The sequence below is a fragment of the Rhamphochromis sp. 'chilingali' genome (genome assembly GCF_963969265.1).
Source record: "Rhamphochromis sp. 'chilingali' genome assembly, chromosome: 6".
NCBI lineage: Eukaryota > Metazoa > Chordata > Actinopteri > Cichliformes > Cichlidae > Rhamphochromis > Rhamphochromis sp. 'chilingali'.
The window spans coordinates 12,003,137-12,240,486 of NC_137933.1; the positions used below are offsets into that span (position 1 = coordinate 12,003,137).

The following is a 237,350-nucleotide window of genomic DNA, read 5'->3' on the forward strand; positions in this document are numbered from 1 at the left end:
GCTATATGGTTTGTGGTGAAAGGAACCAATGGCAAATTACAAGGTTTGACATGTTTAGAAGACGCCCCCTGTCACAAAGCAGTGTTTTACATCTGTAGTCAAAATTAAAGCTGAAATTGACACGCGCACAGCTTCTATACCAGCCCAACTAAACCATCCAAACGCTTGGGAATGGTGTGAAATAGGACATCACAGGCCCCTCTAAGGTTGATACAAGTTAATAACTTGTCAAACCTTACCTACAAGTTGCTTCTAAACCTGACACTAATTTCATGTAAATCTACCTTAATGTTGTGCTTAAAATCTAAATTGGCAGTTTTGTGCAAGTATCCAGAGCATGGTTAGTACTGTTGCTGCACAGCAAGAAGGTCCTAAGTTCAATTCCACCATCAGGGTGGGGTCTTTCTGTGTGGAGTTTGTGTAGGTACTCTGGCTTCCTCCCACAGTTCAAAGACATGCAATTATTGGGGTTGGGTTAACTGATCAACCTAAATTGGCCATAGGTGTGAATGTGAGTACAATGGTCTCACTGTGTCAGCCCTGTGACAGACTGGCGACCTCTCCAGGGTGTACCCTGCCTCTCGCCCTTTGACAGCTGGGCTAGGCTCATTCATTTTATCAAATGGCAAATGCCTTAGTACATGTCTCAATTGTCTCAGTGCATCTTTGCAAATGATTAAGTACACGTAGCCTACAGTTAGCCCACATTTAGCACATTTTCCAAATGAATAGATCTTGTAGACCTAAACTGATTAGTTGATTCTCAGTCTAATGATCATTCCCTCCAAAACATGTCAGCATGATTTCATTGTATAAGTACTCGCACAACTGTCTGTTCAATAGTCAAAATTGGTCAAGAACATAATACCATGAATACCATATATGAATTTCTTTGAATATTTGATAAATTGATGACAGTCGTTGACAGTCAGGTGAAACTAGACTAACGAAGGGGTAGTGTCACACACAGGTGTGTTCCATGATTGTGTGCTGCCAAACACAGATATATAGAGCTTGACCAGAGCCAGTCAGATCTCTGAACATGGATAGACAAGGCCAAGCAAACGGACAAGGGGAAGTTCCTCCTCAAGGAAGAGGAGGAGGAAGAAGAAGAAGACTGAGAATGCGTGGTGGAGGAATAGGGGGAAGAGGCCGCAAATAATGCCATCACATTGAGACAGATCCGCGATGCCATCCTTCAGGACAATCATATATTCCAGAATATAAACACATTAAGCATCTCCACAATAAACCGGGTTTTGAAGAAGCATCAGATGACAATGAAACAAATCTACAGGGTACCATATGAGAGGAACTCTGACAGAGTGAAGGAGCTGCGCTACCAGTATGTAAATGCAAGTCAGTTACTGGTTGTCTCTCATTATAACCTTACCTGTAATCACAGTAAGCAGTAGTTCACTTATTTGGTTTCAATACCTCCTTTACCTGATTTCAGAATCAGTATTTGCTTCATCTGACTTCAACAATTTCAACAGAAAACTGCAGTTTACTGTATGATACAATTCTCATTATAATCCTTATTTTATTGTCTCCCAATCAAATCTATCTAATACTGTAGGTTTCACTGTAACATCTCAGTAAGTCATCAGTATTTCCCACTCCCCTTTCTATCAAATATCCCTGCAGTACTTCCTCATAGGCCTATTATAGTTTAGAACCACTGGAGTAGTGGCCTGTAGTATATTGAACCTGTGGGGGAGAACATGTAATTGTCTAACTGTAGTATATGACTCTTCTGTATGACTGATTTTATGGTCTTTACTCTATTTTAGAGAATAATGTCATTGGAAGGACATGAGACCCCTCACATCCTGGTGTTCGTGGATGAAGCTGACTTCAACCTGGCCAAGGGCCAAAGACGTGGCCATAATATTATTGGCCACCTGGCCACAGTGGATGTCCCAGGTCAGCGAGGGGGCAATATAACTATGTGTGCTGCCATTTCTGAGAATGGTGTGGCCACTCACATCCCCAGTCTTGGCCCATACAACACACACAAGCTCCTCATCTTCTTGGATCGCCTTTATACCGATTTTATCCCTGAAAATGAGAGAGGTCTCATAGGGCCTCACCTACCCATTTATGTAATTGTGTGGGACAATGTCAATTTCCACCATAGCCCACTCATTAGGGGCTGGTTTGCAACGCATCCAAGGATGGTCATGGGGTTCCTACCACCTTACTCTCCTCAATCCGATAGAGGAGTCTTTCTCTGCTTGGAGGTGGAGAGTGTATGAGCATCATGCTCAGGATCAGCCGTCCCTGCTCCATGCTATGGACGCAGGGGATGGTTGCGGCATGCACGCCGTGTCTTCCCTCGTTGCATCGCAAGAGAAAGTATCCGCTGTGATGTGGACGAGAATCTGTGGCCAGACGGACAACAGCGTGTAAATAATCAGGAGGGTGAAGACAGTGGACAAGAGCGGGAGAATGAGTACAGCGACCACTGAATAAGTCCTTGTTTTTTGATTTTGTGTTCATACAATTTACTACTGTAATGTACATTTTCTTTTTACATATGTATGAAACTTTCTTTGTGTGTGAATAAAAAATGGTTATAATTTCCTTGGTAGTGTGAGTGCAATCTGTGATGGAGGCTACTCATTTCTGTTGTATATTGTTGGTCCTCTGCCATAGTGACAAAACATCTAAACATTTTGTATGGCAGCACTCACACAATGCCAAGGGGACGATGCATTTTGGGGGCACTGACTATTCAGATTAGAAAGAAATGTAGTTTTGACACGAGTGAACTGTTTTAGGAGAGATATGAGCTTTTGCAGGTGGATCATGTTGTTGTGATCAACCATCCAGGTTTATTTTGACAAAAGCATCACGAATGATGGGAATGTCCGATCTGTGTCCAGAAATGAGCCAAAGCTATTGAGAAGGATCTTTGCCATTTTGGAGACACTGACTGTTTAAATGCGAAAGGGATTTAGATTGAAGCCTGAGTGAACAGTTTTGGAAGAGATATGAGCTTTTGCAGGTGAGCTATAGTGTTGTGCTAAACTGTAAGAGTGTTTTGCCAAATGATCTTAGAGTTTTGAGAATGTAATTTCTGTTTCAAGAAATGAGCCAAACCAATGGAGAATAACTGTAGTACAAGGCTAAGCTAGGGGCTGGTTTCCTGATGCAGGCAGGCTTCAAACACCAGCCATGAATGCTTTTTTTCTCTCCTTTAAAACCTTGGCATTGCATCTGCAGTACAGATCACTTCAACCCTTGTGTTGTCCTTGGGTCATTTTTGTCCTCTAAAGAAATCTTTTGCTATCAAAAATCTGTTTTTTGTTCATCAAATGGTCTGAAAATATTGTAAGGTAGACCCTACAATAATACATAGAAAGTATGCTCACAAGCCTCCATTGCACTAGAGATTTGCATACTTTGATCAGCATACTTTTTTTTTACCATGTTGTGCAAAGCAATGACCAGTAGGACAAAGCACATATTGTCCTCTAGTATAATGAGGGAGAATCACTGTTCAGGAACATCCAGGGTTAGAAGATATAGAAAATATTGTCAATATATTTAGAGTATGTGATGCCAGGTCCAACTGTACATGGAACATGCTAGAGTACAATGTCAAATTATCTGGCCTGCAGTCAGGACACGCGAATTGTCCCTAACATTGCAGGTTTCAAAAAGAAAACAATCACCTGTAACAACTTGTTTGTTGGCCTGCAACTGCAGAAAAGAAAGCTGTCCATGATGGGACCAGTGCAGAGGAATAAACTTGAGCTTCCTCCTGCACTTGTGTCAAATATGGACACACCTTCGTCCTCATGAAAGTTTACCTTCACTCAGACCCATGCCCTGGTGTCCTACCATGCCAAAATATAGAAAACTGAAGGGTAATGAGTTGGAATAAAGATGAATAAAACCTTGAAACACAGAGATGGATGATATTTTATACTCATGGCTTTATAAACAGTCAAAGCAAACGGGGTCATTTTTGAGCCCAGAGGACAACAGATGTGATTATTTGCTGCCAGTAAAAAACTTGAAGTAGTTTAAAAACAGCTTTCTAAATTAACTTTGACATAAACCCATCTGTGATCATCTGTTAAAGCAACCGACTCTGGTTGTGAAACGATAATCACAATAACTGATGATTTAATTTATTTTTTACCCGAAAACAAAGAAAAAATTCATTTTTATGAGGTTTTTATCACTTAAATTTGAAATGGAATAAAAAAAAAAAAAATTGTGTCAAAATGTTTGAATTGAGTTTTAATTAAAAGTGGGGAAAAAAATCCACTTCATATTAATTAAGTATCAATCAAACTAGATGGAGACATTTTTGACCCCTGAGGACCACAGGTGGGATTATGTGCTGCCATTTAAAATTTATAAAGGCTTCAAAAAACAAAAACAAAAAAAACTTTCTCACTAAAGTTCAACATACAGCACTCTGTAGTTAGTCAGTCAAAATTATCTAATCAATTAAATATTTTATTTTCTTGTTTTATTTCCACTTGAAAACACAGTGAACTTTATGTAAACAAGGTCTGGTGGCCCTAAAATGTTGCCTAAATTTTGTGTTAATGTGTTGGTCTTAAGTAAAACTAAGGTGTAACACTGAATTGATTGACAATTTATACTTTATATTTTAAAAAACACTCAAATGAAGTGGGGACATGTTTGACCACAGGTGTATGGAAATCGGGAGGACATTATGAGGGTTAATTACACCAACTACTTTGTGTGACTCGACTCAGCCCAGTGCAATTACATTACCAGAAGCACAAGACATTAGAAGCACCTGATTCTGTTAATACCACTGCCCAACTATTGAAGCAGAATAGTGTTTGAGTACTTGAAATTCACTTAAAAGTACCATGGCCATACTGTGGATTCCCATGATGCAATGAGCCTCTTCTCATTTACCACTACTACCTATCCAAAGCGCTTCTATTGACTTTCTCAGTAAGGGCAGTTTGGCTGATGAGAACGTGCACTCCTTAATGTTCATGTATGTTTTAGGAAAGATCCAGAAAGCTTTAAATTGAACATTTTTAACAACTGTCTTTATTCAGAGGCCATCAAACATGATTTTAAAGTCCTCGTGGCGTCTTGAAGTTCATCCCGATGGACGGCTGAGTGACTTGAAGATTGGAAAGGCCACCAAAGTCCTACAAGAAGAAGAAGAAAGTTTTAGTGATTTAAACAACCAAGTTAAAAGCTGTGACATGACAGTTCAGCTAGCAATGACACCTCAGACTAAATAAAAACTAATGATAAACAAGTGACTTTGTTGCCCAGACTATTTCTCATTTTTACCCCGACTGGATTACAGGTGGATGCAGCCATTGTGATTCTGAGTCCATAAACTCAGAAAAAAGTTTACAGAAGTCACAGAAAAAGAAGACATGCCAGTGTTTTCTGTTTCTATATTTATCTTTTCTCTGCTTATTAATGTATTGGATTCTTAATTTTGCTCACCCTGCTCTAACCACACACCACAGCCTAAATTGGACGCATGACGTATAAATATGGGCATGCTTTAACTCTGCAAAGACTCAGTCAGTTAAAAATGTAAAAAAATGTAAATGTCAGTTAAAAAACAGGTGATTGCTCCACCCTTTTAATGCACTCATTTAATGTGTGTAGAACTACTTCCTTCCCACCCCCACTAAACACACTGGTACTTAAATGGCCATTATTGATAAATTACACCTGGCAATTTCTTTGCAATGTGCCCATTATGTTCTCTATCAAAATATTAAGTGTTACTAACGGAAATCATACGTCAGGGTTCTGCTGGAAATTCAGAAGGACTTTCAATTATGTGGCAACCAAATAAATCAGCAAATAACATCTGAGACTCACCAACATCTTGAGCATTTCTTTTGTGTCTGGATCCACCTCAATGATCTCCTGGTCCAGAGCAGAAATCTACAGGATGAGAGACACAAATGAGCCACCTGAACTGTCCTTTCACCTCCATGTTTACTCCAGCAACAGCTGGAGAGAAATGCTCAGTGACAACAAAGATGCTTAAGGAAGCCCGTGGACACTCGAGCGGCAGCTCAACGTAGCCCGACACGAGGTGCGCAACCTAAGGCACGGGGAGCACTACAGTCAGCCATCACAGGTAGGACAGAAGACAGTGAACTGACCTCTGGGACGTAGTTGTCCCTCCTCTCTCTCTCCTCCTCCTGCAGCTTGATTGAGATTCCTCTGACTGGACCGCGCTGGATACGCTTCATCAGGTGTGTCACATACCTGAGACACAAGTGAGCACAAACATGCAATCAGAAACCTACAGCAGATTAGTACACATTTTTTCTGACTGTAAGCAGTTCACATTTCTACGTACTCCAAACCTCCAGCAGCAAAATACAAATGTTTCTAAGTTTAACTTTGTTTTTTTAGAAGTTTTATGATTTAACTTTTGTTCAACATGTCTGAAGTTTTAGTTAATTCAGACCAAACACAGAAAATATTCCAAACAGCAATGGTGGAGTTTAAATGAGTGGCTACTGTGCACCAGTTCATAACAGAAGCACATCACACACACAGAATCTAACAATCCGAGAAAAATGACTTCAGCTAAAAACAAGCACTTCACATGACTCGTCTTCCAAGCTCATCAAGTCGTTTAACCTGCAGAAACGTGGTGTGAAACTCATACCAGTCTTTTTTTTTTTTTAATGAACCAACTAACCAAAAAACCCCAAAACAACCTCCCCCCGAATCACATTAGGCTGACAGGCAGGCTGGACAGGTCAGCAGTCTGTCAGGGCTCATTCCCACTCACATGCACACTTAACTACATTTTGAGTGTGAGAGGAAGCGGGAGTACCTGGAGAGAACATGCAAACTGCCTAATGGCAGACTTGAACCTGACCTTCTCGCTGTAAAGCAAATGCACTGTCCCCAACCCGAATCACATTTAAACTTTATTGCCACTCTGGTTCTTCACCGGCTTCATTCAAGAGGTAACAAAGAAGATATATCAGCGCTAAATCATGCGAGTGTCACCTTTTTCTCAAAGAAAAATTAGAAAACCCAAAAAGCAACCCCCCCCCGAAATTAAAAGAAAAAAAATTAAAAATAGTAGATGCCACTCGTATAAAACACAACATATCAATCTCATTCAATATCGAAAAACAAACACGCACAAATGAAGACAAAGCCTGAATTCAAGAATAAAACAGTGTTCATGTTTCATTGACATGACGAGCTGTAGGAAATCAGAGGGAGGAATTCTCAGAGGTTCTGACTTGGGGTGCACCATCTCTGCACCCCAAACATGCAACAGCTGATTGGAAAACTTCATTTTTTTACGCCAACAGCTCCACATGTGCTGCTTTGCGGTCCTTCAAAATCCTTACTTTACGTCACTGGAAACTGATTACATAAGCATTTGCCTAATGCTGATTGGTTGACAAGGGGCACAGATTCGGGAAGTTTGTTTTCACCATGAAAAACAACTTCAGAGATATGGCATGAAAAGCATAGACAGTGTACATTTTTCACTGTTTTTAAACAATCTGCTTCACTTCAGCTCTTTGTTTGCTCCAACTTCACTCTTCTCCATGGCCAATGGGCCAACAGTAGACAAGCAAGAGTGGCCCACAGACCGGTTATACCACATACTTTGTACACTGCCTCCATCTGACAACAAAGCTCACTGCAGGTAGACGGGCCATCCCTGGACTGCCAGCGAACTGCAAACACCCTACCCCTGCTGTCAGACTGAGGTCGGATAAAGTTCAACATAAATTAACCACTAGTTTTTGTTTTTTTACATCCGTTTTGAGCCACTTTAGGACAAAGGAACCACACCAAGGGGAAAACCAAGCCAGATTTTGATTTAAAGCTACACTTGGAAAAAATTACTACCATCTACAAGTCAGCTAGCTAAACGCTTGGCCCCACCAGACCTCAAATACATCTATGTGGGCTGCGCTGACATTCTCCTGTGCGGTGTGCTCGGACAGGGACAGAGGTTCATAAATAATGTTTGATCTCTCAGGATAGTGAAGCTGTGCTGAAGAAATAACAGCATGTTGTAGCTGAAATCCTCTGCCTTAAATCTGTGCTTAACAAATCATGATCTGAGGCTAAAGCAGGAGTGCACACAGCCGAAACCCCACTCACCCTGCAATCTTGTTACGCAGAGGTTTGCTAGGGATGATGGCGATCTCCTCGCACACCCTCTTGTTGGTGTGGAAGTCGTTGCCCAGTCGTGTGTAGTACTTCTCGATGATCACCCTGGCGGCCTTCTTGACCGTCTTGGTCCTGACTCGACCCTGGAGGAGGAGGCACACAGACTTAGATTTCGTGTGTATGAATTGCTGAAGAAGGAATTTCAAATATCTTCACTGATTCCCCCAAAAAACACGGTCTGGAGTTTAAAAACTTTGGCATAAGAGAAAAGGTATGACAGCTTTTAGTGGCAAAGTGTGTCACAGGTTAAAATTACGTAGTGACAGATCATATGACGGAATGTAAAGTGAGTTTAAACGTCTATAAATCACATTTAACGACTTATTTAACAGACGAAACTTACATATTTAGACATTAATGGCCAATAAACGTTAAAACATATTTTGAGTACATTGAACACAAACTCATCACCATCAAGTCACCGAGCAGCTAGTCCCCGTGCAAAACATTGCCACGGTAAAGACGGGTAAACGGAAGTCAAGTTGTCCTTATGAACAAACTTTCCTCCAACAACTAACGGACATTAACTCGGTATGAGAAGCATACAAACACGAGCGGAGCCAAACTGTTGCCGACTGCCCGTAAAGGTGCACCGCGAAACTGCGGCTTGGTGCCCGGTTACTTCGGGAGCAGTCAGTCTGTGTTTACATGGTTAACGCCACCAAAGTGCGTCGAAAACCCGCTTTTATAAATCTTCGTGTCGCCTGTGTGCAGACTGACGGTAGTAGCCGCTCGGTGACGGGACAGCCAGTGAGGATTGTGAAGGATTGTGGAGGACGACTAGATGAAATGCTTTCCGTGGACCCACCATGTTGACTCGGACCGGTGGAAAAGGGTTAACGCACGCTCACACCGGAAGTTTATAGTTTAGAGGCTGCGCTGCTACAGCGTAGTGAGCAGTGTCGCCGCCTGGCGGTGGGAGGAGAAAACATCACGTTACTGTGAACTATTTTTTTGTTATGCACATAAATCAAGATTTGGGTTTCTATCTCAAAATTTCAATTTAATAAATCAACATTAGAATTAGGATTAGTGTCAGGGTCACGGTTAGTGTTGAGCTGAGCCTTAAAAAACTTGAAATGCTGAGGAAATCATTCCAACTGATGCAAAAGAAAATTAAATTAAATCAACATTTTGAGATTTGAACCAAATTTTGTAATTTTGTCTTACAGATGACAAGTTGCTTTAACAGCACAAACATTCGTTCATATGCATACATTACTTTGCAGCAATAAAAAAAAATTGAGAAATAACCAGTTACATTTTTTTTAATTAGTCACCATTTCATGTTTTTAACTAATTAGACTGATACAGTAAATTAAAACCTGGAGTGCACTGCTCAGAGGTTTAACATTTTGCTACAAAATGAAATTTTTTGTTTATTTTCAAATATTTTCTGTGCAAAGCAGCCCCAAGGGACTAAGACTGTCTCAGTCCAAGATGAAATTTGATTTTTGAGCGTGAAATATATTTTAATATATTTTTAATTTGCTAAGTGACAGTTTTCAAGCTGTCTAGCAACAAAATATAAATCTTAGGAGTAAAGGGATTTATAAAAAACATTTAAAAAAAGAAATGTGACCCGTCTTTATTAAAACCATTTCACAACTTACATGATAATGTAGCTAAAACTACGTGCAATACCTTATTGTGACAGATGTAAAAAGGAAACTTTTGTCAAAATACCTCCAGCACCAGTTTGTTTTGAAATGGTCCGTTTACATTGGCCGGCCATAATGGTGTTAAAAACCTTTAAAGAGCAAAATCTGAGTTTGTTATGAAATTCCAATTCTAATTCAAAGCCTGCAGATTGACCTTTCCACATCTTAATTCAAGTGAGCTAATTTGTGTATTTTCTTTCCTCAGCTATTTGATGGTAAAAGCTTTATTTTTATGAGCCACATTCTTGTTTTGGCTGCTGTGACACAAATGTATATCTTTTATCAACCCATCCAACTTATTTGCAAGACTAATATTAGACATTTGCCAGTCTATAGGTATCAGCATTAATATCAAACCAATACAATTAAGAAAAAGATGGGAGAAACACCCTTCAACCTTGTAGGAGGTGGTGATGCACTGTTTGTCCACCAGAGGGCAGTATAAAACTTCCACATAAGGAAAAAAATATTGGCTGATATCTCTAATATTTTGGTCTCCTCTATCAGTCAAACTCTAAAACAAAGTAAAACTTGTCTTCAAACAGCTGACCTGATAGAAAACTTCAAAGATCCCTATACAGACACTGAGCTGAAAACAGCATTTCTGGTTTTTGAATATGAAGGTCCAAATCTGCTGGGTTTATAAGTCACACACATTAAAAAAAATTGATCAAAGTCAAAACATTTCCTGAAGCAGACTTTACAAAAATCACGTCACAAGAGACATGCCTACAAGGTGGAGAGATCTTTTATTTTACATAAAAAAGGGTGCAAATTGGAGTTTTCCCTTTAGGTGTGGAGGGAATAAAAAGTGATTTTTATAAGGTTCATGTGTGACACATTGTATTATATGAATCCAAAGAGAAAAACAAAAAACAAAACACAAAATAAAATATAGGCATCTCAGATAAAAAGGACCTTTACCTTTCTGCAAATCAAAAATATGAAACCATAAAAAGAAATGTGGGTCCTTCATTCTTGAAGCCCTTGACTAACTCATTCAAATACATTTTTGAAGTGACATTCATATTTCAGCACAATAATATTTATTTACAGTTTTAAGATTCCTCTTAATCATAGGCTCTAAAAAATAAAAACAAACAATGCCGAGGGAGGAGGATAAACTCTGGAGCTGTACAATTTGATTTTCCACAGTCAGGGGAAAAAAAAAAAACACAAAAAAAAAAACCAGAAAAAGGAAAAAATGATCAGAGAATACGATTTTATATGGATTCCCAACAGAAAACGGACTACAATTGTGAACTCTGTACAATTTACAGTTCAAATAATCATCACAATATTGTAGCAAATGTCACCTCTCCCTCAAAAACAAAACAAAACAAAAAAAAAAATACAGTAAATCCAACACACAGTAAGTCTACAGTACAGCAACGAGGAAAAAGTGCCAGAGAACCCAAAGAGACCGAAGCCGTTCATTCACACTTCACACCGTCCTCTGCTTTGACTAAGTTCCACACATCCAAAGTCTGACTGAAGTGAACTGTGTAAGAAATAATGGCCGCTGAAAAGGAATGAAGACATGAAAATGTTTGATGTATTTTACATGAGGCCTGGAAGCCAAAACTGACTCACTGACCCAACAGTATACGAGCCCTACAGGTGAGGAAATTCGCTGGAGACAGAGAGAGAAAGATAGTCTCCAGGTAAGCCATGCAGATACAAGTCACGCAGAGCACTCCTATACCACTCTGCATGAGGCCAACAGTAAGAAAAGCGGATACATCAGAGTAACATATCGAGCATTTCAGCCGGGAGCTGAAGAGCTGGACAGCCTGCAAGCTTTAACGGAAGAAGAAAATGTCGCAAAGATGATCAGTCACAACATCCGACTCGGGAATAATAAACCTGGTGTCCGGTTTCTCTCCAGTGACATTGTGAATGAAAGAAACCAACAGGAACGACTCGTGAAACACTTTCACTGCAACGCTTTGCTGCGCTGAGCCACGTTTGCTCGAGGATTCTTCCCAAAAATGACAGCGGACCCCTTCAAGGACACATGGTGGAATGCAATCATCCAAAGACAGAAAAAGCTAAAATAATAAAACATTCAACTTCATATTTTCCTGGCACAGGTAAAAGGCATGGGCTAGTAGTAGTCTCAGGAAATGGCACTCAGGGAAATCCATGGGGGGAAAGACTGAAGGCTACAGTCTGGATATCCATATCAGAATACTTTGAGTTTTTTCCTCAGGCAGCTGGAATGAAATGGCCGAGCCGTGTTTGTCTGGGAAAAAATAAACTTTAAGAGGCATTAAGACATATCAGAGACATGAATACCTGTCATTCAGATAGCCTGGTTTTCCCACCGTTCCCCTCAAATCCTATGTGTGGAATTACTATGGTAACGCCCAAGAAAAGAAAAGGGGTAAAAAAAAGAAAAGAAGAAAAGGTCCCGTAGATTTTCAAATTCAAGTACTTTCAATAACACAATAACTTAGACCCCAGAGTAACCAACATGTCAGGGGTTAAAAAAATAATAATAAACTGGAAGCTATACAGTGTAAATACATATAACAAGCAGGTTTACATACTGATTCATTGAGAAATATCTGCAACATCTACAACATCATATTTCTAAAGATGATGGAGACAAACCTGAAACTCCACTCATCTTGGTCTTGGATGAATGAGTGTGTGTGTGGACAGAGGGAAATGGAGTGAAGGGAAGCCGTCATGGCACACACACAAACAAAAAAAGTGGGTGGGGCAAAAAAACAGAAGAGTGTGTGTGTGTGTGTGTGTGTGTGTGCGCATTCCCTGCACCCTATAGGGAAGGCCTAGCACACGAGGCAGCTACAATTAAAGTAATAAGCACATTTAAAGTACAGTATTAAGAAGGCAGGGTCTCGTCAGGGAAAGCCGGGGTCAACAAATGTAGTGCAGTCGTGGTCTCAAGCTTTTTTTTGTTTGTTTGTTTAACCTCTCTTTCCCCATAAAACCATGGCTATTTGGAATGAAAAAAAAAATTGCATTCAACAAATTCACATTAGCATAAGATGTAAAATTTAAAAGAAAAAGAACACACATATGGTAATTCATTCTGTTAGGAGGATAGGCAAGGTGACGTACTGAGGATTTTGTTTCAAGGCAGTCCTCCGTGACACTAAATAAAGAGTGAGAATGGTACAGACACGTTCACTTCTCCGCCCTCTCTTTTCTCCTCTCCCGGTGCTGACAAGGAGAAGGGGGTTCAGCAGTCGTCCAAACGTCACCACTTTGCAGCACGTGGGGTCTTCACACTGGTACGCACAAGGGTAACTGGGGGACGGGGGACATCTGGGGGACATCTGGAACACCGTTACACATCATTACACCAAAACGTTCCATTTGGCATCACTTTCTTGGGAATACATCTTCAGTGTGTCAACAAAGGGGAAGTCGTTAACTGCTCTCACACTAGCTGGGAACAGTCTGGTACTCTTTATTACACAGGATACCCAAAAGGGGAGGGGACGGGAAAAAGAAAAGAAAAGGAAAAAAAAGACACTGAAATCTCACATTAACTATGCCGCCAACGTGTCATCCAAGTGGTGATGTGACTGCGGTCGGTTGGTCGGTCAGTAGGTTGGTCGGGGGGTTAAGGCATTGGACAGAAGCGTTTCAGAGGCTGTGATTCTCCAAAAGTGCCTCACATCACTTTTTCCTCATGTTATTCCAAAGCATCCCCCAATGTCTACAAGATCAACAACATTTAAGACCCTCCCACCTAGTTTTGGTCACCTTTTTTTTTCTTCTTCTTCTTTTTTTTTTTTTTTTTTTTTAAACATTGGTCTCAGCTCCCCAACTGCAATTTCATTCCCGTGCACGTGACAGATTATATAAATGCTTTAAAGTCATTTATTTTACTGTCCATACATTCAGTGCGTATGTTTAAGAATTAGTAGGAAAAACTGGTGGAAACCGAGAGATAAATAGCATAAATAGCATTTGTTTTCCCACCCCCCTGCATCTACAAGTGTCATGTTGCTGCTCAGCGAAGGGTAGGAGCAAAAACTGCAGGAGAGTCCAAAGAGACTGTAGTGTGTTTTGACAGCAGCGAGGTTAAGGGAGCGCTTTAACCAAGCAGCATGAGCAGAGAACACTGTACATGAGGCGTCTCCGTTTTCTGATGTCTCAGGCCCCGGTCCCAGTGCCAGAGTTGACCTCTTTGGAGGACGGGGGGAAAAAGAAAACAACAACAACAAAAAATATAACGTGCAGAGGCCAAATGGCAGACTGATGCTCTTTGTGCCTGTATGTGACGATAGGCGGTTACACTCTTGGCTCTTCTTGTGTTACATTCAGTTCCTACATCAGGAATCATCATAAAGGGCTTTGTGTCATAATGAGTTTGCAAACTGAGGGCAGGATGCATTTAGGAGATTAGAAAGGAACTGAAGATGATGATTTTATGAGTCAAGCAGGAATCGTAGTGAAGCAAGTTTCCACAGGAGGTGCCATCTCTTCCTCTTCAGGAGAAAAAAAAAAAAAAAATACTGATGTTGGGAGTCTTGGGGGAGGAAGGAAAAAGGATTATCCTCTGCAAAATTCCATCAGAAAGGTTTTTTCCCCCATTTGGCTGACTGACCTGCAACACAACCCGGCACAGCTTGACAGAGGGGTGGAGGGCGAAGAAGAAGAAAAAAGACAACAACAAAAAAAAAAATCCCACAAGAAGACACAAGCATCTTGTACATCTCAGCAAACCGTTTTTAAACTTGTCCAAAAAACGGAGAACAATTCAATCAAGATCTCTCAGATGACTCCCTCTTCTATTCTGAACGGGACCTTACTGATTTCGAATAAAATCCCAATCGACTGAGCCAAACAGCTGGAACGTTTCAGGCTGGTGCTGCGTGATCATTTTTGCCGTGGCGTGTTCTTCTTCCGTTTCCGCTTGAAGAAACAGCAACACCTGCAGAAAGACGTGGACGTTAAATGAGCGCGTGGATGAGAGAAGCACGAGAAAGAACAAACACGGCAGTGTGTTAAATATCACAGGAGCCTCATCTGAGTCTTATTTCTTTGTCTTTTAAACCAGAACAGTAAGAACTCAGTAACACCTTAACATGGACACGATGGATGTGTTCCCATCCACCAAGCGTTTGCGTATTCACCTCCCACCATTTTAACAGACAAATGGCAGAGGAACAAAAACTACAAACTGACTCTGAAGGCAATACTTCTAGGTAAAATCTTTAAAAATAAATTAAAAAGGAAGCAGTGAACACAAAAGTCACAGGACACGGTGAGCCTGAACGGTTAATAAGAACATACAAAGACAAGAAAAAAGCAGATTAGGACATAGGACAGTGACTGGGTACCCTCAGATTCATTTAATATTTAACAAATAGTGGTGTTCCATGCAAAAAGGCTGTAACCTAAAGTCAAATGTTTAGTTATAAAGGAGCCATAATTAAAAAGACAGTTTTTCTTTCTGGCCTGATATTATTTATTAATGTTTGTCAGGCAGCAAGGTTTACTAAATGCAGAAAACGGGCAGAAACTTGGCAGTAAACACAGCTGACAATGTTTGTGGGCACTATATAATATGCACCAGTGAGAGTCTGGTTACATTTTGTAAATAACTCCACTGGGCCCAGCCTAGGCTGGTCCACTCCCTGTCCCATGAGTCTGATGTGGACGAGCAGAGAGGGACTCACCACAGGTTGAGCATTTTCACGCAGCTACAGAAGGAGGAGAAGGAGGAGGAGCAGGAGGAGAGTAAAGAGAAAAGAAAGATAGATTAATACAGCGAGACCGAGATGATGGGGCTGGGAACATGCCACACAAACATGCACACACACGCACCAACAGGACACAGGTGGACACAGAGACAGAAAGTTAAGAGAGGTTAAAAGAGAGAAGGTCACAGAGAAGGTCACAGAACATCCCTGCAGCTTATTATGTCTCCTAGAATTCCCGGGAACGGGAGTGATACGGCATCACGTTTTGAGCATGTTTCTAAAATGTTAAATCCTTTAATAAAAGCTGCTTGGTGTGTAGATCATTGTGTCCTTATACTTACTTCATTTTCTATGTTAAACACAATGAACCACAAGAGTTGACATTTACGTGCTCACTTAAACTGGGCAAATGTGCACTGTGGGTGGCTAGACTTTTTAATGCTACAACAAGTACTAACATAATGTAGTGCAACTATTTTTGTTTAGTAAAACAATTAACTAGATTTGTTCTATCCCATAAATAGGTGAAAATATTAATGCAAAAAAACCCCGAACATGTGGGTATTCAGTCACATGACCACTAATCATGTGACTTTAACTTGTCTCCTATTTTGGACACAGGATGCTGTAGAGTCTAATGGACCAGTTTCTAGGCCCACAGGCCTAGTTCCACTACAGCTCAATGTTTGCAGACAAGTTAGTTTCATGCAAACTACAAACGACCGTATCAGTATCATTAGCGCCCAAACCGAGGTTTTCACTGCGACGCACTCTTTGTGACTACTTTCACATGGAAAAAGCCGGCAACAGCCAGCAACTACTTGCCAATAAAGTTGGGGAGAATAGACATTTTTCCCTAGCAACCTGTGTTTGCCAGATGATCACCAACCAGTCTCTAGGGCTGTGCAACTGAGGCTTAACATTTTAAACTGGTCCTATGAAGACAGCCTTTTGTCTTTTTTAGATTGAGTCCATGATTGTGAATAAAAATGTCGTATTATTTCAGCTTAACTACACCAAATATTTCCTATAAGGCCAATTTTAAATCAATTTGCCATCATTATGGCATTAAAAAAATAAAAATAATTTTTTTGTTTGATGGGGCATCAAAGAGGAGATGGGCACAAAACACACCAATCATAATATCACGCAATCGTGTGAAAGGAGACAACAGCAGCAAGGCCGGCCATCTGGGCAGAGACAGAAATGAATGCACATTAAAAACAGAACACGCAGCTCGGAGATTCAGGAGGCGACACTTTATAAACACTGTTGTTAAAGCTGGTTCATGGTTAATCGCTTCAGCATTAAACTTTCCCAGACAGCTGAACTGAACTTATCTAAAACATGTTCATAGGTAATTATATGTAAAGCATATTAAAACGCAGTACACAATGAGTGATTTTTTTCCTGGGGTGTTAAGGGGTTCAATAGTGTGCTCGCTCTCATTTTGATGTGTTACTAGAACACCAGTGTATACATAAACTACATGAAGTAAGAGCATAAAATGGACCAGCAATTCAGCAAGGTGTTCTGTTAAAAACTTACTATTTATTTATATATACACACTGTTACAGTTTGTCAGGGACGTGCTATGAAGTTCAGTCCTCACGACGTTTTAGCGGTCGAGCAGCTGCCCGAAGGCTGCGGCCAGAAATGTCTTAAAATCATCAAAACAATTTTGTTTTTGGGTTAACTACTTCATTTTTTTTTTTTTTTAAGGCTCAGTTGGGCTGTTGCTGATTCTGAGGTTACTTACTCAGTGGGCCGGTTATTAAAAATTGATTTTAATTGAAGAAATTTGTGAATAATTGAAATTAAAAAAGTAAAAAGTAAATATCCTCTGCTCAAATTTTGTTTATTTGCATGTAAAATTAAAAGTTACGCACAATCTAATTTGTTTACTTATATTTCTTTTCTTTTTTTAAACTCCTCTATTTTTATTGGTCTTATTTGACTTTGTTTGATGTCTGGACTTTAATGTAAAGCACTTGGAGCTGAAAGCGCTGTATGAAATAGGCCCAGCATCATAAATCTTTCCACCGCAGACTTGAATCTAGACCAGTCAAGTGGTCCAGTGCTGAAGTTAAATTGGAATGGCTGCCTCCCTCAATCAATATCATAAAGCATGGTGGAGAAAGAAAATGTGTTTAAAGTTGATTCCTACATTTCTGTTATTACTTCCGTTTCAAACTATGCATCTCCTCATTATTATATACTGTTTAGTCTGAGAGCTGTGTGAATCCTAAGAGCTGCCCTCACTTCTTGTCAGTCAGACGAACCGTGTGATCTTCAGCTTGCACAGCAGTTTTTTCAGTGACTGGCCAGCCATGCAGCGTGGCACCATTCCAGCTGCTGATGCTTAAGACTGGCACCATTTACCGGTTAGTTCCTGCTACCAGCTCAAACCAGTGCCAACACTAATTTCAATGATTTTTACACTACAGTGGGGCAAAAAAGTATTTAGTCAGCGACCGATTATGCAAGTTCCCCCACCTAAAATGATGACAGAGGTCAGTAATTTGCACCAGAGGTACACTTCAACTGTGAGAGACAGAATGTGAAAAAAAAATCCATGAATCCACATGGTAGGATTTGTAAAGAATTTATTTGTAAATCAGGGTGGAAAATAAGTATTTGGTCAATAACAAAAATACAACTCAATACTTTGTAACATAACCTTTGTTGGCAATAACAGAGGTCAAACGTTTACTATAGGTCTTTACCAGGTTTGCACACACAGTAGCTGGTATTTTGGCCCATTCCTCCATGCAGATCTTCTCGAGAGCAGTGATGTTTTGGGGCTGTCGCCGAGCAACACGGACTTTCAACTCCCGCCACAGATTTTCTATGGGGTTGAGGTCTGGAGACTGGCTAGGCCACTCCAGGACTTTCAAATGCTTCTTACGGAGCCACTCCTTTGTTGCCCGGGCGGTGTGTTTTGGATCATTGTCATGTTGGAAGACCCAGCCTCGTTTCATCTTCAAAGTTCTCACTGATGGAAGGAGGTTTTGGCTCAAAATCTCACGATACATGGCCCCATTCATTCTGTCCTTAACACGGATCAGTCGTCCTGTCCCCTTGGCAGAAAAACAGCCCCATAGCATGATGTTTCCACCCCCATGCTTCACAGTAGGTATGGTGTTCTTGGGATGCAACTCAGTATTCGTCTTCCTCCAAACACGACGAGTTGAGTTTATACCAAAAAGTTCTACTTTGGTTTCATCTGACCACATGACATTCTCCCAATCCTCTGCTGTATCATCCATGTGCTCTCTGGCAAACTTCAGACAGGCCTGGACATGCACTGGCTTCAGCAGCGGAACACGTCTGGCACTGCGGGATTTGATTCCCTGCCGTTGTAGTGTGTTACTGATGGTGACCTTTGTTACTTTGGTCCCAGCTCTCTGCAGGTCATTCACCAGGTCCCCCCGTGTGGTTCTGGGATCTTTGCTCACCGTTCTCATGATCATTTTGACCCCACGGGATGAGATCTTGCGTGGAGCCCCAGATCGAGGGAGATTATCAGTGGTCTTGTATGTCTTCCATTTTCTGATGATTGCTCCCACAGTTGATTTTTTCACACCAAGCTGCTTGCCTATTGTAGATTCACTCTTCCCAGTCTGGTGCAGGTCTACAATACTTTTCCTGGTGTCCTTCGAAAGCTCTTTGGTCTTGGCCATGGCGGAGTTTGGAGTCTGACTGTTTGAGGCTGTGGACAGGTGTCTTTTATACAGATGATGAGTTCAAACAGGTGCCATTCATACAGGTAACGAGTGGGGGACAGAAAAGCTTCTTACAGAAGACGTTACAGGTCTGTGAGAGCCAGAGATTTTCCTTGTTTGAGGTGACCAAATACTTATTTTCCACCCTAATTTCCGAATAAATTCTTTACAAATCCTACCATGTGGATTCATGGATTTTTTTTTTTTTTTCACATTCTGTCTCTCACAGTTGAAGTGTACCTCTGGTGCAAATTACTGACCTCTGTCATCATTTTAGGTGGGGAACTTGCAGAATCGGTGGCTGACTAAATACTTTTTTGCCCCACTGTACTTGTGTGCTGTAGAGATTGTAGTCTATGTTAATGGTTGATTGGCTGGGCACAGGCATGAGGGGGTGCATTAGTTAATCTACAGTACTGTGCAGAAGTCTTGAGGCAACCCTTCATTTCTTTATTTTTTGCTGCCATGGAGCCAGGCTTTCCTGTAATTTTTTAAGAGCTCTTGAGCAATAGTTCTCCAGGCATTCTGTCGGCCAGTGGCTGCTTTTTTTCTTCAGTATGTTAAACCACTTAACACTGACCTATGAATCACTCAAGGATAAAATGGCACCTAACTCAAAGGATGAACTAGTGTTGTGTCTACACATAAACAACTTTGCAAAGAACTTTAGGCATATTGTTACTAGCAGCCCATCGTAAAAACAAAACTTGTTTCCATTTTAAGTTGAATCTAGGAAAAATCTTAAAGATAACATAGTTTGATAGATATAAAATAGTTTTGTATTTTTTCCTCCACCAGGGTGATTTCCAAAGAGCTATTAAAGAAATGAGGGCTGGCTTTTACTTTTGCACAGTACTGTACAATGGCTTTTTTTATTTTTACAGAAAAGGAAAATTCACTGAGGGATATAGAGACTGGTTGCAGATCGTAAACCCACACACCCAGACAGATAAGAGGGGCAGGTGGAAGATGACAGCTGGTGGCTGGAGCTGTCACAATTCCAGACAATAGCAAAAGGAGACAGAGGGAGGTAAAGAGGGAAAGAGAGGAAGCGACAGATGGACATGGAAGAGAGTCGTGGTGGCTATATGACACATACTTGGCCTCGTCGGGCGGATGCTCCTCTGGCGGAGCTGTAATTGGGGCGTTGGAATGAACAGCCAGCGGATCGTCTGCATTCAGCTCCCCGTTGGTTGAACTGACCACCTGTGACACAGACTGGTGTTAAGTTCAGTTAAACCACTTATGTTTGTCCACACAACAGATACGTATGGAAAAACCAGATACTGCTGTGACAGAAAGTTTACCTGGTTAACAAAGAACAAGTTAACACAAATACTCTAGTTCATTTAGTTTTGCTTGTATTGGGAGAAACTGGTTTCGTGGCAGCAAAAAAAACAAAACAAAAAAACACCACAACATGAAGAAAAACCTGGCTTGCAGTCTGTGAATGGTTCTGCTATTTTTTTTTTTTTTTTTTACTATTTTGTAGCTTCAAGTCATACAAACATAGTCTTGTTTGTTATCAGTGTGTATCGATATTTGCCCCAAAACAGCAACGAGTCACCAAAGTTAGAATGTTGAAATGCTCCAGAGAGAAAAAATAAAAGACTTTCAAGAGTCAAAACTTAATCCCAAAAGACAGCACAGGTTGGGAGGGAGGCAAGCAAATTTCAGATTGCAGTAATTACAATATCACGTAAATACAGGGCTGTAGCTTTCCATCAACAAACAAGCTGTGTCCCTACAGTATACAAGGGCAAGGTCTCACCAGTGACCACACCTGAAACTAAAGTAAAGACTTCACCAAACATGGGCAATTACAACTACATGTAGAAAACTCATTTTAATAGATTTGTATAGAACAGGGGAGGGCAACTGATTTTCCCCAAAGGGCCCATGAGAAACTGGGACTACTGAGAAGGGCTGCACTGGTAAGCTAACAAAGAAATAGTTAATATTGAGCAGAACTGAGTTCAGCTTATTGGTGCAGTCCTCAACAGTCTTTGTTTATCATGTGACCCCTTGGGAAAATCAATTGCCCACCCCTGGTATAAAGCGAAACTGCACCAACATCTTTCTGTTGCTTGTGGAATCCATTCAGCAAACCTATAGACTCATTACTTAAAAATAAAACTAAATGAGTAAAATGACTTCTTAAACATACATAAGAGGATTGGGGCCACTGAAGAAAAAAAAACCATTATTTTTATTATAAGTATTCGTGGGTGATGACTCTTCCACCCTTTTCGGAATTCTAAAAAGAATCAGAATTTTTACTTTTCAGCCTCAGAACTCTGGCGTTTTCTTTAGCTCTGTGAAGAACTAATCAGGATTCTGAGATGAAAGTCAAAATTCTTAGTTAATAAAAATAAAGCAGGAATTCTGGGGAGGAAAAAAACAAAAAAGTCACACCCCTTGTGACTGTAATCCTGCTCTGTAAAAAACCATGTTTAGATGAAGGACAAATCATAAAATCAAGATGCCAGTAGCAGCCATTTATTCTTGAACTTATGAGCCTGTAAAAAGAAGCAATGCTTTTATTTGTCACAAAAATGGGTTTGTGTGCGCCCACATGCACTCATGAGTACATATAGATCGTGAAAAGTGGAGTGAAGTGGATTTGTTGGCTTTTTGGACATATTTAGGAAAGCAAACATATCTTCTTTGATCTACCACAATGAAAATTCTCAATATTCCTGTCGAGGAGAAGTAAACACTTGGTTTCAAGCTAGTATTGCGATGTTAAGCATAAATAATAATTTCTTGTATGCATTCTTGAATGCAACTGTCCAGACATATTTCATATATGAAATGTGACTATTGTAGCCAATCTCATAACCCTCCATGTGTTCTTGCTCGGCCTTGGTGGATTTGCTGTGTGCTTACAATCATTACACTGTTAAAAGGTGACCTCCAGGATTAATAGTTCAATCGATTAGCTTTCTAGTCCCTGGGGAAGAAACCCCAAACCATATCTACCGACATGCTTCACACTGTGTGTGTGGGTCTTCTCCTGAAAAGCTCTTTGGTCTGTGCCAAACACATCTACTCCTACTGTCTTTGATTGGCCCAGGGCCTAGTAGGCACAAAAAGACACCTCATTCAGGCATCCTTTTTTCCCCAAATGTTTGAATTTATAAGAATCCTGACAGGAGAATATGCAAAGGATAGGACAGGACAGATAGGATAAGACAAACTAGCAGTGCAGATGGTGGGGTAGTAAAGTGTAGCCAGACTGTAAAAAATTAAATGTGACTGTACGTCTACTCACACATTTAATTTCATTTCACATCACGCACTTGTTGTGGACTCACTTTATCATGCGCAATCAGTCAGCAGTATTGCTCACACATGTGAGCCAAGGCACCATAGAGACGAGTAAAATCAAATCTCAACTTGAATTCCACTCAGTGTGTCTCTGTTTCCCAGAAAGGCACATCCCAGATGCCTGAACGAGTGTCTAATTACGAGCACACCTATTCAGTCTTTTTTTTTTTTTTTACCTTCACTGAACTGAGAGAGAATTCCTGAGCTGTATAATGACTTTTAAGGAAACATTTTGTGCTAAAAAAGATATTAACTTGGCTTCCTTTTGTTTTTTCATGATACAGGAAGAAAGAAAAAAAAAAGAAAAGAAAAAAAACACAACAGAAAGTCCCTGCCTGCCTCTTTAAAAGCCAAGCCTGTCTTGCTGATATGCTGACTTTTTTCCCCCCAACACAAAAAAAGAAAAGAATTGTGTTTATCTGTAAACTTCCAGGTTTACTTGCCCAAATATATGAAAAAAAGCCAACAACTTCCCCTTACACTTTCACCTGATTGAATATGTACGCATCAGTAGATCAGGATAATATACCTGATTGTGTACGAAATGTTGGAAAAAAGAACATTTAAAAAAATAAATAAATAAAAAATCTTTCTGTAACAGTGTAGCAGTTATCTTAAAGGAAATAAGTTGCGTTTGCATTAAAGGACAAGAGAGATTTCAGTCTTTAATGATCTATACTTAAACGAGTTAAATAACTGATTCTGATGTGTAATATAATAAAGCCTGAAAAAGCCAAGTCTGATGACCACTGCGTTGGTCACAGCACCCTTTTCTCCACACTGTGTTCACAGAGTGCCATGCTTCTACCAATGGCACTCCAGGGAATGATCTAGTTTCACAATATATGTATAAAAATGTTTACATTTCCAAACTATTTTTAAGTGAATGCCATTTAGTAAAAGGAATCCCCAGAAGCAAAACAAACCCTGTTGAAGACCGAGACAGTCTTTGGAATGGGCTAGGAGACAAAATTACTAAAATATGTTCCTTTAAGCATAAAGGCCTATAATGGTTTAGAAGCATGCAATTAGCTAGCTATGCCAGGTCGTTCTGCCATGCAGAAGGCTTCTTGATCTTGCAAAGAATGTCCAAGCATCATGAAGAGTTGTAGGACCGGAGATCAAAATGCCCCAAGAAGGGCTGCTGTTTATAAAGCTAAATCACACTTTCACCATCTGGGGTGGGTAGCACCAGATGACATGCATATGGTGGAGCAGAAAATTAACATTTCCCAGCCAGGGGCAAAAGGGTTGGAGGGGGGGAGGGGGGGGGGGGTATATGGTTGTAGATCTGTCTCACACATGAAGCTAAAACACTTAATAAATGCAATTCATGTCTGGCATAAAGCATTAGTAACTATATCAGTGTTTTGTGATTATTATGAGCTTTTAGATAATGAAGATGAATAAAAATGCCAGTTCAGTAGCAAAATTATTTGCAAAATAATATGAATTAAATGCTTGAGTACTTTGCTAAACACGAGTTTCCTAAGTATTCATAGTTGTTTAACTCGCAAATAAAATATTTGTCTCAAAATAAGACTAATCCCTTGAAAATATATCGTTTCCCCAAGCGGGGGGGGGGGGGAAACAAATTGTGTCACAAAAATGCCTTTGCGTCTTTCCCTTCCATTTACAAGCCATATTATGAGTGTATTTATCTTTGTTTGGATTATTTGAGACAGATCTGACTCCATGGAGATTGGGTGGGGGCTGCCGGTTGATCAGGTGAGGGGTGTATACCTGCACTGAGCCCCCGTGCCTGTCCGCTGTCAGGTGGGAGGTCAGATAGGAGGAGTTTGCTTGGCGTGCGGGCTGCACCTCCCATGCTCCTCGTCGATCTGAGGCTGCTGTCTGCTTAGGAATCGGGGGTGGCGTCGGTGATGTGAAGGGAAGTGGGTTTGAAAGTGCAATGGGAAGGGGAGGGGGGTGAAGGAAAGATGGATATATGGGTGTGCGAGGCAAGGTAACCATGCAAAGCAGCATGAGATATGGAGAAGAAAAAATAAATAAATGAACAAAATTGAAAAAAAAAAAAAAGTAAATCAAAATCATAGCAAGGCTTCAGCCATAAAACTGAATCAGAAACTAATGAGCCTGAAGCCTATTGGAGTTAAGCTCACAGGTCTCAAACTTTGGCCTCAATCTCATTACACCTGAATAACAAAAAAATAAGCATGAACCACTAACAAGTAACCTATTTAAATGCTCAGAGCTTTATAAAGCCAGCAATTTATTTTCCAGCTCATCTTCATACCAGCAATGAATTAAATTGGATTCAAAGCAAATGTGTTTACACACGCAAAACTGTAGATCAAATTCAACCAGACTAACTAACAGCTATTCAAGTCCTTCATTTGTAGCATAGACTGCGACAATTCAACCCTGGCTCTGAAATTTGCATTTAAAGCACCCAAATAGCATCGAAAAGCAGGTGCACTGACAACATGGGCACAAAACCCATATATACCCAAAAAAGTTCTCCCTAAGTGCCTCTATTCTACACTGTAGAATATGTGAATGATTACAAAGCTTTATTTCAGTCAGCCTTCATCTTTGTGGGCTGCTTTTAATTACCAGAATTTAGTTTCATTTAATTTATGGTCTTAAACACTTGCCAAAAGTTTATCTACAATATCTAAAGCGCACAGTAAATCCAAAAACACGAAGGCAAAGATGACTGGGATAAATTTGCCCTGATGCCTTAAAACTAATTTTCCAGCATTTAAATATACAGAGATGTTCAAAAGAATACTTGCATAGCACATCCTATTGTCACTGCATGCACATAAGCTTTGCTTGGCAAAGAGATCATCATACAGAGTAAAGGGAGTTTCAGGCTGTAATGCACCATGGGTCCATCCACTGGACCACAGCATGGCAAGAAGCAGTCTGGTCCCCATTGCTCAACCGGACGTACCTGGTTTCTGATTGGTGGGTGCTGTGAGGGTCGGTCTCTATGAGGATGGCTCTCTCTCGTGACTGCAGATGCTCCAGAGTCTATATGGACAGACCCCACCGGTGTGGGCTGAGGGGAATAACAATGAATTCAGCTCTGCAGTCAAACAGGTGAAATTACTGACATGTAAAATGTGATCCGTTACTCACAATCTGCCTGCCAACCCAGTCGTAGGTGTAGTCAAAGGTGTATCCTTTTCTCTCAAACAGTTCCGTGAACAAAGTCCTCAAATATTCATAGTCTGGCTTTTCAAAGAAGTCCAACCGCCTCACATATCGCAAGTAGGTGGCCATCTCCTCTGTATTACACAGAACCAACAAGAATGTTCTCACCTTTCATGAGGATAAATCCGTACAAATTGTGTAGTGGGACGACATTTAGATCATTTTATCTGAAAAATCACGTTACATCACAGCCAGTATTCACACTATCAAGGCTCACAAGCTGATCCAAAAGTGAGATTACAGCCATCAATAGCATACCTGGAAAGTTCTCACAGAGGACCTCGATGGGAGTGTTTCGTTTTGTGTCTCCAATCTTCTGGTATCGTTCTTTCAGTGTGTCAGCCTGAAAAAGATTCAAAGCAAAGTGTTTTTTCTTGTTTAATGTGTCTGAAGTAAACGCTCTCTCTGAAAAATCAACTGAGCTTCCATGACTGGAGACACAGCATGATACTACTGATCACTTTATTGCCATCAAGACCATTTAAGGCAGACCTTCCCAAAGTGTGGGGCCCGCCCCCTGAGGGGGGGCGCAGAGCCATTGCAGGGGGGGGCACGGTATGAAAAGCAGGGGGGAAAATGCTTGGACACTGCTAGCACGGGGCGCCCACACAAACGCAAAGCAGGAGATGAAGCATCGCTGAATATGTTTCCAAACCAACTTCATTCTGAGCCAAAGACTAGAAAATATGGTGAAGCATATCTTCCCTTTGGCTTCACCTGCACAAGTGCCAAGGTAGGTCCCCTGCAGAATTGCTTTTCCCTTCGTCGGGAGCACGCGCTGGGCTCTTCAAATCACGGACAAACAGTATCCCACATTCTTGATTTTTAGGTCACACACACACACACACTTGTTGTAATGACTAACTACTCCTGACATTTTGGACATGTTAGATTTTTATACAGTAAAGTTACAGCGGGATACAAATAACATCAGACTGATCCTGCCACGATTTGTTCCCTCGGTTCAAATCACGGACTAACAGTATCCCACAGTTGTTTATGTTTTTAAACCCATTTTGCACAGAGAGGCATTTTTTGAAAAATTGATTGACAGCAATGTTGAATATTATTACACAGGGAAAAAAACAACTACACGTAAAATAATCACACCGTTATGCCTTTGCCTTTGTAAATGGAGGGACAGTAACTGCGTGTGTATATGTAAGCGTGTAAAACCTGCAGATAGAGACAAAATACTGTTAATCTGACTATCTGCCATTCTGCAATTCATCTCATTTAAACAATAACGTGGCGCACAGCGTGATGTGAAAAAAGGCACAGACCTTTGACGTTGCGTGACCAACTCTGAGATTTTTAAAACTCCTTTTTTGTGTTTACGTGTGGACGAGGAATACAGTTTTCGGTGATTTGAAACGCCGTTTACATGTGGACGAAACAGCTGCGTTTTCAAAAATACCCGTGTAGGTGTGGACGCAGCGTAAAAGAGTTAGTAGTTTATTTTATTACTACCTGTAATTTTTAATTGTTTACTTAATGTTTGAGGTGTGAAATAAACCGCAATGGAGCAAAATAAGGGTGTGTGTGGTTGGAGGATGTGTTTGTGCGTGTGCGTGCATGCTTGCGGGGGGGCGGGGCATTTTTCTTGTAAAACAAAGGGGGGCCTAGCAAAAAAAGTTTGGGAACCACTGATTTGAGGTTTCTTGTTGCATGTTCAATCAAAGTAAGGAAATCTCAGAAAGCTGATTCTGTTCATCTGGACGTAGCGTTTTCAGTGGGAGAAACGTTTTGTCAAGTGATGAACAGAATCAACTTTCTGGGAGATTTTCAGGTGGTTAAGCAGAAAGGATTCAGAGTAGTAAGCAAAGAGGAATAGGAAGCTTACTGCTTCAATTAACAACCAACTGTACCACTCTGTACACATTAGCCTGAAGAAAAGCTTCTAAAGATTATGAATTTTGAACTGTGAGCACAAAATAACAGCTGGTTCATTTTCAACTGTAACCTTTGTTTAGTCTTTTTTTTTTTTAATATTCATTAAGAAAGCCTTAAATGTGCCAATGGAGAGATAAACACAATGAAAGCTGAAGTCTTCGGAAGTACATTTTCTCAGTCATATTGAACAGACTTTCAGCACATGCCGCAGCTACTGATGGGTAAATAATATAAATTACACAGCAACTCAGAGTGTGTTAGAATTTAAGGTTATACAATGACTAGAGTCCTGATGAAAGAATCTCGGAAACTGTCAATATACTTTACATACCTTTAGCCCTTGCCAAGGTAGACTCCCACGAAGAAAATACATGAACATGTGGCCCAGAGCCTCCAGGTCATCTCGCCGACTTTGCTCTGTATCAATAGATATAACATCTCACTGACACAATTCAACAACTATGTCCCAAAGCATCCGTTTTACAAACAGACGTCCCAGAACAACAACAATAAAATCATTCTTACCTTTGCCTAAGTGTGTATTGATGGACATATATCGCGCAGTACCAGTTAAGCTCTTGTGCTCCCGGTAGGGAATGTGTTTTTTGGTCTCGGGGTCGATGTACTCTTTGGCCAGGCCAAAGTCAATGATGTGAATGATGTGTTCCTTTTTATTTCCTTGCCGTCCAATGAGAAAGTTTTCGGGCTTTACATCTCTATAGATGAGATTTTTAGAGTGCACATACTCCATTCGTGAAATCTGGTGATGAAGAACACATCAGTCATGGTAAATGATTGGCCACTAAATCAGAGTCACAGTTATTGAAAATGGGTTTTTCTGCTGAACCAAGTTGACATTATTTTCTCAGTTATAATGAATTTCAGCATTATGGTTTATTTAAAAAAAAAAAAAAAAAAAAAAAAAAAAAAAAAAAGCACGACAACTTTTTAACACTTAAGGTTAACTTGTTGCACTTACAGTGGAATCACTGTCTTGTTTTAGGAAAAAAATTAAAGGTGAGCAACATAATAAATTCATAATGTGAGGTGGCTGCGATGCAGTCTTTAGGAAACCTCTGTGCTGAGCTTCTATGGAGGTCTTTACATTTTTTTCAGAGGATATCTATATTACAAGAGCACTGCAGTTTTTGTGCTGACAAAATGAAACGTCAGAAATTTTGATGTGCATAAGGCGCCTCAAAGACTGGGTTATTACACCCTCTGAGCTGCTCAGACTTTGCGCTTCACGACAGCTTCCAGTCTACCCAAATCTGCCCAGAAGAATGCATATACTAACAGATTGCTAATTTGCATACTAGGTAATAGGAGAGTCACTCTCCACAAGCTCCAAGAACCTCAGGTATTCAGGCAAGACTTGTAAAATCAGCTATATGGACAGTTTACTCAATAAGAATCATTTTGTACTGGGAATTCTGGAGCATACTATAAAATGTAAAGGCTTGGTGGATTAAGCCTCTGAAATATCCAGCCAGGATAGTTTTTGAAACAAGGGTTCATTCCTATAGTATGAAAATGGATTTTACTGAAAATATGTCATTAACTGGAAATGTAAATTGTGCTGAACTTGCCATGCAAATTGTTAAACTACAGTAAACATTTTATTTTTTGATTATGAACTTGTTAGTCTAACTCCAGCTACTATATTAAGCAGCAAATAGTTTTGTGCCATTTCTGCATATAGGCTGATGGTGATTTGAACCATTTCATAGAAATTTCACAGAGTTTTTATGTTCAATGTATTTGATTTCATCAGTCATAGTAAGTGAGTAGAAGTTTTTGTGATGGTGTCATACAAAGCTCCAAACCCACCAGCTGAATTGCTATCATTAACACGGTCTTCAGTGAAAAGGTCCGGTCGCACAGGTCAAAGAGGTCTTCTAGACTTGGGCCAAGCAGCTCCAGTACCATGGCATTGTACTTCCCACAGGGCCCAAAGTAAAACACCTGAGGCACACCTTCTGCTAAAATACGAGGAGGAAAGAAATAAAAATTACAAGGAGACACAAACCCAGTAGTTGCCTTTATATATGTTATTTATTTTAAAGTATCTAAAAGTAATCCAAGACAACTCTCAAAAGCTGGGGTACTAAACACGACATACAGAAAAAGCTCAGTGTTTTTCATTTGTATACAGTATTTAAAATCTGTTTATTATTCCCGTCTCCCTTGACTAATGACGTTTCCAACTTGGGTCCAAGGTCAACCATAAGAGGCCCTCAAATGGACCGATAGGAGGAGGAGCACTACGAGGTCGTTGAGGACAGAGCGCTGCTAGGTAAACATTAACCCTGAGGTGAAATACTGTGTCATTCTGCCTCTGCAAGCTGAAAACTAATCTTTTCTCTGGCTCATATCACAACCTCCCAACTGAATTATGATCTGTCTGCTCTACTCACTCTCACTGCTCAAAAATCCTGTCCATCTGTCAACCCGGCTCTTATTTTACCTCTTGCCACAGTGTAATTTAGTCTTGGGTGATCAGTCCGATGCCACTGGAACTTGCATAAAGGCTAGTGCTCTTTTAATTCTTTGTATGTGTAATCTGGGAATGAAAGCTCCTTCTAACAGTTAAACTTGGGGGGGGCAACATGTGCACTGATTTCCTCCTGCAGTTTTAATTTCAATTATAGGCACGTCACAGAATCTAAATATATATTCCATCTGCAGGATTTACAGTTATATGCACATGCAATCGTAATTGGTGGTAACATTTGTATTCTTTGTTGTTATCCTGACCACCGCCTGAACTTTAGTTTCAAAGAACAGGAAATCAGGTCAAACTGTTAACTGCCTTCAGGGAAGCATGACTCAAAGTTTGGCTGTGCTTACTTCTAGTCAGACTCCTATTAAAAAGGTCCTCTCAAGAAACTTCAAAGGGAGATCCAATCATAAGGACCTTGCTATAACACAATAATAAAGTTATACTCAGTCCTTGGACATACAGTATAATTGCAAAGTTAAAAAAAAAAAAAAAAAGATCCTAAAGTCAGTCTTTCAATCATCAATCATCTTTTGCATCAGACTTTGAAAGTAACCGTCTTCTTTCTTGTGTGTGTGTGTGTGTTGCAATGCAAGTATACATGTAGATTAGATACATATGTAGATTTAAAATGCATCCATCATTAAAACTCCTCTCATCCAAACAACCCCTAAGCAAATAGTTTTATAGTGAAATCTAACAAAGCTCTAATAGTCCCTTTAAACACAACACTGAAATGTAAATTTGCATCTCTCTTTCAATGGACAAGCTTGAATAGAAAAGAAAAGAAAAAGTTATGGACAGGATGTCAGTCCCCATTGTAATGGTTTGGTTTATTATTATTATTATTATTATTATTATTATTATTATTATTATTATTATTATTATTATTATTATTATTATATGCCATATGAAGGTGTGACGACACTGTTTGTTTTTCAAAATAATGGCAAAACAAACCGACAAAAAGCTAAATACAAATAATACTCCCAAATTTTGTGCACTGATGTATTTATATTAAACATGTTGCTGGAGACATTTGGCTTGCCAGCTGGGTAATGGGAAATGCACTGCAGTATGAAAGGTGGCATAAATGCTGTCAGCAAGCATATGGGCATGTAGGAGTCATGCTGCGCTCCATCCTGTGCTTCTGGACACCATTATGTAGTTCTGTGGGTTGCTAATTGTACCATAGGAATGAGTGGCTTGAAACCCTGTGTGCCTGTGGGAGGCCTAAAAATGTGTCAGATTGGAGATGTGCGGTAAATAAGTTGATAAACAGTTTAAAACAATATGGATCTAGCTTTTAACTAGCAATGGGGATGGTCAAACCACTGTTGTCTACAGCACAAAAGTCAAACAAACATTAAAGACTGAACCTTTTTGTCCACAACCACACACAGCAATTCCACAGGAAAACTCAAACGCTGTTGGAAGCTACCAATTTTGCAGGTACCACTTCTCTCTTTCAATTTTTGTAAACATAAAGATTGCAATGACTGCTCTGTGTGCTCACCTGGACTGTAAGAGTTTCTTCAGTATTTGCACAGAGCATAGACAAAGTCTGCATTTTCAACAAAGTGGACGGGATGCAAAAGTGACTGAATACGGAGAACAGCACTGAGGGATTGCCTTTATTAGAGCAATATTTTGAAGGAAATATGCACCTAAAACCTGCACAAATCTACACATTGCTCGTGAATGCATGATAAATGAAGACAGCTCATCCTAGCCAAGACACACTCCCCCATTTATTCACAGGTTGTGACACTGAAATCTGTATGTGCAATTTTTCAACCCAAAGTCAAGGATCAAGTCTTCCACAGGCCCAAAATGCCACATAACTGTCATTTCTTTGGTAGACATGCGTTGTGGACCAGATTGCACAACAAGAGTGCTGAAACGCATCACAGAAAGACTGTGTGTGAATGTGTGTGTGAATGGGTGGATGACTGGATATGTAAAGCGCTTTGGGGTCCTTAGGGACTAGTAAAGCGCTATATAAATACAGGCCATTTACCATTTGTAATCAGGTTAGAAGAAAATGAATATCTTACAGAAATTAATTTTGGATTAGTGTGTGACGCTTTCTCTGTGAAGATCGCATGTTCTCCTTATGCATGCGTGGGTTTCCTCCCACAGTCTAATATAACGCAGGTTTGGTGAATTCGTGACTCTAAATTGACTGTAGGCGTGAACTCCCTTTTCTCACTATGCTCTGTGTGTGTGTGTTTGTCAGTGTTGTGAGAGACTTTATTTGTCCAAGACTGTACTGCGCTACGCGTCAACCACTGTAAGCTAGGAGAGACTCCAGCCCGCCATAACAGGATAAGTAAATCAAAGACTGGTGGACAGATTTTTCCACTGTATATTACTAATGGGTGGGTTTTACTGAGAAAATTGTGAGCAGGCTCCTCGTGATGGTTCTACAGCAGCTCCACACCAAACTCCTGGAATACAGCCAGCTCCTGCCTGATGCAAGATTTTGCACATCGTGCAGATCCATCTTTGATTGGCTGCCTGCACTACTGATATAGCCTGCGATTGGTTGCTCAGCTCTACCCTCAAATCAACATCAAGCTGGCCCCTTTCAATTTCTAACAGACGTATTTGCTGGCTTGCTTCTGTTGTTCAGTGGCTGCTTTCCCTAAACCTGTGCAGATGGCTGTCAATGTGCTCCTTTGTTGGACCAATTATTTGACTACTGTGGCATTTTGTTACACATATTTGCATTTCACCTGTAAAAGCTCAACAACCAGCATATCGTTTTTGCTGTTTTATTAATTAATTTGAAATAAAATCTGAATTCTTTTAACGGTTTCGTGACATAAATATCATTGTTAACAAAAAACAAACAACAACAACACTAACATGCTTTTCCATATTTTCAGTCTACATACTGTTATAAATGGATGTGGACATATTTACCAATAATGCAGTATGAAATGCAAAGCAATAATGCAGAGCTAAGAGCAGAAAAAAATGGCCTTCTTGAGAGAGTTAACAGAGTTCAAGCATTACTCGCATATATGCGAGTAACAGAGTTCAAGCATTACTCGCATATATGCGAGTAACAGAGTTCAAGCATTACTCGCATATATGCGAGTAACAGAGTTCAAGCATTACTCGCATATATGCGAGTAACAGAGTTCAAGCATTACTCGCATATATGCGAGTAACAGAGTTCAAGCATTACTCGCATATATGCGAGTAATGCTTGAACTCTGTTAACTCTCTCAAGGCCATTTTTTTTTCTGCTCTTAGCTCTGTCTGATGTCATAAAGAGTAAAGAGCCAGATCTCTCAGGCACACAGAGAGGCAGCCAGTCATAAGAATGGAAAACAGGGAGGGTGGTCTTAAAGATGAAGGAACTAAAATGGTTTGTTTCAGTCAGAATGAAGTAACGGTCTGCACTCAGGTCCAGTACAAGATAAACAAGGGTAATTTTGAACTGAGAATTGTGCAAAGCCACTCTAGGAGTTTAAATGAGCATAATGAATCCCCTTGAAAATGCTGTGCTTCCTTTAAGTGACAAGAAATCAACATCTGTAATTATACAGCAACTATGGTGTTAAAAACAAACATTATACTCTATCATTCTATGCAAAAATAAAAGCTGCAGGAAAATCCTGTGGTTCTTTTCGATCTTTAAGTCTCCCTTTAAACACACTCAAGAACATTGGGCTCTTTAATTTCTAAAAGCACACAAAAACACCACTTTATGGTTTCTCTAATCCCTCATTTTCTCTAATTATTTTCACTCAAATCTAACTGTGTAATGAAAGAAGCTCAATTTTCTTCAACATATATCTATGATTTCCCCATAAGTGGACACACACACACACACACGATAAAACCTTTGGCCTTTTCTTTACATGTCGGTAACATCTATTAAACTGTGTCACCATTGGACATGTTTACTCGTTGTGCCCTGCAGTGCTTACAGAGATGGTGTAGTGTTTCATGACGAGGTCTGCCTGCCAATACCTTTAACAGCTCAATCTCCACCCACCCCTGAACAAACCCTCACGCTCTTAGAAACATTTTTGCCCTCCTCACAATGCTGTGTCATAATCTCACTGGCTTGTAAAACCAAAGCGATGATGCACCCCTGATTGCGATGGCAAATATTAACTGCAAGATGATGCTTGATTTTTAATTGAATCATCCTCATTAATATCCAGCGATAGTTGTTTATGCATCAGATAACAACACCTGACAGAGCAGCTGAGTCAAACCACATTAATTCATAAAGACCCCATCATGCAGACATTGTGATAACCACATTGGCTGAGAGGAATGTAGCACAGTACACAGCCAAGAAGAAATGAGGTCACGTTATCCCATCTGGAAGAAGAGGACAGAGGCAGGTTAGTACTAAGAGAGGCAGACCCACTCTCTAAATATTTAATGAGTTTCCGCACAGTTGGCCTTTTCCAGCCCTTGCCTTTGCAAAACAATAGCCATTATACTCCCTGTCGGGTTATCACATATGCATGTAGAGCTCCAAAAAAGCACATCAAAGATCACCCACGACACAAAAAAAAGGCTTTTATTTTCCATGACAAACTGTTACTGGGGTCATCCCTAAACACTGTAACATCCCTATGTTTTAAAGAGCACATTAGGTAACAAATTAAAACCAAACAAAAACAAAATGACCTCAAAAGCTCGTTTGGGTCAATATATCTGATATGTATCCATTATTATTGTACCCATTTTACCAAGACAACCGTGGATACTGTTTTAAAAAAAAAAGATTTTTCCATAGTTCCATTGTTTCTAGCCTTCACACCCATTTCCTTTAGTACCAACACTTAAAAAATGACTTAATTTCATTCTCTGTGGTGCTCATTTGATCCTGCCAACATTCTTGCTAGTGGTTGCTGTAACAGTGATGCGTCAGCAAATCCTGACTAATCTTTTATGACAAACCGAGAAGTTGTCAGTTATTGCTTTGCATTTCATTCTGAAAGCTAGATAATAAGATTTGTTGGGCATCTGGATAATCTGGAAAAATAAAAATGGCTGGCAGTGTGGGTACCATTAAAACTAAAATCACTGTTTCACACTACAAATCAAACGGTGCAAGGGACAAATTGTAGGCATTATGAGTGAATAACAATAATAATAATAATAATAATAATAATAATAATATTGTTGTGTTTTGGGCTGCGGGGTAATTGGGTTTTTTTTTAGTTCCTTGAAGTTTTTTTTAAGTCCATGACTAACTGGTCTAACTGGTTACAATAGGAGAACATTTACAACCTTAAGATTCACATTTCCCTATGAAACATCAAGACAGGCCAAAAAGCAAGTGCAAAGATTGAGACTTAGACTGGCCAGATTTTTGAAAGTACAGGTCTGAATGAATGTTATGCTGCTTTGCCAAATATGTAAATAACCAACTTATTGCTAAAAATTCACCATGTCAGCTTAATCAAACAATGCAAGCGTTTTCAGTTTTCAACTGCACAAGCTACTTAGAAAAAAGGAAAAAAAAAAAAAAAAACGAAATATATAAGACTTGATAATATATATAAATATATTAAAAAAATATAGCCTCAAAATTATATCATGATTAATGGTGTGATGGAGAAAGAATAAAATAGTGGAACAAGACAAAGATGAAGACTAGTTTGAGACCATTTCAAACAAAAGAAAAAGCTAAACTTCTTCTGATGCCAGTAAAAATATACTATACCAGTAAAACTAAGCCACTGTTGGACAATGAATTATTTGTTACTGTCCTTTTCAGTAAGTCACAGAGTTGTATGCAAAAAACTTTGTTCAGACAGCTGCACCATGTTCAGCTGAGCATGCTGCTGACTTGCATTTTGAACACTCAATGGTGGAAGACAAAGGGCTTCTGAATATAATTTCCACTTTCATTCCCAGGTACACAGTTACTTCAAGAACTTACTTCCTGAAAGTAAACTATGAAGAGGTCAAAAAACAAAAAAAACTGCCCTTTATGCTTGTTTCACACTTGAGCAGGAGTAGGGCAAAGGCAATTCGCAGGCAATTATGGACTGACAGTCCACCAGCACAGAGGGTTTGTTGTCATACAGCCAGTCTGTGGGCTACTCTTACTCATGCTGTTGATGGTCCATCAGCCAGCCACAGAGAAGAGCAAAGTTACAACATACAAAGAGCTTTAAAACAACGTATTTCTGATCTTTGATTTATTTTTTCCCCCAAGCTTCTCCCACTGTCACTCCATTCCCTATTTGAGCCAACTCGTCTGACGATTAGGTCAGTCAAATCCTGATTGATTAGGACATGCAGCAGAGATTTTGGAGGACTGCACTAGAATACGTTTGTGGTGGGTGTTAACCCCTAACTGACACTTCTGTGAGACCATAATTTAAGCTTGCAGGAGAATGAGCCTTGCACTCCCTAGCTTGAGCCTCGCTACAGAGGCGTATCGAGGGGTGATGTTTCACATTATTCGTAAGGATTGGTGAATAGAGACCCGCAGACTGATAACAATGCTTCTGACGAGAACACACGCTGCATATATTGGAGATTAGGGCTGTGTGATATGACCAAAATCTCATATCCCGATATAAGACATTTATCGTCCTGGCAACGATATAAATCACAAAAATGTAACATTTTATGTAAATTCTGTGAATCTCGGGCAACTTGCGTGAAGTGTTTCCAGCTGGGCGTCCTTTACATGGAGTCCAGTGTTTTAACCCATGCATGAAATGATACATTTTTAGACATAAGTTGCAACGGCCACCATTTTCTTTCAAAGTTTGAGTCTAAGGTTTATTTTTTAGCACCTGACGGCTCTTTTTTGCTTCTCATCCATAAACTCTCTTCAAAATAAAGAATCACGTGAAAGAGTATGCAAAGTCTCAACAGGATCTTGAGCTTTATTGTGAAAGGTTTATGTGGGAAAACAAACAAGCGGACAGCGGAGCCACGCGATGGTTTTACCGTCGTTGTTGCTAACAACACGCGCTTGTCGGTCCGTAGAGTGGTTATATTAAATATAATATATATATTATTATATTATATTAATTATATATAGCCGCTACAGTGACCATCAAAACAATGAAAAAAATATTGCCGTAAACAGTTTATTTTACGACACCATGAAACAAACGGTAGCGTCATAGGAAACGATAGACGTTTTTATACCGTCATCCGATATATATCGTTATATCGAACAGCCCTATTGGAGAATGGCTTGAGGACGGTCTTGTCAACTTCGACATTCCACCACAGAAAGAAAAAGCTGTTGTCCATGACAATGGTGCTAATGTTGTAGCAGCTGTAAAGATTTTGGTAGAAAAGCATGGACGGGCATCAGCAATTAGACGGCATTCACTGAGCTAAAGGATAAGCAGCTGCAAATGAGCACACCACAGCACATGCTTCAAGATGTAAGTATTCACTAGAATAGTAATTATCAGGTTACCCAGGCTTCTGGAACAAAGATGGCTTGTGACTACTGCACTGTCTGACCCAGCAGTGGTTCCACGAGGAAAACAACACTATCTTGATCTGAAGCCTAAACAGTAGAACCTGACTAATGAACTGAGCCAAGCCCTTGAGCCAGTTGAAAGGGCTACAGTAATCCTGAGTGGGAAACATTGTGTTACACTCTCTGTGCTTCAACAACTTGCCCAAAACCTGAAGACGTCCATATAGAGTTGAGTTTTGCGACTTCAGAAGCAAGGTTCGTTCAGGCTCATGTGCCTGAACTGATCACAGCAAAATACAAAAATTATTTTTCTGTTTCAACCTGAATCTCTAAACAAGTTCTTGCCACCTAATGAAGCATTATAGGTCCAAAGCACAGCACAGACTCTGGCACTCACTGCCAAAACAGAAGCAAAGCAGCCCAATGGAAGTGAAAATAGAAACCACCTTTCATAGTGAACTGCACCTCTGGCAATACTATTTTCACCCAAGGTCACTGTTCAACATGCTTTCTATGCACGTAGGCATTCATCCAGTCATATACACACTCCCGGAGATTAAAGTCAGCTTAATTTCAATATGTAACCTGAGAAGAGTAATCACTTGTTGTGGAAATGATGCAATCTTTAGGCCGATCTTCCAAAACAGTCAAATCACTATCATGAAGTCACATAAAACCACCAGACGGGAGTAGAAAACAAATCTGTGACCTTACCTGCAGTTCCAAGTGTTTTGTAGAACCGGTACTCTAAATGCAGCTGTGGTGCCCTCGACTTCACTGGTTCCTGAATGGTAAACACATCAGACCAGTGTTCAATAAATCGGACATAAACACTGGAATAAATGCAGTTTTAATGCTATGAATTTCACCTTGCAAATGTTTGTGTATGGGTCAATATTCAGAGCAACACTTCAACAAAACATCACATTTGAGCTAAAGAAAAATAGTTTGAATATACTTAAAAATATACCTAAAACAGTCACTTTGCTGTGCCCCCAAATTCTAAACTTTATTTCCAGTTAACTGTTCTGAACTTTCAAACTCAACACACTTTAAATTGAAACTTCTTTTTTTTTTTTTTTTTTTCCAGCTCAAGTGTCAGCACACCATACAATAGAGCGAGTAGCTAAAAGCCATTTGGTTGGTAAGCTTAATACGTTGATTCTGTAGCAAATTACAACTCTCTGGTGAGCAATAATAAGGGCATGAGTCAGGAGCCATGATTTCCAGTCCAGCAGCCGCTGGAGAGGCACGCCTAGCTGAGCATCTACACCTCACTCACATTTCTCCTCAAGAACAGTTACAACACTACGATTGCACCACTGCAAATTGCAGTCAAAATAGCCCATCTGAAAATCACTTTAATATCAACACCTAATACTGAACACGGAGGAAAGACTAACAGTAAGCATCTGTTTTATTCTGTTTTCAATGTGCTAATCATCTAGTTCAGATTCTCATTATCGCTGACTGTTATATTCAAGCAATTACAATAAAGCAAACCATGCTTTCAATGTTTTCTGTACCAACATTTCTGATCCTACTATTACTAATTTCCGTATTGGACCTTTTTCACATAATGAAGCGCTTTAAAAGTAATGACTTTAGCATTAAAATTGATTCTAAAAATCATCTGCAGATGTGAGAAGTCAAGCAATAAAAGCAAGAGTGCACTTACCAGTTTAATAGCTACATACTCATTTGTGTAGAGATTTTTTCCTGGAATAAGACAGGAGAGCAAAAGCATGGTTCAGATGTTTTAAAAATAAATTACACTATTTTAGAGAAAAGATAACTCTGTAATAGATTAGATGACATACTTCCAGCAACCTTTGCAGCATCCATGTCTGCTATGTCTGCTAGCAAATCATGTCCTGCATAAATATTTTAACATCTGATTGAGATTCAGCTTACCAAGCTTCAATTCGCCAAAGTTTCCACAACCGATCTTCTTGCCCACACGAAAATTTGGCCCCACCATGAGAACCCCAGAGGAGCTGGAGGAGCCAGATGGCCGCGACGGGTGTCCGCTGCGGCCTCCCTGGGACACTTTAGCGCTCCTTTGTCGGTCGCCATACTTGTCTCTTTGCTGATCCATGGTGAGAGCAGCACAGGTCAGCAGGAGCCTGGAGTGATGTACAAAAAGGCCTCCTGGGCCGGGCCCACCACAGCCACAGCCCTGGTCACTGGAGGTGCCTGGATGGTACAGTCACTCTCATGGGACAAAACTTGATGCAGCTGACCGACACTCCGACCTGTCCTCACCCTCACCTCTAAGAGATGTTAGGCCTCAACATTTGTCACAGGAAGGAGAAGGTGAAAGACCTGTAACAAACAACATATGGCAATACTTAAGATATTACCCTTTAATAAAGAACATTTTACCCTGATTAAACTCTTAAAAACCTCATTGCATCAAAAAGAATACAGATGATCACAGATTAAAATGAACCAGAAAATGAAACTCAAATGTTTAGGTGTTAGATATTAATTTTTTATGTTTTCTCTACTGCTATTATTAGATGAAAAATCTAAAAAAAAAAAAAAAAAAAAAAGAGAAAAAAAAAATCACACTTTACTTCATGGGGTTATAATACAAAAGGTTTTTTAATGACAAAATGAAAAATCCAGACTACATGTTAGGTCATAAAATTTCACTGATAGTGATTCCTCAACAACAACAACACATAATCTAACTTCCCCATAAGAGACCAGGTTTAACTCTCTTTGAAAGTCGTTTACAGGCTGTTAAAAAAGAGAAAAGGAAAAACAAACAAACAAAAAAAAAAACAACTGTGTTTACAAGTACACAGTGCTAAACAAGGACAAATGGCTCACTCTAACAGGCTGCTGGGTGAAGAGATAGTAATCAGGTCACAGTGGTCATAGAAAACACAGCAGGTAGTTTGAGCATCAACACAAAAACCTTAAGTCATAGTTTGTGTTTCTGAAGGCATCTCACTACCCACAGCTAAACCCCGCCAGACAAAGTCAGAGGAGAATATTATGTAAACAATTATATAAAGCCATGTTGGCTTGCAAGGGCACCGAAGCTCAATTTTATGGACACTGATCCGATTGTTTTGAGCACTCAGTAGAATCCTTTTTGGTTTTAACTTCTTTCCTTACATGATTACATTAAATTATGAGAATTCAGAAGAAAAAAAAGCAGTTAATATGCATTGAACAATTACTTATGGCATATGCTTTTTATCAACTGCAGGCCTCTTGGGAAAATCCTGTTAACCATTCTCAACAAATTATAACACTGCTGAAGCACGACAAAACGTTGCCTGTTAATTAGGCCGATTGACTATTCTGCTAATTATTTACTCAAAATACCTCTTCAATACTGAAAACAACTTTTCGTGTTTTGAAGAAAAACATCAGCTACTACTGTTTTCATGACAATGCTGTAATTCCTGAGCATGGAAAAACTGCTGCTGAAAGTATTTGTGTGTGGGCTTCTGGATGACTCACGCTCAGTGTTGCCTGCACAGATCTCAGCATCAAAGACAGCTAGTTTGCTCTCAAGGGCAACTGTGCAGTGTTACTATTACATAAAACCAGGAACGGCGCAACATAGCTATAAAACAAGCTTGCAGCAAGGCCCAATGGTGAGCAGCTTCCATTGTGCAAATAAGCATTTTTAGGTCTCACTAACCCAGCATGCACCAGGGTTTACACCAGCTAAGCTAATTCGAGCTACTTAGCTGTACCTCTCAACTGCATCTGTTATGTTGCTCACTTTTACAGTGTTTGTAATGAAATGATCTAACAGATAATACATTTTCCTTTACTGTTAACTGCACAAAATGTTTGTAACTCCAGTTTAGTTGAACTAAACTGTAGTATTTAATTTCTGTCTATAATTATCACTAATTCGCTGGTGTCTGTCAATCCATTTTGCATCCGCATATGGCCACTTCTGGCTCCATGAACAATAGTATTACAAAATGTTAACTAAATCCTAAGTATTTAAGTCAGGATTTCACAACAGTTGATGGGGGTAGGTCCATCTTTTATATACAGAGTGTGTGTTCACGCGAAAACAGCTGCACTTTACTACTTTACGTAAAATCACAGATAACTACAAAACTAGCCTGAGCTAAACTGACCTTTGACCATTCAAACCTTTTATACCAAGCTTCAATTACAGTAAGCTAAACTGTATTCAAGTATAGCATGCTGTCCAAGTAAGAGAGCCATATTTTCGCTTATTTTTAGTCAGTTTATATGAAGGTTTCAAAACTAAATTTCCAGAAAATATAACATCTACAAAAATTAACCACATAACAACATTTGAATTCAAAGACATGGGTGGCTATGTGAATAAATGGTAAATGGCCTGTATTTATATAGCACTTTACTAGTCCCTACGGACCCCAAAGCGCTTTACATATCCAGTCATCCACCCATTCACACACACATTCACACACTGGTGATACAATAATACACGTTACACTGATGAAACCAACTTGAGCTGATCTCATCAGTCTGTCAGTCAAGAGGACAGCGCTCTGTATGAAACTTTAACATAATTTGATCCTAACTGAGTAAGTTTGTTAGTTTTTTTTCTTTCCTTTTGTTTCATTTTTTTGGAGATAAAACATAAATGTGGTCTGTTTTATAAATGTATAATTTATTTTAGCCAGGTGCACTAGACTACCATAAATCATCTATGCTATAAACATGCCCTGGCATGCCTAACCTGAGGATTACCATGTAGAAACATCAAAGGCACAAAAATAATTCACGCTGCAAAAAAGACATTCAATCTTTAACAGCAAAGATGCACAGCACTAAATACTGTAATAATTAGCATTTAGTTTGGTTTATTAACTGTACTGCATGTGTTTTTCCTGATTAAAGGAAAAAATAGCTGAAGAGGAATAGGTCACATTATTACAAAGGTATCTCTTATGGGTCTAAAAGGACATACAAAATAAATCTTTTTATTACACTGGACACATTCAATCTGTGTAGATGAATTTTAGTCAATCCCTAATTAATAAAGACGAGAACAAATTTAGGGAATCTACTGGATTGTGGGATACTGTGGAGAATCAACCACTGTGAAGACCTGCGGTCTGAATAAACGGAGTCTTTAGTTGTGATGTAAGGATGGGAATCCCCTACCTTTATCCCGCTGGAGGCACAGTGTCTACTGATAAATGAAGCTATGTTTGAGGATACACACCTTCTGGCATCCTATAAAAGTAAATGTACTTCTTAGAAATAGATGAAAGGAAAGGAGTTTATAATATCAAATCCCAGATTACTGATTGAACTGTAGCAGTCAAAGATGTCATGTATTGAAAATAAACAAAAAAAGTATAGGTTGCTGGTGCTTCTTCAAATGTATTCTTCTAAATAAATACATAAATGAATGAATGAAAAAGAAATCTCCTGTCTACAATAGTTACTGTCTCGTGCCTCATGGTTCTTGGCAGAGATCAATAAAAGGAACAGATATTTTCAGACCTAGGTGACTAACAGACACCAGTCAAATCTGAAACACTCTTAATGAGAACTGATTCTTGTTTCCCAAACGCAACATTTCTGGCAAGATGAGAGAACTACTGAACTACAGTGTACATGTAATATTATGGATGTATATATTACATCCATAATAAACATACTACAGTTTCACAGTGGCTAGTAGAGATGGGCTACTGTATGTGAAGATCTGATATTGCTAACAATTAGCACTCAGTTGTTTGGTTAGCCGATGCGGGGCAGCCTGTGTGGGAAAGTCAGACCTTTTGTTACAGGTATTGATAAGCTTTTATTGGTAGCAGGGCCATTATCAATTCTGTTTACAGGTTAGGTTCTTCATCAATGACCTTGTTGATTCCTGATCTTTGCACAGTAAAAAGTAGGCCTAAAGGAGTTTTCAATGACAAAGCTACTGGGGGGTTTTTCGTTGCTTTTTAAAAATCTCTTAAGATGAAGAGAGAAGAACAAAACCAAGGTGTATAAAAGCTTCCCTGTCATGACTTTCACATCAGCATTTTGCTTCTCTATTTTAGCATAAATGTGTCTTGTTGCAATAGATTTTTTAAATGTAAGATATCATTCAAATAATAAATACTGGCGACTTGTCTAGGGTGTAGACCATAGGGTCTTGCCCTAAAGTAGCTAGCAAGCAAATAACCAAAAATCATTCACTCTACGTAGCTTTACCCCAACATCAACAGTCAGGCCTTGTGATCACACAAACGCAAAACTGGATAAGTAAACACAGAGGTTCCAAGTCTAATATGAAACACATTCTTTTAAAGTGGTATTGCTGAGTATGACCAATCAGAAACATTGATAATTCTAATGAAAAGAAGCAAATAATTTTACACAGGAAAATAAAATTCTATAATTAAAACAATAATAATTAAGAACTTAAACACATGGTTCTGGGCAGAGAACCATTTGAAAACAATACAACTATTGCCCCAAAGCAGGGGACCAAGTGCACATGAAAGGAGTAGTTTAACATTAAAGGCAATGTATGAACATGGGGGCGTTAAGCTTTGCTCTGAATTGAAAACATCTACGACATCAATAAATTTGGACTATCTGAAACCAGGAAGGAAACCTGGCAAAAATAAAGACTGTAAGTTATCACACTTATCAACATTAGATCTCTTTAATTATTATAGAAGAAGCAGTCGGATTACAATTGTTATTCCATTCAATTAATCTTTAGCCTCACTCTTTCATCTGCAGCCTTCATGGTGTTTAACAGTCTAAGAGCAATTCAAGAATAGTTATAATTCAAATGTAAGCTTAGTCTACATGAGAATTTAATATAAGGTTAATAAGTACAGATCGGTGTCCGGCATTAGGGTCATTAATTTAAGGCATACAGTACAAAATTATTTAAATGTTTTAGGCCTAAAAGAAAAAAAGCAGGTCACTCCTAAGAATCTATATTTCTTACTGAAGCGCTACTGAAGACAAAGACTTATCAAAAACCTTTCTATCTGCGCAAGGAGGTGGTCTGTGATATCATCAATTTGTGGTGACACCATGTTCTGGAGAACTGAGACTTCTTAGCTGTTAATCGCTTATCTCAAGTAAAAGATCAGGCTAGGAGGCAAACAGTGAAAAACCAGGGTAAACCCAAAAGCTGTATCACTAAGCCACTAATGTTGCATCATAGTACCGTCACCTGCCAGGTTGTTAGGCCCTGACTGATCCTGAGACCAAGGTAGGCGGCAGCCTTCAACACACAGGTTTAGCTCTAAAAACCCTGTAAGGTTTTCTTCCTGTAGCTGGAGCTGGTTAACAGGCGGCTCTCTTTCAGTAATTTCAGCTAGAGCTAAATTAGGGAGCATGAGCTTTTAGTCAGCAAACCACTGAAAAAAAGGAAGGGGGGTGCAATTGATTTGTAGCACAAAAGAGTAAAACAAAAACAGCTCCTTATCATAAATGAATGCAAAATAAGTAATCAATTACCCCAAATATTTTGTTCTCAGTTATTGGATGCTAAAAATACTTTTTTTTTATTATTTTATTTAAATCATTAAGCAAATTTAGGAACTCAGCATCCATCTTGAAACAAATCAGGTGGTTACTTTGAACCACCTACCTAATGAAATGAGCCTTAATTTCCATAGTTATTGAGATGGGGCATTCACATGTCTATAATCATAAGTAAAATCCTTAATAAAAACATAAACCCATACACTTGCAACATCTCTGTAGATAGCATGACGCACTGAGGCAATGTCACACTAATTCACATTATGGCGAGAGTAAGCCAAGAAAAGGAAAAACAGCACACTATGCTAAATATTTACTACCACAATGGATAGAGAGTTATACCTGACACCACACAGCTGAAACAGTCATGTAGTGGCCTGTCTTGCTGCTTGGGTACATGGATCATCCCAACACCCTGACTGACTGACTGACTTGATAAGCTTGGAGAAACACATTAACAGTGGACTCAATGTCCCTCTGGACCTAATGTACAACTTCTTTCGTAAACAGAATAGTGGCGAAAGGTCTAATGTAACATGTCAAAAGAAGCTCAAGATGTAGTCTGAACATCTGAGAGGACACTTGATGCTAATCATATGATATGAGTTCAACTACATATATTGAGAAAATTATGATTTTGATTGATCATCAATCAGTACTATTTTTTGACCAGATGGCCAAACTCCAGCGGATGCTATATTTAGTTTTATCCTGCACTAGAACAGATTAGCAGTAAATGCAGCCTCCCTCCTTATGAGGGTATTGACTTTGTCATGGCACAGCCTATGTTTTATGATGTGCTCATTTGCACAATGGCATTTCATTAGACTGCATTAAAGCTGTCAATATTGTAATTATTCTGCTCTAATTATTGGGTTCAATAAGAAAATTTAAAAAACCTCATAAATATTTTGGATTCTTAAACACCAATGTACAAATTAGATTTGCCACTTCCTTTTTAGCTGAAAATAAATAACTGCAGTCACTTTGTAACCACTAAACTAAATCTCAGGATGCGAGACTTACAAACGATCCATTTAATGTACTTAAACCTTTGCATATTTTGAATACTTAAATGCTACTCTGTTCAGGTAGGGCAGACTGTCTCCACAATGGGGATATCCTAAATCTTTACAACTCTGAATGACGCTCACTGTGCATGAAGAGGAAATGTGTCATATTACTGGAGATGCTTTCAGAGTTGAGTTGTTGTTGCTGATCTCACATATCTGTCACATCACTGATATTCTCTCAGCTGAAAATGTGCATCGAGGCATTTTATTTTCTAGTTCTAATCCAGAAATGATGAAGGAGGAATGTGGCATTTGCAGAAATATCTAAGTAATGTATTATGACGGCATGTTTTCAGAGCCGCTGAAATATAGAAATGTGGAGAGAATCAAAAACTAATTTGTCTGCAGTCAAATCAGAAGCACAAGATTTTATTGGATTACCATTTACTGGCAATCAAAAGCTTAGGAAACTTCATGCAATTGGTTAATAGGCAGCTTTAACACTCAGAACTATTCAAGAGTACTTTTCCTTCAGTATCACAGTCAGGAGGCACTGAAAATATATTTGAAAAACCTTGATTACAGTGCACAAATGTGCCTGTCAAAATACTACGAGAAACCGAAAGATGCTTCAAGCTGATTAGCATCTATTAAAAATTACTAATCTGTTGACTTTTTTTTTTTTTTTTAACCATTTTTTATGGAAACATAAAGGCTCTCAGTACAGTAATTAACCTTCAGTAGAAAGATCAGCTTGAGAGGGGGGCCTGCCAACAGTGCAGACTCCTACTGTGGCCGTGCCAGCTAAAGGCTGCTGCCTCTCTCCTTAAAGGCAGCAGCTCTAATGAACTAGAACTGAATTGAATTTTTATAGTCCATGCTCTTCCTCCTCTGAGAATTCACACAGTAATAACAACAATAAATAAACACATAAAAATAAATTGTAAGCATGGCAATGTGATTTTTTTCCTTAGGTTTGAACTAATGATTGTGCAAATACTGCAAGATCATCAAGAGTGTATCATGCAATTGTAAATTCACCAGTTTGAACAAACATGTTCCAGATGCGAAAACAAGTTTTTAAAAAAAACCTAATCTATTTGCACTTTGCCTAAACGTGGATCTTCCTAAGATGTGCAAACAGTGAGCCTGAGCTCTACACAAACTATTTCACATCATTTATTATGTTCTCACGATGACTTATACTAGACAATTGTTCAACTACTAATATATCAATAAAATGTGACCTTCAGAGCTGCTTTGCGGAGCATGACACGCCGTTATTTTACTGCAAAATACCGATCACAAGTCATCCCATATTGATTCAGTAGCAAGACACTTTACTTTAAGACGGTCCACGTGTATTAAAATATGACTAGTAGCAAAGAAAATGTACACTGGAGGTACACACAGAAGTAAAATTTAAACTGACTTTAATCCCGAGCGTGCGCATCTGGGACGACCAGACCAGATCCAGTCCAACATTTACAACTGTGCCGACGACGAGCAGGCTGACAGGGGCCCTGGGTTCAACCTTTCCTATTGTGAGCATCCCTCACCTTGTAGTAAGCAGTCAAGGCACTAGGTTTTCTATGTGAGGAAGTGCTGGTTAGAGGCAGCTGAGGCTGATCGATCCTTTACCAGCAGGCCTAAGGTTAAATCAAAACAAGGAAGAGAGGTGGCAGCTGCACGTCAGCGTTTCAAAGCCAGCCGTATCATTAGTGTCGGTCACGTCGAGTAGTAGGTAAACGAACCATCAGCTTAATAAAATTACCTTCACGCCACCGTCAAACCAGACTGATCAGCCATAAAGCTAACGTTAGCAAACATTACTTAGCCACAATGGTTGGACTGGCTCAAAATATAGTGTGAGAAAAATCACAGGATGGACATTTTCATGTTAATTATGAAAACAGAGTAGTTTTAAAGGGCAGCAAATGTAGCAGCCCCTCTCTCTGCCTGGTGTCAACGCCTTAACTAGCACCTACTGATGGCTAGGTGACAGCTGGACCGAGTGCAACAAGGAAATTAGCTCCGTTAGCAGCGAAAACATTAGCCAAGAACCAAAAGCCTGCAACTAAATGCTGCTTGGCTAGCAAACACCTCAGGCTCACCTTCGCTGTGGGAAATCCAGACAGTCGGGGCACAGCTTGTCGTTTTTCGCAACAAAAAACGCCGCCTGTGATGGGGAGGTTTTCTGTGCTGCCCGTTGTTGCTGTTGTCTCAAGCTAGAACAGCCGAGCGGCTCTCTCCATTCTTCGTCTGCCTTCGCTGCTCGTGAGAGGTTCGAGCATACCGGATGTAGAAAGACGGCACCGCCCGCTTCACCACGCACACTTCCAGGTCACACTGAGATTGGCTAATTAGCGATGAGACCATTGACTGTAAAATCAGTCATTGGTCATCTTTATCTAATGCACAAATACATACTTCTATAGTTGTGTACCCTTATACACATGCTCTACAGAGAAAAGAAAGTTTTATAGTTTGAAAATAGGGGCATCTCAATATCAACCATATATATAATTTGTGCTATATACTGGGATATTTATAATTAACCTATTTACGTATATTAGAAGTATTTTATTAGATTTTGTAACTTAGTAATATTTAATTAAATTTAGTCAGTTACAGTTATTACTGTCTGGGACCAGCTGTGACCACATTACTTTGTTATCATGGATTAATAAAGTATTTTGATTATTTTATACAGTCATTGTGTAATGCATTACTGTTTTTAGCGATGGACTTGCACAAATTCTGGTGCTTGAACTTCCACAATATGTGAAATATAGAGCAATTTCAATTAAATTCGATTTGATTAACTTTCATTTAAATAGCACCAAATCATAATAACAGTCACCCCAAAGTAAAAACACTACAATAATACACACACACACACACACACACACACACACAAAACAATCAGACGGTCCCCAATGAGAAAGCACTTGGTAACAGTGGGAAGAAACCTCTGGCAGAACCCGGCTCAGGGAGGGGCGGCCTTCTGCTGTGACAGGTTAGGGTTGAGGGGAGGAAGACGGGACAAAAGTCATGTTGTGAAAAAGACCCAGAGATTAATAAGATTGACAGTTCCATTATTTTTGTGAGTCTAAACAAATCCAGCATAAAAAAATTGTGTTGGTACTTTTGTCAATCAGGGAACTCAGGGTTGTTTTATTCCTTGAAGGAATAAATAAAAAAGGATGTAAGTTGTCTTATTACAAGGATGCTAAAGAGGGTGGTGTCAAAATATTGTGGCACTGCTTATATGTAATTTCTGTGTATTTTACACTCTAACTCATTTTAACCCTGTGCCATAACCTTCTACGTAACCTGATATGCACCTCTCAAGCAATGTAACTACATGTCAGATTGATGCATACCACAACGACTTGAATGACATGGTTAGGACGTAGCTTTCCAGCAGAAGTCTAAATCAAGCTTTACAAGCCAAGACTGGAGCCTAGCGCAAACTTATTATACAGACTAGCCCCACTCTGACACCAGCCCATTGGTAATTTTTATTACACTGTATTGCCCAATCAAGTCTCTTAACACAACCCTCCCTTACCTCGCTTGTGCACCCTGTAGAATTTGTTTTAGTGTGGAAGATATGGCTGATAAAGATGGAAACAAAAGCAAAAAGGTGGAGCTGAAAAGCTAAAAGAGCATATTAAAGCATATGTTGAGCATATGTTTTATAGAAAATGATGCTGGACATTAAAATATGGAGTACTTAAAATGAGCTCAATCTGAAACATATGAAGCAGTAATATTAATTACTTTAACATCGATTGGGAATGTATTTCTGCAGAATAATTACTTTCACTTTTGATATCTTATGGAAAATTTTCCAATAATGCAATTCTATGTCTACTGAGGTTTTTTCATTGTGGTTTATTGCATCATTTCTTAAAGGAATGATTTGAAAAGTTACCAAAACACTAGTCGTTTTCAGTTAATAATAAATAATTTTGGTAACATAGTAGATATTTATTCAACTAAAAAAATTATTAATATTTTGTAATTCTTCAGCCAGGAAGAAGTGCGGAAAGTTGAAGATGTCCATATACAGTTTAACTTGTTAAATTGCTGAATAGGGCAGGAAGATGTTATGTGTGTGAGAGAGAAACAGAGTGTGAGCGGGGCAGGAGAGGGGGTCATCTTTGCAACCTATCTATCCATCCATCCATAATTGGATCTTCTACAGTCACTGTATCAAGACTCCAACATGTCTCAGAGAAAACACCACAAGAAAAAGTTTCCCCTGACTCTCCTCTCTGAGGTGACCAGTTAAATTCCCCAGAAGACGTATTATCCATCTGAAGGGCATTAGCTGAAAGTAAGAAAACCACAATCTAGAGAACAGGGTTCAACAAATGCAAGCAGAGAACATTTAACTAGAGGAGAAGTGCAGACAAATGGAACCCCAAAATAAACACTTGGAAGAAACGCACAATGAATTTCTCATGAACTGACAAGATCAACAAATTAACAATACACAATAACAGCCCAACATTTAGATTATAAATGAAGGCTGGGAAATAATATTTGGATAAGTACGGCAGCAGATTATAGACCTGAGAACAAGAAATAAGAACAAGATAAAACACATAAAGACCTACAGTGTACGCTTCAAAAAATGCACTGGAGAAATCAGGAGTTAGAAGACATGTACAACCAAGTACAACGGAGGAATACAGACACGAGGCAAAGCTAGTACAGGAGGCAAAATAAAAAAAGAACTGAAAGAAAAGCTTGAAGAAAAACAAGCAAAATTAGAAGAACTGTAGAAAAGATGCAAGAAAGTTGAGAGGGGAAACGCAGAAGCAATCGATGACATAAAAAACCTCAGCGCTCCAGGAACAGTGACTGAAAAAGAAGAAAAAAAACGCTTCTGCTTTTTCAAAAGGAAGGATTCTCCTGCTTTCTCACTTGATCATGAGGAGGCGTAGTCTCGTCTTCCTCCACCTTTTCTCTCCCCTTCCTCTCCGATCATCTCTCCGTTGGTCTCCCCTCCCTCTTCATCATTTTTCACCCTCACACCCCAACCAGTCACGGCAGTTGACTGTCCCTTCCTGAGCCTGGTTCTGTCAGAGGTTTCTTCCTATTTAAAGGGAGGTTTTCCTCCCCACTGTCACCTAGTGCTTGCTCAGGGGGAATTGTTGGGCTTTTCTCTCCTATCTCTTTCCTTCTTTTTATTTGTGTTTTTCATTTTTTTTCATTGAGAACACAGGGTAGGGAGATAGGAGGAAAAAATAAAGACAAATGAATCTTTTTTTTCTTACATGCATCAAATCAATGTCTTCATTCAAGAATAATTTAAGAAATCAATGCCAAAATTACACATCTCCAAGTCTTAAAGACAATCCTAAACCAAATAGAAACAGCTCTGCACTGGACTACACCCCCTGTAACTAGGGCCCCTGAAAATAAGCCACTATAACTAGTCTCTATCATGACCTAGCACACAGTAGTCCTTTAAGCTGCATACCAGATACTACTCACCAATCCCACCATATTAAACTCTGCAGCTTCACTCACAAAAGACGGGCTACATCTGCCAAAACATGCAATAAACATACTGAACTTTTTGCCTGTATTCTGCACTTGTGTTCACGTCCAGCCTTCTTCCACGACAGATTCTTTAGTGCTTTTGCAGGTATCAGGTTAGATAGAAATGATTTTTAGACAGTTGTTCCATCACACTTCAGCAATAGGAAAACATCAGTTAATCTCAATTTCCATAATCTAGAAATTTGAAGTCACTACTCAAGAAATCTCTGTATCACAATCTCTTTATGACTGCGCATGGATAAAGGAAGATAGTCTAGGTGTAGCATAGACAGCATGAGCTAGAAAATGAATAAGTTGATTAAGTTAATCTTATTCAAGTAAGAGCAACCTTTTTAAAGGGTAAATTTAACTTGATAAAAACTTCAGCGTATAGGGATGTGCATTTTGTTTTTTGCAGAAGTCAAAACCAACCTTCAAAATCTTTGTAAAGAGGACAGTGCTAACCAGTGGTCAATGTTACATGTACAGTATAAGTCTAGAAGATCACAATTTATCTCAGTTCCCCAGTGAAATGGAAAATCCCACCAAACACATAAAAAACCCTCACATAAACAAAAACAAGTGTCCCAAAGCTGAACTAATGATTTATTTTGTACATCTACATGTACAGCATTTTCAGGAAAACGTGTGTACTAATGCAAAGTGGTTACAAAAATAAAGCACATTCTTACGTAAATATGACATGACAGAAAAACTACACTTACAAATGCTGATTAAGAAAATAAGGGACCATCTCACTTGAACGTCTTTCTGTCATTGTTAGACAAGTTTCTCAAAACAAAAAAGAATGGTTAGCAATCTGCACAAGTTCTGTTCAGTGCTTTATATGTGCACACTTGTACATGTCAGTCACTTTCATGGTTCTAGACAAATCTCTGGAGCAGTTCCCAGTGGTTTCCTTTAGGCCTCCACGTCTGACAAAATAGGACCAAATATATACTCTTGAAGAAACTGACATAAACATAACTATCATATGTGTCACTGTAGAAAATACTACCAAAGCAGAGGTTACATTTTCACACCCTGCGCTCACTGTAACAACTTATATCATTTTGTAACGCCTCTGACAAGCTTGTAACCTTGTCAAATCTGCCTCTATCATCTAATACGTAATCTATGATATACTGTTTGAATGTGCTAATACTCCTGGTACATGGCCCCAGTTATCAATAGTGTTTGTTTGATAATATCAAAAAAACCTCTTGAAATAGAACAATTCATTTTAGTGCATCAAAACATTATCTGACATGCATCAATCTGTTAGTGTGGAATGACTCACATATGCCTATCTTCTAATGTAAACTGTAGGCAATGCTACCTTGGGACAGTACCTCCATGTTAAAATAAACAAGAGACATAAATATATATCCCACTGACAGGACGGTGAGTTTTACAGACACTCGTGTCCCTGTTAATCTCTGCTGGATTCTTGCTTTATACCATCTTAAATCAGAAACATAAACAAGGCAATATACCAGAGAAATGCTGTGGAAATGTGGCGCTTATCATACTGAAGTACTGTACAAGATAAGAGAAGACGATGTCATTAAAAAGACAAAAGAAAAAAAACGGACGGAAGTTTCTTGTGTGTTTCAAAATTGTCCTCTCAGTTCCTGCTTATAGAGGTAAAGTGTTCAAAAAGGCAGTCGGGGTCTTTAAAGAGTCTCCCTCTTCATCAAGCTATCGCTTTCGCCTCAGGCAGGAATGCCTCCCAAAACTTTATGAGCTGGAAAACAATCAGAGTGAGAAGAAGACAAAAAGACTATTAAAACATTTTTTTAAACAGTAAGATGTTAATCGTTACCGAAGTTTAATAGCCATGTTCGTTATCCTCACAAATACTTGTACATGTTGGATATGATGCTTAATATAGTTAAGTGATTACCCGCTGTTGGGACTGCAGCATTGCTTCCAGGTATTTGATTATCTGGCTCTTGAAGTCCTTGGCTTTCTCTTTCTGAAAACACAAGAGTTGTCACATCTAAGGTTCAAGCCGGCTGTAGGAATTTCTGGCAGAACTTCCCTTGTTTCTGAGGTCAAAAGGAGCTGAAATCCAGCAACTTTATTGTGAAGAACAACCCACTGTAGCTTTTGGCTTTCATCAGCTTTCACAGTCCCCTAACATCATTTATTATTACCTGCTCTGTTCTCACATTCATATGAATCAGTGCAATCTGAAGCACTGAATCTGAAGAATGTCAAGAAAAGTGCAGGGATGAAGTGCATGTTTGAAATCAACTATCTTGAGTTCACAATGAAGTTGCTTGTGCTACTGGAAAAACCGTAAGTGTTCACCAGGTCAAATAGATACAGTAGCACTCTTAACATTCCAGCAGTGACAAAATGAGACACAATCATTCTACTTTGATACTAACTTTTGGTGACACATTAAAAGAAACCCTTCCCAACATACCTCAAACCTGAGAACCTCCTTGCGTACAGTCATGCCAATTCTGTCAAAATCTCTCTCGTACTGAGTAACCCTCGCCTCCCACTGACGACACAAAGGGAGAAAAAGAAACAAATCACCACAACTTGCAAAAGATGACAAAACACAAGCTAATAAATACAGAGAGACTACAGATGACTGTCGACATTGACGGAAAAGGGTGAAATCCACTCCTCGTAGTGAAATCAAAGAGGTGATTGAAGTGTAGACTTTCAGCTTTAATTCAAGGTATTATACAATAATATTGTCGTAAGAGTTTATACTGGCTCAAAAGCAGTTGCTGGTTTCCTTCGTGAGTTTGAGTTCATGACAAATTGAGGAAAGGTCAGGAATTTGATATCAGTGGTGATGATGCGAGTGAAGGATGCCGTCAACAACAGCTTAGTGGGATGGTAACTGTAGGAGTGGAAAAATAACCAATTCAGTACTTTCCAAAACAGAATGAATAACCTGGGCCCTATTTCAGGAAGTCGGTTTAGAAAACTCAGAGTGAAAAACGATACTCAGGGTTGAGTAACCCCGAACTGTCCAACTCGGAATATTCGGTTTCAGAAAGGCTGATAACAAGTAGTTCAGTCAACGCGGAGTTGCTTTAACCCCAAGTTAAGCGTTCGCACGAGGATACATAAAGCCCTGATTAGTGGAGCACAGATTAAGCGAGTCACCATGGAGACGGAGGGAAAGAAGGCGCGGTCAATGTATTTTACAGCGCTTGAGGCCGAAATTCTGATGGCAGCATATGCCGATAACATGCAAATTTTGCGGAAAAAAAGTAACACAGCCTCAGCTGCAAAAGAAAGAGAGCATGCATGGCAAAACATAGCCGACAGAGTCGATGCGTGAGTGTTAATTTAAACATTGATCTAGGGATTTCCACCCATTTAACACGTTATTTTATTATATTTTATTTTATTTTGTATTTTATACATTTGATTTTGTGATGTGATGTGAGCGCAGGTGCAACCCAACAGGCCCCAAACGTTCCTGGCAGCAAGTAAAAATGAAATATAAAAATATAGTCCAAACAGGTAAGGTGTAATTGTATTATGAGCCATAGTGCTTGGTCTGTTTGTCCGATGTAAATCAATTGCAGTTAGAGGCTACATTAATTTCCCCTCTGTAAGCACTTATTGAAATTATCTGAGCACATTACAAGTACATATTTGCTTACTCTGTATGCTCAAATGTGACCCGTTATAGCCAACAGAAAAAAAAGCGGAGGCCCGAAAAACAGGTGGGGGTCCTCCACCACCACCACTCACAGAGGCTGAGCAGTTGGCTTCCACATTTGTGATAATGTTGGCAGCATCACATATGATCTTCACAGTGCAGAGAACACAAATTAGCATCCATTACTAATAATGAAATAATTTGTTAGTTTGAAATGCTACAGGGAACCATGTACCTGCACATTAATGCTGTGGAAAGACTTCCTGTTCACATAGTCTCCTTCATTTACTGAAGGAGCAATGATTGGAATGTGAGTCCCATCTATACAGCCAATCACGCCTGGGAACCGTGAGAATAAATGTAAAATTTAAGTAGTAGTTCAAGTATCACCACATCATGGATTAAGTTTTGTTCATCCTGCTACCTGCAATTTTGTGGCATCCCTCTTTGATAAATCGTGTGGGTCTATGACCGGGGAACACCACAAACGAGTACAGGAGACGTTTCAGTGCAACTGTAACATTCCTGACTGCCCGACAGACGGTAGCCTTGGAAACGTGCTCAGCGTCACCAATATTATACAGAAAGCTCCCGTTTGCAAAAAACCGAAGTGCAATACAAATAATATGTACAGAACTGAGAGGATGTCCACGATGTGTCACATGAGCAATATTAGGCCTGAGGATGTTATTCAAATAAATTGTAGATTGTGCTGAAAAACGGTAACGTTCACACAGAAAATCATCAGGAAATGATAAAATGTCCAAACGCGCTCTAATCACTCTCTCCCGGCGGAGAGCTCTGCGGAGAATTTGGGCTTCAACATCTACTGGCTCTTCAAGGAAGGGGCACGCCATGTCTGACACTTCCTACAGTCAGGTTTCTGACAAAGAGGCGGAGAAGGTCAGGGTTAGTTGAAGTAAACCTGCTAGGGGGCAGGTTAGCTTCACGGAGTGTGTCGTCATAGTAACTCACTCAGAATTAATCTAAACTCGCTTTGTGAAACCGAAAACCCAGAGTTTTCGTTAACTCAGGGTATACTTACTCAGAGTTTGCACTAAACCGGCTTCCTGAAATAGGGCCCTGGTGAGCTACCAGCACCAAAAGAATATGACACACAAAGTGAATTTACACACTAAACTGCTTCACAACATTGAGCCAGCAAACAACACTGTAATGGAAGAATCGAACAAAAAAACCCACAAAATGAAACAAGCCAAAAAAACAGATGTATTTTCTAACAGGTCAATGCAACAACTTGTTAAACCCAAGTGTAGCTGACAACCCACACTTCAAATTAAATTCCTTCAGTGTCGTACTGATGTGAAATCAATTCCACTAATGACAACACTCTAACAGATACCAAACTATATTAGTGTTGGAGCAGTTCAATATTAACCAATGTCAGAAATTGGTGAAAAAGCAGCTTCACAGTGCCATCTTACAAAATAATCCACAACCATACAGCAACTTGTTACATGGATTTTCGGTTTGCAGCTTTTTTTTGCAATCTTGCTGACAAAAAGAACTAAATAAATGAACAAAATTACTCTTACATCTCCACTTTGATAAGAAGCTGATAATTTAATAAAAGCAAAGAAAAAAAACTAAATGTTTATATATTTGAAGAAGCTGACATGTTGGTAATGGGAGTGTCTCCGAAATCAGAACAAGATGTCAAAGTATTTTAAATGAAACTTTTTTGTTTGGGTTCCTGTAACCTGTTTGTCAAACTGGCCTGATCAACAATCTGCTGCAGGAGAAATTTAAAAAGAAAAGAAAAACCTTTGAAGTTCATTTTGGTGTAAACTAAAGACTTTGAGTGCTGCATTAACTGTGTGCTCACTGCCACTGTTACCTCAGTGATCTCTTCTTTGGCCTGCTGCAGTTTGTCGGGTTTGTTGGCCCACAAGAGCTTGGCCTCGGCCTCTCTCTTCTTTTGGAGTGTACTCTGAGCCTCCTGCCACCTCTGCCACGCCCGCATGCGCTGGTCAAAGCAGCCCTGTGGACATCCATTTTTAGATCAGACAGTGGTAGTAGCAACACCTGATCTTTCCACGAAACACAACAGACAGCTTGTCTGCAGTAAAACTGTGACCTTGCACCACGTTAAAGGTTGGTTACAGATCTAAGGAGAGCCCTTATTGTTGTCGTTACTTCCTCAAGCGGTGCGATTCGAACATAAAGCTGTGCATATCGCATCGCTCACTTGCACAACATTAAATGGCCCTATTCAGACACTTGATCGTACATGTATAGGTTCTTCTGCACTAATGATACTGCCTTCTTTTCTTTTTTTTTAAGATTTTTATGTAAATAACTTCATTCAGTTTATTTAGTTTTACGAGAGAAATGCAACATAAAATACTCAAAAATTACCAACATCAGGAAATTCTCAAATCTTACTTTCTCTGGGATGTCGCCCTCATTTCCCTCAAGAAATATATTTCTTCCCATCTACCCTATCCTATCCACCATCCTAACAGTACAAGTAGAAGGCTTACCCGCACAGCACCCAGCAGGCGGATGTAGTCACCAAGCAGTTCTGCAAAGATGAAGAAGTCACTGGCTGCCTGCTCCTGATGCAGCTGCTCCATCTTGTCCTCCACCTCTGCCAGCTGCGAAAGGGCCCGTGACAGAGCTGTATTGTCCTCAGAGTTCCCAAGCATGGCCAAACTTTTGGCAAACACTGCTGTGTTCCCACATAGCTCTGGTATTAAAGGCGGAAGCAGAAAATATATTCAGACTACTTGTTTCACCCTGAAAGAACTGAAAGACAGTTGGGCTGAAATGTTTTCTTTCCCTAAATTAATTTGATAAACGATGCAAAGAAAAGCTCAAGTCAATAAAAAGCAGGTGAAGCTCACCTTTCCTGTGAATGACAAGGGAGTCAACCACGACATGAAGCTTCCTGAGCTGTTGCTCCTCATTCTCCACCTCCTGGAACTTGTCCTCGAACCACTGAGAGACACAGAATAAACATCAGCAACCTCTTCATTGTGTTTAGAATGGCAGATCTGTTTGATGCCTTCTGCTGGCTCCACAGATCTATCAGGGTCTGTTCCTACTCATCCTTATGCAAATTTACATTTGGAGGCCACATGTGGAACGGTATGTAAAAACTAAACACTTCAGCCCTCTTTTCAGCCCTTACAGTGTCAGACTCATTCATCTTGATGGTCATCTTGTTGACAGCATCTGATGCCTTATTGATCATTTTGAGGAAACCTGCTCCACTCAGTGCTTGGGTGTTCACGGCTCTGGGCAACTGAACATAAAGCATTCCAAGAATTATACATTTAAAATTCAGCAGTGACCAGTCAAGTATTTGTCCCATTCCTACTTTTTATATCTTGAAATACTCACGTCTTCTCTTTCCAAGAACTCACGCACATCAGGATCCTGTAGTAAAGATGGGTGAGACACTACTCTCTGAAGATACCTACATAAAGCACAGTGGCATCAGGGATGAAGTGTGTGAAGCAGAAAATGTAATAAAAAAAACAACAACAAAGAAACTAGACATGACGTTAATAATGTCACTGTGTAAATCATATATGGATCCACACCTCTCCAGAGCTGCTCTTCTCCTCTCCACAAACTCTACTGATGATGGATCATCCATTCCCACCTTCACTTTGGTCATTCCTGTTGAACCAAATGACACGTGTCACACAGCAGGGAGAGAAAAAAAAAGTGCAGAACCAAAGAAAAAAAAACAAATGCCTGGCACCCACCTACAACACTTTTCTCTGGTGGTAGTGGAATGATGCATCCATGGAGTGACTGCTTGACTGACAGCTTTTCATAAAGGCCCAAGAAGTCACTAAAGCGCCTCCTCACAGAGAAGACCTTACTCCTGAACATGGGCAAGGAAGTCTGGTGGAAGATCAGTGACAGGACATGAGAAAGGCACAACAGCAAAAGCTAGTGAAAGCCACGAATTAACACAAGCTGGATTATATACCCTGGTGGATACTTTGTAGGCCACATATGCATTCATGCCATCCCCTAAAGAGGACAAAAACATCACACAATTAGCTACTTTACAATTAATAACATTAGTTTAATCTACAAAATGTAGAAGGTTGTATGATGAAAAAAAAAGAAGAAAAAAAAAGAGACTGACCGATTTTCTCTGGGTTTGTGACAGCAACATCCACATCAAAACTGTCCTTGGCTTCTTCCTCTTCCAGCTACAACCAATAAGAAGACAGCAACACAACTCATACCTTGAACACACCTAAGCCTTTGCAGCGCAAGCATTAGAAAAGCATTCACGCTACTGAGATTCTCACAAGTTCTTAGAGGGCTCAGCCGTGGCCTGTACCTGCTCCAAGGAGGTGGGCTGCATGGCTGCGGGGCTCGGAGTGAATGTGGAGGCATGTCGAGGACCAGAGGGCTCCTTCCGAGCGGAGCTGCTGGACTTGTCTGTGCTCAGTTCTACGTTTGTATCTGGAGAAAGAAAGCCTTTTCATTCATGTTCCAGACTTTTACAGACTGGCTGTCATTTCTTGCTGCAAAAAGTTTCATAAATTCAAATTCAGATTTATTGTGGTAGCTTTTGGTGACCAGCAGCATCTACATCCAGCCTTAAGCCTCTTCTGATGACTGACAGCTTATGTCTACTCATAACTGGATTTTCATTTCAATTTTTTGTGCAGTGTGGTTTGGAGGAAAGGTAACAGATACTATATGAAACTAACCAGAACAAGCTTTGTGAATTTTGTGAGGGAATCTTGATTTCTGGGAAAAATATTCAGGAAAAAGGCAGACATCTCCCAAACTGGGGTCACAGATGCATAAAAATGGTCAGCTAGTAAGCTGTGGTGTTTAAACAGTGCTCAATTGCAGAGGTGGGAAGTAACGAAGTACAAATACTTCATTACTGTAATTAAGTAGAATTTTCAGGTTTCTCGACTTTACTTGAGTAGTTTTTTCCTGACTACTTTTTTACCTTTACGCCTTACATTTTCAAAACAGACTCATTTGGGTAGAGTTATTATTTCGTCACTGCGAAGCTCCAAACATCAAACTGATTTGACCCTAAATAGAAACACGTGGAAGACAACCCTGTTCATTTATTCATCACCAGCGGATGTTGCATAGAAATAGACAAAAGAGGCAAAACTGTGCTATAGTCTGGGATTAAAGTGGGCCAGTGGGTTTTTTTTTTTTGCCACAACACCGGAACGACTGCGGGTGTCAGTGAGTTGCAATTGCAGTACTTCAACATCTAGCTGGCCCTACTGAAGACAAAAGGTTTGGCGCACAGTGTATTGCTAGCTGAAGGTCCAGCTGCTGTATTTCAAAGGGAGAGAAAAGAAAGAGCTAACTTCACTCAGAGATGAAAGAAAAGTTGCATAAAAATCATTTGCAGGTTAGTGTATTATAAACAGGTTAGTTTGTTGTACTGTGATAATTTAAAGTAAAGAACAGTGTGTGACAGTGGTCAGAGTTAGGTACATCAAGGGTAGCAGGGAAGAATCTGAAGTTAAACTGATGATGCTTCGGTCATCGAATTCCACCTTCATTCCCCTGTATAGTGTCTAATATGACGACAGCATAAACAGTGTATTGTCAGTGTAGAGGATGGAAATGAGCCAGAACAACTCAAACTTAAACAACTGTTAAATTCAGGTGTGTAAATCCACAAAGAGCAGCTCAGCAGCAGGAGTTATACAGTTCACCTGATCACAGTCTGCATATTAAGAACATCTACTGGAGCTCTCAATAGAAATTATTTTGAGTTGTGTTTCTTTTCCCATATTAAGTCATTACAACTGATTTTAGAGCTCCTGCTGAATCCACTTTAACCTCTTCCCTACTCCCAAAAATTTCTGTTCATCTAGATGTAGCATTTTCAGTATGAGAAACGTTTCCTCACTCATCCAAGTGACCTGCAGTCAGCTGAGACTGAAGAAGTCACTTGGACAAGTGACAAAACTTTTCTCCCCCTAAAAACGCTACGTACAGATGAACAGAATCAACTTTTTGGGATTTCCTTACCTGGATGATTGAGCATGCATCGGACTCTTCCCTACTCATTTTCCTGTTTAGAGTCAAAGCCATCCTCTATACTTTCCCCTTCTCTTCATTGAGCTACTTTTATTCTCTTACTTTGAGTACATTTCATACCCTGTACTTTATTACTTTTTCACTTCTACTTGAGTAAAGAAGTTGAATCGGTACATCTTTTCTAACACTAGTATCTACTGCTGTAGTCCATCTGCTTCGAGGTCTTATGTGTTGTGCATGCAGAGATGCTCTTCTGCACACCTTGGCTGTAATGAGTTGACTTGTTATTGCCTTCCTATCAATATGCAGCAGGGTAATTTTCCTCTGATCCGGTCGGATCTGCAGTTTTTGAAATACTCTGAACTTTCTGGCACCAACTACTATGCCACATAAACTTAAATCATCAACATGTTTGCATAATCTTGAGTTGAGTAAAGCAAGCTGTCACCATGCTTGTTTGTTGTTGTTGTAGTATTATGTTATCTGTGCAAGATCGCCATGAAAAATGATACAGTCAAGAGCAAGAAGCTGTGGATGCTGCAGAGTCACGAGTGAACTGGCAGATGTTGTTAGGGGGAAGTGTGTCCTCACCAGCAAACAGATCGTTGTCATCGTCGGAGTGAACTCCGTTGGCCTTGGCCGCTGTGCTGCTGGCCGCCTCCTCGCTGAACAGATCTGAAGGCTCCTCGCTGACGCGGTCGGGCTGAGAAACTCCCCGGCTCACAGACACGGGGTTACTCTGCAGACAACCACCACAGAGACGAGCTGTCATTACAGTTTGCAGCCCGTTAGGACAGGGGCTGATAAGCAGGGTGGAGTCATGTGACTAACGGAGCTCACCAAATTTTGATTTATTAATTCTGCTAAAACGATAAGTAAGAGGGGCTTGACTGTGAACGAAGCCAGCGTTTTAATTAACAATTAACCAACGGGAACAGGCCGAACAAGACAAAAGCAGTGATAAAACCTATTACTTGGTAATAAAGAGAGGCCAATTTTAACTTTCAGCCAACTCCGGACACCTTTACAAATCACTTTCGCTGCTTCCAAAGAAAACCTGCCCGTATTTCGCGACTGTCCGTCAAAGCCTCAGCGTTTTGGGATGCCCTGAATGCAGGTCAGTTGAGATATAAAAGAAAATGCAGGCTTTCTGACGCTGACTTAATGCAAACCTAAAAACACACGTCAATTTGTTACTGGTGTCACCGAAGCGGGAACCTACGTTACTAACGAAGATGTCCTCGCCCTCGTCGCTGTCCGCGTCTGCCATGTCACACAATCCCGGCTCTGACTCCTCTGCTGTGGGGAAAGGAGGTGGGTTCCGATCCGAGCTGGCCGCCATATTCCCTGTTGTGAGCGCAACTGGCGTCCCGGAAGTGAAGGGGGGGCCGGCGGTTGAGCGGCTGCAGCGACACCTGCCGGTCACTTGGTCACATTACAGCCTCGGAAACCACTGCACGTTGTAACCCAAGAGAAACAGTGTCTTTGATTTCAGATTGCAGATTTTTGCTGAGAGTGTGCTTCTTAGACAAATATCTAAAAACACCCCCCCCCCCCCCCCAAAACAAACAAACAAAATTTCCAAACTGTTTGCTTATTTGGCACCGTGAACAATGTCTAGAGCGCATATGTCAAAATATGTAATTTTATGTTCCTCGCAAAAGTTTGTGCATGACCGTTAAAGTTTACTTAAAGTTTACTGTATGCGGCTTAAAAGCGCATGCTGACCGTAAACTACATCTCCCACAATGCATTTCGATTGTTTGAACCTCAATGCCCATGGTACCAGGAGCTAGAGGGACATGAGGTACCGCCAGATCTGTTATTTGATTATAGACATGTGTGGTATCCACAGAAACGTCAAAGACCAAAGACCACCAAAAAAGCAAAAACGGCTTAACGATTAACAAGCAGCTAAACAGATTCCGCAAAAAGATGTAAACACAAAGCCCGGATCTCACCTATACAGGATATGCCCATAGGGTGTGAAAAGCTGACATCCCACAGATTCCGAAACGGCAGGTTTTGTCACCCTCCAACCAAAACTCACTGAACCAGCAGCAAAACAAGACCACTACACTTCACGTTTGAAAAACACTGTAATGAATTTCCACTTACTTTGCCTGCCTTGTTTTCACCCATAAATTCGCACTTCCTTCACAGCACCATCTCTCAGTGTGCTTCAAGACCATAGTTTCCCAAGAAAATTCTCTATTTTCTGCCTTATTTGCTTGCTTATTACGCACCAATCTTCCGTTGTATACAGTGTTGTCGGTCGCTGCCCTCACCACCGCCCCACACACACACACACACACGCACACACACACAAATTATATCTGACAAGAAAGCCTAATTTCTACAGTTCAGCACCAAAGAAATTTCAACTTTCAAAATTTATACCAAATTGCGAAACGCTTAGCTATGTCTGTAATAAAACCTCTGTAACGTTGTGAAAAACGGAAGTTTGTTTTTCCACTTTCTACTATAGAAATCTGTTTTTTTATGACTACAGTTTTAAAACAACAACCACACAACAAGGAGAGTCTGGGCAATAAGCTACCAGAAAGTCTCTTGTAATTGTACACATTTATATCTTACAATTTAAGTCCAAAGAGTCATGCTGACAGAGTTCTTTCTTTGTCACAGAAGCTCTTTCTTTAACATGTAGAAAAACAGTTAAATGTGTGACTTCTTTACATTGACAGAAAGGGCAGTTTCACTGGTCCTGCCGCTTAAGATCCAAGTGGGCTGTATGTGGCCCGCAATGTAAAATTAGTTTGACACTCCTGGTCTACATTCAGGTGACATGATTTTACCTGTTCAAAGGTGTAATTCCCATAGGAGTGCACTTACCACGTGACCGCTGATGATCAAATGTCAGTGTTATGTGGCTAGATCAGAGGGCAAAAACTGAACTTATTAACCTGAAGGTTGGGTGTTTGTACTGAACTGTTGCATTAGACTGTTTTAGTAGTAGTGAAGCAGTAGCAGGAGACTGTCAGGCAGAAGATGGTGTTCTGCAATTCAGGGCACTTTGTTTCTTAAATGTCTAGAACAGGGATGTAAAACTCATTTTACATTACGGGCCACATGCAACCCACTTTGATGTTAAGTGGGCTGGACATGTTAAACTCACCTTTGTGTCAGCGTGCAATTTCAACAATATATCTCAGTTTTTATACATGATATAGAAAAGTTACTGTACAGACAGCTCATTGCACAGACTTTTCTGTAATTATAAAACAAAGCTTTTGTTAATTTACAGGAAATAACCTGTTTTTTTCTTTTACCTTATGAATACTCATGAGTGAGGTCTTCATTCGCAGCAATGCTATAAAAAACTATTAAAATACAGTTAAAAGTCTAAAACCTCAGCGTCCTTCACTTGTTCCAAAGCTATACAGTGGGCTGAACCCGAGCCTTTGTTGGGCCGATTTTGGCCCCCACCCTCATGTTTGACATCTTGATCTAGACTATATAATATTTATCTGGTCTGAGATGAACATAGACAAACTCAAATGTCGGCTTTTCGCACCCTATGGGCATATCCTGTAGACAAGATATCACAGTTTACAACTCTTTGAGTAAAGTATTTTTAGCCTATATATTTTCTTTTTAGTGGGTCATTTTTCTACATGTCTTTGCCAGATCGTAATATTTCCCAATACCTAGTTTATGCACACTCTTACAAATGCGTTTTATACTGGCTTTGCACGCTTGGACTGTCCTCTCAGTGGAGATCAAAACAAGTAGTTTTATTTTGCTTTTTTTGTTTTGCTGCGAATGCTGCAGAAAACAGCAAAAAGCATGACTAATAGACATGTTTTTTTTAAGTAAAATCCACAGCTTTAAAAATGCAAAAATAGAGAAATTTCATCATAACTGCACTGACTGTGGAAAAAATGACTTTCCGTCAGCTGACCTCACATACAGGATGTTGTCACGTCTATAGATGGAAGAATTTTTGTCACGTGTACATAGATTCAGGTTCACACTGAATAAAACCCAAATGTTTTTCCCTATCATGTGAGGTGAATCCATCTCATAATAAACACATGATAGAGTACAAACTGACATAGGCAGTCCTTTTCTATGGATTGTTAAATTTATGAGGTGAAATGACAGCTGCCCTGCTTTTTTAATGAAGGATTTCAATATTGTAAATCAAGCCTGAATAGCAATCTTTGACCTGTCGTTTACCGAAAGATATGTAAAGCCCAAGGTTAGAGACTCTTCGGTGTTCGCTCATCTCTGGAGTATGTATGTATACCAATGATGCCTGTCGGGCGTCATGTCTGATGAAAAGAAGACGAGCAGACACGGTTACTTTGTTAGTATTCATAATTGTTTGTATACACAATGTATAGGAGCACCAATAAAAAAAACATCTTTTTTTTCCTCTTTTTTTTGTCCAAACATTTTTTCCGACATTTTTTAAAAAGCCACAGATTTTTTTTCTCCATTTCTACAGAAAGCAAAGAAAGCTCTGTACATGAACAAGCAACAACAGAATTCCTCATCGTGAGCTGCAGAGTATAAACCGCCTGGCCGCTCAATCCATATCATCTCTGAAGCAAAAAACAAAAATAATAATAATAATAAACATTAAAAAAAAAAAGAAAAAAAAAAAGACCAGCTGCCTGCTGCTTACCTAGGACACTACGTTACACAAACAGCTTTCGATATTTAAAACACAAGATATGTAAGAAATGTACTTTCCAAAAATTGTGAAAAAGTGCAATACAGGTTCAACTGTTTACAACTCAATAGATTATTTCCCAAATGGAGTCCGCTCCTCTTTCTCCCACTTTTGTCCGTCAACCCCCACCCTGGTCCCTCCCGACGTGCCGCCCCACAAAAACTTGTTCCTTGTTTGTATCCATAGTTAAAATCTCTTACAGTTATATTGACATTCATGACGATGTACATGTATGAGAAACATGGTATTCACAAAAGTAGAGCAAATTACTATGATCGCAAATGACAAGTTTCTTTGGGTAAGAGAGTAATGAAAAACTAGTTTCTTTTTTTTTTTCTCCTTTTTTTTAAATATTGGATTTGTGTATAGAACAAGCTTCGTTTTTTTCTTCATACAAAACCATGTAAAAAAAACAAAACAAATTGGGAGTCCCCTTCAAAAAGGCCAACATCTTTGCATCTGATAACATCTGTAGAAGAACCACGGTGATGGAAAAACAGCAAACACACTCCTGCGCTGCCGGGGATCGGGGATGCACGCACACACACGTGGTTCAGCAGTACAGATGCTTGAAACCAAATATTGTTTTTTTGGAAAAACAACACACATTCGACTTAACTTCTGGTATAAAACACAACTCGACTGTTGCTGTAGATGTTTTTTTTTGTCATTTAGGTGGGGTGGGGGACCAGCGCCCTGAGTCCTCGGTACCCCTGACCTGCGAGGAGATCCTGTCAAGTCCCACTGAACGATGAAGAAGCAGCTGCCGATGGTGACAGCTGAGTGACACCATCCACGCAGAGCAGAGTCGTCTCCACGGCGCCGACATACCTGCGCGTTGGTAAGGGTTTTTTTTGTTTGTTTTTGTTTTTTTGTTTTTTTAAACGGAGCTCCCGTGACAAACCAAAAACTGGAAAACACTTTCATGTACAAAGGGTGGCAACGCGACCTCAGAGAAGAATGTACTGTAGAAACGCACCAGGTCTCTCTCTCCTCTGCTGATATGAAAAACTGAGCTTCAGGACTCATTCATTATCCCACTTCCATCCCAAATAATAATAATAATAATAATAATAATAATAATAATAATAAAAATAATGAAATGATGGGAAACATTAAAAACATCAACAAACAAACAAAAAAACATATGTACATGTTTATAAGGATATTTATGTAAAAAATAATACAATAACATAAAAAAACCCAATGAAAAGTCATATGACACGTGGGTAAAAGACAAAAGACAAGTTGATGAATAATGTAGGCTTGGTAAAGAGGAGGAGGAGGCTGAAATTCAACGTTCACTTCACTGAAACTGTCCAATAGATATACAAAATGCACAAAGAAAACACTAATCAAACAAACACTGTGTGTAGACTGTGCCGCATGAGCACCATACATCAAAAACCAGCATATTTTTTGGACTTGACACTGAATCAACCGTCTCAAGCGAGAGTGTTCGGCACCGAAAAACAAACAAACAAACAAAAAAAAAATGACTACCATTTTTGCTGAGGAAAAAAAAAAAATTCACAATCTTCCGGTTGAAAGCGACCAATGTTTGTTTGTTTTTATTTTTCCTTTTTAAAAGTTCATAGTCTCTGAGAATGGTTCTTCATATAAAGATGAAGTTGTCTCACTTTTTCTTCCCTCACATGGCAATCTCCTTCCTGAGACTGAGCAAGGTAAGCCGGGGAAAAAAGGAAAAAGTAATTCCTACGTTTCAGTCTGGAAGTTTTGTTTTTCTCTGCAGGGGGAGACGCGAGAGTTTTTTTTTCTTTTTCGTGGGGATGAGAAGCCATTTTGTGTCCAGCAGCCTCTGGCTCCGAAGGTTTTGTTGATTTGTTTTGTATTGTTTGGTTGTGTTTTTTTCTTTAGGGTGTGTGACTTTCTGTATGTGTGTGTGGGGGGTGACAGAGAGTGTGTGGTTGTGTGTGTGTCTGTCTGTGTGTGGTGTTTTGGTGCAAGTGCATGCTCATGGCGCTGTGGTGATGGCGTTCAGGTCCTTCATCAGGCCCTCGAGGTGGGCCATCTCCTCGGTCAGCTCGTCGGGCTCGTAGCTCTGGGGGAGAGGAACAGGGTTACTGCGGGGGGCGGGGGAGGGGCAGGGGGGGAGGGAGGCAAGCACCTGGAAGGAGGGAAGGAAGAGAGCAGAGGAAAGGAAAGGAGAGGAGAGGATCAGTCAGGGATCTTTCACAGAGGACAGGGAGGAGTTTGGCAAAGGGGGCGCATGGGTGAGGTGAGCTGGAGGGGGGGGGGGGGGGGGGGCTGGGTGGATCAATGAAACTGAAGGGTCGGAAAAGGACAAAAACAGAAAGAGGCAGCAGACAAAAGCATGACGTCGAGGAAAAAAACCAAGAGAAGCCAACACCAACATACGGTCAACAGCCAATCAAGGCAGAGAGAAGGTTCAATGGCAAAAAATTAAAAATCATTCCAGTTATGGGTTTGTTTGTTTGTTTTTTTTGTTAAGATCGGTAGTTAACGGTTAAATGAAATGACCAAAGGAGAGCCGACAACGCCACAAAAAAAAGAGAAAGTAAAAACATGGTGAGATTGAATTTGGAAAGAATACAAAAAAAGAAAAACAGAGAGAGAGAGAACAAACAGAAAATGTGGTTAAAACCAATGTTCAGCTGAAAGTAACTGTATCATCCAGTGCCCAAAGTAAACCTGACATGGATTTGGAAGGAATGTGATTGGTATCATTTAAAAAAACAACCCAAAAGAAGCAGCAAAAATAATATCAAATATTCACCACCATCATCAGGCCTACCAAAAAAAAAAAAAAAAAAAAAAAAAAATCAGACTGCCTTACTACAAGCAGCCAGTGTGGGGCGCTGTACTCACGCTGTCTACATCTTCTAGCATCTTGCTGGTCTCTGGTACATCGGGGGCGTTGGGCACGGTGACCACCATCGGTGTTCGTGTCCTTCCTAGTGTTCCGATGGAGGCTGTTTTCACAACATGCGGGTGAGTGGGAGGCCCTGAGTGAAGAAAGGTCACACGAAAATACTACACTCAGTGAACGCAACACACACCAGTGCTTTAAAAAAAATTTTTTTTCAGCTCGCAAAGACTTTTTAAGAGCTAGTTAGAAAAATTCTGATTCAACTCTGTTTAGCTTGGTGGGTGTCAGTGATATGAGGGCTCACCGGTCTGAGCGAGCAGGGGAGTGCTGGGCAGGGCGGGAGACTCATAGGATGGGTGGCTGGAGGCTGGGATTGCAGGTACAGCGAAGCTCTTGAGAGGGTGGGCGTGGGCATGCGGGTGAGCTGAGCGGAGTGGGGGCAGGTTGCTGGAGTAGCTAGGCTCCTCCTCTGTGGTGGTGGAGCCGTGGTAGCTGCCCTCTGGGTCAGCCAGGATCTCTGAGGGGCAGGAGGCTTGGGAGGAGGCGGTGGCAGGAGGGGCGGGCTCAGAGCTGGGAGTATTCCTCACAGACTCTGGAGAGGAGGCAGCAGGTGGGGACAGTCAGAATACGGGTTTGCAGGATTAAAACATTTTTCGGCATGCCAGTGCCTGCCAACCGGCTTGTAGAAAGTTACCAAGAAAATGTCATAATTAATAATTAAAGCTGGAATTTTAGGCTTTCATTTTTGGGTTTGCTGTCGCCAATCTAAATATCTGTCATGGAACTTTCTATTTGTGAGTCTGTACAGGAGAAGCTGAGAAACCTGTCTTATTTAGAATCCTGTAAATATACATATGAACTCAGGTTTCAGTTCATCCTATCCCAGTGGTCTTTTCTTTGCGTTTACATCTCACAGTATCCCAGTTCTATAGCAATATCCAGGTTCCTCAAAACATGAATAAGAGCATGCAAACATCTTAAGTGTTAAAAAAATAAAATAAAAAGAAACTAGGAAAATAATTTCAAAAGCTCAGTAGCAATAAAAAGCAAACATCTTAACATTTCTGAAGCTGCAACTTGTGGTCTACCTTTATAAATGACTTCAGGTCAGTTGAACACCAGTTCAGCCTTCTATTTTTCTTTCACTATAACTAGTTATTTGTGCATTATACTGCCAAAAGTATTCACTCACACATCCAGATCAGTTCAGGTGTTCCAATCACTTCTGTGGTCACAGGTGTATAAAATCAAGCACCTATACATGAAGACTTCTTCTACACACATTTGTGAAAGAGTGGGCAGCTCTCAGGAGCTCAGTCGTAGGTACTGTGATAGGGTGCCACCTGTGCAAGTCCAATCGTGAAATTTCATCGCTGCGAAATATTCTACAGTCAACTGTGCTACTATAAAAATATGGAAATGATTAGACATGGTACAGACCTCCAAACTTCATGTGACTTTCAGATTAGCTCGAAAACAGTGTGTAGAGAGCTTCGTGGAATGGGTTTCCATGGCCAGGAGAACGGTACTTGTCTAACTGCATTGTGCCAAGTGTAAAGTTTGGTGGAGTGGGGATTATGGTGTGCGGTTGTATTTTTTAGGAGTTGGGCTCAGCCCCTCAGTTCCAGTGAAAGGAACTCTTAATACTTCGACATACAAAGCTATTTTGTACCATTTCATACTCCTGACTTTTTTGGAACAGTTTGGGGACGGCCCCTTCCTGTTCCTGTTCCCTTCCTGCAACATGACTGCGCACCAGCGCATAAAGCCCAAAAAGACATGGATGAGAACTTGACTGCCCTGCACAGAGTCCTGACCTCAACCCCACAGAACACCTTTAGGATGAATTAAAGCGGAGACTGCAAGTCAGGTCTTCTCATATAACAGTGTCCGACCTCACAAATGATCTTCTGGAAGAAGAAACACTCCTAAACCTTTTCGAAAGCCTTCCCAGAAGAGTTGAAGCTGCAATAGGGTGGAGCAACAATATATTAAATCCTATGCATTAAGAAGCTCATATCCATGTGAAGGCAGACGTGTGAATACTTTTGGCAATATAGTGTATCCGACTGCATTCCCTTGTTTATCTTGGTAAAGAGCACAGCCAGTATGTTAGGAAGGAAAGCAACAGTGGTTAGTAACACTATGGAGAACTCAAATATGAACATAAGGTGGTAGCGGCATGGGAATGAATAAGCAAATGACAAATCTGTGAGTGGTTATGACATAAGGTAAGAGTGCCCTTGTCCTCTTTGTTATTCCTCGTGCTGTCCAGCAGGGGGCAGTGTCTCACCTGTGGAGTCCACCCTGTCTAGATGAGAGATGGGGGTGCAGGTGTGCGGGCGTGGGTACCCGCTGCCCTGGTGGTAGAGGTAGCTGCGTGTCGCCGACGACAGGCTGCCCATGTGATAATAGTGGTGATGGTTATCGAGGGAATGGATGGGGTGAGCGCTAATCACGGCTGTGAATGGAAATGGACATGAATACACGGACACACAAACACAACAAGATGTTTAACCAACTGGTGATGAGGATGATGACGATGAGATGTACACATGCAGTTTTCTGTGACACACACACACTTCAATATTCTCTGTCAGCTTAGTCACTAAACCAAAAAATCCCCAGAAACATTAACATGTCACGAGAAGCATGAAATGTTTTCTAATTAGACAACCACAAGGAACATTTGGAAGTTGTTAACTTAAGACTTTGTGTGCTCTAGTTTCATATTGTTTTGTGAGGAGTTTCCAAATCGACTGCACAAACACACACACACACACGCACACACTTACGCTGAGGCGGCTGCGCATCAAAAGGCATCATCATTTTAGGCCTCATCCCTCGTCGGCCTGCTAGTGTAGACATGCTGTCCTCTGATTCGTGGCCTAAAAGGTACGGTGGACACCAGCCAATCAGAAAGAGCTGCTACCCTATTGATTGTCGTTTTTTTCCCCCCTTTTATTAACGATCCGTCTGATCTCAGGATCCTTAATCAATGCACTAATTGGGTTTTGATTGTATCTTTAAATGTCACAGTTACATTGAGTAGCTTTACTGTACTTGCAGAAACCTGCATCATGACGAGTAATGGGCAGCATGTATGAAAAGCATGAAATGTTTTGCATGATAATCACGGGAAAACAACAGAAATTGAACAGGTGTTGACTCATGACACAAAAACCTCTTCAGGACTCCTCCAGCAACCTCCTGAAAGCAAACCTGAGGATATTACCTCATTCCTACCTGAAAATCATCGTTTTTTTAAGTCACACTCTTAAAATGTAGTTTTCTGTCTGCAGCCAAACTAGAGAGGTCTACTCAATGTTATTATGCATGTAAGCTCAGGCAGCAAGGGTGGCATTTCGCTTTCATCCCTTTTCCCAAAACATCACATTTTAAGTCTCCGCCTTGAGCAAGACTGACCACGGTAGGAGTTGCGCCTCTGCTGCAGGTGGGGGTTGCTCTCCAATCCGCTGTCAGCAGGGGTGATGTCCTGTGAGGTGCGGGGAATGGGGGTTTCAGTCATGACTGGGTTGGGGTCTGGCGACTTGTCCATGGGTTTAAGCTCCAGCCTCTCGTGGTGAATCCAAAGATCGGGTGGCTTCAGGTCTTTGGAGTTCCCCTTGTATTTGTGAGAGCCGTTGGAAGATTTTGAGGCAGCCCGCTTTCTATCAGAGAGAACACAGAGCTGTTAGCGACAGCAGCAAAACAGTCAAAGATACTGGAGGGAGCTGATCTGTAGGTTAATAAAACAGAGTGAGAAGATCTATATTACAAAGAGACAGAAAGAGAGCATGCAATGTAAAAGCGGGACAGTGCGTCTTACTTTTTCTGGTGGGATGTGGTGCGCCGCGTGCACAGGAAAGCCCCCACTACCACCACTATGATGGTGAAGGCTCCCACTGAGATGATTATGACAATGACCAGGATATGATTTTCCCCATCTTTAATTCCTCGGCAAGAGAAAATCAAAGTTAGAGTGCAAACTTTTACGCATTAATGTCTGTATGAACTTCAACAGAAAAAAAAATTAAATGCAAGATCAGAATAAATAGTTTTAAATTTGTACTGAAACAAATATGAGGCTATAGTTACTTATAAGTCACGTCTAAGTGATAAATTATTAGTCTATGATCATTTCTAAGAGTTGGTTGAGTTACATTGTTCAGTCGTGGGGACACTTTTGGGAAACTTTGTCCAGGTTACAGCACGACTGTAGTGTCTGACAACATGACAACTGAGCATGAGCACTAAATAAGGCAGGAGGAATTATAATCTTACTTGGTGGAACAGGGTCCCGTGGAGGTTGGTTTCCTGAAGGTCCCATCTTTGGTGTGAGATTTGAGGCTGAATCAAGATAGGTGAAAAACAAAAAGTCATTCTAATGGTCTTTTCTATCACCACATAGAGCCTGTCAAATGTTTATTATCTTAAAAACTACACAAGCACAGTCACACGGACTAAGTTTTTCTTTCCTTCTTTCTTTTTTTTTTTTAAATTGGCGTAGAAGATGGTCCTTGGAAAAAGAGAAACATTAGGGGGTGCGGTCCAGCAGTGATAAAGTGTGGAGAGCGAGTTTACCTTGGTCATTAGCCATTTTGTCAGAGGACTCAGCTTAACAGGCCAAGGGAGAGCAGAGAGGGAGAGACAATAAAAAGCAAAAAAGTGGTTAGCTGAAAACAGCAGCGAGGGAGACAGAAATAAAGTGAGAGATGGGGATTGTGAGGAGGAGGAAGAGAGGGGCAAAACTATAGGAAGGAAAACCAGTAGGAAAACCAGACAGCAGCCAAACAGAGTATGCTAGAAACAACCAGACTGACATTAGAGGAAAGTATATTGAAAAACATATACAGAAGTTAAAACACACACTGATATATATAATACCTTCCTACAGTCAACACACACTGACTTTATGCCCTAAATATTAGCATTCTCTAAAAAGAGTGGATGCTTATGAAATATATTCAGCTAAAACCTAAATCAGCCGTAAGAAGCAGAAACAAACTGAACCTACAATATTCTTTACAACATTTGCTTAGCAGACTCATCAGTTAGCAGCCCAAGCCAAATTAATCAAGAAGGTTTGAAAAGCATCCTTGTTATAGCTCACGAGTTTCACGCAGCAATAGAAAAAGTGCTCAAAGGTGTTTGGAATAAAATGTATTTAAGCTTATATGATGTGTTGAATGTTCTATGGAAAAAATCCATCTGTAATTTAAATCACATCACATAAATACGCCGGTGCAATCCGAGGACGGTCACTGTGTCTGAGAAAACAAAAATCTTGAAGGCCCATTTGTTGATTTTTAGACAGCTGAGGGCAGAGTAACACCACGACTAACCCAAAGCCCTGACATAACGGCAGCTATGGAAGCTGTGTACTGTGTATATGTTAGCCAAGAGCTGCCTATTTACACATGCATAAAGCTACGTGATGACTAAACATCTCACAGTCCTCATTTCTTTTTGTTAGAGAGCTTAAACGTCTATTTAACCGATGGACCTTTGACTTTGTTTAACAGTCTGTAAATGCTGCCATGTGAAAAACGTGCGTCACATAAACTTACTTTTTGGAGTGCGGAACTGCACGGGCTCAGACATGGGGCCCATGCCTTTTGAGTTTCGGGCCTGAATCTTGAAGTAGTAGGTGGTGTCCAGCGTTAGCTCCTGGATCTGGTGAGTCAGACGATTGCCCACCACTGGTTCGATAACCCAGTCGTGGACCACGGCGTTTACATCTGTACTGTAGTAGATGATATAGCCTACAAAAGAAGACGCCAAGAACAACGAGCAATTGTTTAAAATGTAGTTTTAAAGTAAGATCACGGATATTGTTTTTATTCTTAAGAGCCCCAACAGGAGAGCATGAGTGATGCATTTACATACTTTTCTGAAAGATATCTACTTTTACAGAAAAAATATCAGTCTGCAGCTGGGTGATCAGACAGCTCCCAGACATATTCACAATCTGCACATCAATTCTTCACCTAAATGTGAGTCCATTGCAGTGCAGAGATGCTACAAAATGGTCAAAATAATAAGTAGTGAGAAATCTGTGTGAAGGACAAGAGAGGCTTTGGGGCTCACCAGTGATTTTTCCATTGGCCTCAGAGGGAGGCTGCCAGTTGACAATTATGGTGCGTGGTTTGTTCTCTTTGCTCACCACAGTCACATCCTTCGGGGCGGAGCTGGGAGCTGTGACAGGGATGGAGACGAGACATTGTTCGAGCTGATGAGAAGGTTAAATAACACACATGCACATGTTCCTACTACTAACTTTCATTTCAGGATATAAATAAAATGTGGAAAGTTTTATGCTGATAGTATTCCCCCTGGACTAAAAAGCTACAGTTTTTATATACTATACTTGTGTGTGTGTGTGTGGGTGTGTTGATGATGCACACGCACACAATAGCATCCATTTCCTCAGCTGTGAGACAAACCCCGGGTGGGCTGAAATAAAAACGCTGTTCACCTTTCCTTTAGAAAACTCAAAAATATTTATGCAAGAGATTAAAAGAAATTGTTTTTCTTTTAGTAATCTCAAAGCAGGTTATTATTTTTTTAAATATTATCTTTTTTTTGGCATTTTGCCTTTATTTGATAGCGATAGTGGAGACAGACAGGAAAGCAGAGAGAGGGGGTAGGAGACGCTGCAAAGGGCCCCAGGTTGGATTCGAACCTGGGCCACTGGCTTCTGGCCATATGGTTGCCTGCTCACCCACAGAGCTAAAGTCGTACAGGTACTGAGAGTTTGCTTGTTGGTTGATTACCTGTTAGTTATGCAGCCAGCTTTTTTAAAAAAAACAAACAAACCCACACACACAAAGGGAGTTTATGGCTTTTCAAACAGGCTACCCCTCCTGAATGAAAGACCAGCCAAAAGTAGTCTAAGGGAGAATGACTGTATCCATGAATTTTTTACTGCTCTTCAGGCTGAGACACCTGGTCCAGAGTTTAATATAAACTGTATTTCTATTAATATTATTACATTTTGGAAGAATGGTTAGTCCCTACCTACTCTCCTTAAATTATCACCTGCAATTAATCCCCAACTTTGCTGCAGTTTTCCTTAATTTCTATTTTAGTTACTTTTCACTGTTTGGGTTAATGGCAGTCTTTGGTTTTTACTGGACTACACTGTGGAGTCACAGCTTGCTTGATAATCTTCAAGCATTGCCCCTCCTCCTTCCTTGGTCGGCAAGAAGTACAATGTCACTCCTGAGCCAGCCAGGGGGGCTCGTTACACCGTAGGTGTCGTGTTCGTGTCTTTGTACTCATGTATGTGCTGTGTGTGTTTATGCGCGGTTGTTTGTGTCTGCGTGTCTGCAGTGCTCCTACTGGTCTCAAAGGTGGTGCCCTGGGCTGTCATGCTCCATGTGCTGACACGGCGGCCTTTGGTCACCATGACGGAGAATTCGTACAGCGTGTTGGGCTTCAGATCTGGCACCGTGTAGCTCAGGTTGGTGGTGTTGACCATCTGGGGAAAAACGAGCAAAAGCGGCAAACAAGAAATCAGTTTGTGAGACGGCAGAGCCGCCGAACAACCCTGGAAACTGTTTTCCGGCAGAGAAAAGAATAGAGCTGTGTGATTTTTACTAACTGAATAACACCTGCAGATGTCTTGCTTTTCCAGACTAACAATCCAAACACTAAACACGTCAAGTTTCAATCTCAGAGAGAACAAAAACATTCACGACTGAGAAGCTGAAGCAAGGCGGCGTTTCAGAATCATTTAAATGCTCCTTCAAGTATAAAACCAGCTCCACAGATCAGTAAGACCTGTTTTAGTTCTAAAATAAATTACCAGTGTGAAGCATTCACATTCACGAGGCATTATGTGCACTATCCAGTGTTTGGAACCACATCCTTTCCATCTTTTGATGGTTTCAATCATGTTTATACGAAATACTCAGTTTTCACTTTATTAGGTATGCCTTGCTAAAATGAGTAAGGTCTGATGAAACAGTCCCGCAATAATTTCCGTGTTTATAATGCTTGGGTTTTTGTTGCAGCTGTTCCGAAGAGGTATTAATTCAACCTCACAGTTACAGCCAAAACAGGGCCTATTTACATCATTGAGAGTAAATATGGCAGGTAAACAACAAAAGCAAAAAAAAACAAAACCTGTCAATTTAAAAATAAATTACATTGTTAACCACCAACTAATATCCTGAACATTAAAACCTTCATGAAGTGGGGTTTTATTGCAAGACTTTTGCAATGGACTGAGTGCACAGTGCCACAAAGAAAGTGCATCATTTACAAAACATCTGTATACGTTATTAAGCGCTAGTGAACTATTTAGAATCTGAAGTTACGCAACATTTATCTCGAGCTCCACTGGGATGAACCAGCATGAGAAAAAAAGTAGTCGTAGCAGCACAGAGTCAGGTTCTCCAGTGTCCTGTCTATAATGTTGCGTGCTATGGCAGAAGTGCAGCTCTCCATTGGGGGCTGTCAAACAGAGGGCAGTAGGATAGGAAATGAAAACACCCTGTTCTTTAGAACCATGCAGCCTGTTAGAGAGCAGTCATCCCTTCAATAATGTACAAGCGTGTCTGTGGACTTGCACTAAGGGAGGCATTAAGGTGAAGGCTTTACTGCTGGTATACCTCTTGAGTACAGCTATGTTTACATACACGATGTACTGTAAAGTTTCAGAGCCTCTCTAATAGACATCATAATATATTAGATTGGTGATGAGCCTCAGTGACACAAAACGTTTTAAGCATCCATTCATGGCAGCAAGCTGAGCAGTACTCCATATATCTGTACTGTTGTGGATTTACATTGTGTTAATGAATCTGCTGTGTAACAAGGCATCGCTCAAATTCTCCCTCCATTTCACTTTGAGTGACAACAAACCTTTGCAGTTCAATGGAAGCCTCAAACAAAAAACACTGGGTGCCAGCATCCGGTGCAAGACCTGGATACTGAGTCTCCGTACGTTTGTGCATACACCTTTCAAGGTGGCGGTATGGAGAATGCACCATCAGATCTACGCTCTCTTTTTCTAGTTCTCAGTTCGCCTCGTCCTTGTTGAATAATTTATCGGGAAACGCCGGCCTTTATCTGAGCTCTGCTCGGTCACAGGTTTGCACACATGCATGATACAAGGACCACACACACACACACACACACACACACATCCGCTGTGCTCTATTATTTGGAGACAAGTAATCATCATAATTGAGCTGCAGCTCAGGAATTGGAATCGGAATCTCAAACAGCCTGTTCAAGGCTTGGCTCACAGTCACTACAAATATTTTAACTCTTCAGAGAGAGTGCCTCTTGATTTGCATCTGTTGGACACTAATCCCAGTAAATAAATGTACGATTCTCATGTGGTGTTCTTCACTGATGAAGAACTATTGTTAGGATTTTGTAACAAACCAAAACAAATTTTTTTTTTAACACAGGAAAATCTGCTTGTTTAAATTCCTCAAATGAAGTTTAGTTTAGCTGAGCTGTTCAAGTACAATCACTCACTATCTTTGTATACATCTCTTGACATTGTTACTCCCTCATTTTCATTTCTCATGTTCATGACTATTTGTTTGGCCACTTACGTTTGCAATCCTGCCAGTCGTTGAACTGCTTCAACTCAAAGGGTGCTGTTCAAGCGATTAATTGATTAATCCAATTCTGTGCCAATGTCTGTTAGTTTCGGGATCTGCCTTAACCACCTGCTTGATTTAAATTTTACAGGAAATGCAGCATCATATGATCCAGTGTTTGCTTTCACCCTCGCCCTTTGCTGATCGCTCTTCTGAGTCATTCTAAGTTAAGCTATTGCTAACTCAAACTAATATCTCAATGAATCAGCTTTTTTAAAACTGAAAGGAGCGATGGAGCTGCACACGTCTGACTTCCTATGGACGTAACTGACCAACTTTTTGTATTTTCATCCAGCGCAGAAAGGAATCAGACTGTAGCTGCTTGTGGAAAGATGGGGGGAAAACCAGTTGCTGACAGGCTTCTTTATGAAAGGAACATGAGTGTGTGAGGCTGCACTGTAAACAAACGCACCAGCTGCTCTTCTGCTTGACAAAGTAGCTGCTAAAGGACTGTTTACTCCAGCCATTGATAACACAAAGACTTCTACTCAGAATCCAGCTGTTTTAAAAAAAAGCTAACTTCATGTAAGAGTAACGAGCCTAACGAACAGGACGACCAATCATGTAAGAGCAAGTTCTGAGTTCTGATGATCATAAAAGTGCAGAGCAGAGGATCAGGTCCTCTTTATAGCCCTTCAAAGGTTGAATGAAAACAGATCATCACACTTGTACAAATACCATGCTGCCCCCGAGCTTGGGAGCTGCTGTGGGAATACTTAATTATATATGCCCTCATATGACATCACTTTTTATTTTCAGCGCATCAATACGAATATGAAGGGATGCACAGAAATAAACTGAAATCGTACTATATTGCTGCATCACTAATGTTTGGACACAGCGATCTGATTTGACTTGTTCTCCGTGCTAAATGTGTTGCTTATTTGAAAGCGTTGAACTGAACCAGAAACAGTTGAATGAGCTCCAAAGATTAAAAAAACCCAAAAACAATAAAAGTCTAACTAAACCTGCTTTGGTTAAAGAACTGATGTCGAATTGTAAATCTGATAAACTGAATGCAATCATGCGAAAGAAGAATCTCTTACCTTCACTTTAGTGTTGGCAGGGATGTTGGTCTTCCATCGCACTGTGTAGTAGCGGTTATCTGTAACCTTTTGGCTCTTGGGCAGCGAGTTGTCGGCCCAGGTCACCTTGATGGTGTCGTGGCTCAGCACCGACGCCTGAACGCCCACCGGCGGCATCATGGGGAGAGGGTCTGGTACTGGGGTGTATGGAGCATGTAAGAGGTCGTACAGGTCAACATCGGGGTCTACAGGGTCAGGACATCAGGCCATAAAACCCAACATGCATGCGCACAAAAAATTAAAATGAGCAAATTAAAACGGAATGTGAAGCGTGGTGGATCAGACAGTGGAGCCAAAACAGGACGTGGGGAGGGACGCAGAGGAAGAAATAAGGTTAATGCGTTAAAAATGCAGGACGATGGTGAGGGAGGAGGGGGAGGTGGATGGTTAAGTGCAACAGGGATGGGATTGGGAAGGGTGAAAAGAAGGAGAGAGAAGATTCTATTAGAAAAACAGACACTGACCTCTACAATAAGACCAATCTACAGAAGCTACAGTACAGTATGTGCTGCTCTATCAACTGTAGCACTACGGAAAGAGAGGAAGAGATACTCTATTCATTAAGAAAAGATTACAGTAAATGGAAAACCGGAGTGAAAGAAGACACCCGTAATCCCGCTGCCAAAAGTTACATATTAATGTCAACCCAGTCATTTCAAAGAAAGAGTCAAAACGCATTTACAGATGTTTACATCATGGAGCTTTTACAACATTTTAAAGCAAAGTGGATGAACAGACGGGACACTGAGTGCCCAGGAATATCTTCCCAGAGAGCTGCCAAGAAGGCGCATTATGTTCTTGAAAACTGAAGAAGGAAAACTGAGGATTTAAGGAAGAAGCCTGGAGGCACAGAAGAGGGGAGAGACACTAACAAATGGTCCTGCGGTTGAGGGCTTGTGTCATATTGCTGCTTTTGTTGTGCGGCTCAAAGGTGGAAAGCTTGCTGCGAGAGGGCGAGGTTGGTTGCTCCCTACTTCCAGTTGCAGTCCCTCTTAGAATCAATGCTAGACAATGACTTGTATACTCTTTTAAAAATATACAACTGAAAATATATGCGACCAAACATCTTTAAAAGTGTTAGATTCAGACAGTCAGCTTTGTGCTTAGTGCCTTTACTTAATATGGGTAATTTTATACTAGGATATACACTCACCAGCCACTTCAATAGGTACACCTGCTCAACTGCTAATGCAAATATCTAAACAGGCAATCACATGACAGCAACTCAATGCTTTTAGGCATGTAAACAAGATAAAGAGCCCCCACCCCAAAAAAAAAACAAAAAAAACAAAACAAAAAAAAAACGTGATGCTCATCCTGAGTATTTCAGAAACTGCTGAGTTTACAGAGATCAGAGGAGAGTGAGCCGATTGCCCAGAGCTGATAGAAAGGCAGCAGTAACAGTACTCCTAGCACTGATTACAACCAGGGTGTGTAGAAGAGCATCTCTGAACACACAACGTATTGAAGCAGATGGGCTACAGCGGTGAGGACCACACACTTCTCCCACTAAGAACAGGAAACTGAGGCCATGGTTCTCACAGCCTCACCAAATTTGGACAGTAGGACACTGGAAAAAACGTTATGAGGTTTATGAGCCTCGGCGGCTGATGCGACATTCAGACGGATGGGTCAGAATTTGTCATAAAGGTGGGGGAACAGCAGATTGGCTGTGTGATGAAGTCATCTTAACAGCATACAGGACTATGGTCGTTCCGGCACCTTTCCAAATGCGTGTCAACAGAATTAGAGCAGTTTTGAAGGGAAAGAGGGTCTAACCATTACAAGTGTGATGTACCAAATGAGTGTCCGGTGAGTGTATGTGTGGTGCATTTTGGAGAAATGCATAGATAATTCAGTAAAAAAACACAAATACTTGAATACTAACAATATCATAATACTACTGTCTCTCCAGTTTGCACAATTCTCAGCAGTACTCAACCAGAGGTAATTAAGTAAAAGCTTCCATAGTGTAATATTAATATCTTTTTAAATGTTGAGTGGGGTTCAAACTAAGGGTCCAACAGGCAGCTGCTGGCCATCATGCTGAATGATAAACACTTTAAGATGACCTCGTGGCCGGTGAATTCACTGCTCACAGCTCTGTCCTTGGTTTAGCTGTGACTGGAGAAAAAGCTCTGGTCCGTCACCCGTGATGACACTCCTCCTCAGCCTACTTGTTGGCCCTCTACTCTCTGCCTCGCTCCATTTGATGCCTCTGTACATAGCTGCCCTCATTATACGCCCAAGACTGAGTCACAGAGTTTGTGTGTGCGTGATGAAGCGCCAAGCATTCATGCGGCTGTGGAGAGGCACTGAGGTTTTGGAGTGGCATGCAAGCTACATTTCTTTACCCAGGCTGGAAGAATACAGCGTTCAATATTGTGAAGGAGAAAAGGCTGACTTGCCCTTGTGGAAAAAAACACCTTTTTGAAATAGAGGTGAAATATTTCATTTCCTGCTTTTCAGTTAAGCGTCGTATTATAAAGTATTCAGCCTAGCACTTTCTCAACCAAAGTTCACCAAGTTTTCCTCAGTTTTTTTCAAAAGTAAAAGTACTATGTAGGTCAGCTTGTCTTTTTAATCCCGACTTGAACAAACTGGCAGGAAGGGAACGCGCCCCTGAGGATTCAGCAGCAGACGATGGTGGTGGGCTTTGGTTCTGCTTTGAGAGGAAACGTTTGGATCTGACGAAGGGTTGCCAAAGCCACCACAGGGGGTCTGCGTGTGCACAGCTCTGTATGTGAGTGTGTATGTGAGAGGATGTGAGGAAGCGTCATAGAGAGAAGGGTACAGTATGACAGCGTGCGAGTGTGTGCGCGCACTCCGGCTGCCACCCCCCCTCGACGCATGTTGACGTGATTCATGTCATCCAGCATCCAACCCCTCCTCAATTGGTTGGTGCAATAGTGCTGCAGCAGAGACAAACTGAGAGTGATCAAGGCTGAGCGGAGAGGTGGGAGGCTGGATGGGAAAAAGAGGCGGGTGCAGCCCACATTCTGGGACACCCCAGAGTGCATGGGCTGGCTGTCTTCTGACACTGTCACATAATCTGTGTGAACTCCACGAACATGCAGTCTAACTGGCAGTGCCTCACGCTTTAAGATCATTTGTCAAGCACCCAGGATTGGGACTTAAGTCCTACTTTTAATTGTGTGGCTGGCAGCCTAACAGGACTGTCCATATTCTGCGGCTGTTTTTAGTCTGCAGCACAGAGAAAACTGCGTCTCAGAGTTCGACTGATGCTGGATATTTCAGGTCAGTGCTGATGTCTGCCAAAATCCCATTACGCTAACATTGCATAATGAACATTTGTGATGAGGCTCTTTTGAAGTCGGTTATGAAAGACTTCATACAAACTTGTCGCTGCATAAAATATTCTTCTTTTGCCTGATGAAGGTTTTTTTCCTTCTTTACTTAAAAAAAAAAACCTCAAGTAAAGCTTCTGCCGTTCATCCTGGTTAAAATATCCATAATCACTCTCACATCAGGACTGATAGTCTGGGATAAAAAAATTAAGGGGTTTGCTCACTTGATTAAAAAGAGACTCAAGTATTCTGGGGGCCATGATGAAGAGAGTTAATTAGAGCAGTGAGACTCCCCGATGACCCATTATCTGTCTGGTAATTTGAAGTCGAGACACATTTTTTCTGATAATGACGGCGGATTAGAGAGAGCGAATAACTGTAACTCAGAATTTTATTTTTTTTTACAGCCACACGGTGCAAGGAGCACTGCTCACATTACATGTGATCTGAAGAACAACAAGATGAAGAGACTAAATGTGACCACTTCAAATGTTGCGTCTGAGCGCTTCAAGGTGTAAGAAATCCACTATCGCTTCAAATAAGAAAAGCCATTCGACATGTGGATGTGTCTGGTTCCTACCCGACTGTGCTCTGGTGACGGCGCTCTCGTACACGGGAATGCCTTCACCCACGTTATTGAAGGCTTTTAGTGTGATCACGTAGTGGGAGCTGGGGTCTGTGAGAGAAAGAGAAGGATGGGGGGAATAAATTGATGCAGCCACCTCATCAACCAAAACTCTTGAGACGCTCAGCTTGAGATTGCAATATTAGCAGAGCGAGTATTTCAATACAATCAGTCCTATTACAGCCATTATAATAGAGACCTCAATTATGCACATATACAGTACTGTGTAAAAGTCTTGAGCCAACCCTCATCTCTTTACATGTTTCTTCTTCTATCAGATGGATCAGCTGAAAGGCCAGGTGTATGTTTGGTGGGTCTTTGGCGGATTTGATCTCTTAAAACATGATTCAGATGCAGTTCATCTGCTGAAGTCTAAGAAAAGCGTCTGGACTTTTCGCCTCTCATCGAGGTGAAAAGTCTTGAAGACACTTTTCTTTCCAAGCTCCTTAGACTGCGTCTGCCGCTTCTTTTGACCCAACTAGTCCAGTTTTTTTCAAATGTTTTCTGTTTTAGGGACACACTTCACACCAGCTAATATTCAGCTAATAGCCCTTTGGGATTCACATTGTTGGGTCAACAATACCATTTCAAGTATGTCAAACTGTGTTATCTTTGGCATTTTTCACAGATTCTACTAAAGAAACAAGAACAAATTCTGTGTTTTTGTGACAGGCTGCTAAGTAGCAAAGTGCCTAAAGATACAATGTAAAATTTGTTCTTCACCAAGTCATCTGCTATGTGTAGACACAACGCTGATCCATTCCTTTAGTTAGGTGTCTTTTGTATGCTTGAATGATTCATAAGTCAGTGTTAAGTGGCTAAAGAGACGAAACTCTGAAAATGGTCAGGTTCAAGGGATTGGACTAAAAATGACTGAAAATAAATTGATGTCCAAATAAAAACTGTGAAAGGCCTTCAGAAAGCCTCATTGGAAGAAAAATATGAAGAAATGGTTGAAAAATTCCTCCCTGTGTCTCTTTTTTCTATCCATCTTCTAGGCCCCCTTACTACAGCATTTAGACAGTGATCAGCTGTGGCAGTAGAGTGTGATGATAGAGTGTGATGCGCATTATATACTTAGAAGAACAAAAAAAAAATCAAATGTTTCTTGAACGGTGGTTCTATCAGAGCAGCGCTTCCTGAGGTTTAAAAGGAATTAACTTTAATTTCATCATGTAGGTTTTAGAGTCAAATACAGTTTGTGTGAGCTTCCCAAAGGCTGCATTGATCACATGCGGAGAAATGGCCCTCATGCAAAAGAAGAAGCAGAACATTTTAATGAGGTAAAACTGGTTTGATGACAGCGAGTGCTAAAACCACCAAATATTTTATTCAAATATCATGACCTTTAATTATTGTGTGCCCATTAGGCCAATCTGTATAATTAGCAGCTCAGGCGTGTGGTGGAGAGGATCTTATTAATTCTCTAAACACTCACTGTGGGGTACAGATGAATTAATTCAGTGCTTGTGCGTCTGCCTGTGTGTTTGCTTATAATACACAAACCATTAATTAAACTTAGCGTATAAAGTATCACATCAAATAGATCACATTAACATTTTGTCTGATAATGATTTGACACGTGGATCATTAGTATTTGATCCTTATGTGTAACTATTTTGGGGACAAGAATGTGCACACATCGATACAAAAAGCTGAAAGAAACACATGTGAAGAACAAAAAGGGAGCGACCGTTCTTACCGAGGTTCTCGATAGTGAAGTAGCGCTGCTTGTAGTCCACTTTGATGGTCTGCGCGTGTGGACTGCCAATGCCGTAGCCAATCGCGTAACCGCGCACCATAATGTCCTGGTTCTCCGGCGGCGTCCAGCTCACCACGATGCTGTTGACCAGCGGCCGGACGTGCAGCGAGCTAGGCTGGTCCGGAACACGGGACTCTGATGGGGGAGAAGCAGGAAAAACTTCAGATGAGGAGGAAAAATAAATGCTAAAATAAATAATTGCTCAAAACCAAGTGACAGCTTCCGGTTTAGTAAAACAGCTGACGTTACCATCCAAGTCGCTCTCAAACGTCTCTGCCGTCATCCACTCGGTGGCCGGTCCCGTGCCATTTACCGTCATGGCTGACACTCGGAAGGAGTACTCCGTTCCATGCTCGAGACCTGGACGGGCAACACCAACACATCAGCCTGAGATTCAAAACTGGAGTATTTAAATAGAGCTTTGGCCAAAATGATCCGCTAAGTCAACTCCTCCATTAAAACCTCTCTCAGTCCTGGTTTTACTACTGGTGCGCTCTGATTGGCTGGGTCAGTTGGGCTTTCAATAACACAAATATTTTAAAGCAGATACCTGATACGTCTCTCCACGGCTTAAGGAGAAAATCCATAACTCGCCTAATCTATATTAAAGTTGATTACATTTTATTTTCACATCTGATGAGTACGATTCAATGGGATTTAAAGAAAAACACAACACTAGCCTTTAAAACAAGTTAAAAAGAGAGTGTCTGATAAAAAGTAGCACAAAAGGAGAGACACTAAGAGCAGAAGTTTAAAAAAAATGGTAGTCTGGATTAATTCATATTTTAAAGCTATATCTCCCTTAGAGTGAGCTGCAACACCGCTGGGTGCCAGCTTTGGTATTCAGAGAAGAGGGGAACGCCTGCTGACAAATGATGTGTTGCTGTATTAATTTGCTACAAAATTTTTCATCATCGCCGTATTGTCCCATTTGCACGCTACATGCTAATCCTGTACTCTCTTCGCTCTGTACCCACTATTCTGGGCCGCCCTTGGGGGTAGCTTCTGAAGACTGCCTAACCATCCGTGCCTCCGAGGCTACAACATCTTCTTCTAAACGCTTCTGAACCAACAAACACCCCTGTGTCCCCCCCCACAGAATGTTCTACAAAAATCAACTTTTAAGTGTATATTCTCTTTGATGCAGCACACAGCGTGAAGCCGGGCCACTTGAAAGTTGCTGAGACGACATCTAATATTAATCACCGCTGCCGTGCCTCTCTTGCGATATTGTGCATATTTTGCTGATAGCGGTGGGTAATGTTAGGGTACAATAGGACATGTAACTCAATTGCAATGGGTTTAGAAACTGATGTGTGGATGTTGAGTAAATAAACAGGCCCGCAGTTAGTCTGACTAATCCCATGAATCATCCGATACGCATCTTCAGGCTCAAGATAAGAGATTTATAAAAAAATTTTTTTAAAGAAAATCCTGCACCCCATCAGACACAGCTCACACTTTCCAAGACGCATCAGATAAAGATACTAAAATATAGAGATGACATGGAGTCTGATAGCATAAAAGTTTGAGCTTAGGGCTCAGTGAAAACGTCAAAAAGGGGAATTCTTTGTGGATCCATCATTTTAAAATCTGATTCGATATGTAAATCTATGCATCTGTATCACTTTTGGGCTTTTAGACGAGGGCATAAAACCATCACAGTGATGTCATTGTTTTTGTGTACAGCTCTAAAAACACCCTGCAGACGTGCACAGGGATGCATGTGTCCATAACTGTACAGCAAAGTCTTTTGCTCACAGCACTGCCTGTTAAGAAAACTGTTCATGTCTCCTCTCCAACTTGTCTTTGCACTTTTTTATCTGGTGATGGGATGACTTTTCGTAGCTGCAGGGCGTGTATAGCTCTAAATGATCCGTCTTTCAAACCCGGTTCTGAACCTGCGTATCCAGGGTGGTTTGGAGACTTTGTTTTCAAACTGGGTTAAAAGGCCAAGCACATACAAGAAACATTTTACTAGCAGATGTGAACTATGGTGGCTCTCTTCCCACACCTGAACACCCACTGAATGTAACTGGAGGTAAATTTTATAGCTAAACTCTTCCTGTACACATGGTAATAAATGCAATACATTCATAAGCACTTCCACTGGTCTGAGGGAAGAGGACGGATTTATTCAAAAAGTCATTAGTCACAATTTTTTTATTCATTACCATCCATGAGCTTGTAAAGCTGGGTGCCTTCAGTGGTTTCAGATTCGCTCCTGCGGGATCCTTTCCGGTATCGTATCTTGTAGCCGGTGATCTTCCCGTTCTGGCCGCTCAGGGGCGGAGGCTGCCACCGAAGCATGATGCTCTGAGACGGGGAAAGGTGTAAATGAAACAGAATGTCATGTTTAGCAAGTACTTTTGGGGCCTGTAGCTGTAAAGGTGACCTCACAGTTTAGCAGGCGGCATCGCACCTTCCCACGCACCTTGGCGTGGACCTTTGTGTTAACAGTGTCACCGCGGTCCAAACAAGAGGGAGACCCACATCGAGCAAACACCCCCGTGAGCGCGAGAGATGCAGCGCAAACAGATGCATTAGGAAGAGATGACTATGAATAATAAAAGTTGCGATGATAAGCGAGGTGTGTGGTCAGGTTAAACCTGCAGAGACACCGAGGCAGAGAGATGAAGGCAAGACGCTCTGCTGGCGGGCCCACGCTGCACTCTTTTGGGATGTGCGCTGCTGAGTTTTTGTGTGCCCATGTGTGTTTAAAGAGATAGGTGGGGGGTGGCTCAGCGTGGGAGAAGAGTTAATTAACGCTTCCCCACTGTCACACTGATGCACAAAAGCCCGAGTACACGCACAGGGCACGCGTGCGCTCCTCCCCAGCAGAGTCGAGGGAATTGCACAAATTAAATTTGTGTGAAGTGTGTTCAATTATTTCCATTTTTCTTATTACACTATCGGCCCCGGCTCGTCATGTCTGTTGCGTTTCTACCTTCCTGGCGCTAATCACAAAAAACAGTTTAATTGACTTTTGTAAACTCACAGGGGAAGGTGAAGAGGCTGATGCCAAAAGCAAAAAAATACAACAACAACAAAAAACCCAGAGAAGTAAGAAAACACGATGATCAGGTTGCCTTGTAGGTGAAAGATGCACCTTTCTGCTTGACAGGACCCAAAGAGGAGACCACACATGAAATGAATGTTAATTAGCTCTTTTCCACTTTGGTTGGGTGTACCGAACTAATTGCATAAATGGTTTGTATCTAAATAATTGTACTGTAATTATTCTTTTAATGGCTTGTTTACGCTCAAAGTGAAAGACAACGACAACAAAAAGAGAAAATGAGATGAATTACTGAATGACACTTAAAGGGGGAAAAAAAGAAGAAATCTGTCAGATGTTTGTTTCACAGCTTTAAACCGCTTGGTCCGGGCCAAAGTGAGGAGGGACAGCTGGCCTCACGCACACTATCCTCTCAGAAAACTATTCATGTGCCTTCCACAGACTGAGCCCGCTTCATTTTACTCTTAAAATTAGCATGAGAGCATTTTCTCTCTACAAATCTCAGCAGAGGATCCCTCAGCATGGGTGGCTAGCTCTAACTCAGGCTGGGAGTGTGTGATAGGATTGTCTGTCAGTGTTTTCCCTCACTTGTGCTAAGCATCGACCCGCAAAGGGCCAAAAGTGCTGGTTGCCGTTTTTGTAGTCAGTGCACACACCCCGAGGTTTTCCCTATCTCTTCTTTTTTTCTTTTTGCAATTGCTGTCTCACATGTCATGAGTGAGAAACATCTTTTGTAAAAATTAATCCCTCACTCGGGTGGGAAAGTACAATAAACAGGCCTACAGCTCTCTGTTTGAAGATCAAATGGCTGAGATGATGGGCAGCCGAGGCCCGTTTCCTGTTTTAATCAGGGGCGTGTTGTGCAGCCAGCAGCCACCTCAGCAGCCTTATCAAATAAAGCGCGTCACGCGAGAACTGCGGCATGTCTCGGCTGAAATAAACAGGATTTAACAATGAAACTTAAAAAGACTGAGAGGATGCCAGGACTTGTTGGCTGAGCTGTGGGGGAAAAAAAAGAAATTGATCCAGTTATCTCTGCTCCAAAGAGAAAATTGAATCCAGATAAAATGAGATCTCACTTTTAAACAAGTAAATCTTTTTATCACGTTGCCTATAAGCCTGCTAACAAAAAAAAAAACAAAAGGTGAGTGAGAAAGTGAGATCTCTGTTACAGAGGGTGAATTGGAAACTGGTAAGTCATCACACTTCTAACCGTTTGCACTTAATGAACCGATATTGGTTGAAAAGTTAACTTTTCCAACTTACATTCATTATGAGTTGTGTTATGTTGGGTTTCAACTAGATGTCTAACTTCATTCGACCTATAAATTCTACCTGAGTATCAGTTTTAGTTAGCCCGCATCTTCCTGTATCCTGTCAGATTTGAGCTGTAGGCTCCCGTGCCAGTTTCTGTACGGATGGAGTGATACTGAGGATAAAACCTTCTGACAGGCGAGTCTCCTGCCGACGAGAAGATCGATGAGGGTTCACACGCCCTCTTAACCAGCTGGGGCTACAAGGATCTGACGCAACTAATAACACAGCAACAACGGTGCACTGGCCTGCGGGCTATGTATCTGTTCAACTGTTTGTGTGCGCGAGTAAGCGAACGAGCGGGCGGGTGAAGGCGGATTTGCTCAAGCAAACACATAAACGCAATTGCTGTACAACAAACAGTCTGCAGGCAGTTTAGGTGTACCTGTAGCTTAAGTCCTCAACAAGGCAACAGAGAAACCTAAACAAGTTAAAAAGGTCCGTCGACGCTCCCTTCAGTCGAGACAAATAAACCTCACCTTTGAGTTATGGACCTCGATGGTCAGGTTTTGAGGCGGGGCACTTGGTACTGTGGAAAAATGAAAACACCAACAATTTGTTAGTGTAAAACTAAAGAAAACATAGAAATCTACATTTTGGCAGAGCTCAAACAATCAAGTTATTAATTAACTGGACAGAACAACGTTGTAAACAGAGCCCCGTTAACTGAGAACCTCAAGTTTTGGACTGCTGATTGGACATGATGTGGAAGCCGGGGTTGTCTTCCTTCTTTCAGCCGCTTCCTTTTCTGCCTTCAAGTCACCTTATTGTTAGAATCCTGTTTCACATCAACCCTCCTTTGTCCTCCTTTGCTAAATCCACATTAGCTCCTTTAATACAGCAAGGAAACGGTGTGTGATGACACATTTACCTCACCAGATGTATTTTATAGTTTCAATACTCTTTATACCCCAACTTTTCAAATGCTTTTGTGGTGGCTGTAGCTCAGGAGGTAGAGCAGTGATGTTTGATTACTGGCTGCTCCAGTCTGCGTGCCAAATATCCTCGGGCAATGTACTGAACCTTGAGTTGTTCCCAAAGAGTTTGAGTGTGAATGTGTGTGAATTTAAGGCAGAAAAGTACTTAAAAACCCCCCAAAACTGTTAAGTGAGACATGTTAAGCAAAAAGCTTTGAGTGCTCAAGAAGAGCAGAAAAGCACTATATAGGAACATTTCCAGTTACCATTTCAGTGGTGTTACAATAAAAGTCAAATTAGTGTTGGTACATTAACACTTCATCAGTCCACTAACCGTCAGACAGGGTGCGAACGACAACGTCCTCAGTGGAGACGCCAGGACCGTGCCTGTTGTTGGCCACCACACGGAAACTGTACTCTGTGTTCTTCTTCAGCCCCGCCATGCTGTACGACTGGCCGTCTACGTCAATATCCTGAATGAGAAAAGGAGGGAAGGAGAGGAACTTGTCAGTGAATTGAGAATCGTGCGACTTCCCTTGCTTAAAAAGCAAACACGCCTCTACTTTCACGGCTGCTCACCGACATCTCGATGTTTACGAACAACGGGAAAAACAAAAACCGAATACGTGAAGCTTGTACGAAAAGGAAACATTTATGATTACCTGCAGAAAAAGACAAAAACACTGATAGCACTACAGTGCAGCATTTTTATAGTATTTCACAGCCAACAGCAGTCTGATAAACGCAGACATTTAGGACCGTTCCAGTAGCTTCACAATGTGACGCCAGCCTTCATCGTTTCATCACGCTAACATTTGTGTTTGTAATTCGGTGTGAAAATGTCGTCTTCCGCAGAGACGCAATTTGTGCCTTCTGTGATTTTGACTTGCTTTGCTTTACAAATTGGGCACGCTGACACATGTCCAATTACTTCAAGCCTATTTGCATGCAGCTCTTTGGTTGTGACATTTGGAGAAAAAAAAGGCACTTGGAGGAAACTCTAATCTTGCTTCCAGAGCGGTCCATTCCTTGACCTCTGAACTTGGGTCAGCTGATTACCTCTGGCCACGTCACCCTTGAATTTGCATCATATGTTGTCCCCGTCTTCCCTCTGCCCTTTCAATATTTAATATCGGTTCAGCACTGTGTCTCTCTCTCTCAGTCCGCTTCCTTCACCTCTCCTTTACTACCACTTCATCTCTCCCCGTTTTTCACCTCATCTCTGGCTCTCTCCTCCAAGGAGCTGAGGCATCATTACTCAGTGCACCGGCTGACGTTTCATCCATTATCATATTAAAGGCTTTTTAATGCCTCACTGGCTTGCACACTGCTACTGCTGGGGTTGACTCAATATCTAAGCAGCTCGATTCCACTCTTGTGACAGAGTTAGTCCTGCAGAGAAGCACCAAGTGAATCATATCTGCTTTCTTTTAGCACAATGCCCTGCTGTTTCTGTGAGACGATGAATCATTAAGAACGCCGCCAAAAATCAGCACAAAGGGTCTTGGCAAATGATTAGGGATTCTTACCTCATCACAATTTGTATGAGAAACCAATCAGTTGTACGCATTTTATCTAATGGGCCCTGCGAAATCAGGCATCAGCTTCACACACTATGCCTCGCTCACAGGGTAAACTGTGAGCAGTGAGCAGTGAGCACACGCTGCATCTGTTTAAAGTCTGCGCTTATTTCAGGTGATTTAAGCAATTTATCACCGATAAAAGAAAAGCAAAACACAAAGACGACGTAGCAAAGCAAGCGGTGTGACATATGTTTCAGGACAATCTTGTTTAGAATTCAATAATAAAAAAAACAATCATGCAAATCTTCAATTTTACTTTAATTTTCGACTTATTTCTCCGATTAATGTGTTTTTAATTCATTGGTTTTTAAAATCTATTGTGAAGCACTTTGTAGCTTCATTTTAAGAGATGAGCTGCAATTTAAGGCAAAAGGTTTTGGACACCTGTTTATGTCTTTGCTACCTGCAAACCTTTGAATTCAAAAAAGTCTTCGCTAGGCGCTCGAGCAGCGTGAGTTTGTCCCTGGAGTGTGGTTCACGCCCTACCTGCTCTTTGCCGACGCTCTTGTCCGTGTAGTACAACTTGTACGAGAGGATCTCTCCATTGCCAGTGAGGGGTTTGTCCCAGCTGAGAGAAACGGAGGTCGGCGTGTTGGACACCCCCTGCAGGTTAGGAGCCGGGCCGGGTACTTGGACTGGTGACGAAATATCACAGGTGGACAGAAATTAGAAAAGCAGCAAGTGTGACCATTTTGTTCTCTTATCTTGAACCGTTCTTCATTTTTATTGTGTCTCATCTGGGAGAAAGAAACTAATTTACCAATTCCTAGTTCTTACCACCTAAGACATATTCTTGGCTACCTCACAGTCACATTTCCCAGCGCTAACACTGACGCCAAATTGTCCCCCTCTGGACTGGGCTGCCAGCGTGCTGATTTTCTTCCTATTCCCAGAACAAAAGCGGAAGTTTCAACAAAAACATCAGTATGCATCTAATATCCCATCACCGCTGGGATCCTGCTACCTTTGAATGTGGTAGCTTGTTTATTGTATTGCACTTGATTAGTAAATTAAGGCAGCAGAAACAGAATGTATATTTATATGTGTCTTATCCTGGCTTCATAATATGCTGGTATACTAGATGAATATGGGATGTAGTCCACTTTTACAATTAGCGCTGAGTTATTTTTGCAGCGGGAGCTGATCTGCTACATAACTCTGGTGCAGGAGGCTATGGAGAAACAGAACTGCACTGGTTATCTGGTGCAAACGTAAATGAAAGCAGACAGGAACCTCAAACTAAATATTTCATGTAATATGCAGCGTGCTCAAAGACGCAGCTATCGTAACAAAATGTGTATCACCGTTCTAATAATCTGTGACTACACTGTGTCTACGTATATGTACATGTTACTTGTTGTGTCTGTACTGTGGCCCATCGGATTTAAAATCAAGCAGTGACTCTGAGGTTCAAGTGCCAGCTGTCAGACATGCTATATGTCTGCTCTGGATACATCTTGTAGACATTAGCTGCAGGTGTTCCTGCCAGAAGAAAGAAGCTCCCATTTGTTAGCGTGCACAGATGTTAGAAGGGTGAGAGACTGTGTGTGTGTGTGTGCAGGTGTGTAAAGCCCGTCTCTAAAGAGAAGTGATACAGAGGGAGTGTGGTTTGCACATGCTTGGCACTCGGATGCAGGTCAACAGTTTAAGCTCCAGTTCGTAGCATGTTCTTACATTAAAGGCGCGCACACGCGACAGAGACATACGGCACAGCTACAGCCCGCCCTCACTGCTATCCCCCTGGGTGGCTGTGCTCCTGCTGCCGGGCATTAAGATGTAGCGTGTGTGCTTTTGTGTGTTGATTCGTCTGCCCTCCAACCAAGGACACAAGTAGAGAAACAGCAGCTGACCTACAAAGTGACAGTGACTGAGCTGTAGCTTGGTCGAGAGGAGAGGGTTGTCCACAGTCTGACAGTGTGCTGGGAAATCCCCTTCACAGCACTTTCAAGTGATTTTGGAGCAGCAGCCACAGAGAGGTTTACACACTCAAACACAAAGAGAGAGAGGAGAGGAAGGGAACCACTTTGCTACTCCTTCCTACAGTCGGGCTTATGTGTCCTCTATTCAAAACATCCTAATAAGTTTCTCAGTAGACTGGAAGAGGAGAGTGTTGGAATCTGGAATACTAATTTCCAGCATTCCTCACTCAAGTAGGCATGTTTTGAGCCAAACACACGGAAGATTCAAGTAAATGTAAACAAAAGTAAACAAGAAGCGGCTTAAAAGAAGAAAATGCAGCGCTTCTCTGGTCTGCTCTTGGGTGGTCTGCCTTAACGAACAGCACTAAACAGCCTTCTCTGTGTGTGCCCATGTGTGCGGGGAATATGGGATGTCTCTGTTTGAATTGAGTGTATACTGCATATGAGTGAATATTTGTTTGTGCGAATGTTTATTTGCCTCTTGTGTGCTTCCTTTGAGTGCATCCTGTTTGCATCAGTGTGAGCAGTGTGAGCACGCTTCCGACAAACTGGCTAGAGTGTGGCTTTGTGTTTATGTGTCCTGTTTACCAAGCATATATAAACGTGTGTGTGTGTGTGTGTGGAGTAAGTGAGCAAGAGTGTTACCTTCAGCTTGGGTGGCCACTTTGAGCGCTGCAGAGCTCTCGCCCTGGCCGTTGCTATTGTGGGCCACAACCCTGAAGCGATATTTGGTGTCTGGCATGAGGTTCTGGATGGTGACCTGCATCTCCCCTGGACGACTGGTATTCACGACTCGCTCCCTGATAGGGGGGGGGTGGGGGTGGGTCGCACGCAGACAGGTAACAGAACAGTTAATCATTCTGACCTTAAATTACCCAGAAGGTTTTGTTTAATGCTGGTTTGCAAGAAACAAAGTGAAGTGGCATTTAGAGCACCTAATATCTTGGTGCCAAACACATGTGCATAATAATGGCATCCAACTTTTTGAAGAAATCCTTATTGAGTTCACTCTTCCTATCAATGAGATAGGGAGTGTCCTCCAAAACTGAATGGTGTTTTTTTCTTGTATATTTTATATATTCCTGTATATTTTCTTGTTATTGAGATGCCCAGATATGTAATTTTCACATAAGTTATTTTAAATGGTAGAGATGCAAGCCACTCACTGCTTTCAAATTTGATGGGCAATACTTACTTTTTCCCCAGTTGATCCCTTAACCGCCAAAGGTGCCAAAATTAGTCAATAACGGAGAGAGTTGCTGGGATGGAAGTTTGGGGTTTTGTTATGTATAGTAAAATGTCATCAGCATAGAGCAATATAGTATTAGAGGTATATGCTGTGTCATAACCATGTATATCAGCGTGAGTGCGAATTGTCCGTGCCAGGGGTTCCAGAGCAAGAGTGAACAGTAATGGACTAAGAACACATCCCTGTCGTGTCCCTCTGCTGAGCTTAAACTGAGTGGATAATGTTTGGTTTGTAAGGATTCTTGTCCTAATTGAAATTTCTCTAAGACAGCAAAGAGATGGGGCCACTCAACATGATCAAATGCCTTTTCGGCATCTAAGCTAAGTATAAGTAGGTCCTGTTGCGCCTTAGAGGAGTAAATTATATTAAATAGACGTCTTAGATTGTTAAAGGAGCTCCTATCTGGTATAAAGCCTGTTTGATCTGAATGTACCAGTTTATCTATTACCATACCGAGTCTACTCGCTAGTATTTTAGCCAGGATTTTTTTGATCCGAATTTAATAAAGAGATAGGTCTATATGATCCCACTTCCTCCAAGACTACCGTTTTTTGGGAGTACAGTAATAACTGCTTTATTCAATGTTGGTGGTAAGGTGCCCACATTGTATGCATGGTTGTACAGTTTAAATAGATATGGAGCAAGTTTGATCTTGAGCTGTTTGTAAAATTCATTCCCTAACCCATCTGGGCCTGGACTCTTACCATCTTTACCATTTTATAATACACAATAGATTTAGTAATTTCTTTAGTTGTAATTTTGGCATTCAGGATCTTGCGATCCACCTGATCCAACACAGGGAGGTCACATCAGTGTCTTTCTTTTAATGTGTAAAAGGCTCAATTAGATTTTATATGTATATTATCTTTTGGCTGAGACTTTAAATTTTCTTTTCCTGTATTTCTTGGAGGCACTTTGTAACATTGGCTTTGATAATGAAGTTGATTAATACAGGACTTCCTAGTCTTAAAAATAAGTGTCATTATTAGTAAGCCTCATTATTTTTTTTAATCCATTAGTTGGCATCCATTAACTTCCCAAAAAAACCCAAACCCTCCATTCTGAAAACTTTCAATTTAAATGCGTTTTCCATCAAAATAATCCTTTTTGTACCTTAGAGTGGCTGAGATGCCACTTACCCACAGATACTCTCCCTCTGCATCTGCACGTCCCTCTTCATCACATGCTCTCTATGTGGAAGGAGTCCCAGTGGCCTTTCCACACTGCCACATCATTCTTTTGTTTAGTTTTTTATTTTTTTTTTAAGTGGGAATGGAAAATATAAAATCCGCAGTAACGGGAGCAGCTTTAAAATAAAACAAAACATCTTGATGGATTAACATTCGGAGGTATTCATTGCACTAACTTTATCTTCATGCAACTCCTTTACTCTGCTCCATATGCACGTCTGTATCACTGCTCCACACACAAAAACAGAGAGCAGAGGAGAGAAAGAAACTAGAGCAGAAACTGGCATGATTGCTAAATTAATGCTGGCACTGGTCTATAAACTAACCAGCTCACCTGTTGGCAGCAGGACCGGGAGACCTAGTTTACAACCTCGCTGAGTTATCGGTACGCTCCACGTATTTGCAGATTCTGTATATTAAAGGTTTGCTTTTGCTTACCGTCATGTTACAGAGAAGACATAAAAAAGAAGACTTGTGGAAAATCCTCTCAGCTTCTTAAATTTTATTTTCAGTCAGTAAATCCTCAGCCTGTGAAGCTGGGAGAAATTTACCACAGAACTATTTGGGGGGGGAAGCGAGCATGGTATTTGAACATTTGTTTTTGGGGTTTTTTGGGGTTTATATTTGTTTAAGAAGGAGGTTTTGCTTTAAGTAACTGAACTTCTTGAATCAGATATTTCAGTGGTCTGAGTGTGTGTACTTGAGCAATGTGCTGATGCCAGCAGTCGTGTGCGTGTATTAGTACCCCCTCCAGGAAAGTGTGCGTTCTACCTGCTCGTGCCCTCCTGGCTGTAGAAAATGGAGTAGGTCAACTCGTCCCCATGCGGCTCGGCTGGTTGACGCCAGGTCAGCTTGATGAAGCGAGTGGACACCAGCGAAGCCACGACGTCTCGGGGGGCCGAGGAGGTAGGCCCTGCTGGACTGCCTACACCTCTGGAGCCTGGTGTTACATGGTCAGTAGTGTTAGGAGTCAGTGAAGGGGGAGGGAAAGAGGGCAGGGCTACGACTTTGGGTTGGGAGGGGGTAGGGAGGGAGGGATGGTGGGATGAGAGCAAGGGAGACCGGGAGGGAGACAGCCGTAGCATGTCGGGGTCGGGTGGGAGAAATATTGTGCAGAGGTGCCCAAAAGGAGCAGGTTGAGGAGAGGAGTTGAAATGGAAATGAAAGTGGAACGAAAGAAAGGGAGGAAACAAAAAAAAGAAAAAACAAAATAACAACAACGTAACAAAAAAAAAAAAAGACTCTTGGTGTGACAAGGAACCACAATACAACACTTCTACTACACTCACAAAGCTGACAAAGAGGGAGGGACTACACATGCAGATCTACACACACCTGTCTAATGCAAGGGCAGTGGGAGCAGAACATAGTGTCACACACTTAACGTTCACCATCAGTGGCTTTCCTGCCAATCATTGGCATTAAAATGAATGATTGGACTGCATTTCTGCAAGGAGAGACACTTTGTCGTGACAGGGACAAAGTCGTCTCGTGGCCATCTGACTTTTATTTTACAGTAAAACAGCTTCGGACTAACCCAACCCCCCCTCTCACTTTAGCTTCTCATAACTAACGATGCTGCTGAAGCACTTCTGTCGTCGCATTCCACAGCCAAGCCACAGAAATGTTTGTGATTTCATTTCGAGTGCGTGTGTGTGTTTTTCTTTTTTCCTCCTCCTTTTCGGAGGAACAATCTGCGGTCGGACCTCGTGAGATCTGCTTTCCATTTGCCTGGCAAGCAGGCGAAACAAAACCATACGGAAAGAATGTTAGTCCGTATGACATTTCCATTTGTTTGCAGGTCGGGGGGAAACGGACTGGACGGCAAGGCTGAAAATATAGGAAAGGCGCATGGCAAGTGCTGTGCTCAAACGGTGTGTTATTACCGGAGAAATTGCGATGGAATGGAAAGCGGCTGCTGGCATATTTATCTGTCACAGCATGTGGACTAACCGCTAATTTGGCTTTCAGAATTTGTTTACGTATCAAAGAGTTCACCGACTTCTGTGATCATATAAAAGCCAACATATGATATAGAAGATTCTGACCCACCCCCAAAGAAAAATGACACTGTTTGTATACACTTTCTGTATATAAACACTCAAGAAACTTTAGCTTCAACTCCGTATTTATGGGCTCTGTGTATACCGAGTAATGCTCTAAAGAACTGCTGTTGAATTTGTAGCATGCTCCAGTACTTTGGATGGGAAATAAACAGATTGTCAGGCTCAATTTTAGCTTGTTTACATCTACACTCAATAAAAAAAAAAAGAAAAAAAAAAGGTACTGTTGCCCAAATTTGGATATCTGTCTATGAAATCCAAACTCTCGTTAAAGTCACAGACATCAGCACGACACCTTGTGTAGGATATGTGGAGGGCCGCTTCTTGCACATTTCAGGAATGTTTTTTTTTTTATTCATTCTCATCTGAAAAGATGGATTTAGGTCAGCTGAGTGATGAGGCCTTGCCTTACCCTACAAAAATCCAGTATTGTTTGAACTCCAGTGGCCAGCCAAAACTATTTTACACCATTTAGAAAAACACTGGCTGCCTTTTCCCTGCGATTAGGGTTCTTGTTCTAAAAGTGGTGAAGAAAACCCCCCAAAAAACAACCCAGCCGTCTCTCAATCTTCACCAAGCAAAGGTAATGACAGCCTCAAACAAGCTTAAAGCTGAAAGTCAGCACTTCAGCCTCAACGCCACGGTTTCATTTCAAATCCTGTTTGCTGGAGTAGTGCCAGCAACAATGAAAAACACATTATCATCCTAATACTTTCTGACTGCAGTGTAAATGACCAGATGCTGAATAATTATCCCCATTTATAAAGCGTCTTGCACACACACAAGCATCAGAATTACCGCCACCTAACTCGAACCAGGTTCACCGAATCACCAAAGGCTCAGTTTCTTAATAGGGAAGCGCTTCCTGAATTCCAAAAATCTGAACGCAGTAGAGTACAACCCAGAAACACAGCGCAAGTAGGAACTCCCGGCAAATACTGTGAATGGAACGACTCATTGTTGACATATTTCAAAAAGTTTTAACCTCAGAATATTCTATGAACAAGATACAATTCAGCTGGAAGATGAGATAAAGACAACATCCACAGGAAATTAGTAATTCTGCTTCCAGATTCAGGTTGTATAAAAGTAAAGTCCTGCAGGCAATAATCTATGAGTCCCTTGAGTCTGTAGAATTAATTTATTGAGATGAATACAATGGAATTAACAATTTAGAGATTTTAATGTGCATACTAATTTTGCCATATCTTCAGGAAAGAAGGATTAAAAGCTTGGAAGGCAAAAGATATGCTACTCTTTCATAGTAACCAGAAGGGCCCTGCTTGATAACCTCACGCTGTGCTCCAGCTCACATATTAAATATGAAATATTACTATTATTCCAACACACATATGGTTATATAGCAATGAAATATGCCTTTAAAGGCCTTCTCCTTTCCCTCAAATGATAACTGTTTGAAAGAACTTCAAAAGCAAAGTCGGATAGCAACATTTGCTTCACATTAGTCAGTTTTGCTTTGAACCCTGTTGAGCCACAACTTCTTGATTAAAACAGAAGAATAAGTCACAAGAGAATATGAGTTCAGCTTTAAGAAATGCATATCTGGACCTTGTTTTATTTCTTTTCCTTTTTCTTTTTTTTAACTCAACTTTATTAACCTTAACTAGTTGTTGGCTGGTTGTTGATGTCTGCAGAAAATGAGGAAAACGGGCTTTTAATAGGTCTAAGATTGTCTCCTAAGATGACACAGGAAACAGGTCACTGCCTTTGCACTCTGCTCAACGCCATAATTCTTTTAGCGAGCGAATTTGTCCATCAGTACTCTTGCCCAGTGTGGACTTCGAGGTTATCTCAGTTTGAAGCACAAACAGAATCAAGACCACCTCACAGATCAGACAAGGGCGAGGAAATAAAATCATTACGAGCGGCTTCCATCTTCATACACCGTGTCCGCCGTAGGTAATTGACATGCTGGGCAGTTTTCGGTGTCCTTCTGACAATCTCTCTTGTACATGTGTGCCTGGGATTGTTACAGTAAGAAGGTGTCAGCCTCCCACTGCTATTCATAGCTGATTAATAGTGTCATTAGTCTCCGTGCCAGAGGTAATGAATTACTGGCATTAAGGCTTAACGAGGAAGGTTACTTTAGATCTGCATAATAATCTGGGTAACCCAGGCAAAAAAACCCAACTGGGACAAAGACATGCTTAACGGGTCGTCTTAGCGTTCAATGGAAGCAAAACACGTTTCAGAAATAAAGAAATGGAGCGGTGTGAAAGTTCTGACTAAAGGCTCATAACTTTTATCTTGTGCTGCCAACATCATAATCCCTGTGAGCGTCGCTGGGCAAAGCTGCATTTCCATCAAACTGGTCCGAGTTCACCGATAAGAGAGCCAGCCTAACTCACCGGCTCAGCCTTACACACCTCTACCGAGAGAACGGAAACCTAATGAATGTCTGCAGGAAGCACACACAGCACTGTAACTACAGATAGCCTTTTCAGAAGGAATTCAGCAAGCCACACCAGGCTCTTGCAAAATGGATTTTCTCAGGCCTGGTTTCCATGTCTAATGTAGTTCGGTAATGACGACGGCGTAAGACACTGATGTAGCACAGTGCTAATGGTCCATTACTGAGTCACTACTTTCATCTGGCCAAGAAAAGAAGAAGAACAATGTACTCAAAAAGCATAGTCGAGAGTCTTCAGAACAGCATCACAAAGAAGACAGTCAATTAAAACTGCCAGTCATCAGTTCCACATCACCCTCCACCCCCCTTCTCTCTCTCTCTCCCTTCATGTCCCGTCCCTATCTACACTACACTGCCATTTTCAATAAAGAAATGAAAGCCAAAGTAAATAAAAATGACAGCCTTTGTCATGTTTTATGCAAACACGGAGTAGTCGCATTATGATAAAACCGAACAGCCTATCTGTAGGCCCGAAGGTTATTACAAAGAACTAGAAGAAATTTCCGCTGAACAAAGACAAAAACAATCTGTGGAGACATTAATTCTCTGAAATGTAAAAGGAACTGTAAGTAAGAACAGAGCAACTGCAAACTGGATCACTCTTATTGGTTCTCTAGTAAATGTAGCCACAAAAAAAAAGAAGAAGAAGAAGAAGAAGAATCGTTTTTCTTTCCTGGTGACAACTGTGGCTGTTTTTTGTTTTAAATAAATTCTGCTCTCCCTTCACTCTCTTTAAAGAAAAGACAGGAAAGATGAGCAAGCCTGACAGCTCATGACATTTGAGCAGCTCCTTAACGCACCGACAAAGGAAAGAGTCAGAAGGAGAAGACAAATGTTTCAAGAGAGACGTGAGAGGGGAGGAGGGAAATGAGCGAGAGCGAGGAAAAGTCTGACCAAGCATTCTTTTTTTTGGAGTCCCCTCGGTTCCTTTCAATTACCCTGTCGACAACAATAACAAACTCCATTTTTAAAAAAGATTTTCTTGCTTTACAAGCAATACAGCAATAAATGAAAACCAATGACACAAACAATAAAAATACGAGACACTCATCAGCGAAGAAAAGAATAAAAGAGAGAAAATAATAACAAGCCAGCCTGCCCACTACAGGGACACCCGTAGTTAGGAATATAATCTTTGTCTTGGGACCTTTCTTGCACTTGTATCCTGACACCTTATCACTAGCCAAGGGGGACGTGACAGAGATTCAGTATTGGATTGCTGAAGGGTGGAGTGTATTGGTAACTGCACGCATTCCCTCTAATCAGAAACAGTCGAGATTAAAGCGTAGCTCGAATCTCAGGAAAAAGACTGACTCACTGACATAATTCAGAAAGGAAAAAGTCTCAAACTTATTCTGTTAAAAAAAAAATCTCAAACAGCATCGCCTCCACATTCCTCTCCCTTTTCCTCCACCGCTTTCTAGGGCATGTTCACTCCCATCCAGCACTTTTCCCAGGAAATAAAGAAGTCTCACCAATTAAAAGACACATATACCGAAACCCCACTGGTGGACCGTGCACACAGAGCCCTACGAGTGACCCCAGAAGAAGAGGCCCCGCCACGACACTTGATTGTGAGGATACACTATTGCCATACTATGGAAGAAATACTTCGAAGAATCTCCACCAGGAAAAATCTGAAGCTCGGAGATATCCGCGTTCAGATTTTCCGCGACCTACCTCAGGCGGTGGTAAAACGACGTGCAGCGTTTACTCCAGCAAGAAACCTGCTTCGAGACCAACCCGGAGTTAAATATGGACTTCTATACCCGGCTAAACTTAGGGTGACACACAATGGTACGGAACTGGTCTTTATAGATCCCAACGAAGCACTTCGCTACGCACAAGAAAAATTTGGATCTCAATAAGGACGGCATAAGGTAGATAAACCAGAGCTCTGCATCTGGCCCAATGACACGTATTTACTTTGATATAAAAAATCATCATTTGCCCAGGAGCTATGGACAAAGGAAGTTTTGAGATAGAATATTTTGGTAAGCTTAGTTTTTGTTATAGCATCCCCTCGAATTTTTTTTTTTTTGGGATACACGGAAGGGGATGCATTGCTTACGTTTTTTTTTTTTGTCACGGTTACACACGGGTAGGGGGGTGGGGGGTGAGGGTTGGGACCCATATCTCGACTGTACGAATATGGAAAATACGAGAATTAAGCCGCCCTAAAGTATACAAATGCAAGATAATGGAAAGGTAAAAAATGTGGATTTAACTTTTTGTACTTGGAATGTAAAGGGTGTAAATGAACCTGTTAAAAGAGGCAAAGTTTTATCGTACTTGAAATCTCTTAACGTGGATATTATTTTTTTACAAGAAACCCACTTGAAAAATGCGGCTCACAATAAACTTAAATGTAGATGGATAAATCAGGTGTACTACTCAACACTTTCCGCCAAAACTAGAGGGGTAGCTATCTTAATCAAGAAAGATACCCCGTTCAAACATAACTCCACTATAGTTGATAAGAATGGGAGATATGTATTAGTGACTGGGGAGCTGCATACTACTCCAATTATTCTACTGAATGTCTATGGGCCCAACCATGACGATCCAGAATTCTATAGAAAGAAAGGTCTTCAGCTTAATTCCGGATATACCCAACAGTAATTTAATAATTGGAGGTGACTTTAACCTAGCATTAGACCCATATTTGGATAAATCCTTGTCCAAAAAAATCACACCGTGTAAAAGCAGTAATTTTATTAAAACATATATGAAGAATATGAATATCTGTGATGCGTGGAGAATTCTAAATCCATCAGGCAGAGAGTATTCTTTCCACTCCCACGTACACAATAGTTATTCAAGGATTGATTATTTTTTGGTGGATGGAAAAATGCTCCCCCTAATTCGAAATGCAACCTATCATAATATTATTATCTCTGATCACTGCCCCGTTACTTGCTCCTTTGCACTTAGTAACCCTATTAAAACATACAGAAATTGGAGATTTGACCCACAATTACTGAACGATTTAGAATTTAAACAATATATAAACTCTCAGATGTCTTTATTCTTTGATATAAACGATAATGCTGAGACCTCTCCAGATATACTATGGGAAACGTTTAAAGCTTATATCAGGGGGTTTATAATATCATATCAAGCGTCACGGAACAAAAGGAATAAATTAGAACAGCTAAATTTAGAAAAAAGAATCCACGAACTGGACGTCAATAATGCAATGGCTCCTTCTTTAGATAAGTATAATACTATTTGTGCACTAAAATATAAACTAAACCAAATATTATCTATTAATATTAATAGAACTTTCACTTTTGTGAGACAGAACTATTTTGAATTTGGGGATAAACCCCATAAGTTGCTAGCCAGACAACTAAAGAAACTAGAAAATGATAGAGCGATTCATAAAATCAGAACAAGTAACGGAAATCTGGTCACATCACACAAAGATATTAACGATAACTTTAGACAGTTTTATGAATCCCTCTATACTTCTCATCCCACTGCAGGGCCTAATGAAATGCAGGAATTTTTAGATAAATGTGATCTTCCTGTGTTAGACCAGACAAATGCCAATATTTTGAACGCTAAGATCACAATTGAAGAAATTACAAAATCTATCGGATTACTAAAAAACAACAAGAGTCCAGGCCCTGATGGGTTAGGGAATGAGTTTTATAAATACTTTAAGATCAAATTAAGTCCATATCTATTTAAATTATATAACCATGCATACAAAATGAGCACCCTACCTCCAACATTGAATGAAGCAACTATTATAGTACTTCCAAAAAAAGGCAAAGCACTGGAGGAAGTGGGATCATATAGACCTATTTCTCTATTAAATTCTGATCAAAAAATTCTGGCTAAAATACTAGCGAGTAGACTTAATACAGTAATAGATAAATTGGTGCATCCAGACCAAACAGGTTTCATTCCAAACAGGAGTTCTTTTAATAATCTTCGACGTCTATTTAATATAATCTATTCCCCCAAGGTACAACAGGACCTACTTATACTTAGCTTGGATGCCGAAAAGGCATTCGATCATGTGGAGTGGTCCTACCTCTTTGCAGTCCTAGAAAAATTTCAACTGGGACAAGATTTCATCTCTTGGATAAAACTACTTTATAATAATCCCACAGCCAGAATTCTTACAAATCAGACATTATCAACTCAGTTTAAACTCAGCAGAGGTACAAGACAAGGATGCGCTCTTAGTCCATTATTATTTGCCCTGGCTTTGGAACCCTTAGCACAGACAATTCGAACCCATATGGATATACACGGTTATGATACAACATACACTTCTAATTCTATATCGCTCTATGCTGACGACATATTATTATACATAACAAAACCATTAATATCCCTCCCAGCAATTCTCTCCGTGATTGATAAATTCAGTACTTTCGCAGGCTACAAGATTAACTGGGGAAAAAGCGAAATACTGCCCATTAAATTAGAGAATAAACAATGGCTTACATCTCTCCCATTTAAAATAACCTATGAAAAAATCACTTACTTGGGCATTACAATACCAAAAAAACACAGCTCCCTAATGAAAGAGAATTTTCTTCCCTTACTGGAGAAACTTAAAAATAACATTCAGTACTGGAGGACACTTCCTATTTCTTTAATAGGGAGAGTGAATTCAATAAGAATGGTATTTCTTCCGCAGTATTTGTATCTGGTTCAAAACATCCCAATTTTCTTGCCCAAATCTTTTTTTAAAAAGATGGACGCCATCATTATGCCATTTATATGGAATTATAAAACACATAGAATAAAAAAAGACCACCTATGCAAACATAGATCCCTTGGTGGACTTACACTACCTAACTTTATGTACTACTACTGGGCATCAAATTTAAGAATAATTTCCCTTCTATTGGATGACACAGCAATACTCCCTAACGGCTTACAGATGGAGCGGGAGGATTGCCTTCCTTACTGTGTTGGTGGAATACTACTCTCTCCTATTCTTTTGACAAACTCATATTACAATTCGAATCCAGTGATTTATAATACCGTACAAATTTGGAGACAAATAATTAAGCACTTCAAATTGAAAAAACTATCAATGTGTACACCCATTACAGCTAACCCCTCTTTCCTTCCATCATGTGTAGACGGAGCTTTCAATATATGGCAGGAATTGGGAATTTGTAAATTAAAGGATTTATACCTAAATGATACTTTTATGTCATTCCAATATTTAAAAGATAGATTTGGATTGCCTCACAGTCATTTTTTTAGATATCTTCAACTAAGAGACTATATCCGTACATACCTGCCACAATTTGAAAACATATCGTCCGATCCTTTGGACAGATGTCTTAGTGATGGAAGGGGGTTTGAACAGAGAATTTCATTATTTTATAATTCAATACAGGAGATGAGTATACCTTCAACTACTTCAATCAAAGAGGAGTGGGAAAAAGATTTTGGGACTCTCCTATCAGAAGATTTCTGGCAGGAGGCCTTACACAACATAAATACGCCTTTTATTAATTCCCGTCACTGTTTAATTCAGTACAAAATTATACACAGATTACACTATTCAAGGGAAAAACTTCACAAAATGTATCCAGAGTGTTCCCCCCTCTGTGAAAAATGCAAGATACACTATGGAAATCTGTTACATTGTTTTGCACTATGTCCAAGGCTTCAGGGTTTTTGGTATGATATTTTTACTTATATGTCTAATATTTTTAAAAGTAAGATTGAACCAAATCCGACAGTAATTATCTTTGGGATTTCCAACGAAACACAAAATTTACAACACTCTCAAAAAAGGTTTATGGCATATGCTTTGATTATTGCAAAGAAATTGATCCTGCAGCTTTGGAAAGGCAATGAAACTCCTGTATTAAAAATGTGGCTTACTGAACTTATAAACACTCTTCACCTTGAAAAAATAAGATATAGTATGAATGACAATGTAAAAGATTTTGAATTAATCTGGCACCCTTTACTTATATACCTTGGGAAAATATAAAATTTTGTTTACTTGTTTCTCTTCCCTTTTGCCGACAGCCGGGGTATTGGGACCCCTTATGGGTGACTGCGGGTTTTTTTTTTTTTTTTTTTTTTTTTTGTTGGTGTTGTTTAATTATTTGCCTTATTAGTTTAGAGAAAAAAAGGAGCATAAGCTATGTTATGTCAATTTGTAAAAACTACAATCATGATACTTGCTCTCAATAAAAATATTTGAAACATAAAAGACACATATACCAATCTCAAAAAACATATGCACATGTGTACAGAGGGGACACATCAAAGTCAGGCAAATAAGAAAGCCATGACGCTAACAGAGAGAAGTTCGAGGCCCAAAATTATGAACCCCCCCCCTTAAAAAATAGCCTCGATAAGTGGAGAGAACACAGACCATGAGTGCTGTTTTGAAGCATTTGCAGTGGGTCGCAGATGTATTTACGTCTCTGCTCTCTTCCCAAACGCTCCTGTGGTGCAGGAGACAGAGTGGGATGCGACAGGACCCATCTGACAGATCCATGGGACACCTGGATGCCCTGTGGTGATGTACTAAATGCTTTAATAGGACAGAGGCGTTCGGTCTCTTTATCAGGCGGCTGAAACCTCGGAAGGGCCTCTGTGTGTTTCCAGTTTATCCACTGGAAAATCTGCCTCTTTGAATCCCTGCAGAGATTTCCTTTTTAAATGGCAACGTTTGTTCAATTTTGCATTTATCTCACTTTTCTCGTCCCGAGTCAACATTGTGCAGAGTCCCTGCAGGTTTTTCGCAAACATGTAGGAGATATCCTATGAGGCACGCTTTTGGATGGTATGCCTGTGTTTGCATCCCCTCTTGGCCTTCTGGTGCACTAACAATTTAGATTTTAAACAAAGTAGAGTGACAATCCCCGCTCGAGAGTGTGGAAGGCTAAATACTCTCCACCCTACAGAGACAGACACACCCAGAGGGTCCTACAACGTCAAAGAAAGCAAACGCCGCTATTTGGAAATGATGGCTGTAATTGACTGGGGGCAGGTATATCGATGAGTAGTCACTCGCTGTGTGCATGCAACACACGTTCATTGAGTCACTGGTGAGTTAATCTGGGTGTGATTGCTTTGTTCCCCTGAACACCTCGCTTTAGCACACACTCACAGAAACACGAAGGAACATGAGGCTAAAATCTGCTCGCCCAGACTCCGCATGCAAATGAAGACGTGCAGCTATGGTATACAGCACAACACTCCACCTTCCACGCTTCAAATCTGCGTCGCATGTATCGCGTGCGCCACATGCTGGATGAGAGCGGGGACGAGAGGTCTCCTGGGCTCGCCTTTCAAGCAGATCAAAAACAGCCAGGGATGCTGCCGCGGATCTCCAGAGCATTTTACCACCGATGCCCACGACGGGAAACGGGCTTTCTTTCTGCACTGCGCGCCTTTGTTTTTTATTACCTCTGAGGTACACAAACACAATACAACCTCTCCGAGGGAACAGAGAGAGCCCTGGAATAAAGTAATTGATTTCCAGGAAAGCTCTACGTTATGGCTCGTTTGTGTGCGTGTATACACAGCAGCAGCAGCATTTCATGTATAAAGCGAGTAGAGCTGAACAACCAAAGAAAGGCCTGAAAAGGTCAAATGGGATGTTGGGAGAAGTGAGAGCAGCTGCACCCCCCTGTCTTTGGAGATTCACTAACAAACAGGCCCGCTAATTAGACTCCCACCAATAAAGACGCCTCCCTCGGACAGGCCCAGCAAGAAGCAGCTATGCACTTACGCTAGTGAGCAGTGGGGTGTCCATAACCCACTGTGACGTTACTCACTATTCTACTTTTAGCTTATGGAAACTGGGAGGCTCAGCTGAGTGAGGAGGTTGGGGGGGCTGTGGAGGCTAACAGGAAAAATACGAGCTCCGGCTTTGGTGGCGCCGCTCACAGAGGTCAGCCGCCTGCCGCTAAAGGAAGGGTGTGAAGGGAAAGTGATGTTTTCGTCTCATTCGGTACTTTCAATTACTGCACCCAGAGGACTGTCCACGTCCAAAAACATCAGATCGACATCCTGGATGAGTGTGTGTGTTGGAGGTGGACGGTGTTATATCGTAGATAAGGGCAGGTGTTGGTGAAAACCAGCCCTCACGCGGGCAGTCGAGCCTCAAGCTGGCTTCGATAACAAGACTGACCTTCAAAAAAACCCCAAACAAAACCTGAGCTGACGCAAGTACACCGAAAGCTATTTTAATCCCTTTTTTTTACTTTCTCGTGCAAAACAAGAGGAAAATAGGCACCCATAACATTCTGCAGTTAGCACTGAGGCGTCAGAGCATTTATAAATGAGGCAAAGCTTTCACCACGCTTGAGTAAATACAACCCATAGAAAAGTTCAGCCTGTGCTGAGAGCGCCCCAGCCTGTAAATACACACACACACGCGCCAAACGCCATCCCTGAGAGACACAACCACAACACAAACACTTACTTTGCCATCAGCACCCGCACAAACAGCAATTTGGTGGAGGCTGATTTCAGCTCTTCACAATCAATTTAGGTAACAAGCCCTCTGATCAGCTTCCTACAGCCTCCGGTGGGGAAACGCATTCACTAATCACTATCAGTAACGTGGTGTGCGTCTGTGTGTGCCAAAACAGATTTTGTGCGCTCGTGTATGTGTGTGTTTATCTGCGTGTTTTTCAGTTTAGGACACTGTGTGCACATTTAAAGACTTTATCCCCAAATTTGAATTTCAATGCACCTCGCTATGAGGCAGAATTTAGAAATTTACATAATATTAATATTCTCTGTCCCTTAATTTGTTTTGAGATTGCTTTTCCATAATCGCAAGAATTTATAAATAAAACTACAACACCGTTAATAAAACAACAATATTATCATATTTGCTTAATCGACCAGTAACACTGTGTGTAACGATAAGGTAGTTCTAAAGCACATGCAGCGTCTAAGCAGCAGCTACGTGTGCTGCATGTGAAATTCGGCTGGTGGAAAACAGGTAAATTTGGTGTTTACTGATGTTTTCATGTGGGAAAAGAACTAGTTTTCTTTCCCCTCCCCCCTCTTTTCCCTAGGCAATTTCATCCTCCAGATACACTTTATTAGCTTATGCTTTGTGGCAACAACAGTCCAAATTTCATAAAGCGCCAACAAACGAAGTCGCTTGTGCGTCTTGTAGGAACAAAAGGAAGTCGAGGAAAAGCAAGTTGGAGTAGTGATCAGAGGCTAGGTTTAACAAACTGCTATGAAGGAGTCTATGTGGATCAGTCGGTGAAACATATTTAGTTTGCGCCTGTGGCCATACGGTGAGGCCGGGGCCGACCGTTTGTGTACATGCATGTACATCCCGGCATTACATGATATGCTCAGCAGTCACACTTTCACATCGGTGCCTGGTGTTCAGGCTGCACTTACGATGCAGGCCGTGCCAACTGAAAACAGCGCATCGCTCTGCGCCGAGCTGACACATTCACATGCTCACAGTGTTGCACGTTCGCTCCTGCTGGCCTGGCCGTGACCCTGCTAGCAGATGATGGAGCACACCGTATTCCCTGAAGTAGGCCCGAGCTTTTATTCAGTGCTGCTGGAGTCTGGCTGGAGGGAAGGGTCTTTTAGCAGCCTATTCTCATTCCTTGATTTGAACAGGGAATAAGGGTGGTGCTCCGGTGCCGATGTAGTGGAAGGATCGTCCGCCTGTGGCTTCGGTGTTACAAATGTGTTTAAGGGGAGGGTTTTTTCCCCTCCCCTGCTGTGCCTCCTCAAACTCGACATTTGTAGTGTAATCATAATATGTTTACGTTCTATATCACATTAGTTTTCTTCCTTTGCTACTAGCGCGAGCTGTTACTGCAGTGCACTACACTGCCAGCAGTATTGGTACATTAGGGACCTCCTTTTTTTTTTTTTATGTATTGCTTGTCATCTTTCTCTCTGCCTTTAATTCAATATAAATTCAAGTACCTCTCAATTTGTATTAAACAACAATGCAGCTTCAGCATCAAGAGATTTGTGCATAAAACCCTTCCTGTGTGCACATCTGTACAACAACGGATCTAGGCTGCTGTGTTCCTCTCCATCTCTCATGTGCATCAGTGCTCTGTGAGGAAACAATGACTCCTTATGCTAAAGCGGTACAGCCTCAATAACACGAGAGTCTGCTTGTGTTACAAACTGCTGCAAAAATCAACTTCTCTCAGAGCTCTTTAGAACATGAGGTGGAAGAATTTGGGGCATTCTCTGCTTTGTGTTGTTCGCACAGTAAACAGCATTGCCTCTGGCTACTAAGTCTGTCCTAAACAGCTTTCTTGGACTATTCTGTGCTTAGTATACACTCAGCAGAGTCTAACAACTTTGCTTTATGGATAGTTTTTTTTGTTCTGCAGTTGTTTAATGTCAACGATGTTCTTATTAACATTAAAACAATTAAAGTTTGATTTATGGTTTGTTTTGTTTTCCAAAGGGAGAAGGTGTTGGAGGCATTTTCTGTTCTCCACTCTTACACATTCAGTTCATCGCTGTATAAAATTGGGGAGAGATGGGTAAACATCTCCCGTGGAGTCTACAGATGCATCCTGGGGTGGCGGATGAGCTGAAACAGCTGGGAGCTGTGCACATCTGGCGCAGTAGCGCTGACATGTCAGAGGGAGATTCTGGAAATTCTGCACCTTTAATTCAGACTGCATTTTCGGTATTTGACATGAGGAGAGTGAGGCATGGCGCGAGCCTCCATGACGCCATAGTGCAGCTCCAGCTCCCTGCCTGAGCTAGCCTGCAGGTTTAGTTAGACAGAAAGGCTCACGTTAGTCCCAATTTGTTCAGAAGCAGCGTTAAACTTCCACTTCCTTCCAAATGATGCAAACTGACTTTTTTTTTAAGGACTAAGCATCCTTGCCTCATTAAAAAAGGATGAGACTCACCAACAGCTCTACAAATGTCTCTTTACTGTGAACCCTCCTCCCTAACTGATATTTACTAATGAAGCTGCAGTGAGAATGACTCTATATCTGCTCAGGTATCTCATTGGGCCCTTCATGTAGCCATCATCACTGCAACTTAGGGGACACCCCCACATGTCAGCGTAGCATGACAACAAGTCTGTTGCCTGCACTCATAAGTACAGAGTGATGGAGGGAGAGGAAGCTCAGGGGACACAGCGAGCACTCAGGCATCGATGACGCATCGCCATCTCTCAATGGGGGTCTGCTACCCCTGATCAGAGGGGAGGCAGGACTCTTCTGTTGGCTGCCACAGGTCTACGGCAGGGGGAGGGGAGACTAATGGCTGCAGTGTCAGATAAAGGATGAAGGTGAAGGAAACGCTGAAAGGAACCAAGGCCTGTTTAAGCTCTGAATTTAACAAAAGCTTGAATAAACACATTTGCATCAGGAATAGAGTGTCATCCTCCTTTCATCATAACACGACCTGAAACACGGCTAGGAGTGCTAGCCTACAGGAGAAAGGATGTAAAATTCATGGAGCCGTCTTGCACAGCACTGCACAGCGACTGATGTTTTTAAACTGTGTAACCTGAAGTGTGTGACTGTGTAACCCCCTCCTCCCCCATTCATTTGTATGAAATTCACTTGTAACAGTTGCACCTCAAACAAGATGAGCTCTCAGAGCTTGGTGCATCCAAACAAGCTTTCAGGCTCTCCAGTGAAGTACTTGATTTGGTCACTAGGAGGCAAAATGTCAAAACATTATTCATGTGAGCTGAGGGGAACAGAGAAGAGACAGAGGGACAGAGAAAAGTCATGAAAGAGTATTTCGAGATTGAAGCCGGCAGGGCATGTGGAAGGATCAAATGTGAGTATTCGCATGCAAATGGGGGCGCAGCTCGAATTTATGCAAACTTCAAAACAAGCTAAAGATATGAACTGAAGGGTAAACAGCAGAGGAGAACATCTACTTCTTTTGTTTGCTAGCGCTGAGTGTAGATCTCTCTGCATTTTACACATGAAGTTGCAATTTTTGACAAGTGGGGATCTACTTAGACAAGCTAAAGATCCCAATCTGCAAAAAGCAAACAAACAAAAAACCCTAAATGTCTCTTTCATCCACAAATCTAATTCAAAACTTGAAAATAAAATATACGGTCCTCCCTGCATCGGCGAAAACTACACAAAAAGCAACTACATTGTGAAACTTGGACTAGTTTAAACTTCAATCACAGTCTTTTTGTATGGTACGCGCAAAGATGGCAATCGCATAAACAACTGCTTTGTCTAGGAATTCTACTTCAAAGTTAAAAACAGCAAAAAAACATGAGCCATTTCCCCTCCCAGCTCTAAGTGCCACCCACTGCAGTTATCGCACATCAACACTCAACTCATAAACTAATAATGTGTTTGAAAAGGGCTGGAAACTGTCAATAGATGGTTTGAGATGATAATTCCTCAAAGGGCACATCCTCTGCAGCGGACCAGTCGCTCCCCATGCGACAGTAAGATATAATTGTGGACGGCAAATATCAAAAATGCCAGGATAGAGTCATCACGCAATCATTAGTGGATGTATTTTTATAATTTGTGAGGAAAGCACGGGCCAGTCTGCCGGGAATTTGATAAAACCCTCAGCACTTGTTGACTCACACACTTAGTGAGAACATTTTGTGATTAGATCAGTCATTTCTTATCTAGTTACTGTACTGTGATCTGGATTTAATGTAATAAACCTCAGGAAACTTACAATTAGGAGGGGGTGGGAGAAAACAAACAACACTGGTACACATATGCAGACTTGTTAATTATTTTGTGAGGATGTAGTTTGTGAGGAGGCAAACAATTTCGCCGTAGCTTTATTTTCGCTGACAGTGCGTAATGACTCTGACGAGCACAGCTACTTAGAGCTTCCAGCGCCTCCAGAAAACAACAAGTCTGAATGTGGCAGCTTTACAAGGGACATTAAGAGCCACTTACTCAGACTGCATTACTCCGTGCAATTAGGTCCCCTCGAGTTCCATTTTTGGTATTTCAGCTCCAGTTGAACCACATCTGTTTGCAACTAGTTGACCTATATTGCACACGACTGTGGAATGTGCACAAAATTGGTTTAGGACTGCAGGCTGAGGTCCCGATTTTTGACCAAACCTCTGCAACTTTCAAAGCTTTTACCTAGCAAGGTGAAAATCTGTTTAAAAAGCTTCTCTTTGTTTATGCAGCATGCACACAAACCCGCTCGCTGTAAACTACTAGAGCCAGCTGTATCGATGTGGAGGACGAATCACTATAAATAACTGCCAAAATGCTATACATATGCTAACAGCTGACATTTTTCCATTCCAAACACCCACGAGTGGCAGCCATCAGTGGAGCTAGATTTAACTGCAGCTGGCAGTGTCAAGACGCAAAGATTATGGCCACTAATGAATATTAGCCAACTTGCAGCCGCTGGGTATTTAGATGCAGTTCACCCCATTGATTTCCCTGTTGGGTGAAGACAACTTTATCCCTGTGGCAAGTCCCTGGCTTATCTCGCCGACTGCAAGGCAGCCGGCAGACGGGGTGTTTTCCTGGCCGCGTTTCAGGATGATTCAAGCCTGGCAGGTGCGAGCGGGAATACCTGACTGCGGTAAACACAAAGGGGCAGCACGGAGCAGAAGGAGATGTCCAGCTGTGAAGGGGCAGCCATATAAGGGGACTATATTGAGTACAGCACAATTACCACAAAGCTCACTGTGTTGGATTATCACAGAGAGCAGGTGGCTGTGAAAGACAGTGAGAGGAAGGCCTCGAGAAAAAGGTGACAGATGGGTGTGGAAGAGTAGGCCTGCACACGCCGCAGCTCAGGAGGAGAGAGAGGAGACACCGAGGAGAAAGATACGACTTTACTAGAGTCTACTGAGATTCATTCATCAGAGCCGTCACCGCGAAACACAAATAGGTGCAGAAAATGAGATGATTTTAAACACGTTGCCATTGATTAACCATTTGCAGGCACAGATTGCACCTTTGAGAGGGGAAATTACTTTGATACAGTGTTTGTGGATGCGTCTATACATGCGCAAAATGTCAACGATTTGCAGAATAAAAATGAACAGTACCATGGAGACTCTGTTATTTCCTACATACATCAGATGAGAGTCGGGATAATAACCTGATGAATAATCAGGGAGCTGGAAAGCTTTCTTGGGGTAAGTGTGTCTGGATTAGCATTACTGTGACCAAGACAGATGTACGCAATCAGAACGGTAACAAAAGGAAAAGACTCCCTGTGATATTTATGGATTAAACAGAGATTAATTTCTTCAAAGCCGTGCTCAGGGCGGACCTCATGTACAAGGCCAGCTGCCTCTGTAATTCATCCCATTTATCTTCAAGTCAAAGAAAAGAAAGAAAAGATAAAAAGACTTGAGGCCATGTAAAGTAGGCAGACCCTTATCAATGGTGTCAAACACAAATACACAATGAGCTGCAGGTCATCATTATTTCTGACTTAATGTCCTCCAGTCGGCGGGGATGACACAGCTGGAGGTGCCACCGGTTGGACACTGCTATGCTAATTCATTAGCCACCTGCTTCGAGTAAGTGGGGGGGGGGGGTTCACGCTTGATTAAATTTTCGCCATCTTCCTCGAGAGAAAGGGACGCTACGAGTCAGCAGTAAAGCAACGATTACAATGTAAAGGCTACGCGAACAACTTCTGATCTCTGCTGTATTAGGGTTTGTTTTCGCCTTCACTGCCCCCGTCGCTTTATTGTCTCTCATTTTCCACCTCGTTTTATTTAGATTACGCCGCTCAGAGAAAATGCGCCTCGTTTATGGTCTTGAAGTTGTCGTTGTTTTCAAGGACTGTGGCGAGGTTTTCACTAGCCCCGTGGGTTAGACTATGATTATTATGACCGTGCAAATGACGGAAAATTTAAGCTGTATTACATTTTCTCTAAAGATCAGAGGTAATGAAACAAAACTACCTCAAGAACTGGGATGTTAACGTTTTTTCCCTCTGCATTAGCTTCTATTTTGTACTTTTCAGCAACTGTAGCCACTGTCCTTAAGTATCTGCTTTAGTTGCTGCCTCGCACTCTAAAGCTCACGGGACTTCATGTTTGAAGCTCGTCTTTGGCTATGTTGCAGCTTCTCACTTTATACAGCATGTGGAGCTTATGTTTACCTAAAGCACCTTACATGTCCAAAGACAAAATATCCACAGCCTTGTAAAGGGCTCGGGTCAAGCAGCGAGGCATTTCTGTGACGCTAGATGTGGAATGGACTTTGTGCAAAGCAACCGTCAGATATACTTCTGTTCCCTTTGAGCCACCTCTGGTATAACAAGTTCCCAGTGGTATTATTTCTGTTTCCGTCACTCTTCACACTTTCACAGATGTGCACAGCTGTGAGAATTCAGACGTTCGCAAACAGGGAAAACTGTACAGACAACAGAAAACCCCAACTTTACAGCTCACGTTTTTCAAGCCTTTGCTGAAAGAGTGTTTTTGAAGAGATTATTTCTTTCATTGCTCTCTCTAAAAAAAAAATAAAAAATCCAGACATGAGACTGGAACTTTAATAAACTGCATGTACCTACTGCTGTACTTCATTAGGGATACTAAAGCAGTTTCAGGGAAAACAAGTCCAGCTCCAGCGGCTATGATTCATATGGAGGTTTAGCTGTTAAAGGCTAAGAAATAAACACAAGAATCACTGTGTCCGAATGCCACTGATGTTTCCAAATCTAGCCTGCCAGAGCAAAACCGATCAGACACGGTGAATTTCATTGCTTTGAGTCATTGCTGCCTTTGATTGTTTTGTTGTTAAAAAAATCTCATCAATTCACAGCTTTTGTGTTTATTTCCTCAAGTACCAATTGATTTTATCTGCTTGAGGAAAATATCTTATTTGCACACTAGCAGCAGGTCTGGCATACCTGGATCCAGGATGATAAGCTGGGCGCTGGACTGGATGTTGCCCGCATCGTTTTCTGCCAGGCACTGGTAGAAGCCCTCGTCTGACTTGACCAGACCCAAAATCTGCAGGTTGTGGTCCTCCTACAAAGCAGGAAGGGAAAAAAAAAGAAAAAAAAGAGTGAATTGGAATAACAAACATACACAGGTATCAATGCAAGCAGCAGTTCTAATCAATTTCCTACTCTTTCTCGTGACGCTCCGATGATGTAAACTCTCGCAATGACTTCTGGTGAAGGAAAGGTTGGAAGAAAAAAATAAAAAAGGCAGCACATCAGCACTGAATGAACTTACAATTATTTTGAAGTAATCGCTGGGAATGACAGCGTCTCCATTCTTGACCCATTTGACCGTGGGAGCCGGTGACCCCGACACGTCGCACTCAAAGATGATGTCCATGGACTCGTGGGCATAAATGTTGGCCGGCCGCTTCACGAACTGCGGGGAAACTGTGGAGTCCACACGAAAAAAGGAAAACTTAAATTTAATGATTGAACCTTTTCTTTGTGAAATCTGTCAAAAGTAACAAGGAACGTTAAACGTCGCTGAAAATGGCCTTTGCTGGAAAAGGAACAAGATGAAATTATTTCATGCTTCCCCTTAAACTCTCAGCCGAGAGAGAGTAGAAACAGTAAACAGTGTCATCCAGCAACAAGCTAATTATTTTCTGCACGGTTCACACAATTTTACCAGATGGCAACACTTAAGAGTTGTTGTTTTTTTTCTAATTTATTCAGGAATGGTTGAAAGGCAGCTACTTTGGTACTAGCGCAGTACTGTCAGCACACTACACCGGCTAAGCCGAACTCCCCTAGTCCTGCTAATGAGGGCCAGAGAGGAGTTATTTGATCTGCTGGGGCGATACAGTGCCTCATCAATCTGTCCTGGAACAAGGTCACCAGGAGCGCAGGGCCCGGGCCCCGTCCCCTCTCTATAATTGGACTGTACGTGTTGTGAGAAGAGGGCAAGACGGACTATGTGTGCACATGCGTATACGCTGCAGCTACACCCGTGCGTCCTCTGATAAGCATCGACCTCGTTGACCACAATTTAAATGACTGTATTGTTATTGTGTGGCTGCGTGTCATGATTTGCCATCAGCCTCCTGGGCGCGGTGATGGCTGGTTATTAGCATCTACTTTGCGACTATTCACAGGAGCTGATTGGATATTAGTTGCAGTGGGCGGATAAGGTCCTTTCTTTTTGTTCTTCTTTTTGGGCTTTAGTCAGCAGCAGGCTGTGAGGTCAAATCTTCATCTGCTTGATGTAACACGGGCTAATTTACTGTAACACACAAGTTAACAGATTAGCCTTCATACTGCTGGGGAAAGCATTTAGCGCTAGAAAGGCGTTCAAGACTCTTTGTAATTAAAACCAGAAAGGAAAAAAGAAAAAGAAAACCACACATTTCTTTAACAATAACGGCCTTATTGGAGCGCTGGAGCTACGGGACACATTGGGTTCTGTGTCGACTTTGTATTTCCCTGACCTTGAAATGCACTTTGCCCATCTGTTTGCTATTTCCATGCTCTACACACAGCACATGGAGCAAAGGCGGGGAGAGACACAACTCGACAGAAGCTGCACACAAAGCCACGGCTATCTAAAAACACAGAGCCAAAAGACGCGCAGGTCCGCCTTTCCTGCCTCCTTACCTTGTCTGGTACAATGCTGCAACTACAACTACATAAACTGATGCGGAATTATTACATCTGCCAAACATTTGAAGTTTCATTGATTTTCTTTTTTTTCAAACACATTTCCGCATCCCTCTCATTTATGTAAGGAGCGTATACTTCTAAGGTCAAAACAAAAATCGAGCTAAATGCTACTTTGGTAACAAACTCTGTTCAATGCTCGCATCACGTGGCCTTTAAAATGCTCATGGCCTCAAACGGTTTTTCAACTGCAACAAGTTCACGCGTGACACTTGGAGAATAAACCCTCCAGTTTAAGATGTGCAGTATTATCTCAAGTTCACCAATAAAGCACGGTGTGGAGTTTCTTTTCCAGGTTGATGCTGAAAATTATTTTAAAAGCAAACACAAAAAAAGTGCTCTGCTGTAGTCTGGTGCAGTATGAGCTCGGGTCAAACACAAAACAGGCACACAGAGCCACAGAATACTGAAACCTTCCTTCTGCTTTCTTAATGAGCATCTCGGTTTTCCGCGGGCCTCTGAGGTTATTATTGACGACTGACACGAGAATAGAAATGAGGACGGTGATGCTTCTAGACTCGATCAGTTTTTGACTGGCAAGACAGCCACATCATCCCGATCTGTGTGTGTCTGCGTGTGCACAAGAGTGTATCCACCTGTGTGTGTGTGTGTTTGCGTGTGTTCCCTGCAGGGAGGCGTGTGAGCTGTGAATAATGTGCTTCACAGTGTGGTGTCCCCTGGATATTTGCTTCTAGTATGCGCGCAGCACAGTCAGGTGGAATCCTTGGTTTGCTTTGGTGTGTCGGGGACACACGAGGCTGAGACACCACCGAGTCAGTGTGAGTCTGTGTTTGCGTGGAAGGCTGAATAATGTTTGGATAGGAATTTTTAAACATGCCAGGATACTTGTTTTGTCTCCTTATTACTTCTGCTATATGCTGTACATAACTGGGTTTGTGTCCTCCCCCGCTGGCGATGTGTGAGTGGGTCGATTTTGCTTTCTTTCTTGTGTGGGTGTGGGTGTGTGTGTCTAAGCACTTGCTTATGCATGCAAACATATGTTTCTGTACATCCAACGCTGTCTCAGCCTGTGCACACTCCCCACATTCATATGGGTGTTTGGTTCATATTGGAATGTCTGTATCAGTGTGTGTAGCAGAGCCTCCTATAAAGATTTGCTGGTGAGACAGGTTTTGATGGTGGCTGGTGCCCTGCAGCTCTCTTTATCTCTCCCTCTCTCTCTGTTACACTTTGTCTCCAATTGTTTCCTGATTCTTAATCTTCCTTCCCTATCTCTCCATCTTTACCCCCCAACTCCCCTCCATCTGAGCAGACATGCACCATTTTCTCTAAATGGTGTTCTGACATTTGGAACCTTTTGGACTGAGGAAAGACTATAAATGTCTAAATACACCAATATAGCTAAGGGCTGGGTAAGGGAAATGTGTGTCAGTCCAACAGCAGGCCTGATGACCTTTAATTGGCAGCCTGTTTTTACAGTGGTACAATGTCTATATGGAAAATTCCCCGCGGTGCCTGTGTGGAGCAAAGGGTGTGTGTTTTGGGTGCGTTTTCTTTGTTTAACAGGTGGCTGTGCAACGATTTTGCAGCTCACTCATTTCTCATAAACGACACTCTCAACCAAAGCTGGATTTTTTGGTTAGAGGAGCTGACAAAAGATCCATGCGATCGGTCCAAATCCAGAGTGGTTCATAAACACGTTTTCCCGCAGTCTATGGCTCACAGACACACGCATATACAAACACACACAAATGCTAAATTCCACCAGCTGGAATATCTCTAAACAGGCTGCCCTGTTTTGGAGCATAAATACCACTCTGTAATGAAAGAGAAACCCAACAGAAACAGAAAAAACAACTAAAGGGAATGCAGACACTGGAAACAAATGGGAGAGGAAATAAACAGCTAGACAAATGTAAGGGATTCTGGAGAAATAGCTTTACTTAAAGCTTCAGTAAACTGAACTGAGTCATAGAGAGGGAGAAAAACCTATTTGTACTGATACATATATCAAACACAAAGAACTAAAGAAAGTACTGTAGCTGCTTCCCGAGATGACGCAAAAGGTGAAATAAATCACTTTTCAGCATATATCCCATAAAATGTAAGCCACAGCAGTAAATATATTATGTCTTAAAGCGAAAGGATACAAAAATTCAAGACATTTTACCACTCTGATACCTTGGCCAGAGTCCAGTTAGCTTCCTGAAGTGAAAAAACAGTGTTGGGCAGTCTGGGTTTACTCTGAGGGCAAGTCAAGCTTGGACTGCACTAATTACCCCTCCTGCTCTTCCAAAGATAACAGCTTTACTCTTAATCCTGGCCAAAACAAACAGCTTCAGCAATAAGGCTGAAAGAGGGATGCTTGGTGCTTGCATTCCAAGTCAGCGAGCAGATAATAATGTCTTGTTAGAGGAAGAGTCATAGAGTAGGACTTCAATCTGTGGATTTTTCTGATATAACAACAACTGAGCGAAAGCGCAGGCATGAGTGCGTCAATGAAATGTTAAAGCGGGGCTTGCAAACGTGGTGCATAGAGGAAGGAGTCTGCTCTGCCTTCATTTCAGAGCAATTCTCAGTAGAGCTCAAACAGATTGCTGTTGCTACTCAACCTTCAATTGGAAGTGCTCCGAGCGCATGGAAAACAAAATAGAGAACTAATTTGATGATTTACTCGCAATGCATATGCACGCTTTGCTTTAAACTGGGCTATTGTTGTCAGCTGTTACAGGAGAATCTCTGGCAATTGGGTGCATCAACCTTGGTCTGCTATGTTTTATGTAAATTTAATTACTGTCATGGCAATGATCTCAGTAGAAGAGCAAAAGGAAACAAATTTATTACGGAAAATATTTGTGTCGAGCTCATTTCTCAATGAAGGGAGGTCAATATGACTACATTTTTGGTTGGGACGACTTGAATAGATGCATTTTTTTAAGCTGGTTAATACATTTCTATTTTAAGAGCCAAATAAGCAACAAGTTAGACTACAAAAGGCACACCTAGCTATGGCTATGCTTCCTCCATACGCCCTCCAAGGGTCAGAGAAGTGGCTCCTGTATCCACACATGAGAAGCTAACACAATGGTTAAACTGGAAGGCGTACAATGGAGTCAGAAAGAGGATAAGATAACAGCTGCTATGAAAAAAAGAAAAAAGGAAAACGCGTTTGTGTTAGGGGTGTTTCCCTTTATTAGATTAGCATTCTTTAAATAGCTAAATGGAAAGTTTCTGTTTTATTTTGGACGAGTTGTAACTGCAAGTGGCTGCAGGGGCAGCAGGATGACTGTGTGCCAAAGCACCCAGCAGATTTGATCACATTTATAACGTTCAATGCATCATTTAGAGAAAGCTATTCCTTGAAAAAAAAAAAATACTTTGAGCATACGTTGCCTTTGCTGGTGGGGAGTAGAAGGGCTCAATGGAACTGTGTTTTCTGCCGAGCATTTACAGTTGTGACATACAGTCATATGAACATTAAAGTTTTCATAACCAAGTCCACTCCATGATTCACTATGTCCCCTAACGGTTTCTGTACGTATGACTTTATCAGACTTTCACATCATCGTGGAGGAATTTTGGCTCGCTCACCGTTACAAGGCTGCTTCAGCTCATTGAGGGTTGAGGTAATTTGTTTATGCACAGATTGCATCACAGCATGCTGAACTCTGGGCCATTGCAACATCTCCACTCTTTCTTTTTCAGCAATTCTGTCGCAGATTTACTGCTGTGTTTGGGATCATCGTGCTTTTGCATGACCCGATTTGGGTGGAAGTTTTACAGCTGGCCTCACGTTTGAATACTTTGGTATACAGAGGTCATGGTTGACTCATTGACTGCAAGGTACCCAGGCCCTGTTGCTGCAAAAGAAGCCCAAATCGTCACCCCTCCCCCACCGTGCTGACGGTTTATAGGAGGCATTTGTGCCGAGATGAACACGGCACTGTGCATAACATCTTCACTTTGGTCTCATCTGTTCAAAAAACATTATTACAGAAGTCTTGTGGTTTGTTCACATGTAACTATACTCTTTTTGGAGAGAAAAGGCTTTCTGCTAACAACTCTAACAGTAGTCTCAGGAAATTTAATATTTAACATTCTAACTGAGGCCTGTAGAGTCTGAGATGGAGCTGTCTCTCTTTCACTCTCTTGCTCTCTTTTTTTTCCTGCACAGTCTGACCTTGGGGTGAATTTCCTGGGACATCCAGTTTTGGGAAGATTGTGGCACTGTGTAAACACACCTGAATGATCCAACCTGCCCAGACTTCTGCTTTTATAAAGGTGCTCACAACTGCAGACAATGAATTAATCACATGTATTTGATTAGCAGATCTGGCTGCTACAAACCTCTTTATTTAGCCCTGCCCATAAAAATTAAGTCTTGTGAAGCTTTTTTCACATTACCTTCAGTGACTTACTTAAAAAAAAAAAATAATTCCTTTTTATAATAAAAGGAGTAAATTGAGCACGTCTGTATGTTCGTTGCTATTTTTATCCATTTCTGTAACATGGTAAAAACATTCCAGAGTGCTCAGCCTTTGGGAAAGAGTCTTTTACAGGCCAGACCAATTAACTTGATAGCATGATGATACCATAAATGAGGGCCACTGACAAGAAGCCTCATAAAACTGGTAACATATACTGTACGTTTGTGGGGAAACTATTTTTGCCCTGCACAAAACACACACCCATATAGAAAGTCCAGGTCTGGGTGGTGCCCCCTGCAATGCAAGACCATAATGAAAAGCTACTGCCTCCTTTGGCTTCATTTATCCTCTTGCCAGTTCTAACAGAGGCTGAGATGTCAAACAAAATCATACTGAGCAGAGCACACACTCAAACAAACTCGCAGTTATCCCACAAACACATACAAGGGTGCTGACACTTGTTTCTGTGAAGGGTCCAATGATGTGATTCAAGTGGAAAGCTGAGCTAAACGTTACTGTAAACACTTGTTTAGAGGCTCGCATTTTTTAAAACTTCCTGTCTTGCTGGGAGTTGTACTGCTGTAAAAGTTCTCTAACTCGAATCCCCTTTAACTCACTGACACTTTGATTATATTTCATAAAAAGACAGATAGGGAGCACACTGCTCTCAGACAGCCATTGCTTATGTGTGACGGCTGCTGACAGTATCGCTTTGAAAGCTTCTTTTTGTATGTGGTGACAAATTGAAAAGACATATTTGTTTATTTCCTTGCTTTGTCCACAGCTGTAAGATTTGCAGGATATGCAATAGATAGTGTTTTTTTTTTTTACAGTTTTCTTAGTATAGAGTACCGTCTGTTGAATCATAAATGGACTACTGCTTGGTACAAGCTGGTGAAATTTTGTCTCAAGAAGCAAACAGCGCACAGTGCAATGTACACTTTTTACATTTGTTGGACCTCTACTGTAAAAGTATCGCAGGTAGAGGCTACTATTTCTCAGTGTAATCCCATGCTGAGACGTACACATACATGTATTAGAAACAAAACACTACATGAAAACACTTTTTTCACACACTCCTTTGGTACACTGATGAGCTTTACCCGCAGCAGGATGGAGTGAAATACAGTGTAAAATTACAGTGAAACCCAGATATCATCCAGCCACCGATGTCTCTCAGTTACATGGTGTTAACAGTGAACATTGGAGCTTTATGGCACAGAGGTATAAGCTATTACAGGCTTTGGCTACACAGACAGTACTTGGATTAACTAGAAACAGAATGAGGCCAGACGAGGCAGCATGTAAATACAATATCATTTCTGCGTAATGGCATGCTCAAACCAAGTAAGTGTTTATGGGCCTTTTTGCAACCCATATATTCTTCACTAACAACCGATGGGAAAACCGTATCTTTCCAAAGTGCAATCAAAACCTAAAAATCAATTAACACTAACAACATAAAGTCTTCTCCAGCACTCAAAGATTCTCAGTGGGGACACGGTTTGGACTCTGTGGTGGCCAGTACACGTGCTCCCTTAACTGCTCTTTCACAGTCTGAGCCCAGTGAATCCTGGCATTATGGTGTTGGAATATAGCCATCAGGGAGGAAAAAGAATCCATTGACAGAAAAACTATTGAGTTTATTCAGGTAGTCAGCTGACTTCATTTTTTGGGCACTTACTCTTGCAGAAAGTAAACCTGCAGCAACTCCAGATTATAACACTGCCCCTACAGGCTTGTACAGTAGATATGAGGCATGATGGCTGCATCAGTCCATCCACCTTTCTTCTTACCTGATACGCCCACCACTCTGAAACAGGGGAACTGTGGAGTCATCACATCACATGACCAGATTATCCTTCCATTGCAAAGTCCAATCTGTCTGCTCCTTTCTTTCCCAGATTACCTCACTGATAAGGCTACATAGGCTACACTCATCTTCACATTGCAAGTATGTAAATAGTCTCACTTTTATTGTTATAACATAGCTCTGAGTTCTGCTATACATTTTGTATGATTTGTTTCCAGCATACTTAAGTGCTATCCAATCAAATGTTTTTTTTAGAATCACATTTCTTCCTCAGAAATGACGGCTGACCACCATCCACTGTTCCAGGTCTTAGTAATGCATTAGACAGTTCTTCACCTAATTTTAGCAGCTTCAGCATTCTTCTTAGTTGCTCTGTTTGCTTGATGTAGGCAGAGAATTTGGTGAAATGGCATCTTTTCCATGAACACTGGATGTGTCTTCCAATGTGGTTGTTTAGAAAAAAATGAAAAGCTACTCACTGCATCAGCTAAGATTAAATAACCAGTTACCAGCCAAAACATATTAATCACTGCAGTAATTATCCAATGGAAGTCTCTTATGTATTTGCTTATTTAAATCCACGCAGTGACTTTCATTTGCAGTATATTTTACCAGCAGATCCCACAGTTTTGCTTAGTTTTTTTTAACCTCATGCTCCTTTTAATTGTCATATAAAGCTGAATTTAAATTGTGCCATTTCTGTTTCCTCCAAACTACGAAATAAAGCTTGTGCCCCATTTCAAATTGCATCCACTGTGTATAGGAGAGTCTCACATGAAAGCATATTCATATGGCCCAGTGAATTAGTGTTAACGATAACCTCGCTGAACACTGCAGAAAATAAACATCTAAGGACTAAAAATACTGGATGGGCAATCACATTCAAGGAGGGTTAAATTAAATTTAACAGTCCCCGACTCTCAAATAATTTCTGAACCTGCTATGCATTAGCTAGACAATGCACACAGGTGTGTGGAGCAAGTGCATACCTAATCTTTTCTTTGGCACCACTATGCAAAAAAATGTTGTGCATGAATCTGTATGCATCTCTAGTTTCACAGATGAGTGCCAGCTGCACTGCAAACCCTGAAGCATTCTGCAGGCGAAACCCAACAGTCCTTTACCATATCAAATCCCCGTCTGGCTGTCTGGATCCCCTCTCCAGCACAAACTGTCCAGTGTTTATGAAAAGCCACTGGCCGCGTAAACACACAATTTCCTCTTGTTACTGCAGCTGAAGAGGCCCTAAGGTAATTTAGAAGGAGTCAGTCATAGGAAAAATTGTTTTGTTGTTAGTATAGATTCATAGCACATTGATCCGAGTGTCTTTTACAAGCGCGACTACTTATTGAGGGAAACAATTGACCTTTCCGGGGTCACTTCTGTTGTCAAGGAAGCAAATCAATGCCACAATCTGGTTTCTTTATGAATCTGGACGAAGCAAACGCAATTAGCCCCGTGAGTCAACAGCACTGGAACTAATCCAACTGCTTTATTCTATTATAGTGACGCATGTTTTTCAACAATATTTCAAGCCGGCTGATCAATCTTCTCCAGTCCTGTCACCGTGGAAGTGGAGGCCAGCGGTGGGGGGGGGGGGCGGGAGTTGAGCTGAAAACATGAAGGATTTCAGAGGGAATTCGCTGGACAGACTTGAGGACAGAAAAACGAGTGAAGTCAGATGTCCTCCTGTGACCTGATCCGATTTTCCATTACTGTCTCCTTTAATCACAGTAAGCGACGGGAAGTGATGAAAGAGTGGTGGATGGTGGGGGTGATGAAGAGATGAAGGGATTTGGGGAAGAAAGGGTTGGGAGTCGTGGCACGATTGGGGCTGTGTGTGAAATGCAATGAACCTTCAGAACGAGCCTCGGGCTGTTTCCCCCATTTTAAAGTTATTTCACACCAAATCCTGTTGACTCGCCTCGTCGGGGAAAAGCATACAAATACACATGGGCTATGTGGGATTCACGTGCATTATTCTAACCAACATAAACTCTGATTACAGAGCGGATTCTCGGGTAGTTTCAACAACGGATGCGATCCTCTGAAAAATAATAACATAAAGACACAGATAAAGATAAATTGTATTACATACTGCTTCTGTGTTCTATTCCAGCTAGTCCTTCCTAATTCTAGTGTCTGGTACGCACCTCAAATACTTCTGTTATTCCTCTGACGAGATGAATGACATGAGGAGAAAGAAAAAAACACAGCAGATATCGACGGATACGAACGCTTCCGTGGCAAATATTCACTGCCAACACTGCCTATGTGTGTCTGCAAGAGCATATCCTTTTTCAACAGGACTGAGCCACGTGCTTGGGAAACCGCTACCTCTGCATAGCTTGCATGCAAGAAATCCACTTTGTTTCATTTCATTTCATCCTGAGCTCTCAGTGGCTTTGTTTCGCTTCTGGGATATGAGTCCGAAGGGCTTTTAATAAGCTCATTCCCAAACATAATCAGATGAGATGAGGCTGTTTTCGGTGATGAAGGATGGTCTGAGAGTTCAGTCGAAGCTGGAGAGGCTCAGCTTCTCTCCACTGCACTCTCCTTAGTAACTAAAGCAACCTCGCGTGCTGCTGCTTCACACTAATTTCTAATCTGTGAATTAATTTAGCTTGTGTTGCCGCTTTGACTTGTAACCACACTAGGATGTTTTAATCCTTGTAGTGACATTCAGAATAAATGGGTCATTTGTGATATTCCCGTATGGTTTGATATCCAGTTCGGACCTTTGGTTTTAAACCAGGAAGCGGACAATACAGGCTGATAAAGGTACCTTGTACTGTGAGTTGGGCCTGGGCTTCAATGGTGGTGTTGGAATTGTCTGCAACACAGGTGTAGAGCCCAGCGTCTGCCTCCGTGAGGTTGGAAATTTGTAGACTGCCCCCTCCCAGCACCTCCACCCGACCATCACTGAGGAGAGAAAGTAGGAAGGTTGTGGAAAAGGAAAAAAGAAAATTAGCTCCACCTAAACATGTAAGCAGTATTTTCTTTTATCATAGCCATACATTAATGACCTTTACTTGGGCCCTTGCTACATGTAACACAGTCGGCGTCACACTCGGGAGTCATCAGGCTGCTGACCCTCTAAACAGCATGTGGACACAGCTGAACATCAGCAGCGACATCTTTTTTTAAAACAGACTTGTAAAATATGTAGAAAGTCATGGCAGCCCATTTACATGAAATGTATTCTCCTCTCGCTCAGATCGCTGAACGGTAATGGATGCATCCTCCGGAGCCCCGAGCTCCTCTGCTGACCTGGGTTTGACTCCACATCTCATCCTCGTTTCTTTTTGCTCTGTCACCTCATACCAACTCTCTGAATAAATAAAAGATGCTAAAAGCAGAGTCAACCGCCCCAAGAAAGAAAAGCAATTTGCATTTCTTCCCAACAGTTTACTGGATTTGGAAACCTGGAACTATAACTAGAGTGGGATAGAAACAGGATTCTCGATGTAAAAATACTAGGATGGAAAAAAGACTGGTGTATTCACCATAATCTCCTGCCAAAAAAAAAGAAAGAAAAAAAATCACTGATAAACCAGCTTGAACAAATGTCACTGATATACACAGTCCTCTGTACAGCTGAAACCAGCACCAAACAGTGACTAAAAGCTACAAATTGCAGGCACACCTTTGAGTCAAAGCACGGGGCAAAGTTGTAGCGCAAATGATCAGAAAGCAGGAGGATCAGCAATTAAACTCCAAGTTGAGTTTTCAGCAATTCTCCCGTCTCCGATTCTTCGCTCAGCAACCTAACAGCATAATTGCGCCTGTGTGAGCAAGTCAGTCTAACTTAGCAGGCTTGCTGTGGGAAGCGAGCCTCTCCTGGTGTGACAGCGAAGAAAAGCTGAAAGCCATAAAGTGCGTAGATAAGCTGAGCCTGCAGAGTAGTAGTACTAAAGGCGCAATAAACAATAAGTGTGACTGTAATAATGTGTTTGTAATATTATCATATGTTATTGTCCTATAATATATAGGATTTTTTTCAGTTTTAATTATTATGGAGATTGTCAATAGCAGTATATCAGGACACCCCTGGCCTCTAGCAATGCCTTGAGATTAGTCCAGCTTTTACCAGAGCAGCTGGGATTTACAGTTTGCACAGCCACGCTACTGCAGCCCTTTCTCCACCTTAACAAACGTTTTCCTTTTCTTTCATTAGCCGTTAATTAACTGGAGTGCTGTGAAGCGGGCCCGACTAGCAGACTGAAAACCTGTTTCATTCAGCTGCTTATTATCCTAAAGAATCTATGCCTAACCCAAAGATCCAAACACAAGTATTTGTACAGCCTCGTTTTGAACCAGTGACCCCTCTCCGTTTTAAACAGTCCCAACTTTGATTTCCCCAACAAGCCCACGGGGGATGCAGTCTGTGGCCAAGCTCCGGCTTGATTCAACAAGCACTGGAGCATGAGAGGAGGAGGATGCTGAGAGGAAAGAAAAATGGTAATCAATAGCTCGCAGAGAGAACTCTGCATTCAGACAGCGAGAGAGAGAGAGAGAAAATGGGATGCAGGGAGAAAAGCGGGATCAGCGGGTCGGCAGAAGAAGATAAAAATCCAAAAGACAGCCACAGCAAGCGAGATGCAACTGAGGAACAGTAGATCAGCGCATAATGGTTTCTGCACAGTGGATATCTGCAGAAAAGAGGAGGATACTGAAGAAAACAACTATATGCTGAAAGCTGGTTTTGTTTTAAACCAACTGCTGAGTGGCAAAGATACTCCACGTAAGCTCCCGCACCTCCTTTCTCGACTGCACCTGGGTTCAGCAGTGCTGGCCGTTGAGGCCATCTGTCTGTGCTGGAGAGAAGCATTCAAGTGGCACTCAACCTGCTGTCACCAAAAAGACTTTGCCGTTTCATTTCTACTTCATCAAGCCTCATCCAGAGAAAAAAAAATAGTTTGATCTCATCATTTTGTAGTTGACAGCTGGTCGAGAAAATGGACTTTCGAAGCTCATGTGTAAATCAGTGTTATCCTTTACTTCCAATGGAATTCCTCAAAGGTTCTTAAACCCTAAAGCATTTCAGTGAGTTTAACTTGCATCTACCCACTTGGCCTGTCATTGCTACAAATCTCTGAATTCGACAAATAGCCTCTACATTTACTCCTCTGTAGATTGTTAGCTTAAACTCTTTCCCCCTTGTACGCCTGCAAGGGTAACCCAGGTTTCTCTTTTTTGAACAGAGCAGTCATATTTGAGGTGCATCAGCAATTGATCTCTACCTGTACAGAGTTCACTAAACCATGGTGACCCAAGTAGCTACTAATGGAAAAGGGGCATAAGGTTACTCTTGCCAAAACCCAGAGCATATTCTAATGGTCATCAACCTTTATTGATATATCGTGAGGTGTCAGAAGTCATCATTAAGGGTACAGGGAAGGTTGTCAAATGTCATGTTTATGTCAAGAGCTAACTTTAAGCAGTTTCATCAGCCATAGTTTCCTACACAGCTATCCTATCACAGAGTTGGCAACACTAGCTGACATATTCTAGGAAAAAATTCTAGAGGAATCACATTAACAGTTCCTGTAACCAACCTCTCATTAGATATGTGAGCAGTGTAAGGCTTGCTCTTTAATCCAATCCAGGAGCAGGTATATGTACTCAGGTCAAAAGAGCCATACTGAAACTCAAGAGTGCTGCAATCTGAGAAGAACAAACAACACACGGGGCCAGATTGTATAAAAAAGAAACAGGTGCAAAAATAGTACACTCAGCAGAAGGCTTGACAGAGGATGGCCTCAGTGTTCAAGGTGGGAAAGTGGGGGAAACACAAAGAAGGCGGCTGCCTCTCCTTTTAGTCCCGAGACTGCAGTAAGGAAAACAGAAAATGCCAAACGTCCTGCTGTACATTGATTACCTCTCTGCGCGTGAGGGCGAGTGTGGCTGGTTGTGCTCCGAGTCTCACCAGGACAGCTTTTCAGACTCTTGGCCTTTAATGCCGCATGCTCCGTAAAAGGCATTGAAAGCTTCCTCTTGTAGTTGAAAGAGGAACATACAGTACACGTCAAACCACCGCGCAATTTCTCATTCCGTTTAGAGCGAGTCAATCTCGGCTCTAACTGCAGTGGCTAAAGTGCTCCGCTGAACAAGGAATGCATTACTGAGACCATGAGGGAGGGAGACAAAGTAAATTGGCTTGAGCTGAATGAGCCGGAGACACCTCAAACTGTTGTGAGGGAGCTCGCTCCACTTGTGGTCGTTTAAATTAAGACGCGGTGCCTGCTGGAAGAATGTGAAGGATGTCTCGTGCAGTAAGCTGAAGGTCCTCGGCGGTAAGTGAGACTCTAATTAAAACTGGATTTACCTACAAAGAGATGTTAAACTGGCTCGCTGTTTTCCCACCGTCACTTTTCTTCTTGTTACAAAAACGGCAGATGCACGCATGCATACAATCCAAGCAAAGCGAAGGCTACAGGGCGGTGTTCTGAACGGCGATGCTAATTAGGCTTGCTGTCTTCTCAGATTTCGTGCCAGCGTTCATGCTACAGTAGCTCCCCTTCTGACAACTACAACTTTCCACATTGTTTGTCCCAGCAGAAACAACACCATATACAAAGACATCATATATGGCTAAAATTTGTGCAACACGTGAGTGCTTTCTATCTAACAATCATATGCCGAAGGATGCACTGGAGAGCAACTTGGGGTTAATATCTTGGAATATTTGGCATGCACACTGGAGGAGACTGTGATCGAATCACCAACGTTCCAATTAGTAGATGACCTGCTCGACCTCCTGAGTAACCACAACCCCAAGACCCTATTTCAGTTTCAAACTACTGGAAAGCACAACAACCCTTTCGTCCCTCAGCTCCTTTCCAACAGTTCCAACATCCAGAAAACTTGTTGAGTACGTCCGTCAATGCGTATGGGCCTCTAACATAAACTTGTCCCCCGTTCTGCTATTCAGCTTTGACGGCAGCGACAGCCACAGAGGCTTCAGAGAAGGACGTGGACACATTTGGTATGTGTGACTGGTGGCTCAGCCTTCCGTATCACACACCGGCAGCAAGGTCAGTGCACCTGGGTGAGGGGAAGCTGCACATCACTGAAGAGCTGTGCAGGTGGAGGCAGAGCAGTACCGCTGTCACAGAGCAATCAGTGGTGTTGTGACAGTAGTTGGGCACGGGTCATGCTATCTGCAGCATGAGGGGAAAACGGGTGGAATCTTGTCACAACTGTCACAACAACAACAAAGAATAGAAAAAAAGGGGGGATTCATTATTAATGGATAGAGTGGAAACTCCTAAGTTTTTCTCAGTTTGATCTCATGTTCTTTTCACTCTCTGGCTCTCTGCACTGTGGTGCACTATGAATCCAAACCACTCTGCTCTTCTAGGCTTTGTGGTTCAAAGTGAACGCAAATTGAACTTCTCCCATTTTGACCAGAACAAAATCATAACAGTTCCATGAATTTGAATCATGTTCTAGGTGTGCCAAAAACAGATCTCGTCTTAGAGAAAAGGGCAGGCAGCGGGTTGGAATGGTTTCTCCCTCCACCGCCCTGTTTTTTTAATGTATACCTGCTCCAATATGAGACATGACGCTAAAGAAACTACCAGGAGAGACAAACAAGATAAAGAAGGAAGCCCGACCGGCCTTAGAAACAAACTGAAGGAGAAATAACTAAAAATTAATGTGCAAGATTAATGAGAAACAACCTAGTGCCAGCAGCACAGGCTCAAGTTTCTCAACTGACTCAGTCATGAAAACATTTTTGTTTTCCTCTGGTTCATAACGGAAAGCTGCGGGACCCTCGAGAGGAAAAAATAAAAAACTCCCACATTCCTTACCTTATTTGCTTTCCCCCCCTACAAAAGGTCCCCAAGAATAAACTGATGGTTTGATTAGTGCATACTGCAATGAAGCCTCGCATAATAGACTTTTGGATGGCTGGTGTGCCTCCAGGTGCTCAAGGCCACCTGAACTCTGTGTGGTCCTTGCTGTGTCACATTTACAAAGCCACAGTACTGCCTCAGGGGGACATATATCCACATAACACCTGGTGAAGAGGCAAAGCAAATGAGAGGAAGTGAGCTGTTTCCACTATCAGTGAATAAATCCCCATATTCTCAGTCCTACATTGACTAATGAGGTAAATTACACAGTGCGCAAAAAAAGCAGATTCCTTTTAGGACTAAAAACGCAGCCGATTGTGGATCCTGCCCCTGCCCAACAACTGACGGATCTTTACTTGGCAAGAAAAACAACATTGTGATGAGGATGCAAAGAAAAAAATGAATGCTATGACAGGAAGCATGCTTTTAGGAGAGCTACAGACACTGATGTGCTGGAGACAGAGAGAGACAGCCTAAAGAGAGACTTCTCTTGCTCCACTCAGAGAAAGCCTGTGTTGTTTGTCTTGTTTTCTCAGCCTGCACATGCCAGCAAAATCCCTCCATTACCTTAACCCCACTCTCCGCTGCTGCCATCTATCATTTTACCAATGCTGGAGAAATCTGAGTTCCTATGCAGAATTCTAAGCACACGGACCCTCCTGCCTCTCTGGGAGTACGTGGTGTGCTGGATATCCACCGTGCATGCCAACCTCTCTGAATGAGGGAAAACATGTGGAGCAGAACACTTTCCATTCACACTCACACTGATCTTAATTCCTTAATGTGTTTTGTTTTCTGACTAAGAGAAAACCCAGAAGAATCTTGAATGCTGCTTTAATGTATGCACTTTATCAGGTACATATTTGCTGTATTGCATTGCTGTACTGTAGCTAGCGGTGATGTTTTGCAACTACATTTACATTTATATTCGAGGGGGATGAAAACAACAGAAACGTTTACCTATGACCTCGGTAATGAACACAGTAAAAGCCCTTTTATGAAGACGGTTTTGTGGTGGAGGGGCTGTACAGAGTTACGTATGATTAGATTACTCACATTCTGACACTCGGATGACAACAGAGGTTTCTCCATTTTTCCTCCTTAGGCTGCAGAAACTGTGTTCTGTGGTCTGTGTAATCATATCTGTCAGCCAGATGCACACGAAACATCACTGACACCTCTATCATTCGCTGCAAGAGGAGGACCTCAGTGCTAGGTGGACGACACGCTAATTGCCGGTGTGACGAAAGAAACAAGTGAAAATCAGGCTAGGCTAATTTTTTGGTTCAGTTTCACTGCCTGTGTTTTTTATTTTAATGTCTTTTCTCTTTAATGTTTGAAAACCTGCAAAGCTCATGATGGCACATGGAAAATTGGTGTGGGAATTCACAAAAAAACCCCAAAACAACGACAATGGTTGAATGTGTGAGTTTTAACGCTGCAAACACATTAAAAAAGATGTGATGAACAAAGAAGGTTCAAATTTTGAGTTTCACTATGACTTCACTTTTAAAAAAAAAGGAAAAAAAGAGGCAATTATCTATGATTGCATCTGAAAGAGTGGGGATTTAAATGGCAGTGGCATTTGCTCGGTCATGCCGTCTTTTCAAGAGCCGTGGAATCAATTCTTTGGTGTGAATCTTCAAATTATTATTAAGGTACTAGTGGTTTGGATTCCACATCGCTACAAGTCATTCTGCTGAAAAGCGGGCACAACAGTGACACGGTGTCTTACGCGACAGCTATAAATACATGAAACGATATGATAGCTAACAAATATGCTGAGCTAAATTCCCGTCTTCATGCACAACTAAACGCAATACACAGAGTAATATTTAAGCAAACACAGGAGCACAAGGAGGCGAGGAGACAGATGACTTTGAGGCTTTGGAAAGGGGGGCGGTGATTTACATATTCAGTCAATTCCCTGTTGCTGGCCGACATGCATAATTCATCCATTTTATTGACTGCTGAGGAATTCTGTTAGGTGACAGAGATACTCCCGAGAACAAAAGATGACTGTCCTTTTCATAAGTGTCATCAGGACCAGTATGTCTGAGAGATCCAAAGGCCTGTTTCTCTGTATAACGGATGACACAAGGCATATTTACAAAGACTGCATTTTCAGTGTGTTGAAGGAACAGCTTAAAGTGCTACATATGCTGTCGCAGTGTTGCTGATATTAATCAAAATAAATGTTGAGCCCGGTGTCCTTGGCAATAGAATTGCTCAGAGCCTAAATTGAATTGAGGCAACATTCAGGACGCCGGCGAATACACACACACAGCGCGTTACAGCAGAATAATCCATCGTATGATCGATACTGAGTGCATTGGAAAACGTAGCATCGGAACAGATAGGCCCTGCTTTTCTACAGACAACTACACTTGCGGTCACTTTGTTATGTACACCTGTTCAGCATCTTGAAAGTGCACATTTCTGATCATCTAATCGGCACCTTAATGCATTTAGTCGTGCTGAAGTTCAAGATGAGCATCAGAATGGGAAAGAAAGATCATTTAAGTGATTTTGAACATGGCAAGGTTGTTGGTGCTAGATGGGCTCGCCTGAGTATTTGAGAAACTGCTGAACTACTGGGGCTCTCCTACACAACTGTCTCTAGCGGTCAGAGGGAAACGGCCAGAATGCTTACAAATTGACAGGAAGACAATAGTAACTGAAATAACTTCTCGTTATGACCAAGGTATGCAGAAGAACCATGCACAGTGCATCTTGAAGCAGATGGGCTATAGCAGTTTAGAAGATCACATGGTGAGCCACTACTGTCAGCTGAAAACAAAGTACGATTAATATTAGCTCACCAAAACTGAACAACAGAAGATTGGAAACATTGGCTGGTCCGCTGAGTCTCGATTTCTGCTGCCACATTCAGATGGTTGGGTCAGAATTTGGTGTGAACAACATGAAAGTTTGGATCCATCCTTGCAGCCCTGTATTAAGAATTCAGGCTGCTGCTGGTGTAATGATGTTGGGCCCATTAGTACAAACTGAGCACTGTTTAAAGCCCCGAGCACTACCTCAATATTGTTGCTCACCATGACCACAGTGTACCATTTCCTGCTTCCAGTAAGATAACTCATCATTGTTACAACGCTCACATAATATCAAACATGACAGAGACTTCCCTGTACTTAAGTCACCAGATCTCCATCCAAAAGAATACTTTAAGATGGTAGGGTCAGAATTTGCCGTACACTATGTGACTCTGTGTTTATACACCTCTCTGTGTAAAATTATTAGTTATTATTAATCTCTGGCTCTCATCCACAGCATGTCTTTGTCCCGTCTTCCTCTGAGGAGTGTTTCCAGCTCTTTGTTGAATCTGTGCCATGAAGAATTAAGATAGCTCTGAGGATCAAAGGGAGTACAAGCAAGACATACCTAATCAAGTGTCCAGTAAGTGTATGTTTATATATAACAAAGGAGATATTATCCAAAAATTACTTTGCAAGTAGAGAAAAATATGTCTACCAATAAAAGTTGGTGGGTTGCAAAAAACAACATAAATCATTTAATGAGTTGATCAAACAAACAAGAGCTTCACACGTAAAAACGGATCATTTTGTCCTGTGTGAAGTGAGGCAGCATCTCACCGCATGATTCTTTATAATCACACTCAGACACATGCAGGAGAGGACAAGTTTCTGTCCCAGGTGAGCCACAATCAACAGGTCCAGGACTTAATTTTCACTCATGACAAAAGGGTGGTGGTGGTGTCGGTAGTTAGGTTAGGTCATTCTCTTCTATCGCTTACAGATTTGTAAAAGACTGCAGACTGTGACTGACCGAGATCCAACACGCTTTTTCTTGGTCACAAGAAGAATCTATGAATATTATTCCCAGATCTGACACAGTGGCCCCGTGAGCCGGACACAACAAAGAGAAATCAGCTACTGATCGACTGAGAGTGGGGCAACCACCTGTTTAGTTTCAGCCCTCTGCTCTGTCCTTGTCTGTCAACATAGAGACATTTTTAAACAGCCAGTAAGGCCTACATGCCAATACGGGCAAGTGATCCCAATGAAATGTCTCCTGACAGGTTATGAATAACATGCTAATGAGACTCTTCAAAGACCTAAGGCAGAAATCCTTTATGCAGCACATTGTGAAAAGACTTTTGAAGATTTCCTCTGCGTCTTTCAAAGTATCTTAAAGAACTTCAGTGAAGTCGGGCAGAAAGTGGAAGGACTAGCAAAGAATTACAGGGAAGAATTAGAAATTCAAGAGTCTGCATTGTCCAAAGCCTCTTTCATCTTGCACTCTTATCGCGTTATCTTTGTTATTTGTTGCTCGGGATAATAGTGGCTGTAAGCCATTGTGAATTCAGACGTAGAGAAAAAGAAAACAAGAGATGTGACCGAGCTGAAGGATCGGCAGCGATACTCCCCACCATCGCTGAGCTGCTCCGCTTTCGATTGGTAGCTTTGACACGTCTTCATCAACTCTCATCTCATGTCTACAGCTCCAGCGTCGCTGCTTTCAAGGCCCTGTTTGTGTTGCGCACCAAAGACCAATTAGATACAGATTCCCCTTACTCTCTCCCTTACACTACATGCCACACCAATTTTTAATTGACAGGAGCTCCTCTATCTTTCATGTAATGCCTGGAAGGAACAAGAGACTCTCAACAGGAAAAAAGGGGAAAATTCCACTGCTATTCTTTTTAATTGTCAATGTCGTCGTTAATGAAAAAAAAAAAAAATCAAAGGAACAACCTTGGAGATGTATTCACCGCTCAATTTTTTTTTGCGCTGAAGGCAGGAGCATCGGGGTCTTCTTCTATATGACCCAGACATCCCTGCTTTTTCACTATGCTTGCTAATTACCAACGGAGACACCCTAGGGGGGTGGCTATGCGAGCTGGATATTGTCTTGTATTTAATAGAAGGTAGATTAATAAGTACCTTTTTACCCAGCTCCCTTTGGAGGTCAGAACATTCAGACAATTCCACAGGCATTAAAAACTTGAGGTGTGGAGCTATGCTTGGAACCAGAGGTTGGAAGGTCTAATGATATTCTCGTTCACACCGCACCGGGGCCTCGCGATTACCAATGTGACGACCTTACATTTAATTTCACTGAACGCCCAAATCCATTCTGAGCTAGATTTAGATGAATGAGCCACATTTTAGCCACGTTGAGTTGAAGAGTTATTATTCCACAGGAGCAGCACACAGGGGTTAGGTAAACAAAGTGCTTTCTTAATTGGTGAGAACCAAACTTCACATGTCCAATGCAATTCTCTCTGAGGGATTTGAGCTGCACTGCCTGAGCTAATGAGAGCCAGAGAAGTGAGAGCACAGGCACTGTGACACTCTGTCTTGGCTCTTAATTTGTGAACTTCCCCTCAGCTGGCAACCCCACAGCCTGCTCTCCCAGATGAAGTGGCTCCGTTGGCACGTCCAGGTCTCCCCCCGGGGCTCTCTGGGTAGCTGTGGCAGAACGGCATTAACACCTTGGGGAGCAGGCGCCAGGACTAACAGTTTAGCTTCTGGAGGCCAGAGGCACCGGGTACAAAGGAGCAGTACATTACAGTACTCTGCTGCTTTTATAAACCTAGGAATGTGCGAGAGCCCAGGGAAGCTGAGCACAACTGCTTGTGGCTTTACTGTAACTATCGCCAATTACTGGCAACTTTCAGGTGATAATCCAAACCTGTTGTTTTTTCTTTTTTGTTTAACAATCTCTGCTTTTTCGATCAGAATAGATAAATGCATCAAACAATAGATCACAGAGCTGCCCTACACGTACCTCTCTTCCAGCAGCTTGTCTCCAAACATCCAGCTGATGCGTGGTGCAGGGTAACCCGTGGCCACACAGGGCAGCAGCACGCTGGCATCAGTCGTCTTGGTCACAGACACAGGCTGCACCAGGAATTCCAGCTTCCTCTCCTCGCCAGTTTCTTAGATGTGAAGGGGGAAAAAAAGGGGGTCAGGGTTAAGACTGAGGTTAAGCAAAGAATTTCTGGGAAGAATTAAAAACTCAAGAGTGGGTATTGTCTTTATTTTCCAAAGCCGCTTTCATCTTGAACTCTTATCAAGTGTATTATTTGTTTTATTGATCAGAAAAAAAGGACAAACAAACAGTAAATTGCAGCCTGCAACAGGAATTCCAGCTTCCCCTGCAGTTTCTTAATTGACCGGGGGGGGGGGGTGACCGTTAAGGCTGAGGTTGAGTAAGCTAACCTCCATGTCCATCCATCTTACACTTAAGACTGACTGACAGCCTGACACTCAAGCCACAAAGAGTCAGACTGAATAATGATAATGATATCTAGCACAGATAAAGCTGTGTATGAGTTCAAACTGCTGTGTATGATTCCAGCTGCAACTTAATGCTGGAATAGCATCGAGTAATAACCACGAGGGTCATGGTCAGCCAGACTTCTTATTTTTTTAATAATGAACTGCTGCGAGTTCACAGGAATGTGTGAAACTCCCACTCAGCAATTCACGGCGAAAATACCAGAGCTGTATTTGGTTGTGCCTTCACAAGAAAACAAAAAAAAGACACAACTACACATGATAATAACTACACCTAATACATTTATTCATGTCCCTCCAATATCTGATGGTGTCCACGCAAAAATGTATTTCCATTTCGTCACAAAGCTTTAAAATCTTCCCCTTTGTGTGGCTCCAACTTCCTGCCACTCTACCACACATCTGTAAAGGAGGCAAACAGAGATGAAGACCCCCACTGGGGCCTTGTTGAAGTCTGATTTACAGCCTCTAATATCTTCCCTGTGCTGGCAGGAGCCTGGTGCTTAACAACTTAGTAAATAAAACTTCCAGGGGGGTGAGACAAGACCCTGCCACAATGGAATTCGGGTTCCTTTTGAGCTGCAGCTGAGTTACTGTTGCGTCACTGATAACCCCAGTGGGAATTTTACCGCTCCTGCTAGCATTCAAAAATCTCTCACCACAGGTAGCCGGGTCTCTTCACACTAAAGGTAATGAGCAACCGAGAGAGAACTCAATGTACTGCTGTAATTAAATGATGCACTGGACTATATACAAATTTCAATTTACCTCACAAGAGGACCTACGAGGGTCTAAAAGCTCTAAAGATGTGGTGACGTTTTAACAGGTGACAACTGATGACAAGCAGGGTAAAATATTTTAATATTAGAAAACAATACTAGTGTATTCATTATATTGCATAACTGAGTTTACAGCGAGAAGTTCCTATAGTAACAGATGTAGATTCATAATGGACAACATTTCACCTGGTGTTCTCTCAAATTACCTGGTACAGTTTGGAGCTCGGCCTCATCACTCAACTTGGAAGAGCCAACGTTTTCCACAAGGCAGCGGTACGTGCCAGCGTCCGTCTCCGAGGCATTGCTTATAACCAGGGCTCCACTCGGTAGCTGGATCAACCTGGTACTCAGCTCCAGGGGCTGTCGGTCTTTCTCCCACCGGATGAAGGCCACCAGATCCGAGTTGACCTCACATGCCATCACCTGACTGTCCCCAAGTCGCGCAGTGGCTGGCAACGGTTGGTTGGCAAACCTGGGCATCCCTGCAAGACAGCGATAAGGCAGATGAGGAACACTCATAGCAAAATTTTATGGTAGCAGTTTAAGGGGTTTATGAAACCTGAATGAAAAAAGCAGGGCTTCAGGTTTTTAGTAAACTTGAAAGCAAAGGCATGCTGACAAATTTGACTGTTTCATTTCATTAAATTTAACTTTAAGCTGCATTTGGATGTAAATTTTTGCTAAGGCAGATTGGAAAGGCAAATTGATTACCACAGCAGCTAATGAAGCTATAAAAAAGAATGTGGTATATCGGTTTTGAACTTTGACTTTGAAGCTGCATATTTCGTCTCATCTTTAGAACTGAAAAATATTGGAAGCGTTCTCTTGCACATCCATCCAATTTCTGGTTATATTCTTAGGAGCGAAACAGGCCAAAATCTTCAGCACCCACCTGTCCCGACCTCTTGCAAACAGACAAACAAACCACCACCCTTCTCCTGCACACCCGTGTCGTACAATCGTTTATCCTTGATGGTGGATGTTAATTTGCCACGCAGAGCAGGAGACACACGGCACTAATTAAAAAAAAAAAAAAGCTGGATCCACAGGCTGTTTGCGCTGCTGTAGCCCGACTTTCATCTTGATGCAAAATAATTATTTCCTGGGTTTGTAGTCATTGATCTGAAACCAACACTCCCGGGCCGCTTCCGAAACAATCACGCACAATGACTTCAATTAAAAAGAACTTACAATGTGTAAACTGCAAATGTTATTCTTGGGTTTATTAGTGAGGCAGAGGGAAGAGTTTGTTGTTTTCCAAAGTAAGAAGGCCACTCCATCTCCAATGAAAAGTGCAACATGCTGTGTTATTATCATGGAGGGCCTCTCGAGGTTTTGGGCCAACTGTGATCGTCTCCTTGGAAATTTGTGCAGATGAAACAAAGAGTCTTGTTTGAGTGTCTGTTTTTCTGTTTATGAGAGCAAGTTTAGCTGCTGTAACTCCGCTGAAGACTTGCTAAGCGATGACTTGGCGTCCGCCCCGTCCTCACCTACAGACATCTCTTCAAATCCCCTGCCAGGAATGGCTCCAGGGTAAATCACACTTTAAGATAAGGGCCCAACAGTGACAGACTCCCCTCCCGGCCTGGGCCAACGTGCACAGCTTCTCTGAGTATATCTCAGCACAGTTCGGTTAATATTGGCTTAGCTGATATTTTTGTAACTGAGCTGCCAATCACTTAATATATAATCATGGCAGGGTAGGAAAAAAATAATGAGCTGACTTATTGAGGGATTAAAAGATACTTTCGCCCCTCCCTACAAGCTCAGACTTACTCACTGCTTGGTGCTGCTCAAGACAAGCCACAACTGAAAGAGCGCCTTCGATCATCAGATATCTATCTAGAGGTCAAAAATGACCCCTCAGTCGGGGCCTAACGATGTCTCCTCTAGGGCTGCCACAAACGATTATTTTGATAGTCGACTAGTCACCGATTATTTTTGCGATTAGTCGACTAATCAGATCATCATCCATTGGAGGTACAGCGTACAGCTTATTGCACCAGCAGCATCTGGTCTTATATAACTATCATTAGCTTACAGCTTGAAGTGTTTGTGCTAACTAAAAATAAAGACAAGATGGTAGTTTATTAATTTTTAATGAAATTTGCAGATTGTTTCGGTGAAGTTTAATAAACTCCTTGCTTTCTAAAATATAACAGGACACCGGAGTATATTCTCCAGCTTCTGATAATCAGCTGTCTGCTTGACAGTTTTAGCTGTGCAAAAACTATAACTTTAATCTCAGCCAAACCGATTTACTCAGGAACAAATAAAATACTAAAGAAAGCCAAACAATAACATTTTTAAGTTATCTAAGTGACTTATATATATGTTTAACCTGACTAGCGAAAGACGGCGGTGGGTTTGAAAACGATTTGCCGGGAGTCCGGTGTTCTCACGGCTCTAGTTAGCCTTGCCCCCGCCTAGCTAACGAGCTAGTGGGTAACAGACGTCTCCGAAAACGTCGGAGCGCTTTTGAAAATACGTGGTGTCCTGATAAACTGAGCAGATATTTGAGGTTTACACAGCTACATTCTCGCCTGAAAATATGTTAAAGGTTTATTTTGTGACCCAGAAAGAATAATAAGAGTAAAGTTAAAACTAACTAGCTGCCGCCATTGTTGACAGCTGCGCTATGAATTCTGGGACACAGCTTCTTCTTCTTCGGGGTTTAATGGCAGCTGGCATCCTTGTACATGCAGTGCTGCCATCTTCTGTTTCAGTCCGTTATTACACTCTTAAATCCTACTACTCATTCCTGCGTCCTTTGTGATCTTACAAAGCTTCAAACGATGCGTCGACTATTAAATTAGTCGTCGACGATTTTAATAGTCGACATAATCGTGACTAGTCGACTAATCGTGGCAGCCCTAGTCTCCTCCACATTTTTTTTGTTGTTCTTTCAAAAAAATGTTAAGTAGAGGTAAACAGAAACTAAAATGTATTAAGAGGGAAAAATAAGCTCATTAACTGCATGATGATTGATAATCATGGGTTACACTCATTGAAAAACAAAACAAAACACTGGACTGATAGATTAAAGGGATAAAAATTATATATAATAGTGAGGAGAAAAGCAATGGTTTATGAGTTAGTGTGTGTCTTAAAATATATTTAAGACACATTTACACCCCTAATAATTCTAATCTTACTTTCTGCAAATGGACATGTGCACAATGACATCAGGCCAAACCGTGTGCTGTGGCCTCAATGTGCTTATCTGATAAAGACCAAAAAATTTATTAATTAATAGAAATACCAGACAGCCTTTAACTTTATACAGTGCTCTCCAGATAGTAAGTAAATCCTTTAGCCCATGACATTTCTAAAGATGAGAATGACCCTCACTTAATGCATCTGAGGTCTAAAAAGTGACTAGAGACTTAGTGGAAAAGCTTAAGCCTTTACACTGTGGGCCAAGGAAGACACGGCAGAGGGCTCCACAAGTCATCTGCAGACATGCAGGGCAGGGGGAGAACATTGTGTCTGTACAACTTCAGTTCAGACTGTAGTGAGCACTTTCTGACTCGGTCTGCAGTTAGTCAGTCTCCAGCTCTCAATCGACTAATCCTTTGTTCCTCTTGCCTCATCACATCTCCGCAGGCTGTTCATCAGCTTGCCGTGTCTTCAGGGAGTGCGTTTCTGGGTGTGTGTTCGTGTGAGAGTGGGTGTATGTGGGGAGCCTAACTCACAAGAGCATGACAGCCGTTGTGTAACAGCCAGTTATAATGAAGTGGACTGCTTACGATGACATGAATATGTATGCGCGTGCTTATGCTTGCGTGTTAGGTGCTAAAGTGTACATAAGCACATTAAGTGTGGGTCAAGGCAAGGGGCATTGTAGATGGGAAGCGGTGAGTGTCGATGCTAACACTATCGATTCTAATTAATCACAATTCTCCATTTAAATCAACTTGGTGGACGCTTCATTTTCCAGAGCCTTGCTCAGCACCATCTATTGAACTGAAGTGCTGGGCTGCCAATCTGCACTTATTATTGGAGTGTGATGGAGCCAAATGAGTCCAGGAGAGCAATGGTATTTCAGCGGCCAAAATCCAAAGACTGGAGGGTTTATTCTAACAGAAAGCGGTTTCATTCTTCATTTTAAACGGAGCAAAATGTGCCTCGTCTGATCTCATTGATCCTCCCAAAAACATTTTCATACACCCAGCACTTGCACCAAATGCCTCCTTTGTGGAAGGTGGTTAGCTAGATTCATCAAACCCTGCATTATCTGCTCGGCTCTACCAGTAGAGCTGATAATAATCAGAATGCTAATGAAAGAACACGTCCCTCACTGGATGGAGATTAGCCGAAAACTAGTGCGCCACAACGAATGAGCATAACGACTGCCTGCCCCACCTCAGAGAAAAACCAAGCGCAATTATGTACACGCATACACAGGCGTACCCTTAAATCACACTGTTGGGTTCTCACTATTCTTAATTAAAATAAGGTATAGAATAATAATGAGCAGCTTAATAGAATTCACAGAAGGCTTTAAGGATCTCCCTTGAGATTCAAGCGAATTAGTGACTGACTGCAGAATGGCTGTCTTTCACCTTGGATCAAAAACACAACTGTGTTTGATGTTACATATTTTCAAGCAGTGTCAGTTACAGTAATTGGCGAAAACTGAAACTGGCTTACATTTTGTGCCAGGGCCCGGGGGGAAATGTCTCCCTATGCGTCGTGGCCAGATGCTGAGTTTGGATTGCTAACATGAAATACCTAATTTTCCATGGAGAAAATATGGAATGTAAAAAAATCAAGTCACATGGTTTATGCTTTGGAGGGAGCTCATATTTTTAAGCCCACAGAAACACCAAAGGTTACCGAAAAGACAGGATCTAGCATAATTACATAGTCTAAACGGGTAACTAGCAGAGGGATTTTTCACAGTGCAACCTTTACTTCTTCACTTTCAATTAGCATAATAATGATGTCATTAGACTAATGACAGGGCAATAAAACAACAATATATTCTAACACGATGTAATTTATTGATACATATAACAACAATTTCTCCACTTGCTACGGCTAAACATAAGACCAGGACAGTAAGACTCAGGACACAAACACAAAGATATGATAGCTACGCCAGACAAGTTACGCTTACAAGCTTAACTAGCTTCATGTTGCAATCAGCTCAACTCTGAGACACCAGTGTGGGGTGGGCATAATACTAGAATTTCAAACTTTCAAATCCAGGAAAATACTCCATTTTTTATATGAATGATACCAGCACAGCCAAAAAATAAAACAAGAAAATTAAGATTAGAATAGTAGTATGATATTGTCTGCTACCTAACTCTAAAATTTATGTTATTGGTCCACTAGCCATATCCCCAATAAGACCCTAACAGATGGCTAATATCAGATACTCACTAATAATTAAATCAGAGACAATCTGAAAGGTTGACATAACTTCCAGGATAGAAATATGAAGACCATGCTAAAAGCCACATTCTATCAGAAGGCCACTGGATGTCGATAGCTGTGGTTGCTAAAAGACTTCCAGTCCCATAGAAATCTATAAGAAAACTGTTTTCATACTTGACCTCTTTAAACACTTTCCTGTTAAGTTTATGGGCTCTGTGACTCATTCCAGATCATACTGAATTTTGCAAATCTTGGTCATATTATGAACAAGATTTGCAAAGTAGGACGTATGTTTCAAAACAGAGGAATATCAGTGCTATGCTCATTGGCTAACAACTCGTGAATGACAAGTTGTCAAACCAATGGGTGACGTCCCGGCAGCTCTGTCCAGCTTTTATGCTGTCTATGAGTAAAACAGGTAACATTAATGTGTATGGCTTTAATGTTGTTTAAAAGGGAGCTTTGCTGGCCTCTCAAAATTACCTACAAAGAGTTGTTCAATAATGTTAACATCATGTTCATGTGTTAGTGATGGGAGAGGCTATGTGCTGTGTGAAGTTGTGTCAGATGGAGTGTGCAAAGAAGGCACGTTGGTATTGATACTGTAGCAGATGATGATCTAATCCAATAGCAATTTTTAGCACTGATTAGTGTCAGAGTAGGATTTTTAATGACAATCCTACACTGGATCAAGCTCACTAGCCAAGAGCATGCAGTTTTTGAAATATAACCTAATATAAATTCTACGCTGTTGTTTAATGTTTCGGATAGTACTATTATTGACAGCAGCCAGAGGTAATATTAAATGTACACATCCATGAGCTAAACCTTTAAAAAGTTTAAAAGCAAAGAGGAAATTCTCTAAATGTAGCAACCACGAACAGGAGGAAGAAATATATAACAAAAGAGACACAACTCATCTTCTCATCACAGCAAAGAGTAGACTACGGCATCATTCCACTACTTCTTTCTCCCTTTCTGAATTCAACAAGTTCACTGCCATTCGTTGGAGACTGCTGAAAGTCATTCTGGGAAATGTGGAGAAATCAATACGTGAAACTGAGGCCCACAAGTCAGGCTTTAGGAAAGTGGATACACTAGAGACGTAAATTAAAACCCGTTGTGTCAGAATAATTCCTAGAATGCACCGACTGTTACAAATGTGCGTGAGTGTGTCTGACCATGCAAAGGGCGCAATAATAACATCCTTTTTGTCCTCCATTATCAACATGTCTCTTTCGGTTTTGCAACCCAAGTACACAAACAACCGCAATTTCTATTCTTGGTGTTTTTTTATGAAATTCAAAAGATGAGACGGGGCCAAATCAAATTTGCAGAGCCTAAAAAAAAATAAAAACAAAAACAAAACCCCCACCGCTTTCAGTGAAGCGACAGATCTGACGCCAGCTGAAGAGTAAATTAGACAGAATGTGAAGACATCCAATTAATGGAAACGTAAATCGAAGATGTCAGGTGAATGCAGGAGTGGCAGGGTAATCAAGTAGTCCAAAAAACACAGTCATTTCTGCTGCGAGTGACTGTGAGGAGAAGGTCTGAATGTAATTCCTTGGTATTAAATCTCCATGAACAATATCAGGTTTGCTTTGTTCAGTTCAGCGTCTCTTTCTGCTCATGCTCCCTTTAAAGCTGCAGCGTAAGTGATAATTAATTTTTCTAATTAAAGGTTTCCAAGCTTCAGGCAAGAATATTTTACTAAGGGCTTCCTCCATTACATCAAATCAAGCCATTTAGCCCACATACAGTCTTAAGAGCAGAATTAATTCACACTGTGCACTATATATATATATATATATATATCTGTCAAACACAAAGTCAAACTCAATATATATTCAGAGGATTTGTAAATCACTGGTTTATCATGCAGACCTGAGCTCTTTAGTGCAATTCTGTGCAAAGGTCTTGAACGCCCCCACATTTCTTTATCTTTTTCTAGGAGAGTGGGAAACATTTGCAGCACATAGATGGAAATGCAGTATATGATGCAAAAGTAGAGTCTGAACAATTCCAGCAAGCTTAAAAGCCACTATTTGGCATGTTCACCTTTATAGTTCAACACAGCCTGAACTCTCTTAGTCAGCTTTCTTGTAATTTCTCTAAACAGCCTTCAGGAATAGTTCTCCAGGATTTTTGAAGGACGTTCAGAGCTCTTCTTTTGCAACCTTGACCATTTTTTACAGATGGCTGCAGACACTCACTTTTGTACTTCTCTGCTGACCTCCTCTGTACATTTTGATGCCAATTTAAATCAAAAACTTCAAATTTGGATTGTTCACGCCATAAGAACTATAGCCACTGACTTTCAGTCTTGTTCTTTGTTTACTTTGGCATGCCTCCATTTTTTCTCCCCGTTTCCTTTCCTTAAGAATAGCTTCTTAACAACCAACCTTCAAATGAGAAATGATCTCAGTGGAAAGGTATCCACTAAGACCGAGTGTTCAGTAGCTCAACGGGATCAACTGAAGAGGCAGAGGCATTTCTCAGGTCAGGTCTTTGCTGGATTTTTCCCCCCCCCCCATTTCTTAAGAACATGACTTTCAGATATTGTTCATTTGTTGTAGATGCTATTTTAATCAAGACTGTCTCGTATGCTACTAAAACTCTAAAAACCTTAAAAACTAGACTTATTTTTTTAGCAGCCACGAGTCCCATTATAATATTCTACATCCGATCAAAGTGTCATGCATCTAATTTTAGGGTTTATATTTAACCTACCAGTGGACCAACTCCTTCTGGGTTTCTTAAAAACAGAAAAGAAAAAAAAACCTGAACAAACAAAATAAGAAGTAAAAAAAACAACACTTTCCCCAAGATTCTCCACAGGATCTAGCACACAAAATCCTTCCACCCCCTAATAATAGTGCATTAATACATTAATGTATTCTGTATATGAATAAGCTCAGACAGCACCATGGACGCCCATAAGCAAACAATAACAAGGATAACTGCTCTTAGAGAGAGGCGTTTATATTTCTTCTTTGCTCTATCTGTTATCAAACTTTAATTGGATTGTATTGCAGAACCCACTCAAACACTCAAAGACATTCCCTCCAAACAATAAAACCACAACGCTACCCCCACCACCCTCTCCCGCCCACCCACCATCACTCTTCATAAAGGCACTTCAGCATTTATTGTACAAGAAAAATATTTCTTTCTCGCACTAATGCAGCCTAGATCGTGATGAAATTAAACGTTGAGGGGTGGTGCTTTGCCTGTGTCCTTAAGTGGCTCTGCATGCATGAAAAGCACAACATGAATTCTTTATAATGCCGTGCCAAGAGGGAGTTAGTTTGGGCTTTTTTAGATTTAATATCAGAAGTGGTCAAGAATCAAGCTGGTTTTTCAAAGAAAACCTTGATGTTTAATTACAAAGTTTGCATGGCCCACATAGGGGAAGATATTACGGCTGCACAGCCACTGCGGTTGTCCTTCTTAAAAATGCATGCAAACTTGTACATTTAAGCAAATAGACGTTTTGGAATCACAAATTCTGGGAGATGTTTGCTCGCGCTCTTTACCCGCTAGGCAGTAAAAGGTAACAACAACTTTCATCCCATCAGGGGGTGAGAGGTGGGAGGCCTCGGCGAGATTGACAAGAATGCAAACAGAATTAATTAACGAACGTGTACTGGAAGCTAACACAAAAGTTACTGGGATTATCCATCGCGTATAAAGCCAGACACGAGCATGGCATGCTGAGGAAATGATGAAACGTGAACGTCTGGCTGTGTCATCGCAACATGCTCGTCTTTTTCATCAACAGGGTGGAGTGACAATGATGTGATACAGTGCAATAAATAGACTGGCTTTTTTATTTTTTTTAATCTTTGTTAAATTTTCATCCAAACAGCTACCAGTTAGAACACATGGCTAATGATGACATTGGTTAACAACTGAACTAAAACAAAAATTCAAACTGCTTACTCCAATGAGACAGTTGGAAACATGTAACAAACAATGAGCTCATCAGTGGAAAAAACCTAACAATAAATCAGTACTTCTAAACTACATAATGTGTGCAGTACAATGGTAACCGCAAGTGCATACACAGAGAAAAGCTTGTGTTGTGTACACACATCAGAGGAGCAGACAGAAGACGGGTGTGTGGGTGGTGTGCCACAAAAGTCAGCCTCAGACTGGGGTCCTTATTTTATCTTTTGAGCTGTGTAAAGATGACAGAACAAGCATTTCCTGACCTTGCATCCAGCCACAGCTTGAACAGAGTAGTACAGTGAAAACATTAGGCAGCTGGTACCCAGGAAAGACGCATCAGCCTGTTGTTATATTTGAAATATGGCACAGCAGAAGGCAGTCGCGAAATAGATGCATAGTTTTATTGTTGCGAACAAGAATGAAAACAGACGCCTATATGTGTAGTGCTGGTGTATTCGGGACACTGATCCTCCCAACTTCCTTATGTATGTTAAGCTAACTCAGCAAGGCTAAACAGCTCTTAGCTAGGGGAGGGGCATTTGGAACTGGTACCGCGCTGGATGAAGACCAGATTTTGAGTAAAGAACAGCTTTCTAAACATTTATGACAAGCAGCAGATTGGCCCCGCGGCGCAGCTGCAGAACCTAGTTGTGACAACTCTCACTCGTAACGGGGACTATTTCTTTTCTTCTTTTTTTTTACTACTACGCTCTTGGTAACACACAATATAGCATGCACTTTAGAGGACAGTCGCTGCAAAATAAATGTCAGTAACCCGTCTCTCTGTCTCGATCAGGATGCTTGCTACCACTGTGACAAGTTTGATTTCCGGCTTTCATTTCTACTTGCGCATGCTTGTGAAAGGCAGAGGGAGGAAAAAAAACATAAAAGACCTGCCTACAATGAAAATACACACACTCAATTGTGTCTACATGAATAATGACACATCGGGATGAGGCTGCTGGTACAGTTGGCACTCTGACAGCTTCTGATAGCCTGATGTGGGGAAGAGACAGCGGGGCTACGAGGAGCCTCCCTGATGGTGATGGATGGAGACGGATGCATGACAGGGCTAGGTCAGTTGCCATAGGAACAATACATTAGTTAGAGGGATGAGATGTACTTGAAGAAAAAAAAAAGTAGAGTTAAATTCAAGACTGTTGCTTTAAAATTAAACCCATTTGTATGTGCATGTATGTCAAATCTCGCAAAGCAGTTAGTTTTATCAGTGCTGTTTACATAATGTAACAGCATAACACATACTGAAATATCTACCCAATCCCCTGTTTTCAAAAGGACGTGTTCACAGTATAAGCCTCTGAGTGAACGAGGGTTGTCACAATAAAAAGAGAAACAAGAAAAAGACTAAATACTTATTTGCAGCAGTATCAATACTAACTGTGCCATTCTGTCCTCCTCCAGTTGACTCACAGCTTCCCACAGCACCTGCAGACGGGCAGGCACACAACCCTCCCCTCACTGGCAGCTGGAGTGGCTGATGTTTAGGTGGAACACTTCAGGAGGAATTTCGAGAGGTGGGTAAAGCTCCCGTTTCAACAACCTTGAAATATTAAACAGCTAAACACATAAATGTTAACCCGGCTGGCTTCATCATACCTCTAATGTGAGCCTCTCCACTCTTCACAGGAGCCATTCAACCATTAACTGCACCCCAGCCAGCAGGGGTCATTTGTCAGTTTTTGTTGCAGGTCTGCAAAACACCGTCTCATCTACAAAAAGGTTGTTTTTTTTGTTTGTTTTTTTAAAGTTAATGAGTAACTATAACCCAGTGCAGTGACTAATGATTATTTTCATTACTGATTAATCTGCAGAATAACTCTAAATTCAGAGACATTTTTCCTTTGTTCAGTACATTGTTATTAAATTGCTTATTGTGTCTGACCAACAGTGAAACCCTCTTATGATCTGTTTTCTGTGACACGGGCAATCAAAAGCAGCAAATTACACCACGTAAGATAATGGGACCGGGTTCACGCTTGTATTTTTTGGATTGAGAATGGCTGACTCATGCAAATGCCTGCTGATTATAATTTGAAAGATCATATTTAACACTATTTTCTGTGCTGCTGGATGAGTTGTACGTGTGTGTGAACGGTCACCTTCCTGTGCGCAATTTCCTCGTGTTCAGGTATGGTCTCTCAAGCGTGGCTCGTCTGATGACTTACCCTCTGGGGACAATGGTTGGGGCTTTCAGGGGGATGCCACTATCTGCTATCTGGTAGGGCACAAACTCCCCCTAGCCAACTACAGAAACATGTGGGGGAGGGGGTTTCTTAAACAGAGCTTCTGAATGTTGTTTCTAGTGGAAAAGCTCTCTTTCATTAAAGATAATTGAGTTGTAGCCAAAACAATACAGATTGCATTAGGCCCTTTAATCATGTTAAGGTGTCTTGCTTTTTTACTGGGAGTTTAGCTCATTGTCAGCCCATTTTGGGGTTGACCTTCTGCAGAGGTCGTTGCCATAGGAGCGGATGCTCCCATTACCCAAGCACAGATAAATGCGTTGGCACTACAACCATAAATCCCTTTGCGCTTCCCGTCTAACCTCCCTGCTTTCCCCTGGCTTCCTTATCAGGGGAAAGCGGGTGGAGGGGGGTGGCAGGTAAGACAGGCTGCAGAGAGAAGCTCCACAGAGCAGCCTCCAATGTCAGAGGAGTCACCTGTGGGATTATAAAGGAGTTGTCAATCAAGCCCAACACGTGAGGAACAAAGAGCGGCTACCGCTGGCCTGCCCTCACATCTTTCTTCAAGTGCTTATTTCCTTAAGGCCTCGAGCAACGCCCAACCCCTCCACTGGAATGAAGAGCCCCTCCACCCTCCCGTAGCTTGACAGGCCATCCAGATAAACCGAGTAAACACACCCTTGTCCGGCTCTCGATGGGCACACGGAGAGCTTCTCCACATTCAGCTCTCTCCTTCAGACTCTTCTCTGCCACTGCGCTGTCTCTTTCCCACTCCCTCCATTACACTCAGATTCACCTCCACCCACTCCTATCACCCCTCCTCTTTTTCCTCTCCATTCTCCTACCACACATTTCAGTAGGAGCTCTATTGTTTGCTAGAGAGGGGGCATGCTGCTGCTGGTTCTTATCTGGGGATGTTGCCGGCACATCTGCAGATGCTATCAGCAGCCCTGTTGCTCTGTTTATGCTCCAGCTCTGCAAGTGCAGCTAGCAGGGAAATGAGATGGATGGAGGATGGGGTCGGGTGAAAATTGAGCGTCTTGCTCAGTAGAAATGATGGAGTGTGTGTGTGTGTGTGTGTGTGTGTGTGTGTGTGTGTGTGTGTGTGTGTGTGTGTGTGTGTGTGTGTGTTTGTTTTGGGGGGCAATGGAGCAAAGGAAGGCCATTGTAAACACAAGAAAAACTAGGACTTTAGTAGTGCAGTAGTCATTTTTGTGCAATCAAGCATCACTACAGTTACTAATGACATGGCTTTTTGTTAGCTTGTAGTTTATGTTCAAGAAATGATGACAATTTTCTACAAAGCTCTCATCATTTCCACTGATCTGAGGGAAGTAAATGTAAATGTGCCAACCACCACATACAAGCACACAGCTAACTTATTCTTCAGCATGATTTAGTACTCATTTAAAAATCCATGTGTGGGTGTCTGCTTCAAATTATACCCCAATGAAGCTAAGGTAGAACAAAAAATGTTTCCTGCATAACTAGGATTAGAAGTGAGTTGCTATTACAGCACGAAACGTGCTGCAGACAGCTTCACTCCTTAACTTAAAGGGAATTGCCTTTCAAAGTGTAGGGTACACAGACAGACAGAGTGGCCGCTGACAATTTTTGAAGCGCCACTTGTTTAGTTTTTATCACTGGAAGAAACAGTAGTGGCTATGCATGCATTTGTGTGACTATATGCCTGCGAGTATGGGGCTGGCACCGTTTAAGCAGCAGATGTTTGCAAACACACAGATGCAGGCTCGCACGGATGCAAGGTGATGATGTCGCTGCACATGACCAGGAGCATTCATCATCCTTTACTTGGTCAAGAGGTGTGATGCAGTGGCAAATTGTCAATTATCATTCTTAAGGTGTTTGCACACCTGCGCTGTTTAGTCCATTTAAGTGAAATCTGGCTCTTTTCCCCCTTGGTGCAAGTGTGAATACAATGACCTCACTCGGTCGGTGTGGACCAAAACAACCGCGCCAAGACCTTTTGGAAGAGGTGGTCATAGTGTGGCTCCAAATGAGTTCCAGAGCGGTTTGTTTATGGTTAATCCGAACAAACTACCAGGTGTACGTTGCAAGTTTGAGCAAACCTTCCCATAGCCACGTATGCTTTATATTGTGAGGATGTGGCAAGGTACTATAGATATACATGCCATACACCATTTTCTTTTCTTTCTTTCTTTTTTAAGTACCATAAGTACAGGGACACTACAGATCTTCTACAGCTGAAGAGGGGGCCCTCACCCAGCTGCTCCCACACGCAGCAAAAACTACAAATGGAAGACGATGACTTGGTGACTAGAGCAGCTGCCGCGACAGCGCTAACCTAAGTTGTTCATAACAAAGACAGTTAAGTAAGCTCTGGAAGTACTTTAGACAGCCAAGGGGTGATGAGTGAGCCACAAAAGGTAATATGCAAGTAGTACCATCGTGGTTTGTAAGACCAGTGGAGGAAATACCTCCTGTTTAGTGAAGCACCTCAAAAGACTCAAAAGTGAGTGAGTTTCAAATCATGTTCCCTTCTTGTATCATCCTTAAATACACATTGCCATTTAGTTTGGGACGCATTACTATTTCGCTTGAGCTGCCGTTGCCAATGGGAAATCAACTATTTACCATAGGCTAAAATGGCTAATAAATGAATGATTGAGCTAATGTAATGTAAATAACATTACAAAAGTACTACTTTGTACGCAAAACTACTAACACAAACTCATAGTACTGTATTCTTTTCTGTATTGTTGTATAAGAGACAGAACATCATCACCTCCACCCGATCACACTTCCTGAGCTAGCTCTGGACTGATATCTGATCCAAATACTGGATCCATCCTATAAATAACTCTAGCATCATTTTGAATTTCAAATCAGAACATTGCGTTACTTTATGTTCGGATAAAAAAGGGTTTTAGTGCAAATTTTCAACACCTCTCATTGCCAAGTGACAGGCCATTAGAGATTGTCTAAATCTCAAGTCTTAAGCAACATTTATTCAACTAGTAACTATATTAGTTTGGGATTTTCCAGTCAAAGTTTACAGCCATGAATTTATTATTAGTGAAAGGAGCCGGCTGCTTGTGCCTGTCAAGTGCTGAGAGATCAGAAAACAGTTATGATTGTTTTTCCTCTCTTTTCCGCATTCATGTAAACATCTTTCCGAAATGCTCCAGTGAGCGTCAATAACAGCCCGAGCACAGCCGCTCATATTTCGACAAGGAATCTGACAAACGGAGAAGACCAATCTCTCCATGTAGACATGCGTAAAACACAACACACTTTCAAAGTTCATTAGCCACGTCTGGTGAGCTGCAGATGCCACGCGTAAGCGCCGACTAAACAAACTAACGCAAACACAGACATCAAACATTGCAAAAGCATAATGCACATATTGAAAAGGCTGCAGGAGGACAAGATTAGTATTTGAATGAGGATCACAGAGTGTGAAGCATCCATAGCCCCAGAGTACGTCTCTTCACTCGCCGGCTTTATTATTGTTAATTAAATGTGGAAATATGAAACGGATATATTATTTACTGAGGGCAAATGTGCAGCTGTGCCTTTTCATACATAGAAGAAAACAATGCACTCTGATTGAAAAAAATAATCATATCAGGAATAATGCAAAGCAACATGAAGGCAGTCTAATCAGTCGCTGATGCCTAATGGAAAAGGACGCAACAGATCTGTAGAACACCTGGTCGGCCTGACAGTTTGGCATTAATAGCAATTACTTCAGTCCATCTGTAGCGCATTGCCTTCAAACGCAGCAGATGCTGTGCCGATCAGTGTTAACTATATAGATTTGACGATTTGTTTGCCGGCACATTGTGTTGTCCAGCAAACTAAATGTCACATTACAATGATACAAGCTGAAAGCATTACTGTCCTTTAACCACACGACCGCACGTATCCACAGCAATGAAAGCCATGTGCTCATATGAAACCGCTACATGCAGGCTAGTTTTCCGTTACCTGGCTGTAAATGTAAAAGGTATTGATAGGTAAGCATTAAACGCGCAAGACATCTAAAAGGTGAGATGGATAGACGTGTAGAATGGAAGGCGTGCTGTTGTGGTGCTGTTTTGCCTCATCTGACCTGTCAACGTGTGAGAGAAAGAAAGCAAAAAGACGTGATATTGACCTTGGAGCACAAGATATTCCACAATCTTCAAGAAAGCACGCAAACAGTTGTATGACACAATCCCGTAACAACACAGTTCAACACTAACAGCAGGAAGCCTCTACTTTTATTTTTTTTAAAAATCATCAATCAAGTCTCATCAGACTCAACTCAGCGAGTCAAACACCATGCTGCCCTGCAATCATGCTCGGGTGCACACACACACACACACACACACACACACACACACACACACACACACACACACACACTCCTTCCTTAATTCAACACCTCCACAGTTCACCATCCACTAATCAAAAAGTCATGAAGTGACAGCATGGTGTGGGGACGGTGGGGAAAGCCTGAACACCCTCCCCTGGGCCCTCACACACAGAGTTCAGGGCAACTCGGTGAAAGGAGGATCTACACATACGCACTCAAACACTTTCCGTCACGTAGCCGAAGCGCTCAACGAAACAGCTCATCACTCCCTTGCTTTCCATCTCCCCTTGTTTATCGCACTCTCCTTTTTCACACGTCGCTCTCGCTCACACAGCTCTTGCCTGCATCCCACATGCCATGCCCCTGTGCATTAAGACAGACTCCAGTGTTCAAGCAGGTCTGAACAGGCTCCAAAGGCTCCCCAAACAGTCCTTATTCTAGATGAAGAGCACGTACGGTTTGTCATTCAGCCCTTTATGTTTGTCACCGTCGCTCTGTAGAACACATGAGAATACGTGATGAGTACCACCCATCCAGCCTGCTACCTTCAAAACGCCCTTCTTCCCCCATCCCTTGTGTTAGCTCTGAGTGACACCAAGAGAGGAATGTGTGCGTTTTGCGTAAAAGCAACTAAATAAATGCAAATGAAGTTTCCATTAAGGGTCGTCAAGCAGAATGTGGCCATTTTGGGGAGAGACAAAGCCTCTTTGTCACTGAAGGGAAAAAAAATATCAATGAATGTACCTTAAGTGAGGCAGGAGAACCGAGGACTAAAAAGGCATTTTTGGAGAAGATTAAATCCAGTCAGCTGGAAGGGAAAGCGTGGGATGTGAACTGAGCGGAAGTGGAGAGAAATACGTTTTCAAGGCGTCACCTCTCACACCTTAAACGTAGCCCTCTCCATGCAAGCCCCACCTCTCCTACTGCCGTCGTAATATCCATAAGTGCTCATGGAAACCCATAAATAATGTTGATCTCTGAAGCACAGAAAGCAGAGATGCTCTGGGTACTTCACACTTTAGTTTCTTCACTATATTCCATCTATGCCCAAAGCGAGGAGGTTTTCAGTTTAAAATAAGCAATGAAACACAACTGCGCACACACACACACACACACACACACACACACACACACACACACACACACACACACACACACACACACACACACACACACACACACACACACAGGCTTTTTTCTTTTTCTTTTTGCATCTTCAGCATAAGCCGGGTTAAAATATGCATTTCAACCATATTTTATTTACATCTAGAGCAACAAAATCAAATCCCATCTCCGTCACCCTGGAACTGCACATTTACTCACAATAGACCATCATACATAAGCTGTCCTATAAAAGATATGATATATGCTGTCATTATTTAGTCCGATTTCTGCCAAGACAGGAGTGACTGAGTGAAGAGGCTCATAAAAGCATTGATATTGGGATGAGTTTTTATGAAACTACTCCCTATAAACTAAATGAACAGCTGTCAAAACAAGTGACCTTGAATATGAAAACTCCAGGCTGGCTGGTCCCCATCAACGTGGCATAAAAACTTCTCCCCCCCAATCTCACTTTTGCTGTCCACCGCAGCTGCCTGATGAATGCCGAGGTGTATTTCAAAAGACTTCCTAGAGGCGTGGGGAGCCATCAAAAAAAAAAAAACTGAGAGTGAACTCTCTTTCAGGGTTCAAAAGCCTTATGAAGACCAATTTGGCTTTGAAACATGGGGACGCTTTAGTATGAAAACCCAAAACTGCCTCATGTATGCTCACTTGGACGGGGATTGCGAGATGAAAGGGAAACGTGGATGAGCACACTGGTCCCTAACAGCGTACGTGTCTCTATCTGAAGAACCACAAGGTAGGAGACATAACCAGTGAATGTCAATGAGGGAGGGAAGGATAAACAAAATGCTCTCAAGTGTAGCCAGGTGTCTTCTTCTTTTTTTTAATGTGGATTCAGAGAAGCTTTAAATAACGCTCTCCTCGGGCAACCTTTTCTTTTTTAGATTTAGGAGTGAACCCTGCTGTGCAGTCACCTGAGGAGGTCTACGTGTCCCTTCATACTGTGAGACCTGTCAACGCGACCATTCCATCATCCTGCCAAACCACAGTTAAAAGTCAAATTTGTCATTTGAAGTCATTTGTAAGTAACTTGGTTGGTAAGATCTGCCTCCTACCACAGACGTCACTCTCCATTAACTCTGAGCTTCGTATTTTAACACAGTTCCACTCAGAACACAATATTTGTAATGGCAACGACATCATTTTTGTAATTATGCTTATGTACACCTTCACAGTGGTTTTGAAAAGACACAATGAAGATGTGAGTGCAGACTTTCATCAATTACAGCCTTTTTTTTTACACAGTCTACCATTTTCAAAGGTTCAAAAGTAACTACACAAACTAACAATTTTAGATTGAAGTTGTCTTTTTAAATACTTGATGAAAGATTCTTTGCAGTCGGTTTTGCTCAACAAGAATCCAGGTAGGTGAGAGAAGTGAAGAATTTATTCTAAATCAGTCTCTAACCTCTATACACAACTACACCGATCAGGCATAACACTATGAGCACTGACAGGTGAAGTGAATAACAGCGATTATCTCTTCATCATGGTACCTGTTACAGGGTGGGATGTGTTAGGCCCAAAGTGAACACTTTGCCCTCGAAGCTGACATGTTAGCAGCAGGAAAAACAGGCAAGTGTAAAGATCTGGGCGAGTCTGACGAGGGCTATGTTGTGATGGTTGGACGACAGAGTCAGAGCGTCTCCAAAACTGCAGCTCTTGTGCGGTGTTCCCTGTCTGCAATGATCGGTGTCTATTAACTGTGGCCCAAGGAAGGAACAGTGGTAAACCAGCGACAGGCCAAGGCTCACTGATGCACATGGAAGGCTGACCCGTGTGGTCTGATGCAATAGACAAGCTGCTGTAGATCAAATAGCCCAAAAATGTAATGCTATTTCTGAAAGAAAGGTGTCAGAATATACAATGCATCGTAGTTTGTGGTGTATGTGCCTGCATAGCTGCAGACTAGTTAGAGTGTCCATGCTGACCCCTGTCCACTGCTAAAAACACCCACAATGCACACGTGAGCGTCAGAACTGGACCACGGATCAACGAAAGTGGCCTGGTCTGTTGAGTTACCTGCACCCTTTTATGGAAACATTGACACAAAGCAATAGGATTCAGGTGCAAAACGAGTTTGAGGTGTTGACCTGGCCTCTGGATTCCCCAGATCTCAATACAATCCAGCATCTGTGAGATCCACAGAGGTCCCACCTCACAACTTACAGGGATTTTAGGATCTGCTGTTAACATTTTGGTGCCAGACACCACAGCTCAATTTTGATATTTTAAATTCACTTATCTCCCCAACATCTTGCAGCATTAATGTTAATTTCTGGTTGTTTATCCAATATGCTTTTTGGTGTAAAAGCATATCCTGTGATGTTCCTTTTAATGTGACAAATTCAGATTTTGAATAGTCTTATTTAGTGTATCGCTTTAGTGAAATGTGGTAAATGTGTTAAATTCATCCTACGAGGGTGTTAACACATTTCAAGGAAATCCCACATACAACTATAGCCGCTGATGCCCAATTCAAAATTGCATGAGATCCTGAAATGATGCTGTTCAAGTACTAGTAGATATATTAGGGCAGATGGTAGCAAGATGTCTATAAAAGACAAAAACACTCAAGCTGATTAACATGATGTGCAACCAGCCAAATTGTAACCAATGCTGGGATTTTATCCTTTGGGTCCAAAGACAAAATGAGAACATTTAAGGGAAATCTCTAAGGTTGTGTGGAAAGCCTTGAGCAGTGAAGTTTCTTCACTGATGTGCAGATGCCTCCCACATACTGGGAGATGCACTATGTACAGTTGTGAATTGAAGTTCAGCTGGCAGGGGAGTCGAGGTGCACGGTGGGGAGCAGAGGCCCCGAAAAACACAGAGGAGAAGAGAGCGAGTTTGGGAAGTCATTAAGAGTTTATCTTCACCCGCTGACGGCAGCAGTCAATTATCACTGTCATTAGAACATCGTAATTGTACCAGCGTAGTGTAGAAACAGGCTGGAAATGTTCTCAGCTCAATTGGACACTTCACTTTAATTTGAAATTCTAACTGCGGCTTCATTGTAGCGAAGAAAATGTCCCCAGGTATTTTGTTTTTTCAAACACTCTCCGTGTAGTAGGGTATAATCTGGCACAGACACCGAAATTATCTCTGAGGGTATGTTTGTGCTACTTTTAGCACTGTTGTGGAATTTATTTCACAGAGGAGTTGGTGTGTTTTCTCTATATATCCATGTACCCACAAGTAAGTCTGCAGCGCCAGGTCTTATATGGGGTTTAGAAAGAAAAAAAGTCAACCAGTAACTAGTATAAATGGTCATATTTGAGCTCTAACTCATACTTAAACATTTAATTTTTATGGTCTAGTGCTCACCCTACAGTCACAGTACACAGGAATGATCCTGGGTTCAAGACGGGGAGGAGTCACAGACCACAGCCTCAGGCAGGTGCAAGCTAGTCTCCTCCCAGTGCTGGTCCCAAGCCCAGATAAATGGACAGGGTTACATGAGAAATAGAATCCGAAGTAAAAACAGTGCCAGTAATTTTTAATTGCCCAGTTGCTGGTTGTGCACATCCAGCGAACACTGAGTATTTGTGGTGTTTAAGGTGATGAACTCAAAAGGAAATAAAGATAATGGGACAGGATCATAGCACATCATCGTTTCATGTAGAAAGGGAGATTATAAAATCTCTCAGAAATCACAGTCCATTCGTCTTATATAACATAACTCCTGAGTCCATCCTCTGTTTGAATCAATCTGTTTTAGAGTTCCCTCCTTTAAGGCCACGCTTCTTTGAGTTTTCTTTTGATTGGCTGCCCCTCTGTAACAGGAGGTTGGAAGTGCAGGTGGGCGGGCTTACATGCTCACAGAGAGAGCTGTGTGCCTGAGGATACAAAAATGTGGGAAAGCGAACATTGTGAAGCCTGAGCTTCTGACTTACAGCTATTACCTTTACAATTACAATTTTATGCCATATTTAATCTAACATTTGAGCAGCATATGTGACTGAGAAGACGATCCTCTTCAAAGAAACAAACACAAAAAACTCTTTATACAAAAAACTTGATTTAGCAGTGACTTGTGTGATGAGGACTTTTTTGGGAGACAATTTATAGGAGCAAGATTAAGTCGTTGCAAAAACAGAAAAAGCTTGAAACAAGCCTGTGTTGAAGCAGCTAACGTGTGTAGCAACAAACTTCTGTTGCACCGGTGTTCAACTGGAAAAATTCTGAAAGCATAAAGACAATTAAGTGCGTAGGTGTAAATTTCTATGCACACACACAAAACCACACACTAGACACTGCGGTGTCTGGAGAGTAGAGATAGGGCTGTCTCCATCAGCCTCTCCACCTACCCAGAGGACCTAATCAGTCAGTGAATACACGTAAAATGGAGGCTGTCATCTACCTCCAGCCCAACAGACTCCCCGCCGACACTTTTCTCCCACTGCCAGCCTCTAGAGAGCAAAAAAAAGATGGATCTTTCCCAAAAGCTCCATCCTCAACCAAGATATCCTACATCATGCATCATATTTTCTCAGCTGCCGAGTTTCTCCGTCCTCTTTCTCTTTGTCCTGTTTAGTCTCATCTTTACAGTTAGATCCAACTACTCATATACCAATTTCTGTTTTGTTTTTTATTGTCTTTGTATTTCCAAATTTCATGACTTTTGTCCCAAAGATAGCTACATGTTTTCAATTTCATCTTAACATATGATGAAAGCGCCTAAGTGTCTCTTTCTTCGCCTTTATCTCGAGCTGACTTCACTCCTTCCTGACATGTGCCAGAGAGAGATGAAAATCAGGGTAATGGAATCCACTGTGATCCTGACACTGCTTCCGGGACAGAACAATTCATCACTGCAACAACCCTCAACTCAGCAGGAAAGAGGCACATAATTGGGTATCAGTGGGAAACGCCTTTTTGCATTGGGAGCAACCAGAATCTATGCTTGGATTTTTGGATTCTTCTGTCCATCCAAAAGAAGAACAAAATTCCATCAATCAAATTTACAACTCGACAGACTGGCGACCCACCCAGGGCGTACCCTGCCTCTCACACAGAGGTTGCTGGGATAGTCTCCAGCCCAATGGCAACCCTGAATTGGATAAGCGAATGAAGATGGGTGTCTGGATGGTCATCCAACTTTATCGGCTTACACTGGAATGCCAAAATTATAAAGGAAAGCCAAGTCGATCTTATCCCGCTTTCCACAGTCACGCAAACTGTGCATTACAGTTGTTTCGCTTGTCATGCATCTGAAAACGTGTGGGGTAATGATTCATTCATCTGAGGACAGGGACTTGTTAGCCTGCTTATGGTTCTTGCAGTGAGCAAGCTCATGCCTGTGAAGACATCTGTCAGCATGCAGATCAAAGGTAACTGTAATGCCTGACAAGCTATATAGAAATTTAAAATACACTACTGCATATTTGAGGTAATATTATTCCTACGCAGCACTTAACTGCGTTTGAAGAGACATGAATTTTTAAAAACAGTCGCTCCAAATCACAACAAATTGACTGCAGGGTGCAGATTAAAGCCTGGATCCATCTGCAACTGTTGTAGGTGTCAAGTGTAAACAGGACATGAGTAAAAATCACCACCCTGGGGTTGCACGTCTCTGTCAACCAGTCAAGTTTTGATTCATATCAGTCCACAATCATTTAATATATGCAATACGTAGAGACTGCAGGAATTTAATTGGTGGGACCGAACCAACTGCTTTCAGGCATTGGTGTCTTTGAATTCCAACTCAGTATTTTTTTAAAAAATTCATTTTAGTGTTGACATACTCAAGATTTGCAATGTAGACACTCTCAAAAACAATAAAAAATTCATGAGGAAAAACAGATGTGGATGGTTTGTGATAGGTTTGTAGCTTGAACCCATCCGCTGGAACGTTGAAGACAATATAATTACACTGCAAGCAAGACGCAAGTAGGCAAACTTCTTCATGGTACTCGTGCACGGGAGAGAACCAGACAAACGCCGTTCCTTCGCTTGACCCCAGTAGCTCTCGTCCGTCCTCCCGTAACACTGTCCTTTTATTGAGGTTACATGAATATGCATAGGTTCATTAACATACGACGTCTACATACAAACAAAGAGTACCTTGCCTGTGTGTGTGTGTGTGTGTGTGTGTGTGTGTGTGTGTGTGTGTGTGTGTGTGTGTGTGTGTGTGTGTGTGTGTGTGTGTTGCTGATCAAAGGGTTAAACATCCTTGGTCAGGAAGAGGGTAGCCTCCCCCTCACCCTAGATGGTTCATCCTAGATAACACGGTGAGGAAGTCCTGCAGTTCATCTAAACAAAGAGCACTTAGACTAGAACAGATGTAGCTACGTTAATCCTACCATAAAACAATAAGACACGGTATGACCTCTCATGCTCCCAAAGTGCTGTCTAATACACACAAAGTTTGCAGACTATCAAGGATCAAAACCTCTACCAATCTACAACTAATTACAAAACTCTAAGCATATATAAGTAAATATCTCCAAGCATAAATGACAATCAACAATACAAATCTAACAGTTTGTTTCTTTTTTGGAGCTCCTCTGAGATTTTTTGTTTTGGAGATTTATTATTCTATATTTTAGATGGAGCTATGTAACTGCCGTGGCCACTGTGGGCCTGCAAAATGGGTGAGTGCTAGAGCCTGTGAATACCGGTGAGTGTGTAGAAGCAGTTGAAAGGTGGAGGACTGAAAGGATAATAAAGAGAAAATGGAAGACTGTGAGGGGTAGTAAAGGGAGTAAAAAGAAAGGACGGGAGGGTGATTTAGTGACTCAGAGAACTGACAAAGAAAGCAAGACAAAGGTGAGAGAGGTAAAGGAAAGAAAGGGAAGTAGAGGATGAATGAATGAAGTGAACACATAACCCTCAGCGAACAGCTGAGAAGCTCGTGGGCGTGAGTGGTTAGACGTGAGCTGATTGGGCTGTATCGGCGCACATAGCAGGGAAAAGACCGGTGTTTGTTTGTCCTTGATTTTATTTGCTTTGTGTGTTTATTATAAACAGGGTGAGGTTTATATATTGATCCTAAAAAGGGGAGAAAACAAAGTTCAGAATATCTAAGGAGGACTCGCATGCTCTCCAGTGACCTAATTAGACTTTAGCCAACAGAGACACACAATTGGTAAGAAAATATATTTTTTAATTCTCACATTAAGTATAATTAATGTTTCACAGAATGAACACAATTATAGCGTAGTGGTTTATACATTCACCTAACAAGCAGAGAGCACAAGTAAGTCTGATCCCCCGGAGGAAAGACAAATCCCTTTGTGGTTGAGTCCCAGAGGCAGCCGGAGTTACCTAAAGAAATCTGCTAAATCAAACATGCAGAGCCGCTCACTGTGGTGACCAACTTGTGAATAAGGGACCAGCCAAAAGTAGCTTTCACAGCAAAATAAAACACATAGAAAGTAGAAATCATTTATACAGTGTTCCAGAAATCAGGTGAGTGCAGATGGGTATGTATCCAAGCTGCATGTAAACCTAAAAATGGTCATTCTTAAGCTTTAAGAGGCCAATAAAACCATCCTGATACATGTATTTCTAGGTACTCTTGCCTTAAAGCAGCCACGTCCATCTCTGACGAACATTTTATAAATACAATCCGTGTTGAGTTTAATATTTCAACAGAAACTTGAACTGCAGCGGTCCCTGTCATGGCTGGAGAAAAGGCTTTATGTGATGAGCTGAATGCACCGAGGTAGTTTTAACAAAGATTAAACCGAGCTGCCAAAGCATATTACTCGAGCCACCTGGTGAATGTGCGAGTTTGTCAAAACTTGACGCAATCGCGCCTTAAAAGGCTAAAAAAAAAAAAAGTCTGCCTGTCCTTAAGTGAAAAGTAATGATATGCCGCTTATAAAAAAACAGAAACAAAACAAAATCACTCAACTCAGATAAAATCCTTTTCAAAGCGGGCATATAAAACCATGTATCCATTCATTCCCTTGCAACCTTTTACCATTTTATTTACCCGAGCCACTGAACGAAGAAAATGTACTACACACAAAAGAGTCATTCAAAGGAAATCTTGCGAACCATGGCAACCTCAGTGCCCTATTATGTTTCATCCCAATTGAACGTCTTGATCCGTGTTTGGCTGACATCCATTTTATGTTGTGAAAACACAGCTGACTTGTGATTATTCACAATATGTAAAGATGTCAACTTAACTGCAAGTACAACAAAGTGCCTCCGACAACAGCACAAAGCGCTCCCCCTGCAACGGTGATGCAATCATCCTTTTCCACATTTTCAAGCCGTCATTTCTCCGGGGGTGTGACGCACCCCCTCCCCTACCCCCCTCGTCAAAAAACAGATTAAAATACATCAAAAAAAGGGGATTAAAGAATCTGCCGACACTCCTAAATCCTTCAAAAGGCGTCCGACTCTATCAAAGGATGAGTACTATTAAATATGAGGCGACACATGTGACACGTGAAGGGTGCCGGTGTTCAGTTTATAATTTCTGCCACTGTGGGGAGGGGAAAAATGAGATTTCAGTGAAGCATGATATCAAAGCAAAGCAATAAGTGGCTTTTGCCATCTTTATATGCCGGAGTAACCTATAGGTGACAGAAAGAGAGAGAGTGCACAGCAGAACAGAGGTGAAGCACTTGATTTGGCTGCCTCATATACATACACAGACGTCAGATAGGAAAAACAAACCAAATAGGCTCCAAGACAGTGAGAGGGCAAAATAAATTCTCCATTTTCTCATTTGGGGGTTTCCCTGTTAAGCGGCAGTGAGGTGGGGCTCACCTCAAGCGATTCTTAAAGAGGGCTGAGTTCAAAGCGTGCCGGTGGGAGGAGAGACGGCTGCGTGGGAGAACAGCAGACAGTTAAGATGGGATTTCTCATTACGCGCGTCTCGCTCTGTGTCCTGGCCAACACTGCTGTATACCGCTCACTCCTTCTCTGCCCTATAATTTCTCTCACTCCCCCCCCCTCCTTTTCTCTCTCGCATAGACTCAAACTGAATGCATAAGATTGCGCCCCACTAGGCCACATTCCCCTTCTCTTTCATCTGAGCCCTGCTTGTGTTTCCACACTATCTGACTGTGCACACACAGAGGCTAAAACACACACAGACAGACTGGATGACAAAGCGAGAGCAAAGAGGGAACACAAGGCAGAGAGATCTTACCGTGTGTACATGAATGAGAGCTCAGAGCTAGGCTATGAAAAATAACAAATGTTGAAACTGAAAAAAATCCTTTAAACATCTCTCTATATAAATATATGAAACAGGACTTTTAATTGTTTTATTTCTTTACATACAGTCATTTTTAAATAATTCCCACGTCAGCTGAATGATACGAAACAGTCTGAATTACTTCACTGCATTTTAAACAGTGATTTCCTTCAGATTGGTTACATTCCCGTGTGTTCTTCTAACCGTGTTTTGTCTTTCACTGAATCTAAATACTGTTTCCACCTTCACTTTGTGCATATAAACAAACAGAACTGAAAAAAGTCAGGTAGCGGAGCCCATCAGGGCAAAGAGGTAAAGCGGGAGAGCGCGGCGCTGTCGTGATTGCGTCGCTGTGTGGAAGTAGACGCGTTTGCTCGAGAAGAATGAGCAGCACGTCCCCTTGCAATCAATCCCAGATATTACCCCGGTATTTGTCAGATATGCTCCCTGCCACGCCAGCCATCCGTGACTCATTCCGTCATTACATCGGAGACGTCACGCCCACTCCACCCCTGCCTGCGCCATCGTTCCAGGGTCTGATGGCGGCCTAATGGCCTGCTCTCTCTACACTGCAATTAACCTTTTTATTGGCCACCTGCCAGACAGCTGGAGATACAGCAGTGTGCGCGCGCGTATGGGCTTATGTAAGCGCGACCATAAATGCGTCTGTGTTTATATGCACATGCACAGTGGCTGAAGCTTTTAAGTCTATAAATTACCATGTGAGCAGCGAGCCCCAGAGCACGCATGTGCACGTGGGCCTATAAAAGCTGACAGATTTCACCTGCTACTCTCGTCAAATAGAAATTGATTGAATCTAACATCCCATCATGTTTGACCCAGACAGATCCCACTGGCTGTGATGCTGTCTCAAAGCGGAAACACATCTTGGAACAAGAACTAAACACGTCCCTTTTGCATTATAGGCGAGCGCAGGGGGAGATATTATTTGTACTCCAGGAGCACCTGTCTCCCACCCCTGTCGCTGCTGGAGTAGAAGTAAATGGCAGCTGTAAAAATGATTCCAATTAAAATGACATTTCTGTAAATATGTCATCTTCCAAAGTTTCATCAAATCTGTGCCACTGATGCCAAACATTGCATAGTTAAAGCTACCCCGTGGAGTTTTTGACTTATAGTAGCACAAATCCCTGTTTTCAAAACACAAAGACGGGCGTGCATGCAACAGGGACGGGTGATAATTCGCGTGGAAACACTGTAATGTGCCAGCAAAGACTGTATCCTAGTAAATGTGCACACAGTGTAGATGAAATTGGAGGACAAAGTGCATTCAGCACATTTGTCTTCATGAAAATAAATATAGATCTAATTTGTCTGTTCACAAGGAAACTCCACAGAATCATTTTAATGCTGATATCTTTTATTTGACCATCCGATGTTTTATTTTAAACCCTGCTGCACTCTAATAGTATTATATCCTTTTCCCAAGGGAAGTCGTATCTGCGAGATCTCGTCTCACACACAGTTAGACCGCGAGCTTTTTGAGTGAAGGAGAAAAAAAATCTTTTCGATCTCTGCAATGCTAACATACTGCTTCATTACTTTGCAATTCAAAAACCAATGAAAAGTAACAGAACGGCAGGCGGACAGTAACTTTACACAGGCGCTCGCTGTCTGAGAGGCTCGCTATACCATTGTCAACAAGAGGTCTCTGTCGAGTGTCTTTAAAATGTGGCGGAGCACGGCTGAGCAGAAAGCACACAGTAAATGCATTCTGTGGCTCCTGCAGCTGCAAATTGAATTTTGGGGCATGACTTGACTCAAAACACCTAATAATCCCACGTCACTTGCTGTTCCCGAGCTGAACAAGGTCACACTGTACAGCGAGTAATGAAAAAAATACCCTTTTTACAAGCATTTATCCAAATGCATTCAGGCTCCGGCGAGGTGAAGAAATTTAAAGAAAAGAAAGCACAAATGGCCGAGCACCTGAAGGACAAAAAACCCCCAACAGAATAAGAAAAATAAACCACAAAACCCTTTCATGTATACGGACGCCACATGTCTGTGCACATATAGCATGCAGTGGTGAAGGGGGGAGCATAGCAAAGACTGACAGGTTTTAAGTCACTGCACAAACAGCTTTTGTTTCTTATGACGTCTCATTAGCCCTGACAAAAAGTTAAAGCTGGGATTATCTAAACCTTATCGCCTCATTTGTCAATCAGCTTTTGAATGTGCACACTCACTCTGATGTGACAGCCAGCACAAGTGCAAACACGTGTTGGGAGTTCAGCAGGTCTATAAAGCACTTGCTGGTAAACACGTAGTCTAGTCAATGCTTTTCGGCTCCATCCATAATCTCACAGTGGCTTTTGAGTGATCAACAGCTCAACAGTAACTACAACACATTTGAAAGCATAAACCAGAGTTGAGTTTGGACTGTATCACATGCTGGCTATGCTGATCAATCTCGCAGTCCTTACCTGCTACAGAGAGGCGTGCCGTGCGGCTGGAAATGGATCCCAGGTTCTCAATGGTGGCAACACACTGATAGGTTCCTTCGTCTGGCTTGTTATGTTTAGAGTGGACCACATGGCTGAAGAACAGCGTGCCGTCGGGCAGTATTTTTCTCCTCTCGTCTGAAACTAGGCTCATGAAGGTGCCGTCTTTCTTCCATTCGATGTGTGCCGGCGTGGCTGCGTCGCTGTGTGCAGAACAGTTGAGGAAAGCGGAGTTCCCCCGGATGGCCAGCGTGTCCTGGGGCTCCACGGTGAACCAGAAGGGGCTGAAGGGCTGCACTGCTGAAGCTGAGGAGCAACAGAGGGGAGAAGTGAGATGTCAACACAGAAAGTTACGTCAGGTCCACTTTTCTCTGAGCGCTAATGAAAATTAGCGAAATTCTTGCTGCTCTCCAGCAGCTTATCAGTGGGCGATGTGGCTTGAAGATCACACCACAATTATGGGGGCAGATTCATTATCAAGGATGCATTGCTCAAGTTTCCCCAGATGATCATTCTCTATCATTCTAAACACCTGATTAGCTGTGTATACAGTGGATTAAAAAGTCTGACAATTTGAGTTAGTGCTCTATTTCTCGTTTTTACATTGATTTTATTCTGAAAGTTCCTGCAGGAAGTGGTAATATATAACACTGATATAACACTGATGCTTCTTCTGGCTGGTTGCCAGGTCGCCTCCATTCTTTATCCACCAAACTACGCCACAGCTATTCACACTTCTTGTTAGTTGAAATGTGAACAGTGCTGATATTTCTATACAAGTTACTCTAAGAATTTTATTCTGAAAGTCCAGTCTCTTCAAAATAAAGCACCTGTATGTAGCAGGTGGTAAAAACCAATCACAATTTAACACGGTCAGATCATACCAGTGTATCCGTTTTGATTTCACTGATTCCAGCATGGATCTTCTTTCCGTAAGCTTCAGCTTCTTTATCGGATTACTAATCAGTAATCGAGTGTAACTACTATCAAAGATCAGTAAAGAAACATGCTTGCGGTTAGGCTGCAGCAGAGGGTTGATGAAAGGTGCGAAATGCTTGCAATCACTCTAAATTGCACAACACTACTATCTGCTTTTTCAGTTCGGTCACAGCATATCCTAAGAAGTCGCTGACATCAATGGCGTGTTTCAATGCTCACTCTAAAAATGACAGAACACTGCAGGACTCCAAGTGCCCCAAACACTGAATGAAGTGTTCCCGAACCAAAACATCTTTTTGTTCATTCTATCTTTCAGCCAAAGTGCCTCGGCCTTATTCCAGAGCCTCAAAGAGGCTTTTTATTATGAAACCACAAGCCTCGCTGGAATTGGGCAAGAGGAACTGACAAATTTAACCAAGTCTAGCCTCCCTGGCAAGTTAATATCACGTCTTGCGTTATCATAAGTACAGCGTGCGGGGAAGGAGTAAACACGCAGGAACGCGGCTGCCATTTCCTTTCCTCGAGCAGAAATGGTAACATCACATTGACATGAACAGTGCCAAAGTGAGAGTAAGTAAAATTGCTTTGCATTCACCTCATCCATTATTCAAGCACTCCCACTGTAAGAGTCACACTGTGGTATTGTTTAGATAAATAACACCAATTATCAGTTCTGCAGGGATGGGGCAGAGCTTGAAAAATAATTAAAGGGGTATGAAGGTATTTTAATAATTCAACGAATGGAGTGAAATAAGTGGCTGAGTGTTAAATGCAGTTTAAAATATGCCTGCTCTCTTCCAAGGAAATGGCATGTCTCCGGGGGAGAGGGGAGAGCAGAATGCGATAAAAAGAGATGAAGACAGAAAATGAGAGAGTAGTGTGAGAGCGAACGAGGGATCCTGTGCCAATAGTTCAGCTATTTAACTACTAGAAGATAATTTCTCTACCTTGTGGCGCCCTAGCGAGAGATCCAAGATTGAAGTAATATAATGCATGGTCCATTATGGTGGCAATATGAATGCTTGCCCTCTGTGCACTTAGTTGTCTTGAAAGCACAAACAATTACAGAGAAAATACTGTTGGAAAGTGACTGAACTAAATAGAAACAGATGCAAATAAATGTAAGCCGTTTTCCCACTAAACTGAGCAGTCAGACCCCACACTAATTCACTGATGAGTGGACCAGAATACTGAAGAGGAAGTGTGCCTGCATTCTGTCTCAGTGTACAGCAGGGACCTTGAACAACTGAATTGAGGCCTGATATACGAGCACAGTCCCTTTAGAAAGATCTGTGTTAGCAGTTACTTTACAGATATCCTCCTATGACTGCTCTGGCGCCATTTCACTGCAGTTGCGGAGTAAATTCAAGCAAAGAAAACTTTATTAGGCTGGGTAATGCACAGAGTGCGCAAGAGCTCAAAACATTTTGAAAATCCCTCCAGGCAGAAGTGGAAGTGAAATTCAAGTGAATAAACAGCAGTAATGAATAAAATATACAATGTTCTAAACTAGCCCAAAACATTTCTAACTGCAGCTCTTAGGAGGCAAGTGAGTGGCTTCTAATTAGACTGAAGCAAGTAGCTAATTTCAGGAAATCAATAAATTCACAGCGAGCCTGCTTACATATTGGGCAGAATGTGACAACACTAGCAAATGTGTTTGACTCATGGTGTATAGGACAGATGGAGAGAGACTTGAGGGAGGAATTCGTCACTCCAGCGGACCAAAAGCACCATGACATGCTTAATCATCTCTGCATTACACTGCTGGAACAGTTGGGTGTGTGGGGCTGGGCAGCTCGTCTGTGCCCAGGTTTGGCTCCCCTCCAGTCAAAAGACCATCTTCAGCTGCTCTCTATCTGAGGGAAAAAACTGAATGGGCTTGAAGGTCCTACAAGCATCCTATCAGAGTCAAAGCAGCTGGCTTTAGCAGCTTTTCATCCCAATCGCAGAAACAGTAGGGGAGGGCTTAGCTTCGGCTCTACTTTTGAGAAAATGGCAAACCATCTGCATTCAGCTGCAGACACAACAACCAACGTCTGTGCACTGGGATGAACCAGGGGTGTAAGGAGTTTGATGGCAGGCAATCGGCTTTTTGGCAGCATCTAACTAATCTTCTGTTAGAATCTTCGACTCATTAACACCATTTCTGCTACTAATCTCAATTTCTCCCTCACATTACCTTCAACCGCTCCTGGCAGATGGCTGCCCCTCCCTGAGCCTGGTTCTACTGAAGGTTTCTTCCTGTTTGAAGCGAGTAGTTCCTTATCTATCGCCAAGTGCTTGCTCATTTGAAGTCGTCTGATTGTTGGGGTTTCATTCTATTATTGTAGTGTCTTTACCTAATAATACAAAGCACCTTGAGGCAACTATTTTTGTCATTTGGTGCTATATAAACAAAACTAAATCCAATAAAACTGCAAACAGATTCCAAAACAAGGATGCCAACGTTAGTGGCCAAAGTTCAAACGCGTGCGTTTCACGTAAAGGTGGGATTGTGTAAATCAATGCCGAACACCCTGGACTCATCTGCAGACTGAACAAATATTTTGACAAAAGGCGAAAGCAGCATTCCAAACCGATGACTATATTTCATGTTTCCGTCTTTGTAGCATGTAGAGAAACACAATCATAAAAGAAGTTTCACATAAAGCGCAGTGTAGCCAGCGTATAATTTCTCTCCTCTAGAAAGCAACTAAAAATAACCAACTCAAGGCAAATTTATCTCTTTCAAACTCCCTCAGATTATTTATAGAAAATGAGGGAAAATGTATGAAAGCACACAGAGCAAAATCCATATTTCACCAATTTAATGGGTCCCTTAGGAATAACAACAAAGTCCCCGTATCAATAAACAGGCTTCTGAACGCTAACCTAAAGCAATTCCAGTGACGTAAGGAGAAGCTGGAAAAACCACACCCGTGACCGATATTTAAAGGTTCACTAGCCTGAATTGTCGCTCCTTGTTAAAAAGAGAGGACAAGCAGCCAGCACCTCAGCAGGAAGCAAGGATCTCTATCTGCAACATGTGATTAAAAAAAACAGAAGAAAATGCACAAACATCAGTATCTTAGAGTAAAGACAAGCTTCAACCTTTATGCCAGAGCTGAGGGAAAAAAGTTTACTTTTGGCAGCTAACAAGGTTCCGAGTTATAAGCCTGGAAAAAAAAATTGTAATGAACACAAATAGAACGAGCAGTGGCGTGCCGATGCACTGTGAAGTGCTCGCTGACAGAAAACTCAACAGAACTCATGTTCTCATACATCAAAGTGCAGAAGAACCAAAACCTGCTGAAACAGAACATAATGAGAAGAAGGGAGATCAGTTAAATTTGCAATGACAGGAATTTCTGTCTCTTGTATACATTTGTTTTTTGTCTTTCGCTCACACAGCCAGATGATGGCTATATGTTTCCCAGAGAAATGCAAAGTGCACCTTTAAATGTTTCTTACAATAGCACTGAAACACAGCGGGCTTTTAACAGCACAGCTGTAGAGTTAGAGGAGGAGAGAGGGGTCAGAAACCACATTACAGTGTGAGGAGTCTAATCTATTCGGGCCCCCATCCGTTTGTGTTTGATAAATAGAAACCTCCACACCAGGCAACCAGTGAGAATAAGTCGAGCGGAGAGCAAGGGGCTAGAAAATGGGCTTGTCTGCTTGATAAGCATTGGCTGTTACCTCTGTCCCAAATCCACTTTTCTTCGCAGTCATAAAAGGTTTGGGAGCCCAGCTTAAGGTGGTGCTGCGATATGCTGCAGTGCTCCCCCCCACTCGGATATGAGGAAGACAGAATGGAGATGTGGGGCTAGTGATGGATTTCCCCCACGTCCTGACAATGTTAAAAGCACGATTTCAGACATTACGGAGATTACTATCTAGGTGAGGGGTGTGTGTGTGTGTGATAACTAGTAAGCCACAACTTCTAGCTCTCTTCCCGTGAGAGTTTAGAAAAGTAGAAAAAGGTGTCTGCATCAACTGTGCGAGGTCATCTGCACTGACCCCAGATACCGGTTAACAATTTCGGCAAATTACAAAGTCAGCCTCGTAACATTGGGTGTGTTAAAAAAAAGAAATCCCACTGAAGGCAGTAAAGAGTGGGTTGGCGAGGGTCTGCTCTCTGCACAAAGACCCCCTGTTCTCTCCTATTCTGCACTTGGCCCAGCAGGAAGCCTCCTCCCTCATTGACCCACCGCCTGACAGCAGTCATAGTGACTGCCTTCCTTATTGAGCCACTCTTGAGACAGAACAGAGCGCTCTGGAAGCCAGTCGCGTTTTCAACAACCGAGGCTCTTCTGTGGCCTGATCTTTATAATATGTCACTGGATCTCTGAGCTGTAAGCCCTTTGTAAGAAAACAAGCCAGGAAAATCGTTAGTAGCGCATCGGAGATAAATGGAGGCCTTCAGTGCAGGTAAAGATAGATACAGGATGAGGGCCTTTTGTAATTTACCTGAGCACTTCAGGCTCCTGTCTCTGTGCTATTTCCATATCTTCACCGTTTGTTCTTCCAGGCAGAACATCAGGCTGCTTAAATGACACTAATGGAAATGGTTGTCTCTTCTTCCCTCCCACACTCTCCTGTGCTTTTCCTTCATTTTTGCACCCTGAGTCCGTGTCTCTTTCTGTGCAGTCTTTCATCCAGCCTTCTCCCAAAACTTTGCTCTAAAGCCCATCTGTCACCGTCGAGGACCTCTGGGAAATAACCATGAACCTAAGATCGAGCGTGGTGGGACTAGGTGTCTGCAATGTAGAAATGGAGAAAAAGCTTATTTGAGGCATGTATCTATTTAGTGGAAAAGGTGTCCTTTTCAAATTAAGAAAACACAGCCTCCCGCTCGAATTAATGTGCTGGGCTTTACTTATATTAAATTAAAGAAATTAAGATTTATGTAGAGACTCTGTGTTCGTGCTTTCTAGAGATTAGCCCAAATAATCTGACTATATGACTTTTACCATCTTCTACTATCTTTTACAATGTCAAGCTAAAGGAAAAGAGAGTTGGTGTTACAACCCAAGCACTCAACAATGCCTGATGAGCCTGATCACGGATACCACAACCCACTGATTCTGGTATTCAAAGCATTCCCCGCAGCACTTCATGAAATGAGGAGTTAAGGCCAAGCCATACAGGGATGGACAAAATGACTGGGGTGCCTAGCTCACACACTGGCTGTCCTGCGCTGGCACCAACTCAACTGGCAGATTAAAAGAGAAAAGGATCCAATTTCTTCAGCTCAGAGTTCTCCATCATCCTGTATACTGGCTGCCATGGTAAAGCTCCAGAGGCCCGGAGGCAACATGACAGGGTCACCAGTGAAGGAGGGTCACCGCAACGGCATCAGCTCTGGTTGCGCTGCAAACTGCCAGAAAATGGTATTCTAAAAAAAAACGTCAGTCTCTTTTTTAATCAGGTGGAGAGAAAAAAAAGATCTTAGTGAAATGATTCACTGCTTAATAGGATTAGCAAATAGTCTGAGTGCAAGACGCCGGCAAAACTTCAAATGTGGACCGCCACGGCCAACGTGAAGACATTAAGTGAAGGATTTTTATTCAGACCTTTTTACTCTTTACAGTACTGAATGTAATGGTGTCAGGGTATAGTATACCAGTGATTAATGACTACCTAATCCCACACAGGCACAACTGACCCCAACTTCCTGCTTAGTAGCAAAGGAGCTCAGTCCAAGACCACCTTGGAGCCTTATTTCAATGCACTGCCTAATGAGAGGCCTTAAAACCAGGCTCAACACCAAGTGTTAGCAAGAAACTGGATAATGTACAAGCTACGAGGAGGCCATATCGAGCGACGCTTAGACCAACATTTACCATTCTGAAAGTCAGTGGTAAACATTACTCTTTGGTTCACAGATTATATGGACTGAGTGATTTAAAGAATTAGAACATTTGAAACTGATTTTTCATCATTTAATAAAGCATTTTAAGAGCAGCTGTTTGCAGGAGCATTTGATTTAAAGTAAGCGCCAACATCTGAAGCCTAAACGTCTTAGTATCCATGCAGTGGCCTATAAAAAAAAAAAAAGAGAGAAAAAAAAGTGTGTTTGTGTATTTTCCAAACATCAAAAGAGAATGCTGGAAATTAGGTTTTGAGGCAGTATCTGGCTTTTTTTCTTTTCTCATTAGTCCTACAAATACACACCTTTTATGTCACAGTTCAATGAAAATGCCAAGTGGTGATCAGGAGAAATAGTCTGCAGGGGAAAATCTCTTAAATGCACACTAATTCATGTTTTGCACTCATTAGTGTAGCATACATTTTTCATAGATGTTTACAACAATTACATTTGGAACCTGTGTTTCCAAAATATGCATATTTATATCCCTGTGGCATGCCTGTAAACAAAATATGTTCTTGACTGTGCATTCGGCTACATTACATACATAATTTTATATTAAACTTACTGGTTATTGAATTATATATCCACCGCTGTAGACTGTATTATGAACTCTGGTACAAATAAATGGTTTAATGGTTTAAACAATTAATAAAACTCTTCTTTGGCAAAATGATAGAGGCAGGTATATTTCTTTCAGTAAAACTGGACACAAATACTGAAAATAGGAGGGGAAAAAAGACATTTAAATGAAATGCTGGACAGAGCTTTCAACAGCCGAGTGTGATGAGGGAGACCCAGGAGGGATTGGTTGGATGGGGAACCCCCTCACCTCATCTGGTAGCGATAATTAACCAGTACTGATTGAGGCTCAAATTCCCTCGCTTATCAACCTCCCCCGTGGGCTCACAATGAAGGATTGGCCCACAGAGACGAGAGCAGCCCAGACAGGCATTCTTTGAGAGCTGGTCTTGAGATAGTGCAAGACAATGATGAAAAAACCCACTTTGCCTCACGCAAAGTAATTGGAACGCAAAATGGCAAGAACGAGCATGTTTCTCAGGCTAGATGGACACCCACAGAGCAGTTGGACTAAAGGTTACAACCATCACTTAATGCTTGCGTTTGAGAATTGGACTAACCTTTTCTAGCTGCTGAAAAAAAAGTGCTTTGAGAGAAAAAAAAAAAAAGAAAAAAAAAAAACTCACCATGGCAGCAGATGCCATTATCTGCTATTTTTTAAGTAAAATGCCCTTTAAATTGCACTCTCAAACAAACTAACAACTGCAGAGACAAACGACGCGCTTAAAATACCACCAGAAATCAGCACATAGTACCAATCAGTATGAACCGTTGAACTGTAGTCAGAAAAGACGAACAGGAGGGGAAATCCATATCGTCTTTTGACCCATAAAACATCGCGATGTCATTCAAATAATCTGGTAGCATGAGACAAGTGACTCAAAATCTGACAACATTGTCGAGTGCTGCTGTGAGCGCGACAAAGAAAGAATTGTGAAGATCTCATGTGAGATAGCATTGTACAGTAATAAAGCTGGAGTAACAATAATACATAGGGGGGGGAAGAAAGAAAAAAAGTGGAAATGTCTTCCAGATGCCTTGTGGCGATAAGTTATCTGATGAGGCTGTAAAACCAGCAAGCACTGGGCAAAACGTAGCCAGGAAGTAGTCGACACACCAGGCAGATTGGGGCCAAGTTCTGAGCAGCAACACATGAGATAGTCATCTGAGACAGGAAAGCACATTCATTTTGCCACCAGCTAGCTCCACCCTGTCCCCACCAACCCCCATACTGAAGAAAATCATGTGGCCGTAATGAGATATCCTAGAGATTTTTTAATGAAACACAATATTATATTCTCTTGTGCCTGTTTTTTCTCTTTCCTCAGCTATCACACTCACTCACACAAACATATACACACAGAGAAGAAAATCGATATAATCCTCTATGCCTTGCACAGTCAAACACCCGGCAATTTATCAGCATTGGATTTCAAAGTCTGGGTCTTTGCCTATTTCGTCCTTGACTCCTGTCATTTATTTGCTCTTATTTTTTCTTGAGCACAACAGGAAGAAGTAGAGAAGGAGACGGGGTGTGTAGGGGTGTGGGGGGGTGTTTGGGAGGTGTAGGGGGGGGGGGCTTGCTTACAGTACAATTTCCACACACTCTACAGTTAAGTAGAGCGGTTGGTACAAAGAGCTAGAGATAAAAGTGCAGGGCACACTGAACAACTCTGCCAGAGGTCACATCCAGCAATTCACTTGATCACAGTGTTTGGATCTGGCTCCTTTGAGTGGTCAAGTGTGGCCAATCTTCCTCTGATAAGTCAGATGCCAATTACCAGCCCAGACACAAAAACATTTCAAACTACCCCAGTTTCTCCTCTTGTCGAGATAAGCATCAGCATGCAAATTCTGCTAATTACAACGGAGCTGAGTCATAGTCCCCCCCACTTTCAAAGCTCCCTTTGAGACTTATTACACTGGCCTATTGCTGTCACATATAGATAAAAGATAAGAATTATTTTCCCATAAGAAAGGGGGGGGGGGGGGGGGGGGACACTAGCATTAACATGGTTGTCAGTTTCTTCTCACAAAAGAACTTGAAGTTTTTCTTCTATGCAATAATCCCACAGCTCTGCCTTTAACATAGAACAAGATCCTTACAACTAAAAACATGCATTTATGAGGAGTGTGCATATATGCGGGACGACTCTTTTTTTTGTTCTTTTCAGACTGGCTTCAAAGTAGTTGACAGAGAGGTGCAGTTAGTGGGCTGTTGATAAAAGGGAAGCCAGTCGCTGCGTGTTCACAGCGATTTGGAGGAAACCATTTAACACTGGAGTACGGGAAAGATCAAAGCCTTCGAGCCAACACTGGGAGGGAGACTCAATTACTATTTTACTTGAAACCGGATGCTACCCCTCTGGAAGAGACCCTTAAAATAACTCTGGAAAAAAATATCCATGGCAGCTCGGAGAAGTGGGGACTCGGGAGGGAATGCTATCTGAAGACAGTGCTGTAATAACGTTGGAGTTAAGTGCGGTTACAGGGGTTAAGTGTTTGCACCAGGGGCATAGTTAGATTACAAAATGAAGATGCTGCGTGAGGCATGAAGGTCTCCTAGATATTATTACTGTCGTGTACGAGATAGCAAAGCTGCCTTTTAAATGATGAAAGCACCTTTTTCCCCCTTTTGGGAGAGTAGCAATTTTTTTTCACCTTACACTTCTGGCCTGCAATCATAAACCATTTTCACACATGAACTCCAGACAACAGCCTGAGATATTGTTCGAAGTTGCCCTGAAAGACGTGCAGCAGACGACAGGAGATTTTCTGTCAGATGTGCTGGGCTTTATTCAAACCGATGAAGCCGGTCTAACGTCCTGCCTGACCGATTCAGACATCTGCCTTCTCACATGCAGTTCATGTGTCAAATACAGATATATTTAGGACAACTCCACAGTCACTGCAGATATCATCCTATAGCCAATCTGAACCACGACACACATTACTGATCTGACCCTTATTTACTGGGATTAACATGCTGCCTTTCAGAGGACATAGAATAAAGGGATGGGATGTGCTTTACTCACACTTACTTACTAAATCTATCATCAGCAGCTATGAGTCTTTTTCAGTGGAATTTCTACTTTACAGGTGACTAGTGTAAATGGGCCAGAACTTATTATAGTGCTTTACACCCATTCATACAGCAGTGTATTCTGTGCTGCTTTCTATTACACATGCAATCACAATCTAGTGGATTGGGGTTCAATATTTTGCCCAAAGAAACTGGGAACTGAACCACCGACCACAGTAACTACTGAGCCAGACAATGCCAGTGGGCCAAGGATTGAGATGAAAGATAACTAGAAATATAATCTGTCCAGCATGTCCTGGACCTACCGCAGGGTCTACTCCTGGTAGAATACCTCCCCTAGGAGACCCCCAGGAGGCATCCTATTCAGAAGTCCAAACCACCATAATATGGTGGAGTAGTAGTGGCTCTACTCTAAGTCCCTCCCAAATAACCAAACTCCTCATCCTATGAATAAGAAAAAGTCCAGCCACCCTTCAGAGGAGACTTTTCACCACTCGTATCCCTGATCTCATTCTTTGGGTCACTACCCAGAGCTTGATGCCGTGGTTGAAGGTAGGATAAATCAGCCGCTCCAACCCATCAGTCACTCTCCCCTCACTCATGAACAAAGTCCACGCCCACCCCTGACATATAAAACTCCTCCACTTCAGGTTTAATCCTCGCAAAATGGGTTTTCTGCTCATAGTTCTTGTCAATGTCCACAGCAAAATAGATATTAGAATTCAATATATATTCTAATCACTGCATCAAGAGCAATAATAGCAGCATGTTCAGAAAGAAACTTTTGAAAGTGAATCGTTTTATTCCATGCTCTTTAGCAGACAGGCAAATCGGAGGAGACTGGTGCTTGGTAAGTGTGTAAAAGTCAGGCTTAGTGGGCGGAATGAAGCTATCTGTTGATCCTCTCATTCCTTAGGGACCACCTGCTGTTTCTTTCAGTCGGCAGGACTGGCTTTTCATGCATTCATTTCCATACAACTTGCCCACTTCTGTTCAACCATTACACTTTATTGTTTGCACCTTTGTTCCACTGTAACCAGCTTTCCTCTCCTTTATGCTCTGCCGCCGAGTGTGAAGCCCGTGCCAGTCTCTAAGGATGTAAGTACAACAAAAGCAGTTGGAGGATGTGGCACCAGTGGCACGAATGGGAGGTGAAGTATATCATGAATATCATAAACAAGGCATCGCATCACCACACATGCTGACAAAAAAAACTGCATTCCTGGTCACGGAGACTGAGTTTCTCAATAACACATGCATGTGACCTGCATTGCTGCCCATTCCATACCGCAGCTCTGAAGGGCCCTTCTTTCTTTCTCCTGCCCACCGGAGGCTGATCGCTCATTACCGAGTGAGCTTATCTCTGCTCTCAGTCCTGTCGGCTCAGACAGCGGGAGCTTCCCAGGCTTGATGTGGATGCTAATGTGGATCATATTGCAGGTGAGGAAGAGGCAAACTGATGTGACAACAAGACAGAGTAATGGGTCTTTTTGTTGGGGAGTCAAGACTTCAAGGGAGGGGAAAAAAATAAAATAAAAACGGGAGGACACAGCAAGGTGAATGTCACTCATGGCGCATTTGTGCGAACATCTCAGACAGAAAAGGCGAGGGGAGGGGGGTAGGGCGCACTCATTTGTTTACAAAAAGAATTATGGCTACATGGCCTCAATCGGTCTGGTTTAGATAAGAGCTGAATGAGAAAGGTGCTCGTGTCCCAGCAGCCACAAAAAGGACTGTGATTCAATCTCAGTGGCTATCATTCCTCACTATCCAATCCCTTCCACGACAGTATCACGGTGCAAACTATGTGGTTTATTCCTGAAACACGAATGCTTGCGTTACCATGATATGAAAAGATGAAACAGTAGCTGAATTTAGACGGGAAAATGTCACTCGGTTGGCTTGATCTAACAAAAGCTGACTGTGTATCTTAGTAAAGGCCAAACAGATTTACTAGCAGTTTTTGTTTCCCTGTGCAAAAATATCCACGGGCATGGTGTGCATAGCAGTTTTGCCACAGTTAAACCAAAAGGAACCCGGCTTCACCAAACCACACGTAACAGATGTCGATGCGTGTTTGAATACTTCTGATTGAAAACAACAAAAAGACGGAACTCGTTTCCGTAGCGATGGCTCGTTTGTCTGTGCCAATTACGCCATCTAATTCCCAAATCAACTACGGCACCGCTCGAGCCGTAAAAGAGTCCTATCTGTGCAGCTGCTGGTGCGTCTCCGTCATCAGGTTAGATAAATGAATCCCATTTCCTGCACACTGACGGACTGCATCTCGCCTCTATTGTGTGACGTGATAACGTGAGTGCACGATTGTACTGCCTACAAAGCAACACATTTAACCCATCAAAGAGAGACCCCTCCCACCGCCCACCCACCTTTCTTTCTGCATCTATCAGGTAGCTCTCACAATAAAAAAAAAAACACAGGAAGTGGAGACCGTGAACACTTGACACAGGCTTGTCCTGTTGCAGATCTGATCAGAGTACAGCTGAAATTCCCTCTTATCTGTCAGTAACGGTGTGTAAACAGTCAGCCACCGAGCATAACCAGCTTGTGCCCAACTGTTTACACTATATCATAAGCAGACGTAATCTCTCCCTGAGCAATCTGGGTTTGAGTTACCGCCCACCTCCACCACCAGTCCTCATTAAAGAAGCAAAAAAGGAAAAAAACAAAACAAAAACATTCCCAATAAGGCTTGGGTGAAGTTTCCTCACTACTGGCTCAAATGTGGCAGTCAAAACTGCTTGCACCTTAAGCTCTCTTATCAATCTTACCAGGGAGGCTGGTATCAAAGGACCATCAATAAAAGATGAGAGGATTATGTATTTAATATGCTACATATAGCTTACGTGGTATTGCAGCCATAAATAATTCACTGTCTAGATAGTGTCCTGTATATCGCTGAAGCAACACTTTTCCTCATGTTGAGGCTCAGTTGACGGCCTTCTGTCAAACGCGACCTGCACACAACATCAACTGTGAAATTCTTATTGGGAACGGACTTTAAAGTTATGATGAATTGAGTGCATCGAGCTTTAAAGGTATTGACCCACTCTGTGCTCACAAACTGCATCGTGCTGCATTGCTACCCAAACAACAGCGTTTCTCAATGATTTCATCCTTAAGATCCCGGCGCATAACGAGCCACTACGCTCCGGCGAGCGCTGAGGTCTGGCTGCATATCCATGTCTCTGTTAAGCAAAGCTGCTGAGTAAATAAGTGGCTGAGTGGCAGTAACTGATGAGCAGTAATGATTTGTGTGCAGTGCAATCTTTCCCCCGGAGGGCTTCATGCACACCACCCCCAGCAAACCCACCCAAACACCACACTGAAGCAGGAGCTGCAACCAGATGGGGCAATCTCTGGCCCTGAACCCATCTAATCCTCAACACAAGACTAGGGCCCCTATGAGAGTGTGTGTGGGCGTGTGAGAGCGTGTGTTTTTTCAAGAAGCGCATAGCAGCACCCCATGAATTTATAAATATACAAGTAGTTGCTGTAGCCGATCAGCTCTGCGTATGTGTGCACGAGTATATGGAAGGCAGGCTGACTGAGGTTAGGACAACACATCTGCTGGGAAAGAGTTGTTTCAGCCATGCAGATTGGCCATTAGTAACAAATGGGCCGAACGCAGTCACGTCCAACGTAACCATTCCTCATCAAACAATTTACCTCGATCGTCAGCTGGGACGACGCACGAGACTCTAAGCGCTAAGAAAACAAAGACACTATTAGCCAGCACAAATAGTTTTCATATTTAATAGCTTCCCTCGACCAGAGTGCTTCTCGACACGTTCCCTTGTCTGCTCTATCATGCCTGGGTGTTTGCTTAAATTATTAATGCTGGCCTTACAGGCTGCAGGTTAGCAAGAAAGAAAGAAAAAAAATAGGTAGGGCGGTAGGATGTAGTGCGCCGGGGCCACTTCAGACCTCGTTTACATGCTTGTGGGGATTGTGATTGAGTGTTCACCTGCTAATCGCCCAGTGATGCCAGCTGTGCTGACACGGTGGCTGTGGATTTACTTGTGTACCCAGGGCATTTAATATACATGCGTGTCCTGTAATGTGGACACAATAGAGGTGTAAATCCACACGCGGAGGATGTGAAATTTAAGGCACAGGTTCTGTGATGAAAAACGAGCACAGCGGGAAAGCTGGAAGTGCACATGCCGAGAGTGGCTGTGGTCAAGCGATACGAGGAGCTGGTCTGCCCCTTGGTATTAGCTCACAACATAGACCCTAATTATCTTCCTGCACATGTAACAGGCTCTGCTTTGTGCTGCTGGTTACTCAGACCAAAATTTAAAAAGCTGTCAAAGAGCTTTGTTAACATCTAGGTTCTGATGACGACACTCAGAAGAACCTTTACCTTTAGCTTCTCTTGTTATTCTTTTCTTGCTGAATTCCCATAAAAGGTGACGCGCATATGAAAGCAAAAAGAGTAACTGACTTCACAAAATTACTGTGGAGAAATGAAAAGCTTAGAAATATCTGTGTTCCAGTGAAGGCAAAGGCACACAATTTTTACAAAGAAAAACAAGGTTATAGCTATGTGTCACCTTCTGTGTGAAGCCAAGAGCTCCATGTTCATAAAGAAGTGAACACTGGGCCACTAGGGGGGAAAAAAAGAGGATTTTAATGACTTTATTTAACTCCTGACAGCACTCTGGGCTGACTCCAGCTCCACTTTTGATGGGTGGTACGGATGCAGGGGGCACCTTTGTTCAAGCTCGTAGGCTCTGGCACTTTAGAGAAAAGTGAAACTATGAGAGTAATTTAGCAGAGCAGCGTGTGTGTTGTGTGCAAGTGTTATAAGCTGGGAAGGGTTGAGGCACGGGGACTACTTTTATCCATATCCATTTGATTTCCTGTCATGACCACAGACAGCACAAAGGGGTAATGGAAGACCCGTCCTGACGGGGGATTATGGTAATGGGCACCAAAGCAAAACGAAGCAAAGCTGTCGTCCCTGTTGCACTGAACGCACAACTTGTTACGAAAATATGCACAAATAATTAAAAACTTGCTAAAAAAAAACCCTACAAATATTCACAAACACCTGAAGGCATGAAAAGCTTGTTTTCAGTTCCTCACTCTTTAACTGCCTTAGAACACATTTTCTGTCACATGAACCTGTTTGTACATGCCTCTGGGAGCGGGATAATAGGCTTTGACGCTCAATCTATTTTAGGGTCTAGCCAAAGCACTGGTAACTGTGCACCATCACAGCCTAACACTGTACATGAAAGGCCTGAATGAATGATGAATCCATCCATTAGCGTGAGGCTTCTGGAGTGTTACAAGAGCCCGGGTTCTGTTTTCTCCTTTCCTTTCTGCAATTGCGGGAAGAGAGCAGGAGGGCTGTCATGCTGAAAGGCAGGGGTGATAATTGGTCTTGGCTCTTTTGATGTGAAGACAACGCCATAATCCGTCTTAATCATATTAAGGGGACCCTGCTTAGCCAGCAAGGGCCATCTAGCTATAGCTAAGATATAGGTAATGTCTTTTGCCGTTAATCTGAACACGCAGTAAAAAGCAACATGCTGTCCTTTCAAATAGCGGTGATTAAGAAAATTACTCTCTATTCTAGCTCTTGTTTACTTTTAATATCTAAATTACCCACAGGTGTCCCTATATTCATGCATGACATCATCTCAGCGTCACCTTTCCAGCATTTGTCTTTGTACTCAAACACGAAAAGCCCATCAAAGGTGAAAGCCTTGATGAAAAGGCTTAAACGAGTTCTTAGAGCATACAGCTTGTCATGTCAGCAGGGGGACGAAGGACAGAGACGAGAGAATGAGACAGCCTGGGACCATGTGTCCACACCCTGGGGGCTTAGCCAATGATCTCACTGGCCTGGGAGGCCAATATGGCATTTCCTGCCGGCACCCTGGTGCTAAGCACTGGGCACACCATAGGACGTGTTATGGGCATATGGCAGCAGCGCTCTCTCTTTAGCATGCTAAGGATTTTCCTATTGATTTTCACAGCAGCATTTTTCTTTTCAAATTAGTGGTTCATCCCATTTTCCAAGACCAAATTACCACTTGCAATTATGTTTCATCAGCTCACAAGAGAGCCAAACATTGAAAAGAATTGATTCAAGTAGTTAGCAGACATGTCACGTGAATACATTTGAACACCTGGTAGGGATTTAGACATTGCAAACAATGCTTTGTCAGCCATTTAGAGACGGAGCTATTTAGAAACATAACCAAATACCTGTGAAGAAATGAAAATGCTGAAAAAAAAACAGGATGCATAAACTGTTGTGTGCATGTATATGAGGAATACTACTGTAGAGGTCTCAGGTCCAGCAGTATTAATCCCTCAGCGTCCCAGCATGCCCCCCCCAACAGCAAAGGATGTAAATTATAACTACACACCGACATAAACTACCACACAATGCACTCTTACAGTGAAGAGTTATTGCTCCAAACCACATAAACATGCTGTCCAAGACCATCAAGCAACAGACTCTGCTTTTCCTCAATGTTCTTTACTGTGAGACACATTACAGCCTTCCTAAAAGTACAGACTTCTTGCCCTGACATCTTTCTCCAAGCTGCACTATACACCAATAAACATTTATATTGTCAGCTGAATCACTGTCAGAGTCTGGTGTAATAGACCCAAGAGCTTACTCTCTCCGTCTCTCTCCCTCTCTCAGATCCCATGTAGGCTAATATGTTACTATGTTTTCTTACTGTTCAAGGGGTTGGTGTAGAAACAAGAATCTACCTTTACACTCCAATCAGCATCAGAGCAGAGCTGCTAAAAATATCCCTTCTGTTCTATCTGAAACGACCAAGATTTAATATTACTAGGAGACAGGAGTATTTATCTACCACAACTACAGAGCAGATTTAATTATTTATGACATTATTATTTAGTCGGTTGCCCATAAACTCATTGTAAGCTTTATTTTATGGCTCTAATTTAGCTAAAAATGTGCCTGGGGATTTGCCCCATTGCTATGCAATAAAACTGACAAGTACAAAATACTGGGAGCGTACCAGCTATGGTCAGCTTCTGTTAGATGTCAGATGTCACATTTACATGTGTTGTAAATGTAACACTGCAAAAAAGATTCTTGTTCACCATAGTCACCCTCTCGTCTGAGAGATCAGACTTGTCCCAGTCTGGTCTCAGTTACTTGTGGCTCATTAAGTTTCATTCGGTGACAAAAATAAATAAATAAATGAATACATTTTTAAAAACTGTCAGTGCACTTCTGATTACCAAACTTCTTTCTGGAACAGCCAGTATTCAGTCAGGCTGAGATCTGTCTGGGTTGTTTTGTTGCTAATGTTATCAGATTATTTCCAATGTGATATTCCAGATTTGGAACAATGCTAATTATTAGATTTAAATTAATTTGCAGGCAGCAATTTATTTTCAAAAGAACCAGCTTTTAATCCGCGTGGGCATTGTCAGCCCCCAAAGTGGCGACTGTGTCATGATCCCCAACATAATCGTCCAATCACACAGGGCTCGTGTGCAAGTGTGTGTGTGCGCGCAAGTGTGTGTGTTCAGTGTAGCTCAGGAGATGAGGAGGAGGATGGGGAGGGAAGTGGTGCTCTGGCATTGTTGTAGGAATCAAATAGCGTTGCCATGGCAACCCTCTGGCAGTGGCAGCCTCTTTGCTGTAACCAGAGAGTAGAGACCCCTAGGGAACCCCTCACCGCCCTCCCCTCCTTCCCCTCAACCTTCTAGCCCCAGGCACGTTTGTGGAGGGGTTGCAGGGATCCGATTGGGGGTGTCTGGCACGGATGAAGGGGGTAACCGTTGAGCAAAAGCGACCAACGGTTCCTCTGCCCACTTATATGTTCTCGTCATCTCAAAACCCACTTTTGATTTTCATCTCCGAGTTTGCTTTCAAACGTCAGCGTCCAACACAATGAGCCAAAATCAGAGCTGGAGCCTGTTGATAGACATTTGGAGAGCTACAGAACAGAAAGGGAGGAGGAGCACCACTCTGTTTGAAAGAGAGAAAAAAAACCTTGCCGTCTGTGTGTGTGTGTGTCTGTGTGTGTGTACATTGACTCTCACACTCTCCCCACCAACCCCCTCCCCTTCCTAACACAGGTGGGTATTGTCTGCAGCATGGGGCGCTCCTGGCAGCTGGCCAGATCAGCTCAGGCGCTGGGCTAGTCCTGCTTCAGTCGACTGGCTCTGCAGGTCCACCATGGCAAACTAAATGCTCACTCCATAAGCAGCTTTTAACCATTTCATATCCATCAGTGCTTCGCAGGAAACCACCTTAAAGCTCAACTTGAATACCTGCACCCAGGTCAGAGTTAGGAAAGGAAAAACAAGTCCATGTTGGAAAGAAACAGTGTCTTCTACGCATTTCTTAAAGTAATGACAAATCTAAATCTAAATAAATTCTGCAACTGGTTTTCTTTGTCCCCTCCTCTGCCCAAAACTGTGCTCCCAACGGTTTCCTGGGCAGCCCTTCATGCTTCCAAAGGAGTTCTACCGACTGTAGAAAGAACTCTGTGAAAAGTATATTCAGTGCCCTTTGTTCCTTTGTGGCAATGTCAGTCAGTGTAAAAAAAAACAACAAAAAAAATGCCAACGGGGGTGCAGGGGTGTTAATAAAAAAAGGTCACTAATTAACCCATTACCATGTGCCAGCTAGCTACTGTTTCAAATATACGATACAAGGCGCTTTTGAAATAGAAAAAGAAAGAAAACATACGACTGATTGACCCATTTCGATAAATAGCGGAGCACAATTTTTGCAAACAGCATGCGGGATAAGAATAAGAGAGGATTGTATAAGATAACATTAGCATAGCAGAGGCACAGCAAATGATGCAGACCTTCATGTGATCGTATGGGTTCACCGAGGACATGGCTACTTTGGTTTCCACAGCAACTATGGCTTGCACCAAGACAGCCCACCACACGGCACATAAGGATTACTTTGAGCTGTGAATCATGCAAAGCTACTCTAACAGCTAGAAAAGAGCCCTATGAATGCTTTTTAAGATTCAAGATTTGAACTAAAAGTTCAAATCTGAAATCAGTTTTTAGCAAAAACATCTATTATTGTTAAAGTCAAAAAGACATTTAATATTTCATTGAATAGTTTTGATAAACTTTTACTACATACATACTGTATTTATACCTTATGCAGAATCTAATTTTTAAAAGTGCAAATGCGGAATTTGAAAGTGTGCACAAATGCTTGTTGACATCAATCACGGATAATAAATAAACTAAAAAAAAAAAAAATTCTGATAAATATAAATGGGCATCTAAGGAATTTATCATTGATTTAGTCTTGAACCCAAAGACCTGTGAGCTGTAGCTGTAGCCTCTGGGTTTTTATACAGAATCTAATTGACTAGCTGTCAAATTTAAACGTAAAAGGCACTTGGACTATATTTTCAAAGTAATCAACAAGGTCAGCGTCGGTCCGTAATGTGTAATGGTATGCGGCCAACACAGTAGGTCATAAAATTGCAATGTAAGAATGTGCAATGTTTAAGGCTGCAGTTGGTAATGCAGTCAAATAGTAAAATTGTCTTTTGGTAAACAACATGTCACCAACAAGTAATAACTTTTCAAGCTCATTGTGATATATTATGCACTGACAATGGTCCCTGGAGGTAAAGTTTCGAGTTGTAAGAGTTACAGCGGGAGAGAAAGATTTCAATACGATGATGGAAAAGCTTTTTCTTCCCTTAAGTCTTCAAAAAAAAACTAGAAGGAAAAAAAAAACTCTGTAGGGCATTTGGACATGGCTTTTTTTCTCAACTTTAATTACAGGCCTCTTGTCAGACAGATCTCCCTCCAAGAGCTATAAATTGGAGGGAGGTGGTTGGAATGGAGACTGAGCAACTCTTTTCCCAGTCTTCGAGTCTCTTTCACTTTTCACCTCACAAACATGCAACAAGCCAAAGCATGCAGACATACACGGTGGCTTGAAACACGGTGACTCGTAAATGCAAAGAACACACGGAACGTAACAGGATATGGCAGAATGCGAACATGAGAGCTGCACTGGCTACAAAACCAGTATGCATCGTCCACTGCTTACTTCAAGCCTTCGCCCACCCACACGACTACATGTACCCATCATCATCATTAATTAAAGCGCAAACTCTTGTAGTAGCAAAAACACAACATCCAACTGAGAGTCAAGACAAATGTCCAGACCCCTGTGTAACATTTTCCTCACGTGTCCCTGTGTGCTCTGCCCTTCATCAAATAAGGCTGCAAAATGAATAACAATAGCCATATGGTGCAGGGTTTATGTTTCGACAACTGATGGTTGCGCAATAAAGTGACACTGAAGATTTCCAATTTCCTTGGACTCCCCGGTGTGGTTTAACAATTTCCTCTATTACACGTGTCCCGTGACATCTTCTGCGCATAAATCGGGCTGATATTAAGGTCAATATGGAAAAGCGGTTTTAATAGGAAAGGAGAACATGAATTTCATGAGGCTTGTGTGAGAAGGGGACTGAATGATAAACTGACCCAACTTTACAGAACTCCTTTGGGGTTAGTACCTGAAGCACATTTGCTTAATTTCCAAATTGCTGTGCAATACTATAAAAATAATGTGCACCGAAATCATCATCCAAATAGCAAAAGAAATCCAGTTTTATCATTTTTATATTATTAAGCGTTTCTTCTGAGGGTGTAAGTGTAAACTGTTAGTGAGCAAAGTATGAAAAAAAATCAGCAGCCTTTTTAATCAGATCCTCTGATACTGTAGTCAAGATATCAGACAAGCTGTTCACTGGTTTGGATGCAAAATTATGGCGCATATCTGCTGAGCTGGTGGGGGGTATTTTGGAGTCCTTTACAGGATTATGGTAGAAACAGCATGCCACAGTCCATCCCTTGAATGCACCGTCTGCCACTGCAGTTGGTCCCAAAGCACCAAGATGCCAGTTTCTACGCATGCAGGAAGATGGGTGACACTGAAAGAAGGGAGGCCCTGTCACACCATTTACAGCTACTGTCTGGGAGATTAGTTAACTTTTGAATCCACACAACTGACACTGTCACATTGTATAAACTGGGGGGGGGGGGGACCCAGAAAAAGACAACAACAACAAAGAGGGCTTTCTACATGTCAGCGCTCAGGCCTTTGTCACAGTGACTGCTGAAACAGAAGACTACACATGTGAAGGAAGAAGTAGAGGAGCTATTAAAACAAATGTATGAAATGATAAAAGGAACTTCACTGGTTTGGTTTGAAACCTTTCCACTGTGATGGAGTCATGTTGGTTTTCACTCCCTCAGGAGGGATGAAAATCCTCCCTGGCTTAGACTGTTATCCGTGTTTGCATGAATATGCTACACATGCAAATACAAGGTCTACACATTCAAAACTGCATTTGTGGGAATCAGTACTCAAAGACTTTACATCCGCAACTGGCATTTTGATATTCTGTGGGTTTCCCCCCACCTCGCAGCCCTTTTCGCTCTTGTCATCCATCACTCATGTCTTAATATGAGGAAACTGGCACAGAAACAACTCATTATCCTATCTGAAGCAGCCTGTTAGCTTTCAGTTACTGTCTTAAAAGCAAAGAAGCTGACAAGGCCAGTGCACTACCACCAAAGAAAGCAGGACCCCAGCTATCCCCAGTCCAATACCGGGAGGTGTCGGAAGTACCGTGCCATGCCTCCCCATTTTTCCAGCAGCAGGCCAGTGTGATATCCCATTTTAGCATGACACCTTTGACACCTCATGTGACTCCCTGCCGTGAAATCAGTTTGTGCGCTGGGTTTACTGGCTAAGAATACCCCACCGCCAAAACACATGTGTTGCAGCCCCTCCCTCTCTGCCCTCTCCTGAGGTCCCCAATTCCCCATGCATGATGATTTGCATCTCATTACCAAGGGTAAAACAAACAGTGTGTATGGTGCGCACGCCTAATTTCTGTGTCCAAAGGTGTTACGTCTGAGACAAATTGCATATAGCAATGTGTGTACAGGCGTCACTACCTGTGTCAATGAGGGCCGAGACACCTGCTGCGCCATTGATTACAATGGCCAACTGCAGCTCAGCATGGCGCAATCACGGCGTTGGGAGGACGGGTATGCCGGTGGTCGCCGCTTGCTTTTAGCCAAAAGCCCTCCTTCATTTTGAAATCTGCCTTTTATCTGAGTGTTCTTTGTCTCTGCACAGCTGGAACGCACTCTTTGAAAACTGTAGGTCCGATTGAGAGAGAGCCCTACGCATACAAACGCAGACACGCAGACAATCAGACACAATAAACGGCGTGTGCTGAATTCAAAACACGGGCAGCTACAGACGCGCATCATGGAGTAATGAGAGCTGGATATAAAAGGGGGCTCGAAAACTCGGAACATATGTTCAATGGTTTAACATCACTGACAGCACTCCCAACAAGGTCATCTTATGAAACACTCACAGTGACATACACCGCTTGCTATTCTCCCTCCTCACCCAGAGTTTAATCAAGAAAATGGTGCTGGACACTGTCCAGAGGGTCAGTGGACAAGGATGCCAGTGAATCTGTGTAGAACTCGGCTGTCTGTGCAAAAATACCCCATGAATTATTCTGTTTTGCCAAAGTGAGTTTTACCAAAGCATGGCAGGCACCGGGCCTTGTGTATTCCACAAGGGAGCCATCCTGGCATCGGCATGCTGCATGCCGGTTACACGCCAGACAATGAGAAAAGGCAGAATGGCGTGTGGGGGAGATAATCCACCCTACACACAAATAACGCCGGCCCTCTGGCTTCCGGGGCCTTCCTTTTGTTGACAGGGGCCATAGTGTCGCTCAATATTCGACCTGACAAGCACGGCAAATCACCGCGACGAAGCTGGGTGTTGAGAGGAAGTGGGATTGTTTGCTTATTGAACTTGAGCAAGCAAGGTGGGAGGAAACGTGTGAATGGGAGCAAGAAGAAGGAAAGCATGGGGGGGGGGGGGGAATTTAAAAAAACAAACAAAAAAACCCAAAAAACAAGAAACGGGGCAGTAGCCGAGGAGTATCACATCTTAAGTGAATAAATGTAGTAACTGACAAACAAAGAACAAAGAGGATTTGGGAGAGTCCAGGGAGGGGTGCTTTGCAACTCAGAGGCTAGCTTGAGATCCAGACAATCGAGAGAGTAATAAAATCTCCACTGTGAGGTGTTGATGATCTGAAGAGGAGCTGTGAGGAGGCGGCAGCTCCTGGAGAGCCCTGCCAGTACCAAGGGAGATGCCTCAGACAGTGTTTGTACAAGCTGTCTGTGCATGAGTGGGCGTCCATGTGCTTAAGAACAGGGACCATGGATTTCTTTGTCATTGCGCAGTCGGAAGCTCTACATTTCATTTCCTGTGAAATGAAAGCTGCAATCTCTTTAAATACTCTTCTAGTCTCACCTGAAAGAAGGGGAACAAGGGTGTAGCTACAAAACGGAAGAGCCCGCTAGGTAATGCTGCCTGTAAATTTCTTTTTGGGGGGGGGGTCTTTGTCTCCAGCCATCACACAAGACTGTCAGTTCAAGTCCCAAGAGGGAGAAGGGGGTCTGCAATCCCCAGCGGGACCCTTCTACATTCTCAGGGAAGAGGCTAATCACTTTACAAGAGTGTCAAGACACCCAACAGCCTCTGATGGAGCAGTAATAATTGCCATGATCACAGTAATAATACTTTTCTGCTTACAATAATTTCAAAGGTGTCATGACTTCAAGACCAAAATCAATACGGGCAGAGTGACGCAACCACAGATGAGCTGGCTGGATTCTGCAGGCTGCTGCTGCTGCTGCTCTTAACTGTCTGACTGTTACGGCAGCCCCTTACACAGTCAATTAACCAGATTCATTAGCCAGCCACTATGTCTCGTTCAGAATCAATTTAGCCCTCATCTCTCTGTGCCTGTTTCAAGCCAAGTAAACCAGCATGTAAAAAAAGGAAAGAAAAAAAAAGCTGACACTAATCACACATAAATAAATTGCACACATAGCCATTCAGTTTCCCATTTTCCAGTCGGCCTTCTCGGCCTCAAGTCTGCAAGCCAACTTTAGGCAAGAAGCTGTAGTTGTCACTGGCAGGTGACGGTAATTAGTTCTGTCAGAAAAAGCCTGATGGTGAAACAAAAGTTTTACATATAAGACAGTAGTTAAGTTAGGTAGTTAAGGTAAAAAAAAAAAAATCACAACACTCACAAGAACAAGCCTGCACAGACCCTGAATGTCCCAGTTATCGGTTTTTCTGTGATTTCAGAGAATTTTCCAAAAGTATTTATAACAATATTACTGCTGTCACAGGCCGTTTAAACCAGGAGGCTGGTCACATGTTATTGCACTTAAATCACACACAGGGTTTACTGAGAAACTCAAAGGTAACACAATTCATTACTTCAAGGTAAAGGACAGTCTACCTCCTAATACCACCCTCCAGCCTCCACTCCATCCTCTGTGACCACTTGGCAGCTACGGCTGCGATGATGGAGCCTCTCCAGGCAGTAATGTGATGGTGGGAGACAATTCCAATTTGATGAGCATTTATCATCTCTCCGATACTCTCAGCTCCTTCTCATCGCATTCACTGAATGGCACGGGACACGTAGCATGATTAAAAAACAACGGCAGATAATAATTTCCTATGAATTAAAAGTAAACAAGTAAATTCGTCTGAACAGCATAGCGCAATCTGTAAACCTGCGAAGGTTACGGTATAACGTGCTAATGCGACAGCACCCAGATTTGTAGCGTCACATTACAGTAACTCTGATTGTGCACCGGTGCAATCTGTTTAGCCCATATTACCTCGTCAAGGCTTAGAGCAATCCTGTTTGGAGATTAAGTCAATGCCTGTGGAATAGCATTAATCTGGTCAACGGGAGCAGGGCTACACACAGCCGAGGGACCGAGCGGGTCAGAGAGAAACAACACTTGATGAAAATACAAGGGACAAACACATGCTTTTCCTTCATTCCACACTTGCGCCTGTTGGCTGACCCAGACTTTAGGTTATGCTGCAATCGGGATGAGAAAAAAAAACTGCACGGCAGGCAGAACTTTGACACTACATATGGTCAGTCTTTGTGCACCACAGAAGCACAACTGGCCTACATGCAAGCCAGAAGAGCAAGTCTACGGGGCCAAAGTACTCAGGGTTCTTGTTTCCCTTTGAATAGTAACAGGGTCACCTCGATAGGCCCACACCACCAGCATCCTATATTTAACCTACTGCTCGCCGGTGGCCAATAACATATTAATATAACTCTGTTGAAAGCCAATTTGCTTAGGTGTTAAAGTGATCCTCTGAGGGGCTGCTCATTCGGAGTGACATTAAGGTTGGATACTGATGTTCAGGGTGGTTGGAAGAGGGTTAAATAAAAACAGTTAAACATGAACTGTGTGTAAGAACCTTAGCGCATTTCTCTCAGGCCGCCCAGTGAAACCAACTAATGTCCACCGCTCATAACTCAGAATCGATGCAACTGCCTGCTTGTGCTTAAATATCAAAAGCTAAGCTGAAAGGCTTCCTTAAAGAGCATATTTAACTATGTAAGAGGCTCTTCGGCTCGGGATTGACAGTGATTTTAGCCCCACTGGTGCTGAAATGTGTTCTTGGATAAGGGATAAGAGCAGGCTGATTTGTAGATGCAAAGCACTAAGATTAAAAGTTTCCCCGAGCATTTTTAGATGCAAGTATTTTAACAAACTTGCTTAGCTTAGGGATGAAAGGGGGAACAGCTCCAGCAGTCTATTAAAGCTGAAGATGTATGGTTTCTTTAAATAAACCCTTGGGGTTGACAAAAAGCACATTTGCCATGTAAATTAAATACAGAGAAAACACACTTGTGTTTTAAACAGTTGTTCCATTATGGTCCGGGGGACTGCCACGACTACTACAGATGATACAGCGGCATAGGGCAGGCACAGCAGCAGCACACGGGGCATTATTTCTCCACTTTGCCAAGACAGTCTTCACATAATGAATGTTTAACAATGGTACTGCCTGCCATTACCATAGCCGTAAACATCCAACCTACATCCTACTAGCAATGGCAACATCCCGCCCATTATGCTCTCCGATGACAGAGACAATAGTGTAAGGCAGGGGAGCAAAGGATCGAGCATCCTGCTTTCTGGCAGCCCATTTCAAGGGACCGTTTGGAGCTTGATGATGAATAAATCATTTCAATATGGAAGAGCTTTGGTGGAAGGGGCAATTAGACGCTCCAGCTTGAGGCTAATCAAATCCCAGCCTCTCTCTCCTTCCTTGGCATCCATTAGAACGGGTGGAGGGTTGGAGGGTGAGGAGGAGACAAACAATAGTGCCCTCTGCCCTCCTCCAGCCACTGTGCTCGTCACTTCTTCTTGTTGCCACGTTTATTAGGAGCTCGAGTGGGCCAGTAAAGTGTGTGTTTATGTGTTATTGGAGTAGCGTTCATTCAAGCTTCTGACAAACAAGAAAACACTGTTGTTAGCGCAAAGAGCTACACCAGAGAGTGGCGAAGAGCTTGAGCAAACGGGGGCTGCTGAAACACACTAATAAGACTCAGATTATGTACAGTAGTTACAAAAAACAAAAAATCTATCTAGGTGGAAGTACCAGCAACCGAGCTTACCTGCAGTTCAGTCGATAAAGACGCACAGATCTCAAGACAGACACGACTCGGAAATATTTGAAAAGACTTGAACTGAACCAAAGCCTTTTAAGTTAAAAGCGAATGGGCTGTGGACAAGAACGTACTAACCATTCCCCACGTGAAGGCAGGTAAGCAAGTGTGTGGCTAAAAAAACCACAAGAACAAATAGTGGTATAGACACACACAACTCTCAGCAGACCACATACAGATATAAGGATGCACACACATATAGCATTAATCACATACTCTGACAGAAGACAGACTTTCAGTGCCTCAATTCCTTCTCAGTCCTGTCACTCACACACCCTTACTTGACTAAATGTGAGATGGTGTAAGGAAATAAAAGAATGAAAAAAAGGAGGGAAGATCCAACTACCAAATGAAAAGCGTCTGTCACCGTTCCCCGACTTGTACTACAAAGCCGTGCAATGACGACTGGCGCGGCTTTCTCACTCTTGACTCAAAGCTTCCACAGAAAGCCCGCTGACTTCTGTTTCTTCTCCATTGTCTGCCACTCTCCATCACTAGGCCCTTAGATACTGGGAGGCCTGACTCTCATGCCAGCTCAGTAAGCAAAGAGCAGGCTACTGGCATTAATAATCCTGAGCATCATCAATAAATCAGTGCGCTAGTACTAAAAGAGGGCAGGTCTAGATCAACCTAATTCAGCATGCTGTGAACCACAGAGGAAGAAAAAAGTGTGCTGGCCTGATGCTGGTTAGAAAAAAATACCACATGTATAGGAAACATCGGCATTTCAATGAGGCAAGACATTTTGGTGTGCTTGACCAGCAGTCAGTGAGAGAAGATCAATGTGAAGGACTAATGTAGTCTGCACCCTATGCTAAATCATCTGAATCCTTTATATAGCTCTGTGTTAGTATGTAGCATACGTTGACCCGGTATAGCTGTGTGTACTATCACCACCAACACAAGCCCTTCCACCCTAATGTACACACGCTCATGCTGAATTCCTAAGCAGGGGGAGTCTGCCTGCGCTGCACCGAGGGAGTGAATTATTTATCGTAGGCCCTTTGCAGCGTGTCAGCGGCTCCACAGGATGAAATGATATTTATGGAGCCCCCTGGGCAAGGGTGGGGAGGACAGAGAGACACAGAATTAGGGGTCAGGGTAGGGGAAGGAGGGGTGAAGGTACTAAAAAACACACATGTATATATACAGCGTGTACTACATAGCGTACGTGACTGAGGAGAACAGAGGCAATGGGATGGTACGATAGAGTGGGATATGATATTAGCAGGATGGATTAGAGATTTGTGTGTTTTCCCAACTTTGTCAGATTGAGCAGAGTGCTACATATTTAGGAGGTTTTTCCACAGTTAAAGCAGCTGCTGACGTTTGCTTTTGTTGCCGGGAACTCTGTTTTTAGAGCAAGGCTAAAGCGACGTAGATCAGCTGTGTCCAAAATGAAGTTAACATCGACTGGTCAAACACTTGAATACAGAATCAGCACCTGGTACAGCAGAAGCATGCCAACATGTCTTAATGTTAGCCAGTAAAAGGGAGGAAATTGAACTCAATATTGACTCATGAGAGCGACATATGCACATCTCTCGCTAGCTGTTCTGGTTTTTTTGCTGTTAAGCAGGCAACCCGTCGCTAAGCAATGTAGAAAATCAAGAAGTTGAAGTAGGATTACAGGAAAACAAAAGAGAATATAAAGAGGTGACATTGCATTACCACTGGCTTCCTATTACATCACTTTAGAGTTTCTATTATCAGTGGGAAAACAAAAGGCTTGGAAGCTATACGGTTCCCAGGGATCCTCCTCAGGGGGTACTTACCCCCAGGTAGTCCCCACAACTGTTTGGTCTGAAGGCAGCTTTTATCTGCAATGCTTCCTTAAAAGCTTTATTCAGTTTTGTTTTGTTTTTTTAAATATAAATATTCATTCTTGTTGTAATACAAACATCAAAACACCAATTTCACTATAATTACACATGTCTAAAAGCCAACATCCTGGGTTGGATTCAATCACCAGAGGTCTCAGAAAAATATGGACACAGCTGAGCCAAATGCACCATCAGGGCACCCTGGCTTTGTACTATTTCCAGTGTGATGCGGGGATGATCTACTGCGCAGTGTAAGCTCTGAACCAGACTCGAACCCGTAAGCTACGAGTACACAGCAACGCACGCAGCTCACTGAAAACCGCAGAGTGCTTTGCAAGCAGGTTTATCTGCAAATACAGAAAAGAAATTTTTATACCAGATGGGTGGGGAAAAAAAGCCAAACAGAAAGGCACAGAAGATAAATTAGTAACTCAGAAACAATAACAAAATCAGCAGTATTTGAAATTCAAACCCAGGAAGTTTAAATTCCCTCTGAAAGCGACTCCGTCCCTCTCTGCCCTGCAGCCAAGATCACTTTCTCCGCGAGTCAGAAAGTCAAAACAAGAGCACTTGGGTTTCAAAATGGAGTCGAGTTACTCTGCACCACAGCCTGCTGTGGCAGAGAACATTGTGGTGAGATGGGGAGAGAGCTGCAGACACAGGCAAGGGTGAACGGCAGGAGAGAAATCGGTATCAGGCATGTGAGGGGCTGGGCTACAAGCGATTCCCTCAAAAGGAAATGAGCCGTTGAGTCTAGTAAACAGCTTCACCACTGGTCCCTGTGTAGCCCAGGGGCCACAGTAACACATCAGATTGTGAGCGGGTCAAAAAAAGAAAAGTAGAAATGTGGGTAGAATCCCAATTCTCCGTTTCTTTCACCTCATCTCTGCGGTATGCACTCTCTTATCACTTAATAACCCCGTTGCTTTCCTTTTCTTATTGCTCACCTGTACTTCACCGCCGTTCCCTGTCTGCATCCCTATCCATCACACCTCTGCTCTCATATTTGGTGGCAGATGGGGCTGTGCAGAGCTGTACATGCTCAGTGACTCGCAAGGAAGGGTGACAGGTCACATGACCGCACTGGGATTTGCTTCCATCATTAGGATGTAAATGGATGTCAGTTGGAAAAGACAGAACTGGCATCGGTGTGTAAGGCAGAGCATAATACATGTGTGTTGGCAGCGTCTTCCACCAGTGAGGGTGAGACGTCATGGCTGTGTAATAGCAGTGGGAGTAATGGGATTCGGTTAATGGCAAAATTAATTGAGGGTCTGAAGCCAGTGGGTGCTGATAAGGCTTCTCTCTTTTTCCTCTGTATATACTTTATTTCCATTTCTGTGCCTTTGCGCGTGTGTGGTTTGGACTGCATTAGCCCAGCGACAGAGAGGATGGTTCGAGGTGATAATACTCTCCACCGCCTTTGATAGCAAAGAAGGCGGAGAAGAGAGGAGTGAGGACAGGGAAGGTAAAGCAAAGGCAGAGCAAGGGAGATAAACAGGAATTGCAGGCAGAAGAGGAGGAGGGGAGAGAGAGAGAGAGAGCGAGGGGAGAAAGAGAAGGATTAGGAGAGTGGGACGCAGTGTGTACATGCATGCCTGTGAGAGGCTGAGCACTGATAGCGCCCCTGGGATGAGTCGGTGGGTGACAGACATGCTAGAATTCGCTGCCATGGCACAGACGAGGATGCAGCATCCCTTAGAAGGAATGTCTAGAATAACAACAACCAAAGCTTGTGACATTAACTGGACTTCCTGTATGAGGCCATAAGGAACTGCAAGACAGCGTGGAATCAGTGAATTACACCAGGACACTGTCCACAGTTGCCCTTCCTTATATGGAGTCAGTGCACACACACGAAACAGGAGGCAGTTTCCTTCACACACACTTACAGCTAAAAATACGCTTTAATTTTATTTATTTATTTATTTTTTTTTGGGGGGGGGGGGGGGGGGGGGTCATTGGTTACCCGCACAACTTTTACATGGGTGCAATTAAACATCGCATGAACTTTATACTGAGGAACAGGCAGGGTAAAGACCGTTTAATGCATGTCAGACAACTGCATTTTCACATGCAGTTCCACTTGGGGAAGGCAATAATTGTTAGGCTTCACTCACAAAGGCCCAAAGACAAGTCGGCAACCCCATGGCAACCGCCAGCTCCCAACAGATGGCAATTGGTTGCTACAGGCTGCTGATCGTTGCTATGTTGGTCGCAAAAACATACATGGCAGCTGCCCCAAAAAACCTCCGTGTGTCTACTTTGGTCACCCATCATTTGCATGGAACACACGGACATGTCTGCAAACATCAAGCATGTGTGAGAACACAGTTGGCATGTGAGCAGGCCAGCTCACAAGCCCCACACTAAATGCACCACAAAGCTGTCAGAACTTTTTTTTTTCCCTTCTCGTCCTTAAAACTTGTAAGAGAAGGATAAACCTGTCACCTTAAGTTGCTGAATGCTTGTCTTGTAAGAATCAGTGTACTTCAGAAACACCAGGAAATTATGCACTGATGCAATCACACTCCTGCCTTCGACCTGCATATGAATCTGGCACAACGTCTTTTAATCCGCCCAGTGTGTCTGTGTGATAAAGGTGTAGTGTCAGCGTGGGTTATGTGCCCAGACTTTCTGAGCACACACACATCACGCTTGTCAGGGAGAGCAGCACTGGCCCGTGAATGTGGCGCCGGTGTTTGCTTGCGTGCCACCAATTGTTCTGTTGTGTGCGCTGTGTGTTAAGCGTGCTCCCCCATGTTCTTGTCCACTTCCAGCAGCATCGTCAAACATGGGCATCTGTGTGGCATTTGTTTTGCATTTCCAGTCGCCCACAGAATTGCTTTTGTGTCTGAGTATATGCGAATTCAGTTGTGGAGAGGGGCTATTTACTCGAGGAAAGGACGAGGGGGAGATGGGTAGTTTTGGTCTGCCGGCACTTCAAAGCCGCTGCGCCTGGTTGATTGGCTACCTTGCTTGTCTGCTGACTGAGAATCCCCTAAGGGCAAGCAGACCTCAGATTTGATTAGAAAACCAATAACGTGGGCTTCATATTTGCAATGTTAACAGTGCTCATAATTCGATTAGACAAGTGATTATTTTAGCAGAAGGGGATAGACACCAGTCAAATGTGTCAAGTAAGTGAAAGAGTGGAAACGGCAATCTTCTTGTTAATTCTTCTGTTCTTGTGAAATGGGATGTTTTGAAGGATGCTTATGTAAAACCGAATGATTATATCTTTCCACAGCCACGCCCCCCCCCCCGACCCACCCAACCATCTAACATATAAGTCACTTACACATCCATTACTTTTCCATTCCACTTGTGCAGTCATCATCATGTCACCATTTTCCATCAATTTATTTTAAAAAGAGAGAAAAAAAACCCTCGGCTGCCCTCTCCAGTCCACTGACACAGTTCTTTCCACTGTGACATTTGCTCTCAGAGAGCAGACTTGTCTGTTTTTCTGCAGGCCCTGATTTGGAGCCAGTGGGATGATCATTAATTACCATAGAATGGGCTGCTAATGGTCGTCTGCGGTGCTCTCCAACCCAGCAACCCCCACCCCACACTCCACTCCCCGTCCTGGGTCTCCATGGCGACCTGTAGCTGAGCAGCTAAGGGCCTTTTACTAGGAAGTGGATGAGGTATAATGATTGGAAGGCGGGCCTGACCCTTGCGCTTCTTGTGCCACTTGACTAGGCATAGTGCTTATTAATGGACAATTTCTCTGGCACCTCACAATGGCCATGATTTACTAACAAGTTCAGGAGGGGGATGAATAAAGAAATGTTGCCAGGCCGTCCCAGGTTGAAGGAAAAAAGCTTTGCTGTAAATTACTGAGCAGAAGTCTCTTGATTGTGCCAGCGCTGCCTGGCAAGTGTTTTGGACATGGCCTCCAAGGGCATTTTATTGTGTATCAAAAACAATCATTTTCACTTCTGGTTTACAGTGAACACATGCAGAGATTTTCAAACAAGCCTGGATCGAGCCAGAGGAACACTGCAAAAGCTCCAGCTGCTCGTTTGACATGGGATCCAAGCAAACTGTCCATTCCTTCTCCACAGACTACAATCTTTTGCATGTTGGCATGATATTATATTGAAGGATACCTGTTGGCAGCCCGCATGTGTCAAGCAGAAATGTAATAGTGCACAATGTTAACATTTTAATTCTAGCCAACATTTACCCATTGCTTGAGGGGAGACTTTTCCTCTCCTTATCTCATCACTTTAAACAAATACAAATGAATGTGCTCAGCTGCCTCCGAAAAGGAAATGATCAGTCTGGCTTGTATCCCATGACAACGTCAGGGAGCATATGGCACACAACAAATTCAATATGAATGTAAATGAAGTGCAAATTAAAATAAAATGACGGACGGGGGAGAAAAAAAGAAAAGAAAAACCACATGCAGCATCTTGAGTGGATTTGAAATATGTTCAATTTTCAGCCAGCTCAACAAATCAAAATGCACCTGAAACTGCTTCCCGATCCCCGTTTTCTAAACAAATTACAGAGGGAGAGTGTATGCAGCTAGATACAGAGCTGACATTCACTGGAGTGATTCTGAGCAGACTTGAGCTCAGCAAGGCCACCTGATGCTAAAAGATTAAAATCCCTTGTTTCTGCGAACCCTTTGCTTCAAAAGGGTTTTGTCATCCATGCTCACAAGGTCAAAAATCTCCAGCACACCTGCGTGGCTGGCTGTGCTGACATGATATTGCAGTTTTATTTACACCGTGCCTAAGTGCAGGGCTTTTCGTAAAAGCCTTCCCTGGGAGGCAGACATTTTTGCAAGAGGAGAGATGGAAGGTAGTCTGGCTCAAAGAATATAATTCTTTGCTAGATGAATCATTTCTTCCATTTCACTCATGCACCTTCTCAATGTCAAACAGAAGCTACTAGCCCCACATCTCAGGCTCGGTGGCCTTTTCCCCATATTAATGAGGATTGGAGGGGATCAATAAGATGACAGGAAGACAGATCACCTCGGGTGGGAAGTGGAAGATGCTCCCATGAGGAAAAGGAAAGCAAATTCCAACAGACAACACTCCCAGCTTCTAGACCAAAACCCTCAACGGCCGTCTTTATGGCATCCTCTCGCTTCAGCACAAAGGCACATACACAACTGTGTTAATCTGACAGACACACACAGATTGGTCTCCACAGTGTGCTGCTGTGAACCTCAGTAGAGAAAAAGGTCACCAATTATTCAGCGGCAATTGAGAAGCTGTTTCTTCGTAGAAGGCTCGACTGACAGCGTTTCTCACAGACACAGTGAGGGTTGATCATATGGTTAGCAGAGTGTGAGACCTCTGAGTAAACCTAAACCAATAAGGCCATAAGTCACCACTTCAGTGGGAACTCTTACTATCCTACTCAGCAACATAACAGCCTACAGTGCTTAAACTACACAAATGGCTTCCCAAATACAGTAGAAGACATACAGAGTTAAAGAAGAAGAGGATAATCCCAGAGAAGTGGGAAGGGAAGAGGATTCCTGCCATGTGAGGATTGTAAACCTGCCCTTAATCTGTCAAGTGGGTGTAACGCCACCCTCCGCTCAACTTTTTCATTGATTTTTTTTATTATTGTATTGTGGTTTGACCGTGACAATCCATGACAATAGGATCCAAACAAGCCCAGTTTATGGTGTTGTGTTTGGTTACATCTTTGAAAGGAAATATAGCACCTGTCAACAGAGACACTCAATACACATCATGTCTGAGTGACAATTTCAGAAACCCATAAATGCAGCCACTAAATGCGGGGATGCTGCTGTCACAGTACGCTAAATAGCAGACCATTCACCAGTCATCGCAAGGATAGAGCCCATCAGAGCATGCGTAAACCAAGGAAACACCAATACCACGTTATCCGTTTACTGTTGGGCCATAACAATAAAATTTTAAGCTAAAAGAGATTTACATTCCTTGCGCAGCATCATCTCTTCTCATGCCTCTTTTAGCTTAGGTATGGACAGGTTTATCCTCTTCAATATGCCAAACAAATTGAGATAACCACTAGAGAAGAGTTTTTGGGAGGCCAGTACTGCCTCCACAGGAATTAATGTTACGACATAAAGCTACTGCACTAAACACACAAGTCCCATTTTCTTATTTTTTCACGGTGGGAGGATTTGTTTTTGCATTAGTGCCTTTTAAATGCAAAAATGCATTGAATGCATGTTATTATCCCCTATCATCCCATGAAAGCAATTACATGAGGAGTTATGTGCATGAGAGATCTATGCAATGTGGCAGCCATGCACATCACACACTGAATTAAATGCATTGACAAGTCTTAGGGTTCATATGCGCCATCAGCTCATGCTAAAAAACTAAGATTCAGCCAGATTAGCTTGCACAAAACTCTAGTGTGTAATGAGCGGCGTTTCTAGCAGAAGCAATACACACCCTACCCGCTCTCAACCCACTCTGCACATACATCGGTTAAGCTGGTATACACTTTGCCCTTAAGTTTAATTATTGTCCATTTATTAGGGGGAATGCAGCCAAAATGAAAGCTGCAGTTGTACAGCAGCATCTAATCTCACTGTGCCATAAACATTTTACCAATTCAACACAAGGTAGTTAGCAACATTGGTTCTTCTAGTTTAGTTTTTTTTTTTTTTTTTAATGGTGGTTCGCAAACTGTGAAAAGTTGAATTACACACACAAATACTCCTGTAGCTAACAATTTATTTATTATTTAACCCATAAATCTTAACCATCCCCTACCGTGGCTCTGTTTTTTAAAAAAACAACCATTAAAAAAAAAAAAAAAAAAAGGAAAAAAAAAAAAAAGAACTCTATAGTCTAAATTTAAAAAACAAATCCCATCAGAATAAAATGTAGTATGCATAATAAATGTTTTAGAAAAGCTTCTGTAATACCTGGTAAAATGGGGAAACACAATGAATGATTATTTGGTGAGATGTCAGTTTTGGCCTAACAATGAAGAGGACAAATAAATGAGCTGATTGACACACTATTAAACATACCTGACAATGAAGCAGATCCTGATTCACTCCAGGCTGCTGACTGCTGATCATCTACTGATTGTGTATTACGGTTTGGGCTATTGTGTGCTGTTTTTTCCTTTTTTTTTCCTCTTTTGTGCGACTCCTACAATTCTAGATTCAGATAAAACTGATGATAAGCATCAGGCTTGTGTTTTAGAGGCTGTTATCTTGGATCGGATGATAAGTGCGATGCGAAAAGTGACAATCAAACAGCAAATAATATTAATAAAACACGCCTTTTACCACTGTGCTTGCAGATGAGTGTTAACAATAGCTTGTATGTGCCGTTTCATCCTCAGTGTCTTTGCAGAATTTGTGTGATATTCATTTGTCACCGTCTGTGGGCTTCTGTCAGGAGAAACAAAACCAGGCTAATGTCCTCATCTAAACCCCAATAACATGAACCGCTACAAAAAGGGGAAAGCAAAGACACGCAACTATTCAACAGTGGTCTTTCTCAAGCAGGTGGGTGTGCCTGTCTGATTATGACTGTTTGGGTGCTGCAGGCTGTGTGGCCAGCACCATGTAAGATGTGTGCACACCTGCCGTGGCTCCTGGGTAGCGGGCTTGCAGCCGAAACGGTGGGGGGACAGGGGGGAAGGGGAGAGTAGGACAGGATGGAGGTAGGGAAAGAGGGGTAGACGCCTTAAGGGCCAATACTGGGGGGAGGGGAAGAAGAAAGCAAAAAGAACTAGAAAGATGTATCCATTATTAATGGTAGTTTGGTGTACGGAGAAAGAGATCTAATGTGGCTGTCAAGGTTGTAGCGCGTGCATAATCGACAAGGACGGATTCTCTCAGAGTGCCTCTTACGTCTTCCTCATTGCAGTCTCCTGTGCGCACCATCTTTCCCCCTCTCGCACTACATCCCCCCACTGTTTCTCACGAAACAAATGTATTGATTAGATTTTCCTCGCACAACAGGTTGCACAGAAAAGCCTCGCAAAACGAAATTAGCCAGTGTTACATTAGGAGACGAGGATTGTTTGATGAAGCGATTTGATGAAACGAAGATGAAGATAATGAATTGGGAGCGTCACTGGTAAGGTTTCCAATAAAAAAAAACAACCCATTTTTTTCAAATAAACATCTGATTCCATTGTGCGTCTACTCACGCAGCCTCCACATTAACACAGTGATCTTTACATCCGACACAAATGAAACTGCATTCCTTTCCAAACAGATATTTGGAAAGCAATGCCAGTTTTCCTCTGGGGGGGAAATAAGAACGGTTACTGTCAAATATTTTCACACTGAGCGCAGTCTTTAAGAAATAAGGTGCTAATGAAAAATCAGTGCCAGAAATGTCCAATGATACATTTTTTCCAAGCAATTTTTCACAGCCTTACTATGATGCTGGCATCTGTCTGACTGTTTATGTGTGAGACTTCTTTCTCTCCACCCCCCCCCCCCCCCCATCAATTCCTCTCATTTCCTACAACCAATCTGCTGTGGGGTTTGATTTTTAATGCGAGATCGCTTATGCCTCACTGCCTGGTGAGAGGGAAGAAGCAGAGCGAGTTGGGAACAATGGAAATCAGAAAATGCAAAATGGTCCTTAATAAAGGACGGAACGTACCTTGGGGTACTGGGAGAACCAAGTGAACCACAACTGCAAAATGCCACATTGAAATAAAATGAGACGCCACGGATATTTTACAACTAATGCCTGGGTTGCAGGTACGTGGAATAACGCCCTCTGGCTTAATACCAGCTGGGCCAAATAACTATGCCACCATGACAAATCTAACACAATTACACACATCAAGGTGTCGGGGGGGATGACAGAGAATGATGAAGCAACATCAAACACTGTGCTGATAGATAGAAAGCAGAGAAGAGAGGTTGGAGCAGGGGGGAGGTAGGGTGCTAGAAGGAGGAGGAGGGTGAGGCCGTTATTGATTGCACCGCCTGCGTTTGTGTTGTGGAAGGAGGATGACGAGGAAGGGAGGGTGGCGCCAGTCAACTAAAGAAGTGAGGGGCAGAGTTCGCCCTACGGGCATCGGTTAAAGACGTGTGCCCCCCAGAGAACACACCGACTAGCCTCCATTGAGCTGCCCATTGGTCACGCTGAATATTTGATTGACACACACACACACAGTCAGTTACTACTACTACTGACACCCCATCCAACCCATCCCCCTCAAATAAACACAACAATGTATCCAGGGCTGATTGAAATTCAAACGCAGGCCTTGACACCACAGGCACAGACAGCGATGGGCGGAAAGGGGGGTGGCAGTTGTGGCTCACTAGGGTCCTATCAAAGACAGATGCTAAAATCACTTAACAACCCCTAAATTACTTGCTTGCAAATCTGCTGGGATAGGGGGAACCTAACAGTGTGTGGACATGGTGTGAATGAGTAACCACTACAATGGGGCTCTACTGCAACAAAAGGAAGACAGCCAGACCGGAGCATATAGCTTTACAAGGCACAATACAAAGGGGAAAAAAAGCCTGCACTCAGTAGGGCTACCCCACTTCCCATCACCTGAATGTTCAAAATCTATTTATCAGAAATGAGAGCAGGGGCACCTGCTGACAGACAATACCATGTGGGCATCTCATTTTCACTGAGGGAGGCTTTGCTGCAGGATTTATCACCTCTGATCTCATTTCCCTTTCATATGCTAGTAAATCCCAGGTAAGGCAGACGTTCGGGATGATACAGGGAGCGTGGCCAGCCTGCTCAGATTGGACTCTTGGAATTAATCGGGGAAAATCCTCAATACTAACCTGCTTAGCTGTCACTTAATCTAGGGGTAAAGCAAATATCAATTATGCCGAGCACAAAAAGTGGGCCAGAGAGCCGCACATTCTTTACCCAACAATGAAACCAAAATGGCCATTTAGAAACTGGTTTATTTGATTCTTGGTTTACAATTACCTTAGTGCATAGCCAATGTTCACGGAAAGAAAAGGCTAATGGCTAAAAGTGCGCGTGCTGACACACACACAACACAGACACACACACGCTGAATTTTGTCTCTTGAGCGGCAGGACTGGTAGGAGGCATAACCTCAATCCCTACTACATTACCAATCTCCCCTGAATACAGATCAGCCTAAATACGCTTATGGTCTACACTCAAGGACAAAACAACTTTCCCCAGGAGGGCTTCTCAGGTGACAACTTAAGTAATGCTGTCTGGGTGAGAGTCATGGCTGCCTTCCACAGAGAAAAAACAAGGATGTTGCAGCCAGATGAGCTTAGGAAATCATAAGCAAGCTGAAAGTGGGGAGTGATTGTTTTCACACAGCACATGAGGTACCAAGTGCTGACACGTCTGCTCTCTCCTATGCACTACTTTTTATTATTTTTTCTCCATTGCTCGTGTATGTGCACATGTAAGCAATACCAGGCAACATTAGGCAGTCATGGGTCCGAGCTGTGAGGTCCCATTTCACACAAACTGGGTCAGTTAGGACGTGACCACAACAGCCCAAAATGATCTAAAGATAATAAATAAATAAATGAAACTATGCTGAAATGAAATACCGCCTCATTAGCTGCTTGTTCGACCACACCTACTGTATGCTACCTTTGAGTTATTTTTGTCCAACAAAGGGGGGGGGGGGGGGGGGGGGGGGAAGTCTGCTTTCATCACCCAACCTAGTTTGGTCAATTAGGAACACAATGAGCATCCTGCACGCTTCTGTGTGAGTACAGTTCATTTCCTGCCTTTATTGTTACAAGTGCTGGGCTCATTCAAAAGTGGATGAAATCGGGGAGGCCCAGGCACTATTTACTCAGCAGGGAGAGTCATGAGTCCCTGGCTTCCTAATGGCTTCCTGCATTTCACACAATTGTTTCCCCTCAGGAAATCTTATCAATACAGATCGCAGATGCACTGACCAGCCACAACCACAACACATGGATACTGCGCTTTAAGTACCTTTGAATGGGTAGGACGACTGTTTGGTTTCCTTTAACTACAACATGTTAAAGAATCTATATGAATTTAACTTTAAAACAGCTCTGTGAAGAGAGTAAGCATTAAAGGCATGCAAAAGCACAAGTCTTCTGTTATGTTTAAATAAATACATTTTGCAGGATGGCAACAAAAGCACAACACTCATAGCATATCCTCAATATAAAAGTATAGAAAATGGGTGTTTTAAAGCAGCGGTCCCCAACCTTTTTTGCGCCACGGACCGGTTTATGCCCGACAATATTTTCACGGACCGGCCTTTAAGGTGTCGCGGATAGATACAACAAAATAAAACTAGTACCGGTACCGAAAAAAAGAAGATTTATTCATAACACACATGAAAAGACCCAGGAAAACAGAGTTAACGATAAAAACGACAACAAAAAACCCTGAAAACCATACATTTCACACCTGAGCCTCTACTCTCGCGGCCCGGTACCAAACGACTCACGGACCGGTACTGGTCCGAGGCCCAGGGATTGGGGACCGCTGTTTTAAAGCATTATAAACACAGATGCTTATTTCTTACATGATGTTAGGAAATATGCATCTAGACCAGCAAACCCAAGTCCTGAAATAAATCCCGCACAGTCTACTAACAGGTGCCTGTTAGTAGACTCGGAAGGTGTTATATACCAAGTTGTAAGTATATATAAAGTAAGGCAGTTTTAAAAAGAAAAATCCTGAAGGAAATGATCTTTCTAGCCAAAAATATGCAATCTGTGCTGCTTAGTAAGACAAATTAGTCACGTGATAAATTGTACCATGTAGCTAATCATTTTACTTTTCAGCGAGACTAGCTGTTCCCTCCGTTTCTAGCCTCAGTGATAACCTATGGAAAATCCATCCAAGTCTTATTTCCATATTAGGTGCATACAAATGAAATTTACATCGATCTGCTAACTTGAACTCTTGATAGAAACCAATAAATGAATTTTCCAAAATGTCAGTATGTGCTTTTAAAGGCAAATTAAATACCTAGCTAATTTGATGAAACACAAGCGCAAGACGAAAACAAAAGAAGACCCAGCTGCAGATTTGTTCAAGATTTCCCAGTTATTGGGATATACAGTAGCAGAGAGGCCTTTGTAATACCATCATATAACCAGCAGCTGTATTTCAGATGTCACACATGAGAAGGGGTTAAGCTTCTACAGCATGCACATGAACCACAGGTATTTGTGGAACTAGCAGAAACACAGCCCATAAAATCTACACTCAACCTCTGTGCAGCACGCAAGGAATGTTCTCTGAGCGCTTCACTATCAGCGCTGAGCCAACAGAGACTATCCTCGCCCCTGCTTTAAAGCCGATGTGGAAGAACGGGAAAATGGGAATGGGGCAGTAACAGTGAACCAAACGACTAGATATGAGGTGAGCTACTTTTGTTCTCATTAGATATTAATTGCCAGTGTTGACAGTGGTTGGGGCCGAGAGTCACTAGGCATCCAATGCACTGCCCCATGGGGAGCACTTGAACCCCTGACCCCCCCACCATGGTTGTTTGAAATGGTAAATGGTAAATGGCCTGCATTTGTATAGCGCTTTTCTAGTCCCTAAGGACCCCAAAGCGCTTCACACTACATTCAGTCATTCACCCATTCACACACACATTCACACACTGGCGATGGCAAGCTACATTGTAGCCACAGCTGCCTTGGGGCGCACTGACAGAGGCGAGGCTGCCGGACACTGGCGCCACCGGGCCCTCTGACCACCACCAGTAGGCAAACATGGGGTTAGTATCTTGCCCAAGGATATTTGGCATGCAGCCAGTTTGGGGCCAGAAGGGGTGCGTGACATGGCCCTGGCCCGGAGACACTGCCCCGCCAGGCTGGGAATGCAGTGGCACTGTAGGGGGAACAGGAGAGGGACAAAGAAGGGAAAGAGGGCCTCCATTGATTCAGGGTTGATTGGGTTAGAGAGCTTCATTATTAAGTCCCCTGTCACTCTGCAACAAAAAGCTCCCCACAGGCTAGCAGTGGCTAATAAAACCACTACCTTTTATAACTCGAGACCACTTCTGACATCTTCTTTTGAAGAGAAATGGAAACGTGCCACTTTGTCCCCAGCTTAAAAAAATTTTTAAAAAAAATTCACATCTTCCAGCTGAATGAACTGTTGGCTTCATAGCACTGAACATACAGTGGGGCAAAAAAGTATTTAGTCAGCCACCGATTGTGCAAGTTCCCCCACTTAAAATGATGACAGAGGTCAGTAATTTGCACCAGAGGTACACTTCAACTGTGAGAGACAGAATGTGAAAAAAAAAATCCATGAATTCACATGGTAGGATTTGTAAAGAATTTATTCGTAAATTAGGGTGGAAAATAAGTATTTGGTCACCTCAAACATGGAAAATCTCTGGCTCCCACAGACCTGTAACGTCTTCTGTAAGAAGCTTTTCTGTCCCCCACTCGTTACCTGTATGAATGGCACCTGTTTGAACTCATCATCTGTATAAAAGACACCTGTCCACAGCCTCAAACAGTCAGACTCCAAACTCCGCCATGGCCAAGACCAAAGAGCTTTCGAAGGACACCAGGAAAAGTATTGTAGACCTGCACCAGACTGGGAAGAGTGAATCTATAATAATCAGAATCAGAATCAGAATACTTTATTGATCCCTGGGGGAAATTATTTAATAGGCAAGCAGCTTGGTGTGAAAAAAATCAACTGTGGGAGCAATCATCAGAAAATGGAAGACATACAAGACCACTGATAATCTCCCTCAATCTGGGGCTCCACGCAAGATCTCATCCCGTGGGGTCAAAATGATCATGAGAACGGTGAGCAAAGATCCCAGAACCACACGGGGGGACCTGGTGAATGACCTGCAGAGAGCTGGGACCAAAGTAACAAAGGTCACCATCAGTAACACACTACAACGGCAGGGAATCAAATCCCGCAGTGCCAGACGTGTACCGCTGCTGAAGCCAGTGCATGTCCAGGCCCGTCTGAAGTTTGCCAGAGAGCACATGGATGATACAGCAGAGGATTGGGAGAATGTCATGTGGTCAGATGAAACCAAAGTAGAACTTTTTGGTATAAACTCAACTCGTCGTGTTTGGAGGAAGAAGAATACTGAGTTGCATGCCAAGAACACCATACCTACTGTGAAGCATGGGGGTGGAAACATCATGCTATGGGGCTGTTTTTCTGCCAAGGGGACAGGACGACTGATCCGTGTTAAGGACAGAATGAATGGGGCCATGTATCGTGAGATTTTGAGCCAAAACCTCCTTCCATCAGTGAGAACTTTGAAGATGAAACGAGGCTGGGTCTTCCAACATGACAATGATCCAAAACACACCGCCCGGGCAACAAAGGAGTGGCTCCGTAAGAAGCATTTGAAAGTCCTGGAGTGGCCTAGCCAGTCTCCAGACCTCAACCCCATAGAAAATCTGTGGTGGGAGTTGAAAGTCCGTGTTGCTCGGCGACAGCCCCAAAACATCACTGCTCTCGAGAAGATCTGCATGGAGGAATGGGCCAAAATACCAGCTACTGTGTGTGCAAACCTGGTAAAGACCTATAGTAAACGTTTGACCTCTGTTATTGCCAACAAAGGTTATGTTACAAAGTATTGAGTTGTATTTTTGTTATTGACCAAATACTTATTTTCCACCCTGATTTACGAATAAATTCTTTACAAATCCTACCATGTGAATTCATGGATTTTTTTTTTCACATTCTGTCTCTCACAGTTGAAGTGTACCTCTGGTGCAAATTACTGACCTCTGTCATCATTTTAGGTGGGGGAACTTGCACAATCGGTGGCTGACTAAATACTTTTTTGCCCCACTGTAGACTGGTGAGAGATGCCAAAGCCATCTTGAATTAAGCTCCTTTCACACCTGCTTAATTAGATAATCTTGGGTGAATTTTCATTTAGACTTGCTACACTTCACTACAATATTATAAGCCATATGGCAGAAACAGACTGCAGGACATATTTTAGGATCTTGCTCCGAGTGCATTTGTGTGTATGTGTGCTCTTTGAGCAAATTTGTTGAGCAGGTGTCCAGAAAGCTTGAGTGACATGCTTATGCACTCAGGACTAATTTAGACTACTCCAGGTAAATGAAGTATGCAAGCAGAAAAAGCATTTCTGCTTTCTCCCAAGCGACTAATAATCAATTCAAGCACTTGGGTTGTTGGTAGCTAGGGAAAGGTTATACAAGAACATGCTGTCCTTCACAGGAGAACTACAAACATCTCCGCCCTTAATTAAGGTTGTTACATACTTTGAATCCTTTTGTTGTGTAAAGACAATGACTAACAAAGGGAGCTTCGTGTTTTGCTGGCTGTGACTTCACTCATCAATGCAGTGCCTGTATTTGTTCATAACAGTCAAATATAATTCTCTGCATTAACACCACCTCATTACTATTAAAACTGCATCTTTATGCATCCACTCTACACCATACTGACAATTCACATTATTGCCCTAAAAGAAAAAAAAAAAGTATCCTTTTTTTAAATTTCATCCCAATAACTGCTGCACTCTTTGTAGCCCAAAAACAGTTGAATATGGGTTGAAAGAGGGGGGGAAAAAACAATTATCATGCGCCCAAAACATGTCGGGCACCTCATCCTAGCATGATTGAAAAGGGGGGAGTAAATGAACAGACAAGTTTAACCGTAGTCATTAATGTTCATCTCCCTGTGTTCTTGATGGGAAACCTCATTAAGAATCTGTTGGTAGCATCTGGCTTGCTATCCCACCCCATTACTGCCCCACCATGCCAAAACCTCTGCCATCGGCCCTTCCGCTCATCCCCCCACTCCAACCACCTCCCTCGTGTCTCGTATGACATCTGTGTCTCGGGGTCCTGTGATGGAATGCTGCTCGCCTGCTATTCCTCTGCAGGTGCTCCCTGCTGGCTGCTCTCCACTATGCAGCCACACTGGTGCTGCGTGCTGTGACCTGCCACAGGCTGAAGAATAAAAAAAAGGGGGGGGGGGGGGTTCAAAGTTCAAGGGACAGTGTTTAAGGAAAAACTGATGCAGCTGCTTTCCATCACTGCTCTTTGGGTACACTTGAAGCTGGGCAGAAATCCTCACCTCCCCGCTCGTCCTGACAAAGCTCATCCTCCTCCTTCTCCACCATTTCAGACAGAGGAAGGTCACATCTGTATTTAGACAGCTCAAGAGACTGTGTCGCCCCAGATGCTGCTCTCAGGTTCTACATGGCTTAATCCAACAGTGAATGAAGCCCTGTTGTGCTGTATGTGAGGATGAGCGGAGTCATTCTAGCATTAGGCCAAATAGAGGCTAAATGCTCTGACCATAGGAGTTAGATGTGGGCGATATAGCCTCAAAATTATACAGTGATATTTCAAGAAATTTCCCTGGAAATTTTAAATAAATGCTTAACACCATAATTTAACATTAACCAAAGTAATTTAACCTTCTAAATTAACAATGTTACGCAATAAAACTGAAAAAAATAAATAAATAAAATAAAAAAAATTACAACAACAGCCGCCTCAAGGCACTTTATATGTTAAGATAAAGAACCTACAATAATATGGAGAAAACCCCAACAGTTATACAACTCCCTACGAGCAAGCATTTGGTGACGGTGAGGAGGAGAAACTCCCTTTTAACTGGAAGAAACCTGTTGCAGAACCAGGCTCAGGGAGGGGGAGCCATCTCCCATGACCGGTTGGGGTTGAGGGGAGGAAGAAAGGATGAAAGACACGCGAGTAATTTCCATCCACTATTTGGTCTTCCCGTCATATGGAGCACAACTAGCAAGTACTCCAGCAACACATGCTGCTAGCATCTCCTTTTTAGTCGGCTGGCTAGAGCTGGGCGATAGAACGATAACGATATGTATCGCGATATAACTTTTACTCGATAGAGAAATTAAGCTATCGCGATAGACTTCGCCACTCTTGTCCTCTTAAAAAAAAACAAAAAAAAAAAAACAGGTCAGCCAATCCAAATTAAGTAGCGCAGAGCCGAACCAATCACAGCGTCACGTCGCGTGACTTGTTACGTACAGCACAAGTGCCAAGCCGCACGTGTGTTTGTTTGGGAAGCAGCCAGCGCGTAATGGAGGAAATGAGTGTGCCGACTAGAAAAATCAACCGAGCGTGACCAAAGAGAAAACAGATGATGGTTCCAATGCCGGAGAGATTGTCGAACGGAAGAGCCATAGAAGTTCCGTAGTGTGAAGGTATTTCGGCTATTTCAAGTCTGACAAAAAACAGAGTAGCGTGCACTGTAAATTGTGCCGAAAGCAAGTCTGGAAATACAATAAACTGGTGCATGCGTCACACTGTGCGCCGCGTTATTGTTTCGGTGAAATGAATTTCTACAATACTGTTACTGTTAATTCTACTCTCTGCAGTGTTTAAATGCTTACATATACACACAGTTACTGTCCCTCCACACATACGACTCGGTTCTGCTTCTATGCCCCAGCTTTGTTTACTTTTTCCCACCGAGGCTTCTAGACTTCTGATTGGCCAACATTTCTGCACGGTTAGGAATCTAGCGCCACCTGCTGCTTTGGCATGTTCATAGCAGCGTTTTCCTTCATTTCTGCCTTTATGTGTGGACGGATTGTTTTTTAAAACGAAAACGGAAAATCTCCGTTTTCAAAAATACCCGTGTACGTGTGGACGTAGCCTCAGTCTCTGACTGGAAGCGCTAATTCGTCATTCGGCTTTTGTCAGACTAAAGTAACTGTTAAAACTGTTTGAAAAGCTCAGCTATACAACAAGGAGAGATTGAGAATTTCCTTTTAGTTCTCAGTTTATTTGATATTGACAAAAGTTAGTCAGTTTTGTCTGTTCTTCTGTAAAACAAACTAAGATTTATTTTTAGAATTAATATTTTGTTTCTAAGTGGAATTGACAATTTAGTAGTCTGTTTCGTTTGTTCTATTTTGAAACTTAAACGCTTTAGCGGCTGCCTTTTGTGTAGTTTGCAATATTTGCCTTTATTTATCTGAAAAAGTCTCATGTTCCTTAAGTACATCTACCCTGTTGAACTTATTATGGGAAATAAATATTTAAATAAAAACAAGCTGCTGATTATTTCACATTTTACTTGTGAGCAACGGCACATTTAAATCTTACAAATATAGTTATTTGGCTTATATCGTGATAGATATCGTTATCGCCTGAAATGAAAAAAACATATCGTGATATGAAAAAATCTCATATCGCCCAGCTCTACGGCTGGCTGTACTGAAAGGTGAGCTTTTGCTCGAAGTCATTAACCCTTTAAGACCTACTGTAGAACCAAGTCCGCCAGAGCTTATATTATATTTTTACATACTGTAGTGCCATTTCTGTGAGCATTTCAAGTTTATATACATCAATACAACCATTATAGCCCAAATTTTAATAATATGTATGCATTAAGTGCATAGTAATTACATAAATTGCAAAAAAGTGCAATAAACTACAAAAAAATTTGAAAATCATTTTGTTTTTTTAACATATATTTCTAGTTAGAGAAATTTAAGAGTTACAAACAGCTGATCGGATTGGCAAAGCGTGTTTCTGGAATATTATGTTTTTGTTGCTGCAAGTGCTTTTTATGCAGTTTTTGCAAAGCTATATGTGGAAGGAAACTGTGACCTAGGACAAGCTGATGGCATAAGATGTAAGTACAAGTCCTCCGGCGTGCCCGCTCCGACCGGCTTTAAAGGGTTAAAGACATTTGCGGTTTCCAACTTTTACTAAAATCATTATTGATTTTTATTGGAGGCTGACAGGGCTCTTCCTCTCAGACATGCCTGGGCTCGTCTCTTGAGCTCTAGAGAAGGTAAACAAATGGCGTTGCTATAGCAGTGACACAGCACCACAAGTCTGCCTCCAGTTCCTGCAGTGGAAAAAATGCTTCTGTAGAAATGTGCAGTTACTTCATTTCCTCTCAGTAAAATAACATACTCCATCTTTTATATCACAACCAGTCATTTATTTTAAAAATTCCCTTATAATTACTCAAATTTGTCTTGCTACAAAAATCACAAATAATGAATACCTTTTTAAGAGTTCCTGTTCTCTATTTTTTTTTTTAAAAGGAGCACGTCACATTTTGGGGCAGACATTTTGATCAAATGTATTCATCTCCCCTGTACTCTAAATCAAATTTCAGGATGTAATTAGCATTTTGATTGGAAAGCTCAAGCTCTGTGTTACTTAGAGCTCTGCGTTTCTAACATACAGTAGAAATGCCATCATGTTTCAAATAAGTGCCGCAGAGAGACACATTTATTCAACTGTGAAAGGCCAAAAAAGCAGAAAAGAGACAGCCAATTCCATTACATCATGGCAGCGTATTAAAAAGGCTTAAAGCAGCAATTTCACCATTTCAGCTGTCACTCTTGACCTCTGTTAGCTTCAGATGAGCTCAGAGTTGAGAAGGAACTGGCTCCAATAACATGGTGAGAAGCCACTGCAGTCGGTAGAGCTCCACGCCAAAGGGGAGCTCCCAGTGGCACAAAGGAGCCTCTATCTAATGCTGAACTGTTCAAAGAATCGTTTCAGCTCACTCTGGCAGCAGAAACATTGGTTCATACCACCAGAATTTTTTCAGGGATCACCATAGCAGCAGGTAAAAATCAAAATAAAACCAGGGAGGTTGACTGGAGGGATTTCAAGAAGAAGAGGGACACTGGTTGATACATACACGACAAGTACATAACCCTCTCCTGGATCTACCTCTAAAGCCTAAACTGTTTAAACTTAATGACTGAGACTCAACAATCCAGGAAGCTGATGTGCTTTACATGCCAAGACAGTTCCATGGAAAAGTACAGTGCAGGACAAAAGGGGAAAAAAAAAAAAAGGAAAAATGACACCGTCTTCTGTTCTCGCAGAAGCAGTAGCACACTAACACACCAACTCCGCTTCAAACTTAAGTGGTTTCAATAGATTTCTTAGAGAGAAAGAAGACAAACCAGTTCCCTGCTTGCAAAAAACCCACCAGGAAGGAGAAAATACAACTTCAAACAGAATTGTTCTGGCACATATTTACTATATTTGGCACAGCTCATTAACGACAGAAGAAAAACTTTCAGCGGGAGCTGTGCACCAATACTGAACTGGATTACAAGAGCTAACATAATAATAATCGACTCAATCACAATGTGACAGTAATCTGGTTTTCCAGAATAGCGCAACATTTTCAATCTTCAAAAAAAAAAAACCAAACTCATTTTTAGAAATCAATGTTCTCTCACAAACCAAACCACACATCTACCAATGTCTTTACAATTCACCGCCACGAGCAAATCTGTAATTTTGTTCTAAACTAAACTTTCACAATAAAGAAAAAATAAAAAGAGTGTGGCGATCAATGCATCCGTCCATGATTATGTTTCTCGAATTAAGTGTCAATCTCACCGATCAGTGACGCCACAGTGGCAAAGTTATGTGAAAGCAGTCCCATTTATTCATTCTCTGTGAAAGTAGATGCAAATATCTGCTAGTTTTTGTCAAGCCGGGAAAGCTCTCTGAAGCTTGTTGATAAAACAGCTGTTCAACCCCAGATGGGTGGCATACGCCTATATACAAATACCCACCAAAACATACACACACATCCCACCAAGTCTAAAGCTGCCAAGAACCACGGCCGTGCACAAGACGAAGGCAGAAAGCTCCACTGAGCACAGCTCACAATCCTCTCTCTGTGACTGACTGCCCCCACACCCTTTCAACAAATGCCTTCATTCAGTCAATGTTCCTTTGACTGAATGAAGGCTGAGAGCCTCTCTGTGTACATGGGTGACTGATACCTTATAAGGGTATATGAAACCTCTCCAACATACAAGATCTGCTGAACTGGGCACCAGTGATATGAGCAGAGGAACATTGATTATGTTAAACACAACACTGTAGTTCAGCCCCAATCAAACACAATCCATTAGAGCAATCTCATGTTGGGATTAATGATTCAAATTGCATCAGCCATACTGCACGTTTATGATGAACAAAAATCATTATATTGGAGGAGCTGCATCGATTCTTGTTTGCCTGTAGTCGCTCTGAAGCACGAGCTACTTAACTACTGCACTACACCATGAACTACACCACCGAGAAGACTTTCAGGTTAATTCATCACACCCTGGATGTCCTCCAAAAGGACAGCAGAGAATAAATTCATGTCTGAGGACTGCGGGATGTTGGGACTCCAGCAGGTAGAGTGCACCCAAATGAAGGTTATTAATCCATCTTTCAAGAAAGAGTATTAGTCTCTCTTAATTTACAACCAGGACTGCTGCCAAGAATGAAACTCGACACCACACAGTTAGATTAAAAATATAAATGACACCAAATCAAATTCAAGATTCTTAGAAACAACGACTGACAGTACGAGAGTGGGTTAATCCAACCTCTGCAAGAAGGTGATGCCATCTAACATTTAACCCTATGTAGTAATAAGCACAACCCACGTGGATGTTCGAGTCTCGTCTGCTTGTTTTGCGTTCCACTTATACTTCAGATATCTGCTATTTTTCCATCCTATGTGCTTCCTTCTGAAAAGACTATTTTTTTAAATGTCCTTCACATGTAGTTGTTAAGAGATGCAACCGTGAGACTGCTTCAAGTGAAAGTCTCTGAATACAGAGACATCTTGCCATAGTTCTCGCAAACTCTTCTAACAGTGACTAGAAAAGCCTGGACAGGAACACTCAGATCTGCTTTTAAAGATTTAAACCACAACTGCTATTCCAGTTCTTTCAGCTTTATTACATTTTTCCAGTATTTACATAAAAATACAATAAATACAACCTTAAAGGATTTACAAAAGTTTTAGGGACAGGGAAATTTAAGGACTGTAAAAAAGAAAAAAAAGAAAAAAAAAAAAGGTTTAAGAGATCTTATTTTAATAGGAAATGCCTGTAATATGCTCCCCGGGGCTGTAAAAACAGTTTTGTGTATAAGAGCCTTGCACTCATTAGCTGAGGCTCATCTGACAAGCACAGCTTGCATGTGTCATAATCCTATGCAGCTGCCACTACCGACAGGAGACACCACGACAGGAGCTCAGGGGAACCAAAATAGCAAAAGTTGGAGGAAAAAATTTTAGGTTAAAAAAGAAAACTTCTCGCTGGCCTGCTGTGCTTGTAAAAAGATTCCCCCGGAATCCTTCAAGGTTTTGCCTGAACACCAAACCAGGGGAAACTACTCCTTTGCTTGCCGTTCACTACTTAAATCTAACATCAGTACACACGTCCTTCCATTTGCTGCTGTCACGCTGCAGTTATAAAAGACGTGCACTGCATCGCAAGAGCTTGGCTCCTGTGATTTTACTGCATGCAGTGAACGACTGGACAATGCCACTCTGTCCCGAAGAGCACAACCGGCTGGAACTGCAGTCGAGCAGGTCATAAATATTACAAAACATCCAAACGCAAGACTACAGCACGTTAGTGAGACAACTTTCACTTACAGGCCTAAGTGCTGCTCGGATAAACACTTCAATATATAAAAAGGGCCAAAATGATTCTTATTTGTATGCAGTTTATTTTTTGAATGAACATAAACTCTTTACACACAACAATAATATTCTAAATATCTGCAGTCAAACAAGAAAAATAAATGATCACAGGGTAAAGAAAAAAAAAGGGGGTGGTAAATTCTATCAAAAGGTTAATTTCTGCAGGATCTTCTGAAAAGACGCCTTTAAGATCGCTATGATGATTTTTCTTTGATTCTTATTTATTAGATTATTTTCAAGGTAGGCTAAACACAATCTGCAACTCTCCAAAAACAGACGTCCTGCTGAGCTGAAAACATCGTCAAGATCGTGGCCCATCGCAACAACGCAGCTCTTTCCAGCTTTTGGTCTTGAGCCAGTGATACTCGCTTGCACAAACCCCACAGCACACACAGTTGCCTTAAGTGCACTGAAGCACACTGACCAAGATGGGAAACCGGGCTCTTATTGACACATAGCCATAATTTCAGTCTCCTCTTCGTATGCTTCGCTCATACTGCTGCTATTTGAGGCAGCCTGAGGAAAATGAAAAAAACCCAAAAACCCTCCACTCTCCCAAAGGTCATTAAGCCGGAGCATCACTCAATCACAGAGGAACGGGGAAGCCTGGAGAGCCTGGCTGCAGCACAGTGAAGTAGAAATTTTGCATTCTGTTCTATTTTTAAAATAGACGTAAAAGGAAGCGTGAAAATGAGTGAGGCAAATATGTTTCCAGGAAGTCTCCAGTAAAGGATATAAATGCTGTTGATGTAATGTCCCTCAGGTTACCAAGTCTCAAAAGAGTCTTCACACAGGGCAGTATGGACAGCTTTATGGTCTCTAGACACTCGTCAGCCTCTTTAAAGTCCAAGCATTTTTTTCCCCCAGCTTTCTTTGTTTTGACATGAAAGGGTGAGCAGACACAAAGACGGCAGACGGTAGTCGAAGTGGAAAGGTGCACCGTCTGACATATTTTTAGGCACAGCAGGAGCATCTCTTGAGCCGAGAAGTTCAGCTCTAAGAAGGACGCACTTGATGTGAGCGCCTTTCTGTGAACTGACCAATCGTAATACACAATAGACTGGCTTTCAAAGAACTGAGAAACATGATGGTTGAAGACAGCACCAGAGACTTTATAAAGAAAAGGAAAATCTTCATTTTAAGCCCTTTATATATGAAACGACTCTAGAGTACAGTGACAGCATTAACATCATCATCCAACCAGCTTCTATGAACATGGGTCTCTTTAACATTCAAACAGCATGACGAATAAAGTTAACTTGAACGACAGCTGCTATGCCTCATATTGATAGAAAAATTGGCTTTTAATACCTTCAACATTGCTACACATCACTTCCCCCCCAAAATGCTAATGTTTATTTCTGCACTCCTCAAGGTAAAACCTCATTTTTATCTGCCTACTAAACTCAAAAAACAAGAAACTACATACACTACATGTAACGTAGTATAGAGGAAAACTCAGAACCCTGATACAGGCCACTGAATGTCTAGGAGTAGGAGAAACTAGTGTTTCTCTGCAACACATCAACACAAGCAGCATTTCATCTTAGCAGGGGGGCAGCTACAGCTATATGCTTGCCTATGATCTGCTCGGGGTTTTAGACCATGATGCAAGTTTGGATTCGCTTCGCTCAAAGCAGCTCTGCTTCAGCAACACAGCAACCAGCAAGTCAGTCTAGTCTATGCCCCAAACGGAGACCAACAATGCCAGAGCAACAGCTCTTATGAACAATTAACAAGGAGGGGGAAATTTTCAAATTTAATAGAGTCTTAGTCTGATGGAGAAATCTTTCAAACTCACAACTGACACCGAGTTTTATATGGCAAGAAACTGGATCAAATGTGATAAGGATGCTCTACTTATTCTACATTCTTCTGATTCTCAATCTTGTAACTTCGGTCTACGCTGTAGGCAGTGTTTAAATATGAGCAATTTATGAGCTAATTAACAAACTTGGGAACCGTATGTGATGATATAAAAGACAATAACTATTGGTTAGCCACAGAAGGCTTGAGCATGTGTATGCCTGCCTGTGGAACAACTATAGAGTATAGACAGTATAAAAGATTGTCGCAGGTTCGTGACCTGAAAAGTAAAGTGTGTATATTTGACCTGCATTAATTTCGAAGGCCAGCAGGGGGCGACAGCTTGTGTTCGTACAGAAGTTTATTTGGAAAACATCCACTTGCTTTGTGACCTCAGTACACAGGTTCATGAAAAGGGCATCAAGTTTGTCTTGTAAATAATAATTTTATAATATTTGTAATATTTAAGTAATATTTGTGATTTATAAGGCGTTAGTCAATGAGGGCTCTTTTGTTTCACGAAACACCACATTTTCAACGGAGAAAATCCTGTTATAGATGTGTTATGAGGGTACTTCACTAGCTATGGTGACATTACAGTGACTACACCCATCATTTATACGGTTTGCTAGAAACGACGACTACTTTTGTTGGTATTTCAGCTTTGACTGATCCTTGTAGTTTCTCTCTAGAGAGAGAAATGAGGACTTCTGTGGTAGCCGGGTTGGGTGTTTAAAATTTAGATTGTCCTCTCCAGCTTCAACCCATTCAACCAATCGGCATTTGATTTAAACACACCCATCGCTTATGAGCGGGCACTGTTAGCTCAGAGGGCTGCGTGAAATTCTGCCTCCCTAACCCTTCCAAAACTTTTCACGTAATGCTTCTCTCTGCAAAGGAGCAAAGAAACGCAAACAAATACCAACACTGGATCATAAATCGGCCTCCGGACAGCTGAAAGGGGGTGATTACACTTAGCCCAACTACCTAAAAGAAGCAACAGCAGCTGTTAAGCCATGCATTCAGAGAATATTGATCCACCCGTTCACGCTGCCAATTACATGTGATAAACTGCTGTCGCCGTTCTTAGCAAAAATCATTTCATTAACAGCTTTTTGTTTTATTGCCCCTGCAAACCTTGAACAAAAGGAATAAGGCACAACCTGCCTGATGTTTTCAACTATGCCATAAGAGCAGCAACAAACTGAGCCCTCACATCAGTGGCAATTGCAGATCAGTAGCATAGCCTAATGGGGTGGTTTCATTAGTGAAGCAGATGAATCAAATACTTGGCCAAATGTGCAATTATCCGTATCTCTGCGGATGGAGGTCATTAGGACTTAGTATGAGCTATTGGAGCCCATAAATAAATGATCAGTAAACAGCACACTCTATGCAGCAGAGACAGCAGATGACTCTGCATCATGGCCCCTCTCAAATCATCACAATAGCATGTGGACCTGTGGAAAAGACTCAGTCCATTTTTGAGGTGAAGTTTGTGTAAATGGATAAAAGAGGACATTTTTGCACATTTTGTGAACAGATTAAAGAGCAGACGGAGGGTCATGCTTGAATTATTCTTGAAAATTCATGGATGATGATCCACCTTTAAGCCTTCCTTCTCTCCCCCCCACTCCCTAAAATGTCATTTAGGACCACCAGGGCGTTCCCAAACAACAAAACAAAGGTGGTAAATTATGTTCTTAGCAGCAGAGTCCAGAGAGAAGAACTTAAACGCGCAAAAGAAAAGAAAGGTTGTTTAGAAGGCTTGAGCAGCGTTGCAGGTAAGATGGTATGTGAGGATAAAACCCTGGAGAGAGCAATGCGAGCGCAGAGGGTTGCCAAATGTTTACACATTTCAGCAAGTTATTTGCATTGTCCTGTGGGAGACAATCAGCACTCAGCTCCCTCCCAGCAGGATTACAGAGATAACCCCGAGATAAAGAAGAGCCTAAATGGATCTCCTCTAACTGGGACTTGTTTACCAAAAAAATCCCTTAAAACTTCTTGAGACATTTTCAAAGTTCCATCATAAGAGCTTCAGAGGAGAAAGGGCTAACAATAGCAGCAGTTTGTCTGAACCTTTACAGGTTTTTCCAACGTTACACAGCGAGTCCCGAAACCCAACGAGACAGACTCAAAACTCTTTTTTTTTTTTTAAGTTAAGACCACAACTCCGCCATCCTTGATAAAGATAAAAGTTGTGGCCACATTCAGGACCTCAAAGAAATGTGTTTTGGATAAACAGATATTTTCGGAGAAGGGGACCCCACAATTAGTAATTTGAAACTCTCCCTGCGTGTGGGTCCCAGTCCAATTCTCTGGAATCAATCAAAGCTCCCAAAGGAACTCCCTGGACCCCTTAATCTCCTGGTTTTATTACTTTCCAGACAGTCGGCCTGTTTCACCCTACCCCCATTTCTCTTTTGTACTGATCTCCAGCAAAGCCAAGGAGGGGCTTTTTTCCCCTCTCTATCTCCCCTTCCACTACTGCAGAGCTCTTTTCATGCAGGAAAGGGTCTTTCATCAGGCTCCACACGCAAGAGAGCCCAACAGCTAGCAGAGGCCCGTCTCTTCTCTCTTTCTTTGCACATTCATTCTTTTTAAGTGACAAACCACACAGCGTGCTTTCAAAAAAAAGAAAAAAACAAGGTGCACGGACCTTCTGTTTTGACACACAAAAGTATTTTTATTTGCATATCCTGAGAATTAACGGAGAAAATTGGGCCATGTTGCACAAGAGTCAGTTACTGCCACATTTTCTTTTGGTCCAGACCTCATGCTGCTGTGTTTGATAAGGTCTGCCATCTTAAATGATAAAGATATGACTTTGTCACGATGGGGTATGCGATAAGGGCTGGAGCTGTGCACTCCAATGACTGCTGGAAAAACATTTTTCCTCATGACTCTCCAATTTATCTCAGGCACCGCTGGCTCCAAGTGCCAATAACAGACTGTGTGCTGGGTTTTTCTGAACCCCCCACCCCCTTACACACACACTCACTCTCATTATTCTAAGAACAAGAAATCACGCCCAGTATCGGTGAAATTGTGTGTGTGAGACAATACTACTAGTTGAAAGAACATATATTACCGACATGCACACACTGCAGTGCAGTGGCCGCACTTCAAAACAATTAACAGAAGCAAATGAATCGGGTCTGTTTATCCATCAGCAAAACATGTATTGACGCCCAGTAATGAGATGTCTGCTGGACTGATGATGCCAGCTTATTACCTGACAGTGAACACTAATGACCCTTTGCATAGTGTAAGTGTGCGCCCCCCCCCCCCCCCGGAAATTCCATGACCACACACACACACACCTTGTCTCACACAGATTGATGGATAGACTCCAACACACCAAGCAGAATCTGTTGCTTGGCCTTTGCAGGTCTATTGCACATAATTCAGAGACACGCTCATGAACACAACTACACCGCATGTCTGGCAATGGCTTGAAAGACAACCGGAGAAACCTATCAGCAGTTCTGCCTCAACAGCCTCCACGCAGACAAAAGGACGGAGTGTGAAAGCGTGTTGCTTTTGCTGCTCGGAAGAGGGGCTGGTCTCGGATTAAACAGTGTGCCTGTAGTGGAAAGTAGCCGACTTTTAAAGTTATCTAAATATGGAAGTGTGTCTGACCCGAACGCCGCAGAATTAGCTACCTAACCCCCTGTCTGATTTCCCCCCTTCCCGAGACATTCCGTGCGTTTTTCCATTCCAACTCCTCTAAGACAACCCAGGCAAGTTCCTCCAACCGAGGCACGAAGAAGCAGACACACAGCACAACTATTAGTGGGTTGCGGGCATTTACCTTTGTCAACATGCTTTGCAGCGGTGGTCTCCGTGTAGAGAAAGGTGAGACAGAGGAGAGAGAGGAGCGACAGAGCTCCCCGCTCGGCCATCACTTTTCACGAATAAATCTTTGCAGGCTTTAAGAACCCCGGAGAAGCTGTTTTTGTTTTTTAAATAAATAAATATATATAAATCCTTAAAATCCCCGTCCACCTCCTGTGAATGCACAAAGAGAAGAAGGAAAAAAAAAGTTCAACGTCCTAAAATGTGCAGGAACATCCGGAGCCAGGTAGGCTACTTTTAAAACTGGCCGGATGAAACATGTAGCTGGAAGGAGAGAGCCGCAGGTTACACACTGTTTTCTCAACTTGATCGAGGCAGAGGTTGGGGAAGGGAAAAAACCACTGAAATCAATCCATTGCCACGGAGGCGCAGTCTCAGAAAGATTTGCGCACGACTCGGCACAGACGCGTCCACTATACCGCTCCCGACATTTGCCGAGCGCGCAAAAGACTAGAAAGAGCTCCGTTGGAGTAAACGATAAGATCCAAGCCGAAGGAGAAATCTCTGCCGCGGCCAGCTCACTGATCGCGGACGGGACGTAAGAGGAGCAGCGTGTTGTAGGGCTGGATCTCCACGGGCTCCCCGGAAAACAGGGCGTGGAGTCTCACAGAGGTTTGGATCATGGGCCGCTTCTTTGCGCTCAGGCGAAAGCTAAAATATGGAGTGGGAGTGCAAAGCAGCGACAGCACCTCATTTCCGCTAGTGGTGTGCCATACCAAGTAAACGCAGCGCCAGTATTGACCCTTACTGATACTTTTAATCTATAAAGTTAGAAGGAGAGCAGTGTGCCATGATTTATGCCACAAATCATCATCGATTTGCAAATATAATTAATGCTGAACACATTTTAAATACCATTAAATCACTGTGTTTTTACTTTCCACACTGACTAGTTAACACACCTTTCCGTTTTTCATGCATTTTAAAACTTTTGGAGACCAGGAGTGTTAAGGTTTCTGTTCCTAAAAGCACAACTTCTGTTGTTTAAATGTTTTATAGGCAATAAATAAAATAGACCTGACAGTCAACACAGAGGATCATGATGTTTTTAATGTTGGAAGTATATATTTTTCAAATGTAGGCATTTCACGAAATTCAGTGGGATACATACTGAACTTCCAGAATAGAAGCAAAGTATCAGTCCGCACTAGTACTACCGATATCTGGATCGATCCACCCTCCTCTAATATCTGCCAAAAATATTGAGCAAATTCACATCATCAATGAAGTCTTCATCTCCTTAAGATTTTAGTGATATACTTCACATCAATATTCAGTTGTGTTACTCTGTCTCACTAATTAGCACCACACACAAGCTGTTAAATATCACGACCCACTATCACATAAAGATATAATACATGAGACTCGCAGCTCATTAATCTGTGCCCCTCACAACATCCTATTTTTATCTATGAGGTTTGCACTGGTGGCTAATTAGCAACAGACTCCCATTAGACAGGCGCCATCTTGGAAAAAACTTGAAAAGCCAATAACTTCATGAAATATAAATAAAAAGGCAAACCGAAAAGCATTTTAAATAGTTTGGCCATCAGTGTTGGTCAAGTTACTTGAAAAAAGTAATCAGTAACTAATTACTGATTACCTCCCCCAAAAAGTAATCCCGTTACTTTACTGATTACTTATTTTCAAAAGTAATTAATTACTTAGTTACTTAGTTACTTTTTAAAAACACGATTTACAACCTGAAGAGGTGATAAAGCGATAGATCTTTCAGCCCAATTCTACTTTTTCTGCATAATCCATCATACAAAATGTAATCAAATGGAAAAGTCTCTTTTTAACTTGTTTTATTAGTTTTAATCTTTTAACTTTATGCATCAAGCAAAAATTTAATTATATGCAACATTCTCTGACTGGAAGAAATTAGTTTAACATTTAAACCTATTTTCTGCACATTCCACCACATAAAATAAAATATTTTGTGTGTTTACACTCAGTCTTTCAAATAGATGCAAGTAAAACACAGCAGAAAATAAATAAAGTCAAAGACTCAGCGGTCCTGTTGCTCTATTTTCACCTGTAAAGCAGGAGTTGGGTAGGCGGAGGTTTACCCTGGTGCAGGTGTGCTGCGGTCAGTGGAAGGATATGGCAGCTCTGTGAGTTTCCCATTACGTCGTAGCTACTCGGTGCTTCCTTGGAAGTTTAGGGTTTTTTTCGCTGTAAAAAGAAGTTTTCTTCCCACGCACAGCGGACACTAATGTTTTTGTCACTTTTTATGGAATCAAACTCAAAGTAAGGTCAGTACTTCCACACTTTAAACGCTGCACTCGATATGTGATCCACTGTTGATCTGCACACAGCTGTTGTCACCAACGGCGCACTCGCTTACGTCACTGTCGTGAGACATTCTCGCAAAAGATTCACGGTTTTAGTAACGCAGCGTTCCTACGGGAAAGTAAAGGTAATCTAATTACCGTTTTTGCAATAGTAATCCCTTACTTTACTCGTTACTTGAAAAAAAATCGGATTACAGTAACGCGTTACAAATAACGCGTTACTGCCCATCTCTGTTGGCCATACTTACGCCTCATTTTCAAATCCTCAATATACTGTTCAACAAAACTGCAAGGACAGATATGGAAGACTTCAGAATAACAGTTTTTTGTTGTTGTTGTTGTTGTTTAGCAGAGGTGGCTAGGCTAATTTCCATACAATAAGGATGGCCACCGGAAGCTGCAGATATATACACTCACTAAAGTTAATCAAACTGGTAATGAGTGTATATTGAGTAGTAGTATGTGACAAGCAAAGAGAATAATTAAACAATCCTCAACTCACTAAACTTTACAGGTTAAAATGACATTTTAGCCCATTAAACAGCTTTAGGCATATACATATATATGACTAAAGGGAGAGAGAGAGTTTTATAGAGTTTTCATGTGTGTGTGTGTGTGTGTGTGTGGGGGGGGGTAGATTAATCTATTCAATCAATTCAATTATTTATAAAGCGTCAAATCACAACAGCAGTCCGCTTAATATTGTAAGGTAGACCCTACAATCAAATCAAAACAGTCATATGACCTCCCATGAGCAAGCACTTTGGCGACAGTGAGAAGAAGAACACCCTAATTATAATTCACATCAGTTGTGGATTTGTTAGCCATACATTTTCCAAATCATAGGTGATATTTTGATATTTTTACCTCTTTCTTAATCCTGTACTTTCAGGTTGCAGAGAGCAAGTAGCAGTGTTATATCCATGCCTATTGAAGCTGTCTCTGTAACATTTTTTCCTGTTTGGAATAACGTCTGCTAAAATCCAAGCACTCTCAGAGCCCAACATCTGTAACCTGATACGGACAGATGATGTCACTTTGTGGCCGGGAATCAGAAGATAGGATTAAAGCCCTAAATCAAGTTGCTTAAAATAAACTCTGTGACTGTATGCATCGTTAGAGGACAAGGAAGCGGGGAAAGTGCACGTCCTTGCTTTAAAAAAAAGATGGGGAATTAAAAGAGTATTATATCAAGGTGAAAAGTCTGACATTTACACCGCTTTCCTTTTTGAGGAAGGCTCTTCTCTGCATAAAAAGTGACTGCTTGTTTGCAGTAAATGGAGCAGAATTATGAAATCAAAAACAAGTGCTGTATTCTCCTTCAGCTTGTGACTATGCTTTAGGGAGGAACAAAAAAGGAAGGGTGCCCTCTTTGGAAACCGATGGCATCCCAACACTGCTGTATCATCCAGACAGTCTTTCACTCAGACACATGGAACAGCTCCCCCCACTGGTATGAGTAATCCATGACATATTAATCATGAGCATTTCTCCCTCTGGGCACGAGAGCGCGAGAGCTTCTTTTTGTTTGGTGTCGTTTCCCTGAACATCTCATTTTAACTGTCATATATAACGTTTTCACTTTCAATTAATGACACCTTCTTTCTGGCATGGTGCGCCCCAGGGCTCACCTTTTGGGCTAATGTCATTTTCTTTATACCATTGTTTTTCATTCTTTCATTCTCTTTCATTGTTTCATCCCCTTTCATTCTCGTACAAGCTAAATAAATAATTGGATGTATTTAAACCAAATATCCCACTGGAGTTTTATATCTATTTAGCTGCCTTCAAGGACTTCACATCTGGTGTAGCTCAATTCCTTTCACCCACATCACACAAATCTGAACACATGAAATCAAGAACATACAGCCCTCTCTCTACATAGGCTGAGGAAACTGAAGAGATTCATTATTATTTTGCTGATTTTTAAAGCTATAGAAATATATTATGCTATATTATTACATGTTGTGTTATTTACACAATACCCATTAATGAATTGTTAATTATAACCTAATAATATAATGCATAGTATTGTGCCTTTGAAATGCCTTGGTGTTCCCCCAGATGTGGACGAACTGGTTGAGGAGAAAGAGGTCTGGGTTTCTCTTCTTAGGCTGGTGCCATTGTTACCTGGCCCCAGATAAGTAGAAGAAAGTGGATGGATGGATGGACAGTGCTGTGCAGAATTCTTTAGTCTTCCTTCATTTTTTAAATATTTGCTAGGAAAATTCGAAATAGTTTATTAGTTGAAATGTGTAGAAACATAACTGGAGATATGGTATATAAGTCAAAAACAAAGCTCTTACAATTCCAGCAAGCTTGAAAGTCAATATTTGGTATGACCACCTTTATTGTCCAATACAGTCTCAAATCTCTTACTCAGCTTTCATGTCATTTCTTTAAATAGTCTTCAGGAATATTTCTCCAGGCTTCTTGAAGGACATTCAAAGCTCTTCTTTCGATGTTTCTGCCTTTTGTTCTGTTTTCTGTCAAGATGATCCCAAACTGCTTTAATGATCTGGGGTCTGGGGAGGCCAATCCATGACTGATAGTGTTACATTGTGTGTTTTTCTACCCATGCATGCTTTTGCTGTATTGGCAGTGTGTTTGGGATCATTTGCTCACTGAAAAATTAAGATGATTAGAAGATGACACTTTGTGGACGGTACTACATGCCAGAGCAAAAACTGATGGGATTTTTTTGTGTTCATATTTCCATCATCTCCTTGTTTTTCTTCCTTATTAATAGCCACACTTATACTGAGAACATATCTGATAAATTGACAGGTCAGCTGAAGGACCATAAGCATCTCTCAGGTTCTGTGTCAGGTCTTTACTGGATTTTTTTCTATTTTTTAAGGACATGACTTTTAGATACTGTTTGTCTTAATTAGTTTTTTTTTAAGTTGTCATTTCTTCCTTTGCCCTCCATTTGTCCAACTTTTTTTGAGGGCTCACAGTAGAGCTGGGCGATAGAACGATAACGATATGTATCGCGATATAACTTTTACTGATAGAGAAATTAAGCTATCGCGATAGACTTCGCCGCTCTTGTCCTCAAAAAAAAAAAAAAAAAAAAGGTCAGCCAATCCAAATTAAGTAGCGCAGAGCCGAACCAATCACAGCCGCAGCGTCACGTCGCGTGACTTGTTACGTACAGCACAAGTGCCAAGCCACACGTGTGTTTGTTTGGGAAGCAGCCAGCGGGTAATGGAGGAAATGAGTGTGCCGACTAGAAAAATCAACCGAGCGTGACCGAAGAGAAAACAGATGATGGTTCCAATGCCGGAGAGATTGTCGAACGGAAGAGCCATAGAAGTTCCGTAGTGTGAAGGTATTTCGGCTATTTCAAGTCTGACAAAAAACAGAGTAGCGTGCACTGTAAATTGTGCCGAAAGCAAGTCTGGAAATACAATAAACTGGTGCATGCGTCACACTGTGCGCCACGTTATTGTTTCGGTGAAATGAATTTCTACAATACTGTTACTGTTAATTCTACTCTCTGCAGTGTTTAAATGCTTACATATACACACAGTTACTGTCCGTCCACACATACGACTCGGTTCTGCTTCTATGCCCCAGCTTTGTTTACTTTTTCCCACCGAGGCTTCTAGACTTCTGATTGGCCAACATTTCTGCACGGTTAGGAATCTAGCGCCACCTGCTGCTTTGGCATGTTCATAGCAGCGTTTTCCTTCATTTCTGCCTTTATGTGTGGACGGGATTATTTTTTTAAACGAAAACGGAAAATCTCCGTTTTCAAAAATACCCGTGTACGTGTGGACGTAGCCTCAGTCTCTGACTGGAAGCGCTAATTCGTCATTCGGCTTTTGTCAGACTAAAGTAACTGTTAAAACTGTTTGAAAAGCTAAGCTATACAACAAGGAGAGATTGAGAATTTCCTTTTAGTTCTCAGTTTATTTGATATTGACAAAAGTTAGTCAGTTTTGTCTGTTCTTCTGTAAAACAAACTAAGATTTATTTTTAGAATTAATATTTTGTTTCTAAGTGGAATTGACAATTTAGTCTGTTTCGTTTGTTCTATTTTGAAACTTAAACGCTTTAGCGGCTGCCTTTTGTGTAGTTTGCAATATTTGCCTTTATTTATCTGAAAAAGTCTCATGTTCCTTAAGTACATCTACCCTGTTGAACTTATTATGGGAAATAAATATTTAAATAAAAACAAGCTGCTGATTATTTCACATTTTACTTGTGAGCAACGGCACATTTAAATCTTACAAATATAGTTATTTGGCTTATATCGTGATAGATATCGTTATCGCCTGAAATGAAAAAAACATATCGTGATATGAAAAAATCTCATATCGCCCAGCTCTAGCTCACAGTATGTCATGGTAGTGTAATCTACAGCAAGTTTTTAGCTCTTAGTGAATCACCTTGTTGGTCCAAAAATACTATTTATGCCCGCCAAACTGTGTTATTCTTTTCATTTTTGTAACTTAAGCTAAAGGAATTGGAACAAATTATATGTTTTTGTAAGAAAGTGAGAAAACAAATAAAAACCTAATTTTGTGAAATTAAAAAAATATGGTCAGGTACATTGACTGGACTGAAAGTAAATTTAAAAAAAAAAGACAGCCAATGTTCAACAAAAGCCTCAAAGTGGTTCAAGGCCTTAACATTACAAGAAAGTCTGACTCCTTGAAAACAACCAGTGTTGGCTCAAGACTTTTGCACAGTAGTGTACTTTTGCACTCATGACGAAAAAGCCATTTTTACTACTGAATACTGAGTATATATGTTGCTAAACTTTTCATACTGTTACTTAACTAGGATTATGAGTTTTGCTTTTCTAAACAGTTTTTAATGCAGAAAGGAGATCTTGTGCAGTCCCACCTTTTAGGTAATACCATCTATATGAAGGCAGGTTTGCACATGAGCCTGAAATATTTGTCCCAAGTGTTTTCCAACCTTTATTTCTGATCCAATATTATGACTTACTGTGGACTCACTGATTTTCACTTGGTCCTCTTAGACACACTCCACAGAAAACTAAACTAAACTAACTAAAATGCTAGCAATGCCCCTGTTTTTGGGGTGTAACAGATAAGAATTAAGTTCATAATGATGTCAAAGAGCTTTAGTTTGTTGGTATACTTAAAAAGATCATCAAACTAGCTCAGAGAGGCAATGAAATCTTATCAGCAACATTGCAATGCAAATTTGCCTTTACATCACTCAGACTTAACATTATAATTTATCAAACAAATGTTGTGGACCCTGTTTAAATTGAGTCGACTGATTGATTTTTGACTGACCAAAAAGTAAATAATTAACAAACCCTCAGTGTCTGGTGGCCTTGTGCTTAAATAGCGCAGCCCCAGAGTTTTACAGCCCTGTTTTGGTTTGATGTGCCTGCATCTCCATGAGCAGCAGCCCCTCCACAAAACATACATGTGAACTGAAAAGCAAGTACGGCACGCTGAGATCAATTTAAGACGAGATTTACATAAGGTCTCATCACGGCTGCATATTAACGTAGCTTTACGGGTCCCGTTTGTCCCTGCACTGAAACAAAGCAAACACATAAAAAACAGCTGTTTCATACAGAATAAGAATAATTGCATTTTTGTATCAGGGGATCTTTTTGTTGTTAGGAAGTTTACAGGACGGCACAGATTTCACTTACTGTTCAGCATAAGCTGCATACATATGTGATATTCAGATCATGGCACCTTTAAAACATGTTTTTCCTCTGCAGGAATTTTAGGTATCCCAAAATTTATTTGTACTGCGAGAAACCCCTCCAGAGCTTTTTTACAGTGTGCTGTGTTCTTTATAATGAAGCAGTATATTCAGCAGCAGACACAGCTGTTAAATTCAGTTCACATCCACAGACCAATTATAAAATGCCCCCCCCCCCCCTACACACACACACAGACAGCTTGTTGCTCCTTATTCTGGGAACATAATTTTTCTAGATTTAAGAACAAGGCCATACCAAATCTCATATCTCCAACATTAAAGGGATATTCTCTTCATAAATCAAATAATGGCAACCATGCATTCGGGGAAATGGCCATTAGATTACTGCACGGAGGGGATGGTGGATTAACTTGCACTTGAAGCAGCTGTTAAGTGTAATATTTTAAACCCTTCTAAATGTTTGGAAGTCATTTAAAGTAGCAGCCATATGCACAGTGACACATATTCGGGCGTCATTAAGTGAAGAAGTGATCCATACAACTTGTATTGGAACACACACACTCAATCAATGATTTTTTTCTAGATCGAGTGACGTTTTTTTAATGCCATTTTATCTAATCTTAAAAAAATCTCCCTGGTTAAATTACCACTCCTAAAATAATACCCTAATCAGCTATCTGTTCAAATGATTCGTGTGGATTATCAATGCTAGGATTTGATCCCAGCATGATCCTAATCTTATTTAGAAGCAGATTAAGGGGCACGAGGCTCATCTCATCGGAGAGCCAGCCAGATGTCTTCAACATGATCCAGATCCAAAAGTCTTTAGCGTGGCATCTGGGGCATCCTGAGGATTATTTACACTCTTAATGATGTGTCACCTCATCCGCTGACCGCTGACTGCAAAAGAGCAGTTGCAGTGTAAGCTTCAAGTTTAGTTGACTATTAATTAAATAGGACACTTGCAGTCAACTTAGTGGTTGAAGCTGTGGTCGCTTAATGTGTGTCTGAGCACTGCTGTGTAAGTGGGTGTGTAAAATTCAAATTTACCCCCCCCCCCCCCCCCCCAAATAGATGGCATTTCATTGATATTTCTCCCAATCGTTCACATTTGATTTACATGCACAGGGCTATATTTGTATATATATGTGTGCAAGCTAGTTGCCCACAGATGCAAATATCTGCTGTGTACCTGGCCCAAACCTGGGGCTACAGATGGCAGAAGGCCTCATGTAGACTATACCCACCTGCTACTGCACAGCGCAAGAGGCAGCCGGTGTGCACTCAGAAAGCCTCATCATACATGTGCTTGCCTGGGCACATTTTCAGAGCCTGGCACAGCTCACCCCACACATGTCAGCACTTTCTTTCTCTGTCTTCACTCTTTTGCTGGATGCTGGTAATCATTGTTCTAATTACCTCTCAGTGTGCAGCTGAAATATCGCTGAAAGCGGTAGCTTGATTGACGTCAGCAGTTATAAAGAGGACGAATACAGAGCAGGCAGGCAATCATGGCTGCGCTCACAGTGACCAGATAATCTAGGATCTATGCCAGTCAGAAATTCTATTAGTTCAGCTAATTCAGGTAATAATAACATAAAAAAAAACCACAGTGGTGACCACTGTTTAAAAATTGAATTGTAATGTACATCCTAATTTTGTGTAATCCATCAGAGGTTGAGCACTGGGACATAACGAGTGATAACAGGAACGAGAGAGAAAAACCCAAATTCATTTACAGTCAGATGGTTTTAATCAGTGGGATGACAGTCACATGTGAATGGACATCCATGAAGTTGTTGATGCTCATCAGACTGGAAAAAATAAAATTAGATAAAAACAGTATGGGCTCTATCAATCCACTGACAGACAGACTGTGTAAAAATGGAGAAAATTCAACGCCACTCTTGGACTCCCCAGGAGCGTCCAAACAACACAGATCACGCCACGAGCGAGGCATGTAATCCTCTAGGAGCTCACAAAGAAACCCTGGGGGACTTCAAAACAATTAAAGGCTTCTCTCACATCAGCCAATATTAATGTTCTTGAATCGACCATGAGGAGAGTGCTGCACAACACAAAATGCATCGTTCTCCAAAAGGTACACAGCTGCTCATCTGCAGTTTGCTAAAGATCATGTGGACACGTCAAAAGGCTGTTTGAACAGTGTTTTTGGATGAGTTTAAATGAGAAGCATTATTTTCCAAGAAAAGAACACATCACTTTCATGAAACATGGTGGTGGTAGTGTCATGGTTTGGGCCTGGGTGAAAATGTTTTTTTTTTAAATCTTTGGTGAATATGTGAAGACACGTGTCAGGCAACTTAATACACAAAAGTGAGTCATACTGTAAGACAACAGCTCTTATGTTGCTTTCCATTTCCCCTCGGATGACAGAGCTCTTTAGTTCAGCAAATTCCAGTAGAAAAGTTGGAAAAGCAAGGAAAAACAGGATTTATCTTGCTCCTCAACAAGGAAGAGCCACTCATAGATGACTAGCAATACAGTGCAATGCTTGTTCTTTTGTCTTCTTGAAGACACCTTGATCCAACAGAAATCTTGTGGGAGGGTATGGAGTGAGCAGGTCATGTGAGGACTCTCACCAATAATATCCTATGGTTGTTGGTGAGAGTCAGGCCTGCAGAATTTCTCTAAGATAGTGTGCAGGTCTGATGAACAGTTTCCACCAGTGTTTACTTGCACTCATTACTGCACAAAGGCACCAACACCATATACACCACTATACTAACATATAGGGCTGGGCCATATTATACCGTTCACGGTAATACCGGTATAATGTTAGGCAACGATAGGAAAATGAAATATCGCGATAGAATGGGAGTAAAACGCGCATGCGCAGTGCCTTTGTTTTCATACGCACATGGCCGATTGTTGAGTGAAACAGATGATCCAGAATTGGTTTGTAAAAATGGTGCAACTTCCGTGATGTGGAACTGGTTTGGTGTTTGTCCGTCAGATACACAACAAAGCACATTTTTTTTGCAGAACATGCAAGCGGCCGTCGTTATTGTCGTATTTGTCGGACTAAGATGCTCTTAAATCTGGGAGTAATCTGGGTCCTAAACTCCGTATGCTTCAGGTCAAACAACACTGCAGCATCACTTAGAGTTAAAAACTGTCTAAATTCTTTCATCTTTAATAAAACGATCAGCATTGCTGCTTTACCAGGTGTAACTATGAAGTTTAACTTCCAGGCATCCATGAAAACAAAAGTTATTACATTTAACGGAGTTAGAAGTTAGCAGGAAGCTAGCGGAAGTTAGCTCGCTAGTTTCGCTAGTTACCTAAGCATGATATTGCATGTTCTGACTGAGAGATTTCTGAAAAAAATCAAACGTACACCTCTGCTATCACTTGCAACATAAATGAAGACAGGAAACTAAACAGCAGTGACGTTTGTAGGGTTACTGAAGTTGGGCTAGCTGGTATATAATGATGTGCTACGTGATCGCTAGCGACACAGCTATGTTAGCATAACATAAACAGTGAAGCTGGAGGACGAACACTAACACTTTTCCACTTATAAAAGTTAACGTGAAGGTTCTTCATGGTTAGAGACAAATGCAATCGCATGGCAGGATGCTGTAAACGGACCAAACTTCAGTCAGGAGAACAACTGAGATAATCCATCCACAATACGAGGTTAGTCATTAATATACTGCAACAACATGGGAATAGAGCAGCTGCCAGAGAATTCAACATTAAGGAATCAATGGTACAGAAATGGAGGAAGCAAGAAGAATGAGTTTAATAAAGTTTGATTTATCTGACTGCTTTGTTTCGCTTAATGTGCCTTATAATCCCGTGCACCTTATGGTCCGAAAAATGCGTACTGCACACTGCAGTTTAATGTTGCAAAGCACCTCTTTTTAACTTCAGTGGATATTATACATGGTTATGCTCAGGATATGTCAGCCCATTTCTAGTGGAAATGCCTTTTGGTTAAACTTTCAGCAAGGAATTTGCATTTGTACTGTTACATTTTTATAAAGCTTTAATGTACATAAAAACCAGCTTCTTGTTTAAGTGAATATAAATGGAAGGTTGTCTTTTTGCGCTAGTAATGTTGTG

At 41.8% G+C, this 237,350-nt stretch overlaps 4 protein-coding genes across 18 annotated transcripts; all 4 read right to left on the minus strand.

Moving 5' to 3' along the window:
- Positions 1 to 5,034: 5,034 nt before the first annotated feature.
- LOC308397911 (small ribosomal subunit protein eS17) lies at positions 5,035 to 9,129 on the minus strand. 3 transcript variants are annotated; one of them, XM_080884174.1, is made up of 5 exons: positions 9,008 to 9,129; positions 8,131 to 8,282; positions 6,144 to 6,249; positions 5,854 to 5,919; positions 5,035 to 5,156 (listed from the first exon to the last, which is right to left on the minus strand). In XM_080884174.1, the coding sequence occupies exons 1-5, from the start codon at positions 9,008 to 9,010 to the stop codon at positions 5,079 to 5,081; spliced, it is 405 nt and encodes a 134-aa protein (XP_080740300.1). In that variant the 5' UTR covers positions 9,011 to 9,129; the 3' UTR covers positions 5,035 to 5,078. The 3 variants fall into 3 exon arrangements, with proteins under 3 accessions (XP_080740300.1, XP_080740301.1, XP_080740299.1); XM_080884175.1 differs by lacking the exon at positions 9,008 to 9,129 and adding an exon at positions 8,611 to 8,634; XM_080884173.1 differs by lacking the exon at positions 9,008 to 9,129 and adding an exon at positions 8,543 to 8,569.
- Positions 9,130 to 14,338: 5,209 nt separating this feature from the next.
- On the minus strand, positions 14,339 to 48,396 carry csnk1g1 (casein kinase 1, gamma 1). 6 transcript variants are annotated; one of them, XM_080884170.1, is made up of 13 exons: positions 48,226 to 48,396; positions 39,531 to 39,941; positions 39,295 to 39,335; positions 38,331 to 38,400; positions 29,509 to 29,657; positions 28,204 to 28,438; positions 28,010 to 28,095; positions 26,044 to 26,128; positions 25,711 to 25,859; positions 25,523 to 25,630; positions 24,346 to 24,456; positions 20,372 to 20,478; positions 14,339 to 14,775 (listed from the first exon to the last, which is right to left on the minus strand). In XM_080884170.1, exons 2-13 carry the CDS (start codon positions 39,712 to 39,714, stop codon positions 14,721 to 14,723), a joined length of 1,380 nt encoding a protein of 459 aa, XP_080740296.1. In that variant the 5' UTR covers positions 39,715 to 39,941; positions 48,226 to 48,396; the 3' UTR covers positions 14,339 to 14,720. The 6 variants fall into 6 exon arrangements, with proteins under 6 accessions (XP_080740296.1, XP_080740295.1, XP_080740294.1 ...); XM_080884169.1 differs by having other exon boundaries at positions 24,346 to 24,459; XM_080884168.1 differs by having other exon boundaries at positions 29,509 to 29,660.
- A 3,862-nt stretch (positions 48,397 to 52,258) lies between these two features.
- Positions 52,259 to 62,710, minus strand: LOC308397969 (sorting nexin-1-like). Its single transcript, XM_080884301.1, has 15 exons — positions 62,551 to 62,710; positions 61,920 to 62,067; positions 59,641 to 59,765; positions 59,440 to 59,506; positions 59,278 to 59,321; positions 59,048 to 59,189; positions 58,880 to 58,958; positions 58,677 to 58,752; positions 58,465 to 58,578; positions 58,178 to 58,271; positions 57,815 to 58,020; positions 57,169 to 57,312; positions 54,105 to 54,185; positions 53,577 to 53,648; positions 52,259 to 53,417 (listed from the first exon to the last, which is right to left on the minus strand). The coding sequence occupies exons 1-15, from the start codon at positions 62,668 to 62,670 to the stop codon at positions 53,367 to 53,369; spliced, it is 1,563 nt and encodes a 520-aa protein (XP_080740427.1). The 5' UTR covers positions 62,671 to 62,710; the 3' UTR covers positions 52,259 to 53,366.
- Positions 62,711 to 65,651: 2,941 nt separating this feature from the next.
- On the minus strand, positions 65,652 to 225,878 carry neo1a (neogenin 1a). 8 transcript variants are annotated; one of them, XM_080884016.1, is made up of 29 exons: positions 225,251 to 225,877; positions 168,299 to 168,622; positions 139,879 to 140,154; positions 138,382 to 138,532; positions 127,533 to 127,669; positions 117,123 to 117,277; positions 116,792 to 116,912; positions 97,244 to 97,412; positions 94,679 to 94,833; positions 92,601 to 92,749; positions 90,866 to 91,004; positions 90,094 to 90,143; positions 87,456 to 87,597; positions 85,531 to 85,641; positions 85,222 to 85,416; positions 83,475 to 83,570; positions 79,548 to 79,771; positions 76,223 to 76,361; positions 74,969 to 75,076; positions 74,449 to 74,643; positions 73,463 to 73,495; positions 73,163 to 73,228; positions 72,708 to 72,834; positions 72,305 to 72,549; positions 71,674 to 71,766; positions 71,172 to 71,339; positions 69,183 to 69,470; positions 68,878 to 69,014; positions 65,652 to 68,089 (listed from the first exon to the last, which is right to left on the minus strand). In XM_080884016.1, exons 1-29 carry the CDS (start codon positions 225,339 to 225,341, stop codon positions 68,003 to 68,005), a joined length of 4,371 nt encoding a protein of 1,456 aa, XP_080740142.1. In that variant the 5' UTR covers positions 225,342 to 225,877; the 3' UTR covers positions 65,652 to 68,002. The 8 variants fall into 8 exon arrangements, with proteins under 8 accessions (XP_080740142.1, XP_080740138.1, XP_080740137.1 ...); XM_080884012.1 differs by having other exon boundaries at positions 72,708 to 72,825; positions 97,244 to 97,478; XM_080884011.1 differs by having other exon boundaries at positions 97,244 to 97,478.
- Positions 225,879 to 237,350: the final 11,472 nt, after the last annotated feature.

Excerpts from the sequence above, each read along its gene's own strand:
- LOC308397911 (XM_080884173.1), bottom strand. Across the intron at positions 6,250-8,130 it reads CTGCGTAACAAGATTGCAGG|GTATGTGACACACCTGATGA; the intron begins GTGAGTGGGGTT and ends CTTGTGTCTCAG. Across the intron at positions 5,157-5,853 it reads AAGAAATGCTCAAGATGTTG|GACTTTGGTGGCCTTTCCAA; the intron begins GTGAGTCTCAGA and ends TTCTTCTTGTAG.
- csnk1g1 (XM_080884167.1), bottom strand. The coding sequence starts at position 39,714 with ATGGATCAGCAAAGAGACAAGTATGGCGACCGACAAAGGAGCGCTAAA. Across the intron at positions 28,439-29,508 it reads TAATGATAGCAATTCAGCTG|ATTTCACGAATGGAGTATGT; the intron begins GTGGGTTTGGAG and ends CTTCATCACCAG. Across the intron at positions 25,860-26,043 it reads CCTCTGTGAGAACTTTCCAG|AGGAGATGGCCACCTACTTG; the intron begins GTATGCTATTGA and ends TGTGTAATACAG.
- LOC308397969 (XM_080884301.1), bottom strand. The coding sequence starts at position 62,670 with ATGGCGGCCAGCTCGGATCGGAACCCACCTCCTTTCCCCACAGCAGAG. Across the intron at positions 58,579-58,676 it reads AGTTCTTGGAAAGAGAAGAC|TTGCCCAGAGCCGTGAACAC; the intron begins GTGAGTATTTCA and ends CTTTATGTTCAG. Across the intron at positions 58,272-58,464 it reads AGATGAATGAGTCTGACACT|TGGTTCGAGGACAAGTTCCA; the intron begins GTAAGGGCTGAA and ends TGTGTCTCTCAG.
- neo1a (XM_080884011.1), bottom strand. The coding sequence starts at position 225,341 with ATGGCCGAGCGGGGAGCTCTGTCGCTCCTCTCTCTCCTCTGTCTCACC. Across the intron at positions 117,278-127,532 it reads GGCCCAACTCACAGTACAAG|TTTCCCCGCAGTTCGTGAAG; the intron begins GTACCTTTATCA and ends TGGACTCCACAG. Across the intron at positions 87,598-90,093 it reads TCGAGGTCCATAACTCAAAG|AGCATCATGCTTCGGTGGCA; the intron begins GTGAGGTTTATT and ends TCCCCGTCTCAG.